Source organism: Esox lucius, chromosome 8, assembly GCF_011004845.1.
Source record: "Esox lucius isolate fEsoLuc1 chromosome 8, fEsoLuc1.pri, whole genome shotgun sequence".
Classification (NCBI taxonomy): Eukaryota; Metazoa; Chordata; class Actinopteri; order Esociformes; family Esocidae; genus Esox; species Esox lucius.
This window is the reverse complement of record NC_047576.1, coordinates 20,522,295-20,766,087: the sequence shown is the minus strand read 5'-3', so window position 1 is coordinate 20,766,087 and position 243,793 is coordinate 20,522,295. Positions and strand designations below refer to the sequence as shown.

Genomic DNA, 243,793 nt, shown 5'->3' with positions numbered 1-243,793 from the left:
ATTTCATCTTTAGACCAGAGGGAAGAGTGCCCTCTATTGACCATCCAACTCCACTCCAGCAGCATCTGTTTTCCCATCTAGCACCATCCCTGCTTAGCTTTAAAGGCAAACCAGCAGTGGGATATAGGTTGCTATGATGCTGTTCCTATCCCAGCCTGGGACGGACAGAGCCTGACTTTCCTCCTCCATATTTATGGTATTGACAGATGCATACTGTGCAGGTACCAGAGTGCATTAATCTTTCAGGGCCACTTGATGTGTAGGTTTGATAGTGGAAAGACACTCTTCTGGTAGCGGATGAGTGTATGGGTGTGTACTTTGTTCAGGATGTAAGTGCCGTTTTTATTGTCATCAGTAGAAAGTACTGCTGCCCTGTGGTTTGTTCATAAACGCCCTCCCCTTCTTCACTCTCTCAGCAGCATTCTGGCGGTGAAACCTGAGCTGAGTCCAAATATAGCCTGACACGGTGAGCGGTCAGACGCTGGGACAGATGGGACAGCAGGCCACTCCGGAGGCACCTCTCAGTTGAACCTGGACCGGCTCACAGTCCTCCCACACACCGCCCGACTAAAAAGCTACTCTGCTGGAAGGAGACACCTCTGTCTTTCTCACACACACATCATATTAAGATTATATTGGAAGGATAAGACTGGAACAATCTGCCTTTGGATAACAACTTGAAGGTAAGGCTGTCCATTTTTATTTCTTGCTGATGATATTGGAATAATGCACAGGTGACTGATAGCGCCTTAACAGAGAAAGAGGGTCTGAAAGTAACAACTAGAATGTAATAGTGACATCTATAGAAATAAATTGAGTACATGGATATTAATTATTACATTTGTGATCCACTGCAGGGATAATGTGGTTATTTTCACAAGACATTACAGAGTACTAAATACTGGTTATTGAAAAGTGATAGCAGCAATGACGTAACCTGTTCCATTCTTTCATTGACAATGGGCATTGACAGCGGCTGTTGATCTAACGTCAGCCAATTTTAATATTTAAAAATGTTCCTTATTCATAATTAGCGTAACAAATTTTGTGTACAGGACCTGTTTTCCAGATAGGAAAAACACAGGCTCTGAAGAGAACACTGTCGCTAGTGTCTCTGACTGTGTATACAGAGTATGTTTGTATGAATGTGCTTGTATGTTTGTATGTATGTGTGTGTTAACAGGGGTCCATTTTGAGGGTGGGGTTTAGCTACTGCTGTGAAACATAGCCCAAGGGGATTAAAAATAACAACTGCTGGTCTCCTGGACGCCATCAATGCCACACTCATATAAATGTGTTCCCAAACTGACACACAAACAAGCTAACTTTTATGTCGACTAGCCTGTGGCACTCAACAATTTTATTTACATGATTCATCATCTTAAATGTTGTAACTGAGCTCAACTGTACTTAACACACATGCTCACACTACATACATTAAATATATTTATTTTAATTTTTTTTTAGCTACGGCTCTTTTCCAGAATAACCTTCTTTTGCATACTGGTCCCTCATGGGACTCAAACCCTCAACCCTGGTGTTGCAAGCACCGTGCTCTTACCAATTGAGATATGCACGTAAACATCATGCTTTCTTTTTCACCTGGTGCTTGTGTGTCCTAGAGCACCTGTTTATGAAGTGATATAACTATGTTGAAGATTCGACAGTACCGGTCACTCTCCGTAGTTTCATAAATGCATGGGCATGATTCAAACTTTTCCCCTGGGAAGGTGCCTGTCAATCACTGTATCTCTGGTTGAGGTCTGAATACGTAAGACTGACTCCACTTTCAAAGATTAGTGTGTGCCCACGTGTGGGAGTACATGTTTGTGTAGCCAGGACTGTAGTCTAACCTTTAGCAGTGTATGGAGACTACAACTAATTACATGTTGTAGTAATTAGCAGTTGGAAAACAGAATTGAATTTTCCAACTGTCAAAAGTAATGCATCTAGTGAAATGTTCTGTAGATAGAGAGAAAAATATAAAAGTATGAAGAAAAAGACATAGAGGGAGGGATGTTGATCAACGCAAATCATGTCTACTTTGACCTCTTGAAAGGTCTTTGTAAATACCCACCAGCTGTGCCCTAAGAATGCCCGTCTGAGTCATCCTTCAACAACTGCGATGGGTCTCAGGGAGAGTTTGTTTATTTTCACCGTGAGGTCTGGTTTTATTTTATTCAGATGACTATGCTGTGATATTGTTCATAATTAGTGTCTAACTGAAACTACTGTGATAACCCAACATCATGTTGGTTTTTGTATTATTCGTGTCTAACTGAATCTACTGTGATAACCCAACATCATGTTGGTTTTTGTATTATTAGTGTCTAACTGAATCTACTGTGTTAACCCAACATCATGTTGGTTTTTGTATTATTAGTGTCTAACTGAATCTACTGTGTTAACCCAACATCATGTTAGTTTTTGTATTCTTAGTGTCTAACTGAATCTACTGTATTAACCCAACATCATGTTGGTTTTTGTATTGGTGTTTCAGGATGCAGGACGGGAGCTGGAATCGGTCCCTCCCCCCCTCTCTGCTAATGAAGGATGGGAGCGGGGTTCTAGAAGGGGATGGGGGGGTGTACTCCGAAGCGTCTTCCGATGGGGATCTGTGCCTGGACTCAATGGCAGAACTGAACACTAGTGATGGAGACTTTCCGGACCTTACCGCATTTCTTAGCCAAGACGAGATCAACCGCAGCCTGGATCTGGCCCGGGAGGCCTTCAGTGACGCAGAAGACCAGGGAGGCCCTGTCTCTCCTATTTCCAGAACCCCGGAGCCGGCTCTCCGCTACCTCCCCTCCCTGGCCCCCCTCAACACCACAGAATACCTGACCAAAAGCCCTAGCTTCCCCAACTCAGTCAAAGTCACCTCCAGCCAGAGCGTTCACCTGAGCCGGCCCGTGCAGGCCACCTGCGACGCCACAGCCTCACCTGAGAAGTTCGTCTGCCACAGAAACATCACACCAGTCTACAAGCAGGATAGGCCGCGGCTGGTCCATGACGGCTTGGAGCTCAACGAACGAGCCGCCTCGGCCACTGAGTTCTGCAGCCGTGCCGCCACGTTTATTGAGGAGCTGTCCTCCATCTTCAAAGGCTCCAACAGGCTGGAGCAACAGGGGGAGGAAGACTCCTCCTCTCCCGACAGCGGCTACCTGTCCCCTAAGAGCCACCGGACGGCCACCCAGGGCCCATCTTCTGCACCCCCACCACCTCAGCCAGGCCTGGGTACCCGACCAGCCTGTATGACGGGTGGGTTGGGCCTGACGGGCATACCTCCTCCGAATGAGGCCGGAGTGCCGGTTGTCTCTCGTCATGTGAGTGAGGGTGAGTTGATGGGGGAGCAGCAACACGGTGGAGCCCAGAAAGTGGACGGAGAACTGTGCCTGCCACACTTCACCCAGAAGCTGAAGAGCCAGGAGGTGGCAGAGGGACACCCAATCCGGCTGGAGTGCAGAGTAGAGGGGAACCCTCTTCCAGTGGCCAGGTACGGAGGCTGTTGGGAGGCTGTTGCTTCGGCTGTCATGTTGTGGGTGTGTTAGAGTAAACAGCACTGGTAGAGCACTTCCATTGTCCAGTAGATAGGGTGCATTTTCTCAGCATAGCACACATTGTCTCGTGTTTATTGATACAGTATTGGACATAGGAATTTTAATGTTGTCATTAAGTAGGATCTCTATGGTTCTGTTTATCCTTTATTAATCTCTGGTGGTATGAGATGCCACTGTGATGTGGTGAGTAAAAGATTGGAATCCTGGCATCATTCCTTCCGATACTGGAAAATACAGTCACAGACACTATATTTAGTCCAAGGCAGTTGATCCTCTTGTTGGTCCGACACCAATTACCTTCCCCCCTCTAAGGGAAGTGGATCCCCAGGGTGAAGAAAAGATCCCCTGTCTGGAAGCCAGCCAGATCAAACACACTGTCTCCTTACTTGGAGACAAACAAGTGGTAACTTTAGAGCTTTGTTTTGGGAGGATTTGGATGTATGGCGAAAATGAGCCAACTGAAACACTTGGGAACACCTACTAAAATAGAGCGCAGTCAGTCCGTGATATCAGGCAGAGCCCTCAGTCAGATATTGAATTGCTGAGTGTTGGGGAAGAGGCGAGGTGAAGGGAGGTAGGAGGTGAGGTCTGTGTGGTGTCCACAAGGCCTCCTTGAAACACCTGCTTGTGTGGCTGGGACGGTTCCACGTTTTGTAAACACATTAACTAATAGGTCAAAGTCTTGCGACCAGCTGCTAGTTTGTTCTCTTAAAACAGCACCCCCTAACAGCAAATTCACAAGTGACCTTGTTTCTGGATTTGATGGAAGAGGGATATCCAGGTGGCCATTTTTTACGCTGATAATTAATTGCACTTACCTGGTGTCTCAGGGTTGAATGAGTCCCTTATTAGAAGCAGGACTGGAGCTGAATACCCCTGATATTAGCTGTGATGTGTTTAGAAGAAGAATTCCTCTGGCCATACAATAGGAATGGTGAATTGAGGTGGAGTCTATTTTTCCAGTTGAATCTTTGAGTGAGGTTTGCCTGAGTGAGGTTTGCCTGAGTGAGGTTTGCCTGAGTGAGGTTAGCCTGCTTGAGTTTGTCTAACCCTGGAGGGTGGTGGCCAGAGGAGTCCTGAGTGTTTTGTGGAGAGCAGGGTTGCTTTAGGGTTGTGTAATCCTAGGTAAAGAGCGGGAGAGGCCCGGGCCGTAGTTCTGACATGGATCCCTCCTGGCCCGGTGGGATATAAGATGCCTCTTCCTCTGTATAAATAGTCACCAGGCCAACAGGAGCCAGGCTCTGGAATTTGGGCAATGTCATGAGACTGCGTTTTCCGTCACCAAGCTCCCTACACCTCCTTGGGAAACATGAAGGTTATAGCGTTGTATTTTATCGCTAGGAAACAGGAGATGGGACAGTATGGCAATGCTGCCAGTATGAAAGACAGACATGTGGAGGGAGAGAGTGAAAGGGTTAGAAGAGAAGAGGTTAATAAAGGCTGAGACTGGCATAGACCTTGCGGAGATATATTTATGGTTTGCTTTGTGTTTTCTCAAATGCATGTAGAGTTTTTGTGGACGTATAATCTGTTTACATAACCAACCTAGGACCGGGATCTTAGTGTTTATTCATCAAGAATTGACACTAAGATGTTCATTTGATACTGAAATGTTGTTTACTGCAAGTAGTGTTTTGAGATTGAATAACCCGGAGGTTTTGCCATTGTTTTTGATCCCAAAATCCCATTTCTCCTGAAGAGCCAAGAGGTGGCAGTATGGTATTACTAATTCAGAAAGATGTTGAGCAACATCTTCAGTGTCCCCAATGGTCTCCGTCTAGGAAGGCAAATTACATCCTTGTAATGAATTAATCTACAACATACTGACCATATCAAGATGTGTAAGAACCTTGGCTGGTGTTACTTTTACACGTATGGAGAAATGTCAGATGCTTGGCGTTGGTCTTACGCATACAGTATGGACGAATGTCAGGGGTTTTCCACCACACCATCGAGTCCACTGATTCAAGTCACGCGATAATGGAGCCACATTCACTCTATTAAAATGGCCATATCCGGTTTTTAAAAAGCATCATTTTAAAAATGGTATCATTTTATGCCATAAATCATAATGGAAATAAAAATAGAGATGTTAACAGATTTACATACAGTGTGTGGTAATACTTTGGTATTTCTAGGACTATTTCGTACTGGTCAGATTGAATATGTGTCATGGACCCATGTCGGAGTCATAAAATGAATCAAAATGATGTAGGATAGGCTGTGCAGCTGGGATTTGGCCATGATTATGAAAAACATTCACACATTGTATTTTGGGAGTGTGACTTCATTACCGCAAGGCTAAGCGTGTTACACAAGTTTGGACATCCCAGAACAGAAGAGCATAGCACCAGTTCCTTCGAATGAACCACTATATGTTTAATAGGACCCAGTTACAAATGTAACAAAGTGTAGTCTGCTCTTTGCTCTAAGGCATGAGCTTCTCTGTTGAAAACTGTATGACAACACAAAGACATGCAAGAGTGTATTCTCCAAGGTGGTTAGAGGCTGGGCTATGGTAAAATCTAACCATAACATCAATTAACAACTGGTTCATTCTTTTCCCAGGCCCACCGGTGCTTTCAAATTAAAATGCCGGTTCAAACAGCCGGAAATCTGGGAGCACATGCAATGAACATTGTCGCATTGTAGAGCTCTGTCACAATGTTCCGCATTGTTTCTTTGCACTTCCATTGCTCTCCGAAGGACAGGCACACAGTGACATTTAGACTGCCTGTGGACGTGCTGCGCGGCAGAGAGAGATGTCTTAGCGTGGTTCATTACGCAGTGTCTGGGAAATGTAGAGTACCAGAGAATCCCTGTCAAAAGACATCAACCCCTTTGGCCTAGTCCAGTGATACCCCGTGGTTCATTAGTGTTCTGCTTCACCTCCTACACTAAATATAAGGAATAGGTAGCATCTTTATTCCAGTAAATCCTACACCGCTTCAAATCACCAAATGAGTTCCAGGTGTGGGGAGGCATGCCAGTAACGGGTTCTGTAAACTGACCCCAGGCTGTGTAGGTGCTGGATGGACATACGCATGCTGGGTTGGATTACACAGGCACCACGGTGTTGGCTGCATCTTACGATTTGAAGGATGAAGATACCTCCCTCTGTGTCTGGGTGTGTTTGGGTGTGTCTGGGTGTGTCTGGGTGTGTATGCGCCTGCGTGCGTGTCAGTCACATTTGTTCCCTGCAGTCGTACTCTTGCAGTTGCAGTGGGATCTTGTTTTGGGAATGATCCTGTAATGTGATTTACTGTGGTACCGCATGGATGCTGTGAACCACTGCTACCTCGACCATTGTGTTGTTTTACAGAACGTTTAGGATTTACATATTTCTTCCAGTTTAATTTGAATATTTTATGAACAACCTATTCATTAATCAGTTCATTTGAGTTTAAACGTTTCTCCTTGAAGCTCTCATGAATACCTACCTGGCAGCACAGATATGATGAAGGAAGGCTCTTCACTCTAATTCTTTGTTCCAGGACCTGCTAATTTTGTCCAGGAGATACCGGCATGGAGACTAAATAGCTTTTCCTCCTGTCCTCCTTACCACTGTACACTGGGTCTGACTGTGGCCTTACAAGGTAGTCAGGGTTGGATAGTTCACATTATCCTATAGCAGGTGTGTATGCTGACTTGATTCTCACCAGATGTTTCCTTTGTGTTCCAGAAGAAATATACAATACCACTTCCCCTAGACTTTGTTCCTCATTATGTTCATTTTTATTACCTAACTGTCTCTAATCTGTGTTCTCATAGATGGTACATGCAGCCGTTTGTGGTGGTGTGTGTTGGGGCGGGGGCAGTGTTGGTGTGTGTCAGTGTTTTGATCTCCCTTTGCTTCCCACAAGACTGTCTTTAATGGTTTCTCCGCATTTTAATGTTCATTTCCCCATGGCAGAGGCTTTGATGGGGTTGCCAGGTCCTGGCAGGAGAAGCCCCCCACCCCCCACTCCCCACCTCGAAAAAAAGTCATTTCTCTCATTCACTCCCAGACTAATGACTTGGTGATGAGGTAGTGGTGCCAACGTTTCCCATCCCCAGCGGAGGGGGGGCATTCCTAGAGGCTGGGCTCCGTGGTTGTGGTCCTCCGCAATTGTCTGTGGTCTTGGTGGGAGAGTCCTACGGTCCTTGAGCGCTTGGTATTCCTCAGTGTATACTTCAGCTCCTCAAACACACTAGTTCATGTGCTGAAAGAAACCTGTTTGGTGTGTGTGTGTGTGTGTGTGTGTGTGCGTGTGGAGATGCTTCTGTAAAGGTCAGGCTGTATTAGCAGCGGTGTTGTTTTTGAGAGCGATGACGCCATAAGTCTGTGTACAAAAGAGCGAAGGAGAATCCATCTTTAATTGTTCTGTTGTTTGATGTGTTTTTTAAAGGCTTTCTGTGTGATGTTCTTTCTTGTCATCACCATAACTGCCTCTCGTGCAAACAAAGCATTTTCTAAACCAGTCTTTTGTGATGAGAGTTTGTAAGTAGACGTCGATGGAGACAGCCGTGTGGAAGCGGCCTTGGCTGCACGGGATAAACCAAACACACACAACCACAGAGGAAACTTGAGGAAGATGAGAAGCTAGAGAGGAATTTTGCGCTGAAATCCAAACAAGGCAGCGGTTCCAACACCCTAGTTCCTATGCAGACGTTGGAATCTGTCAGCAAATATAGGATCCTTGTTTAAATGAAAAGTTCAAATTCACACAGGGCTTGTACTAACGCACATACAGTGCCCTCCACTGATATTGGCACCCTTGGTAAATATAAGCAAAACTGGCTGTGAAAAGAAATCTTTATTATTTATCCTCTTGATGTTTTGTTCAAAATATTAACAAAATCTAACCTTTTATTAAAGCAAAACATTTGAAAGAAGCAAATTCTCATCATGAAACAAATATTTTTCTCAAAAATATGTGCCACAATTATTGGCACCCCTTCGTTTTATTCTTTGTGCAACCTACTTTTGCCAAGATAACATTCTGAGTCTTCTCCTATAATGTGTAAATGAGGTTGAAGAACACATGGCAAAGGATCTGAGACCATTCTTCCACACACAATCTATCCAGATCCTTCAGATTCTGAGGTCAACACTTTTGGACTTCAACTCATCCCACAGGTTTTCTGTGGGGTACAGGGTAGTGGGCTTGGATGGCCATGGCAAACCCTTGATTAATTTTTTGGTCGATTTTGAGGTGTGTTTTTGGATCACTGTCCTACTTGAAGATCTAACCACAGCCCAGTTTAAGCTTCCTAGCAGAGGAAGTCAGGTTTTAATTTAATATCTGCTGGTACTTTGTGGAGTCCATGATACCATATATCCTAACAAGTTGTCCAGGGCCTTTTGAAGCAAACAGCCCCACAACATCAAAGATCCACCACCATACTTCACACTGGGGATGAGGTACTTTTCTGCATGGCTATCTTTCTGTCTACGCCAGACCCACCTCTGGACAAAAAAAGCTGTATTTTGGTCTCATCTGACCATAGAACCCGATCCCATTGAAATTTCCAGTAATGTTTGGCAAACTGTAGGCGCTTGAGTTTGTTGTTTGATGACAGCAAAGGCTTTTTTATGGTAACCCTCCAAAACAATGTGTGGTTATGAGGGTGGCGTCTGATCGTAGTTTTAGAGGCTTGTTGACCCCAAGACCCAACTAATGTCTGCAATTCTTCAGCTGTGATCCTTGGAGAATCTGTGGCCACTCAAACCATCCTCTCAATGCCTGAACATGTTTTTATTTTTCCACTTCTAGTTCAGCAGATGTCTCAGCCATAGCTTTAGTCCATCATTAGTAATATCCAGGTCCGTGTAATTTTACCATCTGGCTTTGGTCTTCATCCTCATATAACTGGACAGAGTAGACAGACATGGGTTGATGTGAGATGAATGTAAGAGAAAACGTGCTACAAAAGGGGGTTTAAAGTGTGATATTACATTAGCATTTTATTTATTTAGCAGATGCTCTTATCCAGAGTGACTTACAATAAGTGCATTCTTCTTAAGGTGTCTTAGAAAAACAACATCTGACAATCATAATAAGCACATTTTCCTTCACCGAAGCCATTAGTTGGCTAAGTCAGTGCCAGAGAACTCCAAGATAAGTGTTTTTTCCCCCCTGGGTGGTGGGGTTGGGGGGATACACAAGTTAATTAAGATACTCATCAGAGGTTGGTTTTCAGCCACTTTGAGAAGATTGGCAGGGACTTTGCTGTCCTGGCCTCAAGCGGAAGTTTGTTCCACCATTGAGATGCCAGGACAGGGAAGTGTTTTGCCATGGCTGAGCGGGAGCTGACCACCCGTGAGGGTTGGGTGGCCAAAAGTGGCAGATCACAGTGCACGGGAAGGGTTGTTGGGTTTAAGCATAGCCTGCAGGTAAGGAGGTGCCATTACCTTTATTGCACCATAGGCAAGCACCATGGTCTGGTAGTGGATGCGAGCTTCTACCCGGAAGCCAATGGAGCTTGCAGAGGAGTGGGGTGACATGGGTGAATTTGGGAAGGATGAACACAAGACGGGCTGCATCATTCTGGATTAGTTGCAGGGACTTGATGGCACATGCTGGGAGCCCAGCCAACAGTGTGTTGCAATAGTCAGGGATTAAGAGTTGGTTTCTTGAGGAGAAGGGAGACACAAGCTGACTTGAATTCAGAGGGAACACAGCCAGTGGATTGGAAGGAGTTGATGAGGAAAGTAAGGTAAGGTAAAAGGTCTACAGAGATGGTCTGGAGAAGGGAGGAAGGGATAGGGTCAAGAGGACAGGTTGTTGGATACCCTGACATCACTCGACATGGGACGTTGTCTGTAGAGAAGGGAGAGAGAGAGGTCAAGGAATGAGGTAGTTCACTGACAGTGTGGCCAGAAGCCTGCACAGGTTGAGTGAAAGAGGAGCGAATCTTGTCAACCTTCCTTTCAAAATGGTTGGCAAGGTCATCAACTGATGAGGAAGAAGGAGGTGGAGGAGGGGGAGGATTTAGGAGAGAGGAAAAGGTGGCAAAGTGTTTCCTGGAGTTAGAGGAAGATGCTTGAAATTTAGAGCGATAGATATTGCATTTAGCAGCAGAAACAGACAAATAGAAGTTAGAGAAAAAGAGAATTAAAGGATGACATGTCCGCTGGAGGTTGTGTTTCCACTTTCGCTCGGCAGCCTGCAGCCCTGTTCTGTTAGCTCTCAGTGACTCAGTCAGCCATGGAGCAGGAGGGGAAAGTCGGGCTGGCCGAGAGGACAAAGGACAGACATAGTCAAAAGAAGTGGAATGAGACGAGAGTCAGGAGACAGGAGGGAAAAGGATTTGGTAGAAGGGAGAGATTATAAAATAGAAGAGGAGAGTAGAGGGAGAGAGGGAACGAAGATTATGACAATGCATTATTTTCTGGGAAGGAGTTGAATTAGCAGGGTTAGAAGACAGATGGAGAGTGACTGAGACAAGGAAGTGATCAGAGAGCTGGAATGGACTTGCAGTAAGATCAGCTTGGTTACAGCATCTCAGGAGGATTAGATCAAGCACATTGCCTGCCTTGTGGGTGGGAGGGGACTGGGGGAGGATGAGGTCAAAGGAGGAAAGGAGTGGAAAAAGAGATGTTGACAGAAATAAATCAAAGACAGGTGTTGGAAGGTTAAAGTCACCTATCACTGATGGTGAGCCATCATCTGGAAATAAGCTTAACAAATTGTCAAGCTCATTTAGGAACTCTCCTAATGCCCCTGGTGAACGATAGATGACAAGAATGTTAAGCTTTAGTGGGTTAGTGAGAGTGACACCATGGAATTCAAATTAGGATATGGAAAAGGAGATAGTGGAAAGAGAGAGACTCTCCACTTTGGAGAGATGAGAATACCTGTGCCACCGCCCCGTCGACCAGATGTTCTTGGGGTTTGAGAGAACACATAGTTGGATGAAGGAAGTGTGGCAGGGCTAGCAGTGTTTTCTGGGGTGATCCATGTCTTTGTCAGGGCCAAAAGGTCAAGGGATTGAAGGTCAGCATAGGCTGAGATGAAGTCTGCTTTGTTGACAGCATATTGGCAATCCCAGAGGCTGCCAGAAACCAGGGATCGTCTAGGACTCCGACAAGGGGAGGAAAGGACGGGAATAGAAAACTAACATACTTATCAAAGCAACAGAAAAAAGGAAGAGAAAAGCTTATACAACTAGGTATTAACAACGAAGATACTCAAGTGGGAGAGTGAGGCATTCCTCTCTATCCTTCCTTGACAAATGCGGCACAACGTCATTGTTTCAGCAGGTCTTCATTTCAGTAACAACACAGCCACTTACAAGATGACTAAACCAAGTCCACAGTAACCATTACTGAGCAATCTGCTAATACTACAACAAGGATTAAATAGGCTATGTGAAAAAGACTGCACTCAATTGCAATAGGTCAAGCAAAACAATACCAGTAACAACTAATAGTATTAAGCAAAATATACTTAAATTCTTTAGAAGCTATAGTACCAAAATGCTGATGATATTGATAGAGAGGTTTGTTTTACCAGGTTAGTATGATAGGAACACATTTTTTTTTGAGCAATTGTGATTAACTGTCTTGCTTAGGGACAGAACAATAGGGTTTTTCTCCTCGTCTTCTTGGGGATTAGAACCAGAGACCTATCATTGTTGGCCCAACACTCTTGAACGCTAGCATAACCTGCCACCCCATATGTATGGTACTGCCTCATCTTTCTCTCTACTCAGCAACAATATGTGACGCCCGACACAGGATAAATGTTACTCTGACTGTTTGGCCTGTTTTAGGAGTCATTTAATCACGCTGCCTGGAGTGCTAGCTGCCATTTTCATTTATTTTTGTTAGTGGAGGATGAGGATGTTCTCAATAATAACTGCGTTCGCGTGTGTGAAACTGTGTGTGTTTAGTGGGCTCCGGAATGAAACAACAGGAGTGTATGGGTTGCTTTCCCTTCATGAAACACAACTATATCAACAGAAGAAAGGTGACCTGTGAGGTAAATGCTGTTTTCAAGCAGATGTGACAGTGTCAGATCGACGTAACAGTTTGCGGTTTCCTACGCTACGGATTGAAGTGTGTGTGTATGTATGTGTGCGTGTGTAAAAACATGACTAGATGTATGCTACTAGTTAACACCATGCTGTTTGGGAATGCAGTGAGGTAATGAGTCAGCAATCATCAGTTATCCCTATGCCTATTAAAGGTTATGGCGTCATTACTGCTTCTTATTTGCAGATATATAATAAATTGCACATACTGAAAACACACACACATTTAGCTCATTTGCAGTAAAGCGTTCAGATTGACACGCGTCACCACTGTTCAACACATGATGGTTAGAGCTGTTGGTTCCCATCAACCTTCCTTGCCCGGAGACCTGGCCTCTCCTGGGCTGGAGACCTGGCCTCTCCTGGGCTGGAGACCTGGCCTCTCCTGGGCTGGAGACCTGGCCTCTCCTGGGCTGGAGACCTGGCCTCTCCCTAACCCTAACCCTCTCCTGGGCTGGAGACGGGGTGTGAACTTTCTCTCTTAGAGGTGAGATTTTTCCAGCTCCGCTCTGTCTCAGGCTTGAGAATGTAGGACGGGTTGGGGGGGTTGGGGGGGTTGGGGGGGGGTGGGGGGCTAGTCTGTGTTAAGTCTTATTCATCACACAAACATAACTAATCCTATTTTCATCTAAGAGATGGTTTTGCACACAAGATGTTTTTTTTTTTTTTTTATATGATTGATTGTCAGAGGGAAGGAACAGCATTGCCTGTAATTATAGACCATTCATTCTGTATGTGCTGGCATTTGAATACAAAAACATGTTGAATGGTTTTGTTTTTGGTGAAATGTTTGAGAATCTGGCCTGTGCCTATGTTATATGGTAAATTCAGGATAGGCACACAAACTTGCAAAACCAGAGAGGGAAAGTGGAGGGGTTTGGCGGGAATGGGGGGAAAAGGAGTTTGATTAAGGGTAAGACAAACCTATACACTGTAAGTGCATTAGTGAGAGACAGTTTGGAGATTAAAATACCACATTTGATATAAAGGGTACTTGTGGTTTGTACCAGACAATGTTGATGCTAGACTACCTAGAGATAGTAGAGAAGGATAAGGACAGGACATATATCTCCCACAGCTTCTTCAGGTGCTCTGACTGTTCTCCGTTCCAGTTTAGCTCCAAGGGAAAACACTCAGACTGACAATTACCCCCTCATCATCAGGAAACCTTGTTGGCATCTCACCACACACTCACTAATGTACTCGCACAGGTTAGCTCAGCCGTAATCGGCTCACATATAATCAAAGAACCCCTAAAGCAGACGTCAATGAGCATATACACCTTAGATACCTCAATGAGCACACACAGGTTTTTTAATATTCTGACCTATGTGACTTCTTGGTTTGGACAAGCAATGTGGACAAGCAAGAAGCAGAATGGCTTGGCGTAGGCAACTATCAGGAAAGCTTGCCGTAATCTTCCAATCTCCTGAATTTGTTGAAAGGAAGTTGCCATTCGAGGATGTAGATATAATTGGATTGGATGAAACTGGTGAGGGGGGAAAAAGGGAGTTAAAACTATAATCCTAATTTCAAATGAGTTTCTGAACTTTGCCAACCTCAATTACACTCTATCCTATGTGCATGGACGATTGGCGACTACATGGTACATGTCTTAATCTTGATCCAAACTGTTCCAGTTCTGAGTTCACTTAAGACTGTGTATTGCAATCCAGAGGTGCCCTAGGGTCTGCTGTACAGCTGGGCCTGGTGCAGTACTACACTGAGCTAGCGTACATTCCTGGGCTCACCTGCGTAATGACTCCCTCCTGCCATTTATCATGCTTGATAAAGCACGACCATTAGATTCAGCTTACTGGAAGACGTCTTTTGATGTGTGATATTTTGGGCTGTTTGTCTTGGGTTGGATTCTTGTGTTACTGCCAGACCCTGTGTTTGATGTAGAGCTTGATCCAATTATATATCTCTGATATTTAAAAAGGAGGAATTGTGTTTAGTGTTCACTCTGTGTTTCCCTGTGTGTAGCACAGTTTGTAGAGTGATGGTTTTTGAAAGTATAGTTTTTCCACACACCATGTGCATTTGTATTTGTGTTTATCGGGTTGTGACTAGACGAAGGTCATATTCGTCTCGTAAAACTAAGGTTGTGTTAGATCCATGACCATGAGACAGGCTTACGGTTGTACGCTGTCTAACTCAGTTTTAGGAGAGTCATCTCTATCTCTTTCTCTCTGTCTCCATCTCCTTATCTACATCGCTCTTTAGCTCTGTCTTTCTCCAATTCTATTTATTCCTTCATCTCTGTCTGTCTTTTCATTAGTCTCTCCGCATATCTCTTTGTCTTCCTCTCAATTAAAATGTGAAGGGTTTATTCGCAAGGGAAATATTTCATTTATCTAACAATTTTTTGTTTTTTAATCATTTACTCATAGTTTTTTTCTCATTTGGAGAGACCCCTCTCATTCTGCCCCGCTTGACCTGAAAACCGATATGTGGCCAAGTGGTTGAGGACAATTCATTATATCCTCCCTTCCTCTGTAGCCACATTTCATTGAGGATACTCAAGTGTGTCCTATGACAGAAGAGTTTAGAAATCAACCACACCTTTGTCGCCGGTTCTGTTCGTAATTTTTATGGACAGAATTTCTAGGCGCAGCCAGGGGCCGGGGGGTGTCAGGTTTGGGGACCACACAATTTCATCTCTGCTCTTTGCGGATGATGTTGTCGTGTTGGCCCCTTCTAACCAGGACCTTCAGCATGCACTGGGACGGTTTGCAGCCGAGTGTGAAGCGGTGGGGATGAGAATCAGCACCTCCAAATCCGTGGCCATGGTCCTCAGTCGGAAAAGGGTGGCTTGCCCACTTCAGGTTGGTGGAGAGTGCCTGCCTCAAGTGGAGGAGTTTAAGTATCTAGGGGTCTTGTTCACGAGTGAGGGAAGGATGGAACGGGAGATTGACAGACGGATCGGTGCAGCTTCTGCAGTAATGCAGTCGTTGTATCGGTCTGTCGTGGTGAAGAAAGAGCTGAGCCGCAAGGCGAAGCTCTCGATTTACCAGTCAATCTACGTTCCTACTCTCATCTATGGTCATGAGCTTTGGGTCATGACCGAAAGGACAAGATCCCGGATACAGGCGGCCGAAATGAGCTTTCTCCGCAGGGTGGCTGGGCGATCCCTTAGAGATAGGGTGAGAAGCTCGGTCACCCGGGAGGAGCTCAGAGTAGAGCCGCTGCTCCTCCACATCGAGAGGGGTCAGCTGAGGTGGCTTGGGCATCTGTTTCGGATGCCTCCGGAACGCCTTCCTGGGAAGGTGTTCCGGTCCCGTCCCACCGGGAAGAGACCCCGGGGAAGACCTAGGACACGCTGGAGGGACTATGTCTCCCGGCTGGCCTGGGAACGCCTCGGTGTCCCCCCGGAAGAGCTGGAGGAAGTGTCTGGGGAGAGGGAAGTCTGGGCATCCCTGCTTAGACTGCTGCCCCCGCGACCCGGCCCCGGATAAGCGGAAGAAGATGGATGGATGGATGGACCACACTCTCTTTGAATCAGCTTTTATTTTGTCAGAGTAGAAAGATATGCACACAATCCATAAAATGTATGGAATAGTAACTAACTTTTTTATTACTTGCTATTTTAGGATACACACCTGTAAAAGTAATTTGCCTAAAAACAAATGAATAGGAAAGAACACCTATTTGTATGCAGGCACAATTCAGTCTCTTTGCTTCCTGTTCTCGATTATATTTGACCTTTTCAAAAGGAGGCAACAGATAGGCCAACAGGCTTAGTACTTTGGTGAGCAATTTAATCCTGTGGTTCTCAACCTCTTTCAGTTACTTTCAGTGAACAGACTTTTGCTCAGCATCAGGTTACCTTGAAGTATCCTCTCGTGTGCACTTTATCAGCCTATGGGCTCATACAGTAGGTCTTCCCAAATACTCCCTATTGATAGATCAAGTACCCCCAGGGGTCCTAGTACCCCTGTTTGCAAAATACCAATCTTGTCTTTTTTTTAGCATCTTAGTTGTCTCTTCAATATATTGTGAACTAATTTTGACCTTAAAATCTCTATAAAATCTCTTGATACAGAAAGTATTTGATCTGGTAGAATGTCGCTACACATAGTGTGGACAACAAGTATTTGATACACTGCCGATTTAGCAGGTTTTACTACTTACAAAGCATGTAGAGGTCTGTTTTTATCATAGGTACTCTTCAACTGTGAGAGACAGAATCAAAAATCCAGAAAATCACATTGTATGATTTCTAATTAATTAATTTGCATTTTATTGCATGACAAGTATTTGATCACCTACCAACCAGTAAGAATTCCAGCTCTCACAGACCTGTTAGTTTTAGAAGCCCTCCTGTTCTCCACTCATTATCTGTATTAACTGCACCTGTTTGAACTTGTTACCTGTATAAAAGACACCTGTCCACACACTCAATCAAACAGACTCCAACCTCTCCACAATAGCCAAGACCAAAGAGCTGTGTAAGGATATCAGGGATAAAATTGTAGACCTGCACAAGGCTGGGATGGGCTACAGGACAATAGGCAAGCAGCGTGGTGAGAAGGCAACAACTGTTGGTGCAATTATTAGATCATGGAAGAAGTTCAAGATGACAGTCAATCTCCCTCGGTCTGGGGCATCAATGATGATGAGGAAGGTGAGGGATCAGCCCAGAACTACACGACAGGACCTGGTCAATGTCCTGAAGAGAGCTGGGACCACAGTCTCAAAGAAAACCATTAGTAATACACTACGCCGTCATGGATTAAAATCCTGCAGCGCATGCAAGGTCCCTCTGCTCAAGCCAGCGCATGTCCAGGTATCAAATACTTATGTTATGCAATAAAATGCAAATTAATTACTTAAAAATCATACAATGGGATTTTCTGGATTTTTGTTTAAGATTCCGTCACTCTCAGTTGAAGAGTACCTATGATAAAAAGTACAGACTTCTACATGCTTTGTAAGTGGGAAAACCTGCAAAATCGGCAGTGTATCAAATACTTGTTCTCCCCACTGTAATTGTGGCTCTTCAGAAATGTAACATTTAAGAATGGGTTCATAAAATGTACCCAGATTATATACATGAAAAGTAGAACAATGACCAGCCAATCCCTGTCACCCGATTTTCCAACACTCCTGGTTCTTCCAGCTGGCTTAGAATGGTGAGGATTACAACCCCTTTTCTATTGGCGCTGTGATTATATCACTTGCCAACCCTGTATTAACTCCCATATGTTGTTTGTATCTCTTTAGATTACAAAGTAACATACAGTGCGGAGCACAGTTTTTCTGAAGTAATCTCTCTGTATTAGAAGCTTAGAAGTAGAATTAATACAATATGGACTCCCATACTTTTCATTTAAATTATATGCATTTAATCATATCCGATAGTATCTATTTAGATTTCACCTTTCGTTTTTACTGGGCCCAATTTTACTCTCTAGCAATTGGACTCCCTAACCTCCCTACTCATGCCTCACTGCACAAACAAGTTGAAGACATTACGGACCTTGCCCTCTTCTTTACATGAAACCATCCACCCGCCCCCACAGACCTCTGAATAGAACTGTCTCAATGACATCATCTTCAATGGACAACATACCACCTTATCAGCGACCTGAGTGGTTGTGTCATGAAGCCCTGAAGCCCTTTCCCTACTCCCTCTTAAATTTTTTTAGTTAATGGGACTTTTTTACTTTGACAAGATAACAATGTTTTTTTTTTACCAAAATGACACTGTAAGAGATGAGATGTTGTTGGGGCCTTTGTAATTTGTTCATAGCCTCTGAAACTTGCATGATAACAGTGGGTCTGATTCAAGGGGATTCACAAGGACCTCTGAGAGAATGCCAAAGACTCCAGATTGGTAGCCGTGCAGCACAAGACAAAGCAGTGGAGCAGCGTGCTATCTGCAGTTATCTGGAAAGATCCTAAATGGTTTGGTTTTTGAAAAGTGGAATCTGTGTAAAATCTTGAATTGTGAGGGAATGTCTGGATTTGACTGAACAGCCATGAATGTATTCCATCTAGTCTGCTCCCAGTCTGCTGTGCTTAGTATCCTTCCAACTTGCACCGAAGGCATCTGTTGAGAGTGGGTTGAAATGGGTCAAATAAACAGGATATTTGCTTTTTTGGAAATTTAGGAAATGTTTTTAGAACCTGATGGTAGCTGTGTGTGTATGTAACTGGGAAAAAAAAAAATGTCTAAATATGTTGGAATGTTTTTAAATTGTTGAGTTTATTATAGAGTATATTGTAGAGGTTATTATAAAGAATATTGTAAAAGTTACTATAGAGGATATTGTAGAGGTTTTTATAGAGGATTTTGGTGTTGATCCTTTTAGGCCTCTACAGTAAATCCGGTTTGCTTTGACAGCAGATAGACAGTAGATGATTGTGTTCTATTTTAAACAATGTCATCCTTTGACCCATCCTTGTTGCTCTTTAGATGTACGAAAAGTTGCCACTCAGAGTTCGGGCTAAGGAACATCTTTAATCGTGCCTGTTTTCTTAGATGGTTTATCATACTGTTGAAGGACTGTTTCTTCATAAAGAGAGAGATGGCATGGGAGTGGGAACATTCTAGACCAATTCGAATTGGTGTCCTGCTGAGGCCTGGGACCAGTGCAAACCAAAAATGCTCAGTTTTCTTTGTTTTCCTGGACAGTCACTTGTTGAAATGTCTTTTGGTAAGGAATGCTTTGGTAGGTTTTTTTCTAGTTTCTCTAGTCCATTAATTGGTTTCACTCTGCGTTAGTTTGAGCTGTTCTGAAGCCTGTTTTGGGACATGCTTTCTTTCTACCTAGTATAAAGGGGCTTGAGTGCATTCGCATAGCACGTCGATTTCCCCAGACATGCTCACCCTTGCTGCTCCAATTGCTGAGGGTTTTAATCTTGTGACGGAATGGTCGTTAACCCCAATCACCTGGATTAATGTGTTTACTTAGAGAGGTGATCTACCAAACACCACCCACCTAAATGCAGAGGAGGTTGGGCTGTTGGTGCGAGATGTCTGTGCATGTGACAAGCTTATGTTTGGGGAGGTTTTTAGCTGTCATGGACTCCAGATGGTTCTAGGCGTTTGTGATGTCCTGCTTGTTAAAAATCCACCCCACTCTTTAGTAACAGGCTGTAGTCACATGAGATGTCATGTTGAGTTGGAAACATCTAAGGGGATTGGCAGAAGAACAAATTGAAAGGAAAAACAGTTGATGGAGGTCAGGTGTCACATCCATGGATCTAAGGATAGTTCCTCTGGAGGCCCAGACCTTAAAGCCTGTGTCCTGGTCATGGATCAGCTGTACACTACTATTTGTTGTTGTGGTCAGTAGATGTGTTACTGAGGTAAACGTAGTTAGGTCCATCTCTGATCCTAAAAGCATTCTAGTCATTGTCCCTGTCTCAAATTCCTCTCTTCTTTCAGCTGTTCTACAACTCTCTCTACATTGTAAATTAATGTCATAAATCTGCATTAGAGGTTAGAAAACGTTCAAATGTGTTCTCCTACATGTCTGTTTTGTACATTTGTTGTTTCATTTGTAATCCATTGGGTTCTTGTTGACTTGTATGCTCCTGTAGAAGGGGTTCTCATGAGTGGTTCTACCCTTATTTCTATTTGTCATTTAGTTTCCTTGGGGACTGTGTTGGTCGTCATGGAAATGGAGATTTGTAGCCATTTGTGTATGATGTCATGTGGCCTTGTTGTGACCCTTTCAGACAGTGAAAAAGCCAATTCCATGTAACAGTGAAAAATGATTGTCCATTTCTGTTTGAAAAAGTGAAAGTGTGTTAATGGAAGGTTAAGAGGGTGTGTAACCTAATAATCTTGTGTTGGATGATGTAAATACCCTTCCCTTCCCATCTTGGAAGGTACTGATGTTCTCAACCAGAACTAACACTTCCAGTTCCAAACTGCCTCGGTCTCTGAACCAAGCCTGCCTGAACATTGTGTTACTGCCCTAAGGATTACAGTGGGTCAGGCCAGGTTGTCTACACACCAAAGAGGCACTAGTAGGCCTGAGGTTCAACTACTGTTATCCAGCTTGTTATTGTAATGGAAACATCCAGACACTGTTAAACTCCTTTATAACTGTGTTTTATGGTCACTTAAGGCAAATGATAGGCACCCATTTCTTTTCATGTCTTTATCATGGTAGCGTAGCTTCAGTGGAATGGCTATGAAACCAAACTCTAAAAAATAAACAAACTGGGAGGCAGCACCAGGAAACAGCCTCTCCTTGGTTTTGGTTTGTGTATTTGGGATGTGTATTCGTCATCGCAGGGATTTGCTTTACAAGTACGCACACACACACAAGGACAGAAACACACACTTCGATATGGACGCCTCAGCAACAAGTACCACAAATAATACCACCTGCTGCTACTGAGGCAGGGCCGACATTGACACACCCAGACCCAAATATCACTGGGCAGTTCACCCAGTGTTGTCAACCGCAAAATATGAACCCCCATGGCGCATTTGCTGACTGATAAACGACATCCTTTCTTTGCGACTTTGTAAACCCCAAAGCCTGAACCCACAAGGAGCCTTCCACTGACTGACAGCCCCTGTATCAAGCAATGGCTCCGTACACTAGTGAAATGTCATCCACTCTACACGTTTAACAGTCAGCGTCTGGTCTCACAATAAGGGAGGGCTCCCAGCCATCTGTCCAGTACTGACCAGGTGCTGCCATACCCACTCTAAGTGGATCTATTTTCATACCATCCTAACTAGGCTGCTTTAGAACAGGCCTAAGTGGGCTACGTAAGAGGCCATTTTCAACAAGGCATGCAGGACAAAATGCCTGACGTCACATAGCACTGTCATTTTTCAATTCTCGTCATTCTAACACACCCAGCGGAAAGCCTCCCAATGCGGCCCCAGTCTGACCAAGGACTGAGGGGTATTGTGGAACGTTTTGTCGATGATTAGTCTGTGACACAATCTTCTAAATTCATCAGCAGCAGTGAAAGAGACAGAATACAGGAGAAGGCTTTGTTTCAGTATGGGAAGCAAACTTGAAAAAGAAGCTTCTGGGATAACATTTGGTTTCTGCTGCTCTCCTCATTAAACTGGTTCCACCCACAAATAGAAACGGCATCTGTGGCAAACACAAAAGCTCTTTAAATGTAGGATGTAATATCCTGGCATCAAGCCATCTGTATTATATAGATTTTTATCAGGATGTATAGTATCTGCACCAGTGTTTGTCTTTGTTGCGGATTCAGGTAACGATATTGGGATGACGTGGCTTTGTTTAACCCTCAGTGGATCCCAGTCTGTGAGGCTCCGGACAGGGTGTCTGCACCTTGCTTCCCCCCTTCCCCGATGGTTCCCTGGGCAAGCCACAATGGGTTCCAAATGGGATGTGTTCTTTTCCGATTGCAAGAAAATCACAGAGACATAAAACGAGTATTCAGCCAAGACACCAGTATATTCCAAGGCACCAGAGTCTTACTCGCTTGTCTCACAAGAATTTTTGTTGCTTTTAAAAAATCCTACCGTCTCCTGTCTCTTTCTACTTGTGCGGAATTTGGCAGCTCTTTTTTCGCTGCTCCCTCCCTCCCTCTCGAGTCTGGCGGTGCCCTGTGTGTCTCTCTCTGTGCTGCTCGCTGTGGCAAAGGGGGGTGTGTTAGTCAGTGCTCCTGACAGTGGCTTTGTGAGGGTCAATCTCTCAGAAAGTGAGACTTTCTATCAATCTTTTCAGTGACTTCACGTGGAGATACAGGAAATTATCAGTGATCCCATTCCGATATATCGAATAACTGGCAGTGCGTTAGCACAGGTAAGGAACTCTGAACTTTGAACCTTGTGGTTGTTGTCCATGTAGCATACTGTAGTTCTGCATTTGAAGTAGGTGTCATTGTTTTCTCTGTATATTTCATGTTATTAACTGATGAATAGGCTAGACTGGTTGTTATATAGCCAATTCATTTGGGGCTGGCAATAATTACTCCGAAAATGTCAGGGCAAGACCATTAGTAAGATCAAGTACTTGTGGTGCTGGTGAGCTTGCGGTCATGCTGGAGAATAAATAATAAAATTTGAGTTTCTGGATTTTGAACTGTCATGGTAGCTGATGGTTATACAGTCTGTTTGTGGTAGGTATTTGCTGTGTTTTACTGGGTTATGGAATGAGTAGTTTTGATACTGAAAGTGGTTTCTTTGTTGTTGGGTCATTCATTAACAAAACAGTTAAGTCTGTTTGTCTTTCACCTCCTCTGGGCGACCTGGAACCTTACATAACTTTCCTACTCATCTGAGGCTCTTGTCAGTTCATGTTTCACCATGGGAAAACTTTATTTTGTAGTTGATTTGATCAAGGCTGATATATTCTTATTGATTGATTTCCACTTTAATTTGATGCATAATAAAATGATTTAGTGTTGTGATGGAATAAGGATAAGATACCCATTTTTGTGTGTGTGCGTGGTTTAATTGTTTGCATGCGCTTGTGTGTGTGTTTATGCACATTCATCATTAACAGCACAGTTGCTACACATGCATCTGTCACTGTCTCCCGGGGATTTGTTTCCTCTCACTCTGTCTCTCTCTATCTCTATTGCTTGCTCTCTCTCTGTCTTTCCTCCAGCTGTCCAAGTGTTCTGAATAATCCCTCTGAACCCTGACTCATGACCCTTACCCTCTATGATATAAATGGCTACTCTAGCATCACATTCCACTTATTAAGTTAGATAGCTTCTAGCATTTATCATAATTTCTCTCCCTGTTAGTGTAGACACAAACTAATAAAATACATACATACATATACACACACACACACACACGCGGGCACACGCGGGCACACACACGCACAAACACACACACAATTTGTGCGATGGCCTCGGCTAACCCTGGACTTAAATATCTCATGCCAAGGAAGACTTTCCATATTTCCAGTTGACATTATTTCTCCCCCACATAGAAGAAGGCTCTGAGACAGGGCTTCTTGTGCTGCTGTCATCAGTCCTACCAGAGCCATCCACATCGTTCACATGTGGATGAGAGTGAGTCCATATGGAATCAGGCTGCCTGGTACATTGAATTAGTCCATCATGTTGTGCATTACTTTAGCCCGTGTTTAGGTAGCTGGGGTGGGAGGGATTGTTTCTGTTTACTGATGAGACCTCACCATATGCGAACAGGCTGTCCCAAAAACGTTTGTGTGATCGTGCTTTTAAATCATCTCACAGCGATGTTTACACACGGTCTTCCAGGACGAGGCCTAGAGTTGGCATGGCACATCCCAGAAATGGTGAAGATTGATACTCCTCCCCGGTTGAATTGTATGTGAGCTAGTGAAAGAGTTCCCTTATGTCCGCAAGTGTGGATATATGTGTGTTTGGAGCGTTGGCATGACATTTGGTTTGAGAGCTTGTACATTCTACTAATAAAAACATTCAAAATGGAAAGTTTAACATGTTTCTGTAGAAACTGTGGGGGACCCCTGTATGTTCCTCATGGAAACCTTTTAGAAGGAATGAGAGAGACTGTCACAGAGGTGTGTTTTAGCCACTGGAGCTGTCTATTTCTGGTGAATCCATAGAAACCATGCTTTAGTCTGCATGATTAACGTGGGCTGAGGTGAAGCTGTGTTTGTGAGCCAAGTGTGGATCCGGAAGTGACCAGGGGCTGCTCTTTTTTACAGATGTGCTTGAAAAGTCTGACTGGATAGATCTAAAAACCTAGTAAAATATGCTAAATCTGAGCCTCTTAAAAGCATGTACATGCGCTGTGATCTACACAAAAACATCTTAAATATTGGAAAGCATCCCTCCCTATGCTAGTGTAGTAAGTTCACATACTTGCTCTTAGGAAATAAATGAATCCAGAGCGAATCATCCTCTTGAATTGGGGTAAATGACATAGTTGTCTACAGTAATCCTAGCTATGACCCAGTAGGGCTTGTAAAATACAGTGCATGCCGTACATATCCTCATACACTTTGGGGTGTAGGGTATGTGTGCTGGCATCATGCCTAATCCTGATCCTCTGTCTACCTCCTCCTACCTTTCTCCGTCCCTCTTTATCTCCCTCCTACTCTGTTCTTTTCCTCCGCTCCCTGGGCTTGCGGTGAAACTGAGCTTCGGTCTGGAGAACTTTCCATCAACAGCAGCAGAATATCAGCAGGGTTTGGATGAGGTGACAGCGGACCCTGGCACGCACCATGTACGGCTATGGCTAAACTACATGTTTTTGTTCCATGCTTTGCGCTACGTTCATGTTCTGTCTTGCCTTACTGGGGGATCAGCCTTTGTGGATGCACCGGTGTGGTGACACAGACACCAAAGGATCAGATCCCCTGCAAATCCTTGTCTTTGTACATACCGTTACATTAGTGTCACGCCTCAACGGGGCCACATTCCCAATAGCTGACCGGCACAGCTACCTCCTCGGACGAAGCCTCGGTTGGATGCTGGACTGAACTCAGTCCGTTTTCTTTCATGGCCAGTAGGATGAGACAGCTTTTCTGATGGCAGGAGAGGTAGAGTCCATGTTCTGATGGTGTTCCTTGTGGTCGTGTGTGCGCTGGGCCGAGGGATGAGAGGATGTCTGAATGTCGTCTGCCCTGGGGCCTGGGGGTGGGGGAGGAAAGGAGAAGCCGGTGCTACACTCAGGTAGGCGCGTCTGGCTACACACCCAACCATTGTTTGTTCTCGTGTGTGTGTGTGTGTGTGTGTGTCTGAGCCAGACTGTGTTTCATAATGTTATTGTACTCCAGGCTGGGTTAAAGGAAAGGGGAAGTGAAGGAGAAGGGTGTGGCTAGGAATTGAAGAATGTCTTAATAAAGGGCTATCGTTCAGATCATTAACGGTTATCATTACACAGTGGCTGGTTCCTGTTCTCACACCCACACTTCCCATCTAAATCCTTTCCACCAGGCCCTGTCAGAGGCACTGTTCTCCTGCTGCTCCTGCTGACAGTAACCCACAGCTGCTAACCCACATCTGTCTCCCCGCCAGAGCCCAGGGTTGATCAGGACCAGTGAGGGTTCTACTTGAACAGAGTGATCAGTGAGAAAGAACACTTAGCGAAGTGAGAAGTAACACTGACAATAGAGGCTGATCCACTGGAACAGTTAGAAGAACCATTGACCAACACGTCTTCTACTGGAACAAGAAGAGCAGTGAGAAGGACATTGAGAAAAGTGTTCAATTTAAACTGTTAGAGGGAACATTGAGAAAAGTTAGTGTTCCACTGGAACAGGGAGAAGGAACATAGAGTTGTGTTCAGCACATTCCACAGTGCCTGGATAAATGGAGCTAAAGGCAGCGGGGGATTAAACTTGGAACATTGCAGTTAGTCTGTCTCTAAATGAGTTCACTCAGTAATTTAGTGTAATATCAGGTCATTATGTTTTGATTAATATGAGGTTTTTATTATGGTGCTCGTTGATAGTTGGTTACAAATCTGACTGCCTGTTAGATTGAACGTGAGCTGCCCAAGTCTGCCCTCCCCAGTGGTAGCTGTTGATTTTCTCCAAATCTGAACCCCATGTATAGTAATCCATCCCAAGCCATGCTCCTTTGTGCCTGTAAAACTGAGGGAGTCTGTATGGAATGCTGTGTGGCATGTTATACTGTTAGACTGAGGCACAGAGCTGGAGGAGAGACCTGTATTGCCATCACATTGGAAAACTACTAACGTGATTCAGTCTGACCCTGCTGAATGCTGGGTTGGCCAGTTGGTTTTTTAAGTATTTGGTTTGCAGTTCGGTTTGTTACAGTAGTATAACATAGTCTGTTTGATTGGAGCCTGGACTGACGGTCACAACTGAATAACTGGGGTCAAAATTCGATTTGGAAAATCACTGTTTATATTATATTGACAGTGAATGCAGGAAGTACACTAGACGAGGAGAAAATGAACTTTTTAGTTTTTCAGCAATTCAATGGTGCTCATTTTCTTGATGAATGTTGCTGGCAAGCTTACTTGTGTGCTACGTAGCGCTGCTAATACTCCAGTGTGTTGTAACTCTAAACTGTAACTCCTGTGATTCAAGAAAATGTGTTTGTTTATTGTCATGTTTATTTCAGTGGTGTTTGTATTCACTGTAATTTTTACACACAGCTACCTAGTATTAATTGTTTAAATTCACAGTATATTTTATACATAATTATATATATTTTTACTCAGACACCCTGTCTGCATGTTTGATTTATGTTTTGCAAACTGTCCAAATACTCTGAAATAATGGGTGCATTGCGGGCTACTTCAAACTGGCATTCTGCTGAGGGAGAAGAGGAGTCATGAGGATAATCATGAAGAGATGCTGGTGACTCAACTGAAACACAAAACAAAAAAACACATCCCTTTGATTTTTACAAAATTCTGAGGAATTTCCCAAAAGATGGATTAGAAGAAACCAAGCTATTTACTTTAGAGTTCCCTGTCGCATGATATGAAATATTGATCCCCAACCACACAGACATATTGTTTTTCTCCAACAGTCAGGACTTTCAACTGCCTGCTGCTGTCATCTTGGTGCACCTTAACCCTGTAACTGTCTCTTGGCCTCAATACAAGTCTTTGATGTAACTGAGCACTATAAAACGTCCAACTTCTGTTTTGGGGGTGGAGGAAGAGCGTTGAACCAAGACTCGGTGTGTGTGTGTGTCACGGCCTGTCTTCTAATAAGAATGGGGAGAACTGCGGATGTTTGGAGCGTGGCTGACTCTTGGCCTCCCGCTGCCTGTGTGGATGACATGCTGCCGAAGCTGGATATCACAAGGCCTCCCTGCCTTCCTACCTGAGGCCACGTGTCATGAACCTGATCTGGCTCCTATCACTCAACACTCAACTAACTGTCTTCCTGGACGATAAGTTGTTGCTTGCCAACTTTCCCTCATTTTCACTTGGTACGATAAGGAAGAAATCCAGGCCCAATTTTAGTGCGGTGAGGGGTTGGAACTGTGGCCATAGCAGTTCCGGGGACTCCGCGTTAAGATATCTTAGCCTGCTTACCGGGCTGAGACATTTGACAGGGAACAACTCTTTTGCTTATCGCATTCAGTACAGTCTGGCAGAGTCATTGCCATTTGTGAGAATAGGATGACTAAACCGTTTGGCTCCTCCAGCTGTTGGTGGTTCTAAGGAACTATGTGCTGCCATCTCATTATAATAATGACAGGGTCGTCTGCTGGCCTGCCTGAACCTGCCCATAACATCACTTTTCCATACCTTTGTTCTACGTGTGTACGTCTGCCTGGGCATCTGTCTGTCCATATTTCTGTCTGTATTCCTTCCTGTGGGTCAGTTGGTCAGTCTTTTCATCTGTCTGCCCGTACGAGCTGGGTGGTTACTGGCACGGTATTCTGTCCCGACCTATGACCGGCAGGATGTAATGAGTGTATAATGTCAAGTTTATGAGCAAGGCAGCGGAATGCACAGCCTTTTTATACATCGCTCCAAGAGGGCTGAATTGTCCCGAGGTTGGATGACCGAGGCAACAGAACAGCTGTGCTTCGTCCGTTCCTCCACCTCCTCTCACAGCAAGGGTTAACGGGCTGGCAACACATTTACAGCTGTAGAAAAGCATACTTCCTCATTTTATTGGAGGACATGAGGAGTCGGATGGTTATAGGAGTGTCTGAAGTGACGGCGGGTGTCATGTCTGGTTGGTCGTTGGCTATGTGAACAGACGTTGGACACAGACTGGGTTTTTAATGTGGTGGACGGTCTGGTGTCTGTTTGCTGTGGTGGGCCTCATTCCTCCTGGTTTGCAGAGAGGGAGTGAAGCCCTCTGAGGGGTTATCGAATCCGGCAGGTCCCACAGTTCCAGACAGACAGACAGAAACCCAGACGTCTTTGAGGGAGGGAAGGGGGAAAGTGAGGGGGGGGGGTTACGCCTGTTTCCCGTAACTCTTTTGTCATTGCCCCAGATATGAGCTTGAGCAGGTACTGAAACACTGTCAGCCGTGCCCAGAGGGTGAAGGTGTGTGTACAGGCATATGTGTTACAAATGGTCCGCCACTACGTTTCCTTCTACACACTGCACGGTAGACTTTGTGTTGAGAAAAGTGGAAAAAGGGAGACCTCTTAAAAAACAGTTGGACTTATAAATGTAAAGTAAAATAATACATATTAGCCAAAACTTGCAAACAGATGAAATTGTTCTTAATTTGTATGAATGCTAGGAAAAATTTCAGAAATGACATTTTGTCTGGCGTTCCAGGTGTGTTTGGTGATCTGAGGTGATTTCCGGAGGTGATTTCCTCCTGTGACTCCGCCCCCTCCGCATTCTTCCCATTTATGATTTGTGAACCTTGAAATGAATTCAATTGTTTTATCCTGAGTAATGGCTTGTGCCTGTATCAGCGCATCAGAAGGGCCTATGGCTGTTTTTTAATGACGGTGTTTGACTGAACAAATCCCATCTGACTCCCTGTCTGTGGATCCAGGTGGTTCTGCGAGGGGCGGGAGCTGCACAACTGTCCCGATATCCAGATCTGGAGGGATGGTGACCTGCACACGCTGGTGATCGCCGAGGCCTTCGAGGACGACACAGGACGCTACACCTGCGTGGCCTCCAACTGCCTGGGAGCTGACAACACCTCCGCGGAGGTCTACATCGAGGGTGGGTGCTTAACCTCCAGAACCTCGCTGGGCTCACCGCTAAATCAGTTCCTGTTATTTGAATTCCTGTGCTCTTCACTAAAAGGCCTCTCCTTTTCTCTCCTTTGCCTCCACATAGGTGCTTCAGACTCAGACTCAGAAGGAGAAGGATCTTCGTCCACATCAGGAACCATGCCTCAGTATGTGTTTGTGTGTGCTGTCTCAGTATCCCCCTCTTAGCACCACTCATCATGTGAACCTTACCCTTTAACCCTGTGGTAGGATCCAGGTTGACTAGTCCCTCTAGGTAGTAATCAGGCTTGGGGCCGGCTCTAATTTAACTAGCCCTGTAAACCTCTATTATTATGTTATTACCCAGGCCAGTGAAACTCTGGCTAATTTAAATAATCACAGGTCCCCAGGGGTTTATAAGGAAACGGCTGTCTGTCCTGGCCATACGCTTATATAGGCTTTCTCCCCCTTGTTCCTGCTCTGTTTCTATGCCTCCCTGTCTCTCTTCTGTTTGTCTGGTCCCTGACCATTTCTCTGAGTGTATCTGTCTGTCCCCTGTCTCTCTTCTGTTTGTCTGGCTTCCTGGTCGGTCCCTGACCATTTCTCTGAGTGTATCTGTCTGTCCCGTGTCTCTCTCCCCATCCTTACTGCAACTTTCCCTCTCTTTGTCTCCTCACTTTACTCATTCAAACCTTGGCTCTCGTTCCCACTGACCTAATCTTAGTTCTTGGGGAGACAATTTTCATAGGCTCCATAGTCATTTATAAGGTGCAAACTGCGTTTCTGGTGTGTTAATAGATTTACACGTGCGAGCAGGCAATCACTGCACAAACAGAGTAGTAGGTAAAGAGTATTAGGTACAGTAGAATGTGTTTTGGACTACATCTCTCTTCTCTCAGGTGATTATATCTGTTTTAGCACAGTTTGGTTTACTTTAAAATGGCTTCTCAATAAATGTGTTGACATCCCCAAGGAACGAACCTGAAGCTGTGTCTGTTTTAGGGTCCAGAAGAAGACCACTTCTATTTCCCTGTCCATTCATTCACCATCAACCAAGAGCCCTGAGGTCCTACCTCACCGCTCCGCCCTGGTCCAACCCCTGTCTGCCCCCCCACACCGGGTAGGACACGCCCACACATTTACACAAACACACACGCACAATCTGAAAGGGTCATTCTGACTAACGACAAGTCTCTGAAAAATGTCAAACACAAGGAAATATTCTCTCAGGATGGATGCTGGAATTTTCAGGTTACATGCCTAAATGTTTTTCCTTCAGGTGCAGAGTCCAGTGTCTACCCACTGTGGAGGCGATGGTCCTGTTGCAGCGCCCCCTGTCTTCACCAAGGTAAAGTCCTCTGGCGTTATAGGAAACGTATGGCTCGCAAACACACGATATGCAGACGCTGACACGCTCCGTCTCCCTGTAACAACACAGCATCAAGCTGTGGCTTTTAACGTCAGGGGCCAGATTACACATTACGTTCAGATTAAGTGGGGGGCCTCCTGGTTTAACTGTTCTGGAACCCACAGCCCCCCATCCAGCCCCCCACCCCAGGTCGTGCGTCATGTTGTGTGTGTGATGGCGTGATGAGAGCGCACCGAGGCAGAGCATCAAACAGGCCTGCCAGACCCACAGGGGTCAGGGCGGTTTCATTCCCATCCAGCTATGCAGGCCACAAATCATTTTCCATCTCATTAAAGAAAGACGTTTGTTTGTCTTCACCCCCTCCTCCAGGAACTGAGGAACTCTAATCATCTCCCAGAGAGGATGTGCTTGTTTCGGTTGTAGTCAGGGGTGTGATGTCAGTCTGGCTATCACACACACATGCACACACACACACACACACACAGGTATTAACATACACAATCACGCACATTCAACCCTGGTGGTCCCAAAAAACAATCCCATTCCCAGACAAAGTCAATACCCTCATGGACACGCACACATATACATTCACCCAGTTCAAGAGAGAGTCTCAGTGGCTGATAGATATGACGATTCCTTTCTCTAGATGAGCTGTTGAGTGTTTGGAGGGGTCACACAATGCATCCATATGCCTCTACATGGACAGCTTCCTGACTCACTGAAAAACTAGCAGCTGTCAGATGATGTCTTGGACAGCCCCGCGCTATCCTGTTGAGATACACAGGGCTGGAACTGGGCTCAGTCTCTGCTGGTCTCCTCCCCCATCCTATTCTGCTCACTGACACTGTTGGTCTCCTCATCAAAATAATCTCTGACTTCCATGTTTTGTTTTAAAAAAAATTTTTCTCTTTCTGCCCTCCTCTTCTATGTCTACCCCTTGACTATCTCTCTCTTTTGTTCTTTCTGTCTTTCCTTCTTTCTCTCAACTATCTCTGACAATGCCCCCCATTCTTTCTTTCTTTCTCCTTTTTGGCCTTTCCCATCTTCTATCTCGAATATCTGTCACCCCAAACCCCCCTTTAAATCCTTCTCTCTTTCCACCACTTCCAGGTCCTACAGGACGCCCAGGCATCAGAGGGTCAAGTGGTGGTGTTAGAGTGCAGGGTCCGAGGCTGTCCACCTCCACAGGTCACATGGTCCAGACAGGGGCAGGTCATCCAGGACTCTCCAGACTTCCGCATCCTGCAGAAAAGTGAGAGATTCTCGGCAGGCTTTAAATAAATAGTGGTGGTGTTTGAAGTTCGAGGTCGTAGATCATGTAGCATTACCCGAAGAGTTGTGTGTCTTAACCTTTCCCTCCCCCTCTCTCCCCTCGGCGTCGCCTCCCTTTGATTGTGTGTGAAAAGCAGAGCCGCGTTCGGCAGCCGAGCCAGGTAACAGTTGCTCACTTCTTCCATATGTTATTCCAATTTATGTTGTGGTCATCGAGAGTCGCAGCCATATGTCAGCTCTTGACGATGACATCATCCGCCAAAAGCGTTCAGTCTGTTATATCACTCTGTCTCTTTGGAACTGGGATGATGACCTCACCAGAGGATCTGATGACTAAGTAAACTATTACATTTTTCAGTTGAACCCAACAGGACTGTGACTTCTGCCCTTAATCTCATAACTAAAGAGGTGTGAAAGGTTGGCACATTGGGCATCCTGGGAGCATTTCTAAGTGTGTAAGGCCTCACAACAGCTGACAATAAGGTGGAATCCCTGGTCAACTCTGACGGCTGTACTCAATCTGTCACACGCATACAGTATTTACATCTTGTTCCAGACGAGACAGTGTGACTAAAGAGCTACCTCAAGTGTTAAAACCTCAAAGACGCTGAGTCACGCATCTATCAACACCTGGGCTTTATTTCTCTCTTACTTTCCCAATCTCTCTCTAAATTTCTCTACATCTACTAGTAACCTATCAGATTAAGATGGTCAATCAACTGAGTCGGGATCTGGCTCTTTCACCTGTTACACAGTATCCACTTGTCTTCGTACTGACTGCCAGGATAGTTTAATTCAACACGGTCACTGGGTGTTGTTTATTTCACAGCAGCATTGGTGATGAGTTGTTGTGATGGGTTTGTTTTTCCAGAGGAGATCTGTACTCTGGTGATATCGGAGGCCTTCCCTGAGGATGGTGGTCAGTTCTGCTGCACTGCATCCAACCGTTACGGCTCCGTCAGCAGCACAGCCCAACTCTTTGTGACTGGAGGGGCCTTCAACACCCACACAGGTGAACTACAGAACTATTGTTTTAACTACCATTTAATAAACAAACATTTTGTAGTTCAGAAGTACTGTTAATGTACTAGCCAAACAGCGTTATAATCAACTCTGCCATTAGTCTGTAGTTTGCATAGTGTTTATGGAGAATTTCAGGAGGTCTGAGGAAAGGAAGCATGTCGGAATCTGTCTCATATAAGGTACATGGGTAGTTGTACATGACATTTTAAAAATCTAGCAGACGTTTATGTGATTTAATCTTAATGTAACTAGGTAAGACAATCCTATACTTTATTGAAATTACAGAATCAGCAAAGTCAGTGCTTTTCTACTTTTCTGGAGTTTTGAAGGGGCGCTGTATTAGCTATTTAAGACAGATTCATAGAGGTAGGGTTTTCTGTGGTCTGGTGGCTCTGTTTTGAATTCCAGTTAGTTTTTTACTCTGGTTCTGATGACTGTCCTGGTCCTGTTATCTTGGATAATCATAGATCTATACATACATTACTAAGAAGAGGATGGAGAGGTACCTCAGTGTGGGAGGGGAGAGACGTGTTTATTCTCTCTGATAGCTCTGTGTACTCTCAGTTCACCACGCAATAGGAGGGTATTCAAGAGACAAATAAACAGGGATTACATCTAGACCTCCTGCAAACAAACAGGGTGACTGGACACAGCTGTTACTGGAGATCACATTACTGTCTAACTCAATACTAAGCTGCCATGTAAGTAGGCTATATGAAGAGAATGGCGGGGGGGGCTGGGCTCTGCTGGGGGTAGTAGTGTTCTGTGTCGGAGGGGCACTGCTGGGGGTTAATCTCCTGGCCTCTCCCCCTCCCAGCGACATACAACTCGACCAGCAACGGCTTGGCCTCCGGGGACGACTCTGTCTTCGAGGACGCCCAGGCCTTCCCCCCACCCCCTCCCCCGCCGACAGAGATCAGCCTTTTGGAGGTGCCACCTAAGGCCCAGCCCAGCGCCAGCTCCGAGGGTTTCCACGTGAATGAGCTGGAAATCTGGCCCCGTGTGTCGGCACCGCCTCCCAACAAGGTCCTTCAGAACGGCCGGGCGGGCAACCTGCCCCAGGCTTCCTCCAGCCTGCCTCCCCCGGAGCCAGCTGCCGACCTCCAGGGCCCGGCCAAGGTGTCTCCGCCCACGGTGAAGGAAGCTCCCCCGCTGCCCGCCAAGCCTAAACTGTGAGTGCCCCCCCCTCATCCATCCTCCCATGCTGCCACACCCCTGGACCCCTATCCTGCTGCTATTACCGGTTTGGCCCTCCGCATCCCATTCCCTTGCTACCCTTTGACCCCGTACCCTGTCACATGTAATGGCTGATTTAAACTGGCATGTTGACTCCAGTAAAGTGTTTTACGATGGGTCAGGAATCTGGGTGTATTCAGCTTGTGAAGAGGGGAATCCCGGCGTCGGGAACAGAAGCATTCCGGTCTCTTTATGATGGTGTCAGCGTTTATGTGGTGTTCCAAATCCGGCCTGGCAGCAGCTCTGTGGCTGAAACAGATCTGTGTGTTTGGCTTCTGTTCTGTTGTGCTGTTGTCTCTTTGTGTTCTCCTGTGTGTGAAAGGACCAGGCATCCCGGCTTGCTCCTGTGTTTTATCCCAGGCCTTGGGTATCATTTCTTTGTTGTTGTGGAACTACGGCTTATATGTGTTATGGGGGTGGGGGGGGGGCTGACTGATAGCGCACCCTTCCATTCATGTTTCAGGGCTGTTATGTCTGGCTATGTATTGAGCTTTATAACCTAGCTTCTGATCTTTGTTTGTTGGATTTGGTACTTCAGGCATGATTTCTGTCTTCTGCTTTCGTGAGAGATGCTCTGGTTGTTTCGTGGTCTGAGACTGGGTGCATGTGCAGCTTGAATGATGCGTAGGGCTCATGTTCTCATTGTATGTGGCATGTGTGTTGGTGCTTTGGCTTCCTATTGGATGCCTCTTTTTGTACCTCTTAATGAATGTTGACATTGTGTCCTCTATGCTTCCAGAGCGGTGGACATAGAGAAGGAGACAGAACATTACAGGTAAAGAACTGAGGGGTGGGTCTGGTTCTGGTCTTGTTCTGATCTGGTCTGGTCTGGTTCTAGGTTTTGTTAAGGGTCTTGTCTGGTTCTGGTCTGATATGGTTCTGATCTGGTCTGGGTCTAGGTTTTGTTCTGGGTCTGAATCTTGTCTGTTCTGGGTCTAGTCTGTTCTGGGCCTGACCTGGATCTGGGTGAGGCTTTCTGGGTGTGATATGAATACATTCCTATCGTTTGCCAGTGTATTTGGAGTAATGCAGGGATCAGACCGATGTGTTGTCACATTCACATTATTCTGCCGGCTGGAGTTCCTGCATGAATCAGGATCATCATAACGTACATCCTTAACGGAGGTTTTCTCTGCATAGCTGCCCAGAACGATCAGCGCTCCTCTTTGAGGTTTGCAGAGGGAAGCGACCTGCCCCTTCCTCCTCCACATTGACTCTGTAATTACCCAGTAAAAACAGCAGCCCTGACATTACCCAGGGGTCAGTGCACTTTGTCGTGCTAACCTAGACGTTCACTCGCTTTCTATCCCCTGGTGACCTTTGGGAGTGTTGGCAGAGTTCTGATGGGTGTGTCGCAGGAGGTCGTGACCTGGAGTCTTCAATTGCTGATAAACATTGGCCTTGTTTTGCCGGGACAAGGAAAAGGGTGATTGGCAGGATCACTTTCGTAGAGCTCTAGTGAGTCCTTGCTGCTGGTCAGTGTACCACATGCGGATGGAAGTCAATAGTAGAGGGAGCTTTCTGTTTATCCACATTGTTTTGACTAACTTTCTGGCTAAGCAAGCAGCCTGATCATAAGAAACAGCATGACTTGCCTTAGTGGGCCATAAATCGGAGGAGGCATGTCCTGCTCTTTGACCCTCCTTCCGACGTTTTAGCTATAAGAATAGGTTGTAACAAAATAGATATTATAATGATTACGAAAAAAGCCGGGGCCCTGGCCATTACTGAAATTTAACCTCTGACCCCACTGTGGAGTTCAGTGCCTCTCGTTTGCTCTTTTGTAAACGTCCTGAAAACATCAGCGTTTTTCCATGGTTCTATAAAGTGCATGCCATTGCACAATGTTGAAGCAGCAGTTCCACAGTGCCTAGGTCTGTGGCCATTGAACAGTGATCCTGTTGTGTGACTTTTACTGCATCTGATGCAGTCCTGTTTTTATGTTTGCTGGATTTGATTTGAGGGTCTCTAAAGTAACTTTAATTTGACGTCTGAATTAGTAGTTTTGCCTAACTGCAGTGAATCCATTTGGGATTGAATGGAAACTATGACCCCACAATCTTGGCTCTCTGTCTCCAAAATCTAAAACGAAGCTGTATCACGCAACATCTCCATTTCACTGCAGCCAGTAAGGTAACTAGGACTGTGTTTTAACTGATTCTTTTAATAGAGCGTTCTGAACACCGGTCTTGTTCTGCTTTAACTGAAGTATTTGATTCAGAAGGCTGGAAGTGGTTTTAGAGTGCTGTTCCAGAAGGATGGACTATAGCATCACAGACATCTCAAACATGTTATTATCTGTTTATCTGTTATTAATGCCTCACACTGCCTTGCCCTCATAGCTGTGGATTGGCCAGTTTCTTAATTAGTAGTGTTTAAAAATGTCTGCTGTTGATGCTATCTCAGAGTTGCCTCAACTGTGCTTGGTTGGGGAGAGAAAGTTGCTGTGTGATTTGGCAGGATGGGGTGGCTGCAGGAGACGCGGTCTGGGGAAACACCTGCTGACAGTCTGCACTACTTCTGGGCTGGAGGGAAAGGGAGTTGGGCCAGTCAGACAGACAGGGAGTCCTGTGCTTTTTAACTTTATCATAGGTCCAGACTCTGTTCCATTTGGAGCCACGCCTCAGAGTATTTTGATAGGCTAAAACCTAAGGATGACGCATACTTCACTGTTAATTCGCTCCCATAGAATGATACAGTCACTCTCACTAAATTCAACTTACGTACATGTGCTGTGCCCAATAGCTTGGGGACAAGTTTGTGGAGATGGAATAATGCCAAAATGTTTGTATTCAGAGCATACAACTCACAAATGTGAGCCATGATTCATAAATACACAGCATACAATCCACACATGTAAACCATGATTCGTATATACACAGCAGCAAATCCATGATTGTAAACCAAGGTTCGTATATACAGATCATTGTAAAAAGTAAATCACATATGTAAGTCACTGTCCACAAACAAACACTACATGACTCATATTTCTAAACCAGATTTGTTGCACTTTCATGTTAGAATTGTTGAGTGTGCTTTTGGGAATCAAGTTGTGTGCGTAATTGGTTTACATGTGTGCACAGAATATTGGCAGTTGTGTTCTGAGTTCAGGTCACAGGTCAACAATCCACAAATGTAAACAAGACCACTAGTAATGTAAACAAAACACATCTCGTAATGTAGTAGAATATCTTGGTGACTTCCATCCAATCACCTAAGCACACAGTGATGACTACTTATTGGTTTTAGCTAGCTACAGACAGTACAATACTGTGCTAGTGACTACTAATGCCAACTAACGTTCACTAACCAACTGTGGTTGTTCATCTCCAGTTATTGGTAAGTTGTGACCTGAACTTGGAACATAGCTGCCAAAATCTTGTGCACAAATGTAAACCAATCCACACACAACTTCATCCACAAAAGCACACTCTAACATGAAAATGTTGACTGACAAATCGGTTTGCATTTATACAAATTCTATTTGAGAAATATGAGTCAGGTAGTGTTTGTTTGTAGATAGTGACATACATTGACTTCTCTTTTCTTTTGGTTTCCAAATACGCATTTGTGAGTTTAATGCTTTGTAAATACGAACCTTGGTTTACAATCATGGATTCACTGCTGTGCATTTACTTATCACAGTTTACATGTGTGGATTGTATGCTGTGTATTTACGGATCATGGTTTACATGTGAGGATTGTATGCTGTGTATTTACGGATCACGGTATTCTATCTCCATACAAGGCTAGTCACTCACTTCAGTCAGTCAGCCAGCCGGTAAGTCAACCAGTCATCCGGCCAGTTAGTCTAATGTCAGTCAGTGTGTGCTATGAATGACTGGTGAAAGAGAAATAGAGACACAGTAAAGAGATAAGGTAGGAGGATAAACTGGGTGAGTCTGTTTCTGGTCTTAAAGGCCTGAAGTAGTTTATATAGGTCAATGTTATTAAGCCATAAAAGGCTGTTGGGTCAGTTACCATGCCACGAGGCAGGTCATAAATCACTCCGCTTGGACCTACTGTGTCTTATCAGTGTGAATTCACTGGGCTGCCATTTTGGAGAGAATCTGTATGCTCTTTACAGATTTACGTTTTAGGCTCTTACAGCGGTTTAAAGTGACACGCGCAGCCATGTATACAACCATATCACACTGGTCTGGGAACATCTGGAACATGTAAATCAGATCAGTTGTGTGTGTGTGTGTGTGTGTGTGTGTGTGTGTGTGTGTGTGTGTGTGTGTGTGTGTGTGTGTGTGTGTGTGTGTGTGTGTGCGTGTGTGTGGGTTCGTCTGTATTGGCCTGCGGTTTGCCCCCTCGTGTCTGGATATATGATGGATGGAGTGTCACTAACGTCCATTATGAGCTTTCTAGGATCAATGTGACATTTCACAATAACCCTTTGGGTGTGAAATGGACCATGACATGTCTCTGCTAGTAGGAGCTAAGAAACTGTGTGCATATGTGCTTTTTGAGGAATCAACAATTCCTTGCCACTTTTGTGGAACCAGTGTCTGGGTTTTACCGAAATTCTGTGTGGCACATCTTCAGTTTCTTAATTCCCATGCTGTTGATTACTGTCAACATTTACTATATTCCAGTGGTTTCCAAACTGTGGGTTGTACCTCCTAGGGGGGCCTCGGCGGGTCAGCATGGGTACAACATTAGATTATAACCCAACTCTTATTCTGTGGGTGGGCATTGTCAAACACACAAGCAATAATTAAACCTGCAAACATTGTACATGTTAATCACCGTTTCACAAGACAGCGAGTTAAAATCTGACAGCTGAAATTGTTCTCTTGCACGTATTCATTTAAGAAACTGCTTTCGCTTTATCTGCCTCTGAGCCTTCTCTGGCAAACCTTCTGTGAAAGTTTTCACCAGTCTTCATCTTCCTGTTTGCTTTAAATTATCTATGGATTACGCATCGTGAAAAGCATCAGAGTCAAGCACAGATCAGCAATTTACACAACCTCAACTCTGCCTTGTCATAACCCGCTCACAATCTGAACATAAAAATATGACATAACAAAACCATAACCTTCGTAACTCAAACCTTGATTAAAGACTGGTTGAAATGTGGTTGTCTAGTTGAGTTCTGGTGAGTCTAAAAACAGGTTGTTGATTATGAGGTCATGATGGGGCGTACTGTGAGCCTGTCACTGTGATGGCAAAATAATGCTTTAGTTCCGCTCAGAACCCCACGGCAGAGTTTGGGTGGAAGGGTCATCATTGTCAGTTGGGTTAATCGTCACTGTTCCAGACTTAACTTTCATAAGTCCTACCGTAAATTGACTACCTACCAGCTTCTGCGCGAGACAGACGAACAGAGAGTAGAGAGAACATACACAGAGGAATAGTGTAGAGATGACGAAAAACAGAGAGAGAAGGAAAGAAAACTGAAATAAACAGAATAGAGACGAGAATAAAGGAAGAAAAAGAGAGAGCAGTGTGTGTGTGTGTGTGTGTGTGTGCTTGCTTGGTTTTGTAATAGCTGATTCAGACTTGTGAAACCAAAGAACAATCCAGTCACATCAGCACAGTCATGTTTTGGCCCTGTGTTTCAATGGTAAAGGAAGTGGAAGGTGTGGGCCACCTGGCAGACAGGGTGCAACAATTATCTGACTGGGGTCAGAGGTCAAAGGGGCTTGTTATGAGTTAAAATGCCGCCAGCAAATGACTATGCATGGTCACAACGTTGCCATGTGGCACGTTCACCTTTGTAGCATCCAGGAACTAACATTCCTGACTAAAATGTATGACCCTCTCTCTCTCTCACACACACACACACACACACACACACACACACACACACACACTGGGCTACCAATCCCAAACATGCAGGAGCTTAGAACAACAGCCTGCTTGGCTGTAAGTGACACCATGTGTGTGTGTGAAGCCTGCAGACTCCTACAGAGTGGTAGAGATGCGGAAGCTACTAATCCCCTAAATGTGCTCTAAATTGCATGTGGACTGACCCATTGCCATTCAAACTCATGCCGGCTGCATAATTGTCATACCACACTGATTAAAAGATTGTGGCCTCTTTAACCTCCCTGAGGTTGTTGTAGCCAGGGTAACAGTCAACAACTGAAACAAACTGAAGGCCACATTCAACAACCGTTTGGTTACAAATTATTTTCTCTTTCTCTCTCTCTCCCTCCCTCTCTCTCTATCTCTCTATTTCTTTTTCCTCTAACACACACAAACTATAAACTGTTTACTGAGGTGCCTGGATAATTTGAGTCTTTATCTACTCCGAGGTAATTTCAGATGTGATTTTGTGACTTATGCTTTGGAATGTTGACGCATTACATACACTATTACATTTGTTTAATGAGATTTTATTTGACAATACCTAAAGAAACTACACCACTTAAACAATATGGAGCAAAATATTCCTACAGATTTTATAAATGTAATGAGTAGCATTTTAATCAGTTACTTCACTCACTCTGAGACCTTTTTAAATAGGTTTCATACACAAGTCAAAAGACGTGTTTGAATATTGGCGTGCTTGTGGTATACCTGGTATAATTTAATAATATGTTGAAACAATCAACCGAGCCACATGCAACATACATGGATTAGTGTGGTCCACATTCCACCCTTTGCGTTCAGGATCGTGTTTATGGACCATTCTTTCCTAAGATTGTGGTTGTGCCAGGCTTTGTCACATATTGTAGTTTGACTCAGAGCTGTATTCACAACCAACAGAGGCCTTGTTTTTTTATGAGGTGTAGCTTGTAAACTCTCTAATGGTGCATTAACAATCACTTTCTTGTAGAGGCGTGTGGTTTTATGGAAAGCGGGGAAACGTATGTTAGAGAGAAGCGTATAGCACTGAGTTTAAACACACAGAACTCTGTGCCTTCAGTCAAAAACTGCCTGGTAAGCTCAAGACACACCTGAGGTTTATTTTCAACTTGAGGTATTCCATTCATGTCATCCCAGTGATGTATACACAAATTGTGTTGCTTATCGGCTCTCTGATTGATAGCATTTGTTGCCCTAAATGTGCGAGTGTGAAAAAGTGAGAGGTAGCGTGAATAAATGTGTCTGCCAGAGACAAGGCAGAGAATAGAAAACTTTCTTGAAAGATAATGGATGAGTAGAAGTAGAAGAAACCAAGGAGACATAGAAAGCAGGAAGGCGAAGCCTGAGACGGGTTAGCGGTCTGGGCCTCTGCCTCTTTAGCACATGCTCCACTGCAAGCATTGGGTTCAAATGTGGCCCACTGCTATTTTAGCACACCCCCCCCCTTTTCCTCACTGTCCAATCTAATAAAAGAATTACAGTATATGAATAGACAAGAAACAAATAAAGAAGTGGGAATGCCCCACTACGGGTTTAGAAAATAGGAAGACTGAATAATACCTCAACAATCCCCAGGCTTCATCAGATTTGGGCCGTCCTTAAAAGGACATGGCAAGCTGCAGGATTGGCTGAGAGAGCTGTAGCTGGGCTCTGGATTGGCCGATTTGTGTTATAGTGACCAGCAGGGAATGAAGCAGGTTTCCAAATAAGGAAAATAGTTAGTAGCGCTGACTGTTATAATACAGGGAAATGGAAAACAGAGAGAGAGGTAAACATAGTTGTAAAAGGGAGCTACAAACACAGAGAAAAATAAAGGAAGAGATGTCAAGGGAGAAAGGGGGAGTGAGAGAGAGATAGTGAGGAGCATGTGTCTGTCAGTTGACGGAATGAAAATGGAGGATCTCAGAGGTCCCCAGTGTTCAGGGCCTGTTTCCCTGAAGAGAGGATGGTATGCTAAACAAAGAGATGCCCTAGCAGCCAGACACGCTGTTCAGACTCACATTGTTTCTGCATCAAGTCAATCAAACAGTGATTTTAACTGCTGTCCAGATGTTTGTCCTGGTGTGAGACGTGTGTATGTGTCAGAACCGATAAGCATACAGCTCGGGATCGCATCCTAACGCCCAGGATTCCTAGACACAACCTCCCCCAAAGTAGCTGGACAGAGTGATAAGAATTGCGTAGTGTCTGTGACATATTGTAAAGTCAACAATCTAGTGCGTACATCACAACAGAAGAGTTGACACTGTGAGTGAACCTTTCACAAGTGAGATACACACACTGACAGTGTGACTCGCCTCTGGAGAGATGACTGAGCCCTCCTCCCCAAACCCCGTATTGTTCTTTCATGAATCATCTCCATCCGCTGAGTGAAAGGAGCAGATGCGATAGGGAACAGAGGCCCTCCTAAAAATAGACATTAAACACCTAAGCAGGAATAGGAAATACATCATTTGTTTATTAAGAAACATTCCCCCAAAATGACAGAGAACATGCTACAGATTTGCATCAACACCCAACAGGGACAGTAATGTATTGTGAATTTGATCATCGCCTTCTACCTCTCACATTCTTTTACAATATCTCTTTATTACTTTTAATCTGTTCTCTGTGGTCATTCTTGGAGCCTTGTTCTGAATGGGAGGTCTCAAGATCAGTGAGTCGTGTTGCTGAGCTTTTATTGAGAAAGAGTAGCTTTTATTGTGAAAGAGGAGTTCTCAGACAGGATCAGGCTGACTCATGCGGAGAGAAAGAGAGCGAGAGAGAGACAGAGAGAGAGACAGAGAGAGAGGGGCTGGGAGGCTAAAGTCTGTCACCGTCTGGCTGCTTCCTGCTCTATATATGCTGCTCCGCTACCTGGCAGACCGGCACAGAAACAGCCATACACACACAAACACACACACACTCCTCCTGGGGAATACCTGAGCCACAGACTGACACACTCACCTGGGCAGCACTACAGAAGGTATTACTCTTTATTACAACTTTCTAAACTAAATGATGGACAACTTTTGTCAAATTTAAGTGAAAGTGAGAGTATGTGGAAACAGGGAGAAAGAGGGAAGACTGGGGAGGAGGAGCAGCCAGCAGCAACATGCTTTTCATTAGCTCTCTGTCAAGTTCAGTTCATTAGAGGGTGAGAACACAACAACAACACAGGACATTAGCACAGCCAGTGTTGATTCATGCTTACCTCACTGTTTCAATTAAACACAGTGTTACCATTGTTCTTTTTTGCTGTGGTAAAACTTGATGAGCTAAATCTGCTGTTAAAATCACTGGCTGTCATTTATGCTTCTGTGAACTCAAAGGGCTGTATTAAGAGAGCGACTGATGGAGAGCAGAATGAGGACAGACACAAATGATAGAGCAGGAGAGCCAGGAATGCCTTTTCTTCGTTTCTGTCTGCTCTGCCAGCCGCCCAAGCAGTTAATGCTAAAAGCATGTGCCGGAGTATGGATGTGTGGTTTATAGGACACCGAGAGGCAGAGATAGAAACCCATTCATTTAATGGAGGCTCTGGGACGTGGTTAGTCTGGAAAGAGTGCAGAGGGCTGCTTTACTGATGGGGTTCAGAGTTGTGAGTTTGGTGAAGAGCGGTAGTGCGAGCTGATGTAGGAATGACAGAAGTATAGTGTCTGTTCCTTAAGTGTAGGTTGTGTGAATACAGCACTGGTGGTGAGAGACCAGGGGTGTTTTTATATAGGTCACTGATGTGGTGCCACTGTGGAATCCGGTGGATTAGTTAATACAATAGTGTCTCTCAGGTGAGAATAGGAATGACAGGTTTGGCTCTAGTCCTGCACGGAGTCCTTTTGTTTCTACACCCCTCCCTTCCTCTCCCTTTCTGTAGCTCTCCTCTCTCCTCCCTCTCCTGCTGTTAATCCTATTTGATGGCGATGTCTTTCCCATTCCAATCCCAGGAAGAATGTCCTGAGCATTCCTGCAATACAGAAAAACACTCTCCATCTTACTTGACAGAGAGAGGTTGACAGGGGGAGGGAGGGAGGGATGGAATTAAAGTGAGAGAAAGCAAGGGGAGATGGGGTAGAGAGAGATGGGAGGAGACTCAAAGAGAAATGGGGAGACAGAAAGGAGAGAGAGGGGGAGAGAATAGGGTCTGGAGCTGAATTGCTAGTGTGGTTGGAATGAGCGACACGCTTTGTGCAGCTTTTAAATATGGGGAGAAGGAAAACAGTGTGGTTGTGTTTTATGTGGTGTGTGTGCAATTAGACCCAGAGAGGGGGGGAGTACCGACAGAGGGAAGGGAAACAGAGAAACATGGAGAGGTTCTAAAAATTTGAAGTCTAAAACAAAGACGGTGAAAATTAAAGAGGGAGAAGAGGAGAAAGAGAGAGAAGGCTCTGGAGTATTAAAAAAAAGCGATACATTTCATTTACCGTGTGCTTTTCTGGTTTCCTTTGTCTAAATAAAAAATGTCACTGACTACTCCTGCCAATGAGGCTGCTCCAGTTGAACTGAGCTAGAACCCGAGTCTAGGGGAGGTATGAAATGTCTGTGGAAAGTTGGACCACTCCTCTGTGTCTCCTCTAGCTCTCCTCACTAATAGCACTTAGTTAAATTGGGAACAAATGAGTCGCGGGGAACAAGGCAGTTGTGGGTTAATCTTGTGCTGAGGAGTGGGTGGGTGTCTGGGGTTCGTAGAGTGGTGCTGGTGAGTCACCCTGTGAGGTAGATCAGGTCAAAGGGTGAACCCTGTCGGGTTGGCCTACATGCTCCTTGAAGTGGAAAATGAGGTAATTTGGCCTCTTAGAATACTCTCTTTCCAAATATCCTAATAGGTTTTGTGAAGGTTGTGTGATTTTTATAGTCGTGTGGCAGAGCATACAGTGGGGAGAACAAGTATTTGAAACACTGCCGATTTTGCAGGTTTTCCCACTTACAAAGCATGTAGAAGTCTGTAATTTTCAACTGTGAGTGACGGAATCTAAAACAAAAATTTAGAAAGTCACTTGGTATGATTTTTAAGTAATTAATTTGCATTTTATTGCATGACATAAGTATTTGTTACATCAGAAAAGCAGAACTTAATATTTGGTACAGAAACCTTTGTTTGCAATTACAGAGATCATACGTTTCCTGTAGTTCTTGACCAGGTTTGCACACACTGCAGCAGGGATTTTGGCCCACTCCTCCATACAGACCTTCTCCAGATCCTTCAGGTTTTGGGGCTGTCGCAGGGCAATACAGACTTTCAGCTCCTTCCAAAGATTTTCTATTGGGTTCAGGTCTGGAGACTGGCTAGGCCACTCCAGGACCTTGAGATGCTTCTTACGGAGCCACTCCTTAATTGCCCTGGCTGCGTGTTTCGGGTCGTTGTCATGCTGGAAGACCCAGGCAAGACCCGAAACAATGCTCTTACTGAGGGAAGGAAGTTGTTGGCCAAGATCTCGCAATACATGGCCCCATCCATCCTCCCCTCAATACGGTGCAGTCGTCCTGACCTCTTTGCAGAAAAGCATCCCCAAAGAATGATGTTTCCACCTCCATGCTTCACGGTTGGGATGGTGTTCTTGGGGTTGTACTCATCCTTCTCCTTCCTCCAAACACGGCGAGTGGAGTTTAGACCAAAAAGCTCTATTTTTGTCTCATCAGACCACATGACCTTCTCCCATTCCTCCTCTGGATCATCCAGATGGTCATTGGCAAACTTCAGACGGGCCTGGACATGCGCTGGCTTGAGCAGGGGGACCATGCGAGTGCTGCAGGATTTTAATCCATGACGGCGTAGTGTGTTAGTAATGGTTTTCTTTGAGATTGTGCTCCCAGCTCTCCAGGTCATTGACCAGGTCATGTCGTGTAGTTCTGGGATGATCCCTCACCTTCCTCATGATCATTGATGCCCCACGAGGTGAGATCTTGCATGGAGCCCCAGACCGAGGGAGATTGACCGTCATCTTGAACAGCTTCTCACCAAGCTGCTTGCCTATTGTCCTGTAGCCCATCCCAGCCTTGTGTAGGTCTACAATTTTATCCCTGATGTCCTTACACAGCTCTCTGTTCTTGGCCATTGTGGAAAGGTTGGTGTCTTTTATATAGGTAACGAGTTCAAACAGGTGCAGTTAATACAGGTAATGAGTGGATAACAGGAGAGCTTCTTAAAGAAAAACTAACAGGTCTGTGAGAGCCGGAATTCTTACTTATGATCAAATCTTATGTCATGTAATAAAATGCAAATTAATTATTTAAAAATCATATGTGATTTTCTTGATTTTTGTTTTAGATTCTGTCTCTCACAGTTGGAGTGTACCTATGATAAAAATTACAGACTTCTACATGCTTTGTCAGTAGGAAAACCTGCAGAATTGGCAGTGTATCAAATACTTGTTCTGCCCACTGTACACCTGTTTGACGGCCTAATCTGACTTTGCTGATAGAGGTTTATCATGCTCACAAGTTTATCACATCCACTAATCTTATGTCCAATGTAAAAATTCTGCAGCCTGGCTTGGGAATTTTGTGAAGCTCATTTTGCAGACTCTTCCGGTAAACTTAAATAGGTAAAACTACAGAGTTAGGTGAATGTGTATGTCTGAACCTTTGTGAAAGAGTTGGACTGTGTGTCTCTCACACTGAGCAAGAGTGTATGCAACATGAAGATACTTTATTGTCTAAATTGTGAATGAAACGTTTGCAATATATATTTTATTTCTGTAGAGCTAAAGTGGTGGGTGCCGTGTACAGGACAAGCATTTGTTCTGACTACACAGACATAATGAAAAATAGAAATGTCATCTGTCAGTAGGCTCCCCAAATTATTCACTCTCCTTGCTCTTTTCCAAAAAAAATTGTGTTCCAACATGAAATCAAAATGGATTTATAAAGTCCATAATGTCAAAGTGTCCATAATATCAAAGTGAAAAGTAAAATCTACAAGTTGTTATAAAATTAACTTCAAATACAAAATAGAAAATAAGTGATAAGTATTCACCACTTAAGTCAATATAAGCACCGTGTCAGCAATTACAACCATTTGGATACGTCTCTACCAGCATTGCATATCTGGGCACAGTAATAATTATCCATTAGTCTTTGCTAAACTGCTCAAGCTCCATCAAATTGGATGGAGACCTTCGGTGAACTACAATTTTCAACTCCTTTCACATATTCTCAGTTGGATTGAGGTCTGGGTTTTGACTGGGCCACTCCAGAACATTGACATTTTTGTTTTTAATCCACACCAGTGTGGCTTTGGCTGTACATTTGGAGTCACTGTCCTGCAAGAAGATTAATCCACTCCCAAGTCCCAGCGGGTCTTTCAGGATTTCTTTTACTTTGTTGCATCCATTTTGTTCTCCATCTTCACAATCATTCGAGGTCTTGATGCAGAGAAGTAGCCCCATAGCATGATGCTTCCATCACCATGCTTTACTATAGGGATGGTGTTCTCAGCATGATGTGTGGTGTTAGGCTTCCACCAAGTATAGCACTTGGCGCTGAAGCCAAAAAGCTCATAGAAGTTTCTTCCACTTGTTATCAGAGTCTCCCTCATGCATTCTGGCAAACTCTAGCCGAGATTATATGTGTGTGATGACGCTTTCCCATAAAGCCACTTTTGTGAATCACCCAGGTTTTGTTGCAGTATGCATAGTGCCTCCCAGCTCAGCAGTGGAAGACTGTAAATCCTTAGAGTTGCAATAGATCTCTTTGTCGCCTCCCTGACTAATGTCCTTCTCATCTGGATTCTCAGTTTTTGAGGACAGACAGTTCTAGACAGATTCACAGTTGCGCTATATTATCTGGATTTGTTAATAGTGGACTCCACTGTGCATGGGGAATATTCAGTGCCTTGGAAACATTCTCATATCTTACCCTTGAGTGGTGCTAAAGAACCTTATTCCATATTTGCTTCTTTTTTTTCACTTTGACATTATGGATTTTTTTTGTGTTGATTAATTTCATAAATCATGTGTTGTCGCACACAAGAAAATAAGTCTTATCTCCTTATTTGCCAGCAGAAAATCTCAGAAAAAGTCAATTTTCTCCTCTACCCAAATGTATCACATCTAATGTGTATGTCATATCTTACAATGGCTGCTGCCCCCATATTTATTATGTATGCATTGACAGAACATTTATTTTGGTATATTTACTTTATTCCACTAAGTTGTATGAAGCACTGAAGTGAGGAGGAGGGGTGTAAGTACAACCAACTAACGTAACTTACACTTTTTAGCTTTACCTCATTCTGTCAGCGAGAGACATACACACTTCGTCAGACAGACCAGCCCTAAGTCAGAGGTCTAGTCTTGTAGACATAATCCTGAAATGTTACGTTGTTTGAACACACGACTTCAGTCGATGTCTCCTTTTCCATAAATGGAACTTGAAATGGTTGCCTAAAAAGAGAGCTCATTGTTGTTACTAGAGAGCCTTAGTGAGCGACGTGTGTCTGGCTGTGTGTATTTGTAGCCTGTTAGTTGCTGGTGTAAACACAGATGTCACGGGTAAACATTATTCTGCAGCGATGTGACTTAAGATTAACAATTGTATCTTGGTGATTTTTGGCCCAAAACTTGACTTCCTGTTATTTTTTAAAGCCGTCTGTGTGCACGTGCGCATGTTTGACCTGTGTGTGTGCGTGTGTATAAGCATGTGAACATGTTGCATGTTTCCTCACCTCCTCCTCGTTCCAACTTTTACTCCAGCTGTCTGTTCTGGTCAGACATGTGGATATTATTTTGAAGCCCACAAAACCGGAGATGAGAGTCTGTGACACGTTGATCAGTCAGAGTTTTCTCACACTCAGTCACGTAGAAGCCAGTCAGTAAGATATAGAGGGATTGAGTCACAGTCTGGCAGAGGTGATTTATGTGCAGGTAGACGCACATCCATTCATACATCTGTGATGTCATGGTGGTGGGGATAACTGAGTAGCTTTGACGACGAGGGTGTGGGAAACAGGTGCTATCAGGCACAGAGAGACACACCGTATCCCTGGTCACACAACACTGTTGTGTCTGGTTGGAGGGGGCGTGTCAAAAAGGTGCAGTGGGATCTCCCTCTGCTTTTGTTGAAAACACCTTGCCTTTCTGGATGTGGTCTGGCAAACTGTTGGCTCGGGACAACGTTCGGAGCCTGCGTGTTGTGTCACCACCTTGGGGTTTGTTTCCACAGTAGAAAATGTACATGTTTGTTTAGGAGGTGCGACTGTAGAGCTCTGCTTCCTTGTTTGGCTGTATATCACTCCTGTTTGAGAAGGCTGTGATTTCTCAATGCCTTAGGCTGGCAAGGTGAGACAGAGTCACTCAGAAACACATATCAATACAGAAAACGGACACACATTTAGGCATCTGATTGGATCACCAGCTTTTCACTTACACACTGGGGACATTCACACAGCAGGAAGCTAAACCTCTTGTTTATGTTCATTATCGACTATTTACAGTCAACTACTTCCTGTCATGCCATGGTTGCTTCCCGTCATCAGTGCTGCTGTCAGAATCCGATAAACCCTCTGCTTCTCCTCACATTTAATCAACCAGTTGCCAGCTGAAGACAAGATCCCCTTCCTAAATAAGTTAGGTAGTAAAACCAACAGCTTGTATGCTGGCATGTCAGTATAGAACTTTCTGCATGGACCCGAGGCCATCACTGTCCAGGAAGCACCATCAAGAGACTGTGTGGAAACATGTCCATTAAAAACATGTTGATTAAAGACAGAGTGATTAGAGTCTATGGATGAGAGGCAGCTGGTGATGATCACACATTGAAAACCCTCTGTGGCTTGCTATTGGCATGAACTGTTTCTGTTTTAGTTTGCCTAAACTGCTGCAACATGGTCTTATTCAGCTTGCTACATGTTGTTATTCTTCTTGCTACATGGTGTTCTAAAAGACAAATATATTTAACTCTCTCTACAAGCTGGGCCAGACCCCATGAATCTCAGTGATGCTGCAAAACTTTCCATGTAGGAATTGGATAGTATGAACACCACCAGAATATTTGAAATTGTCATTTTAAGTTGAGGGTATTATGAAGAATGGTAAGACAATTAGAAGTTTCTCCTAAAGTACTCTCACTATGTTCCATGTTAAAGAATATACACACAGAAGCAAGGCAAACTGAGTGTGTTTTTCAAGATTAGAGAAAGAAAAACTATAACAGTCTTGTCTGTTTCTACTTCTAAATAGATGTAAAAAAAGTAGAAAGAACAAGAAATGGAACTAAAATCTAGCCTTACAGTTTGAAATGACAGAGCAGAGCTCTGCAGTTTCTTTCCCACTGTAACTAGGAGTTGTCTGGGCCAGTTGGCTGGACTCAGTACAGCACAACACTGGGCTGTTGTTATGGAGATAGAGAGCAGGACGGCTCCCTCTCTCCCTCCCTGCAAGGCCCCAGTGCACTGCAGGATCGACAGGAAGAGACCCTCACAGGGATAGAAGAAAGAAATGAATTAACTCTGGTCTTTTCAGCAGTCCCTGCCCCTTCTTTTTGTGTTCACAGGAGAGACAAATCTTTTGTTTTTTTACCAAGTCTTTAGTTATTAATTAATTTTTAGTCTAACTATGTTTACGAAGCATTGTACCCTTTTTACCTCTTTCTGCATGAAGTAAGATTCAACATTAGTTTTTTTCTCTGAGAGTCTAACTGGCATCTACACAACAGGCTGTTATCAGTTGCTTGAAGAGAAGGCCCTTTTCAGACTTACTATAGCAATGGGAGGGCCTTATAGGGAGAGAGGAATTCACAAGTACTGTAAATAAAAATAGCTAGCTTTATACTGCCCACTTGAAAGAACCTCCCATTCTGGTAAATCTCCCTTTAAGAGGAGTTGATTGGGCGGAAGGGTCCTCTCTTTGTTGGTTAGTAAATCAAGTAGTCCTTTATTAGCCCATTAAATGAATTGTCTATCAGGGGAAACTGGATTGGGACAAGTTGCTGTCAGACCCAAACTGGTTTGGTCAGGGTCATGTTGTCTCAGCCAGCGTGGCCTATTCCTCCTTTGAAGGGACAATAAAATGACTGATGCAGTTACTTAGTCTGACCTTCTCACTGAAAACCATGAATATGTTGTGTTTATGGGGCACTTTTGGAGATGTGGAATATCAAATATGATTCGATCTGACAAAATCAGATCGAATTCACTTTCATGAAATGAAAGTAAAATGTCAGAAGTATGTGATGTTGAAGAATATGTTAGGAAAATGAGTCCTATGGCAAGAATGTAGCAAAATCAATGTTAATCAACTGTCTTGTTTGAGTCTTGTTGTCTGGTAAAATAAGCAAGTGAAATTAGATTGTACTGAAGATGGAGTTGATTGACCATGCTGGGAGAGAGGGAGAGGAAGAGAGAGAGCGATGAGCCCATCAGAGATGTTTTGTTGTGTAATGAGTGGTGATGGTTGTTTGGAAGTAGATGTTCTATATTAAGAAAGAACACCTTTTAAGGCAAGAAAATGATGTCAGACAGACTCTACTGGCCAACGTCCACACTCCCTCCCACATAAAAAAAACTGCCAAGACGACTTTCAGATATATTTAGGAAACTCAAACTGGGCTCTTAGCAATGATTTTCTCTGAGATATCCTAGGCAGCCTGAAAACCATCCGGAGGGTCATTATAAAATGCAGGGACGCAGACACACTGTTTTAAAGGCTCACCAAATCCATGAACAACACACACGCAGGCAGTGAAGGAGTCTGTTGGAGAGAGTATGATGAGGTTCTGAGGAAATTAAGCGTGTTTCCCCTCTGCTTGAGCGAGAAGCTTCTGCCTCACGTGCTGAGAGAACACAGCCAAAAAAGGAATGAAAGCGCTACAGAGGAGTGGAGGCCAAGGCCGGCGTTCTCAGGAGCTGCCAAACTATTCCTGTAAAAGTGCTCTTTTGGTGGAGGCTTAGATGTCCAACATTTTTGGGATATTAAGGACTAACATATGGGGGGAAGAGGAGACTGCATTATTATATATGTTTTTATATGTACAAAACCTATGATCCCCAGGTATTGCAGTTTGGACTGACTGAAATACTGTGTTTATTTGGGCCAAAAGTTCTGTTTCCCTGGTTCTAACAAGGGGAGCGGCACACCACCGTTCTAAAAGCATGGGAGAATTCTCTGCAAGTTCTACGATTTTGTGAAATTTTCTAACCTACCTTTGTTTGATTCTTAACATGTTTACAGAGAAAGAAGAGCCCAGGGATTCGGGGTGGGGGGGGGGGTATTTATCCCCTGGGCTTTTGAACAGAAATGAAACATTTTATCCTGATGATACACCATCTGGAACAGATTGGGAGGATACAGTCCTAGTGGAGTACTGATGACATGGCATATAGCCTCAGCTAGACTTTTCTACACAGGCTTTCTGATGGACTACTAGTCACACAGAGACTGGACCATTAACATGAAGGTCTGTGACACACAAACGATTTATAACTTTCCCAAAGACCTCTCTTCTGCTACTCCAAGACCATAACTCTTCCCATGTCATGGGTCCTGGAGTTCGGACTGGACATTATGTTAAAAGCCCCCCTGACACAGATAAACCCTGTTCCTGTTATTTCACACATTCAAAGACAGGCAAAGACGTGTCCAGTTCTCCCTTACCCTTATTTCCTCATTCCAGTTCACAGTCATCCACCCCCTCTATGATCAGTAACCTCCTGAGAGCCTCAGTTTCTCCAGAAACTGATCCCAGACCAGGCCAGACATGACACTACATCTGTACAGCGAGTCCACACTGTAGGAGGAAGTCGTACCTGAACACTAGAACACAATACTCTATTAGAATAGCCTTGAAATTAACACCCACTACCCGCAAAATGCGGGTAATTTATTTTGCTTTGCACATAGATTAGCCCAAAATACCCGCCACTGTGTGGGGTAGGCATTAGCCAAAAAGAGGGTTCAGAAAATACCTCCCAAAAAGTGTTAATCCAAAAAAACACAAATCAGCTCCAATTAATCAGTTCAGGTGCTCCCTGGCTTTCTCTGATTGGACATTCAAATTTGATGTCTTGAGCACATCGCTTGGTTGGTTGGCAAGAGCGTTGGCTAAAAATCTAACGGCGTGTTGCGGCAAGCGTTTACAGCTACCTAAGGGCAGAGAGAAACATTTTGCGATATTTCCGGCTAGCTTGATAGCAGAAATGTGGCGACATTTTACTGGGATAAACAGATCAGCAGCGGTAGAAGTAACATAGAAAACTCTGTCAAAGCAAAGAAGAAACGTTTATTTCCTGAAAAGAGGCGACAGGATGACACTGGAAGGTGCAGGATTTGCTAGGGTATGAACAAACTGAGCAAATGTAGCCTACTGTTAGGCCAGACAGATGAAAAATTTACCAACAGTTTTTCTGGGTGAAATTTTGTTAATTGCATTCGTCATGGAGGCCAGTATATTAATTATACCCAAGCTTCGTGTTGTAGTTTTAGAGAAATTGGGGAAGAACAGGCCTTATTTTGTGTGTTTCTTTTTTTACCCTGGCTCTTCCTATCAGTTGTATTCAAAAACGTGTTCTAAATGAAAAGAAACAAAAAGCCCCCTACTGCTATGCATACAGCGCCACTAGTATAAAGGATTAAGTCATACAAGAAATCATACGTACGTCATATGCATACGTATGTCATATGCATGCATGTATGTGTGTATATATAATATGCGCCATTCACTGTAGTCCAATGCTACTGCCTAAAAACCCTTTTCCCTTAAAACTGAGATTCGCCTATTGATTTCCAATGGAGAGACATGCTGGTCTATTTAGGCAAAAATCTCAAAATGTATTTATTAGAATTTCTATAAATCGGGCAACATTTTAATCAACACAATCTCTTTTTAATAAAATATGATTTGGCCGCGCCATTCTTTATTCAGGACTTTTTTTAGTACTTCAAAAATTGACACATTTGTTGGTGCCATTTTGAGGAAATTGAATTATTAGCATTTGTGATGGCCATTCGAGGCTTCATAACCGTTCTCCTAGCAGCAGGATATTATGCTTGCAGTGCTAACTCAGACAATCTTTTTCAAAATAAAAGCCATCATTAAAATATATAAGGTAATATAGTTAACAATCTAGTCTGTATATTTTATGTTCAATGTCCGTTCCAATGTTATTCCTGCCTGTTCTTTATCACAGACTAGATTAACTATTTTGTCTTATACATTTCAATGATGGCTTTTATTGTGATATAGAAAATCTTAGTGCTGCCAGCATAAGATCCGGCTGCTAAAATAACGCCAATGAAGCCTCGAATGGCCATTGCTGATTAGTACTCATCATGCAACGAGAGGCCCAGCGAAGGTTCGATTTAATTCATTTGCTATGGCCTCGCGCTAGCGTTCCAGCTCAGCCAGCGTTCTTTAGCGCTTTTACAGGTGTGGGGGAATTTTGAAGCATTCTATTGTCAACAATATATACAATGTTGTTCATGGAAATACATGTTCAATACATTTGTTTTATGATTTTGAAACACATTCATGTGTTGGTTTTCTTTGGGCATCTACCAGCCACAGTGGCTGGTGAACGAAAAAGGAAATTTCCTACCCTGGCCATACCTCGTACAGTTTGGCTGGACTGTCTGTACTGGAATGGATTTCGCTATTATTACAATGTTATTATAACAAGCACTATATTAGTATGTCCAGGCAAAACCTAGCAGAGCTCATCACGCTAATGAGCGCACCTTTGTTAGCAGAGAAGGCAAAGAAAAAAGTCCTTGCATTTCTAAATCCATTCTCAACTCCAATCTCAGGTTATGTTCTTTGACGCGTTGACAGCTAGCCTCACTAGCCGCCTGGTCCTACAAGCAACATATGTTATCACCATGTTTGAGGATGGTTATCAACAAGCTGGCTATTCAGCAGTGGATAGGCTATCAGTGCCTGCTACTTGGGCAGGCTTTTCTTCCCCAACGGGATTTGAAGTCATTGGCTGGGTATGCACTGGCTATCATCAAAACCAAATTCACTTAAGTAAACTGTGATCAATCCCAAAGAGCAATTTCAACAGATTAACAACCCAGAGTTCAGAAAAAACTACAAATACTTTTTCACCCTGTGTACAGTCTGCACCAGGGTTTGACCCATAGGCAAAGACTATAATGCAGACTACATAGTTAATTTATCCTGCAAAACACAAACAATGATCAACTCATGACATAAAAAAATCACTATATGAAAAATGTTAGCAGCGACATAGTCACAGAAACAACAAACGCTGTCTTAACATATTGTCTCTCAAGCTGCACTTTAGGCCAGATGACCGACATAAGGTATTCTGCAGTGTTACTGCATTTAAAATGCTAGTGGTAAAGCACTGAAAAATTACAGAAAATATGTTTCAGATAAATGGCTTATGTTTGATGATTTATGATGTAGCACGTCACGTGTTTTCGACATGTAAATCCGTTTTATGTCTTTTGTTAGCTTTTTAACATTAGGGTGACCACATTTTCAAACCCCAAACCGGGACCCTTGTTTAACCGCACACGCACATGTATGCGCTTATGCACGCTTGTAGGTCATCATGCGTGCTTGGGGTTGATGGAGCGGGAGCGCTTTGAGAATTGTTGCTTTGCTACGCAGTTCTATGCAGTTGTTTGTTTGGCTCTGACTCGTATGTGGAAGCATTACAGTATTATTACTATTATTGTGGTGAAAACCGGAACAGTTTGGTTGTGAATATCGGAAACCGGACCCGGGACATCCAGCTTGAAACCGGGACAGTCCTGGGCAAACCGGGACGTCTGGTCACCCTACATTAGCTGGCACTAGGCGATGCCAGTTCCAAGATATGACTCAACATAAACATTGTTTATCCATCAACATTGGGAAATAGGCTTTGTAGTGGAGGAAATAATACCCTGCCCATCAGTATACATGTGTGTTTAATTAAAATGTTCATTAAATGTATTTCAATAAATTATCACTCACCTGCTTTCTGCCCGTCTTCTACACAAAATGGCCATAATCAGCAAAATGTTCATAGACACTAACTCACTACGTTGGCTAGCTGAAGTACCAACACTCCGCGGTCCAACTGAACCCTCTGTGAAAAGTAGGTGCCGGAACAAACTGAGGAATATGTGAGAGCTGCTGAATCCTTTTCCAGCAGGATACAGCTCAAATTAAACATTGCTAGTTAGCAAAGAAAGTGATGCTAGGTAGCTTCCCCACGTCAGTATTAGTGCAAAATCTTAGTGCACACTCTATGAAGAGATAAGTGACTTGTATTTTGTTACAAAATACAAAATAATGCAACCTTTAATGCAATGGCGGACTAATCAGGGGCCATCTGTGGCCCAGAAGCCTTGCAATGAAAAACACTGCCTTAGTGCAATGTCTCAGCACAACTGGGATGCTCATTATCTGCGTTTGGCGATAATACAATCACAAGTTCCTCTGAATTTGAAAAAAAAAAAATTTTGGGTAACCGAATAGCGAGGGACTGGGTGTTGTGTCAGTCACAATAAAATGGATTACAGCAGCATGCTTTTGTCATTTTCTTTAATAATGTGTCTGTAACCTTGTACCAGAGTGATCTGATTCCCTCCAGCAGACTATCAGGCTTGAGAGGATGTTGAGTGTTGGCAGGGTATGTGTGCTATGTACTGATTGGTGACCTGTGGGAGGAAAACCACCACAGCCTGGCTCTCTGGAGGTTTATTTAGACCTGATGCATGACGTTCTTAAAGACCTCTACCGTATGCATTCCTTTGGGCCAGAAAAGAGGCGTTTGACTGCATAGTGTCTCTGATGCTTGTGTGTGTTCTGGCTTTTATTTATCTGCCAAACTTGTTAAAACATTGTGGTTTCTTTTTGCTATTTACACAATCCTTTAAAGTTACCTGTCACTGAGTCATGTTGTGACCTGGGTGTCCCTGAGTTATGTTGCTGATAGTGCCTGTGTATCCTGTCCTTCCAGGAACTCAGAACAGTTGAAACAGCTGCAGGATCAGATTCTACTTGAACAGCAGGAAGCTGCCAGTTGGATCCAGCAGCAAGAGCAGGAAGTCCCTTCTCCGCAGCCCCAGGAAGTCCCATCTCCGCCCTCTCCTCCTCTTCCCCCTCCACCCTCCTTCCAGGAGCTGGAGAGCAGCGCCATGCAGACCAGCACCTTTAACTACGCTCGGCCAAAGCAGTTCATCGCTGCCCAGAGCCCCGGAGGGACAGGCCCTGTTGGTGGCTATGTCACCCAGTCCTCTGGCTCATCTGGATCCAGCCTGACCTCACCCCTCTCCCCACCCACCTCACACAAGCCCTTCACCAGGGTTACCATGCCCGCCTTCAGCAAGGGCAGCAGCGTCGAGTCTCACTCCCCTTCCTCACCCTCTTTCCCTCCCCCTCCTCCTCCCTTCCTGAGCAACCAGAGCATGTCCTCTCCAGCAGGCCACTCCCAAGATTTCCCTCCTCCCCCACCTCCTCCTCCACCTCCATGTTCCTCGGTTCTGTCCTATTCCCCGGCCCACTCCAACAGCTCCTCCCCCTTCACCTCCATGCCTCAGTCACCTGCTGGCTACCTAGCCTCTGTGCTGCCAGCTACGCCCACTAGCCCCTCTGTCAATGCCCTGGGTCTTCCCAAAGGGAACGGAACTATGTGAGTATGTAGGGTTTCTACATCTAACTAGCTTTACACATGCCTACATTGTCTTTACACACAGCTACACTGAACTTACACACAGCTACACTAGCTTTACAAACAGCTACAATGGCTTTACACAGAGTAGTGCCCTTTTCGTTCAAAGCCTGTAATTACCCAGTCAAATAGTTGTGTGGGGTGTATCAGTCAATGAGTGACAGCCTGTGGCAGGTCCGTCTCTTTGGAATCAGACAGGCTCCTCCGTCTCTATCCCCTCCAGGACAGCCTGGCTAACAGCTGCTGGAGGTCTGCTGCAAGATGTTTACATTCTTAAACAGCATGTTTAGAGCACATAGGAGACCAGCCAGCCAGACATACAATCAACCTCCACTCTCAACATCCTGAGATATATGCGTGTGTGTGTGTGTATGCGTGTGTGTGAATGCGTGTGTGTGTGTTTGCGCGTCTGTCCATAAACCCTTCTAATAATATGTTTATTTGACTTTGATACAACCTCCTTTCTAAAGTCACAGAGTAAATTTTCCATATGATGGGGGAAAACATTCTTATCTTTCCAACACGCACGTGTTCACGTGTGTGCTTGTGTGAGTAAGGTGAGTGTTTTGTCCGTTTCATATGGAAAATATAAAGTGTGACTTTAGAAGTGAGGGAGTGTCAAAGTCAAATAAACATATTATTAGAAAGGGTTATGCCTGGCTAAGATTTCTACACAGATTTTTCAAAACCCAGTAATATTTGTCTTAATATTGGTCTAGTATAGAAACCCAACTAGGTATGACCTGAATATGAGTCGGCTTCACACAGAGTGAGCATGCTCATGTTGGGTGTGTAGAGATCTGGCGCAAATCCTTGTTCTGGTTCGTTTGATGATGCCTGGACTTCTGGAAAAAAAAACATCCCCTCTGCTGTCAAATACACTCAGCACCACCTCTTTCAAGGCCATTCCACAACCCCCCACCTCTTTTTCATCAAGTCCTCTTCTCCGTCTGTCATTCTCCTCACCCAGGCATTCCTGCTGCAGCAGAGATTAGAGGAACCTTTCTGGAATGCTGGAGCTGGACATGTTCAGATATTGCACATTAGAAAGAGAGAATGAGAGAGAGATAGAAACAAAGGTCTCATTCTGCTTCTGACACAGTTTCTCCAATAAATCACGCGCACAAACAACTCATTGTATATTCCTGTCTTAGAGATGCACTGGAGAAAGAAGCGTCAGGTTTAAAGGTTTGGGAGTCCACCTTCTGATCATGCCATGTCTGTTTTTGTGTTCTAATAGCAATGCTTTTCCGCGGAAGCAGTCGAGAGGAACACCCCGCTTGGCCTCGGACTCTGACATCCAGGGATCCAAGGATGCTGTTATTCAGGACCTGGAGAGGAAGCTACGATTCAAGGAGGAGCGCATGAGTAACGGGCAACAGGTGTGTGTGTGTGTTACCGAGTGCCTTTATAATGCCGTAGATGACTGCGTGTTCCTAGGTAATTAGGAATTCGGTTTTTTTTTTAACACCATTAACGATCATTAACTATTTGTTGCTCCATCATTTCAACCAATCAGAGCCCCTAGCAAAATGTATTTTAATTTATTTTTTATTTTTATTAGATGTTTTCTCCCATACCTTCCATTTCATAGTTTCCCAATCAGAAGTTTAATATCTATTCTATATTAATGCGTGTAAGTGTTGCCACTGACACACTAACCCGTGCTGACCCCATTAATCAATGCTTTCAGAGGTTAACCTATGAGGAGAAGATGGCTCGCAGGCTGCTGGGAGCCGACAACGCAGCCACTGTACTAAACACACAGCAACAGGACGAGGAGCCAATCACACAGGTACGATGCTGCCACTATACCAGGAACACACACCTGGAGAGGCACACACACACCTGAAGAGGTACATACACACCTGGAGAGGTAAACACACATCTGAAGAGGTACACACACACACACACACCTGGAGAGGTACACACACACACACACACCTGGAGAGGTACACACACACCTGGAGAGGTACAGACACACACACACACCTGGAGAGGTACAGACACACACACACACACCTGGAGAGGTACAGACACACACACACACACCTGGAGAGGTACGTACACACACACACACACACCTGGAGAGGTACACACACACACACCTGGAGAGGTACGTACACACACACCTGGAGAGGTACGTACACACACACCTGGAAAGGTACACACTCGCACACACCTGGAAAGGTACACACTCGTACACACCTGGAAAGGTACACACTCGTACACACCTGGAAAGGTACACACTCGTACACACCTGGAAAGGTACACACTCACACACACCTGGAGAGGTACACACTCACACACACCTGGAGAGGTACACACTCACACACACCTGGAGAGGTACACACTCACACACACCTGGAGAAGTACACACTCACACACACCTGGAGAGGTACACACTCGCACACACCTGAAGAGGTACACACTCACACACAACTTGTCTAGACTGGGCTGGTACACGCTTACACAGAACTCCCTGAATCACAATCATATTGTATTGCATTCACAGCTCTTCTCAGATATGTGCCAGCATGAGAGGTTTGTGTACTTCTAAGCTTATTTTTAAGCTGCACACTGGCCTGTATCTTTTATTATTGAAAAAGGCAATACTGTCTACAATGACGACCCTTTCATTTAAGACCATGTTATGAGACTTTCATAAAAATGTAATAAAACCCTCCATAAAATGTTTTGTTAATTCTGACTCTTGACTTCAAAGTTTTACAGATTCAAATACATTCTGCAGTAACTGTTTTAATTTGTTCAAGAATTATTAAGAAAGATCTAGTCCTGTGATGTTGTCAAATACAGGCTTTAGATGCACAGATAATTTACAAAACAAATCATTTTGTACACTTTTAATTCCTGTTCTAACTTCACTTGGTTTTCATTCAAAACATTTAAAACAAAAAAAATCCTTAACTGTCCGTTTATGTGTTGAATAAAAGCACATTTAAAAAAACAAATTGAGTCTTAAAGATGCAAAACCTCAGCAGAGGGTACCCAGCTAGTTGAATTCACTAAAGACAATAGATTATACATGAGCCACGCAGGGTGTCCTCTCTTAGCTGCTGATGGCGGGCGGTGGTCTCAAGTGGTGGTCAGAGGGGTTCTAAGCTGTACTGTAGCTGGATCTTTCTGGAGGCCGCTTGAACAGAGCCAGCTTTCTAACAGAATGGCTCTGCATGACTCTGGACACTACTCTGCCTGAGGCTGTGAGATTGCCTGGGAATGTAAAAGCACCAACTGCCTGTTCCAATTGGTAGGAAATGGGATGCAAATACGTATTTGTTTTGTGATATTTGTATAAGGCTCGCATTGTAAATGCGGTGAGTACTATAGGCAAGTGGTTGGACCTAAGGACGCAACACCACGCAGTAACAGAGACAACTCGCCTCTGTTCTTTCATCTCTTCACAGGACTCCAGTTCATCTGACATAGAATCTGTCCCTCAAAAGGTTATCGATTTCTCACCTCCCTCCCTCTTTTTCACTCACTGTGTGGTCACTTCTCATGCTTTATCTGTTCAACAAAACCCCACTGATGATAATGACATCAGACGTGTTCACGCACACTTTGACTGTAACAGGCCTGTGAACGGTTAACCAAGACAAACATTTTGACAAAATCCCTGATAAAAACGTTTTACTCGTGGTTCTGTTATGGTCAATTTTGTTGACTTGCCTCAATCAGACTGGACCATCCTCAATCAGCCCTGGTGGTACACAATTATTGACCAGTAGTCTTTATGTGAGACTGTGTGAGCATGTCCACGGCTTTGTCACATTTATGTATGTTATAATTTGTGGATGGATTTTAATGTGTGTTGATTTCGGTATTGGAGCCTGCATGAGTTTGTTTCCAACACATTTCTAAAAGGATCATGTTTCTCCGTCTTCAGAACTATGGATGCATCGTTTGTATCATTGAGGACTAGTGTGTTGTCACATTTCTCTTGCATATGTCAGCAATGCACGTGCATGAGTGAGGAAAAAAGGAAGCGTGTGCGAGAAAGAGAGAGAGAAAAGAGAAATGTCCTCTTGCAGCTGTGTCTTAGCCCTGTAATTATCTCTGTGCATATGTCAGCAGTCTGTCAGTCAGCCAGCTAGTCAGCAACCAGAGTCAGTCAGTCAACCAGACTGACTGTCAGCCAGTCTGACAGACAGCCAGCTAGTCAGCAACAAGAGTCAGTCTGTCAACCAGTCGGTCAGCCAGCCAGTCAGTCAGTATTTTGGTGTATGTGTTTCTTGTTCCTGATTGTTCAGTGGTCCTCTGTGGGTTGAGGCTCTTCCTGTAGTACTGGTGTTCCCTGTGCTCTGTCTCCTAGTGTTAACCTTTCTGTCTGTCTGCTCTCCAGGAGTACAAAGTGTCCAGCTTTGAGCAGCGTCTGATCAGTGAGATTGAGTTCCGTCTGGAGCGTTCTCCAGTAGAGGAGTCGGACGAGGATGTACAGCATGATGAGGATGCTACAGGCCAGGGTGGGGCGCCCTTCTTCCAAACCAAGCTCAAACACTACAAAGTGTTTGAGGGCATGCCCGTTACATTCTCCTGCAAGGTCATTGGAGACCCCAAGCCAAAGGTCAGAGTTTCCAAATGGAAATATAGTCATTATCACAACACAGCCATATATATATATGTGTATATATCCCACCTCCCCAATTTGTGATCTTTCACCAATGTTTGGGAGAGTTTAATATTACAGCTTGTCTTCCTGTGCCAAGCCCTCTGGTTATTGCAGAGCCACTCTTCCTAGAAATCTTAGCTTTTTTCAAGATGTTTATTTCTAGTTAGAATCACAGGGAAACAGGTAAAGAGGAGACATGGTGGTGATGAGACCGCTATTGAACTCTGGCATACTTGCATGGAGCTGAGAGAGTTGGACCATAGCTTTCAAACTATATTAGTATTCTTAAAGACTATATTATTCTCACTTGTTTATTGTTGTATGTTTGGTCTAAATATTTAACCTACCAATTGTTTAATAATTTTTAGTTGATGATGTGTGGGGTGATCTAGAAGTCTAAATTAACAGAACAGGTTTTATATTAACTGAACCGTTATCGCATAATTGACTTGAATTGGGATGCCCATTCTATTCATTATGTTTTCTATGACATGCGTATTGTGTTATGACGGGGGCAATGCTTGGTTTACTGATATAAGAATGACAATGATGGCTGCCTCATAGGGCCTCTATAATAACTAGGTGATGACAGATATCAGATGAAAGAAGATTAAAAAACAAACAAGGTGGAGCAGGAAGTAACGTGATAATATACACCGATCTGCCATAACATTATGGCTACCTGCCTAATATTGTGTAGGTCCCCCTTTTGCTGCCAAAACAGCACTGACCCATTGAGACATGGACTCCACTAGACCTCTGAAGGTGTGCTGTGGTATCTGGCACCAAGACGTTAGCAGCAGATCCTGTAAATTGCGAGGTGGGGCCTCCAAAGATTGGACCTTGTTTGTCCAGCACATCTCTCAGATGCTAGATTGGATTGAGATCTGGGGAATTTGAGGCCAAGTCAACACCTTGAACTCATTGTTGTGTTCCCCAAACCATTCCTGAACCATTTTTGCTTTGTGGTAGGGTGCATTAACCTGCTGAAAAAGGCCAATGCCATCAGGGAATAAAGTTGCCATGAAAGGTTGCACATGGTCTGCAACAATGCTTAGGTAGGTGGTTTATGCACATGAATGGCAGGACCCAAAATTTCCCAGCAGAACATTGCCCAAAGCATCACATTGCCCCTGTGTTCTCCAGATAAGCGACACACACACACCCGGCCATCCATGTGATCTAAAGGAAACGTGATTTATCAGACCAGGCCACCTTCTTCCATTGCTCCTTGGTCCAGTTCTGATGCTCACGTGCCCATTGTAGGCGCTACACAGCCCCATACGCAACAAACTGCGATGCACTGTGTGTTCTGACACCTTTCTATCAGTACCAGCTTTCACATTTTCAGCAATTTGAGCTACAGCAGCTCATCTGTCTTGTCTGATAGGTACTGACCACTGTAGATCGGGAAAACCCCACAAGGGGCTGCAGTTTTGGAGATTCTCTGACCCATCACAATTTGGTCCTTGTCAAAGTCGCTCAGATCCTTACGCTTGCCCATTTTTCCTGCTGCTAATACATTAACTTTGAAGACCGAATGTTCACTTGCTGCCTAATATATCCCATCCACTGACAGGTGCCATGATAAAGAGATTATTAGTGTTATTCACTTCAGGGGTCATAATGTTATGGCTAATCGGTGTATGTAACATAAATACCCATCCAACGTCCACCCCCCCCCCCACCCCCACCCCACCCCACTCCTCAACACTCTACATTGGTTTCTACTGGTTGTTGCGCATTATGAAATCCATGACGAAATTACAGTTGGTCTTCATCCATATGTGCTTCACACTCAACATGTTACCCACCACTGGGGACTAATGTAGCATGTTACCCACCACTAGGAACTAATGTAGCATGTTACCCACCACTGGGAACTAATGTAGCATGTTACCCACCACTGGGAACTAATGTAGCATGTTACCCACCACTGGGGACTAATGCAGCGTGTTACCCACCACTGGGAACTAATGCAGCGTGTTACCCACCACTGGGAACTAATGCAGCGTGTTACCCACCACTGGGAACTAATGCAGCGTGTTACCCACCACTGGGAACTAATGTAGCGTGTTACCCACCACTGGGAACTAATGTAGCGTGTTACCCACCACTGGGAACTAATGCAGCGTGTTACCCACCACTGGGGACTAATGCAGTGTGTTACCCACCACTGGGGACTAATGTAGCATGTTACCCACCACTGGGAACTAATGTAGCATGTTACCCACCACTGGGAACTAATGCAGCATGTTACCCACCACTGGGAACTAATGCAGCCATGTTACCCACCACTGGGAACTAATGCAGCATGTTACCCACCACTGGGGACTAATGCAGTGTGTTACCCACCACTGGGGACTAATGTAGCGTGTTACCCACCACTGGGAACTAATGCAGCATGTTACCCACCACTGGGAACTAATGCAGCATGTTACCCACCACTGGGAACTAATGCAGCGTGTTACCCACCACTGGGAACTAATGCAGCGTGTTACCCACCACTGGAAACTAATGCAGCGTGTTACCCACCACTGGGAACTAATGTAGCATGTTACCCACCACTGGGAACTAATGCAGCGTGTTACCCACCACTGGGAACTAATGCAGCGTGTTACCCACCACTGGGAACTAATGCAGCGTGTTACCCACCACTGGGAACTAATGCAGCGTGTTACCCACCACTGGGAACTAATGCAATTTGCCGGATTGGCCCAATGGGGGAACCTTAACATTTAGGAAATGTTAACTTTGCATGGTCATGCCCATCTCCCCATTTGATCTAAAGACATGGAATGTGCTGCCTAAGTCCCTCTCCTCCATAGGAACTAATTTGGGTAAAGGAACTCCTTAGCTTGGCCATGATAGATTTTCTGCTTAAAGTTTTGTTCAGGGATATGATCCTCACTAAACTTGGGATTATATGGGTCTCTTCACAGAGGAGCAGGGGACTTGTGTAACACTGTGCTTTGTCAACCCTGTCCTGTGTAGATCTACTGGTTTAAGGACGGGAAGCAGATCTCTAAGAGGAGTGAACACTACAGGATCAGCCGCGACGCTGACGGCACTTGCCACCTCCACACCGCCGCCGCCTCACTGGACGATGACGGCAACTACACCGTCATGGCCGGCAACCCTGAGGTGAGGACGTTTGACCTCCTACCACACACAGGAACACTCTGGTGACCCGGATGACTTATACCCCGGATAGGAAGGTCTGCACAGACTGGCACACTGAGTCATCCCTACACAGGACCAGGGATTCACACGTACCTGTAAAGAGAGAGAATGTAATAATGTACAGACACATTATTAAGACCAAGCTGTTTTGCGGCCAGGGCTGCCAGTCGGGTTAGCAGTAATTAGTTCTAGAATAATGGAGCTGTGGAGAAGATAAAGGTCTCCAGGCAGCCCGGGAAGCAGGCATTGAGTGAAACAGGAAATCACTAAAGCCCTCATGAGGGTCGAGAGTTCACTTACGGCTGTTTTTCCGACTGCCTGGCCAACTTCAGCACACGGCACATCCTCCCTGACCTGGGTTTGAGTTGAGTTTGAGCATTTTCTCTCTCCCCTTCTCCCTCCATCTCTCTCACTTCCCCCTCTCCCCATCTCTGTCCGTCTCAGGGGAGGGTGAGCTGTACCGGCAGGATGATGGTGCAGGCGGTGAACCAGAGAGGGAGGAGTCAACGTTCTACACCTGGACACATCCGCAGGTATGGGAAGAACGAGCAGAATGAGAGGGCCGACAAACAAACAGTGTTGGCTATCATTCATCTTCTGCGTCTGTGTTTTATTCACGGGTTGACACTGTTCAGGCTGGCCATTCACCCTCTGTGCTTCCATACAAGTTCACACTTGCACGTTTTCACAATAAGTGGTCACAATAACAGCAGATGTACAAACAGCAGGTTTCGTTTAAGCTACCATTAGTATTTCCTTTGGAAAGAGCTGTGGGTGTGGAAATGTTGTTGATATTAATATGCTTTAACTCAAAACTTTTTGTGAGTGTCGCTGACACTTTTCTATGAGGTAAATTGTGAAATTGGAGTCGGTGGTAACAGTTTTACCGCTTTGGCGCAATTAAGTATATAATGAGTTTTATAGTATTATACCTGTCCCACAGTGCCACACCCAAACACACACAATATATATCAAATTCTGTTCAGACACTCCTAGATAAGGTCTTCATATCCAATCTGTCTCAGTGAAGCTTTTTGAGATATCCATCAGTTCTTCCTTCTTTTTATCTCTGTCCTTCTTACCCTTTCTTATCCCTCGCTCTGCTTTGCACAGATCGGGTGTGGTTACGCTGTATAAAGAGATGATGTCATTGTTGTGATAGTTCAGGAGGATAGGGAACGCCTGGGGGTCTCGACCTATCATAAAGTTCCAACAATCGGAGGCCGAGCATGCCCAGTGTAGGAGGGCTGGGTTGTGTTGCCAACGTTCTGACTGTAAATCTCTCTCCTGTCCCCCCCCCAGACCTAGGTCTCGGTCCAGAGACAGTGGTGATGAGAACGAGAACATCCAAGAGCGTCACTTCCGCCCCCACTTCCTGCAGGCGCCTGGTGACCTCATCGTCCAGGAGGGCAAGCTTTGCCGGATGGACTGCAAGGTGTGACCACACCCCCTATATACTGAACAGTCCCCTCCTTGACCTGTAACACTGTTTTAGCCCTGTTTCAGTTATTGATTAGTAATTATGAATCAATAAAATGTATTTATCAGTTGTCACAAAGGCTTATACAGATACCCAGTCTAAAACCCCAAAGAGCAAGCAACAACAAGAAATTGATACTCCAAAGTAGGATGGAAATCTAGGAAGAAACTTAGAAAGAGAGGTGCCATACTCTGAGGGGTGTCTGTGCCAAATGAAGAGAAGAGTACATTATCTTTTTGAGCCACATCAAGATTTTTGCTTGTTCACATGACCATATTCAGTCCTCCAGGATATAAACTATTGTAGCATGAAAGTAAGTACTAAGACACTGGAGACACTGTGGTCCTGCCCAAAGATAACCCCAGACCGGACCGAATAGGCAGGAAATGGCTCCACCCGCTTTTCCAAGAACCAGACCACCAAAGGGACTCCAAGAGACCTCAAACCACCCTGAGAGAGGGCAGAGTATTACCCAGAGTTCTCTCCCATCGCATGGACATTAGATAGGAGTTGGGGGGAAATGCTCTTTAAATATCTTTCACATGTTTATCAAAAGAGAGATGTGGTCACAACACCAAAGATTTGGTAGCTTACGTTTTTCAGAGGACAGACCATCCCCAAATATGAACTGATATATTTCTGATAGATAGGATCTAAACCAGACAAGCATCTGTCTGCATAGACCAATATGGGTTTTCAATAATTCCAAAGGCAGTGATCAGTGGTGTCAAAAGCAGCACTACTGTCAAAACATAGAGAGTCTTGGTCTGATGCTATTAAAAGGACATTTCACCTTTCACAAGAATGCATTTCAGAAAAAGTATTTGTTCTGGCAAGGCGGTGAATCATTTTTTTCTAAAATGTTTTTGAGGAACAAAATTGGTTGATAGTTATTTAATACATCCAAATGGATGTTTGGTTTCTTTATGCATATATACGGCACCCCGCCAGGGCCCAGGGTTCAATACCCGTCACCACCCCTCTCCTCTGTGTCTCCACTTCACCTGTACCTCTCTGATTCCTACTGTCAATAAAGAAAGAAAAAAAAACGAGGAAGGACTGACCAACATTTCAACTTAAGCTGTGGTGTTTAGCAAATAGTAAAAAACAGAGGTTAGCAGTGCAGGTTCATCCTGTCATTGTATTTGCCAGTGATGCAAGTTGTGGTCCTGAGAAAGGAGGCCTCTCTATGCATTCCATGTACTGGGGAAGAAATGTAAATATAAAGATTGGAAACATATATATATATATACACACACACACATACATAATCTCCTCTAATATGATAAATGACTCAGAGCAACAGAGGGCAGAAGCTGTTTTTTTCTGCTAGGATTAAGAGAGACCACTCTGTCTGCCATTATTTCTGCCTTCACTTTCTTCCTAGCTCCTTTCTCTTTCTTTGTCTTTTTTCATCATCCTCCCTTGGTGGCTGATCCACTCTCTTTTGCCAGTGGCTATGACACAGTTAGAAAATGTTTTTACTGAAGTGTCTTAAAACCAAGCAGCAACATAACCACAATTCACACGCTATAAAAAGACTGTCATACTCGTAAGAAAATAAACAGTTTGACTCCAGTGTCTTGGGGCTCTTAATGTCAACAATATTTATATACAATATCTATTTCCAAATTGTTTGAGGGTTTCAAAATTTTCCATTCAGCAACCAAACATTTCTTGACTACAGGAAGTGCATTGAGGCTGCTGAACCGTGTGTTAAAAATTAATAGCTTCTTTAATTCTATTGTACCCTTTATACACAATTCTAGTTGAATTCACACATCATATTACAGTAAAACATCACATTATGGTAGTATGAGTACAGGAAACATCACCATACCACCAGACTGCCCATAACCACTACAGGGTTGCTTTGTATTGGTTTCATACAGGTACACACACACACACACACACACCTCTACCTGAAGGAGGGGTAGGTGTTAGGTTTCACACGCGTGTTGAAAATACAGCATGTTCTTTCACACACCAAGCAGTTCCCATGAGAAAACATGCAGGCAACCTGGAGTCTCCAGAAAAACAACAATAAAACACCTTTGGCACCACAGAGACAGGCTGTTACTGAATTCACAATGCAAATAAACCCCAGCATGTTTCCACTGCAAGTGAACACTGTCATACTTCATTCTGCAGATGCAAAAACAGGACGCTGACTGGATAAATACACCCAATCTGATGAATGACTAATGACTGTGTGTTGTGTTGCCATTTAAGGTGAGCGGTTTGCCCACCCCAGACCTAATCTGGCAGCTGAATGGTCAGACCATCCGTCCCGACTCCGCCCACAAGATGCTGGTGAGGGAGAATGGCGTACACTCATTGGTCATCGAGCCAGTGTCCAACCGCGACGCAGGCATCTACACCTGCATCGCCAGCAACCGTGCTGGACAGAACTCCTTCAACCTGGAACTCATTGTTGCTGGTAAACATGCATACAGTTCATCCTGTAGATGTATAGACTTTGACAGATGAACACCTTTACTAACTAGTGTTTTTAGAGAAAGTTTTACTACGTGTTATGTATACCCAGGAGCAACTTTCAAAAAATCAAATAAAAAAACTTTTAGAGAGACTCAGGGACAAACCAAACACACAGGACTAAACAGCAAACAATTGACTCGCACGTGGGGTTAGTCCAAAAAGCATCCAAATCAAAAGTAGCCATCGTAAGTCAGCAACACGAGCCAAGGAATACTGAACACTACACCAGTCGATCACACAATCACAGCTGCACAGTTCAACCATGACCTAGAAACTTAAACCAAGGTGCATGAGTAGCGGTTGGTGGGTGTCCCTTTGGTTGATGCCTGGCAATGTGGGTGGATTTATTTCCTGCCTGTTGGGCCCTGTCCGGGGCCTCCCCCGGGTAGGGCCACAGTGTTGCCGGACCCCCCCCCCTCAGTTCCAAGGTGTTACGCTGCTATATTATTGTGCTGGGGGATATGAGGAATGCACTTTCTAACTTTTCTCAGTCTCCTCCAGTTTTAAATATTAGGAGGAGATGAGGTCCTGGTCCACACCTGCGGAGTACCTGGTTTGGGGGGCCCGTTGCTGTCCCTGTCCTTGTCCACCTGGTCATACTTTTGACCTAGTCTAGAATCAAATAGACTCTGGATTTAGCCCAGAGAAATGTATTTATTATTCTAATTGGACTGGTCACCCCTCTGAGCCTGGGTCCTCTCTAGGTTTCTTCCTAAAATTCAGCCTTCTTAGGGAGTTTTTCCTAGCCACTGAAATCCAACACTACTGTTGTTTGCTCCTTGGGGTTCAAGGCCGGGTGTCTCTGTAAAGCACTTTGTGACAACTGCTGTTGTAAAAATGGCTTTATAAATAAATTTGATTGATTGATGAGTAGCATGGGTATCAATGAGAGATCCCGGACAAGCCCCAAAGTTATGTTACAAGCCCTGTGGCTCTAGCAGTCTAGAGGGGATTGTACAGAGCCCTGTAACATAAAACTCATGCAAAGTAGTGTTGTGTAAAGGCGCAGTGAGAAAATTACAACACAGACAACCAAAGCTACCGTCAAACATAATACATTTATTATAAACACACGGTAAAGAGGTTTGGGAAAAGGGGCTGAGCTGGACCCAAGAAATGAAATATAGTCCAAACACCCCTAAAGTGAACTTGCTTAGATGACTACTAACCAATAAAAAAAAATACAGTGGGTGGTCCGCTTAGTTCTAACTAGTTTTCCGACGGGTTGTGTATGCCCATGCTAAATAAATACCTTTCCCAGGGACACAAGGACAGACAAAACACACAGGTTGAACAAGGACTAAACAGCAAACAATTGACTAGACAACACCAAACAAAACACCACAGCAATACATACTCACATGAAACAGGACAAAGTGAGATGTATGTGCTAAACTAAGTGATGTATGAATGAACAAAGTGTCTGTCTATCAAAAAGGGGTGTGTATCTCAAGAGTGTCTATGTCCATGTGGGGTAAAGCAAAAGAATCTCTCTGGGTGAAGCAACTGACTGGGATTTTAAAGCAGGGATGTGTGATGTGATTGGGTAATGGAAAAAGGAACAGGTGGTGCAATTAGGAGGGGTGTCCACTGATTGGTCCACCTCAGCAGTCAGGCGATGCACTCGTGTCTGCCAGGTGGGAAACACCAACAAGCACAATCAGGAACATAAAGGTCACCTGGGGAAACGGCAGGAGGGGAAAAACACAAACGCACATCCAGGGTGCCTGCATGCATAACACCACTGACACATTGTCACATCAACATAATACTATTTTAGATGTCCTCAGATACATGGGCCCTTTCGGTATCAGAGTAAAAACTGCCCTCCAACTAAGCCCAATACATCTTTGATTGAGCTTGGTCTCTCTCTTGGTCTGCAGCCAAAGAGATGCACAAGGCTCCTTCGTTCATCGAGAAGCTGCAGAACACCGGTGTTGCCGAGGGTTACCCTGTGCGCCTGGAGTGCCGTGTGTCGGCTGTTCCCTACCCACAGATCTTCTGGAAGAAAGAGAACGAGTCCTTCACTCACAACACTGACAGGATCAGGTAAGAACGTACCATTACTCATAACAACAGCCATTCAGTCATGAAGATACTGAAAATTGTCCTAATGCTACTACTTTTCCCAGCATGCATCAGGACAACTGCGGCTACCTGTGTATGATCATCCAGCCGGCCATGAAGGAGGACGCCGGCTGGTACACCGTGTCGGCCAAGAACGAGGCCGGCATCGTGTCCAGCACTGCACGCCTGGACGTCCACAGTGAGTCACACAAACGACTGTAATGGGCATCAGGTAACTGTTCCCTATATAACCTCTTGTATATTTACACCGTCTTCTCCCTGTCCCCGTCCTCAGCTCAGTGGCAGCAGCCCCACACACCAAAGCCCAAGAAGGTGCGTCCATCTGCGAGTCGCTACGCAGCGCTGACGGAGAGGGGCCTGGACGTGAAGGCAGCCTTCTTCCCCGACTCCAGCCCCCTGCAGCCAGGAGGCCTGGTGGAGAGTGATGACCTGTAGACCAGCCGGGACCCGTGTGCCCAAACCACCCCTAGCGCCTTACAACTGACTTTTGACCCCCGTTCTCCCCAGACATATAGGGGTACATTTTACTCCCACCCCCAACAGCCACAGATGCTAGTGTTGATGGCGGGCAGTGTCACACACCATATATCAGTGAAATGCGGATGACAACTTAGGATCAAGTGGTTATATTTTATCAACTATATAAGCAGAGGAATCTACCCTGGACGGCCACCATGGAAAAAAGACTGTTTACAAATGTCTGATGGGGGTGTGAAACTATACAAGACTTGTTGGCAAATAAGTTCTTAAATGAACATCATAACCATACTCTGAATGTCACCTCTGAAAGTGCCTGAGATCTTTCTTTGTAAAAATGATAGTTAAAAGTTTAATGCTGAAAGTAGCATTATTATGCATGTCACAATCAAGCTGTTTGTAATAGTTTAAGGCTGGTGTTCGTTTTAAAATGTTTACGCAGTGTCATTATTTACAAAATTCTTCCAACACACTAATTCTGAACAGCATACGAAGACCTATGGGGGAGGGGGGCACAGTAACCAAAACCAATTAAATATTTTGAAATCATGCGTAAATACCGGAATCGGGGTTTGATTGAATTAAGCCCTAAATTCACGCCTTGCTTATAGCTGTAGAGTCAGAGATACGTAAGTAGAAATGTGACACACTTGGAATGCAATTGATGTGCAGTGATAAGGGATGGTTGGTCAAAAAGCATCAGGGAAGCATGTCATGTTTCCCTGGGGTACGGAAAGACCCCCAGCCAGCACAAAGTTATTTTAAATGGGAAACAGCGTCTGCTAAATGACTGATATGTAAAATCTGGGTATTATAGCACAATACGGATATCAACAGTCTGGTTATAGAAATGAAGAGCACCAGCCTTATCAGGTTCTAGATTTAGCAGTATTACGATTGATGTCATTATGGTTGGGTTCTAGATTTAGCAGCATTACCATAAATATCACTATGGTTGGGTTCTAGATTTAGCACAACACCATAGATATTGCACAAGGCCGGGCCTTTTATAGTACTTTTTTTCTTTTCTTTTTTAGTTAATATGACCGTGAAAGTTAATACTGTAGTGACTTTGAATTAGAGTTGTGGAAAAAAGAATGTTGACTGAATGACATGAACACCATTGAGAGCGGTGTTACCATGACAATGTCAGAGATCGATTGATGGAGAAGCAGGGCCATGACAGGCTAGGGGGGTACTGAAGTGTGAAAGGTGACTAACTGGGACCGGATGGGTTTACCTGGGGCAGGACAGGAGGCCCAGATGACTGGTCTCAGCCCAGTGACAAGTCACTTCCACGCTTAGTGATCTGTCTGATCAGTGAGTTGACGTTTTAAGGAGAGAAGCATGTTTTTCTTAATAGAATTCATTGCAGAAGAGGAAAAATTGTGATAAGACGAAAGACAAAAAGGACTATGTTGACGATGATGAAATAATGGGTGCTGATGAAACCAGTGGTTATGACTGATTCTAGAGATTATTTTCTTTAATGGTTCATTTTTGAAGTTTAAAAACACATGAGACGGTCCTAAAATGGCTTTAATGACTTCAGTGATCACACCACAGATTGTACGCTTTATTTTTATATGAGAAAATAACTATTTACTTTCCCAAGAAACTTGACATAAATTATATTAGAAATTATTTTCTTTCTTCTCCCAATGACAAAACAATCCTTTCTGTATGAGAATTTACTTCTTGAAACTACGTATTGCCTTAAAAGATTATGGGCCTGTTTCTATCACTGTGTTTTTCTGAGGTATTTGTACCACATGGACAATTCTTTTTGACAAATATAGGCTGTGGAGAAGGGGAAAGATAGACACAGATTGTATTTCATTGTCATTATATTTTCTCTCACCACTGTATTAACAAATAGGCATCTTTTGCTGTATCTTTTTGGAGCATGTTTAATCTACAATTACTGGGGTCACTCGTACCAACATATTGGACACCTTTTCGATTTGTCTATCTGTTCCTGTATATGAAATGTTCTCCCGATATTATGTTAGTTTATGATGGATAATAAAAAAAAAAATCTAAGTCTCTGTGGAGTGACTGTTTATGCTGAGGGATGAGACACTAAGCCTGAATAAATTCTGCAGCCATATCATCCATCAGAGGTTGGATGCCGTTCTTTATTAAGAATTCTTATCAGATTTCACCATGATTCCACGTTTGCACTGTCTCCCCCATGAAGACCTTAGACAGCGTCACCACGATCACGGCTCACATGGAGGAGAGCGACTCAGCCCCCGCCAGGATCCATGAAGGCAGACTGATGTGTGCCACTGCCAGGGGCACAGGGCAGCACACTCCGGCTAGGAACGTCTCTCCAGCGGAGGAAATGACGGATGAGATCACAGCACCTCCGGCCCTCATCCGTCTGCACCGCCGGTGCTGAGCTGTAACTGGAACCTCAAAACATTCCCAGTTCTATAAATATATCCCCCTCTTAATCCCCTCCAGCTGTAAGCAGGCAAGGCTCGGCCAGGCCCCATCTCGGGTAGTGATGGGGTCCTGTGTTGTGATGGCTGTGTGGAGGTCCCCCTAGGGGTGAGGGGGTGCGGGTAAGTAAACATGAGCTCTTTGGTCAGCCCTGTGTGCCCTAAGTCAGGGAAAGAGTAATAACATAAAATCTCCTGAGCGTCGGTTAGGCCTTAAGGCTGTGAAGGGACAGACTGGTTCAGACACTGCTGAATCCGCAGTGTCGGTCACATGCACAAAGACACGCCCACTCTGGGATTTCAGAAGAACAGACCCTGTGATACAGCCCTTTAAGGACAGGGACAACAGTATTACCTCAACCATATTTAAGACAGGGACGACACTATTACCTCAACCATATACACATCTATGGCTCTGATTACAAATTCAAGTCCACAGAGCTTACAAATCTAATACAGCTCTGTATTTCACTCCCTTCCCATTCAAAGGCATGGGGATGTACACTTCAAAAGTCAACATAAAGATATGCTGCCAAGAGATGAGCTCATGTACTGTAGATAAAAGGCAGCTCTTTCTTGATCTTAATCATACAGAGCTCTCCGCAGTAATTGTCATCCAAGAGAGTTTCAATGACCCAGCTCACAGTGTTCAGGTGTGTAATGGTTGTTGGGTGTATCCAGAGAGGGGCCGACAGTGTTCAGGTGTGTAGAGAGTGTTAGTTTTAACCAGAGGGGCTGACAGTGTTCAGGTGTGTAATAGGTGGTAGGTTTAACCAGAGGGGCTGACAGTGTTCAGGTGTGTAATAGGTGGTAGTTTTAACCAGAGGGGCTGACAGTGTTCAGGTGTGTAATAGGTGGTAGTTTTAACCAGAGGGACTTACAGTGTTCAGGTGTGTAACAGGTGGTAGTTTTAACCAGAGGGACTGACTGTGTTCAGGTGTGTAAAAGGGGGTAGTTTTAACCAGAGGGGCTGACAGTGTTCAGGTGTGTAAAAGGGGGTAGTTTTAACCAGAGGGACTGACAGTGTTCAGGTGTGTAATAGGTGGTAGTTTTAACCAGAGGGACTGACTGTGTTCAGGTTTGTAATAGGTGGTAGTTTTAACCAGAGGGACTGACTGTGTTCAGGTGTGTAAAAGGGGGTAGTTTTAACCAGAGGGACTGACAGTGTTCAGGTTTGTAATAGGTGGTAGTTTTAACCAGAGGGGCTGACTGTGTTCAGATGTGTAATAGGTGGTAGTTTTAACTAGAGGGACTGACTGTGTTCAGGTGTGTAAAAGGGGGTAGTTTTAACCAGAGGGGCTGACAGTGTTCAGGTGTGTAAAAGGGGGTAGTTTTAACCAGAGGGACTGACAGTGTTCAGGTGTGTAATAGGTGGTAGTTTTAACCAGAGGGACTGACTGTGTTCAGGTTTGTAATAGGTGGTAGTTTTAACCAGAGGGACTGACTGTGTTCAGGTGTGTAAAAGGGGGTAGTTTTAACCAGAGGGACTGACAGTGTTCAGGTTTGTAATAGGTGGTAGTTTTAACCAGAGGGACTGACTGTGTTCAGGTGTGTAAAAGGGGGTAGTTTTAACCATAGGGGCTGACTGTGTTCAGGTGTGTAAAAGGTGGTAGTTTTAACCAGAGGGACTGACTGTGTTCAGGTGTGTAAAAGGGGGTAGTTTTAACCAGAGGGGCTGACAGTATTCAGGGGTGTGGAGGATGCTAGTTTCCAGTGGGGCTGGAGGTCCTCCCTACATGCCCAGCTGAAGCCCTCCGTCCACCACCAGCACCTGTCCTGTGATGTAGGGAGACTCCAGAAGGAAGAATGCCGCCTGCGCCACCTCCTCAGGCTCCCCAAATCTCCCCAGAGGGACGAGCCGCACCTCCTCCACTTCCCTCAGCCCCTCCGTCATGTCTGTTCGGATGAAACCTAGAGAGCAGACAGGGACAGACAGTCAGGAGATACATTTGAGGACGGAAGCAAATAAGAATCTATGTGACCCATTTGACAGCAGATATGAGGAAGAGGGTAGCAGCACAGAGGAGACAGCTCCGTACCTGGGGCCAAGAGGTTCACTCTGATGTTGCGTGAGGCAACCTCCTTGGCCAGGGAGCGGGTGAAGCCCTCCAGACCTGCCTTGCTGGCGCTGTACACAGTCTGACCTGCGTTGCCCTTCAAGCCCACCACTGAGCCTATAACACACAAACACAGTGAGGGCACTGCTGACCCAGGTCCATGGAAGTCCATACATTCCCTGGACCAACACCACCACCTAGTGGACAAACAGCAACATTGCCGGCATCAGGTATGGTAAAGGGCTGGGGAAAGAAGAAGCTGTACAAAAAGCCAGAAGAATAAACAGAAAAATCCAGCTCACTAGTTTAGATTAGATTAGACTTTACTGTCATTGAACAAAACGAGTACAGTACAACTGAATACAGTTCAAATATCCAGTTCCCTAGTTCTTAAAGGACAGGACAATTTACTTACTGCCAAACTACACAGAAGGGGTTCCCTAGGACCAGGCATTTGACTGGTAGATTTTTCCGGATCATAGCGGGTGTGGTAACTGATGAGGGAACAGCTGGTTGACCAGAGCCAGCTGTTCCCACTCTCGCGGGAGTACAGCAGATAATATTGCCAGCTCACATGGGAAAGCATGCTCACCCGATAGTAAATGCTCACTTACCAACCAAGAGTTTGGACAAAACGTTAAATGACTTCTGTAAGCTGTATTGACCAAAACTGAAACTTACTAGCAGCACAAGGGCAAGGTAAAGTTAGTTATATAATGGAAATTGACTGGCTATTCGGTTACTCTCAACAATGTCCATACATAAAGAAATTGAATATCCACTGAATGTCCATTATAAATATAACTTTCCCTTTATTGGGGAGAGTTGGGTTGAATGCAAACAGGTTTTTTGCTACAATTCACCTAGCTTGCACACACATTTTTACATACAGTTCCTTTAAAGATCCACCATGTTTGGTACAGTACCTATGTTGACAATGGCACCGGCCTGGGTTTGGAGCAAGCTCCGTAGCGCCGCTTTACATGTCAGCATGCTCCCCAGCAGGTTGGTGTGAATCAGAGCCACCATGTCCTCTGGCTTGGTCCTCAGCAACAGACCATCCCTGAAGACAAACACAGACAGATGCACACATTGTACACTGTTCTGGTTCAGTCGGTTAACTCATCCACACGTATTCCTAGTCACATTCGAACACCTGTTGATTCCAGCTGCATTGACCAGGTATGAGATAGTTCCACAGGTTTTCTGGATTGCCTCAAAAGTCTTCTGCACTTCCTCTCCTTTGCAGACGTCACAACTGAAGGCCATATGGTCAGCTAAAACACAACGTATTGGTAAAACATTAGATGGATAGGAAACTGTAGAAAATGAACAAGAGTAGTAAATAGGGCAATCAGCCAATCCTCTGCTGACACTGAAGATGTAAAGAGTAAATCCTAACAGATGAATCAGCATGAAAACCTTGCAGGCATGTTAACGTACCTCCCTGGAGGGACGCCACAACTGTCTGAGCAGCTTCTTGGTTCCGGGATACAACAGCAACCCTGCAGCCACTTCGTGCCAGCAGCCTTGATACAGCTCTGCCAATACCCCTGGAGCCCCCAGTAACCACACACAACCTTGACATGCTCCTGCCTAGCTGGAGAGCACGCAGTAAGGAACAGAGAATCAGAGACAGCCTAGTTCAATTGCACTAAAAGCCCTTGACGCCTCAAGCGAATAGTCCCCGAACTCCCGGGACTCCCGAGGAAATGGGTATTGTAAAGTTCATGGTCATAGATGGACAACAGTTACGACATAACTAGACCACAGCAAAGGAAAAGATAGCTAGCTAGCTAATATTTACTTTATTGAACACCGTGCTGTGTGGCTGTCAAACGATTTCACAAATAGCTTGTATGTGCTAGCTAGTATGTACTATCAAGATTATTTAAAAGTATTTTGAAAGAAAAACTCACGTTTTCACGCAACCTTTTGCCTTTTAAGTTGTAAGTTTCCTCTATATCGTTTATCTATTTGTGTCGCCAGTCAATAATGTAATAAACCATGATTTAATGAAAAGACACATCACACACGGAGGTCGCCATTTATTCCTACAGTGCGTTTATTAATTTTACCACACGGGGGAGGAAGAGACAAGTACATAAATAGCAAAGCTCGTACTAGTGCCTGCTTAGGTAGTTGGACCGACTGTCCACTCAGGCAAAGGGTTTAGTTTAGGGTTGAAAATAAAGCTAAGGTTCGCCATTTTACCCTAGCTTCAAATCTACACTCACCTAAAGGATTATTAGGAACACCATACTAATACTGTGTTTGACCCCTTTTCGCCTTCAGAACTGCCTTAATTCCATGTGGCATTGATTCAACAAGGTGCTGAAACATTCTTTAGAAATGTTGGCCCATATTGATAGGATAGCATCTTGCAGTTGATGGAGATTTGTGGGATGTACATCCAGGGCACGAAGCTCCCGTTCCACCACATCCCAAAGATGCTCTATTGGGTTGAGATCTGGTGACTGTGGGGGCCATTTCAGTACAGTGAACTCATTGTCATGTTCAAGAAACCAATTTGAAATGATTAGAGCTTTGTGAAATGGTGCATTATCCTGCTGGAAGTAGCCATCAGAGGAAAAAACGATGCCCAATTGGCACTAAGGGGCCTAAAGTGTGCCAAGAAAACATCCCCCACACCATTACACCACCACCACCAGCCTGCACAGTGGTAACAAGGCATGATGGATCCATGTTCTCATTCTGTTTACGCCAAATTCTGACTCTACCATCTGAATGTCTCAACAGATATCGAGACTCATCAGACCAGGCAACATTCTTCCAGTCTTCAACTGTCCAATTTTGGTGAGCTTGTGCAAATTGTAGCCTCTTTTTCCTATTTGTAGTGGAGATGAGTGGTACCCGGTGGGGTCTTCTGCAGTTGTAGCCCATCCGCCTCAAGGTTGTGCGTGTTGTGGCTTCACAAATGCTTTGCTGCATACCTCGGTTGTAACAAGTGGTTATTTCAGTCAAAGTTGCTCTTCTATCAGCTTGAATCAGTCGGCCCATTCTCCTCTGACCTCTAGCATCAACAAGGCATTTTTGCTCACAGGACTGCCGCATACTGGATGTTTTTTCCCTTTTTACACCATTCTTTGTAAACCCTAGAAATGGTTGTGCGTGAAAATCCCAGTAACTGGGCAGATTGTGAAATACTCAGACCGGCCAGTCTGGCACCAACAACCATGCCACACTCAAAATTGCTTAAATCACCTTTCTTTCCCATTCTGACATTCAGTTTGGAGTTCAGGAGATTGTCTTGACCAGGACCACACCCCTAAATACATTGAAGCAACTGCCATGTGATTGGTTGATTAGATAATTGCATTAATGAGAAACTGAACAGGTGTTCCTAATAATCCTTTAGGTGAATGTATAACCTTGTTAAACTTGCACCCAAATCTTGGTTTTATCATATTCTTATCTTTGAAAAAATATCTTATTTTGACCTAAGGTCTAGAAGGCACTGTATTATTACTGGTCACAGGTAAAAAAAACATGATCAATAAAGATGAAGGGTTCCACACATTAAGATGATCATTAGTGTAATTTGTGATCCTATGTGACTTGAGTCCAGGAAAATAAAGTAAATAACACAGTCATCTTACCCATGTTTTATGAGTAACACTGAACTGCATTTTCAACTGATTTACTTGTTCAATCATATCCTTCCTTAGGAAAACAGTTGATTTAAGGAAACGGTTCAGCATCGCTATTGAAGTAGTTGCTAGTGTTTAGGTGTTGACTGGAATGTATGATGCATTTTGGGAGAAGTGGTGCATGTGATAAAGCTTTAATTATTATTATTATTTCATTTTAATAAGCCTTCATTTGTATTCAGGTCATCATCATGAAAATTGGGACCACATTTTCCTTCTTCGCACTCTGTGGTCGAATGACGCCTGCCAAGACAGACACTTTCTGTGGTCTTAAAAATATTCTATAATGTCAAAATAGAAATATAATTTATACACTTGTTCAGATTAATTAATTAGTAAAATTTGTCTGAGCAGAATAAGAATATATGAAACGTTATTTTTAATATATGGACCTTTTTTTTTTTAAGTCTTATTAATTAATGCAGTAATCAAACAATTAAGTATCTGTTGTTCAACACTGGTGAGGATAATAAAAAATTATGTGAATTATGAAGGAAACAGAAAGGAAACTGCTCATAGATGCAAATAAGTTGGATCAGTTACAATGTTGTCTACCTATCATCCACAGTACCTTGACAGAGCCTGTGAGACATTTAATTATGGGATCTCACACAGTGACTTCCTCAGATATATATTAAGATGTAATATTTTATACGGTGCCTCTCTCAGACATATTGATATATAGTGTCTTTCACACTTACCCATACCCACTTCCTCATCAGCACATTAACACTGTAGTAGAGATAATTATACCCTCTATCCTCCAGTAGGAAGCCACTGCCATCCCAGAGCAAGGCTCATTGATTGAGGAGACACCTCATTAATCTGTACACCACACCATTAAAGAAACAACTGAACCAGACAGTTTCAGAGTGCAGAGAAGAGTGGAAGAGAAATGTTCTTGGTTGGTTAACTTATGTCATTTAGCAGAGACTTTTATCCAGAGAGACTTACACAAGTAATCTGGGTTAAGACTAAGAGCCTTGCTGATGGGCATAATGATAGATTTTCACCTTGTCTGCTCATTGGATTCAAACCAGCAATCATTTAGGCCCAATGCTGTAATCTCTAGGCTACCAGACACCCTGGCAGCCAAGTGAGCCAGGCAAGCAATGGAAATTCAATTCTCAATCTTAATATCCAACTGTTGGTAAATGTACAGTACCTGCCCTGAAGCCTCTTGCTTCACCGTTCACCAGGCATGCCCACTAATTGGACTAACCGATCTCCATGGTAACATATCATCCAGAGGAAGTGCAGTGTACCCGTGTGACCTCGCAGAAACCCTGTCAGCTCCTTTCCAAATTGTCCACCTCAGCATCATGGTACAAACAGACAAGAGAATACTGTGACTCACCTTCCTCCCGGAACAACACTGTGGAGTAGAAAGCATTCTGGGAACAATGCAGAGGCAGCAGACATTTTTTTCTTAATAAAGCTTGCATTGTTATAAAGATGCTATGCAGTGTCTGGCTGTTGGGGCTTTAACCTCAATAAAAATATATTGTAATTGTGTCTGGTTGTCTTATGTACACACAGTTCATAAACAAAAATACAGGTATTGTTAGGTAAACCCATCAATAGTACCCAGTCAGACCCCTTAACCTCCAGAGCAGCCCAAAATTCTTCGGGGTATAGATTCTACATGGTGTAGGAATTCCACAGACTGTGAATGCTGCCATCATGCAGTTGCTGCCAGTTTGGATGAGAGAATGTTCATGTTAAAATCTGTCAAAGTCTGTTCCAATTCATCCCAAAGATGAGGCCACTGAAGTTTCTTAGTTGTTAAAGCATGGTACAACACCTGTGTTGCTAGTTCAATTCCCACTGGGGGCCATTATGAAATGAAGTATGAAAATGTATGCACCCACTAAGTCACTCTGGATAAAAGCATCTGCTAAATTACGGTAATTTAACTGAACTGGAAATTGTCAGAGCAGGCAGTTTTTTTTATTCCAGTCAGCCTTGGTACTAGCAGGCTTACTGGAGCTGCATCTGGTTTGTTTTTAGCTGATAGCAGTGGAATCCGGTTGGTGTAGTAGTCCGCTGCAATAACCCATCTATGACAAGGACTGATGAGTAGTGGGTACCAGGAATTCTACACGCTATGTAGTTTAATGTATACCACTGGCATGAAAATATTTTAAAATCATTCTTAGAGCGGTGTCCCAGTTCTCTGCCATGCTTTGTGCCTAAAAATAGCTGGAGTGTATTGTCTATACCCCCACAAGCAGAGACCAGCTGAACACAAGGATGGACAGACAGACTCACACACACCTGACATATTTGTGGAAATAATTAGCTTTTATTGTTATAATCATTTTTACAAAATGTGCTATGCCCTCCCAATTCTTAATGTTCCGTACATAGTCTGGTACCAATTAACAAGCAGATGCCAATTCACTACGATCAGACTTACAATAGACTTGTTTTATACAATAATAACCCCCACCCCCAAACAAATCAAGTAAGTCACCTTGGCATTAGGACAATCTGTTTAGTTTAATAAAGCAGACTTTAGTGCTACCTTGAGTTCCAACAAGGCATGAGATTACAGTAAAAACATGTTCACAGGAACAGCCAAGCTAACTGGTTCAGATGTTCTTGACAGTCAGAATGTAAAGAATAAGCATTATTTGAACCTCCAGCTATAGATATGAAAATCAAGATGATTGAAATGAAAATACAGTAGGTGAAAGTGTGTGTGTGTGTGTGTGTGTGTGTGTGTGTGTGTGTGTTAGATGTATGGAAAAAGGCAATGCAGTAACAGAAAATGCTTCAAATGTGAAACAATTTGAGCATTAAAAAAGTGAAGTGGAGATGGTGAATGCCAAGACAACAGTGGAATATTAGGTTCATTCTACGCAAAAGAAAAATAGAAAAGCAAATAAAAGCTCTGAACAGTGTTTCATACCACTTTATACAGCTTCTAGCCACCACTTAAAACAACAATCTACAACATACCCAGCAGTCAGTCACACAGTGGTCCCCATTACTCTGCCTGACACAAACACTCAACCAAACAGGCTTTGGAAAATCTCCAGAAAACTCAGTTACCTCAATTCCCCTCAGGTTGGACAAATGGAATCTATAAAGTGTATCAGAATCTGGTGTTTAAAATGGCCTCAACATTTTAACATTTTGTAGGATTAGACTCTAAAGGTCCAATCTACGATTTAGACTAGGCTGTGGGTATCGTACCACAGCGTCTGATAGAAGAGGCTCCATCAGGAGTCTGTCTGAGGTACTACAGTGAAGGCAGGCAGTTACCTCACAGCCCACCAACAATAGAACAGCTACTTAACTATCAATCACTGACTAATATAATCCAATTTAAATGTTCTCCACTGCCAAAAAATATGGGGTCAAATCAATGGCTCATTGTATGGTGCCTGATGTTCCTGTCACTTGTTAGCAGTGCTGTCAGTCTCATTACAAAGACTAAAAGACTGAGGAGGAGAACGAGGAGGAGAGAAGAGAGTGAAGTGACATTTCGCCCCCACTGGATTATTTTGGAAATGAAAGGAGTTGAGCGTAAGAAGGAAGCCTCTCAAAACCCACTCATTCACATCCAACTCCCTCCACTTTGTGCTTTGAAACAAACCAAAAACAACAAAACTGGCTCCAAGGCCCATCTAACCAACCACAAAAATCAGATTCAAGTCTATAGAACTATTAAGATCACACACATTGTATTGACATAGCACTGTACAGCTTCACCAGACAAAACCCAGACTCTACTGTCTCCAAGTCACAGACCGGTATTTAAAAACCTCATCTCGCAACCTCAAGGAGAATTACACAAGCTTGTATTAATGGAGTGATATTAACGATTTTTTTTACATTCTGAAAAACAGTCTATGCATCAGAAGTAAGCAGTGTTTTGTCTTGTAGCATTGAAACGAGAGCCCTCAAAGGCCATCCCTATCAAGGCTGTCAGACGCTGGAGGAGACAGGGCCTCCGTTGTATAGGTCCACCTGGACATAAATACTAAAAGAATGAATGACTTCAAATGTAGCTATGCCTGTCGTAGCACATGCTTACTGTAGGGTATAATGGTGTCTGTTCGCTCACGTGAGAACCAGAGCCATGTCCGATAGGGTGCGTCTTCTACTAACAGAGCGGGCGAGCAGCTACCATGTTCAATAAGTACACACAGAAGAATTTACAGCATTAAAGGAACATTTGATTGTAAGATCTATGGAGTGTTTATTTTCAACATCTCAATAAAGGCCAAAACAAAAACCCTCTCCCAGGACCTCTTCACGTATACGGGAAACGTGTCTATAACCCTGGCCCCGACAGCAAAGCAACGACAGCGTAATAAATTCACCATAATGTTTCTCTCAATGTGTTTTTATTGGAGCCCAGGGAGAGCGCAATCTGGGGTACCATGGGTCAAAGCGGTGTTTGGGGCGGGTTGTGCAAATTCCATTGTTGGAGTGAAGTACAGGACCCAATTCCAAAAAGGTCCTTAACCTCTTTCAAGGATGGGATTTTGCAACGTACCAGACAATTACCCAACCACAGGGTACATAGATGCTGCCATACAGTCCAGCTGATCACTTCCAGTCAATAGGAGTATAGATTCAAGGAATCAGATTGGAATTAGGCCCCCAGCGAGCCCATCTCGATACACTGCATGCACTGATACTGCCAACACCGGCCCTCATCGTGTCTGCTGTGTTCTGCATGTTTGCTTAGCAGTCAATCAGCAGACGTCATGCAGTATCCACATACAGCAAGGAGGACCAATAGGAAAGGAGCAAAAGGTGATGTAGGAAACACGCCATAAGGCCGGCACCCCTCGACACTCAATGTACAAAATGCAGAGCGCATCCAAACCCCGAAACAAAACAAAACTTAAAAAATAAGTTAAAACATTGTTTTTGTGACTCTCTGATCATCTTTGTTTCCTTATTTACAATAAAGTGAGAAACAGTACAAGGCACACTTAACATTTTGAAGGGTAACAGATATAAATAACTGACAAAACAGAAGTTCAACATGAGTAGTGTGCTCTCCTCCAGCTCTGTCCACTGTGCTTTCAACTGCCAGTCCTCTCTGTGAGCTCCACAGCTCTCTTTAAACGATTTATCCAGTCCTCTCTGTGAGCTCCACAGCTCTCTTTAAACGATTTATCCAGTCCTCTCTGTGAGCTCCACAGCTCTCTTTAAACGATTTATCCAGTCCTCTCTGTGAGCTCCACAGCTCTCTTTAAACGATTTATCCAGTCCTCTCTGTGAGCTCCACAGCTCTCTTTAAACGATTTATCCAGTCCTCTCTGTGAGCTCCACAGCTCTCTTTAAACGATTTATCCAGTCCTCTCTGTGAGCTCCACAGCTCTCTTTAAACGATTTATCCAGTCCTCTCTGTGAGCTCCACAGCTCTCTTTAAACGATTTATCCAGTCCTCTCTGTGAGCTCCACAGCTATCTTTAAACGATTTATCCAGTCCTCTCCGTGCTTTGAGGACCTCTTTGAAGGTTGTTTACATATTCATCCAATGTTATTGTCCGTGGCAACGTGATTGGGTCAGCTCGCAGTATGGCCACTGAAAACAAGGCAACGGCAACGTTTGATGTGGTACCATTGATGGTGGGGTTAGTGGTGTGGTCTGGTCACGGTCTTTCTGCTGTGGTCCTGTGTGAGTCAGACGGTCAAATCAGATGCTGTCTACAAAGCTGCCGGGGAACAGACCGGTTCTGCCGTTCCTCTGGAGGGTTCCTTTAAACCAGCCGTCATCCCGCTTCCTGTGGACAAACACTATGTCTCCCTCCTTCAGCTCCAGCTCCGCCTCGCTTTGAGGGGGGTAGGACACCACCACTCTGTACCTGCATGGAACAGGAGAACAGGGTGGTAACACACACACACACACCTAGCCTTAACACACACACACACACACACACACACACACCTAGCCTTAACACACACACACACACACACACACACACACACCTAGCCTTAACACACACACACACACACACACACACACCTAGCCTTAACACACACACACACACACACACACCTAGCCTTAACACACACACACACACACACACACACACACACACACACACACACACACACACACACACACACACACACACACCTAGCCTTAACACACACACACACACACCTAGCCTTAACACACACACACACACACACACACACACACCTAGCCTTAACACACACACACACACACACACACACCTAGCCTTAACACACACACACACACACACACACACACCTAGCCTTAACACACACACACACACACACACACCTAGCCTTAACACACACACACACACACACACACACCTAGCCTTAACACACACACACACACACACACACCTAGCCTTAACACACACACACACACACACACACACACACCTAGCCTTAACACACACACACACACACACACCTAGCCTTAACACACACACACACACACCTAGCCTTAACACACACACACACACACACACACCTAGCCTTAACACACACACACACACACACACACACCTAGCCTTAACACACACACACACACACACACACACACACACACACACACACACACACACACACACACACACACACACACACACCTAGCCTTAACACACACACACACACACCTAGCCTTAACACACACACACACACACACACACACACACCTAGCCTTAACACACACACACACACACACACACACCTAGCCTTAACACACACACACACACACACACACACACCTAGCCTTAACACACACACACACACACACACACACACCTAGCCTTAACACACACACACACACACACACACACACACCTAGCCTTAACACACACACACACACACACACACCTAGCCTTAACACACACACACACACACACACACACACACCTAGCCTTAACACACACACACACACACACACCTAGCCTTAACACACACACACACACACCTAGCCTTAACACACACACACACACACACACACACCTAGCCTTAACACACACACACACACACACACACACCTAGCCTTAACACACACACACACACACACACACCTAGCCTTAACACACACACACACACACACACACACACACACACACACCTAGCCTTAACACACACACACACACACACACACACACCTAGCCTTAACACACACACACACCTAGCCTTAACACACACACACACACACACACACACACACACACACACACACACACACACACACACACACACACACACACACACACACACACACACACCTAGCCTTAACACACACACACACACACACACACCTAGCCTTAACACACACACACCTAGCCTTAACACACACACACACACACACACACACACACACACCTAGCCTTAACACACACACACACACACACACACACACACACCTAGCCTTAACACACACACACACCTAGCCTTAACACACACACACACACACACACACACACACACACACACACACACACACACACACCTAGCCTTAACACACACACCTAGCCTTAACACACACACCTAGCCTTAACACACACACCTAGCCTTAACACACACACACACACACACCTAGCCTTTAACACACACACACCTAGCCTTTAACACACACACACACACCTAGCCTTTAACACACACACACACACCTAGCCTTTAACACACACACACACCTAGCCTTTAACACACACACACACCTAGCCTTTAACACACACACACACCTAGCCTTTAACACACACACACACCTAGCCTTTAACACACACACACCTAGCCTTTAACACACACACACCTAGCCTTTAACACACACACACCTAGCCTTTAACACACACACACCTAGCCTTTAACACAGGAGATGCTGAACAACATTATGACAACCTTTTGCATTTGATTACCGTACCTTTCGCATATGATTGGCCGGGCATCATGCTGCTGGGAGATGAGGGAGGAGCATGCCTGGCGAGGGGGCGGGGCGATGGGGGCACAGCCATCCAGGGGGCTGATCTTACGGTGGGACAGCTCTGGGGCTGAGGAAGACGAAGAGGACGCGGCGGCTGCAGCAGTCTCCGGCTCCCCTGGACAGATGACTGTACGGCCGTGGGGGCCCGCGGAAGACGAGGGGGAGGCCTCAGGCCCTGCCGCACCCTGAAAGACCTCCCCCGTGGCGGCCTGCTCCGCCTCGAGGGTGGGGGAAGAGGGAGGCGAGGGGCGAGACTTCTTCTTGTTGGAGGACAACAGCTTCAGAAGACCTTTCTTTTCCCGCTGGGGAAGGTCAGAACAAAGCAGGTAAAGAGGTCGGCAACTTACCACTAGCCATTACCCACAACGCACCCTGATATTGACCCACGGCAACAGACTAACAGGAACTAATAGTGTGGACAGTAGAATCTGCATGAACAGAATCCACCGGCTTGGTCATTAGGTTGTCAACTGGCTCACATCTAATGGCTTGCTGAGATAAATTGCTGCAGAGTAATCAGTGTTGTGTGATGTCATCTGGCGTGCAGCCAGATATCTGTTCTGTTGGGGGGGGCTGACTGTCTCTAAATCAATTCCCACGGCTAGCCTGCGGAACAGAAGGTCCTCTATGTGTACATTTGCTGCTTAAGATAAACTGGAATGTCCCCTGTGCTGGGCAAAGGAACAGAGCATCTGGTTTTGAATACAGTCAGATATAAACAAGGAACAGGGGAAGTGCAGATGGTCAGCTGTCCACTGTAGCCCTGCTGCTCAGCAAACAGGCCTGATGGAAGGAAGCACATGTGAGCAATGCTAACACCGCTTATGTCAATACTGCAGCGATGCAACCCGGGGGTCTATCCTGAATGCCCACCTTGCCATCCTTGTCCAGCCTACAGGCGAGGAAGGAGTTGGCTGTGGCCGCGCTGCCGTTGGTGGGGGCGGCAGGCACGGAGAGCACCGCTGACGTTCGAAGGGATTCGCTGTCCAGGGAGGCGGCGCTGACGTTGGGCGGGGTCAGGGAGGCGGCGGCGCAGCCAAGCGGAGGCCCGGCGCGGACACAGCCTTGAGCAGCGTTGGAGGAAGTGGAGGGCTGGCACTGGATGGGCGTCACGGCAGCCGTGGGCCGGTCCTGACTGTGGCAAGCCGCTGGGGGCAGAGGAGAGGGCATACGGTTAAATCATCCCAACATACAGAACACACCTATATCAACCCTCTTATGAAAACACCTCTTAACTCATGTTTTGTCCCTTTTTCCACACGCATTGACAGCTGAAGTCCCTGGAACAATTTAGAAATATGCTTCAGAAGATTCACATAACCGGCGTGTTGGTGGATTCCACATGATTAGCAGTGAAAACGTGACCAGCGGTTGGGAACTGACCATCTAAATGTGAGAAGCACTAACGCTATGTTGGTGTGGAGAGCATCTGAAATTTCACCAACAGAAGTTAGGCCATTAAAATATTTCCTATAAACTTTGGTTTAGGACAGAGGTTTCAGATAGCAGCTGCATATGAACTAACCCCTCCAGACCAATGTGTCCTCCCCAAGGGGTCCTACCTGTCCGGACAGCGTTCCGCGCCTGGTTCACCGTCATCTGTGACGTCACATGCATGAGCGCCTTGGCCTGTCCCGTTGCCACATGACCAGCCGTCACCCCGCCAACGGGTACTGGGCAGGAGGGGCCTGGGCAGACGGGGAGGGGCTTGTTGAAGTCTGGAACAACGGTCCCCAGGGTAGCTGAGGAGGGGCTGACGATGGTGACCCCCCGCCCAGCCTGGGTTACCAGAGCCAGGGGCGTTTTGGTCTGGCTGTTGCCTGACGCCGTCCTATCGGGACAGACAGAGGAAAGGTTTGGGCTACAAGAGCTGAACGCAGAGACGTGCGTGTGTGTGTGTGTGTGTGTGTGTGTGTTGCGCGCGTCTCAGACCTGCTGACAGGGCTCATGTAGTTCCCGGGGAACACTCCGATCTTGCCCGTGTGCATGGAGGTGCCTTTGAACCATCCGTCCTGACAGCGCTCCAGAACCAGGAACATCTCCCCCTTCCTCAGCTCCAGCTCGTCCTCTTTACGGGGAGTGTAGGGGAACAGGGCCACGTAGCTGCAGGGGGCACAGGGCAAACACAGGAACCATGCCAGTTACACCCAGGAGAAGACTGTCATTGTATTAATCACAGGAGACACATTTACCCACGACCCCTAATTAGCATTTCCATTATCACAATCCGATACTTAGATGATATTGCTACGTGATGTTCCGAACATACTGCTCACCATATGTCTCCAGCAGAGGGACAGGACAGCACAGAGAAAACAAGGAATTAAAAGGTGAAAAAAAGGGAAGACTGTTAACCAGCTAGGAAGGGAAAATGCAGCTGTTACGGTGCTGGTTAAAGCCAATTACTGCAAAAATAATACAGCAATATCGCCAAAAGGATTCGACATGATATGTTTTGTGAAAACAGAAGAGATGTTTATGTAACTGCATAGTCATCCCCAGAACTAATGCTAACATTCTGGATGTGTGTTGTGGCTCCGCTGAGGTGCTGTGGAGGAAGTGTGAACATCTCCGGGGGGGGGGGGGGCTTTAAAAAATTACCGCTGACCCACAGCAAAGACACGTTTATCAGTGTCAAGGGAGGATAAATGTCAGTGTGTGCCGTAACACATACAGACAGAGATATGCAGTGGGGAGGATGGCCGTGGCCAATTCCTATCAGGTGTCTGGAGTCTCTCAGAGGAGTAATGATGAGAGGGGTCACGGGTCAGAGGTGACAGGCAGGGCCTCTGATAGGACCCAGGAGACTACTTTCCCCACAGGTGTCAACCTTTCACCCTTCACCTATGCACTGGGTCAACCTCTGCGGCTGCACACTGACAGCTGAGGGGTCATTCAGAGGGCTGAAGAACTCCCAGAGCCCGAAATGTTCATGGGAAGGCTCCGATCTCACGCTATGTGGAGAAGTCGCAGTGTCACGGAGTCTTCTCTCTGGTTTCGCGTGCAGCCACTTCATACGTGGAAGACGTACATCTGTCTGTCTGTGTGTGTGTGGGTGTACTTACACTGTAGGTCTTTGTCTGCCACTCTGGTCGCTGGTGCTTGGAGATGGCCTCTGACTGGCAGCCAACGAGGAGGCGGCTCCCACAGCTGAGGATTGTGGGGGAGGAGGCGGGGGAGGAGGGAGCGCATCCTGTCAACGAATACAACAAACAACAACAGCCGAAAAAACAGAACATCAGACCACGTAATTAAACAGCTCACAGTAAGCACCTTCACATGCAAAAACATCTTTGTTTGGGACTGAGAGACATTAAACACAAGGAATTCAAGTCAGTGCAACAGGACATTTTGTTAGATTCTAAATCTTGTGCAGTGGTAAAACAAAAAACGGTGCAACAGATTGCTGGTTGTGGTGAAAAAACAGTAACACTATTTTCAATGCTTGTGAAAAAAATAAGGTGAGCAAAATTGCCCTTTATGTAGTGACACTTGAGAACCACAGACCTGGCCTTTAAACCAATGCTCGTCCTCATGGGAGAAACCACTCTACAAAACAGAGCGATATCATTTACTCTTCAGTGAACGAGGGAGAGTATCGCTTCGCACGTAGGTTTGGGTCTTGTCCTTGACTTCCCTCTGGAAATGGGAAGGAGTCTCCATCTTGCTTGTTTGTTTGTTGCTATGGAAACCAGTTGGCCTGGTGGAATCATTGTGGTGTTTAATTAGGGCCTTATGAAAGTCAAAAACATGGTCTGAAAACATTATAGAGTTCAGCCCAGCGCTCCAAGCTAAATTGTCTGGGCCCTCCTCTATCTATCCTTCTGTATCTTTAACGTGACAGAAGCCAGACCAAAACAACTGTTACGCAATTACACACAGATACGTTGATCTCCTACGAAAAGGGCTTGTTTCGTTCTAAACATGCAAACCTATCCAGACATCTGCAGAGGAAAGGTAGACAGTAAATAATTCAGGTCTCATCTCCAGAAACAAGAGAAATGTGTCTCAGCTTGACATTACCAAGCCTGAGGTGCATCCTGACATAACTTTAATGGAGCTGTGGGGGTGGGTGTGCAGGGGCCGTGCCTACGTGCTAACACGTGTGTGTGTGTGTGTGAGACAGAGGGAATGTGTGTGTGTGTGCGCGTCTGCGGTGATGCTGCTGGCGTTGGCACAGAGTTAATTAGATTGTCTGCGGGCCACAGAAATCATCTGTACAGAAGCATCATGTAGAGTTCGCCAGTGAAGCGGAGAGCTCAACCTTTGTGTAGCCCCCCCCCCCCTCTCTCAGCAGTCCCACATACCAACACCGCCACACACACTTACACACACTCAGCTGAACACTGCACAGACACGGCAGCAGACTTCCATACGCCAGGTCCGGTTAAGAGGAAAATGATGTGACAGGCCAACTTAACATCGTCCAAAGCCAGGATTAGCGGCCCGGCACAGTAGCCGCAGTTCAAAAGGAGTCCACCTACCACAGGGATGGACGCGTAGCTGGTCTCCGGGGGGAATGTGAACACTGTTGCCGTGGTCACCGGACTGCTGGGGGGAGGGGTCACTATGAGTCCAGTTGTACAGATGTGTACCTGGTGAGCAGGGGCACAGTTATACAACCCAACCAATACTGTCGCTCCTCTCCTACAATGTAACACCAGCAGGCAAAGCGACTGTTGAGAACTAACCAGTGACAGGAAAACATTACATCCATAGGAGCCTGTCCAGATCATGTACGCTTTCATACATTTTCAAATTGTCAGTGCAGATCCAGCTGTCAACACGTACAAATGAACAGAGGAGTACCAGTGACCGGTCGGTACTACAAATCAGACTTCAGGACACTGATGCCTTGGTCCATCTATGCCCATCAGTCACCGGACTCAGGATTCAACAAACTAGGTAGTATTCTGTTAAAAATAATAATAAAAATGCATGGTTTTAAAATGTCACCCTCCACAGCAGCGTTGGACCCAAGTGGCAACGTTAAGCTTTCCCCACTACCCCAGTGACCGGATTGGTCCCAACTGCCAAAGCCAGGTTTACAGTCCGGGTGAACGCAGCTGAGGACAGGCGACAGCAGAGGGAAAACGCTTCACGTGTTGTGTGACACTGACTCAGATCGGCTGTCCCGGTAACAGGACGATACTATTACAACACACAATGTCTCCTTGTAGCCTCGTCTGACCAGCATGCCTGACTGCTCCGCATGGTACAGAGATGCCAAGCCTCTCAAGGTGAATCATTACCAAGTACCCACCTCAGAATCACTGTACTATACAGTTCTGTAGTGAGGGTTGGCTGGGTATCGGGGGAGAGGTGCAATCAGGCAAGACAGACACAAAGTACTCTGGCTTGATCTCTGTTTATCAGTCTGTTTTGCATGGATGAGCTACTTAAAACACATGTTAAATGTGTGTGAACAGCACTGGTGCATCAATTAACATTAAGTGTTTTTCTGCCCATAAAAAGGACAGCAGGTCCATGTTCATACAGTGCAGGCTTCTTTATATAGCCAGTTAAGAGTCTGTTCATTTTCCCTCCTCTCAGAAAAATAAAAGCAGTAGACAGTGGAGGCGTGTTCATTCTTATCCACTCCCTTTTCTTCTGGACCTCCAGGCAAGGACGGATCTCCTTTGTTGTTTTGCGGTCTGCTTTAAGGAGGAGAACAGAAGCCAGAGACACTATGAGCCCACTGCCCACAAAATGAGGTGGAAATGGAGCTGCACTTCCTAACCTTTAGAAATCAAATAAAATGTGACCCACTGCCATGAGGAAAGGGTAACCAGTGGAGCATAAACATTTTGAAAATAACCAGTCTTCATCTATTTATATGGTTTTCCCTTGTGATGTTTACTTAGAACTAGTTGCTAATTCTGAACACACATACCTTTGAAACACTCATCTTATCTTTTAATCTTATTTCAAAGTCTCTCATTTTTTTCTTCTCAATAAATTAACTCCTAAAAATTTATTTTTGCTTTGCCATTATGGGACACTGTGTTCACAAAGAAAATCTATTAGAAATTAAGTCTGTGGAGTGAAAACTCCGAAGGCACTGTTTCTTATACTATAAAACTGAAAATGCCTTGTGTAATGTTTAACAATTATTTACTATTTTTGTCACACAGGCTTTGGCAATATAAACTCGTTCCCCATGCATATAAAGCCCTTTCATTTCTTCCTGTTTGACAGAGCGACACAGACATTGCTTGGGGAGTCTGCCTCTGTCTTTACATACGCATTTTTATTAAAACTCATAAGTCGTTTACCTTGTCCCAAAGAGCAGGCTCACCTTCCAGGTGTGAACAGAGGTTTTATAACAGCCAGCGTGTCTGGTTCATGACAAGGGCAGATGACGCCCAGTCAGAAGTCTGAAGACACGCTGCTCCCCTTCCCTCCCCGTGGGCTTTAATGACAGACGGAACAACATGAAAGGTATGTGGGAGCACAACAACAACACAGGTTTCTGTAGAAACAAACTGCATGCACAAACAAGAAGCACACCACAGAAGCAAGAAGGGCATCAGTGGGAGAAGGGATGTGGGGATGTTTCCCAGGAGGCTGTGGGTAAAGCACATCAGGGGGCAGACGACGTGTTGTATCCCAGAGCCCCAGGAGGTGAGAGGAGTATGCATCTTATATTCTCTTCATCAAAACATGTAAGACATGGTTCCCACTTCCAAAGACAATGACCACCATTTCTGACAGTTGTTAGAGACAGCATGATTTCAGACAGACAGCTCACACTGAATGCTACTGAAGCAAAGACCATAGAGCCCTATGGGATTAGTAGGACAACATTTCCAAAAAAATAAAAAATAAGTATTTCGAAATACTTGCAACTGAAATCCAGAACTCTGCTGATAGGAAGTCAACACATGACCTTCATGCAAAGTATGTATGAAAGCGTATTCCCAATTTGCTTTCATACGTGTAGTGAGACAGTTTGTCTCAGTGCGCTTTTACGTTTTTCTCTTATCAGCTGCACAGTAAATGGGAAAAAATAGCAAAGCAACTTCTGAAGGTTTCCTCACTTCACAGCCCCCGTCTGTCACAGAAAGCCTGCCTAAGTTGACACATCTCGGTCTGTCTGCCTGCTAACTGCCTGTCTGCCTGCTAACTGCCTGTCTGCCTGCTAACTGCCTGTCTGCCTGCAGTCTACTGGATTGTCATGCACACAGCCAACCCCCTCCTTTCCCACTCACTCTTTCCTTCTCTCTTTTTCCCCTCTCCCACCTCACTCTCCCCACCCTCATTTTCTCTTACCCTCCCTCACCCCCCCCCCCACTCTCTACATCAGCTAGAAGCCACAGAGCTGCTGTGAGTGGTTCCAATTCCAAGGTTGCTGTGGAAACCTCAGGGGCTAAGCTGGAGTCTTTTTTGCAGGCGAGTAGAGTCACGCATCCGTGATTTCAAACGCTTGGACGGAGCGATGGCCTGTTCACAATGACTAGGGGAGAGGTTTGGGAGAAGTGGGGGAGGGGGGAATGAGAGGGTAGAAGGGAGAGGGAAGAGTGGGTAACTGCTGACAGAAGGAGAGTGAGAATCTTTGTCAGGGAAACAAACATCTGCAGAAAACCAGAGTGTTGATTCTGCTTATTGTTGGCGGGTGTCTGGGCGACCGTCCTGAATGCACATAGTTTCCCCAGTCCCCCTCTCCTTGAACATTGTCCCTGAATGATTAACTGGCCCCAATAGAAATCTAGAGGCAGGACATACATTCAGGGTTATGACCCATCTGATGACAACCAGCCACAGAACAATGCTGTTATGTTGACATGTTTTTATCCCCCAATTCTGGTTTGATGGGGAATTTTATGTCGAGAACAAATTTGGCAACACATTGTGGAGGAATTAATTACCGGGGACAATAGAAATGTGGTTCTGGGTAAATTAACTGTATTCATCATACAGAATGCTTCTCAGATAATGCTTTCTCAATTTAGTTGCTTCCTCGTTGGCTACGGGGAACGTAGAAGCGCTCCCTACCTCTTTATTCTCCGTTTCACTCACCCAGACCTTACTATTTATCTGGCATCTCGCTCCAAACCCTGTCTCACCAGTTAACAGCAGCATCAGTACAGACACTGGCAAGTCATTCAGGTCACCCTCGCCATTTGAAAAGTTGAAGGTCATTCTTTACACAAAAAATGTATTAAACCCTTAGATCATTATAGCGAACAGGAGATAGATATATATATATATATATATTTTTTTTTTTTTTATTTATTTTTTTTTTTTTTTTTTAAATGTCCAAAAACTGCATACAACTCAAAGTACTGTTTTCAAGCGTGAACCCTGGATGAACCAAAGGGCAGGCCTTCCCAGCCTCACCTGAGAGGGGGCGCTACAGGACAGTCCTCCGCTGAGCTCCCCAATGCGTGCCGCGGCCGTGGGGTTGGACGAGCTGATCAGGACCGGCCCGCTGATCTCCATGGAGTGCCTTTGGGGAGGTGGGGCGAGGCAGGGCTTGTGGGACATGGTGAGCGAGGTGAACGAGTGGCGTTTCTTGGTGTTCTTCTTCTCCCCGGCCCGGTGGGGGCCACCATTACTCAGGGGGCCCGACGAGGCCCCCTCGCCAGAATCCCCGCTGGAGTCCCCGGGCTTGTCCAGCTCAATCAGCTGGCGGGCCGCAGAGTTGAACTACAGAGGGGAAATGGGAGAGAATGGATATAGGGAATGAAGGTTGAGATTATAGAAACGGGGGGGGGGTTGGGGGAGGAGGGGGAGGAGGAGGAGAGCAGGATGGGGGGGGGGGGTAGACAGGAGAAAGGTGAGTAGTTAATATGATAATCAAAGTGGTCTCTTTACATAATTATAACTAGCTGAGGTGAAAACCACCATGTGCCTTTATCTGACGGGAGAAGAAAGTGTTGCCAAGAAGGTAACTGGCTAGAGGGTTGACAGAAGACCTTGGGCTCTGGGGTGGGGGCCACTGCAGGCTTTCACCGCCCATTTCATGTTAAGCAGAAATCAGAGGAACACTAAAAGGACTTGAGCTAATCACAGGGAGGACGACACAGATAGCCCGAGGTGCTCTCCCTCTACTTAGGACATAAAAAGCGGAGAATTTCACACCAAATCAAAGGAAAGGCAGTGCTAGGCTGGATTTACCAAGGGCTCCCATTTATACACAGAAACACACACGGAAACACCACTAGATCAGATGTACAGCTAATTATATACCGCCAACTATAGAATGGGTATTAGCGTAGAATCACTGTACAGGAAGAGTTTGTTGTCAGGATAAATTATGCGTGGGCATGCAAGACCTAGATTATAGCTCTTCATCCGAGATGGTGCCAGAAATCTTCATGTTTGCTTTTAAAAACAAAGTTTAGTGTTTACTGTGACACATGCTTACTGTACCATACTCATTTCCTGTACATTTGTAAAACATGTCTTCCGCTGAGAAAATTACTAAATGTTTTTGCTGTGAAAACACATGTTCGGCATTAATTTCCTTTAAAAAGTACATTAATTTCCTTTAAAAAGTACATTAAACAAATCTAGATCTGTCAAATGAATGGGGTCACAAATGTTTTTAGCAAAATGAAAGAAATATGTTTCTCTTTGCTTCTAAGAATGTCACATTAGATGTTACAGACTTAAAGATTACCCTTACAAAAGCCTTCACACAGAAAATTGATTGCCTTCCTCAAATTGCTCTCCTTTTATGACATACCTCAGCCCACTCCTGAGCACCCTGATATCACGCCATTCAGGAGAAATGCTGCTCTAAAAGGCTTTCAGAGAGGCCAGAGGTTAAAAAAGGGCCGTTCCTTCTGTATTCTTAAGTTGTTTCAGGTCTTGAACCCTGGCAAGGTGCAAAGTTCCAGCAAGCTACTAAAAACAACGGTGATCAGTAAGGCTTTTAAAAGACAGCAGTGAATTACTTCAGGATGTCAAACTAAAGATTGCGAAGGCTTTTTAGAGGAAACACTATCTGTATTTAAGGGACACAAGGGGATTGGGAGAGGTTCTTTCAGAAGGTCATCCATGAGTAAATCTACTGGCACGTTTAGCACTTTGGTGATTTATATTTGGAGTGTTTTCAGGGGCGAAGCAACACGGACAGAGCAGAGTACTAATGTGCACATCTTGATGTAACCAAGAATAGAAAAATATAGATGGCATCACAATCAGCACTTCCTAACCTCTGAGGTAAATACAGTCCCCTGGAAATATCAGGGGAACGCAAGCTGTTAACGATCCCCTTACCTCAACATATGATATGGGGAAGATTCCAATTTTATCCCCCAACATTCCCTCCGCCCAGTTTTCATCCACTCTGCGAATCACAGTCAGAATATCATCCTAGAAGACAGAAGACAGAGGGCTTGTTACCAGGCAGATTGTCATTAAAGATGCTAACTAGCAGAGTTGCAGGTCCTCTAGGAACAAACACACAGGATGGGAGAAGAATAATGAGGCTGAGAGAGACTATATTTTATTAACAACCAGATGAAGCGCCCACAGTAAGCCAAGGCTTCGTTATTGGAGCAAAACACCGGCTCCTGTTTAGAAAAAGGACCAAGATAAGCACTTTTCTTTGTTTCCATTTTCTCTTAAGTCTTACAATTTCTTTTTTTACTGCAGACGCCAGCTTATATATGCCACTGATTGAAAGTAATAACTGTTAGGTTAAAACCCCACCAAGAAATGTAGTCATTTTGTCATGGTACAGTAGCTGTCACCTTCCAGGAGAGTGAGAGTGTGCGCGCGCGCACTGTGTGTGTGTGTGTGTGGATAACCACTGTTCTACACCAGAGGTGGGGAAACGGACTCAATCGTCAGTACACGTCTGCAGAGGCAGTCATGAACTTTCTGCATTCAGAGGTGTGGTCAAACCACCACAGAGCTTTTACAATCAAAAGCTGTTGAGCGGTCAGATGCCCATAACTCAGGAAAATGACAACTTAGAAAAGAAACTAGATGGCTTGTAATTCAAACTCATGCTAAGAACCGTAGTTCCAGCGTCAGAGACTAGATCCCTTGTGGGTAGTGGTCAGCACAAGTCACCTTAGTGAAGGGCAGGCAGTCCTTGTCCGCCTCCTTGTCTTTGAGCTCAAAGTCGTACAGGGCCTTGCACTGGGGTGGGGGCTGGGGCAGAGGCTTGATGATCTGGACGAAGTTGGTGGGAAAGAAGCCATGGACTCCACCCATCTCCCCGTGGTACCAGTTCTCGTCCACCTGGCGTCGCAGGATGATGATGTCACCCTTGCTGAACTTGAGGTCCCCTGGCTCCTTGCCATCATAGTTGTACAGGGCCTTGGCACAGGGCAGCTGAAGAACTCCCTAGAGAATTAGGCAGAGAGGGATGGGTGGGGGGGGGGGGGGGGGGTCAGCTGAGGTCCACAACAACAGAGCAGCAATCAGAACGACATTACATTTTTCAAACCCATGGAGGTGATTACTGAGGACCAGAAAAACAGGGGACAGCAGCCCAGTTTGTCAGGACAGAAATGCTGTGTCCACATGGGTCTTAGAACCACCCTAAACCTCCACTTTGTGTATCGGCATAGAAATGAGATTGGGAGGGTTCTACCAGGCTAACACACCGCAGAGTCGGCAGTCTGACCTGCTGTAGGAACAATTTCAGACAGCCATCCTCAGTCACAGCCTGCAAGTCATCACTCGCTCAGTGAGTCACTGGCTTCTGCCTAAGTCTGAGTCGCCACTCGCTCTCACACTCACCCCCTTCCCCGCTTGTCTCGAACTGAGAAGAGACTCAAACGGTGGACCTAAAAGAAGCCTGGCCCAAAACAGACACGGGTTACTATGGAAACGCAAGGAAGAAAAGCGTAGGCTGTCAAGTCTACTTGTTATGCAAGCAGGCAAAAACAAGTCATCCAACTATTTGACTACACTTCCAAATCAAGGAGTAAACTCAATGTCCTGCTGAGAAAGACCGAGTGAGAGAGAGTGATGCTTGGTCCAGCTGAACCCACAGGAAGGTTCCAGGGTCTCAACTAGTCAGAAGGACTGATGGAACCATTCAGGGGCCACAACAGAGGGAAGGAGGGGGGAATAGAGCCCAGAGACCCGGGGGGGACCAGGGGGTTCAATGAGCCCCATTCAGGACCATTGTCCAAGAGGAGGGCTCCCGTCCAAAAACCTCAACCCCCCCCCCCCCCATCTACTATGTCAGGCCTTTAGATGTGCTCAGAATCACCAACAGATATCAACAGAATCGGCATCTCGACACAGACGAAAGACAGTAGAGAGGACGCAAGAAAGCACGAGAAAGAGTGGGAAAAACAGACCGGGAGAGGTGAAAGGAGTTGGGAGCAGGCGAGCGCTGCAGTCTTGTTAAAGGCTAATGAAGCGTTTAGCGGCACAGAGAAGAACAAGAGCAGAAAACAGAACGAGTCGAGCTGTGATGCTAAACCAAGCTGACAAATAATCTCACAGACACGCCTAGGCTAGACCTGGGCCCCGCCCTTCCCGGGCCTCACAGCCAATCACACACTGCACTGGATGGTCAGGGCTGAGGTGGGGGAGACCGAAAAGATGGGGGCACACAGCACCCCCCACCCCAGCCAGCACACTGCGAGAACTGGGCCTCATTGAGCAGAAAGCCTTTGAGTCAGCTTAGCAGGGAGTTTATGTAAATGCAGAGTAACGAGTGAAAAATAACCAAACAGGTTCTGCAAGAGACGGAGAAGACCCAAACCCAAAGGACAAACTCATGAATGTGTGTACATTTTCCATGCAATTGAGGTGGTTTCTTTTATATGACATGGCTGTTTGTTGGCCACTGTTGTACTCTATGGTCCAATTGCTGTACTCAAAATCATTCAGCACACAGACTGTTGACTTAAATCTCCTGACAAACCCAGTGATCCGAACAGGGATGCTTTCCCCACACACCCCCAATCCTCTCGGTCCACTCCGCTAGCACCAGTCAGCTGATCTACATTTCCCCGTTTGACCCAGCATAACACGGGGGGAGTGGGGTTGTAAATGGAAGATTTGGTCTTTATGAATGGGGGGGGGGGTTCTGGTTTGCTACCATGGAAACTGTGTGGTGTCTGAACTGGACCAACATGAGTTGAATCCAGGCTGCTGTCCAGTACAAACACATTGCCGTAAGGCCCACCATGACAGAGTCTGTTAGTCACTATAGGACTGGTTTTCTCAATGCAGCAGCCCCTCTATGCTAGACCCTAAAATAGACAGCATTACCACATCTACTGATGTTCTACTACCCAGGTATCTCATTTCAGACAGACACATAGACATGGAAAGAGACCAATGAGAGACAGCAGAGAAATGTATGGCAGAGAGACACATACAGACCGGCAAGCATGCAGGCGTTTTTATGGTTGCTCGCCTGCCATTTTAGAGGGTCTGAAATACTGTATTAGTCTCCTGTCCTAAAAATAGAGCCTTTTATGTGTTGTGTTGGGCCGTGCTGGGCAGTGTCGTGGCGGGCTGTGCTGCGTTGGGCCGCGTTGCGTTGGGCCGCGATTGCGTTGGGCCGCGATTGCGTTGCGTTGGGCCGCGATTGCGTTGCGTTGGGCCGCATTGCGTTGGCCCGCGTTGCGTGGGGCCGCGATTGCGTTGCGTGGGGCCGCGTTGCGTTGCGTTGCGTGGGGCCGCGTTGCGTTGCGTTGCGTGGGGCCGCGTTGCGTTGCGTGGGGCCGCGTTGCGTTGCGTGGGGCCGCGTTGCGTTGCGTGGGGCCGCGTTGCGTTGCGTTGGGCCGCGTTGCGTTGCGTTGGGCCGCGTTGCGTTGGGCCGCGTTGCGTTGCGTTGGGCCGCGTTGCGTTGCGTTGGGCCGCGTTGCGTTGCGTTGGGCCGCGTTGCGTTGCGTTGGGCCGCGTTGCGTTGCGTTGGGCTCAGCTCTTCTCACTTCCCTCTCCAGGATGAGCAATAAGATGGAGATTCAGAATAGACAGTAAGGCTTTAATTACAGCTGAGGCAGAGCTCACCCCCCCCACCCCTCCAGCTCCAGTCCACATTAACAGCTGCTCTGGAAACTTTTAATGGAAGTCATCATTCAGCTGCATAATTCAGTGTCAGAAAGAGGCGAGCGAAGCGGGTGGGGGGGTTGCTGGGGTGGTTATCCCACCATTGAATCCCTAATGAGAGTCTGACTACAGTTGTACAGTAGATTTAGCACATGAATAGACAGGACACCGCCACACACGAGAGGCGCGTAAACGACACCTACACACAATTCCATGTCACGCATGCGTCTGACTAGACAACAAACAATTTCAACTGTGCACACCAACTCAGGGAACCTTGGCAGCTCTCTAATTCAGAGATCAAATCTGTCCATGCATGAATAGTGTGTTCACCAGGGCCAAGGAGGGCTGCGGAGCCCACATCAGCGAGCCTCAGATGGTGTGTGTAATCCTACCATCATCAGCCATAATGCAATTAGACCTGAGTGGAGTGGTCCTAAGAGGATTTGGCAGGAACAGTGCCCACTGCCACGGCATCGGATCATTCTGGAATTACAACGCTGTTCTGCTTCACAGCGCGGCCAAATGTCAACAACCAGACAGCCACCAGAGCCACTCAAACACAGCGCACGCACAGCAAAACAGGCTGGGGAACCGGACCCTAACCTAGAGACGACAGTAGCACCTGAAAAATACTAACAACATTTTAACTATGCAATCGTAGGTTGTGAACCTCCCATCCGGTGCCATGTATATTCTCTTTAGTAGCTAGTGAAGAGAGTGTCGTGTCAGCTGATCTACAGAAAAACTGTAAGGAAGATGGATGTTCTCGAGCGGCAGGTATCCTAGTCAGTAGAACATCTGACCAGTGAACAAAACATTGTTGAATGGAATCTCAGAGCAGCCAAGGTCAAAAGTCATTTTTTCTGGAATTTAACATGTTTTATTGCTCCTGCAAGCTATGGATAAGAGTGTCTGCTAAACCACTAGCAGGTCAAATGTAATAAATATACTGAATAATACATCGCTACTAGATCACGAGTACAAGTGGCTGAAATGCGATTTCTCTGAAGGGTGGCTTGCGTCTCCCTTAGGGAAAGGGTGAGAAGCTCGGCCATCGTGAGGAACTCAGAGTAGAGCCACTGCTCCTTTGCATCAAAAGGAGCCAGTTGAGGTGGTTCGGGCATCTGGTAAGGATGCCCAGGACATCTCTCTAGGGAGGAGTTCCAGGCATGTCCAGCTGGGAGGAGACCTCGGGGTAGGCCCAGGACTAGGTGGATAGATTATATTTTGACACTGGCCTGGGAACGCCTTGGGATCCCCCAGTCAGAGCTGGCAAATGTGACTCGGGAAAGGGAAGTTTGGGGTCCCCTGCGGAAGCTGCTGCCCCCGTGATCCGATACTGGATAAGCGGATGAAGATGAGATGAGACATCGCTACCAAGTAAAAATACAAAGCTGCTAAGTAAAGATTGACCAAATATTGCAACCATGGAAAGGCAATCATGTTTCACTCTAGAAAAAGCTACATTATTTAAGTATCTCTGAATTCAATTATCTTGGTCTCTTCCAGTGCCAGACAGTACTTTGAACTGATATGAACAAACAGTATTTAAATTAAGATGGAACAATAAACAGGAAAATAAAATTCAAGAGGGCTAATTGAGTATTACATAGTCCCAGAATGAGACTATGAAGCATCCTGGATAGAGAAATTATATTCCAATCCATAACAAATTTCATCTGAATTGACTTAATGCTGCATTCCATTCTCAAATAAAAATCTCATCCCTTCTCACCAGCATAAAATATAATAAATGGACTCAAAAAAGCTGAAATATGTTAGTTTCAACCCTGAAATACACTTCATCAGTTTAAATATCTATACTAAACCCATCTGCCACTCCAAACACAATTCAAATCAATTTGAGAGAGAGAGAGAGATTAAAGCCCAATACTGTGGAAACAGGTCAATTTCACAAATCTTCAAAAACTGCATACTCAAGAGCCTTTCAGTTAAAGAGAGTCAATACAAATCTACCAGCTAGTAAAATATTTTACATTCGGGGCATTAAACCAGAGTATAAAAATGCAGGTTTTCTAGTAAGGATATGGAGGACATAATCTATCCATGTAGGTAATGTCCAGGAGGTCAACTCACCTCGGCTGCAGGTCCAAAGCTAGTTCGCATCAGTGCATCGAACTACAAATGAACACCCAGGCGATCCTCTAGGGTGACGTCAAAAGTCAAGACTAACTAAATGACCAAAAAAAACCAGGTGTGTTGAAACTGACCAATTGTTGCCTGGTCTGGGGGGCGCCAGGTTTGAGCAGTGTCATACGGAGCATGCAGAACTCTCATCTACCAATAAGGCACTTTTGGGGGTTTGTGAAATATTGCTAATATACAATGGCTAAGTGCTTAGCTGTGGTATAATGGCCATATGCCACACCCCCCTTGTGCCTTATAGCTTAAATGTAGAATGCGGGGTTGTTCTCCCTCCAGACTACATCTCTTCCCTCTGGGTTCCCATACAGGGGGGGGCCTCCAGAGAATCAGGGAGATTGGGGAGAAGCAGGCGGCTGACCATGCAGCCACAGGGGGGGCTGTCTGAGACCCCCACCCCCAGCCCAAAGAAATCTGGACGTCCCAGACATTCTTAAATGGAGAACACACAGGGAGCATCTTCCTTTAACCCAAATGTAGCATTCCATCGTCATTAAGACGTCACCTTTACTGATGAGCTTCCCCTGGAGGGAACGCATGAGGACCCAGACTCCACTCTGGAATTCACCAGCGGCTGCCATCTTGTTTTCATTAAGACCGCCATTACTTTAAATTGGTTCCTAATGGTCCTGTTTATGACCACTGGGAGACAGTAGCCTGCCCAGATCCCTCTCAGCCTACTCACTTTCCCTGTCTGTCACATACAGGCACAACTCTGGGAAAAACCAAGGGATGAAGCAACTATGAGGAAGAGACATGAGAGGAGGGGGAGAAGGTATGACGTAGACATAACCACAGCAGAGAATGAGCCAACTCAGGCAGGCGAACCAGGAGACAAAATCAGTAATTAGCCAGACGTTCATTATGTCCGCAATTCCGCAGGGAACACTGTCATTCATAAGACTTACTACTGCTGTCTGAGTAAAGGTTACTCAGGAATACAGGCTCAGTGAAGCCTCCAGCACTCTCCGAGGGCCAAACCCCACCAATAACTAAGCGATAGAGAGGAGCTTGCGTCACTCCTCCTCCCCCGCCCCCCACCCGGAACTAACCCAGAGACAAAGACTAACTTACAACCATTGGTTTCTATGGCAACCTGTCTCTACAGGACTTTAAAAAAAATAAGCTATTTATGAGTCTCTTGACAACGTAGTGAATCTTATGAAAGAGTTCTTCAAAGTCAGAGGTGGGTCCAGTTCTGGGGGGCCAGGGTAGCAGTGGAGGGTGAGGAGGGCAGTGCGGAAGTTAATGGACTAGCACCTTCTCTATAGGGGTGAAAGGAACAAATTGGGTACTCCGGGTCCGGGATTCTGGTTGGCTGAAATCCATGGTATAATTAAGCAATATCAGCGGCGTTATCGTGGTCAATGCACGGGGCTGACGCCGGTCCTTAAGACAAATACAACCCAATCAGAAGAGAAGCAAGGATGTTTGTCACACCCGGGGAATACGTTCTTATAAAACCAGGGCTTTCAGCCATTTAGGCTTAAAAATATGGTTTTTCAAAATACATTTGAACCCTGGTAGCTGAAAATGCTCACCACTGTCTGGGTACAGACAGATGTCTGTGGACCAGATGAAGGCCGAGGACAGGTCAGTAGAGGTTGTTCTCCGTCAGACTAGTGCACATGCCTCTCCTGACTGCCAGTTACAAAACACACCTCGGAGTAACCACTCATTGACCCCTACAAATTCTCCCTTTATGACCTGTTCACTGGCTCTGGGCAGCGGGTGTGGGGGGCTTTCTGACACTGGGCAACTGCAGTCCTTGGCTATGATCAAAGCGGCCTCTCCTGCCGTTTGGACGCAGCCAGGGCCCATGAGGCAGCCATGTGTAGGTCTAAACCAGGGACTGGGCTACGTTCCTCAGTTCCCCTAAAACAGAGGGGAGGGGCGGAAATTATATATATATAAAATTTAAAAAAACATGAAGCATATGGAGGTACAACTAAGACATTGCAGAGGAGGGAGTATTTAGTAAGCTACAGATTAGCCATCAAAAAGAAACTAGTTTGCCAGAAAGGGGGTCTGGGTTATGGAAGACTAACAGCAACAGAGCAATCAGCCACACGGTTTTCATAAAGCTGTGAGCAGTGCTCCGTGTCAGTGTGTTTGGTCAAAAGTTGTAGTGAAGGTGCCATTTTACATGACTGTATGTGTGTGTGTGGCTAGCCTTTACCTGGCTGGTTGGCCCCATTCCACCAGTGGAGGCTGGTTCTGGGTGGCCTGGGGATCACACGGTCCGTCGGGCTGACTAAAGCAGAAACAGACCCCAGAGAACAGAACCCCGGATCTCTGTGCCAGTTCATACACTGACTGGGCTTTAAGACCGACTCTGTCTCACAGGAAGAAGATCACTCACATTACAAAGATGAGACAAAGCCGAGAAAATATTATCAAAATACAGGAGAGAAAGATGAGAGCCAGACAATGAAGAAAGAAGACAGTAACTAAGTAGAACTAACTTTGTAAACACTGAGTCAGGGGAAGTTGAAAATTAACATTTCCTACTCCACTGCTTTAAATACACTTCAATTAGAGTTATTTATTTCCTGGACTTTAAAGGCAGAAATGCCAGATTTCTTGAACTGTGTACTCTGAAGAAAACCAGGATATTGTTGGAAAACAGAGACAGTAGATCTCGCAGTTAAATATATCCTGGCCTGTCATTAATAAGAGAGAACAGCCCTATAACACCCTGATATGTTGATGTGTATAATTTTCTGTGTACAATTTATGTACTTTTTTTTTTAAACAATCATTATTGCTGCCTAAAATTTGGGCTTTGGGGATAGTGCCAACCAGCCATTAATTTCAATAAAGCACATATTAAATTAGAGAGGGGGGGTTCTGAATGCAGAGAGATTTCTTGAGTGATGGTTGCTGATATAATTTCTTAGGTCCAGAGACACACAGTCACTCAAATGAATTGAAAACTACACTTCCATTTTGCGCTGTCCATTTTCCTGTTCTCCTTCTCCCAGCCCAGGGGGAGGGATGTTAAATGGGCCGAGTCATGCTGTTACAGACTCAAGGAGAAGAGGCTGGGGTTGTGTGTTTGGGGCTGAGAGGCCTAAAGAGCAGGCTTTTAGAGTATGCTCAACATTCATGAAACCAACTGATTTCTCCTCATCTCTGTAGGGCTTTTTTTGTACTCTGCCTCCTCCTTTTACTCTCTTTCTCAAAGATGTCAGCCTTTGGGCCCACTCTAGATCCAGCCAGTGGGTGTTTCTTATGTTTCCATCCATGACTGACTATTTGAGGGGATATCTAAGAAAGAAAAGGTGAAGCTTCAATCTCCTAATCCAGAACGAGTTGAATCGACACTGAGGCTTTAGCATAAAATCAAGTGGGATTAGGACTAGCACATGGAGATCAATTTACAAATGCTGCCATTAGAAGTGTATCGAGTGCTGCTCAGTATGATCGTCAGATCTCTGCTTTCCCCAGAAGGGAGTGGGCACATCCAGAAGGGAGGGGGGCACATCCAGAAGGGAGGGGGGCACATCCAGAAGGGAGGGGTGCACATCCAGCGTTTTGTTGGCAGGCTTCAGTTAAAGCTAGAGGCTGAGACACCTGATCCTGTTGGGTCAGAACCCTGATACTAACAGGGACTACTCCTGGGTTCCATCAGCTGAGCAGACAGCAGTACCCCAATTAGCAGGCATTGGACACCGCAAAAAAAGTCTAAAATGACTCTAGTCAGTTTCTCACTTATTTGCTGAGAGCAAGGTGCAGACCACCACTTTAGGCCAGAGTTTGGCCTTGTGGGACCGACACCACAGACTTTAGGCCAGAGTTTGACCTTGTGGGACCCAGACCAGTGGGCATCATCCTTTGGGGACAGAGAGGAAGTGGTGGGCAGCTGAACAGCTGTTTAGATTGGCTGGTATTTGGACGCCTCTACAGCACACAAACAAAGCCAGTGTGCTGACGCAGTCGTGGCAAAGGGCCAGTGCACAAATGCTGCATCTGTTCACCCTCTCAAAGACCATCGCAGGCAGCTACGAACATCATTCACCATTCGGTGAGAAAGGCTGCGTGTGTCCAGCAAGAGTGTGTGTGTGTATAGAAGTGTATGTGGTGTTTGCAGGGTTCTCCTCTAAACACTAACAGCTCAGATCTATCGCCGTACTGCTAGGTTCGTCTCCCTTCTGATGAATACTGGCAGAGAGCTGGAGCCAGGACCAACCGACGGAGCGACAGACTGCCCAGGAGAGCGCAGCACAAACACTTCTACCTCTCACATGTTTTCCCCCAGACTGGATTAGCTTTGGCAGAACAGTGTTAAACCTTTATCGAGTCAGACCTTTCTGAAGTCCAAAAGCCGATGCAAAACCCTCTCTAGACCAGTCAACCAACACCGTGGCTAGGTGTCTCCACCTGAAGTAGCATTTTGAGTCACCGCTATGTATTTGAAAAACACATTATGTTTTTGGTAGAGCCTAAAGAAAACAGAGGCCATTGTCGCTATCAAACTAAAGAACTCCGGCCGGTCAAGACTAAAGATGCCTGAGGCCTGCATCAGAGCACTCCCTTGGTGGCTGTGACTAGTGACTAGCCCACCCTAATGACATTATGGTATGTCTGCCTGGTGGTCAGACAGGACTGTGTGTCTGACTCCAGGCGTCACAGGGCTGGGAGAGACACTGGAGGCTAATCAGGTTCCCACCCTAATATGATTGGCCAACTCACACCTTTGTACCAGACACAGAATGGACCCAGCTGGAGTGCCTGCCATTTCAACACAGTTTGCTACAACCGGGCTTCGACTGCCAGCTTGGTTCCCCCTAACACTGGAGTGGGTGTGTGTTAGTACACCTTAGACAAATTCACTGGGCCATTATATCACAAAAACAAATAGCAATGTAACAGCCATTCCCATCTCTGGAGCTCTGGAAGGCCAGTCAGCCCATCTGGGGAGTGATGCATACATGAGACATAACCGACAGTGTTTCTTTAGTTATGCTTAGTACGCTACAGTATAGCTAGTTGACTGTCACATTAACAGGTAAGGACGAGAGGGCAACAGTCAATCAAGCAAGCAAATGGACAGCAGATCTGCATAATTTCATTTGAAGCTTCATTACAGCTGCAAGCCAGCATAAACTACTTCTCTGACAGGCAGTAGCTTAAACAATGGTTCCATGGGCTGTCAACTGCTCTCTAACTTAGTCTTGTTTTTGCGCAGTTCCTCCAATAAAGGCCTGAGTAAGTGCTAGTCCAAATAGATTTCTAGGCAGAAAGCATAGTTTGTTTGACGAGACATGATGAAGGTAGCAAGCACTTTGCTAACATTATAATTTTGTTAAATTGTGCACAAATAAATCAGAATAAAAGCCAGGTGCCAAGTGATCACATCCCATACTGTCTAGCTCTCAATATCAGTAGTTTTCAGTAATAATCTAGACAGAGAAAGACCTCGGGTGTGTTCACTCCAACAACATGAGCCCACTCAGGACCCAATGGCCCTTCTCTCTATTCAAATCAACTTTAATAATTAATGACATGCTGTCAGGAAGAGAGGCCCCACACATTGAGTGGAAGTGAGAACACTGAATCTCCCTTTCACTGACACACACTGACACACACACACACCTAATACATGTTGCCACCTGTTGGTCTTCAGAACCATTATGATGAAATGTATGTTAATTATTGAAAGGGTGTCCGCTTTGAGATGAAGCCAGGAATGTTGAATTGCCTTTGCTTATTTAGACGGGATAGTTAAAACGTTCGTATAATGAATGCTGGTTAGAGGATTTAAAGTTAGATTTAGGTTCTAAGCTCCAAAGGCAGGTAATGGTTTGGGAAAACAATAATGGCTACTTGACATTAAAATGTAGTTTCTTAATGACCATGACACAAGCAATTTACTTGTAAAATTGATCTATTAATTAATTTAGCAATTCGGCAAGCCTATTTAGAAAAGAGTGTTCATTCTGCTGTAGAATACAATGCAGCCATTGGATCAAACAACTAAAATTAACATGTCACTCTGAAAAAAAATCATGACTTGAGTCACTAAGTCGTTCAAAACCAAATAATTTGCCAACTGCACATCATTCTGCCTACCAATGACATCTAGACAAGACCCAGGCCTATCAATACATCGGGGCAAGAAACGCAGACAACAGAATGGATTTCATTTTGAAATGCGGGGGCGGGGGGGGTAATGCACACAAAGATCAGATGTCTGCTGTCATAGAGGTTCAGCTGGGGGACACATGGAGATAACGGAGGGGGCACCAACGCACTGGGGGAAGAAACACTGATGCAGGCTAATTACCATAACCTAAATGTGACCATCTTTTCTTTGAAAATGAGGACGGTTCTCAACTGACCTGGTTAAATAAATGAAACCATTCCAAGCACCGTGTGTAGACACGGTATCAAAAAACAACAACTAATGAATATGGATGACCGTTTCATTCCTCAAATATGTCCGGTAAATAAAAATGCTGCCAGTCAAATGTCTGGCACCACATTTTCCTAACAGAGATCCTGACAAACGTTTTGCCTGCATCTCGGTGGAAAACATACGGGGCATGACAATTGAATTTAATCTGACACACCTGCCATTCAAAGCTGGTTAAAGTGGGAGTGACTGTATAATCCCAGGAGGAACTTGAGAAAATTGTCTGTCATATTTAGATTACATGCATGGCTACAAAAAGAGCAGGATTTCTGATGTTTGATCTTGTAGATGCTCGTCCATTGCATCCACATGTAAATGGTCTGAGATACATTCCTTCAATACTGTAGTATCTTTGAATTATTTCAACACCATGAACCTTTTCTAGTGGAAACCTTGATGCAGCCCTAGTCAGTACAGCATCAAACATGCCATATGCTCAGCTGTTCCACAGCAGGGTTACCAGGTAGCCATGGGTGCTTGAGTGAATATATTGTGTGCGGGATGGTGTTTTGGGAGGTGATAGGTCAGACTAAGCAGATTAATTCATTAATTATAGCCCAGGGGTATTCAAATATGGCCCTCGAAGCCAGTTCCACTCCATTTTTTTCATTGCAACCCTCTAGTCAGAGACTTATTCAGACTTAAGACACCAGGTGGGTCCAATTAATGACGAGGTAGAACAGAAAACCATCAGCCTCCGGCCCTCGTAGGGTAAGATTTGAATACCCCTATTGTAGCCTATCGCGACAAGAATCTGTCACAACTTTCTAATTGGCTAATAAAGGCCAAGTTTGACATGTTGTTCTAACAGACCTTCTGCCAAATTTGGGCGGAAGAGTCCTGAAGCAGGACAAAGATCCATCCAGTTGTAGAGGTATGCACTAAGAGTAGCAGAGATATAGTATAACTGTGTTGATCACATGATGCATAGCCTCAAAGAGCAGGTGAGAAATCCTTTGGTACCCTTTCAGATGGTTGTTAATGCACAATCCTCTAAGCACAAGGAGACACAAGCCATCAACAAGGTTTAGACGGAACAATGGTCAGAGGTCCACTGGGACCAGAAGAGGAACAATCTGGCAAACAATGTTGCCAAGGCGTGTGTCTGTATATGTTTGTTACTTTATTCAATACATTGCCCAGCCCTACCCTACCCTTAGTCAGACACACTGCTTAAAAGCCTGGGAAACTGTGTGTGTGTGTGTGTGTGTGTGTGTGTGTGTGTGTGTGTGTGTGTGTGTGTGTCTCTCTCAGGGCACTGGGAGGAGATAGGTCAGAGGTTAAGAGAGTAGCCTCCTACATTACTCATTTCCCTTCTCTAGGAAAATCAAGGCTTGAGACTTGGCGGACCCTCAGGCAGCTGTTTAACAGTCCTCTGCTTACCACTAAAACCACAAAACAATGCAGACTGACCATTTAGCTACAGACTGTGATAGATGGCTGTTTAGTTGGTAAATGTGCAATTACCACAAAAGGTGGTTACACTATATGGACTTGGCAACTTGTTCCCATTGACAAATCTTCTCATCAGAACGGCGGACCAGCAAATATGCAGGTCAAACGGTTGGAGACGGACAGAAGGGTGTCCATAATTAACCAACCTACCTTGCTAGCTAGAAAACAGAATCAAGTTGGATAGACAATAAGTGGATGTGCAATACGCATGTTTCTGGGTAAATATGTGACAAAGGCATTTAAATTAAAAGCCCAAACTATAGTGTGCGTGTGCGTTCAGGGGGCTCATATAACCTAAGGTGTAGTTTCGCAACCTGGGAATTTATTTAAATATAGATGACTGTTCGAGATGCAGTGCATTTGACCGTTAATTGTAAAATATGAGACACGTTCCTTATAGTATAAAAAAAAATCATGTGAGATGATTTTTAGGTTCAAATTGCCCTGACCCAAGTAAGGGTGTTTATTCCCTGTCCTCAGAGAAGACATTTCCATGGCAACTAACTGCAGTAGGTAGAGGAAGGAGAAGCGAGGTGGCTTTACAGTAATCCCATTCATACAGTCATAGTTATTGAGCCCACGTCCATAACCATATGGAGCCCGACCACATCCTTTGGGCTGAGTGCCTGGCCAGGCGGCCCACCCCCAACCGCCCCCCCCCCCACCCCACTCATGTGCCCCTTTCGGGTGGGGATAGGGATGTCAGTCAGGGGACAAACCCAGATTAACTGTGCCCCTGGGTCCCACGGCACAAACTGGAAACTTTATCGGCACGATGCAGGAAAATAAACGCATGGATTTGCGCTCTCTTGCAAGGAAGAGCGGGAACTGAAGGCAAAGTTAGAGGAAAGAGGGGGTGGGGGAAATGTGCGTGTGGAGCTGTTATACTATCTCTACTTGGCAGAGGACGGACCAGAAATCTGTATGGAGAATGAACACGAACACACACACAGTCAAACAACTGCTGAAAACCCAACTCACACTAAATCATGTCTTGGGGAAGCAAACTGGACACATGCAAGCCAGCCAATGGGCCATGGTCAGCCAATCGAAGGCCACCAATCACAATGCAGATTCAAGTATCAAGCTGCTCGGTGAAAGCTGTGCAGGTTCGGGGCCAGGGGGGACAAAGATGGAGCACAACAACTCTGAAGGGCTTGAAATGAATGCTTGTCTGGTTCAAGTAAAAAAAAATATTCAGTCAAGGAGAATAGAAACCGTGCTAGTCCAAATGGACAAATGAAATAAATCCTTATTAAAGCTCTGATTACAGGGTTTGCATGGACTAAATGAATTTAGCTACAGGTAGCTCTTAAAGTAAAAAATGTGTGGTGTGTGTCTGCCCAAAATTTGACTTAATCCCGTTTTCCATTTCAGAATTTTTTTGGTTACGAGCTTCGTGGCATTTCAATGTTATAGTTTAAACTGCAATTGTTAGCAAAGTCAGATTCAATCTAGTGAGACATTCTCCAGAGGCAGGCAGTGACACTGTTACCATAGCAAACGCCTTGCCCTTAAAGTGGCAGGTGACATTTTTGGTTACAGCTGATATTTTACAGACTCAAAGCTAAAAGACATTTTGCGATATACCACATTTCTACTTCATAGGGAGTACATGTATTATTTGAGAAATATTTCACAGAATATTCATGGATTGTTTTTTGGGTCAAACCAAATGTCTGGTAAGAAATCCGAATAGATTTATTTGTATCTAGCTAGCTAACTGCCACAGTGGCTGATAGTTCAAAGCACCATGGTGCTTTAATTTCTGTTACATTACACACACACACACACACACACACACACACACACACACACACACACACACACACACACACACACACACACACACACACACAAAGACCAATGGTCTTGGTGCCCATGCAAATTAAGCCCTCATTTGGTCAAGTGGTCTTGTCCCGAACACCAAAATGATGGAGAAAATAGTATGCAAAATAATTCCTAAATGATTACATTGGTTTACCTGGGTTTGATCAGATAGGGAGGGAGTGATGTAGGGCTTGGTTTGCAGACACACAAGTTAATCAAACACTTGAAATTACTGTTTCGGATTAGTATTTTCTGCTATTGGACAAGTAAAAAATCTGATGCAATTGACCAAAAGATTTGATGTTAATCACAGCAGTCAAATATTTAGTTGCAGATAATAGTTTAAAACGGCACAGGTTATATATGAGGAATATAGTGAAAACTAGGGTTTACAAGGGGGAATAATGGGGAAAAAAACTGCACAGAGGTCATTTAGGGGGAATAGTGAAAAACTGCACAGGTTTATAAGCGGCGGGACCACACACCCAAAGCCACCCTGGAGAGGTGGTTGTTGTTAGGAGTTTGCTTGGCCATCACAGGTGTGAATGTGTCAGCGCTGCGGTAAGAGGCCACCCAACCCCCCCACCCTCATGCTGACAGAGCTGTCGGGAGGACAGGGGCTGTGTGGAGAGTGGCAGGAAGGGGTCCACGTTTGGCATTTGCTCAGGCCACCCAGAGTGTTGGACTTCCAAACCAGACATTGTCACCGCACCTTCACAGACAAAAGAACAAATGAAGTGAGACTGACACGTTCATTTTTCCCCACTTTGGAAGGAATACAAGAAAAAGCTCCAGTTCCGCCTAACATGACACAGGAATACATGGAAATAAAGACGACATCCCCTCATGAGAGAGTCAGTCTGTCAGGACAGATGCTGCAGGTGACTCTGGCTTGCCCGCCGGGCTCATAGCTAGCCCGCTTGCCCGCCGGGCTCATAGCTAGCCCGCCGGGCTCATAGCTAGCCCGCCGGGCTCATAGCTAGCCCGCCGGGCTCATAGCTAGCCCGCCGGGCTCATAGCTAGCCCGCTTGCCCGCCGGGCTCATAGCTAGCCCGCTTGCCCGCCGGGCTCATAGCTAGCCCGCCGGGCTCATAGCTAGCCCGCCGGGCTCATAGCTAGCCCGCCGGGCTCATAGCTAGCCCGCCGGGCTCATAGCTAGCCCGCCGGGCTCATAGCTAGCCCGCCGGGCTCATAGCTAGCTTCTCTTCCTGCTTGCCTCGCTGCTTATTAACAACGCTAAAGTTACATTTTACATCCAGTTCTGGTAATTTTAAAATGTCATAGGGAAGAAGGCGGTTTGATATGAAGTTTTATAAAAGCTAAAAGGCATATCCAACATCCTTCCTGCCAACGAAGTATCAATGTGAGAAAATCGGAGATACCAAACATTATCAAGTCCTTCGTGGCGTGGAATTGCCTGACAGATGCAGATCACACAAACATTAACAGAGGAACACACACACACACACACACACACCCAGCAGGTGAGTGAGTGAGCTAGTAATCTGGACGAGACCAGACAGGCCCACAGTTTAGAAGGAAAACAGCGACCTGCGATCCCCCGTAGCATTCCACACACACTTTAAGCTGTCTGAACACACACACAGCTTCACAGGTTTGTCTGGACAGGCAGATAAAAAGATCAGACACACATTAACACAAACACACTGCTCTGTCTGGGGAAAACGACTCAAACAGCAGAGTAACAAAATAAGACGATTTCATATCCCTTACGTGTCAGAGCTGAAAACATTTTCAAAGTCCAACACACACACTTCAATCTACACAATTCAGCCTTTTGATACATTCCCTCAGAATTTGGTAAACCCAAGAGGGGAACATGGGCTTGTCAATGACATAGCATAACCAACAACACATAGGCTAATCTTATTACACCTTCAACATAGGAGAGACCAACTCCAGCACGATGAGAAAAAAGATGATTGGGTACCATGCAGTTCAACTAGGAAAGCATGGCACACGCTACACCAGTGTGGTGGATTCAATTCCCAAGGAGGCCAGTGCAAAAAATTATGAACATCTATTAACGCACTACTATAACATGCTTATTTGTTAGTTCAACAGCGTAGCAATAATGCAAGCACTGTCCTGTAACCTACCCATGTAGAGGCTTGAAATGTTATTTCCCTCAAAGGAGCCATATTCTTTCAGCTAATGGAAGACATGAACAAACAGCAAACAAAGTTCCATGCAGACCTACCCAATGGCTCAGGGGAGGTAGTGTTCTGAAGTACTGAACATCACTAATACAGTTTTAAAAACGTACAGAAAGGGAGAGGACAGGCACCCAAGAGAGGATGGTGAGGCGTTCTGAGAGATGACCCTCCCTGTGGTCTTCCATGGGACATCCAGGAGAGAATAATGTTTTTGGGGTAGGCTTAAACCGTGAGAGAAACCATGACAGAGAAGAGAGAGAGGCAAAAGTAAGGTGTGTTCGACAGTTCCCAGCAGAGGCCCGTGAGTATGTGTGCTGGACAGTGTGTGGGCAGCGTCGAAGGGGGTTCCATCACACAGACCCAGGTCAGCCAGACAGCCAGCAGGAGGCGCCGCCAACAACATGATGTCATCAAAGAGGGCCAGAGGCATCATGACTCATCAGCCTCAGCGAGCAGCATTGGAATTTAATGAGACACTTTTAAGACCAGGAAATGGCCGTAAACAACATTCCTCCTTGCCATATAAAAAAAAAATACTTAAACTCTGAATAGGAGGAAGAAAAATGGAATACAAAACAAAGATGAAGAAAGCTCCAGAGAAATGCTAAGCTGTTTCTGACAGGGCACAGGAAATTAGACTTGGAGCTACATCCAATATGCAGCCACAGTAAGGAGCTCTGCTTCCTGATCATTCTGAAGTCATTCCATGGAGATATTCTGATCAGAAACAGAGAAAAGAAAAGAAAACCAGAGAGACGGAAGCAGCATTGGGTTTTCTAAGCCATCATTCCTATAGTCAAACCAATGGCCTAATTCCAACTTCTTCAGATGGACTATAGTAGGATAGCTTCTTTCCAGCACACACGCACACACCAGGGAGTCTGGTTCACAACCTAACCCAGCCATCAATCATCAATTTTCCATTGAGCAGGTTGTCAAATAACCTCTTCAAATGTTTCACACAGGGCTAATGTCTTACAAAAAGTGTCAATGTGGTAATTACACCAGCTGTGGACATATTCAGATTCAGCAATGAGTGAGCCACAACAAATCTGTTTACAATTGAAAGACAGTTGGCCAATCTTCCACACATCTTTAAACAATCCATTGCTGACAAAAGGACTAATTGCATGAGCTATTCCATTTTAAAAATAGCGTGACTGTTTTGTGGTTCAATTTCATTATAAATTGCAATGATCATCCATCCGAGGAGACATTTCTCTCAATGAGAGTGTTCCACTGCTGCATCTGACCCCACACCACCACAACCCCTGACCTCTGCATCCCAATGCCTTTTACCCACATCACATGACTAAGATCATCAATGTCCATCTAAACCTGCACAAGGATGGAAAACTACTGCGTTCAGGTATGACTCAATGGCGAAAAAGCCAGGCGGACAAAACGACCCGTAATCTGAGAGGCTCAACCTGACTAATCAGTTATCGAGTTCCCGCCGATGTCATACAGCCTTTCACTGGCCCTTTATTCGCCCTCTTCAAAGACAGGCCAGAGCCGCCAAGTCACACAGCTGGTGGCTTGTGTTACACTGACAGACAAGCGGTCAGCAAGCTTAACATTTGGCCCTTTAGAGCCTGACACCTTTTTCCATAGCATTCCTTCCTTACCTTCTGTCTGCCAGTAACCAGCAGTGCCCCACCCCCCAACACATACACGCACAGAACCCCCTCCCAGAGTCCATCCTTATGCCTGTTACTCAGTAACGGTCGGGGCAGACCTCATCGCACTGAACCATTTGTCTTGGGCAGTCAAATGTGGAGTGCTTGCATACTTCTAATCTTTCACAAAGTAATATTACCCCAGGACAAAAGGAGGTGCACGAACTTCTGACCAATCACATTATATAAACTTTAGGGAAATGAAATCAAGCTAGAAAAGAATATGCTAAAATCCCCCCCTGAAGCACACCCCCACCCCACACAAACCAAATGTATACCATCCATACACAAATGGTGACCATGCGCCCCCTTTCAAATGGAAGTATGAATTCACTGTTAGTCCGATCCAAGGAGAAAAGGGCACTTCCCCGTCCGCGTCCACCTCCCCGTCCGTTCTGGGCCAGAAGAGAATAGGAAGGAGGCAAGGACGGACATGAGAGAAGACCTGAAGAGTTCTGCGACTTAGGGATTTTACACAAACGAGAAATTAAACAAAAGAAGACAATAGCATAGATAGAAAGCAAAGGAGTCACCTCACTGCATTGTGGGAGGAGGCCAATGAGAGGAGATCCAGGGGCAGTGAAGGGAAGGGTCACTGGGGGCTCTAGCAGGGAGGAATCAGGCTGGCCAGCACCCAGCCAGCCAGCACTTTGATCTCTGCCTTTTCATGCTTTGACATATTCCACCTGTATTACCCTGGTCTCCCCTTTCAGCTCCACTCTGACCGGCATAGTGCCCTGGGAGAGACAGCAGATCAGCCTTCACAAGGACACAGCGTGCTGTAGCAAGCAAATTATGCGAGAAGCTCTTTGAAGACACTCTGCAGTACGTGCACTCAAAAAAAAACACTGGTTAAGCATGTCCTGGGTGTGTGTGTGGGGGTGTGTGTGTGGTAGTGGATTGCTATGGGCACCTTCCAGTCAACCTCCTTACTGAGGGGATCATATAACGGAAGGACAATAAAGCCTTGAAAAGGACCAAATCATGGAGCCGTCACAAGTATGACCAGCACTTATCTTTGACAAACAGCTTTTTCAGAATGAGGGGAAATTCCAACATGCCCATAGACCCCTTTTAGAAACAAGTTGTGTTTTGAAGTGATCCTCCTGTAAATTAGGCTCCTGAACCTGCATTTGGATGTTTCACCAGCAGGAGATGGAATCTGTAGATGGATGTGCCTAAGACGGACCTTGAATGGGGGACAATGCACCAAACAACTCGTTGTCAATAGCTGAGTGAGACCGGTTCATAGCACATCTTAACATTACTGAATGATAACAGTAACCTCCTAATCTTATGCTGGATTGCTGGTGGACCATTTCATAAAGCTACATCAACAGAATGCCCAGTAAGCATTGTACTGGATATTTTCCCATACGGTCCCGTTTAAAAAAAGAAAAGCCTGCCCGGTTTAGTTTGCCGGGGAGAGAAAGGGCAGACGACATGCTATTGAGAGAGCAAAAAACAAAATATCAACAAAACAAGCAGTGCCATGACAACTATCGGAGAACTTCACGGCGGACCGGTTTCACGTTACACCTGATCCCATACATCCACCCAACACGACACACCCCGACCTGTCTTTTCCCCTGGATACTAAGGATAAGAGAAGGAGGACGATACTTCGCCTTCCAGCCGTCGATGGGGGTGGTTGTCTCAGCTGCTAACTTAGCCTTCAGAGCAACAGGACAATTGGCAGAGAGCTGAGAGGATGCTAGCCCCCATCTCTGGCTCGGCACCATCCCTGATGACTGGTGCTCTGTGCTGCACAGTAGCCCAACTGTCAGACCTAACTAACACCTTCACTCCATAATCACCACCACCACATAACAACCACACCAGGGACCTGGCACACTGAGTTTCTTTCTCAATGTGGCTTTATAATCAGTCAGCCCAATTCTGATCTTTGTACTGGATTTGCTCAGATTTTTTGTTAAACAAAAATTTGTCTTTTGACCATTCAGATCAGCTCTGCAAATGGTCAGATGTGAAAAGAACTGGTGTGACTGCTCAAATTGTAAGTGAGAAAAATGCCAGAATTGGGCTGCCTGTCTAAATGCAGGCTATTATGGTCTATGGCCAGAAGGATGGAATCATTTGTTGGCTCGACTGTCATGTGCTCAGCAAGTCCCTGTTGTATTCAGCACAGGGCCGTTAGTCAGTTGGCCAGCTGTAAAATCCCTATGATAACTGTTAATCTGAGCCAAACATTAGCGCCAGTAACGCAACATGCTGCTATTTAATCCCTGCAGATTTGCAGTGATTTGTCTCAGCCCTGGCTCAAACCATGAGAAACCACATACATGTTCATTCATCCACAGTTAATGAGCCCCAGAAAGCAGACTGCTTACCCTCACCGGGGTGCTCTTGGCCTGGGCTCTCTGTGGCTGTGCTCCTGGGTCTCTGGGTCCACTACCCTGAACCCTGACCCCGGCCGTGCCATTCACGCAGACCGCGGCGACGGGCCCCGCCCTGCGCGGCCTCTGTTTGATGCCGTCCAGCAGGCGAACCAGGAGGATGTTGCTGGGCAGCTCATCCACAGCACACTCCACCAGCGTACGGCACTCTGGGCAGCGAAGCTCTCCCCGGGAGCCCAGAATGCCCTGAAGGCAGCGGCGGCAGAAGGTGTGTTGGCAGGGGAGGACCTTGGCTGTGGCATCCAGCCGCTCCAAACACACAGGGCACTCCAGCAAGTCCAACAGCACAGACTCGTCCATTCTTTCTGTCTCCACCCTCTCTCCTCTGTTCTGTGCTTCTATTTCAACAGGAGGAGCATGGCGGTGGGGTTGACGGGTAGTGTTTAGGAAGCCCTGTCCTGCTGTCTGTCACGTCACTCCCATGCCGCATCTATGGCCATAGCGTCTGCATCAGCTGTAGTAAGGAGAAAAGGGTTCTGCTGTCATTCCATATAACCAGATTACTTGCTAACCGCATGACTCTCGCATATAACGGAAAGCTACTCCGCTAGGTATTGCTGCTATGACGTGTGGAATGTAACAGAGTTCAAGACTGTTCCAAAGTTCTCTGGCGTTATGCCAGTCACACCCAAATGTAAAAGGAAAACAGAATGCCTGGAGCTCTTATTCTACAATATTAATGATACACTCGTTAATATTTTCAAATCTCAATCAAATAATAAATTAACGTAATACCACAACGGAGGGGGGGCGGGGGGGGGAATCACATAAGTGCATTATTAGATTAGACAGTGCAGAGCATTACAGACACCATGCGGAGAGATGCTGACACGTTCGAGCAGTGGGATTACGTGCATTAGTATCACCAGCGCTAAACTGAAAGCTTCTTGATCTGTGTTCAAAACCAACGGAGGTAAAAGCATCTATATGCCAATAAATGTAATAAATAAAATCAACATTATCCCCGACTGACCGGAACAAGCTAAATGTTGTGGGAAAAAATACAACTAGTTAAGAGTGCAGTAGCCTACAACTTCGTAGAACACCAGACATGTAAGCGAATGGGCTAGTTACGTCCTAACAGAATGTGCAATAGCTACAGTGCAGAGTAGTAGCCAACCAAAGTCAGTAGAGTACTTCGCTAAAAAAAATCTGGAGAACATCCAGTGCAGTGGTCTTGCGTAACTTTACCAGCTACACAGTTGAGAAATAAAAGCGACACATTACAGTACGTGCACAACGAGCCGTCGGTCATAACAAAAAGTTAACTATGTCCCACGGGTTTAACAAGGTTAGCTAGTTGGCTAGCTAGCTAGTTTTCTAAGGAACAACACTGCAGTGTGTTTCAAACGGGTTTTAAAGTTTACTATACAGTAGCTGTGATTACTAGCTAGTTATAATTGGTGCACACGCCAATTTAAGTTATTTAAATAGTCATATGTCACTAAATTACATAGCAATTAGTATGCTTATTATAGCTGAGTGAAAAGTTTGAAAACAATCGCCCTTGAAAACACAAATCTTACCTCAAAGAAGGGCCTCCTCTTCCACCCCTCCTCTCCTTTTCGAACAATTTCTCTCTCGACTTTGATAGCGAACAAGCAAGCCAAGGAATAAGCGACTTCGGGATACAAGCCTATTTCGTAGGTAATGTAGTTTTCACAGTCTATTCTGCTTCATAGCGTGAAGTATTTTTACAAGTCACTGTATTCTACACTTTCCGGAATGGTCAGAGAGAGCATGTAAACTGGTAAATTCACGGTTTTGAAAAGACCGACGGGAGAAACGAACTCCAGCTGCCGTATCCAAACGCCATGATGAGCTCGATTGATTCTGTGGAACACGCCCGAGCTACTCCACCGAGGTGGGAGGGCGTGATGATGTGTCAACAGTCAACATGTAACATTTACACACGTCAATGGGTTCTTCAGTCCTTGAAATAATATAACGAATGAAATCGACGTTAAATAGATTTTCCAACCTGAGCATACCTCATGCTTCTGTATTGAAACCTCTAAGCTAGTGGACAACCTGTTTTTGTAATGTTAGGTTGTAATGAACGCCCGCCGTAATAATACACTAGAAGACTACTATGTAGTTCTCAAATCCAGAGACCCACTGGGACAACATTTCGGCGTCTGTCACACCAACCTACATCACCGCCCGCTTAACCTCTTTCCAGATACAGCCAGCGCTCAATTACAGTAGCTATGGGTTTATATCATCCTCTTTTTTATCAGTTGCCTCTGGCCACTGCTGTTGCAAGTGCTCCACTGCCCCGGTTTTCTCATCTGTTCTTATCCTGGCTCATCTGCCTGGTACAAAATGTAATTACTTAGTTTAAAAGTTTCTATATACAGAGAAAACCCATCTTACTGACTCTTCCCTATTCAAAATATCAGGCTTATGTCTTAATAGGTTCTTGGAGTGGGGGGATGGGGGGAAAAGGAAAACAAAGTAAAATGCTCTGATTTTAAACTGGTATTTGGATAAAAATACACTAATTTGACAAAAATAAATAATGATATGTCAGGCATGTGACAAATTACACTATATTTTATATAGGTAGTTATAGCATTAACAATAATTTGGTATCATCTTAGCTGTGAAGTGGAAAGTTAATGCTCATTTACTGAATTACTATAAAGTATTAACCCAAAAATGCTTATTGTAGAACAGCAAAAATTACATATGAGCAGCACTTGACATAATATACATATGGGCAGCACTTGACATTCACTTTTTTACTCACCAGCCACTGTGGCTAGTGGTTTTCCAAAGTTACTAGCCTCTCAGCATTTTCACTAGCCACAATTTTGTGGTTGGGAAATGATGTTTTATTTGATTAAAGTTGACTATGGTGTCCTTTATGGTTTCGACTTTTAAATTGCTTGTCCCAACCACAGAAGAGACCCCTTCACCTTTTCACTGCTGTAACGTCCTACAATCGGTGCAGTAGATTATTTTCTTGGCTAGACCAAACACCACTGAAAGGCAATAGGCCTAACACAAATGGACCAGAATTAAACACTGTATGCAGGTATTGCTCATGTGAGTTGTAGGGTTGTAACTCATAGTGTGACTCACATTGCAATGAGTTTATTTCAGATGTCTTTTGAGAAGACTACAATAAAAAAATATCTAGATAGATATCTAGAATGCCACCCACCAAAATGTCTAGTAAGAGTGACTGCGTTACATGCCACAGTCAAATTCTACCCACATTTGGCGGGTGCTTATGTCAAGCCCTGCATATGATAATTCACAATGACATGAAAGGTAAGTAGTTGATAACCTATGACTAATTGGGCCATTGACATTAGACCAACAACCAAAGATAGAAACAAAAACTTGACATTTTTAACACGTGTTGTTAGCATTTTATAAGCATTTTTAACATGGCCTACATGGATGATAGAGTGTGAGAATGTGTTCATATTGAAACAACTACAGTGGGGAGAACAAGTATTTGATACACTGCCGATTTTGCAGGTTTTCCTACTTACAAAGCATTTAGAGGTCTGTAATTCTTATCATAGGTACACTTCAACTGTGAAAGAAAATCCAGAAAATCACATTGTATGATTTTTAATTAATTAATTTGCATTTTATTGCATGACATAAGTATTTGATCACCTACCAACCAGTAAGAATTCCCGCTCTCACAGACCTGTTCGTTTTTCTTTAAGAAGCCCTCCTGTTCTCCACTCATTACCTATATTAACTGCACCTGTTTGAACTCGTTACCTGTATAAAAGACACCTGTCCACACACTCAATCAAACAGACTCCAAACTCTCCATAATGGCCAAGACCAGAGAGCTGTGTAAGGACATCAGGGATACAATTGTAGACCAGCACAAGGCTGGGATGGGCTACAGGACAATAGGCAAGCCGCATGGTGAGAAGGCAACAACTGTTGGCGCAATTATTAGAAAATGGAAGAGGTTCAAGATGACGCTCAATCTCCCTCAGTCTGGGGCTCCATGCAAGATCTTACCTTATCAGCCCAGAACAACACGGCAGGACCTGGTCAATGACCTGAAGGGAGCTGGGACCACAGTCTCAAAGAAAACCATTAGTAACATACTATGCCGTCATGGATTAAAAGCCAGCGCATGTCCAGGTCTGTCTGAAGTTTGCCAATGACCATCTGGATGATCAAGAGGAGGAATGGGAGAAGGTCATGTGGTCTGATGAGACAAAAATAGAGCTTTTTGGTCTAAACTCCATTCGCCGTGTTTGGAGGAAGAAGGATGAGTACAACCCCAAGAACACCATCCCAAATGTGAAGCATTAAGGTGGAAACATCATTCTTTGGGGGTGCTTTTCTGCAAAGGGGACAGGACGACTGCACTGTATTGAAGGGAGGATGGATGGGGCCATGTATCGCGGTATCTTGGCCAACAACCTCCTTCCCTCAGTAAGAGCATTGAAGATGGGTCGTGGCTGGGTCTTCCAGCATGACAACGACCCGAAACACACAGCCAGGGCAACTAAGGAGTGGCCCCGTAAGAAGCATTTCAAGGTCCTGGAGTGGCCTAGCCAGTCTCCAGACCTGAACCCAATAGAAAATCTTTGGAGGGAGCTGAAAGTCCGTATTGCCCAGCGACAGCCCCGAAACCTGAAGGATCTGGAGAAGATCTGTATGGAGGAGTGGGTCAAAATCCCTGCTGCAGTGTGTGCAAACCTGGTCAAGAACTACAGGAAACTTATGATCTCTGTAATTGCAAACAAAGGTTTCTGTACCAAATATTAAGTTCTGCTTTTCTGATGTATCAAATACTTATGTCAAGCAATAAAATGCAAATTAATTACTTATAAATAATTTCTGTATTTTTGTTTTTGATTCCGTCACTCACAGTTGAAGAGTACAGACTTCTACATGCTTTGTAAGTGGGAAAACCTGTAAAATCGGCAGTGTCTCATACTTGTTCTCCCCACTGTATATTGTTTAGGTATTTACTGTTATGATAATAGTAAAAGCTTTTTTGAGGGTTCTCACATCAGGCTTGACACCCAAGTTTGGGAATCCCTGTCCTAACCCTTGTCTCCACTTCCTCCTTCTGCTGTTCCAGATCTGCTTCAGCCTAACAACTGAGCGCAAATCACTGTCTGTCCCACTACTGGCACACATAAAATAAAGGAAATATACAAGAACCTGGTAGAAATTTTTCTGGGCACGCTGAAATCAGGATCCATTCAATACATTAGCTGCTTTTTTTTCAAATTCTAGCTGGCTAATATGAGTCACTGAAATAGACGTCTCTGCCCGTAACTAAGCCAACCACTTGCCTGACTGACATGCTCTATACATTAAACACAGGAAATAAACACACCATGCCTACATTTCTGAGATACAGTTCCTATGCAGATAAGTCATTTTGGAATTTATTAGGACCTATTCTATGAATTCTATAACAGAATTAACATATTTGTGCCTTTGGAGCATTTCTTGGATCTGTTATTTCAGCTCTTGAAACACAAAACAATGTTTCATACCATATTGCTTCTACATGAACTGTGTGATAGTGACTACTGACTGGAGTGAGCAGTGTCTTTTCTCAATTTTCTTCTTACCTCAACTAGGCTACAACTGTCCTACAAAACATTTTCTATGCCACCTTTCTGTTTTTACAATCCATATTTTCTAACAGTGAAGAAGTTACCTAATGAAGTATTAGACTGGGTCCCACTCTCTAACTTTTGTTTTACTTTGAATTCAAACAAACCTTAGCTTACTCAGTCAGAAAATTGGGTCGACCCATCTTGAATGGATGGCCAGCCGTTGCCCACTGGTTAGCCAAATGCTAAAAATAGATTATTATAACAAAAAAATTTTCAAGTAAATGAAACTAGTCTCTTGGGCCGGAGTTCTGTCAAAACAATTTAATTACATAAAAATTATATAAATCCTATTTTATTTTACCAGCCACCCACAATGAAAGATGGTCTGTCTGTTCTGGCATTTGCCAGAATTGCCAGATGGTCAATCCGCCAATGCTCAACTCTCTCCTGGAGACCCCAAGCCATTCTGTGTATTAGATTTAAAAGCTAGCTCACCTAAATCCACTTGTCTAATAATAAGAAGCCCTTGTCTGCTTGATTCAGGTGAGCAAGTTCAGGGCAATGACGAAACTGATGGCTGATGGTCCCCAGGAGAGGATTGAGAGCTACTGATTAATTTTACCTTTCAATTAAACCGAATAACACTGATAACCTCGTCGTCATCGCACCAGTCAGTGGGTGGGATATATTAGGCAGCAAGTGAACGTTCTGTCCTCAAAGTTGATGTGTTAGAAGCAGGAAAAATGGGCAAGCGTAAGGATCTGAGCAACTTTTCACAACTGGGTCAGGGCATCTCCAAAACTGCAGCCCTTGTGGGGTGTCCCCGGTCTGCAGTGGTCAGTACCTAACAAAAGTGGTCTAAGGAAGGAAAATTGGTGAACTGGAGACAGGGTCATGGAAGGCCAAGGCTCATTGATGCAGGTGGGGAGCAAAGGCTGGCCCATGTCGTCCGATCCAACAGACAAGCTTCTGTAGCTCAAATTGCTGAAAAAGTTCATGCTGGTACTGATAGAAAGATGTCAGAACACAGTTTGGGGGGCTGCAAATTATGGCATGTTATGGCTGATCTGTGTATATTTGAGGAGGTTCTGTTTCGTTAAAAACAACCACTATAACTTCTGTAGTTGGTTGTCTCTTTAACTTAAGGTTGTTCTGCAGACAAGTCCAAGAGTGGTTGGCGTAGTATTAAATGTATGTCTACCACTAACCAGCCCTGTGAGCCTGTTTCATTTCTATGCTGAGATGACACACATTGTTTCTATAAAATAAACCAATTTTGATTCAAGTGGATTTTAAAAGATAGGTTGTCATCTTATCAAAATCCAAGTTCTTGGACAGAGTTGTCCAGGGTTTGTAATTGTAAAACAATACAAACCTAGATTTTGCGGCCAATAGAAAAAAAGCACTAATCTAAAATCGATTGGTATATATAGTAAATCCCAAGGAAGACAATTTCTTCAACAAAATTTAATGATCAGCTGTATCAACTGATTTTGACAGGTCAATAAACAGAGAAAAACATCTTGATTAGTCATCCAAAGCTGCTGTAATAGTACCAATCAATAAAATATATTTTATAAAGCCCCTTTTCACATCAGCAGTTGGCACAAAGTGCTTATACGGATATCCGGCCCTGAAACCCAAAAGAGCAATTAACAAGAGTTGATGCACAGTGGCTAGGAAAAACTCCCTTAGGGTTACCACTTTAGGAAGAAACCTAGAGAGATGCTGGGCTCTGAGATGTGGCCAGTCCTCTTCTGCCTGTGTTGGGGAAGATTAGAGTGTTACCCTTTTGGGCCACGTGCATGTTTAGATGACCTGTGGGTGAATAAATACAGGTAAACTGTGTCCTGAGTCTTAATGCAGAATAAGGGTCAACTGCACAATCAGGTAGATAGGACATAGACTTTGGCCAAGGTTGGCTAGAAGTTGTCAAGCCAGATAGTCCCAACAAATCTAAAACCATACCTCTGCATAGAAGTCAGACAGACCCTAGTCTGTAAATAGTACTGTCGAGGTCTGAGAACAGACTGCTATTTTCAGATAAAGAGTATTATACAGGGTACAGCTGTATACAATGATGAGACAAAACACTATATGACCACTCACAGGTGAAGCAAACAATGTTGTTCATCTCCTAGCAAGGGCACATGTGAACAATCAGTTCTCATAATCAACATGTTGGATGCAGGAGAAATGGGCAGAAGATCAGAGTGACTATGACATGGGCCAAATTGTTATGGCCAGATGACTGGGTCAGAGCATCTCAAATGGTAAGGCTTGTGGGGTGCTCCCAGTGAGCAGTGATGAGTACCTACCGACTCTGGTCCGATGGGGGACAAACCACAAAGTGAGTGTTAGGCGTCCAAGGATCATGGATGCCCAAGGTCAATGGAGGCTATCTTGTTTGGTCCAAACCGACAGGTGGTTTACAGTGGCACAAGTCACAGAAAAGCTTAATGATGGTGCATTTCACCCTGCTGTGTACAGGGCTGTGTAGCCACAGACCGGTCAGAGCGCCCATGATTCCTCTTATGCACCATCAGAACTGGACTTTGGAGCAGTGGAAGAAGGTCTGAAGTTATGGCTCCAGGATGCACTGAAGGAAGATTACAAGCCGATGGAGGGAGTGTGATGCTCTAGGAAACTTTCTTCTAGAAAACCCTGTTTTCATGCATTCATATAGATGTCAATTTGACACGTGCCACCTACCTAAACATGGTTGCAGTCCAGGTACACCCCTTCATGGCAATGGTATTCCCTGATGGCAGTGGCCTCTTTTAGCAGGACAATACACCCTGCCACACTGCACACATTGTTCGGGAATTGTTTGAGGAACATGATGAAGCATTAAAGGTGTTGTCCTGGCCTCATTTCCCCAGATCTCAATCCGATTGAGCACCTGTGGGATGTGCTGGAACAACAAGTCCAATCCACAGCAGCTCCACATCCCAACTTGAAGGATCTGCTGCTTATATCTTGGTGCCAGATAACACAGGTTACCTTCAGGGGTCTTGTAGAGTCCATGCTTCGGTGGGTCAGTGCAGTTTTGGCAACACATGGAGGGCCAACAGCATATTAGACAGTTGGTTTTAATGTTTTGGCTGATCAGTGAATTTACCAATTTCGCCAAGAAATTGCAAGAAACATTTCTAAATTGAACAATAATTGTCAAGGTCATTTGTATCACCACCGTTGTGAAGTGGCAGACCATAGACACATAGGTTATAATTTTTTTAGGAATAACCCCAGTGATTAGCGTTAAATTATAGATATTCATTAGAGGTCTGGAGTTTGAAAGTGCAGCAACAACCAGCAGAACAGGTTCAAATTTGTAAAAGCATCAATTACCTATTTTTCTGTAAACTAACATAGCAAAAAAACTTGGCCCTTTACATCAGGCCCTTAATAGTTACTCTTATTTTTTGGCGTAACAATAATTTGTCTTTCAGTAGAGGTACGCATTTGAGATCTCTCAAACAGATCTTAATGACTGATCAAAGGTCAGATTTGTGCAAGCCTGCAGAATCTAGGCATATGCATGTGGTGAATAAGTGTTGTGCAAAAATGACATTATGGTGTTGGGGGGTCTTTATCTTACTACTATCACTCACCAGCTTATCTTTGTCCATTTCATCACCAGGACCCTGACCTGCATCTCAAGTTCAGCTCAACACCTAAGCCTCCCTACAAGATTGATTGAAGTAGCCTATTGGCTATTTAATGTAAAACATGGATCAATGATAGAAATGTCTGTACTTCATACAGAATCACTGGAATGTTAACCTAAATGTCTGATGTAGATAGTGTAAGGACATTTAGCATCTGTCAAACAGAGATATGCCACGCATTCTGAGGAGACCCTCTTTCCCTTCACTCCCTGAACCAAGTCCTCCACAGAGAATCAGAGCAACTCTTCATTTACACCTCTATTTGTCTACAGTCAACAGAATCCCTCCATGCGTGTTTGTCTCTAGTAAACAGTGTTTGTGTGCATGAGAGAGAGAAATTGCACCCTTTGAGAAAAATTCTTCAGTTACTGACCGTTCCCTCATTAGCCCCATACCTGCACAGTTTAAGCATAACATAGCTTCCCTGGGGGGAGAGGAGTGTCGATGCAGTAGTGAGGAAGAGAATGGCGCAGGAAAACAATAAAATGTCTGATTTATATCGATCTCATTTTGGAGGACGCAGAGGGGAAGGGAGAAAGACCAATAAAAACTTGATTTATATGTAGTTGGCCCTCTTCTGTCACCAGTGATCCCATAGGAGCGGGCAGAGGCTTTCAAGTCATATTTCATCATTGCCATGGAGACAGAGATGGAGTTCCACCCCTCCTGATTGGGTGAAGGGCTGGGACTATAGCCCTTGCCCTCCGGGCTACATGGCCAGCCCTGTCCTGCCCCTACTCATGTTTTATCCTTGCATCCCGTGTCACCTCTATCTGAGCTTCAGGTTCAGATTATTTGCATCAGTAGAAAGCAACATGAGTGATTCACAGACCTTGAGAGGTAATGACCTCTCAGAATGACTCAACCTTAACAACAGAAAGAAACAGTCCACAGCCCTAATGTTTGTAATAAACCAGACTGACACACACAAACACACCCACGATGGAGGTGACAGCTGTGCTATTGCCTAGAGGCAGGGGCGAGGAAGGAGGAGAGAGAGACAGGACAAGACATATGCTCCATTTTCCCCTGGAGGGAGAAAACCTGACAGCCGTAACACATGATAATGCATTCAACAATCAGCCTCATGCACAGTAAACGGTAAACTACCACTCATGACAAATGTGGACATAAAAACAATACTGCACAGGAATATATTATTCATCTTTAGTATGAGGAACTAAAAACGTTTTCAAGGAATGTGTTGGACTGGCACTCGCATAACACAGGAGTATGTTATAATGATTAAGTTTGGCAAGAAAACCACAAACAATATTATTTTATTATTAGTAGTAGAAAATGTAATTTGGGGAAATGCTTTTTGAGGTCTGAAAACATGAACTCTATCCTTAATCCCATAGTGCACTTGTAAGTATTTATTTATTTCGAACACAAAGAGGTAATTTTCCTGAAAAATTGCATATTGCTTGTTGTTCTATGCCTTGCCTGGGGGACCAAGCGGTGCACTTTCGAAATACGCCATCTGGAACATGACAGTGTTTGATTCTGGAAATGGCCCTCTCAGGTCCTCTATAAGCCGGAATGAATACAATTATATTTTAACTTACTCTGCTGATTTTCTATGGTGTTAGTCCATCAGCTACTTGAAATGTGAGACAAAGTATCCACAGGAAATAATTGCTTTCCAGACTTTTTAGAGCACTGGTGCTAAAAGTAAAAATATACAGTATATCACACTCCCACTCTGTGCACTGGCCCATCACTGTCTGGGTTGTCAGCAGGGGTCTCATTGTGCTCCAGCGACTGCTTGTGTTGTGGGGCTGTTTTGCTTCCAAAGGCCCTGGGAACCTTGTTAGGATACATGGAATCACTCTGTCAAGTACCAGGCGATTACAGAGCAACATTTATATGCCTCTGCCAGGAAGCCAAAACTGTGAAGTGGTTGGATCTTCCAGTAGGACAATGAGCCAAAGCCTTCCACCAGATTCACACAAAACCCAGCTCACTGAAAACAGAATCAATTTCTGACAAACCTTGACCAACAGAAGTACCAACATCATGGAGTCCAAATAAAATTGCATTCAACTTTTGTGGCAGACAAGGGACAACTGAGATGTTTCTATGTAAATGTAAGTTGTATTCTTTACATAATTTGAAGATAGTCACATTCTGTGATTATAGGCTACTATGGCTGACAAATTGGATGCCAGGGTGTATGTATGAATACATTGAAAAGTAGCACAAAAAGGGTGTTTATCTGTTTTGTGTAACTCAAAATATCCTACAGGGACCTACTGAAAGGCCACTTCTAAAGAGATCTCGATCCGTCTTCCCCTGTTTAATGCCACATCCTAGGGCAAAAGCTTTCAAATTAGATTTGGGACCAGAGGTGAATGGCAATGAACGGTGAATGTTTGTGTCAGTGAAGTGGCTTCGCCTCAAGAACAGAAATCCAGCAAAACCAATGGCCTTGTGGGAAATAGAAACCAAGAAATCAACTACTCTCCCCCCAGTGATACAGTGGATAATCATAGAGGACAATGAGACAGCAACCTACTATCGATAATCTTTTTCATCTGTCTTTTTGATCTCCTGATAAATCAGCCCTAATCACTGCATATACAATATAATAGAAATGAGGGCAGTTGTAGTGTAAAAAGGATTGACTACTGTAGTAATGGAAATTCCTCAAGTATGGAAACTGGAGTTTGCTCTAATAGTTGGCCTTCCCATACGAAGTGTAGTGGAGCTGTTGAGAGGCCCAGGACAGGAGTACGGTCAATGGTTCTCATCAGGGCTTAGGGGCCCCTCTTTCACGCCTCTGACTTCTGTATTTCTGTGAAATCAGACATTAATAATTCATGGGTTTATTGCCATAAGGGCTGGGGGTGAAATGACAGCAGGTGCTGGCTGTACCTCAAGCAATAAAAAGTCTGCATTTGAAGTCTGTAGACGACGGACACGCACAAAATGATTTCAAGACAAAAAAAAATACTGGATTACTAGTATTATATAGCAAAGAGGATAAAACATGAATTCAGGACATATCCAAAACATGTAGGCAAAAATTAACTGGATTTGTTGGTCTAATATCTCCTCTGAATTATAAGGAGATAAAAGACAGCTGTGGACAATACACACTGAAGAATTTGAAGAAAGTGCGCACAACACTTAACCCTAAAATGACCTCTTTCAGCAATCCCACCCTCCTGCGATGCTCCAATAACTTGCCATTACACTGCAAATGAACAGGCACATCTATGTATTCGCCACCAGGGTGCAGCTTGTCGAATGTAATTAACTTGGGAAGATAAAACAACCACCTAACCCATTTTAGATAGCAGCGGTCATTAAATGCAATTCATAATTTAGAAGTGGAATGACAAAAGATACCAACATGACAACAGCATAAATATTAAATGAACGTCTTGCTGGCCGCCACACTAATAGCAGTTTCCATCACTCTCTGGCAGCGGTATAAAGCTCTGCCAGAGGAATGGAGAAAAGAATCGGGGAGGGGGAGGTAGAATGTACCAATGTTATACACAGATAAATCACATTAATATTAGCGTGTAGAACATGAGGTAGGAACACTGCTTTACATCCACTGCATGGACTAGAAGCACCATCATCTTTAGAGGCCTATAAGGGGGAGATAGTATAATCTCAATAGCACTTACAAACAGAAGCCAGTCATTTGTACACTGATACTGTCATCGTGTCTTTCCTAGACATCATCCACCAACACACGTTTCATTCAAATGTCTCAGACTCTGTTATTTGTAAAGATCCTTGGTAAATATTTGACTGGAATGTCATATGTCTTGGATCAGTCCACGCAGGGCCCAGCAGAACACTGGTCCTTGAAGGACAGGACCTCACAGACCCTTCTGCCCCCTTCAGTGAGACTCAACCCTCAGCGGCAGGCTGGAGAGGCACAGGGCTCACCGCATGCACAATCACAATGGATATCTTTCATGTAGTGGCTGCCAAGGCATTGGTGTTCAAGAGCTACAATTACCACCAGCCACTGTACACACTTAGGACTCTGAGAGGGCAAGAAGTGAATGACTTTCAAAAGGCTGCGGTCTGAAATTCAGCCCTGCTGTTAGTTCCTCTGAACTGTGATAGATCCAGGCAGTCATCATATGAACACACAGCATACAGTACAACACAGAACCACACCTAACACAAGATTAAAAAAGGTGTGCATTTATTGTCATATTACAATATTTTCTTTATTATCATATAAGAATAATGCTTTAAAATCACCATCATTAATTTCTATCTTTACAACACTCTTGACAGAGTTAATCTTACTTGTCATACTACACAAGTAGCACTCCAGTGCGGCTGCTACCGTGGCAACATCCACCTCAAACTAAAACGACATCTTCCTTTTGAGCTGAACCACGTTTCAAGCATTGACAAACGGAACTGGTAAGACATTTGCTGTAGATATCATTTAACCATTTGTTGTATGAAAAACTAAGTACGAAAGAGAGGTCCAACTGGTTATAATGGAAAAAAAGACTGGCATGTTTATAGAACCTGGTTTGTGTTTTTAAGAATGGCGTTAGGAAGATCACCTGACGTTTTGGAGGTCCAATCCTGTTTGACCAGGTTGTTGTAGTAGACACTTGAGTGGACCATTTAAAATGGTGTCATGGTGATGGTCCACATTCCAACAGACACAGACACCATGTTTGACAAAACCTTCAGCTGAACTTTGTTTACCAGAAAGGACCAATAATAATGCACTTTCAAATGAAAACATAGTTAAGAAATGAGTGTCAGGTTTTGGAAGTGGACATAAAACAGACACTGAAGTACTGGTTATCCTACTGATTCATGCAGGTGTGACCAGGGCTCGTACCACTACAGTCCAGCTCTCCGTGCAGACAGTGGTCTGCCACATGCAAGCTCCATGGGAAGACATCAGATGTCCAGCAGATTGTCCCCAAATGCCAGCGGCTTGGACGCAATCATCCCCTATTCATCATTATCTGAAAGATGGAGAAAAAGAAGGGACAGACAGAGACAGAGAGACAGACAGACAGAGAGAGAGAGAGAGCGAGAGAGCATGTTAAAAGCCAAATTAACCATGGAATAGGCAGAAGCTAGAGATAATGGTGGTTAGCACATAACGCCTCAGAGTTTTGCAGACATTTCTACAAACCCAAGTCAGTAACCCTGAACAGTGAAATAGAGGGGTGATGGAGGACAAACTTAAATTTGGCAGGGTGCAAGACCAATAAGCCATAAAAGAGTATTCGTCCAAATCACCCCAACAGGCCTCACTGTCACACACTCCATTCAGAAAATGAAACTATTTAAGCATCAATGAAGGAAGGTTGCTCTAATCTTCAGTGACAGGTTGGACTAATTCACATTACAGACAGGTTTAAAGCAGCAATAGTGAAAGTGATTGAAATCAAAAGGCTTCAGTGAGAGGAACTCCCCCGGCTGTGCCTGGCTCCATTAAAGCAGCCCTCCCTGCCCTCTGCTCTCTGCCTAAAAAGGTTTGAGCCACACATGAGATCAAATGAAAATGGATGGAAGGAGAGCTGGTGAGGCTGTTCGCGACAAGCAGACCATCACTGGAATTCTAGAACAGAACAGCGTGGGTCGGAGCAAGAGAAAGACTAACGTGAGCTTCATCCAGGGAGTTAGGAGAGAACTGAAACAGAGAGACAGAGAGGGAACTTTTTCTGTAGTCTCTGCTCCCAAGTCCTGGGGGAGTTCCGTTCTGTTCCATCAGACGAGTGAAACACTCAATCCCCCTCCAACCCCCTCCGGTGCCTGACAGCTGAATTGGCACAGGGGGGAGGAAAGGGGAGGCCAACAGGCAGTCTTCAGTGTGTTTCACATGACTACAGTCCTTAACGTGACTGGTTAGAAGTGCTGTGCTTTAGGAAGAGAAAGGGTTGGGCTGATTAGATTACAGAGTTTATGAGCTTTTTCACATAGTCTAGTGCTAAGAGAAAACCTGCTTTAATGTGCCTCAACACACTAGCAGAAAACCAATTAATAGAATAACACGTGACTTAACACACGAAAAAAAAAAGAGATCTTTAAATACAGGCTAATGAGGGAAGTGGGATACAGAAGAGACACATACACAGTGAGAGACAGAAAGAAAATACTGACTGATTGGTAGGAGTACTTCATAAGATTATTTGGGTTAGATCGGTATAACAAATTACCCCGCTGAATGAGTTGTGTTTAAAAGTCGAGATAGGGAAATTAAATTATGAACAAACAATATAACTAAAGCATCTTTCTTTGTTTAAATGATCATTAATTACTTTAAAATGTAAAAACATGCATCCGGTTAAAAACCAAAATGTGCCGTTTTGGCAGCCAAATATATTGCCACCTTCCAGAACCTGAGGAACATCAAGTATACATATTAGAATATTATTTAACCATTTCCTTTGCGTGTGATACTAACCCTCTTGGTAGGCTCCATCAGCCATGACCAGGTGAAGGATGTTGGGGTAAAGGTGCTGGTGCTCCGTCCCCAGGATGTTTAGCACCATGTTGGGACCCATGTCAATGTTCTCATCCTCGTCCTCATGAATGGCCTTTAAACGGTATCACAACGCAAAGCCTATTAACCACCAGAAACTGCTGTGTGACAGATCCAAAATGACACAGACAGATTAGACTGTAAAGCCCCATTCGTACCTTAATCTTGTTGTAGGCCTCTATGAAGTTCTCAAAGCCCATCTCCTGCTCAAGGTTGAAGCGCAGCTCTTCCAGACGGCTGAAGATGCTGTCCTGTTGTTCAGCCTCACAGTCTTCCTCCCCGCCGCTCTCATCTGGTGGACACACCCCCATTATTAATCTGCATGTGTTGTAGCCACTGGGGTTGTTGATGACAGAGGTGTGTTTAAAGGACCTACCTGACTGCCATTCCTCATTGAGCTGGCTCTCACTACTGTGTTGTTCTTCTCCCGCAAGCCCATTGGTGAATGTGTGTCCTGCCTCTTCATCACCTGGACTCTCATTAGAACCCTCCTCATCCTCATCCATCCCATTCCGCTCCTCTACCTCAGCAGCATCGTCATCATCATCATCCTCAGTAGGGTTGCCATTCAGGCCTTCTACTCCCACTACTACGGGGGGGCTCCTGTTAAAGCCTGAGCCGCCCTCTTCTTCTCCATCATCATCATCATCACCCTCCTCCTCACTGTGCTCCTCCTGCAGGAGTCTCTCCATTGAGGCCCTTAGCTCCCTCAGGTCTTCATCATCATATACACTGAGCACGCACACGCGCACGCGCACACACAGAGGGAGAGAGAGAGAGAGAGATCAGCCATAACATTATGACCACTAAAAGGTAAAGTGAATTACACTGATAATCTCGTTATCATGGCACCTGTCAGTGGGTGGGATATATTAGGCAGCAAGTGAACGTTCTGTCCTCAAAGTTGATGTGTTAGAAGCAGGAAAAATGGGCAAGCTTAAGGATCTGAGCGACTTTGACAAGGGCCAAATTGTGATGGTTAGACGACTGGGTCAGAGCACCTCCAAAACTGCAGCCCTTGTGGGGTGTTCCCAGTCTGCAGTGGTCAGTATCTATTAAAAGTGGTCCAGGAAGCAAAAGTGGTGAACTGGTGACAGGGTCATGGACGGCAAAGTATCATTGATGGGGAGTGAAGGCTGGCCCATGTGGTCTGATCCAACAGACGAGCTGCTTTAGCTCAAATTGCTGAAAAAGTTAATGCTGGTATTGATAGAAAGGTGTGAGAACACAGTGCATTGCAGTTTGCTGCGTTTGGAGCTGCGTAGCCGAAAACCCCTGCCAAAACTGCCAACAATGGGCATGTGAGCATCAGAACTGGACCACAGAGCAATGGAAGAAGGTGGCCTGGTCTGATGAATCACAAATCACAACAATGATTTTACTTAGAGGTACTGGTTAGGTGATTACCTGAACCAAATCTAATTTAACGAGGGAAAGTATAAAAACCACTGCTGTGGTCATCACTATCCTCTTGCAATAGGACCAGCTGGATGGGAAAAACAGTGCAAAGGTAATTTGAATAAAAAATAACTATTCATTATGACAAAAGAAAAGCTTTGAGTGAGGAAAAGGGTTACATTTTGGCTTTACTGGAAGAGGGATACAGTGGGCGTCAGGTTGCCTCCATCCTGAAAATGTAAAAGACGTACAGACATAAGAACAAGGTCAAGCAACAGACATGGGGGACAACAAAGCTACAGACTGGCACAGGGTGAAAACGACTGTCCACTGACCGAGATGACCGTCAACTCATTTGAATGTCACTCAACAACCCTAGGATGACATCAAGTGACCTACAAAAAGAATGGCAAACAGCAGCTGGGGTGAAGTGCACGGTGAGGACGGTTCCAAACAGGCTCCTAGGGGCAGGGTTGAAGTCGTGCAAAGCTAGAAAAAAGCCCTTCATCAATGAGAAGCAAAGAAGTGCCAGGTTGACGTTTACAAAAGACCATAAAGATTGGACCATAGAGCAATGGAGTAAGGTCATCTTCTCTGACAAGTCAAATGTTCAGCTTTGCCCAACACCTGGTCGTCTAGTGGTTAGATGGAGACCTGGAGAGGCCTACCTGCTTCCTTCTGTTCTGACAATGTTCCCCAACTCTGAGAATAGATTTTTCCAGCAGGATAATGCTCCATGCCACAAAGCCAGGTCAATCAAGGTGTGGATGGAGACCCTGTCATGGCCAGCCCAATCTCCAGACCCGAACCCCATTCAAAACCTCTGGAATTTGATTAAGAGGAAGATTGATGGTCACAAGCCATCAAACAAAGCCGAGCTACTTGAATTTCTGTGCCGGTATTGGCATAAAGTCACTCAACAGCCATGTGACAGACTGGTGGAGAGCATGCCAAGATGCATGAAAGCTGTTATTCCAACAAATATTGATTACTGAACTCTTCCTAAGTTAAAAAGTATTTTGTTGTTGAAAAATGTATATGAATTTGTTTTCTCTGCATTATTTGAGGTCTGAAATGTTTGGGTTATTTTGACCAGTTGTTGCTTTATACAAATAAATACTCTAAATGACAATATTCTTATTTGGAATTTGGGAGTAATGTTGTCAGTAGTTTATAGAATAAAACAAAAATGTTAATTTTACTCAAACACATACCTATGAATAGTAAATTTTGCAGTGGTCTCTTAATATTTTCCAGAGCTGTATATGCCATGATAACAAAATCATCAGTGTAATTCACTTCACCTGTCAGTGGTCATAATGTTACGGCTGATCAGTGTATATAGATTACACACACACACACACACACCCACACACCCACACACACACACCCACACCCACACACCCACACACACACCTCTCTGCCATATGGACATACACTTACTCCTCTGTCTCTGACTGTTCATCCTCCTTGGCCTCTTCCTCCTCCGTGTCCTCCGTGTCCAGATTGTTATCATGGTTGGCAGGGGCAACAGCCCCGATGACCTCCTGTAGAGAGCTGAACAGTCTGCGGAGGTCTGGGAGAGAGCACGTCCGCAGCATCTAAGACACACAGCCACACAGCCACCTTGACTAACTGATCTTAAGAGTGCACTCATGACTTTCGAAAGAAATATTACAAACATTGGCACAAGGATTCTATTTGACATAACATAGTTAACAAGCTAACATGACAAAACATAAAAAAAGAAAAAAAAAGAAATATGAACTAAGTTAAAACGTGTGTTTTTGTTGTTGTCTCAATTACACCATTCCCGTGTGGAGCTTCTCTTATGAAAAAGATATTTTCCATTTGCTTGCTAACCCTGTTATCTAGTGTACCTCAGATGTCATGTGCCCAGCAGTACACGCAAGCCACATTGTAGCTATGTTGAAAGTGGACAAGTATGTGAGGTGTCAATTGACAGTATGTTTAAGGACCTGATTGGTTGTGTGTGTGTGTGGGTGTGTGTGTGTGTGTGTGTGTGTGTGTGTAAAGCTGGTGCAGTTGCCTGTGTTATAATGAAACACCAGGAAAGAATGACGTTAATAACTCTCCGCCCAGGGTGAGCCATCGCTCAAAACATATGCAGCGCTCCAACCTGGACCTGAGCACACTGACACACACAGTCAATTACAGACACGCACACAGTCTCGTCAAAAAAAACAGGGAGGTTCTCCATCCTCCTTATGCCTCCCCCCAGCCTCCCCCATGGGCCTCCCCGCAGCCTCCTTATGGGCCTCCCTGCAGCCTCACCATGGGCCTCTCTCTAACATTTCTGAGTAAGGTTATAAAAGACCCACATCCTCTCTATCCCATCAGGCACGTGATTAACAAGACTGGCTTTATTAATGAAGACAAACCAGGGCTTAGAAATACCACAGAACATCCCCCATTTTACCAGGAACCGACAGAAGGGTTAGAGCATATTTCCTGAACCACGGCAACAACAGCTGTGCATCATTTCACAACAGGGGACAGATTCATACATCTTATAAAATCAAGGCTGTGTGAGAAAACATGTCCTGTCGTATCCTTGAGCTGTTCTGGCTACACAAGGCAACTTACTAGAGGTAAGGCACAGGTCCTGTCCTGTGACTGATGTACAGTGGGGAGAACAAGTATTTGATACACTGCCGATTTTGCAGGTTTTCACACTTACAAAGCATGAAGAGGTCTGTAATTTTTATCATAGGTACTCTTCAACTGTGAGAGACGGGATCTAAAACAAAAATCCAGAAAATCTCATTGTATGATTTAGAAATAATTAATTTGCATTTTATTGCATGACATAAGTATTTGATCTGTATTTTGACCTGTTCTCCACTCATTACCTGTACTAACTGCATCTGTTTGAACTCATTACCTGTATAAAAGACACCTGTCCACACACTCAAACAGACCCCAACCTCTCCACAATGGCCAAGACCAGAGAGCTGTGTAAGGACATCAGGGATATAATTGTAGACCTGCATAAGGCTGGGATGGGCTACAGGACAATTGGCAAGCAGCTTGGTGAGAAGGCAACAACTGTTGGCGCAATTATTAGAAAATGGAAAAAGTTCAAGATGACGGTCAATCTCCCTCGGTCTGAGGCTCCATGCAAGATCTCACCTCGTGGGGCATCAATGATCATGAGGAAGGTGAGGGATCAGCCCAGAACTACACGGCAGGACCTGGTCAATGACCTGAAGAGAGCTGGGACCACAGTCTCAAAGAAAACCATTAGTAACACACTACGCCGTCCCCCTGCTCAAGCCAGCGCATGTCCAGGCCCGTCTGAAGTTCGCCAATGACCATCTGGTCTGATGAGACAAAAATCTAGTTTTTTTGGTCTAAACTCCACTCGCCGTGTTTGGAGGAAGAAAAAGGATGAGTACAACCCCAAGAACACCATCCCAACCGTGAAGCATGGAGGTGGAAACATCATTCTTTGGGGATGCTTTTCTGCAAAGAGGACAGGACGACTGCACCGTATTGAGGGGAGGATGGATGGGGCCATGTATCGCGGGATCTTGGCCAACAACCTCCTTCCCTCAGTTAGAGCATTGAAGATGGGTCGTGGCTGGGTCTTCCACCATGACAACGACCCGAAACACACAGCCAGGGAAACTAAGGAGTGGCTCCGTAAGAAGCATCACAAGGTCCTGGAGTGGCCTAGCCAGTCTCCAGACCTGAACCCAATAGAAAATCTTTGGAGGGAGCTGAAAGTCTGTATTGCCCAGCGTCAGCCCCGAAACCTGAAGGATCTGGAGAAGGTCTGTATGGAGGAGTGGGCCAAAATCACTGCTGCAGTGTGTGCAAACCTGGTCAAGAACTACAGGAAACGTATTATCTCTGCTATTGCAAACAAAGGTTTCTGTACCAAATATTAAGTTCTGCTTTTCTGATGTATCAAATACTTATGTCATGCAATAAAATGCAAATTAATTAAAATCGGGCAGTGTATCAAATACTTGATTCACCACTAAATCTTATTTTAATTTTACAGGGCTTTGATAGAGAAAGAGATATATATGTATGTTTTCACGAGGATCATGTGTGCCCAAGTTGACAAATGTAGTTGTATACAAAGAAATTAGTGCGATTACAGCTAGAACCCTTAGTTATTATAATAGTAATTAAAATTCCATGTTGCACATAAAAAATATTTTGGTGCATATTGCGGTCAAATGGGTTCACTGAGAAGCCCTGTTGTTTGGTTAATAGTTAATTACCAGTTGTGACAGTATTCTATTATAAATGATCACAGTGAGATTACGAGGGTGGTATTACTTCGTTATTCCTAATATTTCCTTAACGATTCCAAACTGACATTAGTTCTTATCCCCAGTCTCCTGGATGAGAGACGCTGTTCACCTTGGGGTTATTGGCGTCAAACTGGCCGGTAGACAAGCCGATGAGGAGGGCACTGTGGTGTTTGGAGCGGAGTGGGGAGACAGAGCGGGAGCGCGAGGCTATAGAGGAGGAAGAGTCCTCCATGGACGACTGGGCCGACATAAGAGCCAACGCCACAGTACGACGGTGGGCCGGGGAAGAGCACAGCTTCACAAACAGAGGCTCCTCACACGCTGGGGCTACGCCTAGAGGAAGGGAGGCAAAGACAGACGTGAGCATGGCGCCCCGGCCTCACTGGGAGGACAGTCTCATGAGCATGGCGCCCCGGCCTCACTGGGAGGACAGTCTCATGAGCATGGCGCCCCGGCCTCACTGGGAGGACAGTCTCATGAGCATGGCGCCCCGGCCTCACTGGGAGGACAGTCTCATGAGCATGGCGCCCCGGCCTCACTGGGAGGACAGTCTCATGAGCATGGCGCCCCGGCCTCACTGGGAGGACAGTCTCATGAGCATGGCGCCCCGGCCTCACTGGGAGGACAGTCTCATGAGCCCGTCTCCACTGACCTGAGGGTTCTGGAAGTTTCTCCGCTCTCTCCCCAACCTCCTTGGTTTCTGCTGGTGTTACACTGCCCTCTGGTGGCCTAACAGGGAAGGAATATACAGCACAGCAAACATCGGTCAGGAAGTTATTGGGCTGGTCCTACACTTTCAGTCAAGACATAATTCTTGCTTATTGAGGTTCAAGACCGAGTCTTAAATTCTGCAATATTACGGCTAAATTCCTTTACGGTCCCTTTTGAGGGTAGACGTATTTAATGTTAGTTATGTAAATTAAAATCACACTTCTTGATTAACTACACTAAGAATATGCCAATTCTTGGATTAAATTTCTGTTATCATGCTCTAGTAAAAGGTGGTGCTGGGCAATTTACACAGAGAGAGGAGACAGAGAGAAAGAAAAAATAAAGAAAAATAAAGTGAGGGAGCGAGAACAAGATAGAGAGAAACAATTTTACTTGGTAGGAAAATTCTTCCTTGTCTGTTTCCATTCACGGTCATATGATAAATGTGAGCGATTAGATCTGTAGGGAGATTGCCTTTATGATGAATGCATCTGTTCCTTAAGGCTTGTAAATGAAGTTGTTTTTAGACAACCCGACATGGCAGTGGGATCACAAGCACCTAGCACCATTCAAGGAACGTTAATAACCTCAATATTACAAGTTGCCCATTCTGTTTAACCTGTCATGGTAATTGGCAGTGTGTTTTATAAAAACCCACGCTTAGTCTTCATTTGGCAAGGAGGGATTCAGGACAGCAGTTAAACCTACTTATTCCATAAGCCTATCTTGCAAAAGTTTTGAAATTCTCTCTCTCTGATCATTATACTTAACAAAAAAATACATCTGAAATAAAAATTAATTTGGCCAATAGATTATTGGATTTGATGGTTGGTCATGGAAGGACAGAGTGAAAAACATTTACCCAACTTACACATTTTTCACTGCTAACTATACACTCCACTCTTGCTCATTCTACAAGCTGTACAGTTGTCTTGCATTAGCTAATAGTTTAACAACCACACACTGAAGCCTGTAAGTTCTCACCCCAGTGGTAGAGCCTGTTTCTCCCATGCCTGCACTACTCCAGATGGGGGACTTGCGACCTGCTTCAGGCCCTCCTCCAGGACCAGGGATTCCAAGTCTGCTGGATCTGAAAATATTCAGATAGATTTAGGTAGGGTCACACTTGCTGTGTATATAACTGACTGCATGTCTCTGGGTGAAGTGGCAGTGTATAGAACCTGTCCGACATGATGCCAACTCACCGTCCACCTCTATGGGTTTAGGTGGCGTCTTGAGCATCTCTTCTAACAGAGCTGGCCTAGTCTCCTCACTAGTCGCTTCTACTGAGGTCGACCACACTTCCTGACCTTTGACCGCTGTGTTCTGAATGACAGGTGTCACAGGAAGGGGGCTAGGCTCAGGGCATGTGACCTCCTTAACGTCCCTCACACCAACCATCTCAGCGATCTGCTTAAGGGTGTCTGGGGAAACAAAGAGAATCATTATAGAGTTGGTAGTACTTATGTGCGCTATTGTTGAACTAGATGAAAAGGCTAAAACCAAAGCAGCTTCGTCTACCATACAACTGAATGTCCACCTATCATTCTAGTAAAATGTTTTTTCAAAAAACATTTGAATAGATTTGTTTTTTATAAGGGATGTTTTGTTGTTGCATTTAAGTGGCAAAAAGAGTACATAGAGATGATTAGAAGGTAGACTATTCTCACTTGCATGCTGGTAGATATCAATGTAACAGATTGTAATGAATGTGACTGGGGATACGGAGTGTGTTAGTGGGTAAATTAAAGCGATTCACCAGTTGGTTTCTCTTCACAGATGCTGACATTCCCCAGCAGCTGGGTAACAGGCTGCAGCTCCGCCTCCTGTAGAACTTTCAGCAACTGAGAATCCGGGCTCCGGCCCCACGCCTTTCTGGGGGCGTCATCATGTAGCATGTCCATACGAATAACCTCCCCCACTGTCTGCTCTACAAGAGGCACAGACAGACCTCAGTTAGTACAAATACGGTCCGGGTGTACCAGACATTGTGTTGGGACACACGTGCACAGGTTAGTCACCAGCGGTCCTTATGCAGGTCTCCTCTAGGGTCTGCTGAGCTACGGACAGAATGGCAGGAGGTACAGGCTGCCATTTCTTCCTGTCGCCACCAGAGGGCAGTCTCACTTCTGCTGACAGAGCCTGGGTGTCTGGGGTAGAGGAGTAGAAGGGAGATCAAATGAGGTGAGAATGCAGAGTAATATTGCAGGAGCCAGACCCCAACATTTCCGATCTCATGCTCACTTTGGCTGACAATGACTGGGACAATGTCCCTAGAGTAGACAATGTGTTTGTAGTGAAATGATGCCTTTCTGTGTTATTGTGTTAATCCCGGAATTCTCTTTAATGACAATGTCAGCATTCAACAAGGTATTGAACGAACCTACACTGAAACCCAGAAGTGTTTCTCAGGTGACATTTCACACTGAAATTAAACATTGACTATGGGTTTAAAGTGCAGACTGTCAGCTTTAATTTGAGGGTCATTACACATCTTTTTGATGTCGTGCTTTGACTAGCATTTGTGCCCTACCTTGTGTTGGCCACAACAAATACTGCCAATCATGTTAATGCCCTCAAAAGTAGTTGCAATTGGCAATGGCTTCGCAACTGTTTCATAGTGATTTTTATAGATGTCCCTGGAGTAGACCAGGTGTGATAGCAGTACTGAACATCTTAGTGTTATCACTCTTTTTCATCCCCCTGATCCCGTTAGTTTTTCCAATAGGGATTTTACCCTCTGACAAACAATGTCAAGCTGGTGCTTTGATCACCAAAGTTACAATCCAAAAATATAACGGCACCACTTCACACATTCTAATGACACAATATGGGATATGGTTTAAATTTCAGACTCTTTCAACATCGGTTCTATTATTTATCATTTGAAGGTAATTTAATAACCTTTCAGAACAACTTGTCAAACAAAGTTTAAAATGCATCAGGGTTCTGTTCAAAGCCACTTCTACAGGTACTTTTTCAATGTACCTTAGGGGTAACAATAACATGCCATATACAGACCCTGTCCTAGGGTAAAATCCCAATGGGAAAACAAGAGATGGGGGGTGAGTTAGAGTGATACCACACTTCTGTATTCTATTTAAGAGACGGGTTCTAGAAAGGCAGTCGACTCACCTGTGGTTCTGATGCAGGTTTCTTCTAATGTCTGTTGGGCAAGAGAGATGACAGCTGGAACACCAGCATCCCATTTCTTCCTGTCCCCACCAGAGTGTGACCTTTCCTCTGTGACTGGCGGGCTCCGCTGGGGGGCAAGGCCCTCTCCTTCCGGGGGTTTGTCTGACCGCTCCTCCTCAGGGATTTGGGCCTTCAGGTTCTGATTAAGCCTACGTAGGATCTCCCTCTTCTCATTCTGAAATCACAGTTGAACTCAAACACATTGCCTTACATTTACCAAACGGGCTAACTCACTGTCTTTGCAGTGTATGATAGCAATTCACAGTAAAAGCAAGTCACTGCTTCACTATCATCACGACTGATGCAAGCCCTATTCACCTGAATTGCATCCGTTTTAGGAGAGTCCTCTTTTAAAGGAGAGTTCTCCCCAGATGTGAGCTGCTGGGAGAAAGAGATGAATACTTCAGTTGTGTGGTAAACAATATCCCAACGGTGCATAAGAACTGGGAGAAACTGAGTGTCTACTGACTGCTCCCACGTCCTTCAGGGCAGCAGTCATGGAGATGGCAGTGGTGAAGGGTTTAGGCTCCTGAACGGGGAGGGGCGGGCCGGGCTGGGAGGGAGGCTCCTGAACGGGGAGGGGCGGGCCGGGCTGGGAGGGAGGCTCCTGAACGGGGAGGGGCGGGCCGGGTTGGGAGGGAGGCCCTAAGGGCGGGGCTACTGCTGGGGTTACACATCCGGGAACCATGCCAACCTTCACGCCCCGAGCCGCAAGCTGACAGAAACACACAACAGGAAAGAGGTTAGTGACATTGGTCCAACATACAGGGGCCACTTGGGAGTAGACAAAGGTATAAAAGAGACCGGGCCTCACATGTTCCTCCCAGGCCCTTTTCTCTCTCTCATAGGCCTCTCTCCTCTTCTTCTCCAGCTGCTCCTTCAGTACAGAAGCACGGGCCTGCGCTTGGGCCTTCAAGGCCTCAATCTTCTTTCTCCTAAGTTCCGCCTCCACACAGGACTCCTGGCTGTCGGAGCCATCGCTGTCATACTGGAAAGAACGTGAGAACAAACCAGAGCACGCCGCCATTATCCTCACACAAAATGGCAGAACAGAAGTTAAGAGGCGGATTAGAAACGATATCAGGTTTGTGTGTTGTGACAGCACCCCGTTGGTGCAGGGATACCTTCTCTCCTCTGAGGCGTGCTTTGATCTGCTGGCGCTCATTGAAGTTTTGTAGCCTGATCTGTCTTAGCCGGGACAGGTACTCCTAAGAAGATGAAAGCAAAAATTATACCAACACGCAAAGAAGTACTTCGCATTTCAGGAAGATGATACAGAGCGGATCACTGTTACACAAGTTCCAAATCATATGACACAAAGCAATACCAAATATTAAAAGATGCAGTCTGTCATTTATGGCCACTGGTTGTAAAAGTGGCTCCCCAGACATGGTGCACCAAATGTCAGCTTTTAAACTCGGAATTTCTTGGCTAAATGAGGTATGACTGTGATTGTAATAATAGGTTATACATATAACATACAGCCAAAAATTATTTTGTTACTTCCAAAGTCCCAGACTGCATCTTTAACTGATGACAAAAGAATCCACTAACAGTTATATACAACAAATAACATGCAGGTACAACACAATTAAAAAGTCATCCACATTAAATACAAAAAAAAATTATTTTCTGAATTATGAATATTACCTTGGTTCCCTGAAGGAAGGGAACAACATACAACACACTGCGGGGAAAGCACCTTCACAGCCTTAACACGAAATTCAGTTACACTCATAAAACAGTCCAGCTGATCTGGAACACCAAACGTGGCAGTGGGAAGACCTTGAAGGCTAGGGGCTGTGGGTGACAGACCTGCCGGTGCACCTGGGAAAGCGTGTGCTTGCAACACGGCACTGCCATAGAAGTCTGCTCAACAAGTGGGAACCAAGGTGCTTTTGGAGCCAACGTGGAGCCCCAACAATCAGTGACAGACCCTCCAGACGTACTCTGTCCAGGGCAGGCTGGATCCGATGCACTTGGGTCAAACCATGTGGGTGGGTCTTTGGCATGACGGCATTCATGCCAGCTGGGACACTCAGGTCTCACAAACAAACAGAGCATGTTCTTGCAATCTGAGAGGAATCCGGCACACCACTGAAGAGTAGCTCAGAGCCAGGGTTATCCAGGAGATACATTTAAGGTAATAACCTGAGCGTTCAGGTTATTTTAGTTTCGGGAATCTCTCAATCCTATCCCACAATGTGCGCTTTTTCCTCCCCTTTTGCCCTCGGCCAAGGGGACTGGAATTACTGGCTTAATGGGTAGCACCTGCTTAACATGACTGGGCTGGGGCCTGCACTAGCACTGCCGCTGCCATGCTTTTCTAGAGTGCCAACACTGCACCTTCCAAAACACTCACATGAGCTCTGTCAACAGCTGTGCTTCAAGAAACTAACGCTTTGAAAAAACACATTAAGGGAATGTGACCCAACTGGTGCCTTCTGGAGCTGGTGTCATTTTATTCTAATTCATTTTATTTTAATTCATTTTTTTACAGCATTTTGCATTCCATGTTCCAAAGAAACCCCATTTTCCTCCTAACAACCAGTCCAACAATACGTCTCCTCAAACAGCCGGCTTTCTAGGAAACCATCCGAAATAAGACAAAAGGGGTTGACACCATGAAATGAAGTCAGGGCCGGTGAGGAGAATGTGCGATGCTGCTACTGCAACGTAAACCCACCGCGTGTGACGTCTAAATCACCAAGTAAAATCACCTGTCTCAGCGGTAGACAGAGACATTAATGTCAGACTTCAACCCTTGTAGTAAGAACTCGCTCCTCAAATGTAATTGAACACGGTCTGCATCAGTCAATGCACAAACTGAGACGTACATGACAAGATGAAGCACCAAGATGGAAACCAATTGTTAAAGACGCATTACTTTTCATTTTGTTCTGGATTGAGCCTTATTTTGGTACCAAGAACCTGCAGTGAGAGTTCACAGTGAAATAAGATGAAGGGATATGACACAAGTGGACAGAGCCGGGCTTCCAGGCCAACTCAATACCTGTTGGCCATAGAAGTTCATGTCCAGGTTGCAAAGGCATTCCCCTAGCGTGTCTTGAAAAGGGAATGGTCCCTCCCTTCACAATTCCCTGAACTAAGTCAAATACTTTATTAGTCAATGCAAATTTAAATCATGATATGATTCAATCGAGATAACCAGAAATAAAAGATGAATAAATAAAATACGTTATTTGGTTAGTCAAACACGAGTTACTCGAGAATAATCTCTCATTTAAAAAAAGATTGCAAAGAGGAAAAACACTGTATAATATGCACAAATATTTAGTGGGAAGGACAAAAAAAAAAAAAGCAGTATTACTTGCGCACAAAATTAAGTGTATTTTTTCTCTCAGATGTTTTCAATGTTGCATTCAGTTTAAAACACCAGTGAACATGCAGTACACCGGGGGGCTGCTGGGAGACCTGGAGTTACATGGACGTGTCTGAGGGGAGCGCCATGCAGACACAACAGGGGGACAAGCCAGAGGCTTTGGGGCATGTTGTGACGGGGTGGTGGTGGGTGGAGGGGGGTGGGGGGGGGGGGTCAGATGGAGTGGGGCGGCCTGGCTGGACATCCAGAGCTGAAAGCTGAGCTCATACCTCCTCCTCTTTGTTGACTTTGAGTCTCCTGGTGGTGGAGCGACCGTAGATGGCTGCCAGGTTTTGCCGGGCACCCTGTTTATTGTTCAATTCAACCACATTTCAGATGGATAAAGATCTGCTTCATTTGGTCCAAACTCTGCTAAGCATTCAATTCAACCTTGATTCCAGATTCTTTGGTTGTCATGATCACTGACTGTGAAAACTGAACTGCCCTCCTATGGGAAACCGCTTACCAGCTGTCCCTCAGCGCGTTCCTTGTTCAGCATGGCATCTCTTTTACGTTGCAGGAACTCCTGAACCTGATTGACTCGTTCAGCTGCCGGGTGACCCCGTTGCCCGGAGACACAGCTGAAAAATAAATAAATAAAATAAAAAGTGTGCGCAATTAAATCTGTACTGATATAACATTTACCATCATGACAAAGAAGTAGAATCTGGGACTCTAGAATGGCACGCTGCCTTGCAATATAGCTCCGTCCATGCGACCAGTGCTCTTGTCAGGGCATTCAGACAGTTCCCTGGGGTCCTTCAGTGAGCGGTGCAAATTGGCACAGCACCATTTCAGGGAGGATGATGGTCTGCCCTGCCTCAGTGTTCTGTAGTGACTCTGTGGCAGGTTGGGGGCCTGTGGGCTTTACTATGGTTGTTGCTATGAGAATGCAGTCTTTCAGGAACATAGGTCATTCAACATCCCAATGGCTTTGCATTGGAGGAGGCCTCTCACTCTTTGATGAACATTGAAGAGTGAAACGCAAATTACATTACATAAAAATGGCAAGGGGTGAGAATTCAGTAAGATACAATCCAACAGTCAAGCCAGCAATTCAGAGAAAATTTGAAAATGCTTTTTCACCAGAACAGCCTGTGACCAACTACAGACCTGCTAAAATGAGCTTGTCTGGTGACCTGCTCCCACCTCTTTAGCTCCCTCACCACCTCAGGGTCTGGGAGAGGAGCGGGGTCGTTGGGCAGCACTGGGCCAGCAGCAGCAGGAACGCCCCTTAAATGTACAGACAATACAATGGGTCAACTGCATCAGTAAATGACCTAATCAAATGATGGACGACATGGATTTTATTTTGCATTTTTAATTGTTAATTGAGAAAAAAAAACATCTAGCAAGCCAGTGTCATAAAGCAGTCAAGTGGGTGGGATATCCACTGATGTCTAAGCCAATGGGAATAACCCACCTAACAGGAGTGTCTCCTCCTGCTGTAGGTTGGGCTCCCTCTCTGGCGCCCTCTTTGGTTGGGGGTTTAAACTGCTGGTCAAGAGCAGGATGGTAGTGTTCATATGGGCTTCTGGGTGCTTGTACAGGAGTTGGGCCCTGGGCGGGACATGGAGCAGGGAGCAGAGGTCCTGGGACATGACCTGCAAACCCAGCCATCATGCCGCCACCTCCTACAAAACACTGGTGACAGTAAAGAGAAAGGGATAAATTACAGAGGACTGACTGATTGAGGATAAAACATTTTCACAGTTTCAGTGAGGATGATGATGGGTCAGTTTACCTTCCTCTCCGGACTACTGCCTCCACTAGAGCTCAGGACGTGCCTCCAGCCCTGCTCTCGGGCCCGGTTGATCCGGTTTATCTGGGGGTCATGGTTCACGCGTCACCGCTACTTTACATCACTGATGTATTCGATATGGTGGTTTAACACAAATGCCTGGTCCGAAAACTACTTTAATGCTTGCGACTACACAACCTCTCTTACCTTCTCCCTCTCAAACCTCTTCATTTGTCCAGCCTTCAACAGAAACACCTGAGGAGATAATAACGATGACCATTCCAAGGTTTCATATGACAAAGATGTAATACAGCATGTGAAACGTTTATCTGACCTGCTCTCTCTGCTTCCTTTCTCTCTCTATGAGCTCCATTCGTTTCTTCCTGGCACCCTCCTATAGTCAACACAAAACATGATCAAAGTCCTGAACGGAGCGGAGTGGTCCTATAGGCTGTGAATAGGCTTCAAATTAACATTTTACTTGACATCATCAACGTCAAGAAAACGTAATCATATAAGATGTTTTTTTTTAAATGTATATAAAAAAAAATATCTGAATGAAAAATAACTATTTGGCATTTTCTTTTGTGTATCCTTTCACAGGGAGTCGCTGAAGTGCAACGAGACAAGATCATTCTCATCGCCTTCTGCTAGACCCCCGAGCACTACGTGTGTGTAATATAAAACATCAAATAGACAGCAACTAACATTTGTATTTTTATCTTGCAAGGCTGTATCAACTCAAAATGTGACTTTGTCAAAATGTGACTTATTTAGAAGACTTTGTTCTTCTAAATAAGTTCACAAAATGCCTCGGTTATAAGCAAATCAATGACAGAATTTTCATGATTTTCATGATATAACTTGAAGCAAATTCTTAAACAGCCCGCGATTTTAAATAGGGTACAGCCAACATTTAATAGTGCAAACAAAGTGGAACTTACTGAGAAGCAATAGGTAGGACCTCACTGGTATAGAACAGGTATACAAGGGGAAAACAACACAAGTCCTCTTAAGAGAAAGTGAGCAAGAGTGACAGGAAGGCTAGTCGAATAGTCTGGGAGAGGGGTGGGGGGGGGCAGCAATCTGTTTAGGGTAGAGTGATGAGAGAAGGAAAACAACCGTGTAAGGTCAGAACTTTGTGTGGGTGGGTTAATGGAGCGAGGAAAAGGAGGACAGATCCGGGGGTTAATACAAGTGACAGGAGGTAGGGGGGCACTCTCCGTTGTAGCTACCTCATATCTCCTCCTCTCTTCCTCCACTCGACTCACTCTCCTCTGGGGCGCTGCTGGGAGGGGGGCGGGGGCCTGAGCAACATATAACACTGGGCTTCAGATTCGGAGGAACACACACACACACACCTCCTCGATGGCCAACTAGAGGTATACCATTAAACATCTCAGTAACACACGCAGATATAAAACATGTAGAGTAGCAGTCCGTGGAGGGGCGGCGTACATCCATACGCGCAGACGATCATGCTGCCCAGCTGGTGAAGGGTCATCCTGTTTAGAAGGGGTGAGCGAAATTCACCGGCGCTCCTCCACTACTAACCAGCTTGTGTTTGACGGCTGGTTTCCGCTCAGCAGGTTTCCTGGCGTCCGAGGCTTTCCTGACAGTTAAAGGCACTCCGTATTTGGCGGCTGGTTTGGTGATCCTCTGGACTGGGGTTAGGGGCACGGGTGCAAGGGCGGGACGTTTGGCTGCAGGTGCAAATGAGGATGAGACGCCACACAACAGAGGTTTTAGGGATAAGAGGGAGGCATTGGCTGTATTTGTTCAAAGGTGGGACCTGGCTTTTGTGGGTCGTGCCTACCTGGTGGCCCATGCGCCACACCTGCTTTAGGCTGCTTGTGGAGGAAGCTATGGCTGAATTCCTGAGCGATGATCTGAGTAGGAGAAAACCAAGGGTAAATGTTTCTTTACTAAAAAAGGTCTAGATTCAGTGTGCGCACGTATCCTACCTCTGGAGTGAGGAACCTGAAAATCCTATGGGACAGGAACGGTTTGTCCAGGATGGAGTTAACGGAGGGCCTCTCCCGGGGGTTGCGTCTGAACAACAGGCCCATAAGGGTGCGCAGGTCCTGGGAGTAGTGCATCGACACTGGTGGGTACGAGCCACGTATGATCTTCAAAACCAGGTTCTTCATGTTGCCCGCCTCAAACTGAGAGAAAACGCCCATAAATCCTTAAATAATGCCCATTCTTTCTGACAGGAATATAATATGAACTTCTCAGAATTAAACAGACCCGGAACTCAAATATGTCTCTATGATAGGCACACCAGACTCCCAAGAGAATCCTACACAGTGAATTATACATGATCCAGTCTGAGTGCTCATATCTTGCCCCTTTCTAAATATACTGTTATGGAACCAAGTAACTAGGCAGGTTTTTTTTTACCAGGTTTATTCGCCAAATAGTGGTCTAAAGATCATAAAACATATTTAACCATTCTTTATTGGAAAATAAAAATATGATTTTACATATTCATATATAATTTATCTGTAAGATAAGTCTTGAATTTGAATATTGACTGAAACACATCACATTGCAAGTTTAAACATGAAATGGTTTCAGATTACTAGTCCTACAAAGTAGCAACCTATAGGAACATGAGAATGCTTGGCAATATGGGAGCATTAGTTCTCGCATTCCACCCACACTGTTTTAATGTCTATGGTATCTCCTAAACACCAGAGTGGGCAGGGTATGAAGGCTGTAGTTACAGTCATGTGAAAAAGAAAAGTACACCCTCTGGAAAGTGGTCTTTGTAGTTCTATTGTCTATTATTTTTGCTGGATTACGTAAATCAGAGCCAGCCAAGAAGCGCAAATGTCACTGACCTGACCTACCTGAGTACCCACTGTTAAACAGCGTAGTGGTTAGAGATGCAGTCTGCCACACAGGAGACAGGGTATTAGTTGAGGATAAACTTCACTGGCTACAAGCTTCAGTAGCTACATATAGTAAGCCAAAAGTAAAACCGTTTATGGTTATGTCAGAGATGCTACGTCAGTGCATTCTTTTAAATCATTTTTATAAATGGCTTTTCAAATATTTTAGATTTTTTCTTTTTACTTCCTTTACTTTTTTAAATGTATAATATATATCAGAGGGGTCAAACCAGCTCCACGGTCCTGCAGGTTTTCGCTCTCACCTTGTACTTGATTGATTAATTAGGTCACTAATTGGTTAGATTCTACCCTCACCTGGTTGTTTAGATCAGAACTGGGAACCAATTTATAGGAAAAAACTAAAACCTGCAGACACTTGGGCCTCAGTGGAACTGGTTTGACACCCCTGATATATATGTTTGTATATTTGTTTTTATTTCAATGAATTTTTATTGTGTGTAAAGCACTGTAATTGTACTAGAAAAGTGCTATACAAAATAAAGTTATTATTATGTGGCAATGGACGAACTGCATTATACATCACTTCAAGTGTTTGACTCGGTCTTGAAACACGCTGCTCTCTCACTCAGGAAGAGCAGTTTAAACATTTCTCTCTCCCAACTAATATGCATGGTAGAACTTTGTGAAGAAATACACCAAAAACTAAAATATATTATGTTGATTGACAAACAACTAGTATATTTTCCCACAACCAATGTTCTTATAGTTGTATAGAGACAATTAGTATTTTCGTTTCAGTTAATTTTTACATTCAACTGTTTTAATAGAACAAGTGAATATAGTTCCGAAACCAAATCATTATGAACACTGAAAAGAACTACAATCATTGTCTTCATTTTAGGTCTAGGTACTATATAGCTATTAGCTAGAAATGTACAGTAATCGGTTTCTAGTTAGATGCTTTACATGTACATTGTTGATACACAAACAGCATTCTATACATCATATACATTCTCTAGGTGTCGTATTAGCACAGGAACAGGGTATCGGCCTCTTCTCACAAAGATGCTGGCATTGGCCGATAAATAGAAGCTCTCCAAACCCCCTCCCATTTTCTTTCTTGTTATTACATATTTGGACACATGGATATCTGATCTAAACCACATTATTTATAAACATAATTCAATTTAACAAAATCACATACATTTCTTTTTCTGTAATTAAAAAACAAAAATGCAATTTCCTTATTAGGAAAGAGTTAGTGCACCCTACCTTTACCATCACATACAATGTCTAGTGTAACTTGGGAGGTCTGGTTTGTTTATGTGTGATAACATATCATGCCAAGGTCTAAGATCCTTAGAATAAAGACAATGGATGAGTCTGGGAGGGGTTACAAAGCAACTTCCACAGAGTTTAAAGTAGATTATTACACTGCCTGTGTGTCCAATGGACCAACAAATTCCAGACCACTGACGATCTACTTAGGACAGCTGTTCCCAACAATTGAAGGCCTAGAGATGACCAAAAAAATCTCATAAGTCTCCAGTGTTACATAGTGATCAAAAGGCCACTTTTTAAACAATATATGTTGAAGTGAAGAAGTCACCTGTCAGAAAAAGACTGCATAAAGTTGGCCTACATGGAAGGTCAGGATATAAACCTCAGCTCTCAAAATAATATATCAAGACATGACTGATGTTTGCCAGACAACACCAGGGTAAAGACCAAAACTATTAGAATAATGTGATCTGGACAGATGAGTAAAAGACAGAGTTCGGCCATTTTTCAAAAAGCTAAAACCAAACTTGCCACAGGACAACGATCCAAAATAAACACACAAATCTACAACAGAATGTCTCAAAAAGAAGAAATGGATTATGGAATGGCCAAGTCAAAGCCCAGATCTCAATCCTACAATAATACTTTGGGGGGAATTGAAGTTGGCCACGCATGCAAGAATGCCCTAAAAAAAAAAGACACATCAAGCAGTACTGTAAAGAGTGGGCAAAAATTCCTCCCAGTAGATGTAAGAGACTGATATAAGGTTACAAGAAATGACTACATGAATTTATGTCAGAAAATTAAGGGGCAACACCAGCAATTGAAGCTAGGGGTATACTTTTTCTGCAATATGAAATAGCATTTCTGTAGATTTTTCTGATTAATAAATGGTTGAGAAGTATAATATTCAGTGTAATCTTAAAATAGCTTATCCCTGTTAATAGTGCTGAACTGAATACCACAACCCCCTATTCCAAAACAGTTGGGACACAGCGTAATATGTAAATAAAAACAGAATGCAATGATGCAATAATCATTTACATTATCATGGACACTGCGTCCCCTGAACTAAAGAGGAGAGGGACCATCCAGCTTCTTATCAGCACCTGGTTTAAGAGCCAGCATCCGTGATGGTATGGGGGTGTATTAGTGCGCATGGCATGAGTGACTTGCACATCTGTGAAGGCACCATTAATGCTGAACAACATATACAGGTTTTGGAGCAACATATGCTGCCATCCAGACAATGTCTTTTTCAGGGAAGGCCTTGCTTATTTCAGCAGGACAAGGCCAAACCACATTCTGCACGTATTACAACAGCATGGCTCTGTAGGTGCTAAACTGGCCTGCCTGCAGTCCAGACCTGTCCCCTACTCAAAAATTACAACAAAAGGAGACTGCCAACTGTTGAGCAGCTGCAATCCTATGTCAAGCAAGAATGGGAATACAGTTCACTTTCAGAACTATAGCATCTCCTCAGTTCCCAAACGCTTACAGAGTATTGTTAAAAGAAGAGGTGATGCAACACTGTGGTAAACATGCCCCTGTCCCATCTTTTTTAAAACAAGTTGCTGGCATCAAATTCAAAATGGGCATTTCTTTTTCCAAAAACAATAACATTTCTCAGTTTCAACATTTGATATGTTGTCTTTGTACTATTTACAAATGATTGCATTCTGTTTTTATTATCCCAACTGTTTTGGAAACTGGGTTGTATATATATCCATATGTCCAAATACGTTAAATAAAAGACAACTTTCCAGGGAAGGTAATTACTTTTTTTTTTACATGACAGTATATAGGCAAGTTACTTCGCAAAAAATAGTAATGGAAACACTTCAGCCACATTTATTTGGCTCTCTCTATTTTTGCTAAAAAATAAAAAAAGCAATTTTTATTTTTTAAGAATCACCAGACAGATGAATTGAAACCTAGCTTTTGAATTTAAGGCACACACACAGAGGATACTTACTGCATGCTTTAGCGTGCACATTTCATACAGGACACATCCCAAGGCCCAAACATCACTAAAAGAGTAGAGAAAGGGAGACAGCATAGAGATGGACAGAGGGATACATTCTCTAGGATAGATACATTACATACTTGCTCCACAGTATGACACAGACAGATGCTGCTATAGATGACAGTTAACAACACATTGGCAGACACGTAACGACAGGCACTCAAAAAGACCTCAGCTGCATACTGCTGTATAGCAAAGCTGCTTACTGCAGCGCATTAAAACAAATGAGTTCCACAGGTTGATTAGATTACACTATGCATATTTAAATAGGTTGGAATCAATACATCTAGACTCAGGATGTAAACCACCAAGTCGACTCAATAAAAGCCAAACATGACACCATTGTATAAATCATGGTGGAGGAGGCTGCCACCACAACTCCCCACAATGACTTTCGCAATATTCTGAGTGTAGATAAGGACAGATATAAAACATGGGTACAATTATGGGGATAAAACTCTACATCTTTTAAATAGCAGCAAAGCTCTAAAGGGCATCCATTACCTTATATGCATTCACATATGCACAAATATGATGTTGGTGCATATGATGTTATCATTTCAGTATTTGTTTTTTATTTTTCTTTATAAAGCACATTGAATTGCTTCTATGCATGAATTGTGCTATATAAATAAACTTGCTTGCAATACATTTCCATTTCACAACCCAATCCCCCTCAACAAGACATGGGTCCACATCCCTATGTGAGACAACATCCCTCAACAAGACATGGGTCCACATCCCTATGTGAGACAACATCCCTCAACAAGACATGGGTCCACATCCCAAAGTGAGACAACATCCCTCAACAAGACATGGGTCCACATCCCAAAGTGAGACAACATCCCTCAACAAGACATGGGTCCACATCCCAAAGTGAGACAACATCCCTCAACAAGACATGGGTCCACATCCCAATGTGAGACAACATCCCTAAAAAAAAAAACATGGGTGCGGGTTACCTTTTGTTGTTGTAAGGTTTGTTTTCACAAATCTCAGGTGACAGGTAGTATGGCGTCCCGATACACGTCCTGGCCAGCTCCACAGTACTAAAACAGATCATTTTAGATTCACGGAAATTACCCTTGCAATTAAGTTCCCCTCTTTCACTAAACACAAGGATCTAGCATTACTCACCTATTCAGCACCCTGGCAATCCCAAAGTCTCCAAGCTGTATGGTTCCATCTTTTGTCAGAAATATGTTCTAAAAGTTCAAAACCATATCAGCACAATAGGTGAGGCACACAGCAATTAGCTCAATGTTAAAGAAAACGTGGGATTACAGTTCTTATTTACCTGTGATTTGATGTCTCTGTGGAGGATCTTACGGTCATGTACATGCTTCAGAGCGAGGCATATCTGCACAAACCAATCCAAGATCTATGAAGTCACAGTAAGTAAAAAGAAAGGGGGTTATATTCAAACCCTCCCTTCATTACAATCTCTGTCTATAGCTAGACAAGCTTTCAGGTGATTTTCACATCGTTACTCCATTGTTGGTTTTCATTACCTGCTCCTCTGAGAACAGCACTCCTTTCTGAGAGTTGATCTTCTTGAATAAGTCTCCTCCCTCACAGTAATCCATTACGATGTACAGACATCCACACTCTAAAAAACACAGAGAGAAAGCACTGGTTCAACCAACTGGTCTGTGTTTATACAGGACACAAACTGCATTATTCTATTAGGAAGATGTTGAACAGACTAGACTGAGACACTGGAAGGGTTATTCATCTTCAGTGATGATCCTTCATTTTCCCTCTGGAGTCTGGTGCCGGCAAGACTGACATACAGACTAAGATTCATTACGTTGAAAACCTCAAATCAAAAGCATAAGAAATGGGACCGGAGTATTAAAACCTATACTCCCAACAAAAATAATGTAGGCCCAGAATTTCCTTGAACTTCAGGCTGTTACCATGGATAATCAATCTGCAAAATGTCACCTGAGAAAATATGTAATTGCTTTTTATAATATTTAAATGTACTTTACCAGCTGTCCATTCTGAGCAGCAAACAACCTTTGCAGCCCCAGCCAGTATATTGCTCTCTTGGCTTGTATTTTCAAACTTATGGAATGTTTTACTGATTTTAAAAAATAAACCAGAAACACCAGAACCATGTACAGACCAAAATGCTCAAATGTTTGGTTATTAGTCTAACTAATAACAAAACATTTCATGATCTGTGGATGGCATGTTTAAATTAAGCTAAATCAACCTTCTGCATGGCATAACAATGGCCATTCTCATGAAAGTGGTCATACGCATTATAAACACAAATACAAGTCTTACACTCCGTTTTGAAAGGCCCTAGCCCAGAGTTAACCTGGCTATGACTGCTGACTATTGACAGGACTGTGTATTGTATAGGTTGTGTTTTTACCTTCAAATGATTCTTTGTACTGGACAATGTTGGGATGACTCATGTTGGCCAGAACAGCCACCTCTTTCCTGGACTCCTGTCTCTCCTTACTGGACATCTGCCAAAAGACGCCAGAGTGATGAAGTAGAAAAGAAAATCTGATTAAAGCTGGAAACAATTTCAGTGAAATTGCCACGCCTGTTTGTGCCATTACAACAACAAAAACCTTACTTGAAAGAACAAACCTTTGCCAGAGAGAACCGCAGAGATATTTTACCACAATGCTTGATGATCTTTTTTCTAAACAACAAAATCAATGACAAATGCACCTTGGACAACTAGACCTAGGTAAACCAGGCTAGGGCCCATCATGCCAACCAGGCAAAAACAAGAAAGGTTGTTGCTTCCTTCTGAAATCGACAGGTGAAATCCTACTTATTACTTAGCCCTACAGGGGCCACTAACATCAGTTGTTTTCTGCCTACTTCATCCGTTGGCCAGAATGGGGAATCAGCCTCCGAACCTGGGGGAGCAGCCCGGTTCATTAACAAATGTAATAAAGTTCTGTTTTGAAACACACCTACAACCAGACTTGAACTGTAAGAGCGCTGGCTAACATAGGCCAAGCTTTCAGTACAAACAAAACCGCACACAAAGCTTTAGGAAAACAATTGTGACTCACTGAGCTGGGACAGCATTTGGATGTATAAACTAAACATAGAAACATGCAGCCCAACGTGGGAGTTTTAAACATGTATTTGTTAGTCAATTATAACACTAGAGATGGAATATGAATCACATACAATCACATAAGACAGTTACATGTCTTGTCTCTTACCCGGGAGATGCCAATCTCCTTGATGACATACTGTTTTCCATCCTCCCTGGATTTCACAAGGATCGCCTTCCCAAAGGAGCCCTCCCCAATCTTCTTCACCTTTTCATACTTATTCATGTCTCTGAAACAAATGACACCTCATGCTGGGGCTGGTCAGAGACAAAAAGAAAACAGTGATTTTTTAGACCTTACATGTATAGTACCAGACCAATTATTTCACATTTTGTAATTTTTTTTGGATGTCAGCTTAAGGCTACTTTACTAGTCTAGAAATAAAGACACAATACGGCTCAGGGGTGTCAACTCGATGTTTGTTGAAGGTTACTGATGCACAAAAAATTGCAGAGCAGCAGGTCTACTGAGCTGTCTTGCAATAGGCCATTAATAATTTACTAAATATTGTGAACAGCCCCTTGGCCATGCACTGTGACGATTCACACTACAGACAGCTGCACACACTACATACACACTAAATAATATAGTACTACATTAGGTTTCAAGACATAGCTATGTAGTTCTACCTTCTTACCTAGCAGTGCTATAGCATTATATATTTTTTACACATATCGTAAGATTAGACAGCCTTATTGACACATTAAATAAAAATACGCTCTTTCTAATTTCATTTAATGCATTTGATAGGAGTTCCCATTCCCATGATGGGCCTGCATGTTGTACAGGGAGTGTAGCTACTGTAACGCTAACACAGTAGCTAGTAGCTAGCTCCGGACCTTAGCTCTTTTCTGCTAGGACCTTAGCTCTTTTCTGCTAGGGCTGGTGGTGAGGATAGCTCTCATAAAATTGCCATGGATTTGAAGGAGAGTTTGACAGCCACTGAGAACAGGCATCTTAATGTCTCTCGCATATTGTCCTTCACACGTCAAAAAGTCTTTAAGATTATTGAAATATAGCAAAATGTGCTTACCATTAGGATATTGCTTCCGGCTTTGAAGCATCTAATTCGTATGAGATGGGAATACTATTCGATCCAGTACAGTCCCACCTCAAAAAGCCACTCGCGCTCTCTACCTAGTTACACCAGAGCCCTTCTTTCGTTTTATTGGTCGACTGTGATGAAGTCCACCTCCAATCCGCTAATACAGCTGTCAGTCAAGAAATCCAGCCAGACTGGAGAACAGTGCTTGTATGCGTTTGTTTTACTGGACATTTTCCTTAGCAACCACAAGGCACAAAGAAAAGTGGTACCACAGAGCGCTGAGTTCTAACATTATTTGTTTGTACTGTAGTTGCTATCACAGAGATCTATTCAGTACAAAAAAATCGAACAGTTTATGAATAATTGTCAGTTTGTTGACAGAATGAACGATATTGGTTTTAAGTCTGTTTTCTACATATCATTATGCACACCTGTGGTGCATTCAGTTTGCTTAAACGTTTTCTGCGTTCCAAAAATATTTCAACGATCTAATCCCACATTACATTTCCCAGGTTTGGTGGGTGTGTTTGAAATGGTTTGAAGTACTGACAGAGTTACAAAAAGTGGTTTGTCCAAGATGGCTGGTCGAACAGTCTCTTTTACCGAGCTGCGCGTCAAACTCTTAAATGCTTGTGAAAAAAAAGAAATTGAATCTCTATTATACATTTCTTACGAACATCTTTGAAACTTTCCTGTGACTGGAATGACAATGTTAAGTTTCGGAATGTCAGAACAGATTTCAAACAGATAATGCTAAGAAATGTTGGAATATATTTTAGGGGAAAAACGAATTTCACTCTGAATGTATTAAACTGCATAACTGCATATAAGCAAACTACTGAACATACAGTACATATTGGACTTCACAGAAAGATTGTTCACCCAATAAAAGGGATACCAACTTTCTCAGTGACACTCATGGAATACATTGAAGTGTTTTAACAAATATTTGAGTCATAGCTCTTTTTACAGGTATTTGAATAGCTGAAGACTTTCATACCTTCTATGAAAAACACCCAGAGACAGTGCATTTCTTTTGGAATTTTGCTTATGTTTAAAACTTTTGGAAAATATAAGTAGATCAATCGTAATCAATAATATTTATAATTTCATACTAGTTTGGAACATCCTAGATTGTACTGCTTGGAAGTTTTCTAAATGAAAGTTTTCTATTATGTAATAAGTACTATGAAAATATTTTATGGTATTCTAATGGCCAAATTTCACAATAATACATTTTCAAACAAAATAATAAAACAATGAAAAGCTCTTATGACAAACATTTATTTGCCCCTCAAGGTTTTTATGTGTCAGTGCAACCCCTAGTCTAAAAGCACTTTATATACCATTGATGTGTTATTGTGTTCCCCTGTTATACCTATTTGCCACTCTTGTGATTATATGTATATTTGTATTGATTTAATAAAAAACAAGGTTTTCCCACTTACAAAGCATGTAGAAGTCTAATTCTTATCATAGGTACACTTCAACTGTGAGTGACAGAATTGTATGATTTAAGTAATTAATTAGCATTTTATTGCATGACATAAGTATTTGATACATCAGAAAAGCAGAACTTAATATTAGGTACAGAAACCTCTGTTTGCAATTACAGAGATCATACGTTTCCTGTAGTTCTTGACCAGGTTTGCACACACTGCAGCAGGGATTTTGGCCCACTCCTCCATACAGACCTTCTCCAGATCCTTCAGGTTTCGGGGCTGTCGCTTGGCAATATGGACTTTCACCTCCCTCCAAAGATTTTCTATTGGGTTCATGTCTGGAGACTGGCTAGGCCACTCCAGGACCTTGAGATGCTTCTTACGGAGCCACTCCTTAGTTGCCCTGGCTGTGTGTTTCGGGTCGTTGTCATGCTGGAAGACCCAGCCACGACCCATCTTCAATGCTCTTACTGAGGGAAGGAGGTTGTTGGCCAAGATCTTGTGATACATGGCCCCATCCATCCTCCCCTCAATACAGTGCAGTCGTCCTGTCCTCTTTGCAGAAAAGCATCCCCAAAGAATGATGTTTCCACCTCCATGCTTCACGGTTGGGATGGTGTTCTTGGGGTTGTACTCATCCTCCTTCTTCCTCCAGGTCATCAGATCACATGACCTTCTCCCATTCCTCCTCTGGATCATCCAGATGGTCATTGGCAAACTCCAGACTGCCCTGGACCCTGGACGCTGGCTTGAGCTACAGGATTTTAATCCATGATGGCGAAGTGTGTTTACTAATGGTTTTCTTTGAGACTGTGGTCCCAGCTCACTTCAGGTCATTGACCAGGTCCTGCCATGTAGTTCTGGGCTGATCCCTCACCTTCCTCATGATCATTGATGCCCCACGAGGTGAGATCTTGAATGGAGCCCTAGACCGAGGGAGATTGAGCGTCATCTTGAACTTCTTCCATTTTCTAATAATTGCGCCAAGAGTTGTTGCTTTCTCACCAAGCTGCTTGCCTATTGTCCTGTAGCCCATCCTAGCATTGTGCAGGTCTACAATTGTATCCCTGATGTCCTTACACAGCTCTCTGGTCTTGGCCATTGTGGAGAGGTTGGTGTCTGTTTGATTGAGTGTGTGGACAGGTGTCTTTTATACAAGTAACGAGTTCAAACAGGTGCAGTTAATACACATAATAAGTGGAGAACAGGAGGGCTTCTTAAAGAAAAACTAACAGGTCTATGAGAGCCGGAATTCATACTGGTTGGTAGGTGATCAAATACTTATGTCATGTAATAAAATGCTAATTAATCATTTAAAAATCATACAATGTGATTTTCTGGATTTCTGTTTTAGATTCCGTCTCTCACAGTTGAAGTGTAACTATTATAAAAATTACAGACCTCTACTTGCTTTGTAAGTAGGAAAACCTGCAAAATCGGCAGTGTATCAAATACTTGTTCTCCCCACTGTATGTTTTGCCAGGGAGCCCTGAAAACACAATGCATACTAAAAACATAAATACAATATTGTATACATTCTTATAAAATCAATGAAATAGATAATAGCAATCAGAAAATATGTATATCACTGATTAACACATGTAGAGTTCGGTCTGGAAATATTTGGAGACTGACACAATTTTCATTATTTTAGCTCAGTATGCCACCATAATGGATTTGAAATTAAACAAACAAGATGCAATTGAAGTGCAGACTTTCAGCTTTAATTCAAGTGGTTGAATAACATGATTGTATGAAACGTTTAGGAATTGCAACAATTTTCATACACAGTCCCCTTATTTCAGGGGCTCAGATGTAATTGGACAAACACAATCATAAATAAAATGTAAATGTTTTATACTTTCAAGAAACCTTTGCAGGCAATGATTGCTTGAAGTCTGGAATGTATGGGTTTCCTCCTTTGTGATGCTTTGCCAGGCCTTTACTGTAGCTGTCTTCAGTTGTTGTTTGTTCGTGGGTCTTTCTGCCTAAAGCTTTGTTTTCAGCAACTGAAATGCATGCTCAATCGTTCTGAGGTCAGGTGATTGACTAGGCCATTGCAGAATATTCCATTCTAATATTCAGAATATTCTTTTTTGCCTTAAAAAACTCCTGGGTTGCTTTCGCAGTATGTTTTGAGTCATTGTCCATCTGAAAAGAGAAGAGCCATCCAATCAACTTTGCTGAATTTGGCTGAATCTGAGCAGACAATGTATCCCTGTACACTTCAGAATTCAGCCGGTTGCTTCTGTCTTCTGTCACATCATCACTAAACACTAGTGACCCAGTGCCCATGCCATCACACTGCCATGTTTTACAGATGATGTGGTATGCTTCGGATCATGAGCCGTTCCAAGCCTTCTCCATACTTTTTTCGTTCCCATCATTCTGGTAAAGGTTGATCTTAGTTCCATCTGTCCAAAGAACGCTGTTCCAGAACTAGGATGGCTTATTTAGATGTTTTTTGGCAAAATCTGGCCTTTCTATTTTTGAGGCTTATGAATGATTTGCACCTTGTGGTGAACCCTCTCTATTTGCTCTCGGGAAGTCTTCTCTTTATGGTAGACTTGGATAATGATATACCAATGTACCAAACTGTTGATTTGGCCACTCCTAATTTTCCTGATATCTCTCTGATGGAATTTCTTTTGCAGCCTAAGGATAGCCTGTTTTTCTTGTGTTGAGAGCTCCTTTGACCCCATTCAGGGAGGTTGCGGTTGGTGGGTGTCCCTTTGGTTGATGCCTGGCAATGTGGGTGGATTGATTTCCTGCCTGTTGGGCCCTGTCCGGGGCCTCCCCCGGGTAGGGCCACAGTGTCGCCGGACCCCCCGTCTCAGTTCCAAGGTGTTACGCTGCTATATTATTGTGCTGGGGGCGACACTGTGTCTCCTCCAGTTTTAAATTTTAGGAGGAGATGAGGTCCTGGTCCACACCTGTGGAGTACCTGGTTTGGGGGGCCCGTTGCTGTCCCTGTCCTTGTACACCTGGTCATACTTTTGACCTAGTCTAAAATCAAATAGACTCTGGATTTGTATAAATGGAAATGTATAAATTAGTCCAATTGGACTCTTAATATCTCACCCGGCACAGCCAGAAGAGGACTGGTCACCCATCTGAGCCTGGGTCCTCTCTAGGTTTCTTCCTAAAATTTGGCCTTCTTAGGGAGTTTTTCCTAGCCACTGAAATCCAACACTACTGTTGTTTGCTCCTTGGGGTTTAAGGCTGGGTGTCTCTGTAAAGCACTTTGTGACAACTGCTGTTTTAAAAAGGGCTTTATAAATACATTTGATTGATTAATTGATGTTGTGGGTTCACAGCAACAGCTTCCAAATGCAAGTGCCACACCTGGAATCAAATCCAGACCATTTACCTACTTTATTGATGAAGAAATAACAAAGGAATATGATCACTAAAGTCTAACTGGCAAAATTAAGTCCAATTAGCAAAAAATTTCCTTGTGAGGAGATGGAACAATGTTTCAAATTGCAAGACTCTAGGTCACTAGGCGTAGAGAGCGTGCAAAGTTGGCCACTTCAGATGCTTGTGACAAGTAACCACAAGGCCACTTTGCATAACATTGCATGAGAAGTTGTGGCCCTTGGGCTTGTACAAATTGTTTCCAAAAAAGTTGTGACGCTGTGAAAAACAGAATGCAATGATGTGCAAATAAAAAAAATTGTATTCAATAGAAAATTGTAAACAACCACAACATATAAAATGTTGAAATTGAGAAATGTTATTGTTTTTTGAAAAATATGTGCCCAACATGTTTCAAGAAAGCTGGGATGGGGCAACAAAAGACTAGAAAAGTTGTGCAATACAAAAACTGGTGGCACACTGGTGGAACATCTCACAACTAATTAGGTTAATTGGCAACAGGTTAGTATCATGATTGGGTGTAAACAGGGGATTCCAGAGAGGATGAGCCTTTCAGAATTAAAGGTGGGGAGTGGTTCACTATTCTGTGAAAGATTGCACAGGCAACAATTTAAGAATAACATTTCGTAAAAATTGGGAAAAGTTTGGGAATCTCATCATTTACAGTATAAAATGTCATTAATAGATTCAGAGGTTCCAGAGAAATCTCTGTACGCAAGGGACAAGGCCGAAATCCAATATTGGTTGGCTGTAATCTTCGGGCCATCAGGCAGCCTTGCATTAAAACAAACACAATTCTGTAGTGTAAACCACTGCATTGGCTCAGGAACACATCCGAAAACCATTGTCTGTGAATACAATACATTGCAGCATCCACAAATGCAAGTGAAAACTCTACCATGCAAAGCAGAAATAATACATAAATAAATCCAGAAACGCTGCTGCCTTCTGTGGGCCTGAGGTCATTTAAGATTGACTGAGGAAAATTGGAAAACTGTCCTGTGGTCTGACGAACCAAAAGTTTTAATTATTTTGGGGAATCATGGACGTGTCCTTGGACTAAAGAGGAGAGGGACTATCTGGCTTATTAGCACACAGTTCCAAAGCTAGAATCCATGATGGTATGGGGGTGTATTAGGGAATGTGTCATTGGTGACTTGCACATCTGTGAAGGCACCATTAATGCTGAACAATATATACATGTAAAACATTTGGCGTATTATGAAAAAAATTAATAGGAGAGACTGCGAACTGTTGAGCAACTGCAATCCTATATCAAGGAAGAATGGGAATACATTTCACATTCCAAACTATAGCAATTGGTCTCCTCAGTTTCTAAATGCTTACAGAGTATTGTAAAAAGAGGTGATGCAACACAATGTTAAACATACCCCTGTCCTAACTTCTTTGCAACATGCTACTGGCATCTTTCCAAAAACAATATGGCATTTAAAAAAAACAATAACATTTCTCTGTTTCAACATGTGATATGTTGTCTTTGTACTTTTTTTAATTAAATACAGGTATAAATTATTTCCACATCATTGCATTATGTTTTATTTGTATTTTAAGCAGCGTCCCAACTTTTTTGGAAATGTGGTTGTACTGCTGTGCCATGCAAGATTTTAAATTTTTGCCTCATTCATCTAACAGGAATTTGTCATGAAGGCCTTTGAGTGGCAGACAAATTATAATAAATAGTAACAAATTCTGTGAACCGCCAAAAGTCCTAGATATAACTATGTGATACAGATTACTTGAGAACTGAACTCAAATTAGTGTAGATGCTTTACAAAACTAGAGTTAAATCAAAATGCCTAAACTGACTCTACTGAATTATAAAAAGTGATTGGTACAAGAACAATCTGCATCTTTCCCCCATCCACAGAAGAGGTGATCTAGAGCGAGATATCAAAGGTATTTGGGTGGACTGTCCTCTACTGGCCAATTTATGAAATCACATTTTAGTTCAGATGGTATAATCTTAGCCAATAAAGCAAAAAGTAAGATTAATCAAAATAAATACCAATAACAAGCATTATGGTTTCTGAAATTCAGCAGATTATAAGGAATTTATTTTGGTAAAAAATATGATAATATAATTATCTATTATTCTGTATTCACATTTGTCAGAACTTGGAATCTGTCCAACTTTTTATAGTTTTTTTGTTTAATAGTTTTAGTCTTTTAATGTTTTAATGTAGTCAACTGGGTGGGACTTTGAACTTCATTGGCTGATCCTTCCCGGAGATCCAGTTGGAATCATATACAGGTCAATCAATCAATCAAATGTATTTATAAAGCCCTTTTTACAACAGCAGTTGTCACAAAGTGCTTTACAGAGACACCCAGCCTTAAACCCCAAGGAGCAAACAACAGTAGTGTTGGATTTCAGTGGCTAGGAAAAACTCCCTAAGAAGGCCGAATTTTAGGAAGAAACCTAGAGAGGACCCAGGCTCAGATGGGTGACCAGTCCATTAAGGATCAGACAATGGAAAGTTCTACTCAGTTGACTAATATCTTGTATGCTTTTAATTATAATCAAACCATGCCTACTGGGAAATATACTGGATAGGGATGAATACTCTAAATCATTCAAGGAGCTGCCTGTGTTGCATTCAAGTAACGTGAGTTACAATATATATATATATATATATATATATATATATATATATATATATATATATATATATATATATATATGCATTATTTGTGAAGATCTATAACATTTTGTTTGATAAGTATTACAATTATGAAAATCATGTTCAAATAAGTCATATTATTTCGGGAATTCCAAATAAAATGAACTTGAGTAATCTAAATACACATTTGTTGTAAATGTGGTAAAATACGGATACATTAACGAATAAATAAATCAAGTCAGGTTATTCACATTTCACTAGTATGGACGGACTAGCATTTGAACCTATTTCAACGCTGCATATCACGGACACAACGGATTATGTTACGTGACTGTCACATGACAGCAAAGTGCGCATGCCCATTCAGACTAAGCTACAGATACTTTCAATTAGCTAGCAGCCAGCTAGTGCGCAACGCGAGTGCTGACTAGTTTCTATGGAGTGAAAATGGCTCCTTTTCCAGACGAGGTGGATGTTTTTACTGGCCCACATTGGCGAATGAAACAGTTGGTAGGACTTTACTGCGAGAAGGTGCGTAATAAATTAAGAATTTTCTAAAATGGGTACAGTACTAGCGATCATCCGCTGGTTGGCATTCTACGCAGTATGATGATTGCTACTAGCTAACTAATCTATGAAATGGGTGTGTTTTTGGCAAGGTAGGTTTGTGCATTTCTGTTTAATTAGCTACCTGGCATTGGTAGGAAACGGTTTCAAACTCTACCACAACATTCAGTTTAAACATAACCAAGGTAGTTAGTAAGCTAGTAAAATAATTCTAGCTTAACACTTAACGTTACAGCACAGTACGTGACTACTAATGGACTACTAGTAGTAGTCTAGACTACTGTCGTTTTTTATTAGTCCTGTACAGTACACAACTAGCTTGTTATTAGGCAACCCGATATGCTTCCTAGCTAGCTACTAGATTAAGGCAGCACTGGTATACTGAGTATAACTACTGAATTCATATTTTAACAGAATGATCTAAGTACAGAACGAGGGTTACAATTTGGTATCCGCAGTTCACTATGAACGTGTGGTGAAGATTATTTTAGCTACTTAGCTGAAGTTCGACCTGCCCATTTGAACAACAACAATAATAAATGCCTAGATTAACCGTTCTGCTACCGCAAAATGAATTCCTTCTGTTTGTGTCTGAGATTTGATTTGGCCTAAGTTCTGCCTTCACGCGTGTCTATTGTCCAGTGTTGTTGCTATGATTGTGTGAGGATCTGCTTTTACTCTCTGAGTGACATTGACATGTTATCTGTTTCTTTCATAATACAGCTGTCACAGACCAACTTCTCCAACAACAATGATTTCCGCTCATTTCTTCAGTCACTGTGTGCCACCTTCAAGGAGTTCAAGATGCATGAACAGATTGAGAATGAGTACATCATTGGCCTGTTGCAGCAGCGGAGTTGCACTGTGTATAATGTGCACTCGGACAACAAGCTCTCAGAGATGTTGTCTCTGTTTGAAAAAGGGCTGAGAAGCGTTAAGGTGACTGCACAAATGATTTCAGCACAAAGCACTGCCACTCTTATTTTAACATCAGTGTTGCCCATTGGGCTTTGTGTTCTGTGTCACTGAGTCATGTGTGTGCACTGAGATTATAGTCTGTCCCTGTAGTGATTCAGTATACTAACAGACATGTAATTTTAACAACAACCAGTGTCTGGACTGCAATGTCGAAGGTTCCTTGTATGTCCCTTGTTTTTGTACCTTTTCCAATTTGTAAACAGACATTTCTAAACACTATGCAGTAGAATGATAGTAATGCTAGCTCTTTGAGAAAGAAAAAAAAAACTAACGATGTTTAGGATTTCATTAACTGTATTTTGTACAGTTAATATAATCGTTCTTTTGGGTTTTTAATATGACCTGTTGCTGTCAGAGACAAATGGTTATTTTCTAAATGTACAAACAACATGTCCTGTTGTGAATTGTGCAATTGTGTAAATTCTCACATTCGCTTTAAGTCTGTCCCAATCAGTTTGCTAAGAAAGGAACATTCCACTAGTTTGGGTCACATCTTGCAATCTGCCCTTGGCGTTCTACCAGGAGAGGAAAGGTTTTAATTTCTGCTCAGATAAACAAGATTTTGTTTAATTGTTTGTGAATGCTATTAAAAGCCTTTTTGGGTTCCTAAAAGTAGGCAGATTTAGGTTCCATAGAGGCTGTTTTTGAAGTTTAACCTTGCATATGTTTATTTTCTCATCTCAAACATATTAAAGTCATGGTTTGTCTTTTTCTGGGGGATTTACTGTGTTAAACAGTATTTATTTGACAGAGGCTAAATTGTTTAGGGGATTGAATTCTTCAGTTGGTTATGTATAATATTTAATGTTTTCTTTGTTCGCAGAGTGAGTATGAGCAACTGAACTATGCCCAGCAGCTTAAGGAGAGGTTGGAGGCGTTTACACAAGACTTCTTACCCCACATGAAGGAGGAAGAAGAGGTATCTTCCAATGTCTCTTATCTCCCCATTTGTGTGGTATCCACGTGTAGTCATGACTTTGTATCACAGCACCTCCCAATGGCTCTGGAGATTTGAAGCTTGCACAAAGCTTCTTGCGCCAAGCCAGTCTGTCTCAATTCATATTGTGTCCAACCCGGATGTCCGCTGGATATGCGTTTGTGAAGTCACGACAGTAGTTGGCTTGTAGGTGGTTGGGCATCTGTGGGACTTCCTAGAGCAACTGGTCAAGCAAATCCGTGCTGCTGTTTTATGGGACTTGGACACACCCTGCCCAGTGGGCCAGAGACACCTCAAACCTAGACTGCTGGACGCCTTGGTCTTTGGGATGCAGTGCTTTGGAGTAATTTGTAGTTATCAATTATCCTTTTGTAGGACTTACTGTATACATTAACTATTATTACACATCTGTTACTTCTAGGGTCATGTGAAATGATGGTTACCAGCCCCCCAACAATGCAGAGAACTGTTTCTTTAGCTGATATACATACATTGCCTTGCATTTGCTTGTAATGTAACCGGGTCTGTTCCAGGTGTTTCAGCCCATGCTGATGCAATACTTCACCTACGAAGAGCTGAAAGACATCAAGAAGCAGGTGATAGCCCAGCACTGTAGCCAGCAGCCTTGGGACTGTGCAGCTGAAGTGCTGAAGGGCCTTAGTCTGTGGAGCCAGGCGGAGGAGCTGCACAAAGCCTTTAAGTATGCCGACCATGAGAAGACTGAGGATGGTGAGTCTTGCAAAACCCACGTTCCCTTCCATGGAGAGAAAGCAAACATCTTGGTGGCAGTTTTTTATTCGCCTGTAATCTCATCAGCATGCAGTCACCTCCATCTAATCTCTCATATAAACTCCATCTAATCTCTCACCATGCACACACTTCACTTAATATCCCCTTTAGCAACACATCACCTTTCTGATAACTGGACTGTATTGAAGGATGTGGTGGAGCTGTATGAAATGACTTGGCCAAATGTCATGTATACCAAATGTTCCCTGAGGTGTGTCTCTGATACTTACCGAAAACATTTCTACAGAGTTCTGAATCATACTTCTGTTGCTTAATTTCCCATTGTGAGAAATTGCTGGGCCTCGAAAGTGATTCTTTGTGTTTTTTAAGAATGGCGTAATTCTTAAAAAACACAAAGAACCACTTCAGTATGTCACCTAAATGAACTAAACCTTGTTTTGTTAGAATTAGAGACAGAGCCTTGCTCCACCCACATCTCCCAGCTGCCCACCGAGGTTCTTCTGCGTCTGTTCCGCTACCTTGGCCCGGAGGACCTGTGTCGCTGTGGCCAAGTGTGCTCTTCCTGGTCCAACCTAGCCAAGACTGGCTCTCTGTGGAGGCACCTCTACCCTGTCCGCTGGGCCAGAGGTGCATAGATGAACCTTTATCATGTTATGCTTTTATTGCCCCTGACTGTAAAACTATCAGCACCATATGTTGACAGTCCTTCATACTTGTTTTTTTAAAACTGTTTCTTAGGGGATTACTACCATGGCCCCCCAGCGGATCTGAACCAGGAGCCCGATGAAGAGTGGGTGAAGAGTCTGCAGGATGAGGGCAAAGCCTACCAGGAGTGGGATGAGGACGCTGATGTGGATGAGTCTGGTGAGCTCTTTTATTACCATGTCTGCACCAGGCAGTCTAATGGGTATATCAGTGGAAATGCATTTTAAGAGACTCAGAACTTTTCAGGTACGACAACCAGAACATGTCCCTGTTCTCATCTCCGTTCTGTGTGTGGGTCTAGATGAGCCTTGTGAAGAATCCTTGGCTATAAGTGCTGCTCAGCGGGAGAAGAAGCTACTCAATGGCATGATCCAGAATCTACTGCCATCTGTGGGTTCCTCCGTCAGGTCCATTGTTCTAGCCTACAGCTCTACGGTCTCCAGTAAGATGGTATGGATCTGCGATGTTTACCACCATATGCCATGCAGATTAGTAAAGCAGAGCTCCTTAATAGAAAGCTTGCTAATGTGACACGTTCATATGAATGACGGCTGCTTCAGACTGAATGGGGCTTCCGTGTAGTAGGCTCACTGTGTATGAATCTGTGTGTTTGGTGCTACAGGTGCGTCAGATCCTCAGTCTGTGTCCTAATCTCATCCACCTGGACCTCACTCAGACTGATGTCACAGACTCTGCCTTTGACAGGTAAGCCGTCCATGGCCGGACCAGTTATGCTGAAAACCATTTCAAACCTAGTAACTGGTTGTCCGTGTCGTTCCCTCCAAATACCCTTTTCACTTCTTCATGCTTTCAGTTGGTCATCTCTGGGTGCGTGTCACTCTCTGGAGCATCTGGACCTATCGGGCTGTGAGAAGATCTCTGACCACACCCTGAAGAACCTGTCCCTTGGACTGGGGGACCTGGTGTCACCCACCTGCTCTGAGAAACGTGCCGACCGGCGAACCAAGCTTCTGAAGTGCCCTCATTCTCCTATCAGTCTGTTTGCGGAGCAGTTCGTCAGTCCTAAGGTCAAGATCTACAAGGAGCGTCTAGCGAGACTTGGCAGCGCCCCCTGCGGCCCTGCCCAGGTCTGGGTGCTGGACGCTTCCAAACTGGCTGACATTGAGGATGCTGCAGAGTGGAACCAGCGTGGTATCTTGTCAGCCACAGAGGGCCTGAGCTTTGTGGAGATGCAGGCAGGAGGTTTGTGCTGCTGCACTCGGAGTAGGAAACGTGCCCTGAGGACTGGCTTCCGAGCCTCCTACTGGCAGCAGCAGTATGGCTTTGGAGAGGCTCTCTGTGGCCACTCCACCTGCTGCACTGGTGAGAAAGCCCTGAGGACTTTTGGAGGGCCGCAGTGTGAGCCCAACACCACCAGGAGCCGCACAGGGGCAGAGTTTCGGACTAAATGCTCTTCTGAGGGCCAGTGGTGCCTGGAGCGGGACAAAAGAACTGTCCAGTCAAACACTCTGCGATCCCTACGGTTCCTCAGCCTCTCTGGATGCTACCAGGTTACAGACCTGGGCTTGAGGTAACACGGTCCTGGGAGGCTACTCTTCTTAGAAACTACCAACATGCATGTGTGTATATACAGTACCAGTCAAAAGTTTGGACAAATCTGCTAATTCTAGGGGATTCCTTTAGTTTTACTAGTTTCCTGTTTGTACTTTAATAGTGAAGACATCAACACTTTGAAATAACACATGGAATCATGTAGTTACCAAAAAAAGTGTTAAATAGATCAAAGTACATTTCTTATTATAGATTCTTCATAATTGCCACAAGTTGCCTTGATGACAACTTTGCACACTTATTTTCATTCTCTCAAACAGCTTTATGTCACCTGGAATGGATTCTAATTAACAGATGTGCCTAGTTAAAAGTGAATTTGTTGAATGAATGTGTTAAGAGTGGGTATCCAGAAGACCATTACTGTAGTTGTCCATATTATGGCAAGAACAGCTCAAAGCAAAGAGAAACGGCAGTCCATCGTTTCTTTAAGACCTGAAGGTCAGTTAATCTGGAAAAGGTCAAGAATTTAGTTCGTCTGGAAAAGGTCAAGTGTTCCTTCAAGTGCAGTCGCAAAAACCATCAAGCGCTGTGATGAAATTGGCTCTCATGAGGATTGTCACAGGAAAGGAAGACCCAAACATCTGCTGCAGAGAGTACAAGTTCATTAGAGTTACCAGCCTCAGAAATGTCAGATTTCAGCTCAAATGCTTCACAGAGCTGTTCAGAGATGCTTCACATCTCAACATCAGCTGTTCAGAGAAGACTGTGTGAAACAGGCTTTTATGGTTGTTTTGCTGCTAAGAAACGGCTACTGAAGGACACCAATAAGGAGAGACTTGCTTGTGCCAAGAAACACAAGAAACTGACATTCCATCGTTGGAAATCTGTCCTTTGGTCTGATGTGTCCAAAAGTGAGCTTTTTGGTTCCAACCACCGTGTCTTTGTGAGACTCAGAATGGATGAATGCATGTGGTTCCCCCTGTGAAGCATGTAGGAGTAGGTGAGATGGTGCCTTGCTGGTGAGACATTCTGTGATTTTATTTAGGATTCAAGGCACACTCAACTGCAATATGGCATCCCATCTGATTTGCACTTAGTGGGACTAGCATTCATTTTTCAACTAGACAATGACACAAAACCCACCTCCAGGCTGTGTAAGGGCTATTTGACCAAGAAGGAGACCAGGCCTCCAATCATCTGATCTCAACCCAATTAAGATTGTTTAGGATGAATTGGACCATTGACTGAAAAGTAGCCAACAAGTGACCAGGATACTTGGGATTTCGTTCAGGACTTATAAAAGTATTCCAGCTATGACTGCCTTATGAAGCTGGTTGAGAGAATTCCAAGAGTGTGCAAAGCTGTCATCAAGGCAAAGGGTAGCTAATCGAGGAATCTAAAATATATATCAAATTTTGATTTGTATGATTTAAAATTGTATTTCATAGTTTTGATGTCTTCACTCATTCTACAATGTGAAAAAAATAAAATAGAAATAGCCTTGAATGAGTGTCCCAACTTTTGACTGGTACTGTAGACTATACATGTTGTTGTTGTGGTGCTAAAACTGAGTCAGTAGTTATTGTACTCATAACTGTGTATTTGTTTTAGGACGTTATCTCAGCGTGGAGGTCTTCCCCTTTTGGAGCATCTGAACCTATCTGGATGTCTCCTCATCACTGAGGTGGGACTACAGGAGCTGGTGTCAGCCTGTCCTGCTCTTAACGACGAACACTTCTACTACTGCGACAACATTAACGGTAACGCCAGCACGTGTGCCAAACATTAGGCTGAACTGTGGGAAAACACTAACATGTATTCAAGCAAGGATGCACAAATATTTTACATGTATTAAATGTTGCGTGTGTAGGTCCAGCCTTCTGTGCCATAACATATTCCTTGAATGGAGTCACACCGATTAAATATCCCAGAGTTTTTGCCAGACTACATAAGCAGAGCAAATGTCACTGACTTGACCTGACCTAAATAACTACCCATTGTTAAACAGTGTAGTGTGTAGAGAGTCTGATACCGGAGACCAGGTATCGAATCCGGCCATGGGCAAAACAAATTAGGATTAGTTGAGGATAAACTAAAACTTCACTCGCTACAAGCTTCTTTAGCTACGTATAGTAAGTCAAAAGCAAAACAGTTTTTGGTTATATTGCGATGGATGAACTGCAACCGACATGTCTAACATCATAAATCGCTTGAAGTCATTGTTTTCATTATAGGTATTGTAAAGCTATTAGCTAGCCATATACAGTAATTTATTTCTAATTTAACCTGTTAATTGTACTTTTGATATGCAAGTGGTGTTCCATACAATAGGTTTCGTATTAGCACAAGAGTATTGGCCAATTATCACAACAAAGCTGGCATTGGCCCATTAATGGCAGCTCTTCAAACCCTGTCCCTTGTTCAGCACAATTACTTCTATTTGCAGCCTGGCAGAACTAGGCTTGACTAGTTTTTGTTTTCTCAAGACTCTTGCATGTCAGGGGCAAATGCTAATGAATTTGCTTTTGATAACCTTCTGTTACACCAAACCTCACCTGGTTCTTTTTCCAGTGTAAGTTCCATATGTAACAGTCCTGCTGACATTGTTGAGGTGCAAGGTAAGTGGTCATTAAGGTAGCTAGTCAGCAAAAACACATTCACTGTTGGGTGTTACGGTTTAATATCCAACTGCGTTGTGTATACAGTAGCTTTTGATGTTATTTCTAATTGGAGAAAGTTGGAGCAGTAGACCTGCTTATCCTGGGTTAATAGGTGCTTACATTTAAACTTGTCCAGGCCACTGGGCAGGTGGAATTTGAAGAAAGTTCCAACTCTACCCAACCAGTGTAGCGGTCCCAGTATGGGACCCAGTGGATTTGACTGGTCTAACTGGGGCCTCTCTCTGCAGGTCCCCATGCTGATACAGCCAGCGGCTGCCAGAACCTGCAGTGTGGCTTCAGGGCTTGCTGCCGCTCTGGAGAGTGACCATTGACATTCTGCTCATGACCACTCCCATCGTGGTTCCTCATCTGCACTTTAATCTCCTGGGAATATACCATTCACTATGTTTTTGTCACTTCAGTTTCTGTGTTGAAAGAAAACGAGTAAAAAGCTGATGGTTCCACTTGTTTTTCTAGGATGTACTCCTTTGGCGAATTAATGAAAATATATGGGTTGGAATGTAAATTCTGATTACTTGATTTTGTAAAAACGTATTTTAATTTGGAGAAATCAGATTCTAAGAGTTGTTTTGAGTTGCAAAAAAAGCAGAATTGAGTCTGTAACTTATGAATTTAATTAACCAGCTCTCTCAAAGTTGATCTCAAATTATCCTGTAGTTTCTGAGCTGCTTGTTAGAGCACTGATTTGCAATAGCAGTAATCTTCCTTGATTGATTGAAAGTAAAAGTCAGAAACATCAGATTACTTACTGTTGTAACAGAGGTCTCTTCACATGATACAAACAGCTTCACATAGACATTTTATGACAGAATGTAGAGGGGATTCACACAGTGAAAGACACAGCTGCATTTTAATGTGGATGTGATTTGACGGTTATACATTTTAGGGTACTGCATACTCCTGGAGAACTCTGTCACTACTAGAAATGACACACCTGTGTTTCGCTGGTGGCCAGGTGGGAGGATTTCCTCTGATAAGGGTTGGCTTTTCAGATAGAAAGGGTTATAGTGTTTTCTGGCTGCAGGTTAAACCCTTGTCCCGGAGTGCTCTGATTTCAACCTCAATTCGCATTCACAAAGCACCTTGTCTTTCTCTTGTGGCTGGAAATATTGGATTGTTCTGCTAATAGTTATTTAATGCACTGTGGAGATTTTGCATAATTTTAGTCAGTAGTTGTTAAATTGGTGTTTATATGCCAAAACCTGTCTGTTCTTTTGTGTACAACTTCATCCAGCTGTGTTGTCATCCATTTATGTTACAAATCCAATTACGCATAGGAATGAGTTTTCAGTGTTGGTCAGTGTTGGTCAGTATTCTCATAAGCTCTCCCAGGGCAGAGGGTTACTTCCCAGACGTTGGCTGGGGCTACAGTAGTATGAGAGCATAGAAGAGGATCTCCACCCTGTGAAAGCCACTCTGACCATTGGTACTTATGTTGCAGAACCCTCATCTGGAGATATTTGCTTGTTCAAACAATCTGCATCAAAAGTTCTATTATGTACAACTCAAAAGCAGAACAATAAAAGTATCTTGGATTGTGTTGCTGTATATATAAAGTAGAGCATATATCATGAAGTTGGTCATTACACGCATACTATATATTGTACAGCACATGACACTATTGCCTAAGCTTCACATTCAGTACCCAGATACAAAAAAAAGTCAATGAATAAATCTTGAGTTGCTACATTTAAGATGAGCTCTTCTCTTTCATTTAACTGTCAGATTTGGGCCCTGCATAAAAACCTGATACTGGGGTGACTTCCCTCACTAGTATGCTTTCCCTGTCCTGAATTACAAGTGTGTGGGTTCTGGATGAATGTTGCAAATAAAGGCACTGTGTGAACATAGCTCTGACTGGTTTGAATCAATCCCAGCCTGACTGGTGATTTCTTTGGTAGGACTACGGCAAACTTTGATGTTTAGTGTGCATGCAATCATAAACAAAATACAAAAACACAAGAGAAAATCGATACAATGCCGGTAGCTTAAAAGGCTGTTATGCTCAACCCATTTCTTCATAAAATACAGACATATTAAAGTGCGTTTGTGAGAAATCGGCTTCTCTGCATTAATGTTACTATCTCATGCGGATGAGAGAGGCTAGGTAAACCCAGACGGACAGAACGTTGTTGGGGTAGGCATGGACGTGAACCGCCAGGGCAAACTCCACATTGGACGCCTCCACGTTGTGGACCCCAGTGCTGTAGACGGCCTCCACAATGGGCCGGACCTCTGAGAAGGGGAGATGCAGGGGGAACCCTGAAATCTGGAGGAAAACAAGGATTATTTATTTTTATCCAAAGCGAATTAAAGGCTGTTGCACCCATCTGAGGGGAGAATCCAGTCATGTAAGGCCTTCCTGCTCAACCGTGGTGGGGGATGACATTCTGAAAGGTGGAACAAATTCCTCCAGAAAGTGCACCAGCGCCATGACCATCAAAAGGCATTGCTCATGGTTTCATCTGTAACTCCCCTGTCTTTCCCAGCCATACTGACTTCTCCTGTTCAACCCCAAGACTCACTCTGTAGTCTCCCAGTAGACTCTGTAACTCCAGGCGGTGCTCGTCGGCCACGTCCCTCCCTCTGCTCAGCTCCAGCTTGGGCAGGAAGTGGCGCAGCGTTGAGGTGCAGTATCGGTTCCAGCGGGTCGGGTTGCGGGGCCGCCACTCCATTATCTTTTCCTTTAGAATCTTCTCAATTCTACAGGTCAGGGAGATTTTGGGAAAAGGGAGGTGTAGAATGATGTGTAGTGTGATACACTATGATAGTATTGCTAACTGTTGCTTAAGACCTTAAGTACCCACAAAGCAAGTTGGCATTCCTAAGATGCACATTTATAAAAACCGGAGAAGTAAATAAAGAGTTCTCTTAAGATAGATGACGTCTCTCTAGGTTAGGAGACTTGCCTGTCCTGTAGCTCTGCAGCTGCTGCTTGGTCTGTGTGTCGATACACCAGCTCCTCAGGCTAAATGAATCCAGAAGACACAAGGTAATCACTGCTCGTTTGCATGCAGACTGGAATAATAATGCAAGACCTTAAAAAACAATAGTATTACTAATGTACGGTTGCCACTGCTCACACTTGATCTCACCTGAACACTGGACAGCCCAGGGTTTGGAAAAGCCCTGGAGAAGAATGGTTTCCAGAGTTTGGCTTTGGTGACATCAAAGCGTATCCTGAGGGGGGAGGTGTACGCCTGAGTGTTCAACCACACCTAGAGGAAAGAACATTGAGGCACTAGGTTATAGCGAGAACTGTCCCAAAAAACATTCACATGCCACATCACGTAAATTACAACTGAAAAATCCACTCACATTGTCAGCGCTGACCAGGCAGCCAACAGTCTGCAGTGGGCAGAAGGTGTCATACTGGCCATAGTACTGACCACTACTGGGGTTCCAGATGAGGTAGCGGTTCTGCTCATAGGTCAGAACATACGTTGTGGGTCCCTGTAAGTCGAGAGAGGAAGACAAGAGTTCACAGAAAACAGGTGTCACAGAACAGAGACGATATAGTGACTGAAAAAAAGCTTCTCGCCTGTCTTAGCTAGTGTGCAATTTCTTTTCTGTCCGGTTTACACTTTATCTCATAGGGATGGTGTAGAAAGACAGAGGTGAAGAGCTGGGGGCCGGATTCAAACCCATAATGTAGTGACACATGCACCAGAGGCAGACCAGGGGACCCCACTAAGCCACAGTGTGAGGTGCTTCCCTGTTCTCCAGCACCGTCGCTCACCTCCGGGATGGCGGTGCCAATGATGAGCCAGGCCTTCTTTCCCATGGACAGGAAGTAATTACAGAGCAGAACAGCGTGTTCCTCCTCGTCCCCCGCCAGGAGGGTCAGGAATTGCTGCAAACAGGAAACGGAAACGCAGAGTTACACTGGACCCCACCCTCTACCGAAGACCATTGGAATCCACGATGATGCCAGAGACTTTTCACTTACGTCGCATGTGCTCCACAGATCACAGACACCGGCAAATGAGACGCTGTCTGGCAGCGAGGGGATGAGAGAAACGTAACGAGCTATCAGGTCCTTCAGAGACGAACAGGGGAAAGGAAGGGAAGGCGAGTTACAAACTAGAGTCCTAAATCTCAGCCTGAGGCTTCATTACCAGTGATGGCGTGGTAGACCTGACTGACCGTGGCCTCCTGGGGACTGTTCGGGAAGGCGTCGAGCAACTCCTGTGGGGGGTTGAGGGGACGGAGGTAGCGTGTGATGAACACCGTCTTCCCGTTGATGTTTATGACGGTGGTGAGGCAGGGGCGGTCGGGGAAATGCACCGCAGCATCCCTCTCAAAGACCTCGGACGCCAGCAGGAGACCCTCACTCTCCTGGCTTTCAAACTGGGACAAGGTCACAGGTCACAGGGTAGAAGTGTGTGTGTGTGTGTGTGTGTGTGTGTGTGTGCGTGCGCGCATTTGGAGGGGGCCACCAGATAAACTATTAAAAACCATGCAGGGGCTGTTGATCAGGGAACACTGACCATTTAAGCTAGCTTCAGTCACAGACTAGCTAATCAAAACACACAACTAATACTCCAAATTCAGTTACCTTTACCTCCTTCATCTAAAAACAGAGGAAATGAAATAAGACCAAATGATGCGTAAATCACTCTGACCAGAAATTATATTACTCAGGTGAAGAAAATATTAACAGCACATACATTTAGTCAATTAAAAAACACAAAGGCTAAAACAGACCAGCAGAGAGTGATACAGGCCGAGACACAGGCCGAAATCCAGGCCGAACTCACCTTCTCCCTGATGGTCTCTCCAGGCACCAGCTGTGGCTCTATGGTAATGAAGAGTGTGATGAAGGCTCCCTCAGTTAAACTGCGCACGGCGTCATAGCCTCCATCACTCGCTAGGCTGCGCTCCTTACTGTATCCCAGCAACACCGGCGGTGTGTCCACCTTGAACGTGCCGTCAATCTGTCAGATGGGGTCAGATTGCAGTGAGTGAGTCCCCCATGCCCCTGTGGTCGTGCCAGTGTGCTGGCGCCTCATTGAGTCAGCCTCACCCTGGACTGGAAGTAGATGGTGCTGAAGGGGATCTTCACAGAGCCCAGCCAGTGTTTCTCTAGTCGCGTATGAACTTCTTTCCCCCTGTCCTCTCCGTCCTGAAAACAGAGGAAACTACAGTGTATAGATAACGTGCCCAAGTGAACTGCGCTGCAGTGCATAATCCTGTTACTGCAGTGAGCCTCACAGACTGGTTGTCTGGACCCTGGGGTGACCATACAGAATTACTCAGTGGGTCAATAGTCCCCACTAGTGCATTGACTGATATCCTGTATCAACGTGTAGCCAAAACAAGGTCAGAGGTGTCTTTAAAAACAGATTGTTGTAGGATATCTGCTCCATGGAGGGTCGATGGTCCTCTCTAACGATTGTTGATTTATTACTAGAGGGGAATATCGATCCACTCCCAATAGTCACAACAGGATACTGCAATACACTGTTATTTAGCCCACTGGAGTAATAGGTTAAAGAGGACAGGTTCTGGAGGGTCCCTGCGGTTTTCCTGCTCACCCCTCCAAGTTCGTATTGGACTTCGTCGAAGATGTTGATGAAGATCTCGTCTTTCATTGACTGCAGGTTTGCAGTGCTGTAGTCTCCATTTGGGGCACTTGGAGACAAAATAAAACATGCTTGATAAAGCCTTCTTAGACAATACAATCACGTGTGGTCATGGAACTGGCCATTCGTGCGTGTCCGTTCCTGGTCCACACACTCACGCACAAATAGACGCACCTGAACGGCAACTGCAGATCCTCGTTCCAGCAGGGATTCGGTCCATCTGCGGTCGTGGTCTGGAGAACCGAGCGCTGGAATGATACCTCCACAAAGGGCCTGACCTGCACCTAAAAAATACACACAACACATAATCACACACAAAGTACTTACAGTAGAATAAAGCAATATAAGCAGTCAGACAGCCGCAGCCACTCCTCTGGGGGAAGATCAGACCTGATTGAGGAGCCAGTCGCTGCCTTGCGTTGCTCTTTGGGACTGGCCCGCTGTGAGTGTCTCTGTGAAAGAGCGAGTCGACTTAGATGTTACAGCCGGTTTGCTGGAAAATAGAGAAAGAAGCATCAGGAGTTTAAAACAGTCCAGCCATGTTGAAACTCTACAACATGATCCCACTGCAGCTGTAAATCAAAGCTCTTCTTGCTCGCTCATATCCACTGATGTATGTATTCAGCACGTGACTAGAAGAGCGAGTGTCATACTTGACAGAAGGCTTGCGGACAGGGATATCGTAGGCCCGGATGATGTTGAGGAGCAGTCGAATGTCCCCGTCAGACAGATTCTGGGCTGTGACTTTTTTCCTCTCTTTCCTCTGGGGCTTCAGGGGCCGTTTGGGTTCAGCCAGCTTGAACAGATTCAGGCCAAGAATCCTGAAGGTCCAAATAACAGCTGTCATTCCAGAGAACCAGAGAAGGGTAAACCCATATAACACAACAACAATATTCACTACTGTATATTAGGAACTGGCTAGTTAGTCCAGGATGCTGAAAGCCATTATATGTCGAATATTATAAACCAGGTGTTTTGAATCTTGATTGGCTGAAAGTCGTGGTATATGAGATGACAACAAAGTGCTGTGTGCGGACCCTCCACATTGCGTTGTGCCAAAGAACAGCCATTAGCAAAAGTATATTGGCCATATCCAACCCCTCCTTGTATGGTATATCAAAAGCAATAAGGCACAAGGGTGTGTGATATTTGGTCAACATACCATGATTATGTGCGGTTTTTTTAGGCCCAACACATCGTGGAATGCCTGGTCACAGCTGTAGCCGTGGTATATTGGCTATACATCACAAAGCCCAGACATGCTTAAGTAAAAAGTGATGTATGTGGTCTGATACACCAAAGCTATTAGCCAGTCAAAAGTCAAACCATCCAGCTTATAATAGACTGCATAGATTACCACACTGTTGGTAAACAGTTTATTATATTAATAGTAATACGTTAATGTGTGAATTTGTGGTAAAAGGGCAATATTCCAGGGCGAAGAGCTGAATCCAGGCACTCCAGAAAAGTCCTCATTCCATATTACTTAAATAATCCCACTGTATGTGTACTTCTTATCTTAACACTGTTTATTAAAAGGCTCTGTGCTGTCATCTTGGCATGGTGCTGTATTGAAAAGTATTCAAAACAGAGTTGCTCTTTTTTCTTCACACAATATCACTTTCTTTGAGCAACTGTATCAGTAAAAATATATATTGATTAAATTTGGTTTTGCATTCAATAAAGCTGAGGATTTGTATTACATATTTTTCTAATCTTAATCAAGGCTGTTTTGTTGCTGTTTAGGGATGATTCAAGAACCAAACAAACACTATAGTGTACTTGTGTAACACACAACTCTACATCTGAAGGACAGAAACTAAATGGTGACAAACAGAGGGACAACAGAAGAAAAAGCAGATGAACATACCCAGGGCCTGGACCACTACATTTAAATGCAAAGCAGAACAGAGAAATGGGACATAGAAAACAAGATGATCAAGTCATGAATAAGCAAAGTTTTATGACATGACAGGAAAGAACCGTCATGATGATAATCACTTAAATGTTAGGTGCTGATAAAGGCTGTTCAGTTTCACATCCAAATGTGCCTAAAAAGAAAATAATTTGCTTTCAGCTTTTTCAAAAGACAATCTTCAAGCCAGTGGAATGCAGTGTATGAGATCAAATATTTCAGAGAAATACAGACCAAAGAGAAGCTCATATTCACTGGCCTGTTCTCCGTTTAGATCCTGGCAGTCTTTATGACACATTTACAACAGGTTATAACCCATCCTGAAACTCATTAACCTTACAATGGAACAATTTGAGCGATGCCTTCCAAAACACACCCAGTCAAGTACTGGGGCAAATGCCAGCTTGTCACCCATGCAAGACAAAGGAATAGTGCCACGTAAACGATCTATGTAAAAACTGTCAGACGGGCAAAAATCATATCCTCCAGCTTACGAGAAAAAGGAAAATACTTTTTAGAGGATGTTCGTTCCTAAATTCCACGTTCACACGATTTGGCAAGAATGAAAAGGCAGAAATGTATTCACCCAATAGTAGGAACCTGCTCTTCTTGGACCAGGTCCGACATGATGAAATGATGCTTGGCAATTAGGAACCGGTTGATGATCGATTCTCTAATCTGCAGGACAGAATCAAATTTGATTGATTTGACTGGTTCATCCACAGATGAGCAGATTCACAAAGACCAGACTTCGAGAGACTAAGCTGTCTACCTTGTGCAGATGTTTGGCCACCAGAGCCCTGTGTGCATCCAGATGACCCTTGGTGTCAACGATCTCCCCTTCTTTCAATCGCCTCTCATATTCCTGAAATGGACATAAAGTTCAGCTTCGTAGGCCTAACAAACCCCTATTTCTCCGTCAATTTCTACACTTAAGCTTCTTACCTCGAACACCTTATCTGTGACCTCTCGCTCCATGGCAGGGACAAACTTGTAGTTGCGGAACTCAGCCACTTCCTGGTTCCTTAATCGGAGCAGACGGAAACGGCGAGACTGCTCCAGGTCCTCCTCCGACACAAAGTTGAATTCCTCTTGCAGCTGCTCCAGTCTGAAGTAATCTGGAGCGGTCACTTCGCCACTACTGGCCACCTGTTGGGGAGGGGAGGGTCCGACAAAGGGTCAAATGTCTCTGGGATTATGGAGATGGTTTGGCTGAAGTCCGACTACCTGTGATTACTCTGTATGGCTGGTAACCCACCTTGAGTAGCTGCATGATGTCTGCATTATTTGGGTCGTTGGGGTCCAGCCTAGATTCAGTGGCCCACTCCCCGAGCTTCTTCATGTCATTAAGGCCTGACGCCCCGATGCTGGCGATGGCATCCAACTGCTTTAGCCCACTGCACAGATGGACAGACAGTGTTAGGGCCCGTTACCTTAAAATAGACTGGTTTTAATTAACTGGTGTTCTTAAGCAGGTTGGGGGTTGTTTTACCTGTACATGGGCTTGGGCTGAGTGGTGGGCGGGGCCAGTGGGACGTCATCCTCCCCTACAGCCCAGGACACAGAGCAGGACAGCTTCCCAGAGGTCAGCAGGGTCTGCCGGTTACTGCCATCCACCTCAAAGGAAAAGGGCACATCTGCCAGGACCAAAACAGACAGAGAGAAAGAGCGTGTGTGAGAGATGCCCCGACCTGGGCCGGGACCAGGGAACCACTGAACACGTTTACAACTGTCACCAAAGAAGCAACGACAACCATTGTTTCTGATTAACCGAGCTCTGCTAGGTGGCAAGCCATTTGACATTGCTCCATTTTCCATCTCTCTGTTTCTACAGTTTTTGGTGTGTACCGCTGCCAACCGCCTCGTGGTCAAACATCACGCGCAGGTTGCTGCTAAACACCAGCTCCTCAGAGGGGGCGCTGCCCGTCAGGATTGACGACTCGGGGACTGGCACAAACACGTCTGCCAACAGGGTGGTGGACAAACCCAACACCTCAAACACCTACAAATACATACAAACAAAATCATTGGAGGTTTAACATGGTGAGACATTACAGTCATCTCATCTAAAAAAAAATTGTGATTCAGTTCAATCAGTTCCTACATCTAAAGGAAATGCCACAATTTTACCTGCAATTTTATGCTTTCTGGCCAGTTGACAATCTTCAGGTTGAATATCTGACCAAAATGGACTCTGAAATCTGAGTTCAAGGATCGATTGTCTGTTCTGGAGACTTCTTTGTCATTGTACAAAACCTTGATAAAGATAGAGCGCTTTGCAACATCCTCTCTTCTAGCAAACTCGCCCCTGTGGGGATAAACAAACATTCAAGTGAGTAAGGCACATGAAATATGGATATCCTGTGCACAGTTTTCCAAAAGGAAATTACCCACATATAAATAGAATGAATAGTCCCCATTCAATTCATCCTTTCTATTTGTACACATGTAATCCCATCTGCTTATAAAATACAGACAGATAATCTTTGAAAAGCTGGCCCTTCTCTGCGCACCTGTGTGTATTCATTTTAGAACATTTTATGCTCTAGATCTGGAAGGGACATTTTACTTATAAATAAAGGTTTGACAGTGATTTTCACGCATCCATACTATATATCAACACTCATTTCAAGATGAAACCATGTCCCTAGACGTCTGTAAATGTTCGACAAAGTGTTATGTCCTTGTGACAAACTGTGACCGTGCTTACCTGGGACACTGTTCATTAGGGGTGATTGGACCAGATGCAGTTAGCTCAGGCACAAGGATGGGTTCCCCTGGTTTCCTCCGAATCCTGGAGGCCTTCTCACTGACCTGCTTCTCAACACCCTCCATATCCGGTTCCTCGGGAGGCTTTGGCTTCGGGGGTCCCGGCTCTGCTTCGCCATCTGTCCGGTCATCGTCATCGTTGTCTTCGTCGTCCTCATTGTCATCAAGTTGAGACTGCGTTTTCTTTTTCTTCTTATTTTTGGCTCTCTAAGTGGAATAACATAATTGTGATCAAAAACAATCTATTGATGATCCAGAATTCTCTAGTCCGCTATACACTTTTGTAGGGTTGGTGAGGTACGAGTCCACCACACCTGTTTCCTCCTCCAGACTTTCCACTCTTCCTGCTGTCTCCTGTACTCAGTGACCTTCCTCTGATAGTCTTCCTCCATCTCGTCCAGCAGCTCATCCACCTCTGCCTGGATCTCAGCCTCATATTCCCGTACATCTGAGGCCCTCTCCACCTCCTCCCTGGAGCAGAGATGAACACAGGCTAGTCACCCAGTAGCACGCTGCTTACAGACCGGACCATCTACATTGTGACAGTGTCTGCAACTAGATACACAGTGTTCCAGTACCTTCGGAGGTAAAGCTTGTACGGTGTGTTGGTGAACCTCTGGAAGTCTCTAAGGGCTTTGATCTCCTTCCAGATCTTGACGATGCCCTTCAGCAGGGTTCTGTCCTTCTCCTGCTCGAGGTCACGCAGCCTGCGTGTGTTCCTCACCTCCTGTTTGTACTCAGATATCCTCTGCTGCATGACAGGAGTCAGCCTCTGTCCACCGTGGACCTCCAGCATGTTCCCAATGGTGTTCCTCAACCCGTTCAGCTACACCAAACAGGAACCAGTGTTAGCGACTGCCTACCGTTTTACTAGAAGAAACGAGTGCTTTATTACTGAATTAACAAATCACACAAGAGAGTCCTACATCTGGCCAAATCACACAAGACAGTCCTACATCTGGCCAAAAGGGGGACGATAATGATGGTAACTCGAAGTGGTTCAGTCTAAATCACTACTCTAATTCTAGGTTCGAAGCTCTTCTACCTTGGTTGTGAGGTGTTCTGTGAGGTTCCTGTGCTGCCGGCTGAGGTGCTGGTCATAGAGCTGGACCAGACGCGACCCCAGGACGTGCTCTTGGCTGAAGAGTGGATGATGGGAGAAGATGAGCCCTGAGACATCCACATCCAGCTGGTAATCCCCGTTAGTTTCCCCTCCTACCGAAATGTACTGGCTGGCGTGCTTTGACACCAGCGCCTGGACCAGAGGTACAGAAGTTACGAAAACCTGGAGGCCCTTAGAGAACAGATATAATCATAACAGTGTGTCTGTGTGTGGGTGAGTTTAGAACAAAAACAGTGGGAGAATTAAAGAGCCAATCCAATATACAGCTCCATAATAACCAGTTATACACCATGACCCAAAGCGGTGTTGTTCTCTGTTGTCCTGGTAACCTCGTCTGACAGCTGGAGCTACTTCCCAGCAAACAGGGAACATCCCATGGACACATTTCTGTTTGCAGGATTCCAGACCTCATTTAAGAAAACTGTATTTGCCAATTCATGTTGCAAGGGATTGAAGAGTCGACATCTGCAACTAACTTTGTTCACGAGTGGATAGGGTTGCAAGGATCCGTGAAACTTTAATAAATTCCCTGGTTCTCCCAAAATCCTTGTTGCGGGGATAAGCATTATATCTGGAATTCTCTAACCAGGATATCTAAGGAAGTTTATTAAAATATTTATAATTGTGCAACCCTGTGTTAAGATCAATGTCATTAGAGGTTTATTACTGTATATTGACATAAGATGATATGGCAGATAAGTGACTATCGTAGAAACATTTCAGGGGATATAGAACTAATTAGATAGATGAACATATGCATATGTGATAGAGATGAAATTAGGTTGAATGGGTTAAAGGAAATGTGTCTTTGTTACACAAGTAGAAATTCTTCTATTGTCCAATTTAACTATGTTCTTTGGGTAAGCTTCGATCAACGCACGCTGCATCCATGACAAGATGTTTTGGTTTTCAAGGAAAATCTAAAGAAAGATTTCTCTGATTTTGGACGTTGAAAAGGGAACTCATCTTAACTTCTCCATATTTGACCGTGTATGCTAGGTTACCTTTCTGTAGACGGTCTGGAGTGCCGGGTCCAGGTCATCCTCTATGTGGAATAGAGGGGGTCTGGTGGATGACTCTTTAATGGGGTCAGGCAGAGCCATGATCCTACCATCGTCTCCGAACCACTTCCTCCCCTAGACAGGGGGGCAAAGTCTCTCAATAACTGACATTGTCTAAACAGTGACATTAGTGCCACTAACAGTATGTTTGTGATCAGAACGCTAGAGCTGCGATTGTCATGCATAAACTTCAGTGACTCTTACCTGCTCTTGTTTCAAGATCCGGTTCTCTAAGATGTTCTGATTGGTCAGGGACATGGGAGGCCTTTCCCCCACGTACAGCCCCTCCTCCTCCAGGTAGCGGGGCTTCATGTTCTCTGGAACTTTACTGGAGGCTGGCACTGAAACAGAGATCAAACAGAGGAAACAAAAAGGATAAACATACATAATACAGAGGAAATGTGAACAGTTTACAGAACATAGGCCTTCACAGAGTCCATGTACATGCAGTACACAACACGGGGAAATGAATCTGAGCTGGGGTTCAGAAGTTAACAGCTGCGGGGATGGATGTATTCTTCGGACTATGCGTGTTACTGATCTCAGACTGCGGACACTACACAGCCTGGCTGACTGGCCTTCACCGGTGGTCCTGCCGTGCTGGCTGTATGAAAGGCTGATGTGGTGCCTGCATCCAGACATCTGGTCCAGCAGCCTGACAGAAGGAGTGGTTTGGTTGCAGATCTATCGGCCTTGTCTGACCGACTGATATAGCTGTACGCCGGAACAGGTGACAGTTCAGGTATAATATACAGCTCTGGAAAAAATTAAGAGACCACTCCAAATTTTTCTTAAATCAGCAACTCTACATGTATGGCAGCCATTCCATTCCAGTGTCTGTTAAGTTCCAACACAAGCACACCTCATTTTACTTAATGAGGTACTGATTAGGTGATTACCTGAACCAAATCTAATTTAACAAGGAAAAGTATAAAAACCACTGCTGTGTTCATCACTATCCTCTTGCAATAGGACCAGCTGGATGGCAAAAGCAGTGCAAGTAGTACCTTACAGGTAATCTGAATAATTTTTTTTTTTAACTATTCAGCATGACAAAAGAGTTGAAAAGAAAAGCTTTGAGTGAGGAAAAGAAGGGTTCAATTCTGGCTTTACTGGCAGAGGGATACAGTGAGCGTTAGGTTGCTTCCATCCTGAAAATTTCAAAGATGGCGATTCATAAGAACAAGGTCAAGCAAGAGCCATTGGGGACAACAAAGCTACAGACTGGTAGTGGGCGAAAACGACAGTCCACTGACATAGATGACCATCAACTCATTCGAATGCCACTCAACAACCCTAGGATGACATCAAGTGACCTACAAAAAGAATGGCAAACAGCAGCTGGGGTGAAGTGCACGACGAGGACGGTTTGAAACAGGCTCCTAGGGGCAGGGCTGAAGTTGTGCAAAGCAAGGAAAAAAGCCCTTCATCAATGAGAAGCAAAGATGAATTAGACTGAAGTCTGCAAAAGACCATAAGGATTGGACCATAGAGGAATGGAGTAAGGTCATCTTCTCTGACAAGTCAAATGTTCAGCTTTGCCCAACACCTGGTCGTCTAGTGGTTAGATGGAGACCTGGAGAGGCCTACAAGCCACAGTGTCTCACACCCACTGTGCAATTTGGTGGAGGATCGGTGATGATATTGGGATGCTTCAGCAAAGCTGCAATCAGGCAGATTTATCTTTGTGAAGGACACATGAATCAAGCCAAGTACAAGATTATCCTGGAAGAACATCTGCTTCCTTCTGCTCTGACAAGGTTCCCCAACTCTGAGAATTGGTTTTTCCACAATGCTCCATGCCACAAAGCCAGGTCAATCAAGGTGTGGATGTAGAACCACCCGATCAGGACCCAGTCATGGCCAGCCCAATCTCCAGACCTGAACCCCATTGAAAATCTCTGGAATTTGATCAAGAGGAAGATGGATGGTCACAAGCCATCAAACAAAGCCGAGCTACTTGACTTTTTGTGCCGGTATTGGCATAAAGTCACCCAACAGCAATGTGACAGACTGGTGGAGAGCATGCCAAGATGCATGAAAGCTGTTATAAGAAAATCAGTGTTGTTCCACCAAATATTACTTTCTGAACTTGTTAAAAAATTTATATGAATTTGTTTTCTTTGCATTATTTGAGGTCTGAAAACAATGCATATTTTTTGGGATATTTTGACCAGTTGTTATTTTCTACAAATAAATACTCTAAATTACAATATTTTTATTTTGAATTTGGGAGTAATGTTGTTGGTATTTTATGGAATAAAACAAAACTGTTCATTTTACTCAAAAATACAGTGAGGGAATAAATTATTTGATCCCCTGCTGATTTTGTATGTTTGCCCATTGACAAAGAAATGATCAGTCTATCATTTTAATGGTAGGTTTATTTGAACAGTGAGAGACAGAATAACGACAAAAGAATCCAGAAAAACCCAAGTATTTTTTTAAATAAATTGCAATGGTCTTTAATTTTTTTTCAGAGCTGTATATATAAAGCCTTTTATACATCAGCAGTCACAAAGTGTTTATAGATACCCAGCATAACACCGTAAAGAGCAAGATACTACAAGAAATTGATTGAATGTACCTAGGAAAAACTTCCTAATAGGGTTGGAATCTAGGAAGACACCTGGAGAGGTGGATTATAGTTCTGCCTGTAAAATGTGACAGATGTGTTGGATTGGGTTGGGTACCTGTCAGAAAGCTTGGGGTGAAGAGCAGTTCATTCTCACTCTGGAGACGCCGCTGGTAGCCCATGTACTCCGCCCTCTTAAACACCAGGAAGTCATCTGCTGATTGGTCAATAAGGAACAGTTCCTCCTCCTCGTCTCTCATCAGAGGAGCATTGTCATCCTAGGGTAATTGGCAAAGGACAGGAAGTACTTACACTATGCCCTTAACAGAGGAAATCAACACAAACATAAAGCCAAGTCTTTACACCATAAATATAAGCATGAAAAATAAATATTGTACAATTATAAAAAATGTATTAATGACGATAAGAATATAAGTTTGGGACATATTGTTCATATTCACTGGGGGAAGATGAGTCTGTGCACATTTAAATTGATTTCGGCCTCTCTTACAAACCAAGATGAAACATTACATTCTTTAGGAGGGCTGTCTTTTCATGTGACACATGTATTGGTGCTGATCCAAGACCAGAAACTGTCCTGCCGTGGTCACAGGCTTGCAAAATTATTCACAGGGGTGTCCCTTGGTCTCATATCTTTTACAGACAACAACACAGAGATGCTGCACTCATTAGCATTCCATGGAAATAATTATATGTTCTGTTACTCACGCTTCTTGTCATCTGAAAGTACTTCTCTTCTGTTATACAGACTGGGTGTATTTTGTTTAAATTCAAATCAGGGGATTCACCAAAAATAAATTAAAGATATGAAAATTGTTAATAATAACGCCAGTTTTTACCCGCTCCTCATCCTCGCCTTGATGTTCCCTGTCCACTTCAGTAACCTCTTCCTTGTCCTCTTCCTCCTTCTCTTCATCATCATCACCACCATCTTCTCCTTCCTCATTCTCTCCTTCTGGTCTTGTCCTTCTCTTCTGACCTTTCCTAGTCTCCTCATCGGGTTCCGGGTCAAAGTCAAAAGTGAAGAAATTGTAGGCCTCCTCTGCCGTGGGTAAACCCATCTCAGACTACATTTCCAACAAAACAGATCAGCACAATCAGTCCCCTGAGTAACAGAATAAGTTGGGTCACAGAACCAGTGGAAAACAGTGAGGCAACTCACTTTACTGTCCACCCTGACACGCCTGACTGCCTCTCTGAACTTAACTTTGACATTTAGGGATGAGGGGTGGTCATCTCCGCCTCCCCTAAGGTCTGCGTCCGTCTGTAAAATATGAACAGCCCACCTTGACATTCACTGACAGAGTTGTGAGCGACACTGTATCATCAAAAAAACACAATTATACAACTAGCCCCAAAAGTACAGCAACACAAGTACAGGACTAGTTAATGAGTGGACACCCAGAACGAGGAGGTCCTTACCTCTCTGTCAAACCTGGTGAGGGTGTGTCTGTCTTTGAGACTCTGCAGGCGACTGGCAGGCCCGTCCTGGGAAGCCTCCTGCTGCAGAAGACTTTCTGCTTTGGACTGATGAAGCATTACAAGAGATAATACATATATTTAAATTTAACAAACAGATTTGACCCTTTTTACCCTTTGGAAATAAAAACAAATTAAGAATTAGTACACATTGTAGCTAATCAATAAGAAATTTTAAGGAGAGTGTGGTCGAGTTTACCCTGGCTGCCTTCAGCTTATCTTTCATTCGCTGTCTCATGGTGGAACTCTCTGAGTGGCTGGAGCCAGGCACGGGCTTGGCCTGAGGCCGGGGTGGCAGGTCTGAGGGGGGAGACCACAAGGACAATGCCAATAGAAGACAAGATTAGGGAGAATCTAGCCTGGTTTTCCAGTCTGTTTGCACTGAAAACCAACAACCTGCCTAGTCAGCTCATGGTCAGGCCAACATATGGAAGAGTTGGCGAACAAGAGTTGGGGAGGAACAGGACCAACACGGCAGGATAGTCTCACCTCCTCTCTGGGATTGGGCTGGACTGGACACGACGCACGGCTCCACAGGTTTCTCATCACTTTGGCTGATCTGTTGAACGGCTGTAACCTCCCCCACTGTCTCATGAAAGGGCTCCACCATCGACTTGTCGTCCACAGAAGCTTCCTCAAGCTAGGAGAGGGGCAACAGCCGACGTCATATTTATGGACAGAATTAATGGAACAGGTGGCGAGGGGGTCCACATTTACTAATCGGCGAAAACAGTGACTGACAATGAATGCTCCCTGTAATACCTTTCTCCTCCTCCTCAGTCTCTGAGCCTTCAGATTGCGTCTCAGTGTGTCCCCTGGCTCCTCCTCACCAGCTGTCAGCTCCTAATAATCCCACAGAAACACACCGGAGGAGAAATGTCCTAGTATGATGATGTTCAAAAGGTTTGCCTGTGACTTTATATAAAGCAGCTGATTTTTTCACTGATGAACCCCCCCCCCCCCACCCCCCTGCCAGGGGGGAAAAAGACGAAATGGTTGGAGTGGAGGAAAAGATGACGTCTCACAGACTCGATATCGGTTAAGAACACAGAAGAAAGAGGAGCAGTCTAGACACGTCTCTGGGCGAGGTGGTGAAAAGCGCAGGATAGAGAACTGAAACCAGGAAAACGGCACAAACTAACAACAGGACTACTGGCTCGCTAGGCCATAGCAGAACTACAGGATGGCTGCAGAGGAAAAAAACACCAACCTCCATGTCCCTCTGTGCTGTCTCCTTACTTTGACTTCTGTCTGTTGGAACCAGAGCCTACCCGACAGATTACAACGCTTAGACACAGAGCCCTGCCAGTGTGTGTGTTTGTGTGTGTGTGTTTGCTCTAAGCACTTGTTGAGTCTTGTGGAAGCAATATCTCTGTCTGTAGAGGCTCACAGCTTTATTTTGAGTTAATGTTGCTTAATGGTAGACACACAGTAACTGACAATACATTTGTTGATGCTTTCAAAACCTCAGCTACATGATGGTCTGGTATGAAATCAAGGACTGCGAGATTTATGTCTGTATATTCTGACTTTACCTGAGTATCGGCATCAACGTCATCTTTGACCTGAAGAGAATGTTGCAGCGCACGTCGTTTCTTTCGTAGTTTCTCCCGAAGATCACTAAAGCAAGAGCAATATTGTGGCATGAAATATGGAAAACTATGTGAACTTAAAATGATATGGTAAAAATAATTCATAATTACCTCGAGGAGGCCATGGTGATCGTTGGAAGATGTAGAACTTAAAATATTCTGGTTTGCCTATTAACTGGTGTTGTACATCATAAGTACCTTTCGAAAGAGTTTGAATCTGTAATGAATCATAGCAACTTTACGAAAACGCACGGGCGTCAGAAACATAATAGTTTAGAGCATTCCACAAATCTACCATGTTATTAAAATGTCGTCTATTACTCTCTAAAACAAAGGCAAACGCCCTTAGAAGATGGTGATAAAAACTATACGGATGATGGAGGTATAAGATATCATAATTACGGTCCATACCATACTGGGCTTATAAACAAACAGTGGCTTTGGATAATATTTGGCAAAAGGGCAAACATACTTTTGAAAACAGAAAGTAACAAAAAAGTTGATGAATACATTCAAAAATATAATTACTATTATTGTCTTGACAACAATACCATACTTACCGCTATATCTGCTGCTTAGTAACGAGATCAACTACGCCTCCGACAACCTTGAAAAGACCATTGGTGCACTCTAGTTTGTATTTTATTCCCGCCCATTCGGATTTTCATTGATCCAAAGGTTTGTCAATCCTCACATAGTAATGTCGTCACAGTCTACGGTGTCCCGAATGTCTCCGAGTTTCGCTTCTATTTCTATCGAACATTAAACTAACACACATGCATAAAGCAGCATTATCTATGTACGCACACCAGTTGCTCAGCAATTCAGTCTTCATGGTCTGCCCAGTTTCTTTTTTTATTTGATGAAAGCTAATGTGGATAATCATCATGTTATTAAACTATTGACGTGGACATTAATAATTTGTTTTAAGGCACATAATTGCTCTAAAATTAATCAACAAACACTAGAGCAGTAATAAAATCGGACACATTCCTGTCTTGTATCCACAACAGTCTGGCAAAGCTATTTGGCAAAAGTGTATCTTCCCAGCAGTTCAGATCCAACAAGGGATGAACACTAAACACAGGAACACAACAGTTTAGTCACCCTCTATAGACTGACATGAAACAGAGAACCTCCCCTCTCTTTCTCTAATGTGGTGAAATTTGCTCTTCAAATGTAGAGAAACACGCATGCACACCTTTTATATATTTTATTTTCCAAATTGCGTTACAGTGAGGAAGGATTAAAACATTCAGATATCTTTACAGTTATGAATAATGGAAGCTGATCTGTATTGAAGGGTTCTCAAGGTGGAGAAAGATTTCAATGCAGCAGTGAGTGCTATTACATTTAAATAGAATGGTTGTTACCCAGGTGGTCTTTGGGAATGAGCAACCTACCAGCTTGGACTCCAAAGGCTGCAAGTTGCATGATAAGTTAAATCCAGCCTTTTCTGTAGTTTTTTGTCCTTTAAACCTTTTTTACAAGATGTTACAGATATCAAACAAGTTCCCTGTATTTAGCAATTTTTCTACCATGGACTTCTAAATGTGAATTTAGATTTTTGATGTTACTCCTTAATTCCTAAGCATAAACGTGACAAAAAACACTTGCATTACAGGCAAAATCCTAGTTGTTGCATATTGACATCGCCTGGGGATCCAATAGAGCAGTGTTCCTAAACCCTGCTCCTGGGGGCCCCCTGCCCTGCATGTTTTAGATCTCTCCCTGCTCTGTCACACGTGATTCAAATGAACAACTCATTATCAAGTCCTTCATGAGCTACATCAGGTATGTTAGGGCAGGGAGAGATCTAGAACATGCAGGGCAGGTGGGGCCTCCAGGAGCAGGATTGAGAAACACTGGTTAAGAAGGGCTCAGTGCGTCCTGGTTGAGCAAGAAGAACAAAACATCTTGGTAAGATGTGCAATAAACATTGAAAGGGAGAAAAATGGCCTTAAACAATTGTCATAATAAAAATAAAGTACACAAAACTGGAGTGCATCTTTAAAATGACCACTCTGAATCAGTCCCTAACCCTTTAAAATCCTTTTGCAGTGGCCATTCTTAGTTGAAAATGTCACAGCTCTCATCCTTATGTAGGGGAAATGCTCAGTTGAAAACGCCACACAGAGAGGTTTATCTACTCCACCTGTAAATCATTTGGTTCTGAAGTGAATTGATGTCTGGTTTTCGAATGAAGACATACTATACCACAGGTGTCAAACCGGTTCCACAAAGGGCCGAGTGTCTGCATGTTTTTGGTTTTTCCTATAAATTGGTTCCTAGTTCATACCTACACAACCAGGTGAGGGTAGAAACTAACCAATCAGTGACCTAATTAACCAATCAAGTACAAGGAGAGAGCAAAAACCTGCAGACACACGGCCCTCCGTGGAAGCGGTTTGACACCTCTGTACTATACTGTACACACAGACGTTTGTTTTTCTGTTATTGTGGGTACCTGAAACCTATTAACCCTCTTCTCCGATGGGAAACATAAAAGGAACATAAATACAATAGTTTCCAAAAACCCAGGGATCATGCCTAAGATCCCAAGATGAGGAAGATTCTAACCCACACAGATCTGAATCAGCTACCTCAAAGGGAATCACTGGATTGTAGAATGACTACTTGATTACTTAGCTGAAGTCACAGTATCTTCCATTTATCTAGTATTTTGTGTGATATTATGAAGGTCGTGAAATGTAATGTTTGTAGCGATAGAGATGAACTGGGTCATTACATTCAGTTCTAACTTTTACATCTGTGTTACGTTATGCTTAGGGCTTGAGAGTGTTCATTGTGTCACCACACTCGAATGTCACTACACCATCGAATGTACAGTACTTGGCAGTAAGCTTACCATGACATGTGTTCAGGAAGCATTCAAATCCTAGCTTATTATCACTTAGATATTTCTATATTTTTTCTTATATACACATAGACAGAAACCACATATTTATATAGAGCATAAATACTACATGATGAAATCCATACTGTTGACACATCAAAGTGAGGCTATAACCGTGGTACTCTCAATACTGAACGGAGCATGATGAGCTTATGCATAATCCTCTGCAAGTGAATCCAAGTAGTTGGTGTCTGCATAGAGCAGAAAGCCAGAGAACAAACTGTCAGACCAGCTTGCGTCCGTGAAGAGGCCGTTCTGGCCCGGGAAGAAGATCTCCAGCCATACCTCGTCCTCTGGGTTGAGGAACATCACTGTGGACCCGGAGGCCACGTCGTGGTTCCCTGTGTTGGCATCAAAGGTCTTGATGCGGTACTGTCCGTTCTGTACCAGCCCAATGGCCAGGTGTTTGTTAGCCAGGGTGATGTCATAGGAGAAGTAGTAGACGCCCGGGTAGGCGCAGATGAACTTTCCAGTAGCTGGGTTATAGTGGCCACCCTCGTTAAATAGGACCTTGTTGAACTTGATGGGTTCTTTCTCAGCAGGATAGCTGCTGGTGATCCCCACGGAGAAGGCTGCTTTAGGCACCAGGCTGCCACACCTGCATACACCTGCTGTCCCCCTGGGTCCTTGTTGGCCCTTGTCCCCTTTCTCCCCAATGGGCCCCAGGGGTCCCGGTTGGCCCCCATCCCCCCTCTCTCCATTAGGACCTCTCTTCCCTCCAGGACCACGGTCACCCCGCTGGCCAAGTTTACCCGTTGGGCCGACTTTCCCCTTGCCACCTGAAACGGAGAGCTGCAATCAGACTCCAACTGTGTAGTGAACATTGGTATGTGTATCAGTCCCGCCAGGGTGGTTGACCTATTTCTAGTTTGGGTCATGTAATTCCCTGGGCATCTCTATTATTGAAGGATTAGTGAATAGGCTCAGGGCCTCAAAGATGTCCTCTTTTTGTGCTATGTCACCTACCATTGGGGTCCATCCTCAATGTCTGACTGGGCTGAACTGGTTCTAAAGCCATGTGTAGCACTTGGACGACAACAAATGAGACTTTGATTGAACTTTTGCTCACTAATATTTCACTGTCAATTGCAGACGTGCCCCAAATAAAATGGAACCCTCTGGATCATTTCAAAGGCAGGAATACCAGGCATCAAACCAGAAGGCAAGATATTAACTTCCTTGGAAAATCAGACTCATAGAAAATAATTAGTGATAGTTTGATTTAACGCACAAATCACACATTTGTTTCTGTCTGGTCTTCCTTGTGAAATATTGCTGCATACTGCCGAGGTAGTTTGGCCGTGATTGATAAACAACATTTCAGAGATTGCCCGAGGGCCACAGTTTTCTTCTAAATTAATCACTGCAGTCTCTTTTATGTCCTGAGAGAAAGCCAACTGAAGACAAACATCTGATTGTGAAATATCTGTGTAAGGATCATGAAGAAGCAGTAAAACATGTTTTTTGTATTGTAAAATTCTAATAAAAGCATTTGAATATTGTGGTGATGAAAAGTTCTCCCACATTTGGTCATGTATTTTATAGGATGTAGAGGTATAAGGCTATAGAGTATAGGATATAGGGCAGAGGTCTCAAACCGCTTCCACGGAGGGCCGAATGCCTGCAGGTTTTCGCTCTCACCTTGTACTTAATTGACTAATTAGGTCACTAATTGGTTCATTTCTACACCCACCTGGTTGTTTAGGTCTGAACTGGGAACCAATTTAAAGGAAAACCCAAAAACCTGCAGACAAATGGCCCTCCGTGGAACCGGTTTGAGACCTCTGATATATGGTGTATGGGGTACAGGGCTATAAGGGTGTAAGAGGGTAAGGGTATAGGAAGGTCAGTGGTGTACCTGCTTCTCCCTTCTCTCCTTTCTCTCCCTTCCTGCCATCTCTCCCGTCTCTTCCTGGGATTCCCATGTTCCCATCGGCCCCTGGAGGCCCATTGGGGCCAGGTTTACCAGGTGTCCCCGGCAACCCCGGAACACTGCAGATCAGACGAGGCGGAGCTCCTCTCACCTTGGCATCCAACAACTGACCTATCACACAGTGGCACAGAAATGCCACACCCACAAACAGCCACATCCTTTGCTCTTGAGAGAGAGAGAGAGAGAGAGAGACCGATGTATCATCAGCTCTAAAGGTACATAATATACAATATAAACATTTGTTCTGCCATTCTAAGATGAAGTTAGTGCTTCATCTATATGAATATTATTCTTAAAAATCTGAGGACTTTCTTTTCTCTAGTAGGGTTAACTACTGTAATGGCCTCTTAACTGGACTCCCCAAAAAGACTGTAAAACAGCTGCAGCTCATTCAGAATGCTGCTGCAAGAATGTTAACCAGGAAGAAGAGAACAGAGCACATCACTCCAGTTCTTAAATCTTTGCTTTGGTTTCCAGTCAGTTACAGAATAGATTTTTAAGTGGTGCTTTTAGTTTATAAATCTCTGAAAGGTTTAGGACCCGAATACATTTCTGATATGTTTGAAGAATATAAACCAAGCAGGGCTTTTAGATCCATGAACACAGGTCAGCTAGTAGAGCCCAGAGTCCAAACTAAACATGGAGAAGCTGCATTTAGCAGTTATGCTATACTCAACTGGAATAAACTACCAGAAGATCTTAGACGTGCCCAAAACGTATACATTTTTAAATCAAGGTTAAAAACACTTCTCTTTTCATGTGCCTATGACTGAGCACTTAAACTTAACCACACTGTTTAGCCTTATAGCTTCCTTATAGATGTTTTTGTTCTTTTTATATTTTATTATTCAATTTTTTATTATTGTGATGTTGTTTTGATATTTTCATTTGAGTGTGTTATTGTATTTTTATATTTTTTCTTTTTCTTTGTAAAGCACATTGAATTGCTTCGATGTATGAATTGTGCTATATAAATAAACTTGCTTGATTGCTTCTAAGTTAAATGTTGAGAAGCAGCCCAGTTGATGTACCAGCTATTATACCAGAAATAAATACACACCTGTTAACTGGCAGTGGAAGAGCTTGTTCTAGTGTCTTCTATATAGAGCTGACAGACAGAAATACCATCTGAAGGCCCAGACACAGAAACCTGATAAAATAATAAGCATTAGTTTTAAAACACAGCGGCTTTGCCTTTAAAAGAACACGTGTCTTATGAAAAAGATGACGCATCCCTCCTCTGTTTGGCCCAGCTGACTAGTGGGCCAGATGAGGGTTCTATTGAACAATCCTTTGTTCTGAATTTTTGGTTTCTCGCACAATCTTTGTCTCTTCTCAGTTGACCGCCTACTATAGTTGCCTGTCATGTTTCAACCACCAAAGCAGGGCTAGAAGAGAAGCCTTTGGCTCGGTTCCGAGTCAATTCCCTGTTGCTGTTGCATTCCCCAGTTATGACACAACAGCCAGAACAACTGTCAGAGCAACGCAATCATGAAACAACCCTGTGGACACACATACGCAGAAACACTGCCATGATAGGGTATCTGCTCCTTGGTGCAATAAACACTGACACAATACTATAACAATGAATAATCAAGAAAATAGTGGCTAATTAGCGAGCCTAATGTGGATGTAGAAAGACAGGGAACTGTTACAGCCCAGACGGCATACCAGTCACCATCCAGTGAATGAAGGGACGTAAATCACCATGTTGTGTCCTCTTATCTCCATCTGGGAACATTTCACTGTAGCTGGACAACATTTAGGAAAATGTCAATAGGCCAAAATCATAGAACTAAAGTCCGACACTCTTAGGCACATACTAAGGGCCAACATAATTATCCTCAATAGAGTTGTTAGATATTCTTCATAACTGAAACAATATTGCACTTAATGCGATAATTACACCGTGAAGATAATGCCAAATTTGTTCATGGTGGTAATATTCAGCAGCTGTGGGAAAATACAGTTTATTGCAGCTTGGTATCTTATAGCCTTACGGTAATATGAGGTACAGGTTGTGAGATTTGACTGGGTTCACACCTGGAATTCTGCCGTTGTGTATTTCTGTCTAAGTGTGTGTGTAAATGTGTGTCCATCTGTGTGTGTGGGCTCTATGTGTCTGTGTTCGTACATCTGCTTCACATTTATGTGTGTCCCTTAGTTTCCATAGCTTCCAGCAAAAATTGCTGCAAAGTTTGGCTTCAGATGTTAGAGATGCAGAATGAACACGGATGGAGGACGTAGATTCGTGTTCAGGGGAATCAAATCCCACAGGTTATAACCCTCGTCATCCGTGTAAAACACACCCATGCTTAATTCTCACACATGCAAATGCTTTATAGAGTCACACCCGCTCCACCCCCTCCATCAACATACACACATTTCCATACACTGGTGTGAACATGCACAACCAGTACTGTGAAATACATGCACTGTATAACACAGCCCTGTATCAAGATCAGGCGCATGTTGACATACATTCCAGAACAGCATACAATCCAAGTGTATCCAACTGTGTCCAGGTCCAAAAACAAACCTTATCAAGATTGAGTTACATTTCATTTTGGATCTGAACACACATTTGTAAACACACTTGACACATGCTGAGTCAGAATGTGTGTATAGATGTGTCCTGTCTATCTTATGATGAGCAAACTAACTGTACGTTTCTCTGGATATGAGGTTCTGCCAAATTACAAAAATGTGAATGAACACTTTGTCTGTACTTAAGAGGACCTCATCTTTAGCAAAGGTAGGAGTTGATAATGGTAGGACTCAGTGATAACATAATCATGGAAATGGCAGGGGGGATTCTCACTAAAGGAGGACTCCCAGTGGCGTTCATTACACTACTTCCCTCAAATCACCCCCCCCCCCCACATCGATAAAGTAGCAATCAGCAAATTCAGTGTAAGGATAATTTATTAGATATATTTTGTTATTGAACATTTTACCCAATCTTTCTCTACAATTTCATAATATATGCTTCATCCCAACAACTTCCAGAGCAACTTCCAGCAGACAGTCGATGGTGATGGTCATCTAAAGCACATCCTATGCAGTTCTAGTTCTTATTTTTCTGTCTACTCAACCAGGAAGTCTATACCAGAATCCTTACACATTGGAAGGAATGCACTTCATGGCCTTCTACCTCGATTGAGCTTGCAGGTGCCTAAGGAGTCACAAGGCATCACTAGAGCCCAACAAGACAAGGCAGACATATTCAAATAGTGACCCCCAAAACCGAGACGGTGCTTGTGAATTAAACCTCAGTCCAGGGTCCCGTGGCCCGCTGGACTTCTCCGTAGCAAGTATTCAACAACTAGTCTCAAAGTGACCCAGCTAACTGCTACAGGGACTTCACTGCTGCACCATTCATGAGCCCTAATTTAGATTTTTTGAAGAATAAAGTGCAAAGATTACTACAAGAATATCGCAGTGAAATAGTTTTAGATATTCTTTCACATGGGCATTTGTGGGCACACACATACGAACACACGGAAAGGAAAGAACACAGAATTATTTTTATTACTCAAGCATATGGGCCATTTTTTTTAATTGTACACATGCTAAAGTGACCATGGTGTTGACTAACTGAAAATACTCTGAGATGCTGAGGGCGAAACAGCATGCCAGCATCTCTGATCATATTCAGAAACAATATGTGGCCCGTCTATAAACTACAGTATGTCAAAGTAAAGAACATTTGCTTTCTTTCATCATACCTGTAATCTGAGTGATCATCATCTTTAACGTCATAAAGAAATGCAGTTTGATGTGGCACTTGAATCCTCTTACCACAGGCTTGTGAGCTCTCCTTTACCGCTTAAACGACAGATTTTGTGTAAATCCTCAGATCTCTTTCCTGTTTACAGTCGTGTCTCCTTGGTGACGACAGATGAGGAGAGTGTCAAATGGTAACATTATGTCAACCTCTCTAGTTGTCTTGTTTTTATCCACTGTATGTCTCTCTGCTTCCTCTGGCTCTCTGCTTTCTCTGGCTCTCTGCTTCTTCTGGCTCTCTGCTTCTTCTGGCTCTCTGATTGCTCTCAACGTCTTGTATTGTAACAACAGCCTCCCGGGAGGGATTCAAAACTCTCCCCTCTCTTTTACGCACCCTTCCCTCCTCCTTTCTCTCTCACCCACTCCCTCTGTCTCACAACCAACTTTCCACAAAGCAAAACTATCACCCACTCAAGGACTCACTTCAGCTGTTCAGAGATCATGTCTGAAGACACACCCTTTTCTCCAGACCTTTCCCTCTACAAAGAGTCATCTTATGACATCATTCATATTTGGAGAGTGTGATCCTAGTGAACATCATCATCATTCAGAAAAGTATTGACAACTTGGAGAAGTTTGGGCAATAGCAGCATTCAGCCTCTAGATAGAGCTCTACTAGCGGTAACTGCTAGATGGGAGGAGGGGATGTTGCGGCACCATGAAAGCACTCAAACCGTTGCAGTGTTCACATTTTGAAGAATACAGTTTTGTTCAGTTGTTTTCTACAGATCTACATAATCCCCTCTGTATTGTACAACTGAAAGACAGATTTCACGACATTGCCTCATGCAGTTACACAGTACCCTGCTTACCACTGTGGGTTTGCAGAGGCTGCTGGATCTGGTGTTGGAAGCCCAGTAGGGGTACTCTTCTGGTCGGACAATCAAAAGGCCCATTGCAGTAAAGGGGACACCCTGTGTAAGGTGCTGTGCTGTCTTTTAGATGGATCCCTGATGGTAAGAGTAGGGGTATTAGCCCTGGTGTCATGATTACAATGTCACGCTCATATCATCATGACCACCTGATCATTCCCTCTGTCGCTTGTTGAAGAAATAAGTAGGAGCCCTGGCTAAATTATGTAAATGGAATAACAAAAAGGGTAGTGTTGTGATTTTAAAAAACACACACGAGCACGGCTTTTCAAGAGGTGTCCAATCTCGCAGACAACTTAAATTTGCATTACGATTGCTGATCATCAGCGATTCCCAACTATATGTACTGAGCTTGAACAATTTTGACGAACCCAATGCATGTCCATTATGTTGCCCTAAGAGTTGTGCAAGGCTGTTGGAACGTTATTCACACACTCACAGCAATGATGGCTGCCATTGGTGCCTCCACCAAGAAGTAATCCTAGGGTGAGAAGACAAATCCAAATTTTTTCAACTGTAAAAACTTTTTTATATTTTCTTTTTCTGAGCCTAAAAATGACTAGAGTCCTGGTCGAGGTCACCCCTGGCCAGCTGTCAAAGCTGATGCCTACTGACTGGCGAATCTACCCTTCCTCGTCCCCACTCTCATGGTTGCCAAGCAACACCATTTTGACTGCACAGTGACCCTGGTCATACCAGGGTGGAGCCTAGGCCAGGACCTGACCAGGTCTGTCTGTATGCAACACTAAATGTTTCAAGAAGAGCAATCTATACAATATAAAATTTTGTACGGTCTGAGAAGGGGCATGTATGTTTCATAACACTAAATACACTCCTATTCAGACATGACTAGTGGGCTTGCTTCTTGTACTGCTAGATTAGTAAATAGATTTTTCTGTTCAAAGAACTGAACCTAAGCATGCGCAGTTCCATCCTAAACAATAAGCCAGAGCCATTGACTAAGAAGAAAACAGCAGACTGTTGTGTCTGAACAGACTGGGTCTTTATTTATTCAGGAAATGAAAGAAAACAGATTGTAATCAACACCCCATTTAAATACAAAACAAACAAAAATAAAAATTGACATGATATTGATTTTGCATATCAAATAACCATTAAGTTATAATTACAATCCGAACACCTTATATACCACTTTTGTGAATCTATACACAACTCAGATTTCGAAATGTGTTACTTTTACAATATTACAAAGATTTAGCATAAAAAACAATTCAACTTAAAATTATCTTAGCAATTAGCATTTTCAAAGTATATATAATTCCACATAAAATACAAAATAATATCAATGTAATATAATATGAAAAATTATTCCAAGTATTCTGCTTCTATTAAATGAAATAAAAAAACTGATTAAAACAAAAAGAAATGAAATAGAAATATGCATGAAAAAGTCTCTCCTTTTGTTAGCAAAACACTATCCAAAATAACTACAATCATTTACATCAGTACAAAGATTTCTGGATTTAAAAATAGTTGCAATGAAAAAAATGGGGTTTATTTTCTGACAGTAAAAAATGACACTGTGGATCAGAAATCTGCAAAATATGCAATGAAAAAAATAAATCTGCATCAAAAAGGTTTACACTGTAATTCTTACTTTTTATACAAACATTAGAAACAGTATTGCACGTCACAACACAGATTCGAGGTTAGTCAGCCTTTCAAAATGTGTTATATTCAAGTTTCAGAGCATCTATGAGGAGAGGCAGTGCGGGCCTCGATGCAACAGGCGGAGAACCTCAAGTTTCTTCCATGAATATAATAGAACCCTCAATGTTTCCTTCCTTCAAATAAAAGGTGTAGCGGTGTACTTATTGTTAACCTTGTTGATATATTAAAACAGTTATATATTAGTACATCAATTAACAAGATTTGGAAAAATCTTTTGTTTCTTTTTGTCATTCAACAGAGCCCTGCTTCTGGACAGAATTAGAATATTAGGGGAACTAAAATGTGTGTAACAATAAGAACAATAATAATAAACATATTTGAAATAGAAAAATACAATCAAAATCAAATAGTTATTTGTCTACAAAAATAGTGAAATAAATATGATTTTTACAAAAACAAAGACACGCGCATACAAAGTAACAGTGATCAACATATCAAATAGGACCAATTACTCAGCAAACTGCACAAGGAGTCACGTGTTACAAGACTAGGGTGACAACATACAAGCGAGCTCTGTTCTGTTCTGAGCACACCAACCGCACCATGAGAGCCCGGGCCACAGGGACTGGGTACACGCAGTGTGGGAGGAAGCTAAAGGATCCTTCATTTTCTCTGGAGCAGTTACTCATCATTTTGTTGGCCACCATTTTCTAGAGAGCCAGTTACTGTAACACAGCACCCGGTGGCTCGCCTACCTTCTTTGCCTGTAACCACGAGACTCCCTCTGAATATATTAGAAAATATTAGATTACTGCGTAATTCACATAGAAAAAACTAAGACCACCGCGTCCACACACAATTTCTCAAATAAGTCATTATGAAAATATAAAATGTAATAAATCATCTGGTAGAATTATAAATAGGCAGAAGTTCGGTAGAAGTGATTAAATAAGCAAAACAGGCTGTTGTCCAAATCAAGTCTGCATTGAATCAGCAAACAAACTACTGGGGCAAAAATCTGTCAAGAATCAAATAATCCAAGGGAAAATACAAAAAAAACATAGTGCATAATATAGTACTATCAAAAGAGATGCTTGGGACAGAAAGCGGGGTCACGAGTTCGAGACATAAACAGTCTAAAAATATGCAAATTAATCAACATAAAATCTCAGCGTCTGTATAGAAGTAATAATAGAAGTACACACTTGAACCACGGACACTAAGGACTCAACACCAGCCCATGAAACACTGAAACCCCTATGACACAGAGACAACAGGGATATTATAGTGGAGTGATACAGACAGCTACAGTACCAAACTGCTGGTTAGCTAATAGATCAGCAGGTTATCGTTCACAGAGAAAGAAAGAGAGGAAGAAAGAGGGAAAAGAGATTGTCCCTATAAAAGAGTAATTAAGAGCAATGTCCTCACAGATTAAAAAAACAAACAAACTAAGAACACAATATTTCATATTCTTCAGACCCCAAACCATTAATATAATTTCCTCCCTCAGTGAAAATGTATGAACTCTGGGGGTTGTGCCTTTGTTATCTTTTATTAGCAAGGAAATAAAACCACTTTCTGCAGGTCTGAAATCTCTTAATTTGTATCGACCCAACGTACAACATCCTGTTTGTGTTGTATCCAATAGCAGAATTCAGAAAGTAGCCGGTTAACACAACTCAGAAGCAAATGCTGGACAAATGCTTCCTCACACATCCTTCACCATGACAACATTTAATCAGTGGTATAGATCGGCCAACAAGAGTGTACTGCGCCACACACCTCCTCTGTCCTCTGCCTGTAGCAAGCTGATCCAGCCTGGCTGTTGTGGATACTTTTGGTCTGCTGGTCTGCTAAAGGCTACGCTACATTAGCATTGTAACACTAAAATGTAGGGGGGATATGAAGGGGAAGGCAAAGTATTGTGAAGTCGTCATTCTCCTATGTCTAGATTGGAACCTAACTAAAACCTCAGTCCACACACTAACGAGACCCGCACACACAGCACAGAGACGACACAGACACCCACCACTGACAGAACACCACACCACTTCTCTACAGATTTCATTACTCCTCACAAACCACCACGTCACAAAATGGCGGCGTTCACTAGTCTAGAACCAACATTTCTTTATTTGTATAATAAGTGTGTAAACGGACCAAACAACTGATCAACATCGACGCATGCACGACTTTTTAAAGTAGTTTTCACATATTTTTATTTTATCGTGGTTGGTTGTTTTTTTTTTTTATCTTACACTAAGGCTTCCATTGTTTTAGTTCATGCTACTCAGAGTAGGATTTTTGTATTTTCTGTACTTCTTTTCTTATATGCTATATGTTGGTTAAATCTATCCTGCATGCAAATGGTGTATGGACACAAACATGCACTTTAATCTTCACATTCTATTCTTCCATGGCAATGGGGGCCATGAACGGGTGAGTGCGGACTGCATTTCATTTTTCAAGATTCAAGCTTACAGACGGCGTTAATATATAACACCTATACATCTATTCATATGTTATATAGCAGCAAAGCTTCTAATATAGCTTGAGATTAAAAATGTTAAATAGAGTTAATACAAACCAGATTCACACTTTGAGGTAATGTTTTTTCAGGTCAAAATGAGAACAAAAATAACCCTATAATTTTTCCACTTGTTCCCTACTAAGGAAAAAGCGCATATAGCAACGATAAAAAATAAGAGTTTGTTTAGTGGCAGAAATGTATCACTTTTATGCGTCCTATTTTTTTGCTACCTTTGGTAAATGACCTGGGGCAGGCGTCCAGATTATAGAATCAAGGTTTTCCCAGAAACAAGTGCGCGCTACACCCACTGGGGGGGTGGTTAGCAGCAGACAGACAGAGACAGGCTGCCCCCATGCAAAAAACATTCTCATATCTACGTTAAATCTCACATATAAAAATAATTTTAAAAACCTACAAAAAACTCCTCTTTTTAAATCTCCTCTTAAAAAACATAAAAGTACCACATAAAAGTTGTCCGAGCCTGAGATGTGAGGGGGTGTTTTGGTGAAAAACTGAGACTTGCAGAGTTTGGCTGCTACAACAGATATATACAGTATACTGTGATGTGTTTTCTAGTGATAGCTAAGGGTAAGAGGCAGAGCGATGCACTTTTTCCTTCCTGGCGATGTCTCTCTCCTTTGACCTTTCCCTCTGACCATGTCGCCATGGTGACGTGTGGTCGCGTCCCCAGATTCAGTTCCAGCGGAAATGAATCTGACGTGGGCGGTCGGCCCCCTCTTTGACCAGCGGCTTGTGGAACTCCCGTCCGGCGCGAGAGTGGATGTTGGACCAGCAGAACTCGCAGTAGTACTGTAGGCAGGTGACATTGGCGCAGAAGAAAGGGGCAAACTTGCCACCGCAGCGCGCCCCCTGGCACTCATCACACAGCTGGTCATCCAGGACGTAGGGCTTCACCTCCACCTACAGCAGTACACGGGTACAGGGACATGGAAGCGATGAAAAGAGGATTACACAGAGAAAAATGTGCACATGTTCACAGAGAGCAAATTGGGTGAATACTATATACCTAAAATATGAATGACAAAGGAGTAAGGAGCAGTGCTGATGGAGGGAAAGGAAAGACGGGGAATATCAAAAAGGGTAGAGGGAGAAAACAGAATTAGAGAGGGAGAGAGAGAGAGACAGAGAGAGAGAGGGAGTAAAAAAATAGAATGAGAGACAGAGAGGAGAGAGTCTGGAAATGGAACTAATTCAATCAACATTAACAAGCTTTCTCCTCTCCATAGCAACCACCGCCTGACTATCTGCTCTCTTTTTCTTTGAACCAGAAATCCTCACGAGGACTGACTCAACCTTCCAAAACCAACTAAATAAGAATGTCTCTATCAGGAAAATGCCCTTAATGAGAGGAAGGAGGGACAGAAGGAAGGATGACTGTACCCGCTTGTCAATGTCTCCGTGTTGCAGCTGGACGAATCTGGCGCTGATGGCAGCGATGTAACTCTGCTGATTGGAGAAGGCCACGCGCCCCGCCCCTTTGGGGTACTTCAGCTCTGGATCAGTATCGATGCCGGCATAGCACACACCCCCATAGAGACGATCCATAATCATGGCCAACTCCACTGGAGAGATATGTGGGTAGGTGAGAGATTTAGAATAAGACAGAAATGAAACAGGATAAGGAACAAGGGGGTATGAGTAGGTGAGATGGAGGAGGGTATGGGGTGAGAGAGAGATAACGTAGAGGAGTGGGTTGTCAGATTAATTCTACCTGGTGTGATTACACAGGGAAAACATTACCAGCTTTCAAGTGGCTCCATATTACTCAAAACACAACATCTGTTTATCTATTTCAACATCTCCCTTCCCTGACATCAACATACTGATCCAATTACTTACTGGTTTTAACAAGAGCCCCAACCGTCTCTGACCAGCTACTGTCTAGCAGTGTTTCCCTCCCTATAACACCTCTAATAACAGCTGGTTTAATCAAACTGAATCAAGTTAGTGTGGGCTTTCACTAAAGACTTCAATGTTGCCACATTCTCTCTGTCCCAGGGGGAATGTTCACGATTGGAGTGAAAATGCAACAAACAGGACCCAGACATCTGGACTAGCTTATTGTGACCAGGTGAAAGGCCTGCCGGTAACTGCTCTTCCCTTCTGACCCATATTGGACGAGCTGACCATTTCCTGACATGAACTTGGATTGTGGTTGTGTGAGGGGTCCTACGAAGATAGCGATATGTTACAAAACCTGAGAAATACACGGCTGGATCCATTAGGGAACCATTGTGTAACGTGAGCACCTATGTTCTGGAGTCGAGGATGGAAGTAATGAAAGATTTAGACATGGATATAGTTCACGTGTAGAAGATCGATGTAAATGTAGGTTAATGTGTAGGAGAAGGACAGGGCCTAGGTTAATGTTATAAAATGTTTGTGGTTTGGAGTACAGGCAGGTAGTTCTTCAGGAAAAGAGTGGCGACACAAGCAGTTTATCACAGACATGTTCCCCCCCTCGCATGACCTCATAGTTCCTCTATAATATCTGGTATGCTCACACGGGAGAGGGAAAAGCTGGTTCTGGTTTGCCGATCGTTCCGTCACTGCCCACTCGGCCTAACCTGCCAAAACCATTAGCCAAACCCACCCTGCACCAAACCATTAGCCAGCGCAGCAAGTAGACCAGAGTGACCACACCCCGAATCAAATGTATTTTTGAGTCTGAGCCTTAAGTTAGATGTTCACCTGCTCTGAGGGGGCGGGGTACCCCTCCTACGAAGATGGTCTTACGAGGATCCAGGGGCTGAGAGCCGTCCATCACAAAGTCACTGTCACTTAGGTTCCACGGACGAATTTGGACCTACACACACACACACACACACACGTTTACTAACCCTACACAGATGGTTGGTCTAATCCTAAATCCTAATAGTAACCCCAAATCTTAACCTAACCCTAAATGGTAATGCCTAACCCTAACTGGTAAAGCCTAACCTTAATTGGTAATGCCTAACCCTAACTGGTAAAGCCTAACCTTAATTGGTAATGCCTAACCCTAACTGGTAAAGCCTAACCTTAATTGGTAATGCCTAACCCTAACTGGTAAAGCCTAACCTTAATTGGTAATGCCTAACCCTGACTGGTAATGCCTAACACCAACGGGTAATGCCTAACATCAACTGGTAATGCCTAACCCTAATTCTCACTGCACTTGTAACTTGCCCTAACACTAAAGCAATTACATTGCATTTTTCAAATTAGGGCCCCATTTATAAAAAAAAACTAAAACTTATTTAACCCCAGTTTAGGTTTATTTTTGTCCTGATTATAGAGTCAAGTCTGAAACACAAACATACACCACACCCCATACACTTAATAATCTCTGCTACTCAACAGCACATATAAATACCACACAGGCTTTACTCTCCCAGACATCCTTGCTGGCAGGAATGAGCATAGAGAAGGCTGTGTTTCTGGGGAACTCACTGGCTTGTCTTTGATGGTGGGGCTGGAGACACACAGGTAGAGTTTGCCGTCTTCCTCCATGCAGGCCTCGATTAGAGCCTGGACAGAGGTCTCCTCTTGGAACAGCAGGAAGGCGTAACCTAGGCAACACACACGGCACACGCTCGGGGGGATTGTTCTGTGACAGCACATCCTGCAGCGAGGCGCTGCGCTGTTACAAATACACTGAATTATTGACATTTATAAATTGGCTGATTCCAGTCCTGAATGTAGAGTGGCTGAAAGGCGCTTACACCGTTTTCAATGTGTACGACCACCATACTAATTCTTTTCTAATTAGGTTGGTAACCAGTTTAAAATAACAATGAGGCACCTCAGGGGTTTGTGGTATCCAGCCATTTTAACACCTAGGGCTGTATCCAGACACACCCTGTGGTGCCGTCCATAAGGACAGCCCTCAGCTGCATCATGCAGGCCAACCAGCACACATACTCTTATTGTTTAATCAACAAAGAACTACATTACCAGTCTACCTACGTAGTCTTACAGGAAAGAGAGCGTGACTTCACCTAGCTCTGCCATCTCGGCCAGGAGTCAAAAGGGCCGTCATTGTGTACCAGGCTAAGACAGAGATTTATTTAAAGAAAGTGAGAACAGCTTTACCTTTGGGAGGAAAGTAGGACTTGCTCTCAGCCTTGTGTGGCCAGTCCACCACCAGGTGGCCAAAGCGACGGAAACTGGTGGTGATCTCGTCTGACCAGAGAGAGATGGGAGAGGAAAAAAAAATGGAGTTGTATCAACCTCTTACAGCAACAGACTGCCATAGACAAAGCGCCTCTTGAAAAACATGATTGTTTCATGGAATTCTTTCTCTCACCTTCATCTATATCCGGGGGCAGCCCCCCCACAAAAACCTTTCGGGAGAAGCGCTCGATGCGCTCCCCATTCTGATGGGGATAACAGTTAGGGCCAAGCCCTGGGACACCCTGGTTACCATGCCCGTCGTCAAGGAGGCTGTCTTCAATGGGGAACAAGGAGGATCGGCCTGAAGATAAGATCAGAGGTCAGACCCCGTGAAGAAATGGACAACAACATCCACATAGATAGACACAGTCATGCCACAGGCAGGGGCACATACACCCACCGAACCTACTCAATGATGTCGTCACCCTTTGATAGTTAGACTGAACTCATTCATGGGGCCCAACGGCTGGACTTTATATAGTATTGCTATTATAAGTTTATTATAAGTCTTGCGATGAATGGGGGCTAAAACAACGTGTCGTAGCTGTTTACCATAGTCATCAGGCTTTGTGCAGAGTAGTTACAACATAAGGCGAACAAGTGAAAACTGATGGAGGATTATTTCCAATGTAGTATTTATAGATGTGCTGGACAACCATCCGTGAATACTCAAGCCAAAGCTATGTGACTGCCAGTAGACAGAACTGGTATGCCTGAGGTTTGGTAAGGAAGTCTATACAAGCTGTTATATCATGGGCAAAGCTGTAGCAGTGGTTGGAGAGATGGACTGAGGTAGACCAGAGCTAACTGAGCCTTAAAGCTTTAGCAGTGTGCCGTGTCTGGATGAAAACACGTTAGCAGCGGACTGACCTGTAATATGGTGAATGAATGAAATTACCTATGGGTTTTTCAGCTGCTTCGCTTACCACTTCAAAAGAAATCAAATGTGGGAAATATACTATATAAATTAAGCTTGATTCCATTTGAAAATCCTGATACAAGAAGGAACTTCTCAGGATTTCTTATTCACGCAAAATGATGCAGCCTGTTTTGTCTGCCTTTGGTTGGAGGGGTGGGGCAGTGTCGTGCTGGCACTAGTAACACTGAAGTGTTTTCATCCAGACACTGCTCAGCTAGCGGCAGTAGCGTTACAGCATGCCGTGTAGTATCTGCACACAAAACACGCACGTCATGACACAGACTGCATGTTACACAAAGGCGGATTTACCTCGACGTCTCCCATAGCTCCTTGCTGCATGTAAACAAAGCAAAGACTGGTTTTATGCCTACGCAGACATTTCTGGCAAAGTAAATCATCCACAGAACTGGGTGGCACCAGTAGCACTACAGATCAATCTCACTGCTATGGCCCCCCTACTTAATAGCATTATTTTCCCCCACCCTCCTCCTCATTATCATCTAACTACACTATCGTAATGTCACGATAAAGACTCATTATCGTCACAGAGTCACATGCTTGACATTATCTTTTACAGTTAACAAGATCACAGGCTGTCTCTTAAACTGGTTTGGCTGTGACTATGAGAATTCTGCTGGTCTTTTGACCTCTAACCATGTGACCTAGCCTATAGAATCAAGCTTTCCTGAGGCCTAGCTTCTATGTCATCAACTCAGCTCTCCTGCTGCTGGTCATGTGACCTATACAACTAAGTCACATGATCCACTTCATGATGTGAGCCATGCTACTCAACATTCCTCCTGAACATACGTTCATTATCTCAATCCCCCGTGCTCAGGCTGCAGTCAGTATGATTACAACAACAATGCAAATCCCTCATTGAGTTTTAGACATATATAGGAATAAGGTTTCCCTATAGATTTGAAATATATACAGTATATAGAAAATATTATCACAGGACATGTTTACCACAGTCTAGTGACATCCTAACAGACAGACAAACACACGTCCCAGCTTCGAAAGACCAACACTACAACCCAGGAGAGTCCAATACAGAAACAACTACCGTTTTGACCAACCCAAAAGTTCAGAAAAGCGGGATAGAAATGTCCATCCCATATACTGTTTGTCAAGCCTGGTTGAGCTTCCACAAGGAGTCATAAGACAGAAACATTCACAATGAGCCATTCTAGAACAATCCGGCGGCAGCACTGTAAGGAGACACACAAGCTGATATTTACCGTTGAGCATGAGCAGGCCGTCGGCCCCGGGGTGCGGGCATCCCACACGGCCTGGCACGAGAGACACACACACACACATACACACAGATGAGACTCTCAGCAGATGGGAAGGACAGGGTGAGACCATCACGGGCAAGGCCATGTACAGTATGTGGAGCAGTATCAACCCTGTCACATGACCATAGCTTAATGAGCTGTATTTTGGAAGAGAACACACGGACAGCTTGAGCATGTTAAGGATGTTAGGTTACAGAGCATGCTACCCAGTAAGCGTGAGTGTGGACAAAACCTGAATCACTGTTATGCTAACCTGGTTTCAGGGGAATATTTAACATATTATCCGTAAATCTGTTACATAATTTTTATGATATGTTACGTTAAAGTACGATACAATGTGTTACCAAATCATATATTACATTATAAATAAGCAAAAATTTATCTCTTATGAATACTTCTAAAACTTAGCATGACTTAAGAATTTACTAAAATCTCTGATATGTTACCAATTCAGTTTAGGGTTAGGGGTAAAGTTTGGTATCACAATACTGGTTTAGGTATGAAAAAAAGCTGCCTCTCCATGGACTCTGAACGCTGAATAGTCTGGGGTTAATCTTTTGAAGAATAACCACCGAATGTCACCTAATATAACAACTTTCTCTCTAAATCGGTGAGAAGAATTACAGACGTGGTGAACTGAGAAAGAAGGGATGCTGGGAAATTATCTTACATCCAGTTGATGAGTTAGCAGGGTACATATCCCATTTCCCGTTAGAGTGTATTTCTGAAGCCCTGTTAGGATGTGTGCTTGCTGTCTGCCTGTGCACTGTTAGCTTAGCCCTGGGCCTAGCATTCAGGGCTATAAATGGCAGAGTGCCCCCCTCCCCTTCCACACAGCACTCCTCTGGCTGTCAAAGGCAGCATGTAAAAGTGTGACCATGTCTAAATTTAGCCTGTTTCCCTCTGTGCTGTGTATGCTGGCCTACGTCTGCTCCATATGCTCCCGCAAGCAGCAAAAGAAACTCAAGTGGACTCAAGAGTTCCAGACAGGAAGGGGGGCACAGGACAACAGCCACACCCACCACTAGCCCGCTTCATGCTGACCCAACACAGCACGAGATGTGAGGACAACACCTGGGGATGGCCGATGAATAGACTTAAGTCTTAATTTAATTTCTTCTTCAGCGAGATATGCCAAACGTCTATATCATGCTAATATATTTGTACTGTTTTTCTGTGTGCGGTGTACTTTATAGGCAAAACAGCGCTGAATCTCTGTTTCTGTAGCTCATGTCCCTAGCACTCTTTGGTCACAGTGTGAGTGAATGGAGAAATATACCAACAAATCACAATCCTGAACTACCCTTTACATCTAAGTTACCCAGGAAGTAAGATAGAGCAGTGCTCCAAAATTGGTCAAACCAAAAACGACTGTCCTGTGCATAATTGCAATAACTGCAGTGAAAGGTGGTAGCACAATTAACCTTCTCCAGACCCTGAGGCACGGTCACACAGCAGAGCGGGAGGAGTGTGTGAAAGATGGGCTATTAAAGTCGAAAAAGATGGTTCCTTGGGCAGACACGGTCCGCAAACCACGCGTCACTGACAAATAACTATAGATAACGAATGCAGAGACACACTATATTGCCAATTATAAACCGGGTGCTTCGATAACTGAATGCTAACTGGCTGACAGTTGTCTTATGAGACTGTATACCATGGGTATGACATGAGTATCACTCTGCGATGCATCGTGCCTAAGAACAGCTCTTAGCCGTGGTGTTTTGGCCATAATACTTGGTGTCAATTGTATTAAGCAGGTTTATAAACAAGCAAAGACTCGTTTGTAAACCTGCTTGATACAATTGACACCAAGTATTACCTACCAAACGATTTTGCAAAAGAAGCAGCGCCAAGATATGTTGCTATATGCGATAGTCACTAACACACTTGCAAACGTGTCATATTTTACCACCATAAAAGACACTATCGAGCATTATTTAGACTTTGAATATTTGCTTATTTTAAAAGAGAAAAACAAGAAAAATATAGATACATAAATTGTAATATTCAAAACCAGTTAAATAATTGATAGTCAAAACAGCTCCCTTTAGTGTGTCCATCCAGTCTGATGCCTCAGTGCCCGGTCCACCTGACTCCTGCCTGTCAGGTTAAGCTGTAGCAGCAGGATCAGGCCTGCTGAGGACACCCAGCCGGTGTTGGCAGTAATACGCTACTCTCAGCAGGCAGAACATAAGCTGCTCACTCTGGGGAAAACAACACGTCTTTGCAGGAGGGAGCTCAGTGCCTGAGGTCAGGGTGTACTTCAATTCTACCCTCTTCTTCCAAACAACAATCAGTCGGCCCTTTCTTAACCAACAAGACGCCAGAAGGAAATGTAAAAAAAAAAAAAAACGGCGGGAGGGACTAGGCTGGTTGTGTCTCACCTTTCATTGGATCCTGCTCCGCACGCATGATGTCAATCAGAGAGCTTTCCAGGGAGTGCATGTTCAGACTGTCATAGATTCTAGAGCGTTCCTGAGAAGAGAGAGGTAGGGATGGGGAGGGAAGGAGGATGAGATGTCAAGGGTTATAGTGAGGTTAAAGAGTATTTGGACAGGTGTCCTAGGGTGGTCTACCCATAACATGCTCCCTTTGAAGCACATGTACTGCAGCAGTGTGGATTTCCAAACCAAACTACCACTCCTTCAAGCAAACACTCTCTCTTCTTTCACCACTTTCCTTCCAATGAGGAATGAAATGCCTAATATATATAAAATTGGTAATATACACTCACCTACAGGATTATTAGGAACACCATACTAATACTGTGTTTGACCCCTTTCGCCTTCAGAACTGCCTTAATTCTACGTGGCATCGATTCAACAAGGTGCTAAAAGCATTCTTTAGAAATGTTGGCCCATATTGATAGGATAGCATCTTGCAGTTGATGGAGATTTGTGGGATGCACATCCAGGGCACGAAGCTCCCGTTCCACCACATCCCAAAGATGCTCTATTGGGTTGAGATCTGGTGACTGTGGGGGCCATTTCAGTACAGTGAACTCATTGTCATGTTCAAGAAACCAATTTGAAATGATTCAAGCTTTGTGACATGGTGCATTATCCTGCTGGAAGTAGCCATCAGAGGATGGGTACATGGTGGTCATAAAGGGATGGACATGGTCAGAAACAATGCTCAGGTAGGCCGTGGCATTTAAACAATGCCCAATTGGCACTAAGGGGCCTAAAGTGTGCCAAGAAAACATCCCCGACACCATTACACCACCACCACCAGCCTGCACAGTGGTAACAAGGCATGATGGATCCATGTTCTCATTCTGTTTACGCCAAATTCTGACTCAATTCTGACCATCTGAATGTCTCAACAGAAATCGAGACTCATCAGACCAGGCAACATTCTTCCCATCTTCAACTGTCCAATTTTGGTGAGCTTGTGTAAATTGTAGCCTCTTTTTCCTATTTGTAGTGGAGATGAGTGGTACCTGGTGGGTTCTTCTGCTGTTGTAGCCCATCCGCCTCAAGGTTGTGCGTGTTGTGGCTTCACAAATGCTTTGTTGCATACCTCGGTTGTAACAAGTGGTTATTTCAGTCAAAGTTGCTCTTCTATCAGCTTGAATCAGTTGGCCCATTCTCCTCTGACCTCTAGCATCAACAAGGCATTTTTGCCCACAGGACTGCCGCATACTGGATGTTTTTCCCTTTCACACCATTCTTTGTAAACCCTAGAAATGGTTGTCCGTGAAATGCATTGAAGCAACTGCCATGTGATTGGTTGGTTAGATAATTGCATTAATGAGAAATTGAACAGGTGTTCCTAATAATCCTTTAGATGAGTGTATGTACCATTTGTAAAGAAAACACCAGTGAGCAGGCAAAACACATCTTTTATTTCTTATGGTATTCACATTCAACTGTAGGTCATAACAGAATGACACAATAATAAAACAAAACATGGCAACAAAGAAAAAAATCAACTGACCCCTATTCAAAAGTCTGTATACCCTTAGTTCTTAATACTGTGTATTTCCCCCTTTAGCATCAATGGCAGTCTTTTGTAATAGTTGTCTATGAGGCCCCGAATTCTTGCAGGTGGTATAGCTGCCCATTGATTTTGGCAAAATGCCTCCAGGTCATGTGAAGTCTTTGGTCGTCTTGCATGAACCACACGTTTGAGATCTCCCCAGAGTGGCTCGATGATATTAAGGTCAGGAGACTGTGATGGCCACTCCAGAACCTTCACCTTTTTCTACTGGAGGGTGAACTTGGCCTTGTGCATAGGGTCATTGTCGTGCTGGAAAGACCAAGAGCGTCCCATGCGCAGCTTTCGTGCAGAAGAATGCAAATTGTCTACCAGTATTTTCTGATAACATGCTGCATTCATCTTGCCATAAATTTTCACAAGAATCCCTGTGCCTATAGAGCTCACACACCCCCAAAACATTAGTGAGCCACCAGCATGCTTCACAGTGGGGATGGTAATCTTGTTGTGACCATAAAGCTCTATTTTGGTCTTGTCATTCCAAATTACAGTGTGTCAGAAGCTGTGAGGCGTGTCAAGGTGTTGTCGGGCATATTGTAACCAAGCTAATTAGTGGCATTGGCGCAGTAAAGGCTTCTTTCTGGCAACTCGACCATGCAGCTCATTTTTGTTCAAGTATCGTCGTATTGTGCTCCTTGAAACAACCACACCGTCTTTTTCCAGAGCAACCTGTATTTCTCCTGAGGATACCTGTGGGTTTTTTGTTGTATCCTGAACAAATCTTCTGGCAGTTTTGTCTGACAATTTTCTTGGTCTTCCGAACCTTGGCTTGGTATCAAGAGATCCATGAATTTTCCACTTCTTAATAAATGATTGAACAGTACTGACTGGCATTTGCAAGGCTTTGGATATCTTTTTATATCCTTTTCCATCTTTATAAAGTTCCATTACCTTGTTACGCAGGTCTTTTGACAGTTATTTTCTGCTCCCCATGGCTCAGTATCTAGCCTGCACAGTGCATCCACGTGGGAGCTAACAAACTCATTGACTATTTATAAACAGACACTAATTGCAATTTAAAAAGCCACAGGTGTGGGAAATTCACCTTTGATTGACATTTGTGTTTGTCACCTTGTGTATCTGTAACAAGGCCAAACCTTCAAGGGCATGCAAACAAGGCCATTTGGGTGATTTCTGTTCTCATTATGATTTAAAAAGGAGCCAAACATATATGTGATAATAAATGTCTTCATATGATCACCATCCTTAAATAAAAGGTTTTTTGCATGATCAGTCATATTTTCGAAATCAATGCCAAAATGTCACCATTTATGCCAGGGTATGCAAACTTATGAGCACAACTGTGTATATATACACACACACAAAAAACAATTACAGCACTGTGTACAAAGTTCCCCAATTTTAGGGATAAGCTCACAATATGTTTTATATTTGGTCCCATATTAATAGCAAGTTATAACTACATTCTACAAACCGGTTGGATGCATTTTCTGTATGTTTTGGTTGTGCTTCAGATACATTTGGGCAAATAATGTTCGCATTTTTAAAATGGTGTCATTTTGGAGTCCATTGTATTGTACATAAAGAAGAACAAAATATGATTCAGAACACTGGCATGAATGTGGATGCTACAATGATTATAGTCACAAAGATCATACCTCCAAGAGATGCTAAACTCAAATTGTAAATGAAAAATTAAGACTTTTATCTCAATATATATCTGGGTAACAATTATGTGAATGGTTGTGACTGTTTTCAAGTAACAAAAACATATTTTTCTTTTTTAACAAAGAGCAAATTTCCAAGCAAGACTCCTACATTTTCTGTCTTGGAGTGGAGAAATTGAAAAACTAGTTGTTACTGTAAGAGAGGTTTGGCAGTATTTTTCTTCAACAAGGCAGTCAAAACTCCATCCCAAAACAACATGGAGAATTCCATGAGATCTTTTCAAACAGTCTTACAATAAAAGGTTGTTAGCAATTTCAAATCATTCTTTCCCCCTCATAGCAATACACAGCAATGCTTATCAAGTACAAGAACATCACTTTCTGACAGCACTGGGCGTTTAAAGGGCAACTCTCAACCTAATTTCATACTTTGCCCGGGCTGCCCTTTCATAAAAAATCAATACGAAAATAAAACGTTAAAATGAAAAAAGTTAAACGTCTATAAATATTCACTTTGGGGGCGTGTAATATTTCTAGAGTGTTACAGGGATTCACATTACTCATGCCAAGAGAAAGATCAACTACAGCACTTGACTTGACAAGGGGGCTCTACATCATGCATTTCAAAGGCAGCTGAACCATTAGGCTAATGACCAAATAAAATGAACATACAGCATAACTTTTGCAACTAAGGATCTGACTTCATCAGGACCTACATGTACAGAAACTGTTTCATTTCAACAATGAACCTGATATGCACTTAAAACAAGCCGAAGCCAACAGCCACCCGACACCAAGGTATGGTCAATAAGGCCTGTGTGTTTCAGAGTGTGTGAACAGCACATACAGTGCGTGGATTAAAATTCTTTCCGTATTTAATCACTTCAGGGGTACTAGAGTATGCTAGTGCGGAGAGTGGACCCAACTACGGATTTCCCAGGAACTCTGGAGACCGGCCCAGAGACACACAGACCGGGAGCGGAAACCAAATTCAGGAATGGCATTCACCAAGTGCTGCTCATGAGGATGGATTGGAGGACATGAGCTCATCAGAGGGACAATTACGACAGTCCCCGGAACGGTTCATCTAGACAAAAGGCCGCTAAACCTTAATAACATACCGCAGAGAGCAGGACCTATAAAAAACATACTGTGCACGTAAACAAAAGAGACCGTTCCCCTTTTATGGTTGAGAGCATGAGGGAAGACGCTTGCACGCATTAGCACCTCACAGATCTCTCTAAACGAATAGGTCAATAAAAGCATTTTTATTGCCTATTATACCCCAGTGCCATTAGGCCCCTGAACCTAACTAACTGACAGTATTTTTGATTGGCTGACATCTACAGCTGGCCGTAGCTTGCAATCACAACACCTCAGCCAGCCACTCACCTGTCCACTGCTGAAAACACATTCTCTCACATGGTTATTACATCCATATGCATCTCATATGCTGGGTGTTGTAAGCAGCACACTTATGCTACTTAAAAATGGGCACGTCCCATCCTTCTGCTAATGAGCAGACCCACAGTGTTATTATTAATAGGAATAATTATTCATGGAGATGCTGTAGATGCCTACTACATATGACTATCGATAACCGTTAATATATGTTACACTGAACATCCCAACCTACCAATTGACTCTGTGTAAATACCCAGATATTATTACCCCACAAGTAGAGAGCTGCTCCAGACACAAGGATTTCATTGCATTGTCTGCAGGCTTTTGTACACTATGCATATTACAGTAAATTGAACTCGTAGTAACCTGACTACCAGTCAACACTCTGCAGCTCCACATATTTATCTTCTATGCTCACTATCCATTGTATATATTGTATGTCGACCCTGTGTAGATCTGTGTATTTTGTCCCCACAGTATACAGTACGTTATCTCCCAATAGCAGCACTAACATGCCAAGTAAAATTCAGAGTGTAGATGTACTTATTAAATACATTTAACGACTGTGGCCTCTGCTTTTCTTCATAGAGTCTGATGGCAAGGACTGAAATGGGGAAACAATGTTATAAATCTGGAAGAAACTAGAAAAAGACAAAAGCAGAGGAGAGGCTGTTACTGTCTAACTTAGACCCTCTGACAGAAGACTGACCGGTAGCTACTTTTAACATACCGTGTTGTATATACACACACATACTTTCCTTGAGACCTCTTTTGAGGTCCCCATTGCAAAATATTTTCTAATAAAAATATTAAAACTATTATACTGTCCAAATGCAATGATACTGTGTGTGATTTGTAGCCTAATGATAGAGCAACATTTCCAGGCTGACTCCAAGGAATTAGTCAGGGCTCCTGGCTGCAGAAAATCAGTGAGGGAAAACAGCTTTGGTTTGGATAATAGCAGATTTTTACAGGCCGCCCCGGCGAGGTCCTTCCAGGCAGTTCGACAGAGGAGACTGAAAAACACGTTTGACGATGGAGGTTCTCTGGTTCAGGTGACAATGCTGTATTTCCGCCCTGTCACCCTGAAGGAACGTACTGCACATTTGTGTAGGACATGAATCTAGTAATTCCTTATAAGGTGGGATATTTTCTATGTATGATTTAGAAAGGAGTTATTGTTGAATGATTGAAGTGTGTAGGAATGTACACTCCATCCAATAGGCAGAAGGAGACCCACACACACACACACACACACACACTCTACCCCTCTCTCTACATCTCTGTCACGAGCATAATGCACAACCTCATCCAAACACAACATGGAGAAAGGACGGAAGAGAAGAGATGCGTATGGAATCTGAGGAATTCCTGGTCGGACACTGTTTATGGAAATGAACAATTCATGGAGCCGGGCCTAGCTTCCTGATGGAGGAAGAGCCGGACCATGGCCTAGGGGAGAAAGTGACGAGGGATTACTGGGAGAATAATGTCAGGGAAATAACTAGAGTGTTTTTCTGGCCTCCACCTGGGAAAATCCATTATGGTGGAAGGGTGGCAGTCGGTGGGGCAGTGAAAGCATTGCATCAAGAAACCAGTTAGGCAGTTACCCAAAATTACTCCCAGGTCGTTGCTGTAAATGAGAATATGTGCTTATTCATTTCACTTGGTAAAATAAAGAAAACATAATATATACATACATATCAGAAAATAAAATTGCTTAGCACATAGAGCTTCTGACAAATAAGCAGAAGGTTGCTAAATTAAATCCCAGAGCCAGCATCGTGAACAATGTTTCATTCTGTCCTTGAGCATGACAGTAACCATAATTGCTCCTGTAAGTAGCATCTGATAAACGACTAATACTGTAAACGGTGGTGGTGGAACAGCCAAAGACCCTTTCAGAACACCTACATGCCTCTAGTTTCTCCTTTAAAAAGGTCAGAACTGTGCTGTGCTGTGCTTAATGAGGTGAAATCAGATACCAACAGTCTAACTGTATGTATGCACAGCTACGACAACTCCCAGCCTGAAATACACTCAGGTGAAACCCACTAAACGTGGTGTTACAGTGGCTTTGCTGCTCTAACTGCAGCCCCGGCTCCCCTAACACCTCCACTGTGGCAGAAAGAATAACAGTGCTCCTTTTTGATTGAAATGGTAATTCTGCTCGTCATCTGGGAATTGACATTCATTCTCAGCTGTGGGTTTTCTAAAGAGCTCCTTTACACCCCCCTCCCCTCCCAGCTCTGCACTCCTCTGTCTGGTTCTCCGCGTTTGATGTTTGTCGCCTTCGTGCTCCTACCCTCCCAGAATACTATACTCCAAAAACACGGCGCTGAATGTTAAACTGCCTGGATGTCCTTCTAAAACCATTCTCCCTTGTCCACACCCTGTTCATCCATAACTATCGGCCGGTGCTTCGCTCTCTCTGACTTAATCTTGCTCCAATATTCTGTAATCCTACGAGTCCGCCCCATTTCCACTCATAGCATTAAACCGCTTTACCCTCCTCCTACCAAGACACATAGATCATATAAACGTGCTTACATTTAGATCTACAGAGAGGAATGCACATCGCAGCCAAACTGGTAACCACACACACATACAAAAATCTTACCTGCAGAGGCATAAGTGAATTACTATTGCCGTCTGTTCGGAACAGGTTCTCCTCAATCCAGGACTTGGGGCCCATGGAGCTGGCAGAGCGGGGGAACTTGGGCGGGGCGATGACGTTACTGGAGAAGGGCTTCTTCATGGGGGAGACCTGGCTTACTGAGCCAGGGACACCCATTCCACCCCCACGACGGTGGTCCCGGCCCCAGGACATTCCTCCAGAGTTCCAGCCACTGCCCTGGTGACTGCCCCCCCACGGAGACTGCTTCACCATGGGCTGCAGGCGGATGGGACAGAAACCAAGAGGGAGGTGTAGGAAACACAATGTGAAATGACGTATATTGGAACCAGGGTTTAGTTTTCCATTTTTTTATACATGTTATTGTTGTTGGTTAGATCTAAAGACCTCCACAGCTACGGCCTGTAATGTGACGACCATACGTGTCTGTGTGTGATGACCATACGTGTCTGTGTGTGACGACCATACGCGTCTGTGTGTGATGACCATACGTGTCTGTGTGTGATGACCATACGCGTCTGTGTGTGATGACCATACGTGTCCGTGTGTGATGACCATACGCGTCTGTGTGTGATGACCATACGCGTCTGTGTGTGATGACCATACGCGTCTATGTGTGATGACCATACGCGTCTATGTGTGATGACCATACGTGTCTATGTGTGATGACCATACGCGTCTATGTGTGATGACCATACGCGTCTGTGTGTGATGACCATACGCGTCTGTGTGTGATGACCATACGCGTCTATGTGTGATGACCATACGTGTCTATGTGTGATGACCATACGCGTCTATGTGTGATGACCATACGCGTCTATGTGTGATGACCATACGTGTCTGTGTGTGATGACCATACGTGTCTATGTGTGATGACCATACGTGTCTGTGTGTGATGACCATACGTGTCTATGTGTGATGACCATACGTGTCTGTGTGTGATGACCATACGTGTCTGTGTGTGATGACCATACGTGTCTGTGTATGACGACCATACGTGTCTGTGTGTGACGACCATACGTGTCTGTGTGTGACGACCATACGTGTCTGTGTGTGATGACCATACGTGTCTGTGTGTGACGACCATACGTGTCTGTGTGTGACGACCATACGTGTCTGTGTGTGACGACCATACGTGTCTATGTGTGATGACCATACGTGTCTGTGTGTGATGACCATACGTGTCTGTGTGTGACGACCATACGTGTCTGTGTGTGATGACCGTACGTGTCTGTGTGTGATGACCATACGTGTCTGTGTGTGATGACCATACGTGTCTGTGTGTGATGACCATACGCGTCTGTGTGTGATGACCATACGTGTCTGTGTGTGATGACCATACACGTCTGTGTGTGATGACCATACGCGTCTGTGTGTGATGACCATACGTGTCTGTGTGTGACGACCATACGCGTCTGTGTGTGATGACCATACGTGTCTGTGTGTGACGACCATACGTGTCTGTGTGTGATGACCATACGTGTCTACGTGTCATGCACTCATTTGGAGCCTTCTGCTTTAGTTCTTGTTCTGTGCACGTTCAGCTCTAGCACAGTTAGGAAAGATGGATGTATCTACGCGGGAGACAAGGCTTTTCTTTAAATGGGAGAGAGTGCTTTTGGGAATGTTTGTTTCATATTTGGCCTTGGTTCTGACAATGCTCGCTCAAACAAACACGCGTGTGGCTGGCAAATTGAAGCTCCGTCAATTGTGAAGCCTTAAATTGGAGGCTGATAGCTCTTTGTAGCACGCAATAGGGAGCACTGCAATCCCGCCAGCGAGAGTGTGGAGATGAAGTGCTGCAGTAGGGGGTGTTCTTTCAAGCTGACACAGGCCAGAGCATAGCATCATATCCCCCACCCACACAAGGAGCGTACAGGATCTGTGGTGATCAGATACCCCGCCCCACCTTCCCGTCAAAATAAAATCCCATGACCCCACCACGCCAGCATAGCCTACAGCAACGCTCTGCCTCACTGAGTGGAGCGCTGGAGCGATAGAGACAGCCTCAGACTGAAACGTGGGATGGCTGCGGCCCTGCCCTGTGCCAGGCAGCTTTAAACAGTGAACAAAAGTCAGATTCAGCCACGCTCCCCCGCTCGCCTCCATCCCCCACCTCGCTACTGAACAAGCAAACATATGACCTCACATGGGACATGACAAATGCATCCCAGATAGAAAACAAACGAAATCATGTGTTTAGAATACATTGATGAAAGACGGACAGTCAGGGGTCTTCAAGGGCCTAGGTTTGGGGGGGGGGGGTTATGCACTTCTGTATGTAATATTCATATTTATATAAAATATTAGTCTGATATCACCTATCTTCTTTAATAGCTTCATTCTGTTATTTTAAGTGCATATTCTGATAAAGGTTTCCATGTAAACAGGTCAGCTCACCTGGTGGTGGTGGTTGTAGTTGTTCCTCTGCTGCAGGAACGCACCCTGATGGTGCTGGTGTTGGGGATGCATCTGGGGGCTGACCGGGGACCGTCGGCTCTGTTGCTGAGGCGCGTTCATCTGGTGTGAGAACGGACTGCTGAAACCCTGCACGTTAATTCCGGGACAAGGATTACCCGACACCGGAGAAAAACTCTGGAAAAAGGCCGGGTTGATGGAGGAAGGGATACCGGGGTAGAAGCTGTTTTCTGGGTCGGTATGAGCTAACTGATTAATCGCGTTTGCGGGGTGGATGGGGTTGGAGGAGTTGGAGACGGGTGGTGGAGGTGGGGAGCTGGTCTGGACGGACCACGGGGTTCCGAAACCATGGAGGGGAGGTGAAGATGAGCCGCCAGTCGGGTTCTGCATCTCTTGATTCTGAAGGTTCGGAAAACCGCCTCCGAGACCTCCGGCCAACATATTGCCGGTGCTACTGCCATTGCCGTTATTTATATGGTGGGTGATGGGGGAGTCCATTTGGATCTTAACCTTGTTTGGATTTACGGAAGTGGGCGATGGCGACGCGGCAGTCTCCACATCGGCTACAACCTTCACAGGCGAGCCGCTGATTCGGCCGGGGCTGAAGGTTGCGCTGCGCTCGGTGGAGAGTTGAGTGGTGAAAGGCTGCCTCTGCGGCAGGTGACCGAATTTTCCTTGGGGTGGGGGCAACTCAGTACAGCCAAACACAGCTCGCTGACTTAACTGCTGATGTATTTTCCGGTCGTACTGAAGGTCACAGATATACTGCGTCGGGAAAGCTTGACTGTAATCGGGAAAATCTTGATTCTTGTTCAGGTGGTTGTAGTTGTAAGTGAGGGCTCCGAAATGGTTGTTGGTTTGGTTCTGTAGCTGTATCCCGGTAATATTGACTGCGTTGTTGTTCCTATAGTTTTCTTCTCCTGCCAGGGGTCGTTGTTCAGTTGTCATTCCCACAGGCTCATCCTGCATGTTTTGCTGATGCGCAGCAGCTGACAGGAACAGAGAGGACAAGGCAGCGACTCTATAGAGACCAAGGGCGAGTCGGGACACAAGTGGCCGATGGAAACCGGAGAAGAGTAGGATCTGAAAGCGCGTCCACCGAGGAGAGTAGAGCTGTGTCCAGTGTTCGCCTTCTGTAATAAACCGAATTCGTAATCACCCATTTATTTAAACTATGTATTTAAACGCAGTTTCCAATCCTCTACGAGAGAGGAGGGGTTTGTCTGTTTACTCCGCGTTTTTTACAAGGAATATGTTTATTTTTTTTACTAATATTTTAAACGCGCTGAACATGTAGGCCCGTATTTTTTATGTCCGGTTAAAGTCGGCCTATTATTAGCAAAAAGCAATCCCGTCCTGACCGACCGTGTAGGCCTACCCCCTCCTCTCGTTACCGGCCGGGGTGCTGCGGCAGAGGATTAAAGGTTCCGAATGAACCCTACGTCACAGCCGCATCATGTTCTGTTCCTTGCTCCGCCTCTTGTAGTGAATTTTGTTGAACGTTTCTACTGGTACCCGAGCGGTCCATTGCCCAAGCTGCAAACCGCATTGTTACGTCATTATTTTCATTATTCATAAGATGCAGTACTTCGTCATTACCTATCGAAAATTAGGCTTACATTTCTGAGTTTGTTTTATCCACTAGGTTTATCCAGAAGGTGCACAAGCAGGGGCGGACTTGGACAAAAATTCAGCCCTGGCACTTAAGTCACACCAGCCCAGATCAGCACCCCTGCTTTAGGTGCAGCCACCACCCTTGTGATACTACCACTACTCAATTACAATTGTTATGGGTTTCTTTTGGTTTTGGTCACCTAAGTCATCCGCTTTTCTACCAGTTACCTCTGATCACTGTTGTGCTCCACTGGTATGCTTTTCTTGTCTGTTTTTAGCCTGGCTCATCTGCTACGTTTGAAAGTTACCATATAGGGGTAGAACCACTCTTTCTGGCCCTTTTCATTAAACAAGATAATGTTGGTTTATGATGTATACAAATGATACAGGTATATGAAGTATGGGAAACTGGAGGAAACGGTGTTCTAATATCAAACTGATACTTGGGTAAAAATTCACAAAATTCACTTTTTTATTTTTATTTGATCTATCAGTAATGTGGCAAAATAAAGTTGCTGAACTATTTTATTTCATAAAGGTACTTTCAGCACTAAAAACTACTTAATTGCAAAGATAAATGTTTATGGCAATTTACTGCATTGCAATACAATTCAGAACTTCAGAAATGCTTGTAGAATGGCAAAAACTATCAAAAATTACTATCTTTACATAGGCTACACATATGAGACAATATCCACAATGACATATAGAGAGTCTAATGTTTCCTGAAACATATCAGTATTATTTGGAATGTATGCATTCTTTCAATGTTTTATTGTAATACATGATAACTTGTTTAGCATAGAAGACTGTACAAATGTTTAGTAAGCAGATGGCTATTGGCTTTTGAATTATGTTTTTAAGCTATATTAAAAGTAGCCTTCGGTAGTCTATATGTTCCTGAATACCCCTTCTCTAATTAACCCAAGGCTACTATTAATACAGTACAACCTCAAACATTGGGGCTAACCGGCAACAGTAGCTAGTTGGCTGCAACTGCTACATGACCTTTGACTATTGACCAGAGCGAACAGTATTTTCTCTGTTTTCTTTCAACCTTGGCTACACCACCATTATTCCCTCAAAAGTTTTCAACACCATTTAAATTTCTTTAACAATCCATATTTTCTATTTGTGAAGGAGAAGTAACCTAATTAACTGTTAGATCGGGTCTCACTCTCTTTGACATGCATTTGACTTTCAGTGTGAATTTGAGCAACCCCAGCTCAGATAATCGGGCTGGCCCATCTTGGTTGGTGGGCTAGCCTTTGCTCACTGGTTTGATAAATGCTTGCTAAAGATGATTATAACATACCAAATGTGTAAATAAAAATAATAAAAATACTCCCATAAGACACAGGCCTGTCAAATAATAAAAAAATGATATCTTTTTTTACCAGCTCGCCACCGTTAAAAGATGGCCCGGCCCCTCTGGCATTTAGCAAAATTGCCAGATTGCAATTCCAACCCATGGGCACAGTCTTCAGATGCCCCATGCTTTATTCCTACCATGCACGCGCCTCTGCCAAGCGCGCGTCACCTAGGCAATATGCACTGGTTCTATAAATAGCATTCGAATTATGGGAGTGCTTGTCAAAGAGATGAATCTTACGTGTATGCTCGCACATATTCCCTTTCAAATATTGGGGGGGGGTTGGTCATGAGTAGCCATTGATACACTATGAAACAATCAGAAAATACAGTGTTGATCAATGATGCACAATGGAATAGTTAGAAAATACATTGTTAGATGGCCCATACATTGTCATTGTGAAGTCAATAGAAAAAAGAATGTCCATGGTAATTTATGGATTAGGGGAGAAATAGGTTTCAGATGGTGTTGTTGACTTTTTCTGGTCACATCAACCAATTATTTTGTCCTCATCAGAGTGTGTCTATTGACAAACTTTCTCATCCTGATTAATTAACAAGAAACTGCCCAGGCTGGTTTTCTAAACGTACAGTAGTGGTCCATTATTTACCATTGAGCCACTCTTTAAACAATCACAAGTGTCACCAAAAGTGCAAACTGCGGTGTGTAAATGAGTAAAATAAAAAAATAAAATAATAATTTAGCTGCTGTACAGATACCTCTTCCATCCAGTCACACAACAGATTAATTCAACTATAAATGGAAAATAACATAAAACATTTGAAGGCGTCTGGTAAATTTGCACGAACAGAGCACATTCATCATAAAACAACAAACACAAAACCTTGTAAAAAAGAAAAACAAGACAACTAATCCTTATCAATTGTATACATTTCCATGGCCTTATAAAGGGCTATCTAATGAATTTCCACATTCAAGTCTATTTTGCTGATCCAGACATTGAATGGAACATGTACCTGAATCATTATTTCCATACAGTCTTATCAATCTGTGAATGATTGGTGGTTGAAGCCCAATCTAGTAACCAGCTCCAGTACTGATGCTTGGTATTGATGAAAGAGCTCGACGGCTTGCAAAGTTTAAAGGCTTGTGCTGATCAGTGGGGTTTACATTGGGGCTTACAGATTTAATTTAGCACGGTATACACACTGAATTACCAATCAGATCCCTTGAAGTCTTTAGACAGGACAGTGTTTTACAGCATTGTCCATTGTGCCATTGTCATTCAGGATTTCTGTTTGGATACAGCAGAACCAGACTGGTATGTGTCATAACAAACCATCTGCTCAACACTTAAATGTTACTCACCAACACATACACATGTTACCTCTTCTTAACCAGTTGCATTGTCAACCCTCAAAATGTATTGTATCCCAGTTACTAATGTACGGACTCTGCATTGATAGATATGTTGTGACACAAATGCATCCTATCACTATAGACAATGCCTGGCCCCACACATCAGAGAGACCGCTCTGACTACAACTGGCTGGTGCACAGTGAACACCCATTTGGTTTTTTTCCAAAACAATTAAAGAATTTCTCTCCTGTGATTGATCTCTTCCATATGTCATTAGGCCATGAAGAGTGCCTATCTCTGTCCTCGTTGCACTTTCAGCTGTTTTGCCGGTAAGCAGACACCCTCTCTACCCTCTGTACTCCCCCCCCATGCGTTCCAGATGGGACAGTCCCACCAGTGAGCAAGGGGGCAGGTGTGGAGGCCAGGCTGGTGCTGAGCAATCATTGGCGGTGATTAGCCAGTCCGGGGTAAGTGATGGGTGGAGCTGTGATGGGCCGGGCAGGCTGCCAGCTGCTTGCTAACCCCCCTCCACATGCACTGATTAGGCAGGGCTGGGGGAGGGGACCATGGTTGGGACCTGGACTGCAGAGTGCTGTCACTAGGGTGGCTGGTCAGGGGGTGTTCTCTTAGGTCAGGGGTTTTCTCTCTCTGAGCCACAGGCCTTGATCCCAGACCCTGACCCACACATACATAAACAACTGGCTGGCAGACTCAAACTCATATCACCCAACAGCATCCCATTACCACACAAAATCATATTAACACATAAAATCCCATTACCACATAAAATCCCATTACCACGCAAGCAAACGTGACCACACACACTTAGTTTCACGCAAGAGCAGTAGAAACAAAACTGGAAACACAAGTGTAAAGCACTTTATACTATACACCATCAGCACTTTACATGCACACAAACAGGAACACATGCGCACATGTCACTTATGAAACCAAACAGGCCCACCCTTGGACTTAACAAGGCTTTCATGATTGCTTTTAACGCTACCTCAGGCCAGCACAGCGCACCTATCACATTGATCTAGACCTATCTCATATTTCATGGTGCATGTGTAAAGCCAGCTCGAATTAGGCTTCAGTCTTCTCAGTGTGTGTGTGCGCGCGTGTTCACTATGTCACACAGTGCAGCTGCTGTAGCCATGGCAACAAGTAATCTGCATTTCTCTTTGTCAATTTGATTACTTCATTTGACTCAGGGTTGTGTGTATATGTATCTGTGTGTTGTAAGGGTGTGCAAGGTCAGCATTGATCTGCTCATCCTGACAGATGTACCTGTCCATCAAGCCTGATCACTTTTATTCCTGCATTGAATGGGCGTGACCCCCCCCCATCCCCCCCACAGTACACAGGAACTATGCCACTTGTGTCTTACTCAACGCTGTCGTCTTGTATTCCACTGATAATGATGCTGTATTGGATCGAGAGATCATTCTAGCCATGTCTTCGGGCTAAGTTTGCAGAGGAAAACAATATATATATATATATATATACATACAGGGAAAATGCTGCCCCCGGGATTGAGTGAGATAATGGTCAGCTTGTTACTGCAAATATAATGTTTTCTCATTGACTTACCTGGCTAAATAAAGGCATCAAAGGCTATTGTTAATTAAAAACCTTTCTCCTACACCAAAACATGTCTTTATACTTTTCCAGATCTGACGTTCGCAACTTCATAATTATGGATCGTTATATGTCATTGTATTGTGGCTCAGGGACAAGATAAAGGTCATTTTGGGCAGTATCATATATTTCCTGATGGTTTGGAAGGTTATATGGTGCGTTGCTTGTATGAAGGTGTTGTTAAAGGTCTCTTCTAAAGGATTGTGGGAGATTGTAAAGGGATATGGGAGGGTTTTGTTCTGATTTGCAACCAGCGTTGTCTGCAGGCCGTGGCTGCCTTTGTTCCTGTAAATTGGCTCTTTGTTGTGTCTTTCCCACCACTGAATAGTTTCTCTGTGCTGCTGACTGATAAACCCTCTGCAAACGGTCATCACACTCACTATTTTTTTTTATATCCTTGTGGGGACAAAAAAAAAGATTCCCAAATGGTAAACCTTACCATTATCCTAACCTTAACCTAATCCTAAACTCAATAACCAAAACATTATTCCTAAACTTAACCTAAGCTTAAACCCAACCCCTAATGCCTAAATCTAACCACAACTTTAACACTAAGCCCAACTGTACATTTTACCCACGCTGTGCTAAAAAAGCTTGTTGGGAACAAATTGTCAGGTTTTCCTGTCAATCGGGAGTTATGGTCCCCATATGCATAGTAAAACCTGGATCTCACACACATTTGTGTCACTATCTTTATCAGGAATTGAGACAAAAACTTGTCCTAGAAATTTATGTTCTCTATTCCTTAATCATAAACCTAACCCCTAACCCTAACCTAACTATTAGGTATATTCACAACCTAGCCCTAATGCCTAACTGGTCATGCATAAACTTAAAAGTAGCCCCAATTCCAACACTATATCCAATAGTTTGTTTTTCACTAAACCTAACCCATAAGCCAGAAATCACATTTCCCTTTGTGGAAACAGAACTTGTGGGGACCTATTTTTTTTTTTTAACAATTTTACAGGACAAAAAACCCTTGAGATGCACCATCCACGGCCTTCTTGCCATTACATACGGCGCAATCTCTGTGTCAATAGAATTATTCAGAGGGCTTGACAGAGCAGCGTGTCGGTATTGGAGTGGAAAACATTAGCATTCTATGGCCGCTTGGCCTGATTGGGTCTGTGGGATCTTTCAGGGTGGAGGAGCAGGGTGGAGCGGCCGCTCACGTCGGTCAGGTTTCCCTTATGGAGGGTATCAGATGTGGGGTGAATAACTATTTGTGAGATCAATTACTCTGTAGCTAAATGCCTTCTTCCTCTCCTTCATCGTGTCACCTCTCATTATCCCTGAGCAACATTTCAGTCTTACTGTACATTGTCTAAGAACGCCCTGCGCCCGGAAGGCCCTAGCTTGACCCCGCGTCTGTCTCAGCTGTCCTGATGTGGGGAGAACAGAGCAGAAAACCCATTTCAGTGGTTCACTGTTACATTTGGACAGTACATTAAGTTTAATTCTCAAACACTACTGAAACTGCCGTGTATCCCTGGAGTCAGGCAGTATTTCCTCTATCCCCACTCGGTACTCAGTAGGACCTTCTTTCTCTGTGTGTTTGATACAGGGCTGCTTTCAGAGTAAATTTCCCCTCCCTGCATGGAAGCTGGGATCTGTTTTAACAGCAAACATCCACATGGACTGATAACATGATAGCAGCCTGCCTCTAGCCTTCTGCTTTCCATAGGACATTTATTAACAAATGGCACACACACACACACATACACACACACACACAAGCCACCAGCAGCCTGGTTTCCCTTGGAGTGGATATTTACTGTAGGCATAGACTGCCTATTAGTCTGGCCTTAAGCAGCAGACACACAGATCATTGGCCTGTCTGTAATACTGTTTAAACAACAACAAGAGTCCACACCCACCAAATATACAAAACCACAGTGGCACAACCCATGTTTTCTGGTTCTATGATAACTATTGTATTAGCCTCAACACTACATAATTACAGTATTATTCCATTGGTGTGTGTGTGTATGTGTGTGTGTACTGTGTGTGCTTGTGTTTGTTTGTTACTAGCATGGCTCTCCCAAGTGTTGCCAGAATGGTGCTCCAGCTGGGGGTCAGAGGTCAATGATGATGACAGGTGTCCCTGAGCTCCAGATGCTATCTGGGGCCGAAAAGAGCAGGTGCTGCTGGGAGAACACTGAAAGGTAATGGAAAGAGTCCACGGCCTTTCATGTAGATGCATCCTGAGGAAACACATGGTTGGTAAACCAATAACTATGTATCTGACACTGTACAAGGAGGATGCAGCAGTGTTATGCAGTGATGAAGCTCTAACTAAATCATGTATATGGTAACACACACACGCGCACACACACACACACACACACACATTATTTAATCAACCGCAGCCACACACACATAACAATCCCACACACTGATGTAACTAACTAGCAACAACAAACATTACACTAATGCCAGAGGACTGTCTTAGATGACTGAACATTCGTTTTCAAACTGACAGCTGAGCAATATTTTGATAATGTTGCATATAGTAGCAGCATACAGCTAGTATAAGCAATTAGATATACAGTATAATGTATTTATTATTGATGTACTGAGAGTGTTCGTTAAGGTCACTATCCTGTATCCAGGAAGTGATGTAAAACAAAATGAACCCCAACCTCCCAACACCGCCCAGTGGTGTCTTACAAACCAACATGCTATCCTATGTCATTGACTTTCCAGCCTGAATGTATACAAAGATATATTGTGAGATATGGTTTTAATCTGTGTGTGTCCTGTAAAACAATAGTGAGTAAAAAAACATACACTTTAGAAACACATATCTGTTGTGCCTTGTTGCCGGCATACACATACAACATGCAAGAAAGACCATAGTGGGAGATATTAGTGTATCTACAATACAGAGCATTTAGAATGATCTCCCATTACAAAGTGACATTGGCTTGCTTGACCTCATTTAATCTTTGACTGCCCTCGTGTGTTTATTCGTGTGCATTACACCCACATGTAGCTTATGTTTGAAGATACCATGCAGTACACTATTCCAGTCAGAAGATGGAGGGGTTTGCTTGATGGAAAAACCCTCTGAACATTGGTTGATGTTTGGTCAGTCTGACACCTGGAAGTCGTTGGAGTCTTGGTGTGGTTATGTTGTACAGACAATAGCATGTGGCTTCACGCAGTTTGTAGGGTAAAAGAAAGTTTTTTACAATGTTAACGAAGCCTGTATGGCAGATTGAAAATGTTTCCATATACTGTAAGAAATTCAATTAAACTGTCCGTGACCATTTTTTAAGACTGTGTGGTGAGCCTATGTATGTTCGTTTCTACCCATTCATGTATTCTCCAACCTGGTCTTTGGCGTGCTTGGCTAGGCTGTAATGTTGATGCTGGATGTTTCACTGAGAGGGGTTTATGGGGCTTTTCCTTTACAGCCTCTCTTTGGGTTTGACTCAAAAATCTCTGCCTGAAATATCTGGGACATCCAGTGTTTTTGTTTGACATTTCCCCTGACTACGGCAGAACAAATCTAATAAAGACTGACCTAATCTCACTGGGATCTGTGATATCTTAATGATAGTAGCATATTACCTGTTCTTCCAGTAGAATCTGTGTGCTTCAAATAAACGATCCATCCTGTAATTTTCCTTAGAGATTTCCTGAGAACTTTGTAAAGTATGAACAAAACTTCTGATTTATATATATACTGTATTATAAGCCATTTAATAGTGACTGACTGAATTCCATGGTATATAAAACACAATAACACAATAAGGTATGACAATAAGTAAATATATAATAGGAATAAGGTACTTCATGCGTTTGTGGTATATTGCCAGTCTACAAAGTTTAGGGGCCGTATCCAGGCACTCTGTGTTTTGTCATAAAGAACTTAAGAAAAGCTCTTCGTTGTATCGGCCAAATACCACACGCCTTATGCCTTATTCATAACATCATTATATCTAACCCTTTAAACACTGCATTTATCTGTGCATCATCATCACTGTACACCATCACTGTACTAATATGTAGTGATGAAACCGTTTCGTAGATCACCAGAGATCTTCCAAACTTCGTAGATGTTAGGGGCTCATCTGTGCGATGGTGTAGTCCCCTGGCTCTTAAACAGGTTTCATGAGAAACCCAGATGAGCTGCTATAAACAGGCCTGTATAGCAGATTGACATGGAGCCTCGGAGGAGGCACTAAATATGATGCCAGAAAAAACGCTAAGATCTGGAAGAATAGTTTCCTTTTTTTCCCAAGTTCTTGGGTTTCTCCCCAGCAGAGGTCACTTTAAGGGCTTCGTTACATTCCTGTCTCTACGCAGAGCGTGTTCCGTAGATTGTGCCGGGGGTCTGGCTGTGTTTATATGTGGGCCGGGGGCTATACGAGGTCGTCCACGTGTACACAGGGATTACAACACATGACTGCGTGTGTGGGGCTACATTCACAGTTTCTATGTGAGTGCATGTGAGTCGTTGTAAATCGATGTAGAGACCATTTTTGTGTTGAGTGTTTGTGCTGACCTGGTCTGGTTCTACTGTTCCAGTTGAATGATGCTGACCTGGTCTGGTCCTACTGTTCCAGTTGAATGATGCTGACCTGGTCTGGTCCTACTGTTCCAGTTGAATGATGCTGACCTAGTCTGGTCCTGCTGTTTCAGTTGAAGGATGCTGACCTAGTCTGGTCCTACTGTTCCAGTTGAATGATGCTGACCTGGTCTGGTCCTGCTGTTCCAGTTGAATGATGCTGACCTGGTCTGGTCCTACTGTTCCAGTTGAATGATGCTGATCTGGTCTGATCCTGCTGTTCCAGTTGAATGATGCTGACCTGGTCTGGTCCTGCTGTTCCAGTTGAATGATGCTGACCTGGTCTGGTCCTGCTGTTCCAGTTGAATGATGCTGAACTGGTCTGGTCCTGCTTTTCCAGTTGAATGATGCTGGCCTGGTCAAGTGGTCCAGCTGACAGGTGCTGACCTGGTCCTGGTCTTGTCACTGGCAGCTGTTCAGACAAGAGGACAGAAGGTCATGGCCAGTGTGCCAGCAGGGAGCACTGTTCTCAATACCACCTACAGTAGATCAGAGCTGAAGATCGAGTTATCAACCAAAATAACAAGCAAATTAGAAACTATCTTGCCTTAAACAGAGAGTACACTTCAGCAGAATACCTGACTACTGTGACTGATCCCAAATTAAGAAAAACCTTGAATATGAGAGATGACAATGTGCACACCACTCAGAAAATGAGGTGGAAACAGAGCTGCACTTCCTAACCTGCCAAATGTATAACCACATTAGAGACATGTATTTCCCTTTGATCTTACAGACCAAAAAATTACTTTAAATCAAATCAAACATTGACAAATGCCCATATATGTGAGGCTAAATATTGCAATGTGCAATCACAACAGAAAGATTTGTGATGTGGGCAACTAGTGGAGCAAAACAATGTGGACCTAACGAGTATCCATCTACATTGTTTTCTTAAATTACTGTATTCGCACATTTTTACTACACTGCATATAGCTTATAGAACACTAAAACACTTAGTGTCTAATGATTACCTTCAGATATTATTAAAAAATATATATACTGTTATTTATTATATGTTTAATGTTTTCAATTTTTTGTGGCAATGTAAACAAATGTTTCCTGTGCAAATGAAGCCCTTTAAATTGAATAAATTGAAAGACAGAAAAAAAATCTGACCAATAGACAGACATAAAGACAAACAGACAAGATAGACAATAAGACAGACAGTAATGTTTATTTATACATTTTAATTTGCTTATATTATTTTTGTTTGCACTGCTGTTATTACGTTTTGTTTATTCTACTTGCTTTAGCAGTTTAAACAAAGCCAACAAAGCCTGTTAAAGTGAACTGAGAGAAAGAGGAGAGTAAAGAAATAAATCCTAGTCAGTAATGAATTACTGTGAATGAGAAGCTAGCCCAAATCTGGTTATTATAATAAAGCAAAGTAAAATATTGTTACATTAAATGAAATGCAGAAATGCACAATAGTCAATAATACGTTTTGCCAGAAAGGGGGGGGGGGGGGGCTTATTTATATACCCTCTGTGGTAATATTTGATTATTGTAGATCTTATTTCTCTCCAGACTCAATAGGAACAGTTAAACTCTCATATGATTATGTTCATATGCTCTTATATGTGTGGTCGGACTGTGCTGACCACAACTTAAGTATGTTTGCAGGACGTTACCACAGCATGACTCAACAACATAAACATCTACAGCACGTCCTGTTTTATCCAGGCACATGGTCATTGCATGTGTTCTTGCTGCACACGCACACACCAACATCCTGCGTGCAGCTAAGCCACCCTCATTTTCTGTTAGTTCCATTTTAACATAGATTTTTGGGGTCATGCCCAAGATGTGAAAAACTGCTGCCCCTAGGTAAAGGAGGGGATACTACTGTCCTTGATCATTACAGACCTCTCTCTGAACTTTCTTGACTTGCTAAAATGATGGTGTCATTGGTAAGTATACATTTTGCGTTCTTATTTCATCCGGGGCAGCCATATATTGTACGTTGTACGTTGTTGGTACAATGAGAGTACATTTCCCTTTATGTGCATACATGCCTGTTTCGGCCGTGCGTACATCCACAACAGGGCAGTAGTACACACATGTAGCATTATCTGAAGTAAAGTTTCACTAGGGAGTCATGGTCTGGGATGGTGGCCAGGCGTAAACTCCACCGAGTCGGACCCTGGTGCCTATGAGCTGTTTTCTGGAAGTGTTTCCTAACCTTCACCGTTTTGGTTGTCTAACTTTACCCTTAACCCCGATCGTAGCCTTAACCACACTGGAGTATTAGCAGCACTTGCTATTATTTGCAGTCATTAAGTCAACCATGAATTCCATATTGTAGCAGATAATTCTTCAGATTCAGCCTTTTCTCAAAAAGCTGAATCTGAACCAAACATGAATCTTTCAGCAGGACAATGGTCCAGAACATAAAGCAAAGCTAAATATAAAATAAACTATTGTTATGGAATGGCAGAGTCAAAGCCCAGACCTCAATCCTGTTTAAAAGCTGTGGAGGGACATGACATTGCCCATGCATGCAAGAAAGGCTTTGAACAAGGCACAGTTGAAGCTGTACTGTAAAGAATAGTGGACAAAAATTCCTTCCAGGCAATGAAAGAAACTGAAGGACAGTTATAAGAAATGGCTACAGGAAGTTATTTCAGTCAAACGGGGCAACGCCAGCTATTAAACTAGTGGTGTACTTAAATTTTATGCACTACAACATTGCATTTCTGTTGATATTTGGTGAATGAATGATTGCAGTGTCATTCAATGTTAATTGTTAATTTAGGTTACCATTATCTGTCAACAGTGTTGAGGTGATGATACCATATCCATATGTCCAAATTTGTAAAAAAAGAAAAAAGAAAACTTTTCCCGGAGAGTTTAATGACATTTTCTCATGATCGTATGTTTGTTTTGTGGTGTCTAATAATTATTCAGCAGACAAACAATGTTTTCCAGCTTTCAGCTATTTAATGAAGCATTGTTTATTTGAACTTGATGTAAATTCTGTAAACGGCTGAGCTGTGTGATGACACAGCTCAGCTGCTAGTGATGCATCACCTCCAGTGAGCTGTCCTCCTCTGGCCTGGACGAGAGGCAGTGCTGCCAGTGATGCAACACCTCCAGTGAGCTGTCCTCCTCTGGCCTGGACGAGAGGCAGTGCTGCCAGTGATGCAACACCTCCAGTGAGCTGTCCTCCTCTGGTCTGGACGAGAGGTGGTGCTGCCAGTGATGCAACACTCCCAGTGAGCTATCCTCCTCCGGCCTGGATGAGAGGGGAGGGCTGGAAGTCTAGCCCCTGGCCACTCGTCTCTCTCTCTTATCCTCCACGGCTGTGTTTACAGTACACAAATCATGCCTCTGGCTGCTGTGCTCTCCCCTTTCAGTACAAAGACATGAAGTACACTTCTGTGTGTGTGTGTGTGTGTGTGTGTGTGTGAATCTAAACTTTGGGCTATGTTTATGTCTGCTTTCCCCAGGGTATTTTGGGTACCACTGACATGCTCCCTTATTGGATAATAACATGAAGTTGGACGCTGACACACAGAGCTCTTCTCGGGTAATGAGAGGAAGTTAGACACTGACACGACATTTATTCTTTACCCTTCTCTCATCTGGATTCAGTTGTGGCTTTTCATCTTCTTCCTCCCCATGATTGAAAGAGCTTTTTAGAGAGAGGGAGCGGGAAAGAGATAGATTAATTTTAGAAACGATGAATCACTCAAAGGGCCCAGAGATGTTTATCAGTGTGTATCTGAACATTTTAAAGTGCTTCAATGCCACACATATTGAACAAAACTCAAAATGTTTCAAAGAAATTCCTTGCCACAAGGATGGATGGTTGACACAAGCAGATACATTAAAACTGTTAGTCCAACATGGTGTACGTTCTTTTAGAAAGTGGTTTTCATCAGAGCAATGTTTACTGAAAGTCAAAATGAGTTCAGATAAGACTTATGTTAGTTACTGCTTCAGCTTTCAGTTGCTGGATCATGTTCTGCACTCCCTCTTCCATCCTCTCCTCCCTATATTATACCTTCTCTTCCCTTTATCATCCTCTATATCCTCAATCATCCCCTCCCTCCTCAACCATCTGCTCTCCTCCATCTATCATCTATCATCCATCTATCATTATCTATCATCCATCTATCACCATTGCTATCATCCCCTGTCCTCTCTTCTATTAACTTCTATTATCCTCTCTCCTGACTTGATCATCCAAATCCAAAGTCAAAGTACACTCACCTAAAGGATTATTAGGAACACCATACTAATACTGTGTTTGACCCCCTTTCGCCTTCACAACTGCCTTAATTCTACGTGGCATTGATTCAACAAGGTTCTGAAAGCATTCTTTAGAAATGTTGGCCCATATTGATAGGATAGCATCTTGCAGTTGATGGAGATATGTGGGATGCACATCCAGGGCACGAAGCTCCCATTCCACCACATCCCAAAGATGCTCTATTGGGTTGAGATCTGGTGACTGTGGGGGCCATTTCAGTACAGTGAACTCATTGTCATGTTCAAGAAACCAATTTGAAATGATTCAAGCTTTGTGACATGGTGCATTATCCTGCTGGAAGTAGCCATCAGAGGATGGGTACATGGTGGTCATAAAGGGATGGACATGGTCAGAAACAATGCTCAGGTAGACCGTGGCATTTAAACAATGCCCAATTGGCACTAAGGGGCCTAAAGTGTGCCAAGAAAACATCCCCCACACCATTACACCACCACCACCAGCATGCACAGTGGTAACAAGGCATGATGGATCCATGTTCTCATTCTGTTTACACCAAATTTTGACTCTACCATCTGAATGTCTCAACAGAAATCGAGACTCATCAGACCAGGCAACATTCTTCCAGTCTTCAACTGTCCAATTTTGGTGAGCTTGTGCAAATTGTAGCCTCTTTTTCCTATTTGTAGTGGAGATGAGTGGTACCCGGTGGGTTCTTCTGCTGTTGTAGCCCATCCGCCTCAAGGTTGTGCGTGTTGTGGCTTCACAAATGCTTTGCTGCATACCTCGGTTGTAACAAGTGGTTATTTCAGTCAAAGTTGCTCTTCTATCAGCTTGAATCAGTTGGCCCATTCTCCTCTGACCTCTAGCATCAACAAGGCATTTTTGCCCACAGGACTGCCGCATACTGGATGTTTTTCCCTTTTCACACCATTCTTTGTAAACCCTAGAAATGGTTGTGCGTGAAAATCCCAGTAACTGAGCAGATTGTGAAATACTCAGACCGGCCCGTCTGGCACCAACAACCATGCCACTCTCGAAATTGCTTAAATCACCTTTCTTTCCCATTCTGACATTCAGTTTGGAGTTCAGGAGATTGTCTTGACCAGGACCACACCCTTAAATGCATTGAAGCAACTGCCATGTGATCGGTTGATTAGATAATTGCATTAATGAGAAATTGAACAGGTGTTCCTAATAATCCTTTAGGTGAGTGTATTTTATTTATCAAATGCACTGAATAACACAGTGTCATTCTGAACAATTAAATTATTGTGACATGGCACATGGCAACAACATACTTTCTATAATCCCTCCGCCATCATCTTTCCTCCCCCCATCATCTTCTCTCCTCTCTGTCATCCCTCTTAACGTGCTCTCTCCTGACTTGATCATCCTTCTAACATCCTCTTTCCTTTTTCTATCATTATCACTCCTCCTGCTATCATCCACTCTCCTCCCTCCATCATCCTCTTTCTCTCTGTCATCCCTCCATCATCCTCTTTCGCTCTCTGTTATCTTGTTGATCATCTTCTATCCCCCTTCTACATTGAATTGCCTTGTGCTCCCCTCCCTGCTTTTGCTAAATTATTCTCTACAGAAATGATTGCATTTCTCAGTTCTACTTCTTTGGAAAGAATAGGACAATATAGTAGTTTGGCGGATGTCTGAACAACCAGAATTACTGGCCATCAGAGGTCAGAGTTCAGGCTTTATGTGTCATCTATTCCTGGTTCTTTCACAAACACAAAAGGACAACAGGAAGAGAAAACCATAAAACGGTAAAAGCTGTTTACACAGTAACTGTTGCCAGGACACAAGCGCTGTTCTGTCTAGAGTTAGCTAAGAGGTGTAGCTGAGTGCTCTTTTAGCCAAAGAACACCCCCCTAGTTAACATTCCACAGCTCTGAGGAAGAGACCTACAGATAACCGAGTGTGATGTGAGTATGTGTGTGTCTCTGAGTATTTTTGTGTGTGCGTGTGTGTATCGCTGAATGTGTGTGTCCGATTACATATTACCATGTATTTATCTGACGTCCATGTTTCTTCCCACCAGCCATCCCGGTGTTTCCAGTGGGAATATATCCACCCTTCCTTTCTAGACTCTACAGCCATACCAACTAAAAACATTCCAGCCTGATAAAGCATGGCACTGGACCCTTCCTGCACTAATGGATGAGTGGGGCAGTTCGGGGGTGTGTACATTCAGGAAGGGTAACAGTCAGTCATTGTCTAACATCATCCCTAAATGCTTATGGAATCCATTTTAAGTGTCACAGCGAGTCCCAGAGAGAACTCACCACTCATATAGACTGACCATCCAAGGATAACTGCATTATAATTATTACAGAGATATATGGTCATGCTAAATGTACATTAGGGGTGGGCTACAATATGGGGTAAAGC

At 43.9% G+C, this 243,793-nt stretch overlaps 8 protein-coding genes across 33 annotated transcripts; 2 read left to right on the top strand and 6 right to left on the bottom strand.

Moving 5' to 3' along the window:
- Window positions 1-454: 454 nt before the first annotated feature.
- Window positions 455-73,601, top strand: palld (palladin, cytoskeletal associated protein). Of its 8 annotated transcripts, none has more exons than XM_020049101.3 (23): window positions 458-683; window positions 2,501-3,493; window positions 28,953-29,128; window positions 29,246-29,306; window positions 30,121-30,238; window positions 30,398-30,466; window positions 31,598-31,739; window positions 31,894-31,920; window positions 32,631-32,771; window positions 33,600-33,954; window positions 34,758-34,793; window positions 56,724-57,395; window positions 58,675-58,816; window positions 59,128-59,229; window positions 60,860-60,898; window positions 61,798-62,019; window positions 65,059-65,208; window positions 65,692-65,780; window positions 66,550-66,682; window positions 68,960-69,167; window positions 71,110-71,275; window positions 71,359-71,492; window positions 71,589-73,601. In XM_020049101.3, exons 2-23 carry the CDS (start codon window positions 2,502-2,504, stop codon window positions 71,747-71,749), a joined length of 4,335 nt encoding a protein of 1,444 aa, XP_019904660.3. In that variant the 5' UTR covers window positions 458-683; window position 2,501; the 3' UTR covers window positions 71,750-73,601. The 8 variants fall into 8 exon arrangements, with proteins under 8 accessions (XP_019904664.3, XP_019904660.3, XP_010870456.3 ...); XM_010872154.5 differs by having other exon boundaries at window positions 459-683; window positions 31,897-31,920; XM_020049105.3 differs by lacking the exon at window positions 59,128-59,229 and having other exon boundaries at window positions 455-683.
- cbr4 (carbonyl reductase 4) lies at window positions 72,219-78,363 on the bottom strand. 2 transcript variants are annotated; one of them, XM_010872152.5, is made up of 6 exons: window positions 78,215-78,363; window positions 77,739-77,895; window positions 77,452-77,572; window positions 77,222-77,358; window positions 76,278-76,412; window positions 72,219-76,149 (listed from the first exon to the last, which is right to left on the bottom strand). In XM_010872152.5, the coding sequence occupies exons 2-6, from the start codon at window positions 77,881-77,883 to the stop codon at window positions 75,971-75,973; spliced, it is 717 nt and encodes a 238-aa protein (XP_010870454.2). In that variant the 5' UTR covers window positions 77,884-77,895; window positions 78,215-78,363; the 3' UTR covers window positions 72,219-75,970. The 2 variants fall into 2 exon arrangements, with proteins under 2 accessions (XP_010870454.2, XP_010870455.2); XM_010872153.5 differs by having other exon boundaries at window positions 77,739-77,891.
- A 4,090-nt stretch (window positions 78,364-82,453) lies between these two features.
- Window positions 82,454-121,914, bottom strand: sh3rf1 (SH3 domain containing ring finger 1). 2 transcript variants are annotated; one of them, XM_029121796.2, is made up of 12 exons: window positions 121,554-121,914; window positions 119,968-120,481; window positions 98,934-99,209; window positions 98,133-98,228; window positions 96,246-96,554; window positions 92,390-92,500; window positions 90,971-91,098; window positions 89,838-90,008; window positions 89,468-89,736; window positions 88,779-89,053; window positions 87,846-88,207; window positions 82,454-85,800 (listed from the first exon to the last, which is right to left on the bottom strand). In XM_029121796.2, the coding sequence occupies exons 2-12, from the start codon at window positions 120,325-120,327 to the stop codon at window positions 85,632-85,634; spliced, it is 2,526 nt and encodes an 841-aa protein (XP_028977629.1). In that variant the 5' UTR covers window positions 120,328-120,481; window positions 121,554-121,914; the 3' UTR covers window positions 82,454-85,631. The 2 variants fall into 2 exon arrangements, with proteins under 2 accessions (XP_028977629.1, XP_012990467.1); XM_013135013.4 differs by having other exon boundaries at window positions 119,962-120,481; window positions 121,554-121,912.
- Window positions 121,915-133,422: 11,508 nt separating this feature from the next.
- On the bottom strand, window positions 133,423-160,937 carry nek1 (NIMA-related kinase 1). Of its 7 annotated transcripts, none has more exons than XM_029121717.2 (35): window positions 160,768-160,937; window positions 159,843-159,991; window positions 159,026-159,122; window positions 158,151-158,248; window positions 157,937-158,020; window positions 157,777-157,844; window positions 157,602-157,688; window positions 156,589-156,643; window positions 152,439-152,639; window positions 152,291-152,363; window positions 152,029-152,177; window positions 151,710-151,781; window positions 150,809-150,868; window positions 150,682-150,729; window positions 150,478-150,558; window positions 150,157-150,377; window positions 149,847-149,966; window positions 149,200-149,314; window positions 148,964-149,038; window positions 146,476-146,559; window positions 146,166-146,339; window positions 145,821-146,066; window positions 145,670-145,732; window positions 145,292-145,526; window positions 144,178-144,306; window positions 143,916-144,086; window positions 143,362-143,580; window positions 143,141-143,246; window positions 142,098-142,174; window positions 141,555-141,778; window positions 138,600-138,757; window positions 136,135-136,490; window positions 135,917-136,050; window positions 135,681-135,813; window positions 133,423-134,232 (listed from the first exon to the last, which is right to left on the bottom strand). In XM_029121717.2, exons 2-35 carry the CDS (start codon window positions 159,957-159,959, stop codon window positions 134,219-134,221), a joined length of 4,344 nt encoding a protein of 1,447 aa, XP_028977550.2. In that variant the 5' UTR covers window positions 159,960-159,991; window positions 160,768-160,937; the 3' UTR covers window positions 133,423-134,218. The 7 variants fall into 7 exon arrangements, with proteins under 7 accessions (XP_028977550.2, XP_028977552.2, XP_028977551.2 ...); XM_029121719.2 differs by having other exon boundaries at window positions 149,883-149,966; XM_029121718.2 differs by having other exon boundaries at window positions 145,670-145,729; window positions 160,768-160,936.
- A 7,661-nt stretch (window positions 160,938-168,598) lies between these two features.
- On the top strand, window positions 168,599-177,908 carry fbxl5 (F-box and leucine-rich repeat protein 5). The gene is made up of 11 exons (XM_010872143.4): window positions 168,599-168,772; window positions 169,532-169,747; window positions 170,610-170,705; window positions 171,257-171,452; window positions 171,918-172,100; window positions 172,212-172,337; window positions 172,480-172,628; window positions 172,801-172,883; window positions 172,993-173,709; window positions 175,302-175,450; window positions 176,599-177,908. Exons 1-11 carry the CDS (start codon window positions 168,689-168,691, stop codon window positions 176,673-176,675), a joined length of 2,076 nt encoding a protein of 691 aa, XP_010870445.1. The 5' UTR covers window positions 168,599-168,688; the 3' UTR covers window positions 176,676-177,908.
- Window positions 177,113-195,157, bottom strand: cc2d2a (coiled-coil and C2 domain containing 2A). Of its 4 annotated transcripts, none has more exons than XM_020049217.2 (40): window positions 195,052-195,157; window positions 194,603-194,708; window positions 194,435-194,519; window positions 194,110-194,166; window positions 193,662-193,742; window positions 193,389-193,539; window positions 193,099-193,199; window positions 192,843-192,947; window positions 192,583-192,684; window positions 192,260-192,487; window positions 191,518-191,677; window positions 189,029-189,165; window positions 188,768-188,899; window positions 187,686-187,895; window positions 187,219-187,466; window positions 186,955-187,111; window positions 186,582-186,847; window positions 186,002-186,179; window positions 185,720-185,873; window positions 185,364-185,508; window positions 185,130-185,268; window positions 184,817-185,020; window positions 184,644-184,736; window positions 184,458-184,549; window positions 183,827-183,841; window positions 182,610-182,777; window positions 182,347-182,449; window positions 182,131-182,240; window positions 181,909-182,005; window positions 181,398-181,496; window positions 181,132-181,308; window positions 180,930-180,944; window positions 180,518-180,721; window positions 180,321-180,410; window positions 180,111-180,224; window positions 179,690-179,824; window positions 179,467-179,589; window positions 179,281-179,339; window positions 178,897-179,074; window positions 177,113-178,640 (listed from the first exon to the last, which is right to left on the bottom strand). In XM_020049217.2, the coding sequence occupies exons 2-40, from the start codon at window positions 194,614-194,616 to the stop codon at window positions 178,452-178,454; spliced, it is 5,115 nt and encodes a 1,704-aa protein (XP_019904776.2). In that variant the 5' UTR covers window positions 194,617-194,708; window positions 195,052-195,157; the 3' UTR covers window positions 177,113-178,451. The 4 variants fall into 4 exon arrangements, with proteins under 4 accessions (XP_019904776.2, XP_034149641.1, XP_019904777.2 ...); XM_034293750.1 differs by having other exon boundaries at window positions 194,603-194,689; XM_020049218.2 differs by lacking the exon at window positions 183,827-183,841 and having other exon boundaries at window positions 195,052-195,156.
- Window positions 195,158-196,875: 1,718 nt separating this feature from the next.
- Window positions 196,876-203,555, bottom strand: LOC105011807 (C1q and TNF related 7). Of its 6 annotated transcripts, none has more exons than XM_010872141.3 (4): window positions 203,070-203,555; window positions 200,402-200,491; window positions 199,267-199,506; window positions 196,876-198,187 (listed from the first exon to the last, which is right to left on the bottom strand). In XM_010872141.3, exons 3-4 carry the CDS (start codon window positions 199,496-199,498, stop codon window positions 197,559-197,561), a joined length of 861 nt encoding a protein of 286 aa, XP_010870443.2. In that variant the 5' UTR covers window positions 199,499-199,506; window positions 200,402-200,491; window positions 203,070-203,555; the 3' UTR covers window positions 196,876-197,558. The 6 variants fall into 6 exon arrangements, with proteins under 6 accessions (XP_010870443.2, XP_019904406.2, XP_010870444.2 ...); XM_020048847.2 differs by having other exon boundaries at window positions 199,267-199,499; XM_010872142.3 differs by having other exon boundaries at window positions 203,143-203,555.
- Window positions 203,556-204,983: 1,428 nt separating this feature from the next.
- cpeb2 (cytoplasmic polyadenylation element binding protein 2) lies at window positions 204,984-228,184 on the bottom strand. 3 transcript variants are annotated; one of them, XM_010872136.3, is made up of 11 exons: window positions 226,627-228,184; window positions 224,212-224,484; window positions 216,945-217,035; window positions 214,501-214,551; window positions 213,569-213,592; window positions 212,474-212,641; window positions 212,260-212,349; window positions 211,618-211,736; window positions 210,877-210,991; window positions 209,566-209,747; window positions 204,984-209,085 (listed from the first exon to the last, which is right to left on the bottom strand). In XM_010872136.3, the coding sequence occupies exons 1-11, from the start codon at window positions 227,611-227,613 to the stop codon at window positions 208,858-208,860; spliced, it is 2,328 nt and encodes a 775-aa protein (XP_010870438.2). In that variant the 5' UTR covers window positions 227,614-228,184; the 3' UTR covers window positions 204,984-208,857. The 3 variants fall into 3 exon arrangements, with proteins under 3 accessions (XP_010870438.2, XP_010870440.2, XP_010870441.2); XM_010872138.3 differs by lacking the exon at window positions 213,569-213,592; XM_010872139.3 differs by lacking the exons at window positions 213,569-213,592; window positions 214,501-214,551.
- Between the last annotated feature and the right edge of the window lie 15,609 nt (window positions 228,185-243,793).

Coding starts and splice junctions, on each gene's coding strand:
- palld (XM_020049101.3), top strand. CDS start 2,502: ATGCAGGACGGGAGCTGGAATCGGTCCCTCCCCCCCTCTCTGCTAATG. Junction 31,740..31,893: donor CTTCCGCATCCTGCAGAAAA/GTGAGAGATTCT, acceptor GTGTGTGAAAAG/CAGAGCCGCGTTCGGCAGCC. Junction 59,230..60,859: donor ACGAGGAGCCAATCACACAG/GTACGATGCTGC, acceptor ATCTCTTCACAG/GACTCCAGTTCATCTGACAT.
- fbxl5 (XM_010872143.4), top strand. CDS start 168,689: ATGGCTCCTTTTCCAGACGAGGTGGATGTTTTTACTGGCCCACATTGG. Junction 169,748..170,609: donor AAGGGCTGAGAAGCGTTAAG/GTGACTGCACAA, acceptor CTTTGTTCGCAG/AGTGAGTATGAGCAACTGAA. Junction 172,338..172,479: donor CGCTGATGTGGATGAGTCTG/GTGAGCTCTTTT, acceptor GTGTGGGTCTAG/ATGAGCCTTGTGAAGAATCC.
- nek1 (XM_029121717.2), bottom strand. CDS start 159,959: ATGAATAAGTATGAAAAGGTGAAGAAGATTGGGGAGGGCTCCTTTGGG. Junction 150,869..151,709: donor AAGAGAGGAGGAGATATGAG/GTAGCTACAACG, acceptor TGTTGACTATAG/GAGGGTGCCAGGAAGAAACG. Junction 150,730..150,808: donor AAAGGAAGCAGAGAGAGCAG/GTCAGATAAACG, acceptor TTATCTCCTCAG/GTGTTTCTGTTGAAGGCTGG.
- cbr4 (XM_010872152.5), bottom strand. CDS start 77,883: ATGTCAAGGTTGTGTGTGGTTACTGGGGGCTCCAGGGGTATTGGCAGA. Junction 77,573..77,738: donor TGTGGCGTCCCTCCAGGGAG/GTACGTTAACAT, acceptor GTTGTGTTTTAG/CTGACCATATGGCCTTCAGT. Junction 76,413..77,221: donor CGGTGCCATTGTCAACATAG/GTACTGTACCAA, acceptor TGTGTGTTATAG/GCTCAGTGGTGGGCTTGAAG.
- cpeb2 (XM_010872136.3), bottom strand. CDS start 227,613: ATGCAGGATGAGCCTGTGGGAATGACAACTGAACAACGACCCCTGGCA. Junction 213,593..214,500: donor CGGCCTGCTCATGCTCAACG/GTAAATATCAGC, acceptor GTTTACATGCAG/CAAGGAGCTATGGGAGACGT. Junction 209,086..209,565: donor ACGGAGACATTGACAAGCGG/GTACAGTCATCC, acceptor GTACTGCTGTAG/GTGGAGGTGAAGCCCTACGT.
- LOC105011807 (XM_010872140.3), bottom strand. CDS start 203,103: ATGACGTTAAAGATGATGATCACTCAGATTACAG. Junction 199,507..203,069: donor GATGATCACTCAGATTACAG/GTATGATGAAAG, acceptor CTCTCTCTCAAG/AGCAAAGGATGTGGCTGTTT. Junction 198,188..199,266: donor AGGAGAGAAGGGAGAAGCAG/GTACACCACTGA, acceptor TCTCCGTTTCAG/GTGGCAAGGGGAAAGTCGGC.
- cc2d2a (XM_020049217.2), bottom strand. Junction 191,678..192,259: donor AAGGCGAGGATGAGGAGCGG/GTAAAAACTGGC, acceptor CAATTACCCTAG/GATGACAATGCTCCTCTGAT. Junction 182,450..182,609: donor GTCCGCAAGCCTTCTGTCAA/GTATGACACTCG, acceptor TCTATTTTCCAG/CAAACCGGCTGTAACATCTA.
- sh3rf1 (XM_013135013.4), bottom strand. CDS start 120,327: ATGGACGAGTCTGTGCTGTTGGACTTGCTGGAGTGCCCTGTGTGTTTG. Junction 92,501..96,245: donor CCTGTAGCGCCCCCTCTCAG/GTGAGGCTGGGA, acceptor CCTGCTCACCAG/GTACACATCTGTACAACTGG. Junction 89,737..89,837: donor TACATGAGCCCTGTCAGCAG/GTCTGAGACGCG, acceptor CTGTCCCGATAG/GACGGCGTCAGGCAACAGCC.